The sequence below is a fragment of the Pipistrellus kuhlii genome, unplaced genomic scaffold, assembly GCF_014108245.1.
Source record: "Pipistrellus kuhlii isolate mPipKuh1 unplaced genomic scaffold, mPipKuh1.p scaffold_m20_p_28, whole genome shotgun sequence".
Taxonomy (NCBI): Eukaryota; Metazoa; Chordata; class Mammalia; order Chiroptera; family Vespertilionidae; genus Pipistrellus; species Pipistrellus kuhlii.
Window position 1 is genome coordinate 1,745,322 of NW_023425527.1, and position 288,358 is coordinate 2,033,679.

The 288,358-nt window shown below is 41.4% G+C and overlaps 1 protein-coding gene and 1 long non-coding RNA gene across 2 annotated transcripts; one reads left to right on the forward strand and one right to left on the reverse strand.

Moving 5' to 3' along the window:
* Positions 1-3,676: 3,676 nt before the first annotated feature.
* Positions 3,677-220,703, reverse strand: ANKFN1 (ankyrin repeat and fibronectin type III domain containing 1). Its single transcript, XM_036454373.2, has 19 exons — positions 220,665-220,703; positions 147,747-147,881; positions 131,530-131,731; positions 128,898-129,108; positions 114,967-115,161; positions 113,155-113,268; positions 68,446-68,543; positions 65,973-66,063; positions 59,274-59,381; positions 54,045-54,144; positions 53,208-53,340; positions 52,624-52,740; positions 45,606-45,821; positions 35,181-35,347; positions 32,429-32,579; positions 30,652-30,820; positions 20,456-20,622; positions 13,862-14,075; positions 3,677-4,616 (listed from the first exon to the last, which is right to left on the reverse strand). The coding sequence occupies exons 3-19, from the start codon at positions 131,713-131,715 to the stop codon at positions 3,784-3,786; spliced, it is 3,270 nt and encodes a 1,089-aa protein (XP_036310266.1). The 5' UTR covers positions 131,716-131,731; positions 147,747-147,881; positions 220,665-220,703; the 3' UTR covers positions 3,677-3,783.
* LOC118728107 lies at positions 212,490-239,049 on the forward strand. Its single transcript, XR_004990784.1, has 3 exons — positions 212,490-212,501; positions 220,520-220,530; positions 238,866-239,049. It is a non-coding gene; the product is annotated as an uncharacterized LOC118728107 (long non-coding RNA).
* The last annotated feature ends 49,309 nt before the right edge of the window (positions 239,050-288,358 follow it).

A 288,358-nucleotide genomic window follows, 5' to 3' on the forward strand; every position in this document is an offset into this window, starting at 1 on the left:
GAGTTGGGATTTTCCGGTATGCCTCCTTGTCTAAAATTGTCTTCAAATGAAGAGTTCAACCCTTACCAGGGTGCACATTCATGAAGCAGGATAACAATGAATGAGAGGCCAGTCCTCTTTCCACTTGTCTGGCATGATCTCCTGGCAAGGATGGGGTAGGTGTTTGCCAGGTGGCTCGCAGACAAGGTCTTTTTAGGGGAGCACAACAAGGCTTCAGTCATTGCTTTTCATAAAGTGCTTTGGGATCCTTCAGGAATGGGGGCTGGAGGAATATTATTACTAATTGGCTTCAACTTTCAAACCAAATGGAGCCATTTTCTCCAGAGTAATTATTGCTTTGAGCATCAGTGAATGTTCTTAAAACGAAATGGGTCTCATCTTTAAGGACCCACTTCTTAAAATACTCATTCCCTGGAGTGAACATTTAAAATTACTCTCTCCCAGATATCCTCCCCAATTAAGAGGATGTGATAGCCTTGTAAATGATTGCAAGCATACACATCAAAGACTTTCGTTTTCCAGGCTGTTATCCTTATGATTAGACAGTGAGAGTGAAATCAAAGATGTCTGGCCCAACATGTGCTGTGTCGGCCCGGCTGAGGGGACAGGCTCCTGCCTCTGCTGAGACATTGGTGAGATGTATGGTGATGATGGTTACACTCGTATCAGACTGTGAGCTCCTTGTAGCCTGGGAATGCATTTTATACTTGATTCTTTTGTTCCCTGTAGGACTTAGAATAGAGAGTGATGTGTGGGAAGGTCTCGGTCAATGATTTTTGAGGATTTTCACAAATGATGAGAGCTGGCTAAAACTGGTGAGAATTAAGCATGCTAGAAAAACCATGGAAAAGAAGACGTGGGATAGGAAAGTTTCCTCCAGAGGCTCCCAGGTTGGACTTAAAAAGAATTAAAGTCAAATGTTCATCATATCCCAAATCAAATCAAACCAAACCAAACCATAACAAAACCAAACAAAACAAACAAAAAATCCTCGCATATCGTAAAGTTTCCATAATGAGAAGACTGGCCAAGTGAATAAAGTTGACTGTGAATTAGAGAGCACAATTTCCACTCACAAGAATGAATTAAGTTAAACTAAGCTCAGAAGGTACAGGTGGAGGGAAGCTATTTGAACAAATAGCTAATTACTGAGGCTAGACCACCCACTTTTATATCGGAGTACTGTAGTGCTAGGACAATGCATTTTCAAGTTGATTAAGCAAGCCCATTTAAACCTAATGTGCATTATTCATTTCACGGGTGTGCATTTATTTTTCTCAGAGAAGTTGAAGAAATAACCCTGTGTCCTCAGTATAAATTAGTGCATTTGGATTTAATGCAATCTCACTCCATGAGTCATCATTTGATCCAGTATGCCAGAGCTTGCTGACCAATTGAGGGGCCCACGGAGGGGTCAGTCTCTGCTCTTGCTGCCTGTCAAATGCCTCCCTTCTAATTCACAGTCACAAACTTCTTTCCATGTCACCAGACATGTCATGATCAGAGAATCATTTGGTTTCTAAGCATCTCATTTCACCCTTGTTGAACATATATAACCTACCTTATAATCTATCTTATAATTAGGAGTAAATAAACAAAGATGCAGGTGACTGTCATTTTTTTTGTTTGTTATTCAATAGGAATAAAATGGTATGTAATTTTTTAAAATGAATTTCTCCCAAATTTGCATTTTAATTAATTAGCTTAGATGTTTATTATATGAAATTTGAATTTCCTGGCAACAAGGAGCTCTGTGATATTGGAAACCTATTAGATAACAGGTTGAGAAAAAAACGTTGAATTTGGAATTAGAAGTAGATAGATGATCGGACAATAGATAAGTAGCATAGACGAGAGTTGGTTTGTGCCAATTCCCAATGAGAGAGCCTGCTATGAAGAGGATGGTTCTGGGTTCTGAACGTAACTCTGAGACTAAACTAGCTCTTCGACTTAACCGCTCTGGGCCTTAATTGCATCACCTGTAAATGCAAGGACTTAGACTAATTTTATGGTTCCTTCTAGCTCTGACACTCCATACACATAGAATTCACTCAAAAAAAAAGAAAACTGCCTTTTAAAATTCTCCCAGGCATGGAAAAGGAGTTGCAGTGATTCCAATCAGATTCTTTGTGAGGTTGACTGAGTATAAAATCTCCTTTAAAAAAAAGACTGAGCTCTGGGCTTTAGTTTCCTAATGACCATAGGCCATGGATCAAATCTGTACCTTCGCACCAGGATAATGATGTTTAAATCAAATGTTTCAAAAATGGATGGGACCGGAATAACATTGTGAACAGGGGATTTCATATGACTTCCCTTGAGGACAGATGGTAGAACGGTGAGCATAGGAGTAGGGCCATAAAGAGCAATATTTAATCAAAATGCTGATGGAGTGGAAAAGGACCACTTAGAATATCAGGGAACTGAATAGGACTTGACTCCAGGACACGAGGGAAGGCTCATCATGCCTTGTTGAATATGCAGAGTGATTTCTCTTTGATTTGGGTTTCTCCTTTGTGAGAAACGCAGGTGGGAGGCAATGAGACCAAACCAGGATTTTCAGGTGTCTTTGAGCACAGCCTTGGAGCCAATGGCGGGGTCTTCCAAGGAAATATTTTTCCCTGAGGCCAATGGACCAGCTGATGTCAGTGTAAATCCACCTTTGGAAAGGGTGGATTAAAAAGAGGAGGCAGCAACCCAAGCCCAGGACAATCTGTCCTGTGGCTTGCGACGTGGGGGTGAGTAGATGTGTCTGTGTGACTGTAAAGACTTCCATTGCCTGGCCACATTTGCAGGGCACTTTCTCGTTCAATGGACAATTCCATCGTCTAAGAAATCTGGAGCGGATCCATGATCATTTTCAGAAACACAGCCTCTATGGACTTAATTATTTTAGGATTGTAAAGAAAATACATTTTTGCTCATGTCTTTCTCCCATCTCTCATCTTGACTACAATCCAGGCTTTCACTCCACTCAGCCCTCTTCTTGCACCCTGGAATAATATACATACAGCCCCTTTCTGTGCTTGAATGGGAGCTGAGTGTGCAGGAAGAGTTACTTCCTGCCTTATTCTATCTTTGCAAGGCAGAGCTAGAAGAGAACCATCCTCTACTTTTGTTTCTGGTGGTTTCCACACAGCACTACGTGAAGAAAAGGCCTGACGGGGAACCCAGAGCAAGTCCACTTGACCCTGTGCCCTAGAGGTACAACCTGGGCTCCTTTCCCCCAAACTCGTTTAAAGGTTTGGCATGGAGACAAAAATAACGCTAGTCTTATTTTCATCGATAGGACTCCTCCCATCAATCACAAATTCAGGAAAGAGCCCTAAACCCAGGGGTCAGATTACAAAGCCAGCTGCAGAACTGAGGGTGGCTCATTGGGCTGCCCTACCTTAGTCCCAGGTGCCACCGAAAAGGAAAAGGAGACATGTCTGAACTGTTACGTCCAGGACTCTGTTCATACAAAAGCTCCTCTATGCTTTTTGTAGGCTGAACTGGGAATGACACTGGCAACTCTCGCTTTTACCCCAACTCTACTCTTACATGAAAAAAAAAAAAAAATAAAAAAAAATGGGGGAGCCTTGAATCTGTAATCTTTGGATTTTTTCTTTTTCTTTCTTTCTTTCTTTCTTTCTTTCTTTCTTTCTTTCTTTTTTTTTTTTTCTTTTTTTTTTTTAACATTTGAACCATTTGAAAATGAGTGGGCCCATGGTGGGGGCAAGCTGGGTGATTGAAAATGCAGGGACTTGCTCTGGAATGACGCACAGCCGAACGGCGGCCTCCCTAAAGCATGCTGCTGAGTATTTCTGACACCTGGGAGGTGGTCGGTGCCTCGGGACTCCTCTCGGGGCGGGTGGGGCTGGGCAGGCGGGAGTGGCGCCCCGGAGGCGGCCTCAAGCTGGCCCAGGACTTTGCGTCCATGTCCACCAGGGCCTCGGGGTACGGCTCCACGTAGATGCGGTGCACGGAGGGCCTCGGGTCCTGGAGGATGCTCTGCCGCCCCTCGGGGAGGCTCGTGGCGTGGGTGAGAGCCAGGCCCCGCTGTGGGGGCCCATCGGCGGCTGCGGACCCGAGCCGCTCTGCCTCCCCGGGCTGCTGGGCCGGATCGCAGGCCCGGGCCAGGTGCGGTGTGTACACGCCCTCGGAGAGCGAGAGCGACTGCGTGGTCTCACTGTGCATGCGCAGCCAGCGGTGGTGCCGGCTGAAGCCGCCATAGTGCTGGTGCTGGTGGTGCTTGGCCGGCTTCCGCTTTCCCAGAAAGCCCAGCGGCGGTGGCCGCGCGCCCGCCGCCATCTTGGCGTGGTTCTTGGTGGGCCCGAAGCCCGTGAGGCTCAGGCCGTGGAGGAAGTCAGCACACGCGTGGTCCGGGTCCGGGCCCGGAAGCTGGCCCTGGGTGTCCTGGTCCGACCCCGTTGAGGACTTCATGTCGTGCACCTGTAGGACGTCGGGGGCGCTGCCGCTGAGGCCGCTCAGAGCCTGCTGGGCGATGTCGTGCGAGGACAGGTACACCAGGTCCAGGTCCCGGGGGCTCAGGGCGTCGCTGGAGTCGTAGTCGCTGTCGGTGGGGAGGAAGACTTCCGAGCAGCCTTCTTCATCAGAGCAGGGCTGAGAATCTGCTGAGGTTGGGAGAAAGAAAAAATGCTTGGCTGGGGATGCACTTTGTCTTGTTTAATGCTTACAACTATTCCTGTTTTGCTGATGAGAATATTGAGCCTTAGGCTTATTTAATTTTCTAATTCATAGAGTTGGTTAAATGACAGAATAGGAACCCACATGCAGATTTGTCTCCCTCCAAAGAGCTGCTATACTGCCATAGAGTCCATGCACAGCGGTTTGAGAACCCCTCTTCTCCCCTCTCTTCCCAGCCTAGAAGGGCCCTGTGCATCCTTGAATGGTTTGCTCTCACCTCTTGAAATCATAGTAAGCAATTTTGAACCATTTTCGTTTTGCCGGACCACTACATCTCCGTGCTTATGGGGAAGGAAGGAGAGGAATTCTAATGGGTTCACCTGGACAGCGTCAGGGAGAGAACGTGTCCACATTCTCCACAGACCATTTCATTACCCCTTGGGCACGTGTAGAGAGGATGACACAGATGGATGTTACTCGTTTGTCATTACCTGTCCTTCAGATATAAGTTTTTTTGTTTTGTTTTGTTTTTGCTAGAACTTAAAAGGGGGAAAGGAAGACAAGGAGGCAGTACAGTGGCTGAAGTCCTGAAAACCTGGCTTCAAATCCTAGCCTTCCTCCACCTGTGTGTCTTGGGGAAGTTACTTACCGTATTTTCGGGCGTATAAGACAACTTTTGAAATGAAAAAAAGTCAACCGGGCATTTTCAGTGGTCTGAATTCAGGTCTCAGCAGAGGGAACAGAGAAAAGAGGATGGATAGAAAGCACCTCACTTGGAAATCTAGGATGGCACTATACCATCGCCCTAGCAGGCATTTTACTAGAACACTGTGTAGCTTCGGGTACAAAACATGTATAATTTGCATGCATAAAAAGCCTGCTTGGATTGGCCAGAATCAGAGAGGCGATCTATTAAAAAAAGAACTGGTGTTACCTCTGAAGTGGGGGGTAGTCTTATACAGCAAATATAGGCCTAAACCTATGTTTTAACTGTAAAATTAGGGGGTCGTCTTATATGTCCGGTTGTCTTATACGCTGGAAAATACGGTAGCTTCTTGAGCTTCAGTTTTCTTATCTGTAACATGGGGATGATAATAGAACTTACTAAGGGTGACTGTAACAAGTAAATTGATTATATGTATAAACACCACGTTGTAAGGTGTTTAAAAGAGTGGGGGGGGGGGGAGAAGTAAGGCCAAAACAAACAAACAAACAAACAAAAACAAGCAAAATCAGAGATAAAAATAAATCTTGAAGTGCATGCTGTGATGACCATAAGGGAGCCACAAGTTTAATTCTATAGGTGATTGTCATTGCATGCACTAATTATTTATATGCTTTCCCCCAATTAGGTTGTATATTTCTGTAGGGCAAGGGCTGTCTTAAAATCCTTTGAATTTCCCCAGAACTCAGCCCATTATAGGTACTTGATAAATATATGCTAATTTTGAAAACATGCAAGTGCTCTTAAGAACTGTCTAATCTACAAATCTGAGACAGTCCCATAAGATTTAAAAATGGACTTTAGAAAATTTTTAAAAATATTATTTTTATTGATTTCAGAGGAAGGGAGAGGGAGAGAGAGATAGAAACATCAATGATGAGAATCATTGATTGGCTGCCTCCTGCACAGCCCATCCAGGCAATCCATGCAAATAAGATCCATGCAAAGAACTGGTAATTGACTTTAGTTGAGCTCCTCTATTTATCTGATCACTGTGTCTGTTCAGCTTTCCACTTGTATTCTTTTGTGTCCATAATAGTCATAACAAGAACTGTGGGCCAGTCATTATGCTAACTGTTCTAGGCACTTTATCTTATTTAATGCTTACAGCTATTCCTGTTTTGCAGATGAGAATATTGAGCCTTAGGCTTAATTTTCTAATTCATATTGTTGACTAAATGACAGAATAGGAACCCATATGCAGATCTGTCTCCCTCCAAAGAGCTGCTATACTGCCATTGGCCTTAGCATTTGCATGGCTTTCTATGGAAGCTTCCTGAGGAGTTGGACTTGGCTCATCTAACCCACTTTGTTCTGTTATGTTAAGTTCTTAGTAAGAGTGTCCTGACATTGCTGCTGCTAGAGAGTCCTTAGGTCTTGTATTACTTTCCTGTGGCTGCTGTAGCAAATAATCACACACCTGTGGCTTAAGACAACAGAAATTTGTTCTCCCACAGCCCTGGAAGCCAGAAGGCTGAAATCACAGTGTCTGTAGCAATACAACTTGGAGGCTGTAGGGGAGAACTTTCTTGCCTCCTCCAGTTTCTGGTGGCATTCCTTGTGGCTGCGTCACTCCAATCTCTGCATCTATCTTCATGTCGACTCTCTTTTTCTTATAAGGACACTCATCATTGGATTTAGGGTCTACCTGGATAATCCAGGTTTATCTCATCTTAAGACTCTTAATTACACCTTCAAAGACTGTTTTTGCAAATAAGGTTACATTCACAGGTTCTGAGGATTAGGACAGGAACAGAGCTTTTTGGGGCCTACCATTCAACCCACTAGAAGTCTGTTAAGAAAAATGACTATAATTAGGAGCAAATGCTGAGGAGTTTGTGACACGTTTTTCCTTTCCAGATCACAGGTTAAACACTCTGAAAGGAGTTTGCACTTTGACCTGTCAACCTACAAATAGTCAACATTTATTGTTTTCAGGAGACTAAAGAGTATATGAAGGCATGCTTTAAAGGGCTGATATTATAATATTTCAACAGACTCTCATGTTTTAAGACTTAGTCTCTCAGGAAGATCCTGTGCTGATTTCCCCAGGTGGAGTTGGTTGCTCATTTCTCTTGGCTTTTATAGCATTTTATTTATATCTCTGTTGCTGTATTTATTATGGTTTATTATAAATAGTGTTATTCATCTACCTCAGTGAATTGTGAACTCTATTGAGCATACCTGTGTCTTATCATCTCTGCTTAGCAAATGTTACAGAAGTCAGTCAGTGAAGGAAAAGACTAAAGGAGGAGTGAGTTAAGCCAAGAGAAATGTAGGATCTTCTGTATTTCCCAGATCATCTAATATGAACTTGGACATGTGAGCAGACTGTGAGGACCTCTTAACTAGACTGTGACTGAATCATCATTGTATTATTAGCTTCTTGTGCCTCATTTGGTACATTCAAAGATCTCAGTAAAATATGTTGTGTTGAATTGAAACTGAAACCAATATTGAAATCTGGGAGCATAAAGAGTGGTAAAATTTGGCCTCTAAAACAAAATACTGAAAGCTGCCCAAAAAGAGCTAAGTCACTTAATTTGCCATATAAATTCCTGAAAACAACCACCCAAATCATTTAGTTTTATATTTGACTTGGTGAGTCAGCCCAGTTATAGCAGAAAGAACAATTGTCTTAAAATTAGGTAAACCTGGACCAAAGTCCTGACTTACACTTTGCTGTGTATGTGATCTTGAGCAAATCACTTAGCCCCTCAGAACCTTTCTTCATCTGCAGCCTGTAGGTAATTATGTTGCCTACATTCTATAGGTTCTATGAGGATTAAATTAGTTTGTTAAAAATACTTTAAGTGCTTTATAAACAGAAGGTGTCAATATTATTGATATCCTTTCCAACTTTAAATAGAGAAAAACTGGAAAACAAATCAAAAGGTGGCTCATTAAAATACAAATCAGTAATCTGATAAACTTCAAGATTTTGCTGTGAGAATGCTGTTAATAATGAAAGAAAACAATAATCTCTGTATGGTGTTTTGTGTTGGCGATGACCTAGTCTGGTACTGTATTTCTCAACCTAGATTTGGCATTGCCTTAGTAAGTGATGTAACTTCTTTACTGTAGCTTTGAAGAGAAAGGGAGCTAGGAATAAATCAAGAGAAGAGCTTGTTATAACTGTAGTAACCCAGGAAGGAGATGAAAAGGGGCTTGGGTATGGAGTGGTAAATATTATCTTACTTGTTCATGGACCCACACTCGGGAAACACTGTTCCAGTGGGAATCCAAATATTTGACTTCCATGGTGGTTGTATTGTTTATTATAAGACTTAGTGGAACCTATTGCTTAGAGTGGGATACCCCTCCCAGAACAACCTCCAGGATGCCAGCCAGGGCACTGAGGTGTTTCCAAGGACTTAGGCCACTGCACTCCCTCCCTTCCTGGAAAAGAATGCAAAGTGCAGCTTCCATCCCCAGATCCAGCCCTATGCTCCATTAAGCATTGGTGGTGCCTTGCCCAGTTGTTATTTTAATAAGCCTGGTTGTGCTCCTCGGTTTCCTTTAGAGGGCCCACTGGGCAGGCTAGCACTGGTAGAACCTTGGTTTCCCTCTGGTTGACCCAGGAGCTGTTTGATGAAAGTTCTGCCCATAGTATTAGCTCTGGCTTAGGAAGCTTGGCTTTCTTGCCATTGTAATGGGTGTTGCAACTCCTGGGCTCTGTGGATCAGGCCAACAACAGCAGGGTAGAGTTGATGTGGATTTTGAGGGTGTTATGGAGAGATGACATTTCAGGAAAGAATAATGGATTTAAAAACTATTGCGTTTCTCTTAAAAGCAGGGGACATGGCAAGACAGAAAGAAAGGAACAATAAGCAGCATTTGTTCTAAAAATGTATCTTCACATTTTTAATGTATTTCTGTCCAAATTTTTATTTCTTTTGTGCTTCATTGATTCTATTCCCACTGTGTTTACGTAGAATTTAAACAATTTATACATAAACAATTTATACATAAAGAATTTTAATAAATTTCTCATCAGGCATTGGGTAGAACCTCCAGGGTTTGTTCACTTTGTAATTTTCCAAGAGAAATGGCATCTTCAGGATTCTGTTGAATTTTCAAGTTGTTTAGTTTATGCCATAGTGTTCTTAACGTCATCTGGAAAAAGGCTACCAGGAAGCTCAGGATAATCTTCAAATGCATCAGAAGGAAACAACGCCCCACTCCCCTCTGTTGCCTCACCCATGCATCAGTAGGAGAAATAGCAGTATCGGAAAAAAAAAATTACTGCTGCCTGTGACCACTATACCCACAGAAAAGGAGTGGAAGAGAAACTACCCATGTGATGGACCAAATCATTCCATCCCCTGCCTTGCACTCCCTTTTCTAGGAGCCAACTTTCCCCCTTGGGTCCTTGGGAGATGCTTAATTTTAATTGACTCAGAGGAGTTCTACTTCATGTTTGAAAACCACACAGAAAAGAAAAGTAAGTTAAAGAGTTCCACTATTCCCTCCTCCCCCCAAATCCCCCACTACCCATTCCAGATATACACAGACAAATCCAAGGTATTCAATGGCCTTAAAACAGAATCTTGGCCTGGCACCAGAGGCCAGGCTTGTGATAGACTCTGTAATTCCAGCAGGTTCCTCAGAAGTTAAGTGAACCCTACCCACACAGAATGGAATTATTTGCAAACTTTATCCTGTAAGCAACCCAGTGGGAATGTTCTTCTAGATTGGACTTTTTTTTTTTTCCTTCATAAATGGTTTCCAAACAAAAGTCATCACCTTAGTGGAGATGATAGAGTATGCAGGAATATATTTCATTGCTCAGAAATGCTTTTGTCTTTATGAGGGGGTAGGATACTAAATATTTCTCTCAGCTCTCAACAGTTTCCCTGTCACTGAGTTCCATTTTTCATTTGCTACCCTCCACATCTTTGTGTTTTACAGCCCATGGAATCTTGGCTTCAGAGAAATAAATGGGCCCAAGAGAGAATTATATTTTAAGAAACAGAATGATGATCGCTCACATTTTAAGCTAATAATAAAATCTGAATGTAATTGGCCAGATCCTCCCAGCAAGGAGTGTGTATAATCCATCATCTGGCCAATGTGAAAGTTTGGCTCTCCTGTGGCATAGGATAGGCCACCCTCATTCAGCCAGGGGGGAACCACTTAGGACCCTTGGTCCAAGAGAAGATTAAACATTGGGAAAATTCTGTGAGCAGACAAAGGAAGGTAAAGGAGAATTGAAGAATTATTTGTAGAACTAAGTGAATTGTGGAATGCCAGAGGACATGACTAGCCTGCCTTTAAGAAATGCCCTTTCAACCCAATACCTCTCTAGCTACTGTCCTTCCTCCTCTTTTTTCATTGCCAAGATTTTGAAGAGTGTACTCGTACTGGTCCCCCTTCTTCACCTTCCACTTGCTCCCCGATCCGTTTCTTTTTAGTTTCTAGCTCATTCCCTTCATAAACTGCTATCATCAAGATTACTGATGACTTTCTTTTCAAAACAAAACAATAGAAACTTTTCAGTTTTATTTAACCTTTAATCATTGTTTGACATGCTTTAATTTTTGTGACACTTCTCTCTCTCCCTTTAATCTTTCTCTGGTTGGTCCTTCTTGGTCTAATGTTTTGCTGTTCCTTCCATAGTCTCCTCTTCTTACTATACCTACTCTTTCTAGGGAATCCCAAGTATTTTTTGTAGCTACATTATTCATATATCAATTATTCATATATCAATAATTCTTAAATCTACATTAGTCCAACTCTCCTTCCTGAGCTCGAGACCACGTATGTCCTGTCCCTATGTCCTATTTTCTCCTGAATGTTTTCTATTATGTGGAATGTCCCAAAACTCTCACATTCAATGTGCCCAGTCACCCAAGCTTGTTCTTCTCCTAACCCCCCCCCCCCCCTTTTTTTTTTGCAAATGGCATCATGATATCCTGAGGCAGTCAAGCCAGAAAACTTGGTATTTCCTTGTTAATAGCTTCCTTATTGATATTGTTCTTCTATACAAATAACAGCGTTGGTTTTAAAGAGTAATTCAGATTATATAAATCCTTGCCTAAAAGTTTCCAATGGCTTTCCATGACAAGCAAAATCCACACCTCTTTCCATAGCCCTCCCTGATTTGGCTCCTGCCTTTCTCTCTGCCCCTCTCTCATTGATACCCCTTTGTTAACTCTGCCTCAGTGATTTTGGTCTTCTTTCCATCCCTCACCTATTTCAGAGCCTTTTGTTGTTTCATTGCCTAAAATATTCCAATTCCAGATTTTTGCCTTACTGGCTCCTTTTTTTGTGGTTGGTTTGAATGTAACTTTCACAGACAAGTCTTTGCTGATCATCCCTGGGAATTCATTGCTCTCCCTGCCCATCTGGATTGCTCTTTTGTATTATACATTGGAATTTTCACTATCTGAAATTATCTTGTTTGTTTTCATTGTTTGTTACTTGGCTTAGAACAGAGACTTTGCTTTGTTTATTACTATATCTTTATCACTTCAGAGAGTGCCTGGAACATGGTGATTAACCAAAAAATATTTTTTTAAGTGAAAAAAAAAAAGCACAATATACTTACATCCTGATTGCTTACAGTTCTTTGCACTACAACATAGTTGCACATTCTGCTCTCTCTACTTATTTGCTCCACTTTTCCCTTTATTTTTGGTTCAATTCCTGCTATCCTTCAGTACGTGACTTTGTTACCTCCTTCAAGAAGCTCTCTTTGATCTTACGACTTTAACACCTCCAATAGATTCTATAGCACCCTATACATATCCTTTTCAGAGTACATATGCAATTATCAGAAAAACGCTTTGTTAGTTCATTAGACTAACATCTCCTAGGGATGATGTTTGAAGTCAGTAGGAATCTAAAAATACACTTGAGAAACTGTACTTAAAGAATTCTTTTGTGGCCCTAACCAGTTTGGCTCAGTGGATAAAGTGTTGGCCTGCAAGCTCAAGGGTTCCAGGTTCGATTCCAGTCAAGGGCATGTACGTTGGTTGTGGGCACATACCCAGTGGGTGTGCAGGAGGCAGCTGATCGATGTTTCTCTTTCATTGATGTTTCTAATTCTCTATCCCTCTCCCTTTCTCTCTGTAAAAATTTCAATAAAATATATATAAAAATATATATTTTTTGTGGAATTACTTGCTGAATCATAGAACCTTTAGTAATATAAATTAGCAGTCTCTAAAGTTCTTTCACTTGCCCAGTGTTGATTTTTAGACAGTGAGATTTTTTTTTTTAAACATAGGAGCATACACAAACTTACTTATAGAAAAGACTCATATCCTCATTAAAGTTTTCTATTAGAATAATAATAACATTAAATATGGTTATATAATTGATTATTATATACCATGTGTCTCTGAGATAGATTATCTTATTCACAAGTAGCTATATTATTTTCATTTTACATGTGTGGAAACTGAGACTCATGTAGTAATCTGTTCAAGCTTCTGTAGCTAGTAAAACAAAGCTGGGATTTGAATCCAGGTCTCTGATTTCTAAGCCCAAGCTCTTTCTACTACACCATGCTGCCCCCTATGGGACAAGCCCATGTTTCAGTGTTGTTTATTAAAAATATCAGTTATTTTGGTAAGGCTTACAAAATGGGAACTCTTATAAGCTAAAGCAGCTATTTTCAACCAGTAATAGGTATTGACTATTTTAAAAATTCTTGTGATACACTGGTTGAAAATTGCTGAAATATAGAATTAAGAAAGATGCTTTGAAAGCCGTTACTTTAATTGACTAAAAAAAAAAAAAGGTACTAATTTCAGCATGTCCTAGGAAAAAGCATTATATTGCTTTTGACTAGAATGCTTTCTCTCTGTTTATAAGCATATTTTTTGTAGAGATTTGTGGTTAGCATTTGCTATGTAAATTAAAACTTGATTTCCAAGAGTAGAGGTGACTTGATAGATATCTCTTCCTGCTTGTTTGTAAGTTGTCTGTTGCTTGCTGTATCCATGGTGGTGCCAATCTACTTATCTGGTCTTAATCTCCAGATTCAAGTTTATCCAGGGTTTCTCTCTTTTCCACTTCCCACCCCAGGACACTGGTGCCATGTGGGTAAGAACTTTACCCTGAACTCTTAGTCAGGTGGACCTACTTCTTGCCTCATTCTTGTCAGCCCTGTTTCCTAGAGGCTGGGCCTGCTCTCCTTCCTTACCTGGTTTTGGTCAGATTCCCTCACTAACTTGGCCTGCACATGGCAGTGCAGCCCTCTCCACTCCATACTTCTGAGGCCTCATCCCTGCTCTGTGCCCTTTTGTGTCTCAGAAGCTTGGGATAGAACTGGGCTGAATCTTTCCTACCCTAAATGCTGTTGACCTCAGGTTACTTCCTTTGTTTCCTTTTCCTCCATTGCTCCAATTTTGTTCCCTCTATGCTTTTAGACTCTTAACACTGAGAGTGTTTCCTATTGCTTGATGGGACCAATGCCTCAGCTCAAAAGAAAAATATCAGTGGAGACAGGATTGAGAATATGGTGGACTGAAATAGGTAACTTCAGATCATATTACTTACCACTCACTGCCTTTCTTCTATGCATCTCCGGGGACGGGGATGGTGATGGAAGACAGTCTATATGTGATGATGTAGAGCTCATCTTCTTTAGATTCTGCTCATCTGAGGGGTCTATAAGCTTAGTGATGGGTAAGCCTGACATTGATTGTTTGTATCTTGCATACTGTAGAGCATCCATGATCCATCTCATTTCACGCCAAACTTCATCTATTTGCTTTGAAATAAAACGGTAAAAGACATTGTTATCAAACCAGTATTAAAAAGAAGTTTCCTTGAGGGTCCAAGATGATTCATTTTGCACTGCATTGGTTTTGATCAAGAGTAAAATATTTTCAACATAGGTTTGCTAAGTTAGAAAATACTTCTTTATAATCACTCATGTCTTGCATACTTACCTAAGAAGCTATATAATTTAGTTCAAATAGCAAAAGACCTGGATTCCAGCTGAGATCCACCATTTATTAGCTCTATAACAACCTTTGCTAAGTCACTTCACCTCTTTGAGCCTTCATGGCCTAATTTGTGAAATGTGGACAAAACATCTCCCCTTTTATACCTCACAACACTGCTAAGATGATTGAAATAATGAATCTGAAAGTGTTTACTAAAAAGTACATATGAATGTTATTCTCAGCATAATGAAATATTCCTTATAGGGCTTTAATCTATATTTAAAGATATTCTTTAAATAATATCCATAAATCTGGTGCTCCCAACAGAGTAGAGTCTGAAACTGTGACAGTCAGCCATGGTCAAAGTGACTCGTTAGTGAACTAGTGAATGGCACTGCATGGTTGCTAGCCATTTTCCCTTGCTTTCTAGTTCTGTTCTGCCATGGAGTGATAGGAATTGGTGGAGTATTCAGGGCTGGTGATAAGTTGGAGCTTCAGGCTTTGTTACACAGTGAGTTGGGCAGGAGGTTCAGCAGTGGGCAGGCCCAGGAGGAGGCACTAAATGAGAATCCAGACAAGATTCAGACCAGTTTTCTTGATGGAATTGCTGCTCTCTCATCTGGCTTTCATTGGTCCTACCTTATATAACATACTCTTGTCTTAGTGTTGTTTTAAAAGCACTACGTGACTGTGGACAGTTGTTAGAGTGCATGCTAAGGCAGGGACTGTGCTTTTGTATCTGTTACTCTTTTTAAAAAAATATATTTTATTGATTTTTTACAGAGAGGAAGGGAGAGGGATAGAGAGATAGAAACATCGATGAGAGAGAATCATCAGACAGCTGCCTCCTGCACACCCCCTACTGGGGATGTGCCCACAACCAATGTATTATACATGCCCTTGACTGGAATCGAACCCAGGACCCTTGAGTCTGCAGACTGATGCTCTATCCACTGAGCCAAACTGGTTTTGGCTGTATCTGTTACTCTTGACCATGCAGAATAAAATAGGTGGGTACTCAATAAATGATTGCTCAGGGAATGAATGAGTGATTACCTAAAGATTTCTACCATCAAATAGAGTTATTATGAGGATTAAGAAAGATGATGTGGGTGAGTGCACTTTATAAACTGTACATGTTATAAAATTTTCAATTGTTGCAATGACAATCATAATTATTGTAATGAGCTGAGTGTGGCCTCTCAAGAGATATGTCCATATTCTAATTCCTGGAATATGTGAATATGGCATACTAGAGGCCCAGTGCATGAATTCGTGTATGGGTTGGGTCCCTAGGCCTGGCCAGTGATCAGGGCCATTTGGAGCCATCTCGCCTAGTCCTGATTGGGGGTCTGCCGGCCAGGAGGAGGGATGGGAGAGCTACTATGGGAGACTGGCTGGCTGGCCAGGGAGTGGGAGGGGCCATGGGAGGTTGGCCAGCCAGCCCTGATGGGGGCAAATCAGGGATGGCTAGTCAGGGGGAGGGACCTGCTGGAGGGAGGGACCGTGGGAGGTTGGTCGGTGGTGGGGAGGGCCTGGAGGGGAGGTTGGCTAGCCACTGGAGGTTGGCTGTGGGAGTGCATTGACCGCCAGGGGGAAGCTCCTACGTTGAGCATCTGCTCCCTGGTGGTCATTGCACATCATAGCGACCAGATGTTCCACCATTTGGTCAATTTGCATATTAGCCTTTTATTATATAGGATAATAAAAGAGTAAAAATTACTTTATATGGCAAAATATATGATTAAGTTAAGGATTTTGAGAGGAGGAGTTTATTGTGGATTATCTGGGTGGGACCTATTGTAATTCCAGTGATAAATGTCCTCATAAAGACATTCCTACAAGAGTGAGGCAGAGGGAGATTTGTCAGACAGAAGAGAAGGAGGCAATGTAGCTACACAAGCAGAGGTTGAAGTGATGTGGCCACAAGTCAAGAAGCTGGGAGAAGCAGAGAGCAGATTGTCCTGTAGAGCCTACCTAGGATGTGTGGCCCTATCAACACCTTGATTTCAGATTTCTGGCCTTCAGAATGGTGACAATAAATTTCTCTTATTTTAAGCCACTCTGTTTGTGGACATTTGTTACAGCAACTACAGGAATCTAATTACAATTATTAATAGTCACTACTTGTTTCTTTGGATGAGATTGTTTCTGCCTATTGCTGAGGATGGATAGTGAGATTTAGTGTAGAAAAATTTTAAAATTACTAGTATGTGTAGAAACAATGTTTATTTCTTAAATTTCCTCAGTAATGAAGTGAAGAGGTATTAACTGAAGAAAAATTAAAAGCATAGGTACAGAGAAACCTGTAGACTGAATTTAACAGACTTAGCTAAGTAGCTTTAAAAGAAGTACAATTTTCACCCATTTTACCTTATACTGTTGATCTAAAAATAACTGACAACATAATCCCCCTGATTTTAAGGTCCAAATTCAGCTTCTAAAGACTTGCTGACATGTTTTTAAAAAGAAAGACCATGAACTCCCTACGTCTATTGGTTAAAAGTTCTGCATCTATTTCTCACCCTGCCTTTTAAAAATTTTGGTTTTCATCCCATGAATTACACCCCTTTCTCTGTACTCAGGCAAGATAATATTTTTATTAAAATGTAAAGGTGATTGGTTTTCTCAGAGCACAGTTATAAGGTGCTTGAGGGGATGATAGATTGGCTATATTTAATGAGCTGTGTTTCTATTACAGCTTAGGAGCATTTGAAGCATTACAGTATATAAATTATAGCCTAATTGCCCTTTAGGCTTTAGCAGCTAAAACTACGGCGAACTTCAAGTCTCCGCACTTTGACATTTGTGCTGCGTGTGCTGTCTATAAAGCCTGTCTACCTTATCTGTGATTTTCTGCACCTTCCTGATCCAGCCCTTCCCCTTTCTGGCCACACTCCTTGGCTTCTTTTCCTCACTGTATTTACATAGACTCCCTTGCTCTTTACAATGTTTGGTTTGTGTAGTAACTTCAACACTGTCTTAGATCTGGAATCATATAAATGTTCTCGCTGCTGGCAGTTGCCTCTGCAAGTTACAGTGTGTGGTGGGCTGAGCTGTTAATGCCACTGCATGAATGGCTACAGCTGGTTTTCATTCTGAGAGAGACTGAGAAGCCCAGATAGATAAGGGGATAGGTAATATCACATTGTCTTCTGTCAGTTAAGGTATCCATGCTATATGGAATGAGGCATCCCACTGAAGGCTAAGGGTGCAGAGAGGTGGTCTGATTTTATCCTGGCCAAGAATTGCTTTTTTTTTTTTTTTTAACCCTTTGGGAATTGGCTTTTATCCACATCTATGTGTACCTGGCTGGGTGGAAGGAGTATGTAGAGGGGTTCTCAAGTTACCTACCTGCTTTGGGAGACCAGAGCAGGCTAGAACTTTGAAGAATTCCTGGCCTGGCCTTCCTTTATCCATCCCACTTAATGGTGCAAAGAAAGGAAAGGAGAAAAAGGCAGTGGAGCCCAAAGCTGAGTGACGAAGAAAGGAGCAAGGGCAGTAGCATCAGGGAGTAAGACTGTGGTGGGGAACTCCTAGAAGGTTTGAGAGTGACAGCTGCAGAAATTCAGCCTTCTTCGAAGAACCGATTAAATTCATGGAGGCTTACATGGAATAAAGCAGAAACCAAACCTAAGGCATGGTTAAAAATTGCTTCTCTAAAAATATTTATAGTGGTTATTATGCTGGTTAAAGAAGCTATGAAGTGTTAAGAGTCAACCAGGCCCTTAGAAGTCATCTAGTCCAGCCATTGCCAACCTTTCGGACCTCATGGACCACCAGTGGTCCACGGACCATTGGTTGGCGACTGCTGATCTAGTCCAATCCTTTCATTTCACAAGTGAGGAAATCGAAGCCCTTGAGGATCAAATGAATTATTCCATACTGAAAGGTTTATCAGAAGATTACAGACTAAAAATGTATGTTGATTGACTTCTGGTTGTTATTCTTATTCTCTTCCACTGTCCCTTATATTAGGTTCAAAAGATAAGCCAGTCTTTCATATTCTCCTTATGCTTCATTCTCCCTACACCCCCCACCCCCACCTTTTTCTGTGTTCTACTTTTACTGGAAATAAAATAAATGATGTAAATGTTTTGATTTTTTAAATGGTACATTCTCAGGTCAAGAGAGCAAACAACTTCCTAAAAGGTTTATTTCTTTAGTTTGAGAGGTCACCTGAGATACCTCATTTACAGGATGAGAGGACTTGGATAGGATTTGCCTGCTTACCACTTTGCAAGGAAATTACAATATCTTCTTCCTGAGTACTTAATAAATTCCAGGTCTTACATATTTATATTTCAAAGCATTTTCCCTTCTTATTAATGAGTGAATAAATGAATATATAATTTATTAGATACTTATGTGCAGGCATTTTGCTGAGTGCTTTACATGATTTTCTTGTTGAATTCTCTTAGTAACATTATGAGCTAGTGTTGTTATTATCATCCCTGTTTTACAGATGAGGAAGTTGGGAGTTAGAGAAACTTATTTGCCCAGTGCATAGTATTTTCTCATCTTAGATCATCATTATTTCTCACTGGATGGTTCTAATAGCTTTGTATGTGATTTCTCTGTACTTAGTCTTCTCCTTAAATCCAGGAATGATATGCAAATTATGTAGTGAGCATGGCCATTGAGAATGGATGCTTAATATAAACAGCAAGTATGGCCACACCTCTGCACCCAGGAGGACTATTCTGCCCTGCTTGAATCTGTCCTCAACATCTATGAGAACCTATAATTTACCTTCTCCAAAACTTTGGCCAGGTCCCCACTGTCTGCAGAATAAAGTGCAAATTTCTTACACTGGCTTTTAATAAAACCCTTGTAATCTAATCTCTGCTACTTTTATTTTTTCCCTGTTTCTTACTACCTCCCCAACTTATCTTGACTACTCATCATTCCCAAGTACTATTTTTTTCTGTACTTTCTGCCTTGTCTGTTTATACTTTTTCTTTGGATTCCCCAATCACCCAGGCTGTTTGTTAGTTTGGGAGGAGCTCAGTAGTTTAACCTATCTCCCTAGGCCCAGCTCAGATCTCAGATATCAGTTACATGCTCTATGGCACATGTGTCAAACACAAGGCCCGCGGGCCAAATCCGTCCCGCCAGGCCTTGCAATGTGGCCCGCACCGCGCTGTCATCACTGCACTCCGCTGCGTTTCCATCACAATGACAGTTTATGACTGTTCAGTAAACCATTCGGCCCGCGATTTAGGCTGGATTTTAGATTTTGGCCCCTTCTCTGATTGAGTTCGACGCCCCTACTCTATGGTAAACTCTCTTATACCCACAAATGTAAGTTCATTTTGTTGATACAGAACTTTTAAAAAAATTTCTCTGTTGGCACCTAACTCATTTTACAAATTGTATTTATACACATTTCTTGTCTCCCTTAATGAATTTTAAACACTCTAAGGTTAGGGACCATGCCTAATTCAACTTTGTATTTCCCTTACAGTGCCTGACAACTGGATGTTAAATAAATATTTATCATAGTGATATTTATCACAGAGCTATTGTACTCATTTTGTGAATTGGGTAACTATAGGCAGAAAGATCGTAAGATTTGTCCAAGGGATTTAGAGGCAAGGTAAGACCAAATTCACATTTTCTTGGTGACTAGTTAGTACCTCTAGCACAAGACCCTAAGGTGGTTACTATAAGGTCTTTCCAGACAAGACCATGGACAGGGAATACACTTTTCTAACCTCTGTAGCTACACATTAAAGTGTCAGAGTGTCAAAATGCTGTGAGAAAGAAGTTCAAAGCATGAGGAATCTTAAGTCCAATGTGATTTGGGTTAACATAAAATAGTGGATCATTTTCTTCTCTTTTTCTTTGGGGTAAGAATTAATACAATGTTTCTGTTGGATTTGTCAGTGGGCTACTAGGTAAGAATAATAATCTGATCACTACTTCTTGTGGCAGTGATTTTTCTCTCTCTATGGGAAACCACTGCTATTCGCCACAGTGGCTGATGCAGCTCTTAGCTGTGATTTATCTCTAGCTTTTTCTTAAGCCTTTGTTTCAAAATGCACATTTCCCTGACTTCTGGATTTTCACCAAATCACCAGGCTCCTTGCACACTGTGGTCTTTAAATTAGCCCAGATGGTTGTTCTTTCTCATACGTATTTCTTATCCCCACCCTGCCTTTTCTTCCTTCCCTTCACCTCATAAGAAACAAACTGTTACCTGAATGAAATCTAAAACTTGCTGGTGTCTTTGTTTGGCAGCTGCAACCTCGCTGTCTGAGATCGCTTCCCTCAGGGACTGTTGGGTATTCAGAGAATCCAGCTCCACAACAGCAGAAAGGCGGCAATACAGACTAATAAATTTCTCCCTGTAGCTGCAAAAGTGAACTGGAAAATGGACAAGCAAAATAAAACATGTTAAGATCTGGTATCAAAATAGAGAAATTCATACCTCAGAGAAAACAAGTTGAATGAAAACATGATTTATTAATCCTATCAGTGGAAAATATTAAGCCATAAATAAATTATAAATGCGCTTTTAAGGAGCCAGTTGTCTGGTTTTAGTCAGACAGTATTCCCTTTTAAGGTTTACCAAGTCCTGGAAAGGTATGGGGAAATGGGGTTGGCTCAAGCTGCAGTTTATGATGCTCAGCCCCTAAAGTTGGGGCTGAGGATATATACACATATATATGTGTATATCATATATAAATTATTTATATATTGGAGAAATGAATTTGCTTATCACTTTAAAGAAAAAAGCCAAGCAACAATTTGAAATTTAGTTTTGATTCCCATGTCTGATTTCCAGTATGTGTTTTGTTTGCTTCTCTCCAAGGCCAGAAGTCCCAGAAGATGCCGGTCTGGTGAAGTTCCCTAAGGATCTAGTTTGATGGGTTTAATCCTCTTCCTGCCCCTCTGCTCCTCTGGAAGGATGATAAGAGTGGAAGCCTTAACAGACCATATATTTTTTTTTTCCAACAGACTTGGCCTTCCTCCCTCAAAAGACAGTGGGCCAGAGGCCAGGGTCAACAGTCTAATCTTCATGTCCATCATGGAGGAGGGAGACAGGAGTGTGGGACTCAGCCTGCTGCAGACAGCCTGAGATGGTCAGATTCTCCATACTTTTCTGACTGGCTATGATCACGTAACCATTTTCGATGCCAGTGGAATGAGGAATGCATCCTGATTCAGATAGCGTAGTACCAATGTCTTCCTGGCATCGTTTAATTTGGAGACTCACTCTCTAGAAACCTCACTCTGTGTACTTACGACCTCTATCAGTATGTCCCATGCTTTGGAAATAATGTTGATATAATGCAATAAATAGGTGGAAGCATTTTCATTCTGGCTTTCGATGAGGAAGTTTAGGAAGATCTAATTACTTCCCTTAGGCCTCTTCACTGTTGATTCGTGCGACCTAGTAAGGAAGCTAAAAACCACAGGACCTTAAAATGGGGCATCTGGTCATCTCTGCACCTCAGTGAGGAAGCCCTACTTTTTTGCATGTTGAGAAATCTCTATGACCCTACATTTCCCTTCTTACAGCTGCCTGCTTCCTTGCTTGATTTCCTCTTAGAGTGAATCTCAGGTAGGTGTGAGGGTAACCTGCTCTGTTTTTCCTCAGGTGGAAGTGGAGGAGAAGAATGGGGTGAGGGCTTCAGTGGCCCATTTTTCTCCAGCTGTGCACATTTCAAGGACGTGTTTTTTTACTCGGGTAGTCTCAGATTTGGTGGTTGATTTTTCTCTCTAGTGTCAGATCCTTCCTTTCTATTTCCTCTACTTTAGCACTTGTCTTACACACAGAAGAACTGATTTCATACAACCTCTTGGTAAATAACCAACTATTGAGTTCCTCCTAAATGATCTACTTTTCCCAGATTAATGGCCATAGAGCTCCCTCTTGACTCCAGGATCAAATTTCAACATCTAATAGCCATAAGGAAAGTTTCTTGCAATCTAGGATTTGAATTTATCTTCAGTCTTTAATTTTGCATCACCTTCCATCCCCCACTTCCACTCACACTGACCCTAGACTTTGGTCAGGCTGAACTTATATAAGTCCTTTTGTACTTATATGCTTTTAAACATGCCTTTTCCTTGTCCTCAAATCCCCTTCTCTAAGTACCTCTGGGTCAGCTTCATCTGATATTTGAATGTCTTCTCAGTGAAATCTTCAATGACACCTACCTCTTCCCCTCCAAGCACAATTAGAAATTAGTTTCTTTCTCTTTTGTACTCCTAGAGCACTAGTTTCCAAATATATCAGGACACTTATCTTTATTGTAATTACGTGTTTACTTGACTGCCTTGGTATTAAATTGATTTCTTTGAGGGCAAGAACCAGGCCTCCTATTAATTTTCATTTCCTCAAAACTTGGAACATTAGAGCTTCTCAATTAATGATTATTGACTGAACAACAACAAAAAATGTACAAATCTGAAGAGGGCAGACCTTTTCTCCTAAGTCTCTTCTTTCCCTCTCACTGTGCTCTTGATTTTCCTGTTTTAAAGGATGTGTTCCAGGTCGGTGATACTTACTGACAGTCTTCAGGAAAGAGTCACCGTTACTTGGTAGCTTCCTCTTAGCACTTGTAGCTCCCTGAATGTCTCTTTATACCTTTCAAGGAGGGGTTACATCTTGTTAGTTCTTGACAGATGCCCTCTCATTGGCTGGGGAGTGAAGAGAGTGAGGTGTCTCACAGGCTGCCTTTTCAAACCAAGTTGTTAAGAAAAAACCTCTCCTTTTCCTTCTTTCTGAAATATGACTTGGAAGATAGGGAGAGGGACTAAAGAATTTCTTTAAAAGAAGCACTATATCAGTTTCATCTAAATTCTAAAACACTAGGGAGTCCACAGTTTCCTCTTGTGTCTTCTTGTGGTAGGTGTCTTGGATCAGTGGGTGGTCTCAGAGTGCCCACACCATTCGTGCCACTCACCACAGTGACCTATGAGGAGACTTCATATACAACGCTGCACTTTCCTGCCCTAGTGGTTTTTATCCAGAGCCTTTAATGTTACTGTAACAAATTTTACTTTAACATAGTCTTTTGTGGTTTAGCAATGATACATTTGGTAGCCATCACTGAAGAGGGGAAGATAGACGGGAAGCTTCTAATTCTTTTCTAATGTGAATCACATGCATTTTACAGACAAAATGGTAAAGGGTAAGCAATGCATTATCTGGGCCACATTACTAATTTGTTAGTAATTTACAAAGTAAGACTTAGTTTCTGTGGCGTTGTCTCTGTCTTTTCTCAATATAAGATAGTGACAGACTATAAAATGCAATTGGCACCAACATAAGAGGCCATATTGGAATATAGTAGTGGAAAGTACTCAGGCTTAGGTATCAGACAGAACTGGGTTTGAATCATTGTTCTGCTGCTCACTACCTATATGATCATGGGCATGTAACCTCTGGGAGCCTCCGTTTTCTCATATCTAAGTCAGGCATAATAATGCCTTCCTAGGATTAAGTAATATAAAATACATAAAGTGCCCAGCACAACATGTGACACATATAAGATATGAAATTAATGTTTATTCACTCCTCTATACTATCCTTCCAGGAAGAATGAGACATTGGGTAGATTATTAGAACAGGATTGAGATGAGAATGTTCTCACTAAAGATCTCTAACTCAGTATAAGTTCTAATCAGTCTGGGTCATATAGCCTAGTTTGGAGGCTAAGGAATCAGCAAAATTACCTCTTGGGTCACTTTTAGTTCCATGATTCTTTGCCAACATGTCAGAAAGAACTTGGGCACAAGATGACCCTCTAACGATTCCTGGTAGTAAATGAGTTGACAGTTGAAATTTAGGAATGATATTCTAAATCATGAAAAATGGGCATCAGGAATGAGGGTTGAGGCTGTGCCATTTCTTGTAAGTCTGTGGCCTGGATTCCATTAGGCTCAATGCCTGGATATCCCACAGGCACCTCAAAACTCATCATTTGTCAAACTGAACTCATCATCTCTCTCCTCCCCCAAACCTGTTCCTCCCCTCATAATTCCTATTTTGGTAGATGGCAACATTATCCATCTCAGCACCTTATTCAGACTCTATGGCTCCTCCATCTTGCCCTTCAACCACATTAAATCAATCACAAAGTCCTATTGATTTTAACTCCTAAAATCCTCTTGCCTCTGCTTTCCTCTCTACATCCCTATTGTGGCAATGTGGGTTTGGGTTCTTATCATTGTCCACATGGACAACTCCACTCTCTTAAGTGTCTCATTGCCTCTAGTCTCAGCTCTTTGTGTGTGTGTGTTTTGGTTCTCTTACAATCCATCCTTCACAGACCTGCTAAAAACTGATAAAATTATATTATTCCTTTTCTTAAATCTTTTAGTGACTTCCCATTGCCTATCGGATAAAGTCTAACATCTTTAGGATGGCATAAGTAGCTCTTGGTGATTTGGAAGTTTTTATTTTTTAGTTTCATCTCCTGTCACTCTTCAGATGCCTTAAGCATCTGTCACAATGAGCTATTAAGAATATACTTACTTGGGCTCCATTTCCCCAGGTCTCCAAGTCTTTGTGCATGCTGATCCTTATGCTTAAAATGATTTTCTTTTTCTGCTCTGCCTTTTCTTTCATTTTTCTGGATATTTGTTTATCTTTCAAGGCCTCGCTCATATGTTATCTTTGTAAGAAAGGATTAGGTGTCTTTCCTCTGAAATTCAACAGCCTATCTCTTACAACAGTGTTTTGGTTGTATTGGGACTATTGGTATGGATGTCTGCAGCCTCTACTGGACTCTAGGCTTCTGATAGGAAGATTGTGCCTTACTAATGTCCTTATTCCAGCCCCAGCATAGGACTTGGCATAGAGGCAACTCAGTAAATATTTATTGAATGAAGGATGCAGCCCAGCACTGAAATATGAAATACATACCGGGCTTCAAATTAAAAAAAGAAATCTCCCAGTTTTCCAGTTTTTTAATCTTGGTAGTCCAATCAGTATGAATCATAGACCCAAGGAAATCAATAAAAATTAGCTTTCCTAATCATAGGACTGCTGTCAATGTTGACTGCACTAGGGTCAAGGCAGGGCAGACTCCTTAGTGCAGGCTAGGCAAATTCTCAAGAGGCCACATCCCTGGACAGTTTCTAAGGGCTCATGATTCTCCTTTTCCTTTTGTTTCTGGAACAGTATAAATAGTGACCTTTGTCAGCCCCCAGCACATGCTTTATTACTGCAGAGGAGTGCTGTCCTGCTTTTATCCAGAGGATAGGGGAGTGTCAGCCCTCAGGCTGTGGAGGGGGAGTAGGTCTGAACTGTACCTCTTTGCCTCAGCTCAGCCCTACTCACAGAGATCTCACATCCTCCTGTATAACAGTCTCTTTCCCCCACAATTAACTCTGTGGAGAAACACTTTATGGGTCTGCCCCAGCCTAGTCTTTACTCTAGGATGCAGAGGGCTAAGCTCTTTATCGTTTTGTCCTTGCTAGATCTATTTAGTGCTGGAATAGGCCCAGATGCAGTTTTCCATAGCTGGTTAGCAAGTTATTTATGATTCACTAAGGCCACTGGCAGAAACATGGTCAGTCTGCCAAATCTCAAATACTTCCATTGGGGCAGGGATGGCTTACACTAGTCAAACTGAGATATAGTGTAATGCTTATTCTATTATAATTTACATATGTGCATAATTTGCACATTTTCAAGCTTTGTTTGAGTTTCCCATGTTGTCAATATAGTTTTATAAGTTCGGGTTGAATGTCCAACAACGTTCTCTTTCTCAGTAATGCTTAGTGTATGTGTTGACCTTTTACTTTGTACCTTTCTAGGGAAGAAAGGAGTCCCTACTTCTAAGAAAAAAGTAAAAATTGCTTAGTATTTTTTTTAGAAGGGCTTAGGCCCACTATAGCAATTTCTTAGACATTGCTATAGAAGATGTTATTAAATGCTTAGTGGGCTGTGATAATCTATCTCTGGGGAAGCTCTGATTACTTGGGGATAAGATTCTTATTAAGGCCCAGCAATATTTTAAAAATTGTTGCTGGTGGTGCTGAAGTACGGTAAGCATTGTCCCAGGGTGCATTAATTTCCTGTTACTGCCAACATTTCCTCCTGATCCCTAGAAAAGACTAATAGATTAATGTATGCCAATGGAACCAAGCCTGTCCAAGTGGTCTTTCCTGGAAGCTTACATGGTGTTCATTAATCAGCTGGATCACCAATGATATAACAAAGGGGGACCAGGAGGGTAAGAAGGTATGTTTTAATATGGGGAAAAACATATTAAAGTTAGGAACTATTGAGACCCAGGCTTTGATTGGTGGCCTGGTTTTCATAGGTGAAGAATAGTATTTGATGGTCTTACATTGCTTTTAATATTAAGAAAAGTAGGCAGGTCAAAAAGATAAGCACTGTTGGATTCTGTTACTGTGCTAACCAAATCCCTAGTTCTGTAAATTCCTAAAATGTCTTTCCCTCTGTTTTCTAGGCAGCACTATTTCAAGTGTGGTGCATGGACTGGCAGCATCAGTGTCAGCTGAGAGTTTGTTAGAAATGCACATGTCCAGTCCTTTTCCCAGACCTTCCAGCTCTGTTTCTCTAGAGGGGGGCTTCAGGAATCTGATTTATTAGCAGGCTCTCCAAGTGATTCTCATGCACATTCAAGTTTGAAAAGCATTGTTCTAGGGCAGTGGTCGGCAAACTCATTACTCAACAGAGCCTAATATCAATAGAACAACAATTGAAATTTCTTTTGAGAGCAAATTTTTTAAACTTAAACTTCTTCTAATGCCACTTCTTCAAAATAGACTCGCTCAGGCCATGGTATTTTGTGGAAGAGCCACACTCTAGGGGCCAAAGAGCCACATGTGGCTCGAGAGCCGCAGTTTGCCAACCACTGTTCTAAGGTGTCATATCCTAAAGTGTGTTTGCTCTGGTTTTTTAGTAAGTGCCATGCCAAAAATGGTCCCAGTCATTGTCAAATGATTTTGGAAAATGCTAGGTTAAACACAGTTAAGCTTTTAAATTTTATGTGTGTGTGTGTGTGTGTGTGTATGTGTATGTGGGGGACGGGGACTACCAGATTTTGCAGAGCTTTTTAATATGTTACTCTACTGCTCACAATTCTCCATTGGATTCCCATCACACTTACAGTAAAATCTAAAATTATCATCATGGCCTGTGATGTACTGCATGGTCTGGCCCATATTGACTCTAATCTCATTTTCTATCTCCGTTGCTTTTGCTCACTACAGTCTGCCTACAATGATCTCCTAGCCTAGTGGTCGGCAAACCGCGACTGAAAACCATCTTCTGTACATGGGCCATGAAGTTTCAATCGCACTGTATGTGCACTGCACGTGGTAGTTTGTAGAAGAGCCACATTCAAGGGACCAAAAAGTAGCATGTGGCTCGTGAGCTGTGGTTTGCCAACCACTGTCCTAGTCAGACACACTCTTACTTTAAGGCCTTTGCACTTTCTGTTCTCATTGCATGCAAATTTGATCTCTGTTCAAATGTATCTTTTGCAAAGAGGCCTTCCCAGGTCATCCTGTACAAAATTGTATCTCCTGTTACTTTACTCCAGTCCCATACCGTGATTTATTTTTCTTTATAGCCCTCACTACTGTCTGACATTTACAATATTATTTTTTTGTTGATTGATTTACTATTTGTATACTACACTAGAATGAACATTCCATGAAGAGTTTGTTCAGTGCTGATTCTTCAGTACCTAGAATAGTGCTTGGCACATAGCAAGTTACTTAAGTATTTATTAATGAACAAATGAATGGCTAAAGTGAACCATAAAATAGAAACAATACTAGGACAAAGTTTGGCTGCTCAATAGCAATGCATTCACCTTCCAGAAAACAGAATAGAGAGGAAACTTTTAGGACTTGGTTTTGGGAATCATATACCATTATGATTGATACCAAATCATTGAGTGTTCCCACCAAAGCCACTGAGGCATGGGGAAATGAATTTCATGTATTTTTCTCTGTAATTATGGAACAATAATGATCATTCCACACAGGATGAACTCCTAGTTATTTCTCTAAAGTGTTTTCCTTAGTTCATTTCCCTGTTAATTATCAATTATCTATCCATGGGAAATCATTCATTTTCATGGCTTTAGATGTTATCAATAGATATTGGTCAATTTCTGGGTTTAGTACCCAGCTTCCTCTCCTGTGTTGCTACTGCCAAATACTCAGATACTGAGCTGAAAACATCACATTTTTCTTCTCTGATTTGCATACTTCCTGTAATGGCAGCAATAATCTTACAGTTTTTGAGGCTGAAAACTATGGGGATACTTTAGAAGTTTCTAGAGTTTACCTTTTCTCATTCAAATAGTTGCCCTATCTTACTGATTACTCCCAGTGTTATATCTTACTTAATAAAAGACTAATATGCAAGTTGACTGAGCAGCAGAACAACCGGTTGCTATGATGTTCACTGACCACCAGGGGACAGATGCTCAATGCAGGAGCTGCCCCCTGGTGGTCAGTGTGCTTCCACAGCTGGGAGTGCCGCTCAACTGGAAGCTGGGCTCACAGCTGGTGAGCACACCGGTGGTGGGACCCACTCTGCTTGTGCTGCCCTCGGACATCCCCCCAAGGGCTCCCAGGCCGGGAGGGATGGAGGCCAGGCTGAAGGACCTTTCCCTGAGTGCACGAAATCTGTGCACCAGCCTTTAGTATATATTTGGTTTTGTTTGTATCTTAACACTGGACTTTTATAGTAACATCTGAACTATTCCCCCTCAACCCAGCTTCCAATCCATCTTAAACAGATTCTTCAGCCTGAGTTTTAAGATACTGCCCAGTATGGCCATATCATCCATATAGCTTTATGGACATGATGTCCTCATTATTTTTCTGATCTAGCCAGACTATCTTTTCCTCACTCTTTGTGAGTTCTTATATTCTCATGTATTTGCTCATTCTGCTCCACCTAATAAGAGTTTTATTTTTTCTTATTTTAATATCACTTGTTGCTGGTGATTTTGGCACATTTTACCTCATTCAATAATTATTTGTATTCTTATTTTACTCCTACCACTGAATTAAAAGCCTAGTGAGGACAGAGCTTTTGTCTTACGAATCTCTGCATCTCCACATTAGGCCCCAGTATATATACTTAGTGACTTGAATTGAAATACCTTGACCCAAATTATATTTCATAACAACAATACAGTTATATCATGGACTAATGTTCTTTGGGTGGGGAATTCATTAAATAATTATATTTACACCCAGTTCTCTTGGGAGTGACATGGCCAGTCATTTGACACAGAGAGGTACAGAAAGGTTAAGTGATTGGCACTGCCATACTGCAGACGACCCAGGACTCTCAAGCTCCAGTTTGCAAGTCTGATTCAGCCTTCTCTTAATAACTTTTCCTTCACTGGAAAAATAATAATTGCTGTTCATCAGCTTTTGAGCCTTTGAACTACTTGGCGCAAGGAAAACTGAGAGGCTTAATCCATTCATCCTCAAAGGATAAATTCAGATTCAGATGCCCAAGTCTTAGAACAAGACATCAGGCAGTTGCCTGGTCTGCTTCTAAATCTGGTGGCTCGGGAGCAATCCCAAAAAGAGTCTGCCTCCATTCTAGCCACTAGTCACTCACTCTTCCATAAATCCTACAATTTATTTGAACCCATGAAACTCTTGCTAATTGCCTCTTATTGGCCTGCTACAAGATGCAGCGTAGGGAAGAGACAAAGCCTCCCTATTCACACACTCAGTGGGCAGCAGGGTCTCTGCAAAAATAAGGAAACGGGGGCCCAAGCTGTTCATTTCTGAAAGTCAGGACAAGATTTCACACTATTCAGAATCTCACAGTATAATTACAGTATTGCTTCTTGGGAGACCTTGTCAGTTTATCAAATGGTCTATTAGAATTTTAGAGTGTATTTAATATTAAAGTCTATTTAATAAATCAGCACTATTTAAAGTTATAGACTTTTTTTCTTCAAAGTGATATACACTCTACATTTTAATTTCAGTATTTTTTTCCTTGTTGGAAGGAGCGAAGAAGGGAAGGAGGGAGGGAGGGAGGGAGAGAGAGAAAGAGAGGGAGGGAGGGAGGGAGGGAGGGAGGGAGGGAGGGAAGTGCTTTTCATGAAAACATCAGTTCTTGTATTTATGTTTTAAGAAAGCAAAGGGGAGGCAAGAACTGCAGCATGATAACTGAACTTTCTGTTCAGAATTCCCTCCTCTCCATTGGGCCTTAGCTGGATTTCAATAATTATTGCTCAGGCACATAGTCTTGGAGCTTTGCTTTCTCTCAGACTTGTACACAGTTCTAGGAAGGGTTGTTGCCAAAGCCATCATGTGATTTATTGACCCTCCACTGGGACAAGGGGGAACAGATATAACTTTGTGATTTTATTATAAGGAGGTTGGGTTAATATTTCTAGGTGAAACAAGCTACTATACCAAGTTCAAACATCTGAAGAGGGAGGTTAAGAAACCCTGAGTGTGGGGTGTAAGGATTATTCTGTCCTGGGGCTGTACAGACGTCGTCTGAGGCAGGGAGCAGGAGAAGAAAGGACACATTGTGACCCATTTCCAACACCTCCTGTGTGTAGAGGCGGAAGTTCCTTGCCTGCAGAGGGACACGCGCGGAGGAAAAATAGGAGAGTTACAACATGGCACTTACATAAACAACACCAAACTGGCATAAAACATCTAACAAAATTACACGACTTCAAGCTTGGAATTTTTATACAACATAAATATTAGGGTTCAGTCCATTTAATAATGCTATATAAAATCAAGATTTAAGGCAGTAATGTTCCACATAAACTCTGAAAACAACATTTATGCTTCTTATAAAAGTAGAAAATGATTGCATTCTGTGGGCTTTTCAAAATGATGAATATAATTACATGAAGCAACAAAAATGGATTGAATTAAAAATCCACTAGTTTCAATTTAAGTTGGTTAAGGGGGAAAAATGTAGTTTCAGGCCAAGGACTGAGAAAATTTTACAAGAATCAAAAAAAAAAAAAAAAAATGTTGTATGCACTCTTAGGCAGTTAAGCAGCCTTCTCCCAACATGTATATGTAGCCCAACAGTCACCAATGAAATATGAGCTGCTTCAAACCTGCTAAGCCCAAGAAACCCTTTAATAGTATCTACTGTCACAAGTAGACCTGGTAGTTTTTTTCCCTCAGTACACGGCCACCCCTGGAATAATTCATTTGCCCCATAGAGTCTTTATGGCATCTTGTGTAATTTATTCTTTGTCAGTGTTGGCTGTTAGGACTAGCCTTGCAGTATTAACTTAGAATCGGAGTAATAGCCCAATGGAAGAACACTCTTGGAGTCTGTACTCTATCCCCTGCCTGTATGGGTCAGAGGCCAATACATGGTTGTCTCTCTGTTATTTAAAAAAGGACAGTTACTGCTTTAATAGTCTTCCTGTTTACAGGGTAAACTTGTTTCATTTGTGTGTGTGTGTGTGTGTGTGTGTGTGTGTGTGTTGGGTGGGAGTAGAAGGTGAAGGTAGGCCAATAAATAAATAAATAAATAAAAGAATAAATAATTTAATGTTACATCATGTTAACTTATTGGACAGAGCTAATTAAACTTTTACTGTTCTCTTCTATGCCAACAGCTTTTATTGAAATTGCTTGTTAGCAGAGGTTAAAATTAAAGACAATAATTTTGACAGTAAATTCTCTGTGGAAAGTTAATACAGCATAACCTTGGCCATTGCTATAAATTGTATTACCACTGGTCTTCTTAGATAAATCATTTGTACATCTAACTGTAGGCTTACTTATTTATGTATTTATTTTCTTTGCTTCATGCTATCCTGAAGTTGAAACTTGGTTCCTTTTAAGGTGGGCTAGCCAGTGATTTTTCCTTGCTTGACCAGACCATGTAGTAAAGTGGGGTCTAAGAAGAAGTCAACACAGAGAAGTGACAGAAAAGGGGCAGAAGTGTAGTCTGTAGGCATCAAATTCGAAGTGCTTATATGTGCAAAGTGGTCTTAAAATCAATGAAAAAAATGAAATATATATATATACATATATATGTATGTATGTGTGTGTATGTATGTGTGTGTGTGTATATATATGTGTGTGTATATATATATATATATATATATATATATATATATATATATATATATATTCCTCTGTGTTTTATGCCACAGTGCAGTTTTCATTCGCCACTAAAGGAAGATAGAACGGTAAAGACTAGTACCTGGTGTAGAGGTATATTGATCTGCTTAAGGAGAGCTTTCACTGCCATCTGGAGCTCGTAGAAGAACAATTGCATGGGGCAGTCAGAAGTATGATCCACACTTTCCATAGATTCAGAGCCAGAAAGCTTTTGGACCCATTCCCACTCCTCTCTGTATGTTGAGTCAAGTTAAAATTAGAAATATAACAAAAGTTCAGAACACAGCTCAGAACATTTTTAGTGTGTATGTCCAGAACCTGGGTAACCAATTTTTGGTGGTTAAAACTTAATGCAATTTATGCTATTTGAACTTTTAGCCACCCTAATGGAGTTTAAAATGAGCTTTTTCTAATTTCAGCTTAGTTCATCTTCCATACCACCTCTACCACAGGGCAACAAGTCTAATTTGTATTAGTTTTTAATTTTTACCTTTTGAGATTGGAGCTTTTAGATATTTTGTCTTTATTTTCCTTTCCCTGAAGAGCCTGTGTAAATTCTAAGACCCTCCATCTTGCCACAGATTAATTAAGCAATTGAGTAACCACAGGACTCTGGTCCAACTCAGGCAACAAATCACGTGGCACATTTCAAACCTGGCCTGTGGTAATCATGCGGACTATTTTGGTTTCTTTCCTCTTCCAAAAGTAGGAGGAGAATCACAAACAGGAACACCAGACAATTCTAATAAAAGGAACTAGGGAACACACATCAGTGCTTCCATCCCCTTTCAAGTAGTCATATGTGTCATATGCGTCTTTATTCTGTATGCTCTAGAATCCTTCCTACTGAACTTTCCCAAATGTCATGCAGAAGGGAAGGGAAAGAATGGTATGGGAGAAAAGCACACTGGTTTATCCCCCAAAGGCTCCTCTTCAAAAGGAGCTTGAGAAGATCAAGGTAAATGCCACTTGGGTAACATTGTTTCCACAGGTATTTTAGTACAAGTCTCTAAACATATTCAGTTGGCTGGGTTTCTTCTAACTCTTCAGGGAACAGTAATATGCTCTCAGGAGCAGGCTAGAGAGGAAAGGAAAGCCCTCCTCTTGGGGGATGGAAAGAGAGGAGGTGCTAACATACGTTCCCACTCCCATGAAAACCCTCTGAGGGCTCTCCCCAATGGATTGTACCAGCCTGGCCTCCAATCTGTGGGTCAGAAAATGAAATTGATTGTGACATAAGCTTTTCATCAGAAAACACTCTCTCTTAACCAGCTACCCTCTTAGAAAAGTTTCTGTTTTTAAGATATCTGTTTCCTTTCAATTCCCACACTGGAAAAGACTATGGAAAATTTACTCTTTATCCCAATAAAAGAAAAAAACTCAAAATTAAATCTCACTTCAGTCTGGGCATACTGTTGGCTTCATAAATAATTGAAATCTCTGAGAACCTGCTTGGGAACTGTTTCTTTCTCTCATCGTGGATATTGAAAACTAACTGAGGGAGTCTGAGTAGCACAAGTATACACAAAACCTGAAGGAGAACATTGCTAAAATAGCATCTATAATCAAATCAGAAAATAAATTACTGGTAGGAATACCATGAAATATCTAGTGGTTAACCAGTTTAATTGCTAAGGATGAGGGAGATGGAACTGGCAGAGTGAAGGATACTGGAATCTCCCGTAAAAATGAAACTTGGAGTCTTGGAAAGGGGAAAGTAGATGGTATAAGCACTAAAATATAGAGTCTAAGCCTTTAAGACACAAATCAAGAAAATGGATGAAAGTATTTGTTGCTGAGTCAACTTACAAATGAGTGTTATAACCTCTTGGGAAGGACTGAGATCACTAATGCTGATTGTAGAAGTGACCACCAGATGGCAGACTTAAAGTCTAGGTGTAGTTGATAAGTGAAAGAAGAGAATATGGCAGCTAGTGAGTTCTTTGAAGAGACTATCATCATCATCTTCATTGTGCTCAACTAGTATTTAATAAACGTTGTGAGACATTATAGTTAATCAACTTGCCAAAATTTTAAACGACCAAATTAGAGTCACCTTTGGTTAAATAAATCCATAGGTATAATTAGAGTTGGGGTATCTAACTTGTATTCTAAAGCCTGGAAAACTCTGGAGAGCTCTTTTTCTTATTCTTTCCTTTCCCTTTAAACAGTTTTTTTTTTTCATGTCAAGCACAATTCAGTAGACTTTCAGAGACCTGCTAGTGGCTAGTTGTAAAGCTGAGCCAGATTACCAAGATTGGGCAACCTTCCCAAAACTAACAGGGCAGTTCACCCTGATGCCAAACCATAGAGGAATTTCCAGAAGCTCAAGCCTTGTTACTTCTTTTCTGCCCTGGAGAATCATAAAGAATATAGAAAAAATACAGAGTCCCCAGGCCAGAGGGTTAGGGGTGGGGATACTGATGGTGGAGGGGCAGCCCTTTAAGATTAAGGGGAAATCAATGCTTTATTAGAACCCATTTCCATAGTCATATTAAAAAATAATGACTTATTAGATTGTGAAGAAAAGATATTGGAAATATCTAATGTTGAAAGTAGAGGACACCTACTCATTAACCAGTTGTGCATCAGTGGTTTTACCATTAATAATAAAGAGAGAAAAGTGAAAGGATAGTGCCCTCTTTAGATGGGCTCAGTTCCTTCACCAACATCACCGCCCTCCTTATCCTGATGCTATTATGCAGCTCGGTCTCTGCCCCTGAAGACATCTCACTGTAGAAACTGTATTGGGAAGTTCAACACTTCCTTTTCCTTACACCATCACTCAAGCCATTGTTTCATTAGGAGGAAAATCCAAACTCCTCTTAACTTACTTGGAAATGTTATGGTTTTCACGGATCTTCACATGGCAGAGAATGTTGGGCAACTTTTGGGTAACAAGAACTTTGATCTGATCCACAGAGCTACACAGCTTTAGATAACCCAGATATAATCCAGGAGAGAGACGTTGATGACTCCTTTTGTGATAGGAGAGAATATCCTGTTGGATGAAAAAAAAAAACCAAGCAGAAATAAAAAACTAATTGAAAGGCGATCTCAAAACCTTTTTCTTTCTTAGGTGCAACATGTCATGAACTAAAGGTGAAGGTTGGGGACAGACCATCTTACCTACAGGAGACTTGTCCTACAAGTCAGGTAATCAGTTATTAATATATTCTACATGCTTATTTTCCTCATTTCTGAACTGGGGGTGGTGTATGGGCTGTGATTAGCAATGTACTGGTGGTAGCGGAGGCAGGTACTAAAGAAAACTAGAATTTATAATCTCTGTCCTTGGAGGGCTTATTGTATAGCTGGGGGAAAACAGAAATTTACAAGTGTAAATGCTGATAAAGCAGTACAGGAAGCCTCATTATTTCAGGGTAATTGTTATCAGGAAAAGTCTATTTTAAATGACACCACTTAAATAGGATGAAGATTTTATAGTAAGTAGAAGAAAATATATAATTGATTATCTTTTTTTTTTTTTTAAATATATTTTTATTGATTTTGTACAGAGAGGAAGGGAGAGAGATAGAGAGTCAGAAACACCGATGAGAGAGAGTCATCGATCAGCTGCCTCTTGCACCCCCCCCACTGGGGATATGCCCGCAACCAAGGTACATGCCCTTGACCAGAATCGAACCCAGGACCCTTCAGTCCCCAAACCGACGCTCTATCCATTGAGCCAAACCGGTTTCGGCATAATTGATTATCTTGAAAAATGAAACAGTGCAATACAATAGATTTATTTATCTTGTTAAAATTTAAGTTGTAGTTATGTATTTGAAAATGAAGAGAGAGTCAAGTATTGGTTCTTTTTTGGCATAATTTTAGACTAAATTGTATGATAGCTGAAATGCTGTTTCTTACATTTGACTTTTAAAACAAAGAGGATAGTTTTTTCAAGAGTTTGCGAATGTTTCATATTTTTCCCCTCTGGCATTTAAAATATTTGCTATTTATGCCATTCTCTTATAAAATACTGGTTCTTTTTATGTTCTTCAATTGTTAACTGGTCTATTGTTGAATTGTAACAGGCTTTGCATGTGATTTGGTTAGTTTTCCATATCATCTTCATTAGCTTCACAAAATTCTGTACCTGTACAAGATTTAAAATTTACCTTATAATAGATTTGCATTGTATTATCACATCACAATATTCCACAGGCAGCAGAGACTGAATGAAGTTGTTGGTTTGACAGGAAGTGCCAGCCTGTTTTAGCACAGAGGGATGTTTTATATGTTGTAAGTTCTCTAGTGAACTATTTAGGGTGTGACTTTAGCTTCCTATATGACTGAAATAACTGACATATAATTGGAAATACAACTTCCCTGTCCCCCATCTCAGTAGGTATGACTTTTTAAAACATTTGGGCAGCGTGGGAGTTAAACAGAATTAAGAGTGGTGAGTTAGGTAACTGATTATAAAGATTCCTATAGGCCAAAGGTTAGCCTGATTTTCAAAATGAGTAAAAAAAAAAAAAAAAAAAAAAAAGAATGAATCATCGCTACCACTAAATGTAAGGTAGGTGAAAAAGAAAAGGAAAGCAAATGTTATACTTGCATAAAATTCTATGTGGAACAGAGAGGTATTGAAGTCTCCCTTGGCCACCATACTCAGAAAGGGTAGTCTTTCCTCTATAAAATTAACGATTTGCAATACCTAATATATGCTATTGTGTATCATTTCCTTTGTCCCATCCTGTCAAGCATACTAAATTCCAGGCTCTACAGGAGACATTGGGGTTTCAGGTAACTTGCTGTGATCACTACTTTTGAAGAGGTCAAGAAGATGAATAAGCAATTATCACAATATACTGAAATGAATTTTATAATAGAGACATTATTGGCATACAGGAAGGAGTACTTAGCTTATATTTTTCTTCTTTTATGCTCTTTTTTTTTTAACTAGACTATGAAATTAATGGTGTTGGCTGTGTTTTTTTTTTTTTTTTTATTGCTTTGTGTCCTTGCTATCCAGTGCTAATGCTATATGTAATAAGTACTCAACATGTGGAAATCAGAACAGAGAATAGCAGAAGAGGAACAAAATAAGAATGGCCACAGTTGGGGTCATAAATGGTTACATAATTAGCAAGTACAGAAAAGGAAAAAACTAATTTTTAAGATATTTGGTGAAAAAAGAGACTAGAAAGAAATTTGGTTTCATTTGATCAAGAAGGAAGGCATTCTTATTAATATCAGGAATTCCATACAGTTTAATATCTTTTATCTTGTTTCAGAACAGATCACAGATGAGTAGTTGACTAGAGGAGTGTTAGTCAAGGTGAAATTTTAAGAAATGAATAGGTAGTCAAAGAGAGAAATGGTTAATGAGAGGAGGAAGAATGGAAGTGTTCAGATGAATAGAAATGGATGATATGCACCCAAGGGGGGGAGGTACTTGCTGAACAAGCAGATGTGGCCACAAACTTACAGGTCATTATTTTTGAGAAGTGATGGACAACTAGGAAGTCCCTAAAGACTAGAAAAGGGCAAATACGCCTATCTTTGAAACAGGAAAGGGAGAAAAAGCACAGGATGGCTCTAGTAATTAAAGACTGCCAACTTATTGATCTTTGAGAGAAATGAAAAAGAACCATCAAACAGTCAATTTGCAGCCAGTCAGGAAATCCTGAGACACTAGATCAAGAAGAAGTCTCCAGTAGAATCTGTTTCACTAACTAATCTGTGAAAAGTAGAGTCTTTACCATATTACTTTTATAAGCTAAATATCTGAAATGAAGATTTGTGAATGATGGAAATGGTGTGGGAATAGTAGACATATTGAGTGATGGACCAATAAAGACCGGCCCTAAGGACTACTTTTTTCAGCTTATTTATTGACATTCTAGATAAAGAAATAAAAAATGTGTATCAAATTTGTGGGTCCCTAGTTTAGTGTGGTTTTGATTTTCTGGAAAATAGTAATAAAGCTCTGAATGACCCTATGCATTGGAAAAATAAGCTTATCATAATTAGGGTTTAAACTTAATAAGAAAATGTGCTTGTAAAGACCCAAACCCCAGTACAAATATAGGATGGGTATGAGTGTAAGAGAAAAAACATGTGGGGGTCAGACTGACCACAGATAGAATGTGAGCTGGGAACATACTGTGGTTATGTTAAAAACCAACACCATTCTGGGATGGAGTAATTTACTCTTTCATTCAATTTTTTTTTAAAAGACTGTTACTGAGCATCTGCTTTGTGTTTTCCTGTCTTTACATAGTCAGTCATTTTATCCTTCATTAGTTAGAATGTGTTGGGCCTGAGAAATGCATAGGAAGACAAAGAAGCTATCCTATTCACATAATCTGAAATACACTAGAAAGACCCCTAAACCAAATCAAATGCCTTTGGGTTTACACATTGCCTCATTTGACCACTAGACCACATTTCTAGCCTCTGCTTCCACTACAGCGCCTTTTCATCCCTTATCTCCAGTCAAGATGGACCCCTGTTCATTCCCCGTGCATGCCCTAATCTCTTATGATTTTTTTTTGTTGGTTCATGAAGTCACTCATTCTACCAACTTGAGCACTTACTACACATAAGGCCTTGTGCTACGGTGTTAATGACATCAAGATGAATAAGACATGATCCTTTCATGGAACTACACATAAGCAAATTTTTCTAACCCAAGTGATAAGGGCCATGAGAAAAATGTGTAAGAGTCCTTGTGGACCCAAGGGAGGGTGAGATTGACTTTTCTAGCTTCCGCCTCATTTCTTTTACCATGCTCTGTATTTAATTCTATTTAACTTCTTCCTTTCTCCCTCCTACCTTTCCTCTCTTCCACCTTTTTCATTCCCCTTCTCCCTCCATCTTTCCCTCCCCCATCTCTTTCTCTCTTTTTATTTCTCCACCTGGTGAACTTAACTTACCCTTCATGGCTCAGCCAACTGTCACCTCTTCTACAACGCCTTCCCTGATATTTCCAGGTAGAATTAATGGCTGCTTTGTCTGTGTTCCCATAGTACGCTGTTTGTGCTGCTATCAAGCTCTCGTTTAATTCTGCCTTGTATTACCTTGATTTGTTTACAAGTCTGTCTGTCTCCCCTGACTGAACTCCTTGAGACCAGGGACCTTGACTTACTCATTTGTTTTTTCTATAGCACCTAGAAGAGTTCCTGGCACCTACTTGGTGCTGAAAAAATGTTTATTAAATATGAAGTGAGAGGCCAAGAGGGAGTGGGGTCTGGGGCAGGGCCTCTGGGATAGAATATGCTGTGCTAGTGCAGTAACTAAGAAGAGTTATATATCCAATTGCTCTTCATTGATCATATAGCCTAAGAGCTTGTTAGAAGAATGATATAAAGTTATTTTTCCAATAACCACAAGGTTTTTGTTTAGTTGGATAGGGCCATGGTTGGCAAACTGTGGCTCTTTGGCCTCTTGATTATGGCTCTTCCACAAAATACCACAGCCTGGAAGAGTCTATTTTGGAGAAGTGGCATTAGAAGAAGTTTAAGTTTAAAAAATTTGGCTCTCAAAAGAAATTTCAGTCGTTGTACTGTTGATATTTGGCTCTGTGGACTAATGAGTTTGCCGACCACTGGGATAGGGGATGAAAGCAGAATTGTCCAGGGATAGCAGAACTCATTAAATGGTGGCTGGTGGTCTTTGTGGGCCGGTCCACGATCATTGGACTACAAAGAATTTAAATTTTCTAAATTGTTTTTCTAACTTTTAAAAATAAAAAAGATTTTTATTGAAAATTCTGAACTTTTTTAGCTTTTCTTTAAAAATTTGAAAATATTTCAGCATTGGGACCACTTTCCTCTAACTGCAGTTATCTGAGGCTGAATAAGGCTGTTCTTTAAATGATCTCAAGATTACTATAATCTCTGTTACTTTTATATTATTTTTTTATTGTGATATAATTCAAGTCCCATAAAATTCAACATTCTAATGTGTGAAATTCAGTGGTGTTAACTATATTCACAAGTTTGTGCAGCTATCACCACTATATAATTTCAGACTATTTTTTTTTTAATTTTTTAATTTTTTAAAATATATTTTATTGATATTTTGAAGAGAGGAGGAAGGGAGAGAGATAGAGAGGTAGAAATGTCGATGAGAGAGAAACACTGACCAGCTGCCTCTTGCACACCCCCTACCGGGGATGTGCCCGCAACCAAGGTACATGCCCTTGACTGGAATCGAACCTGGGACTTTACAGTCCACAGACCGACGCTCTACCACCGAGTCAAACCAGTTTCGGCTAATTTCAGACTATTTTCATCACTTAAAAAACACACAGTAACTTTGCTGTCATTCTAATCCTATCACTTCTTCACCTGTCCCTGGAACCATGGATATACTTTGTATTATTTTGCGTATTCTGGACATCTCATATAAATGGAATCATGCAGTATGTGGCATTTCATGTTGGCTTTTTTTTCACTTAGCATAATACTTTTAGGTGTCATTCCTATCATGGCATGGGTCAGTACTTCGTTAATTTTTGTGGCTGAGAAATATTCCATTCTATGGATATGCCGCTTTTGTTTGTTCATTCATTCATTCATTAGTTATTGGGCATTTGGCTACTGTGAATAATTCTGTTGTAGACATCAGTGAACAAGTTTATGTGTGAAGTCAATTGTTTCTTATATCCAGCCCACCTGGCTCATTTCCATTAGTTTCCCAATTCCAGTAGTTTTTGATCCCCATGTTAGAGGCTGCTTGAAAATGAGCTAGAAAAAAAGGAGAGAAAAAAAAAAAAAAGCAGACAAGATAGTAGGTTCTGTGCATCTCAGGTGTAAGAAGATATTGAGTCCCTGAAGTTAACAAAGAATGCCTAAAAGAAGGAAAAGCAGAGACGGGAGATAGAAGACAAGTTTCGTTGTAGCTTTTCTAGGATCAAACTTTTTAAAAAGGATCCAGAGAAAGAGAAGGTAAGGGTGTGTAAAGCAGCATGGTAGTATGGGAACACCAGCCTAGGAGTCAGAGGACGTCAATCTTAGTCCCTTCTGTGCTGCTTTTTGGCTGCTATGACTCTGGCCAGTTATTTTTCTGAAATCCATAGCTTAATTTTTGAATTGGTCACAATAAAATTACCCACTCAACCTCATTGGGCTTTTGTGAGGATTAAATGATGTCATAGATGTGACAAAGTATAGAGATTAATATTCAGAGAAAACTTCACCTGTGAGGCTTTCAGTTATTGAAGTGTTCCTGAAACTGTTCCATGGTCAGAGTCACTCAACACATGAGAGGGGCCTCCCTATTGAAAATGCTCTCATTGTCAGTTTGTTCAGAGGGACACTAGCCTGTCTGTAATGACTCTCTTCCTTTCCAGGCAAGTATGGAAAAGGTTTCTCTCTCTCTCTTCCAAATATATGAGAGAGGCCTATTATCAAGTCTGGGACTTGAGAAGGTTGGGCATTTGAGAAGGGTGGACCTGAAGTTTCCCTGGGGCACAAGGGATTAGCAGATTAGTTATGGGCCCAGATTTTGTTAAAGCCTGTATCTGTTTTTGAAATCCCCACTGTGGATCAGTCAGCCTCTACACAAGTTTTTCTCAGTTCTTATGAAAAGGTAGAGGAAGGAAGAAAATGCTAAAGGGATGACTGAGCCAGTGCTTAGGGTCCCCTGGGACAATAGGGATGAAGATATGGATTAGGTGTGTCCTAAGGAGAGCCTAGAATTACTTGGATTTTTTTTTTTTGAGTAAATAGATAATAAAAATCACTAACATTTATTGAGCAGTCATTTTGTGCTACCCTTGATGTTTCATATATTAACTCATTTACTTTTGATGCTGACTGGCATAGAAACCGGCCAATCAAAACCAAATCTGGGTGAACTGTGAGGAGCCAATAGCTGCCTCGGTGGTGGAGGTTTGATGCTAATTGGCATAGAAACTGACCAATCAGAACCTACTCTGGGTGAACTGTGAAGGCAGAACCTATGGTTGGGGCCGAGGAGGGGTTTTAAGGCAACAGCTGTTTGGTGTAAGGTGTAAGAAAGCAATTCAATTTTTTAATGACAGGTTTGGCAGTATAGTGCATATGGCTGGCTATCAGTCCAGATATAGGAATGTGTTTTTGTCTGCCAAGAACATCTCATCCTGCTGAAAAGACCCCTTCCTCCCCCCCCCCCCCCCCCCCCCCCCCCGGCCCAATTTAAGCAATCCTATCATATATAATCTATCTATACTACTAAAATGATAATATGCTAATTAGACTGGGTCAACCAGCCATCCTTCAGATGTCTGACTTCCTTCTGGACAAAGCCATGGTGGTGGGGGATGAGGCAGAGGAAGTTGGGAGTGAGATCAGGCTGGCTGGGGAGGGCAGTTGGGGGTGAAATCAGGCCTTCATGGGAGGGCAGTTGGGGGTGAGATCAGGCTGGCAGAGGAGGGCAGTTAGGTATGATCAGACAGGTAGGAAGAAGCAGTTAGGGATGATCAGGCAGGCAGGCAGAGAGGTTAGGGGAAATCAGGCAGGCAGGCAGGTGAGTGGTTAAGAGCCAGTAGTTCCAGGTTGTGAGAGGGATGTCTTACTGCTCTTACAGGGATCAGGCCTAAACCAGCAGTAGAACATCCTCCAAAGGGTCCCAGATTGGAGAGGGTGCAGGCCCGGCTGAGGAATGGCCCCTCTGTGCATGAATTTTGTGCACTGGGCCTCTAGTCTATATAATAAAAGCATAAGTGACCTTTATAGCAAAACAACCAGTCACTATGATGCACACTGACCACCAGGGGGCAGACACTCAATGGAGGAGCTGCCCCTCGTGGTTAGTGTGCTCTCATAGGGGGAGCGCTGCTCAGTTAGAAGCCAGGCTCATGGCTGGCGAGTGCAGCAGCAGTGGTGGGAGCCTCTTCCGCTTCCACAGCAGCACTAAGGAGCAGCAAGCAGGTGGGCGGTAAGGAGCGAGGGATCCCAGACTGTGAGAGGGATGTCTGACTGCCAGCAGGCGGACATCCCCCAAGGGGTCCCAGACTGCGAGAGGGTGCAGGCTGGGCTGAAGGACCGACCCCCCCCCCCCCCCCACACACACATCCAGTGCATGAATTTCATGCACAGAGTCTCTAGTATAACTAGGAAAGGAGTAAGGAATCATAACCAGTCAACCTGATTCTAAAATTGTATCTCTGAATGTCATATGATGTAGCAGAAAGAAGCCTAGGCTTCCAATCAGAATGCCTGGTGGTCATCAGTCTACTAACCCTTATAAAAGACAGTGATTTGTGGCTCAGAATTGTGGGAATTACCTAGTCAACTTGGGCAATCACCACAACCTATCTCTACTTTCATGTTGACTTGGTGGGGCCACCTCCTGACATATTTAATCTTAAATCTGGGAGTGATTGAATGCCAGCCCTAGTAGTTTTATACCCCATTTCCTCTCCAGTGTAAGACCTATTTGGGAAGGGAGTGAAAGAGAAAAATATAGAGGAGGAGAAAGGTAGTGGGGGTGGGCGGGAATGACATCAAGCAGGAATGTGCCAGTCAGCGGGGGTAAATTTTCCACTTGGATCTGGGTGGAAACCTGATCTTGCCTCTATTTTTGGTCTCCTCTAACAACCTTTCGCCAGATTGGAATTTTTCTGCACCTGTAACACATTTTTAATGTAATAAGTCTAGGAGAAACCAGGTATTATATCACACTGGGGTCTGTGCTGTGTTTCTAGGAGGGAAGGTAGCCCAGAGCCCAGTTTATCCCTATAGGGGATTAGTGTATTAGTCACCCTGTAAAATCAATTTATTATGATTTTTAAAATGTTTCTTTTAGCACTTGCTTATAAAAGGTGAAGAGGGGAGCCACGAATGTGTCTGTGTTCCCTGCCTCCACCTTTTCACACACACCCACCCTCTATCAATTTCATATGAACTCAGATTCCATAAAATCAAATACAGGGGTTTTGACCAATTAGCTTACCTTTGCTCCTTTGGACTTTGTCCATGTTTGGGCTGGTGCAACTAATGGGAAGGTGAACTTACTGTAGTAGCACTCCTCAGTGGGGAATGGAAATAAGTGGTCTTAGCTGTTTAGGGTGATCATAGGGGCCTACTGGGCCAAGGCTTGGACTTGGCTTGTTAATGTGGGATTGAGCCCTTTATTTAGCCATTACTACAAATTGGCTTTCTTGTGAATATATGTCATGGGTTGCAATAGGGCTCAAGGTGGATGTTTCTGCCAGCTTTGCAATCTAACTGGACAGTTCTACAGAAGTTGTCCCTGTCACTAGATATTTAAAGAAAGCAAGTAAGAAAAAGACAGCTTGAAACCCATATTCATGTAAGAACACGTGAGGCAGTTTGGTGGCAAAGAGAGAGGGTTGGACTTGAGCAGATGTGGGAGCGTATCCTGGTTCTACCATCAAGGTTAAGAGTCCGATCTAAGCTGCTTGAATTTGAATTTTGGTGGTATTCAGTTTTCAAGCAAGTCTTTCATCTTTCATTTATCTCCCATTCCCCACTCACTGAAATCCTACCTCCTGCCCTGGAATATGAAGTAATGTAGCGCAGAGAAGCCTGCTTACAGTCAGAAGATCTAAGTTCAAGTGTTGGCCCTGTTGTTTTCTAGTTGTGTGCTCAGTGGCAAACCCAAGTTTGGTGGCACTTGAACCTAATGCAATCTTGGGTTCTTTCCTTAAGGTAAAGGAATCACAATTATGAATGTGAAATTGTTCGGATTTCTGCCAGGACCTTGAGGGGGCTTTTGCAAGTGAAGAGCTGAATGATACAGAACCTTCATTAGCTTCATTAAATCTGCCTGTCACTTCATATCATCAAGCCTGTTATTTGATTCCTAAAATGGATTTAATCATGGCTGTCTGTCTTCAAGGAGTAGTTTAAGGAACAAGCAAGAGTAAATATTATGAATGTTTTTGTTCAAAGTGATACATAGATGCACATACACACACAAGTACATATATAATATATGAATTATTATTGTAGTACATTCAGTTATTGGTTTAATGTTTTGATTATACTATCTGTAGATTCCTACTAAAATATTTGTCTCATTGTTTCTTTTTGGTTCATTGGGTCAGGGGCATTCTCAAGGTGCCCATACTTGAATTCCAGATTGGGAAAGTGTTAAATAAAATAAATAAAATAAAATAAAATAAAAACAATCTTCTAAATTTTTCCAATATGTGGGATATAAACCATGACATGTCTCTGGACCCTCTCCACTCCATCATTGCATATGTAAATGAATTTTGGTATATTTCTTTAGAGGCTCAATAAGTGTATTTGGAACTTCAAATATATTAAGAAATTGAAAAGACTACATACCTGGATGGTTATCAGTAAAATGTCTAAGGCTGTTGGCTCCTCGGGTGTTGACAGAGACTTCCTCTGGCTTTGCAGCTTTGAGATCTGCATCCATTTGCCATTAAAAAATGAATAGAGCATCTCCACCTCTCTGATGGTGACTATGAGGATGTTTCCATGCCGGTCTTTAATGGGCTCATAGTAAACTCTTCCCAGATTGTGTGTTCCAAGTAAATTCTAGAAGCAAATAAATTTCTGGTAGCTTATGTGATGTACAAACAAAGCAACATAACTGTAACAAAGGACACTAAATAATTATCTGATGTTTCTGAAAAGCTGTGTTGTTGTTTTTAGCAAACTTAATCCTAGAAAATGTGGCATCATAGAAATGTACTTAACAGAAGCTCAAAGAAAATGTCTTCACCATAAGCCTGCAAAGATTATAGCAAGAGACACAAACATTATGTTTTTTAAGAAAATTCAATACCTGTAAATATCTCTTACCCACATAGACACACCAGCACATAAACCTCAGTCACTGGCACTTGAAGAGAATCCCAGATGTTTTAAAGAAAAATGCCTGATATTTCAAGTATGCTGCTTGTGGAGTTTTCAAGCGATCTACAGTACACTGGTGTGAAGTGGGGTTGTTTAAAATGAAGAAGTGAATTGACAATGTAGCACATTATACAGGTCCCAAATGATTGCGCTTTCCCTTCAAGATACTTTAATTGGGAGATTGGTCTGTTTAACTTACCTGCATTTCAGGGAGTTCTACTTATTTAAAACTTTGTTAAAATTGTTCATGAGCTAGGTCAACTGAGGCAGACGATGCTTTCAGAAAGATAGGAAGGGAAAGATGCTACATTAAATGTGGAAGGGCCCAGGTAGATGTTATTAAAATAAACTGTCACAAATATGAGGTTTTGAAGAGCATGGGAGGAATAGGATAAAATACCCTTTTACTTTTAATATCTATAGTTTATTAAAATTATAAACCATCTCAGAACTTCTAGCTGTTATTTTTGTGAGCTTACATAAACACTGATGAGATAACCTATTAGCCAGAGAGCAGAAGTAGAACTGGAATTTGTAAAAGTAACAAGGATGACCTACCTAGTATCCACATCTACCAAAATATTGGAATATTCCCTCACAGGTAGAGACTGTGTCTTAATTTTTATTATTATTATTATTATTATTATTATTTTTTTTTTTTAGTTCACAAGGATAGGACACATAAAGAAGAAATTTCACAAATAATTATTGACATTTGAAAATAGAGTTGGCAGGATTACTGTTTTTAACAATGATCTAATCACTTATTCTTTTTCAATAATTGACTTCCAAATCACAGAAAAGTAACTGGGTAAGGCTTTTAAAGCCTGTCCTCTGTAGCAGTTTGCTGCAAAGTAATACTGGCCAACAGCAGTGGTATGCTGGTAAACTGTCTATATAAAAAAAACAACTGATTTATAGGATATGCCAATTTCTATAGTGTAAATACTCCCACCATAAGCTGATTTCAAGCTACTATAGTTTGATAACAGGCTTTCAAAATTCCTGAATATTTAACAGTTGGCTTTCCTAAGCCAGCGCAGGTTAGTTCCAGCACACCACTGCTGTTAAGCCTTTAGTTATATTGGTGTTGAATTTCAGGCCTGGCTGCTATTCATTAACTCTTAGACTTCTGAAAATGTTTACTCCCTTTGGCCCTGAGTTTCATCATCTAATATTAAGGATCCTTATAGCTCAGATATCCCTTATCCTAATCCTTACTTTATAGAGTTGTGGGGGGATTACGTGAGAAAATACTCTGAAAACTCTCAAGTTTGATACAAGGAAGGTCTGGGCTTTCTTTACTGCTCTAATTAGAATCCCACCCTGGCTTTCATTTAATCATTTTCAAGGCTGAGTCCATGTTTCACCCTCTCTGAAAGGACTTTTCCAACTCTCTCAGGTAGAATTTACCATCTCTTCTTTTGTCTCCTATTGTTTCCTTTACAAACTTGTGTCTTAGCATGACTCTGGTCCCCTTGCATATGGATGGATATATATGGCATGACATCTTGGTGGTTTGTCTCTGTGCCTCAGGGTTCCTTGCACTGTGCCTGGCACATAGTAAGAGCTCAATAACTTTTTGTTGACTGAATTAACATATTATCATTAGGACACTGGAAAATACAGTTTACTTTAAACCAAAGCACCTGGGTAGATATTGAATGAGATGGTCATTTTTAAAGTTGTTATTATCAGTGGTTCATTATTGGCTTTGGACAGTGGTCGGCAAACTCATTAGTCAACAGAGCAAATATCAGCAGTACAACGATTGAAATTACTTTCAAGAGCCAAGAATTTTACACTTAAACTTCTTCTAATGCCACTTCTTCAAAATAGACTCGCCCAGGCTGTGGTATTTTGTGGAAGAACCACACTCAAGGGGCCAAAGAGCTGCATGTGGCTCACGAGCCACAGTTTGTTGACCACGGGCTTTAGATCTGATGACTAATGGGGTAAAAGTCTTCCTGAAATTCTTTATTGATATCAGATTGAGTTGGATAGCCAGTTCTAGGGAGCAACCAATTTAAAAGCAGAATATCCTTATGAAAAATAAATTGCAACTATGTTCTAAGGGGGCAAATTTGAAGTTCTTTCTTTATGACCTAATGAAAAAATAGACCACTTTGGTACCTGTCATGCAATAAACATTAGGAGATTTGAGAACCCTGATGATCCTACAAGATAAGGAGGAATAAAAGCCACTTGATGGCTCATAGGAATGCATCTTGGTTATAATTGGAAGAAATCACAGGCCTGTCAATAGCCGTAGACAGATGCACAATATTTAGAGACCTTTGGTTAGTTTGGGGTGACACAGGAAGTTGAGGGAAGTCCAGAGTGGCAATGTGAAGGCCTAAAAAAAAAAAAAAGTAAAATTTTGGGCAAACTTTCCTCCAGCTGGAAAAATGAAAAAGGCATAGTATTAATAAATTGTTACCTAGCTTTTACTCACTAACACTCATTTTAAAAGCAGTGGAGGAGAAAAGTTTAATGTAATCCTATATACAGTGTCAGTTTATTACTATATTTTGAGAATAAGTAGTTTGGACACCTCTTAATGTAAGAGCAATGTACACTTCTGCCTCTTGGGGCCTCTGTCATTTTCCTAAGAGTAGGAAAAACAATGTGGGGTTATAGCCACTTACAGGCTTTCTCTTTTATTTTTTAAGTCCAAATACTCGCAGATACTTATCTCTCCTCTTGCCTAGGTAATATTAATCAAATTAAAGTCACTTCTAAATAGCTTCCAAATGATGCAGAATAGAATCTTATTTTGTAAAGAAAAATTATAATGTGGATATCTTCTATTTGAAATTTTTGTCTGCTTTTATAAACGAACACATAAGATAATGAAGTATTGGAAAGAATGCAGGCTTTGGAGTTATATAGATTTATATTTCTATCCAGACTCTGCTACTTCCTATTTGTGTGATGTTAGGCAAGTTATTTAACCTTCTGTTAAACTAATATCAGTAATAGTACTTTCTCATCAGGGAGGTGTGATGAGATTAAATGAGATATAGTTTATAAAACTCTTAGCACAGTACCTGCCACCTGTTCTTTTAGATAAATGAAAGTTGTTTTATGATTATTTTTTTATTTCTAGAGGTTGGTGCATGAATTCATGCATGGGTGAGGTTTCTTGGCCTGGCCAGCACCTATCTGGCTGGGCTCTGGGAGGTTGGCGGGGGGAAGGGACTGTGGGAGGCTCAGCCAGTCTGGGGGAGGGACTGTGGGAATTTGGCTGGCCACAGGAGGTTGGCTGTGGGAGTGCACTGACCACCAGGGGATAGCATCTGTGTTCAACATCTGCCCCCTGGTGGTCAGTGCGTGTCATAGTGACCGGTCATTCAGTCATTCGGTTGTTCAGTCGGTTGCTTAGGCATATATATATATATATATATATATATATATATATATATATAGCAAAGGATCGCACTATAGAGCAGAAACTGGAAAACAAGGCAAGAATATACAGTGGTTGGTAGGCACTGTGATGAAGGCAAGTCAAGGTGCTATGGAAACAGATGATGGAGAGAAAGATGGTGATGAAGACCTTTGTGTGCCTTGATAAAATGGGCCATTCTTGGAAGAGTGTGAGTAAGGGAATGGCATGGTCAGAATCTTTTGTCTATGCCTTATGCCAACCAAGCTATTTAATAATGCATTTCTACTTTCCTTAAGAACATTGTAAAAAAAATGTTAGGTTAGTAAAGAGACAAAATATTAAGTGAGCATCAGTTTCCCCCAATTTATTTTTCTTCCTCTTTTGAAAAGTTTTTTTTTATGCCTGTAACTGTCCCCTTTGTCTCCCTACCCCCAAAACAACAACAACAACAAAACAACAACAAAAAAATTGGCTTCAATATAGGTTGGGGCAAAAGTAGTTTTAAATTGTTCTTATGGAATATAATATAATAACCAATAAACAATAGAATTAAATGGGAAGTGAGGAAGTAAGTGGAGAAAGAGTTTCAAGAACTTTGGGTCTAAGAAAGAGAAGAGAATTTTGTAGTTAAAGGGATATGTGGGGTTGAGGAAGGGATTTGAGGGGAGGTTAAATTGGAGACTTGAGTTATGTTTAAATAAGAAATCAGAGCATTTGAGGGAGAAGCCTTTGGTAGGAGGAGTGGGACTATTTGTTGGAATAGGAAGTAAGAGAAAGTAGGGTCAATGCAAGGAAGCTTTTATATTTGGTGATTGAAAATAATTAATTCCCATTTGTTAATGAATTATACAGTGAACTCATCAGCTGATGTGGGTATGAGTGTGGGGAAGGTGAAGGGATGTGGAATAATGGAGACGGTTTTAAATGGTTGTTTTATAGTTGTGAAAGTGAATTTAGTAGAGAAATACAATAGAATGTGATCACTAGGTAAGATTATATGTTGGAATTGTAGTAGTGAATTTAACATAAAACCAGTCAACTTCCCCCATCTTGTTGGTGATTTTTTTCAAAATCAGTAGAGACATGTTGAATTCATCCAGACTTGGGATTTTTCCAAATAAATAATATAGAAGGAGACAGTGGCCAGAAATTTAGAATATTTTCAAAGGAGTGATTATGATGGGCCAAGGAATCTAAGCTAGACAAGGAGGGAAATGCCTCAGAAGGTGGCTGATGCATTCATTATGAAAAGTTGTAGGGCCAAGGAAATCCAAGAGCTATTGCAATGGGTGTAGTTACGTAGGGAACGCTGACTATCACAGCTTCCCTCTAGTTCCTCAGCATCTAACTGCACTGTTTTTGTTTTTTTTTAATATATATGTTATTTTTTTTTTTTTTTTTACAGAGAGGAAGGGAGAGAGATAGCTAGAAACGTCAATGAGAGAGAAACATCAACCAGCTGCCTACTGCACACCCCCCATCTGGGATGTGCCCGCAACCAAGGTACATGCCCCTGACCGGAATTGAACCTGGGACCTTTCAGTCCGCAGACCGATGCTCTACCACTGAGCCAAACCCTGTTTCGGCTACACTGGCTTTTGACAGTCTGATTCTTCCAGTGTTACTGAAATCAGATGAAAGTGTTTTAGGAAGCCTTCAATAAACATACAATCAAAAAGCCTCATTTGAAATCCTAAGGTTATTCAGTCTGTGATCCAAGCATGTCTGGACTGTATGGTGGGCTAATGAGAGAGTCCATCCAATAAGGGCTCTGAGCCTCCTGGGAAAGAACTTTATCCTAATGAAGGAGCAGTTTGAGTTACAGTGAATTGGTCTAATTCAAGCTGATCAGTGATGAAAGGAAAAAAGTGCTTCACATTGAGCATAGTCATCATGGCCAAGCTCCAAGAACTTTTTCTTGAGTTGAAGGGAAAGATTCTGCAATCAAGAGAGTTGAAATGGAGAGCACTGTTTACTAAAATATCTGAGGCCAGTGAGGACACAAGGCAGTAAACCACTTATGTAATGGAACATAGCATGGAACATTCTTAAAAGTAAGATTTACTTTGCAGAATTACTTATAATAGCAACACAATAATTATTATTATTGCAGGAAGTTGAATTATTGCATGGATCAAGAAATGAAGTTTCTGTAATTGCAGGTGGTGGTGGAGCTGTAGATTTTTTTTGTTTTGTTTTGTTATGACCCTATTTTTATGCCTTGGCTAGGATAGCCTGGCCAAACACAGCTTACATAGATTCCTGTTATGCATATTTCTGGGGTTGATGTAACTGATAGCTTTGTAGGTAGATGCTCATTACTGTTAAAGGCTCAGAGATCTCTTAGAGACCCCAGTTCCATGTAGCAGATTTTTTTCTGTTTTGGGAACCACAAATTCAGAGAATGTCAGAAAATAATGAAAGGAAAACCCAGAAGAGCTTGGTTAGAACTCAAATTCTAGGAGGGACTCTGTAACCTACAAAGATTCTTGTAGGGATTAGAGACCTGATCTGATTAGGTTAATATTATGTACAGAAAGATGAATACATTCATGGTTATAAGTAAGCTTTTAAGAGGTTTTATTTGTTTGTTTTGCTTGCTTAAAGCAAAAATGTATGCAAATACCTGTGTTTTACAAAAAGCATCAAGCCAAGAAACACTTCAAAATATCTTCTTCGTGTCTTTCTCCATCTCCATACACTCATAGAGACACAGGATGCCAGAGCAGCAAGGGCTCTTCAAGTGATCTACTCAAACTCCTCTTATTTTGCAAGTGATAAAACTGAGGCCCAGAACGGAAAAATGAGTTGGCCTATTAATATCAAATCCAGAACTCACGTCTTATTACTTCTTGTTTGGGGATCATTCCTAGACTCTTCAAGAGAGACCCCTACTCCTCTTCCTGCTAAAGGCACAGGTTGCCTACATGAGCAGGTGGTCAGCAGCGCAAACTGAGAGTCCTTCATATGCTTTATAGGGTTCTGAAAGAGAAAGGATCTCACTATTTCCTTTCTGGGTCAGATTGGAATGGAATTGACCAAGTTTTCTCAGATTTCTGTCGAGGTCTGGGTTGAAACCTGGCCCCTCACCTGTAGTTGGGCTGTTGCTGCAAGCATCTTCTGCCGAGTTTGCAGTACTGTGGATGAGGACATGGAGATAGGCACACTTTGCCTTAACCACCTTATATCTTCCCACATACAAGACAGCTGCAAAAGAAGTCACGAGGTCATATCATCATCCAAGCCAGTACATGATTTAGGTTGTGGCATCAAAGCACAGCAGGGAGAAGGAAATCTGACTCCTGATGTTTGTTCTCCAGTCCATTTTCAGATATGGGTGAAACAACTTTTTGATCTCTGTCCAATTGGAAAAAGATCTGAATGTTAATGAAACAGTCAGATCCACAGTTTAGTCTTTGCCAAACAATCCCATAACTCAGAATAGTGGAGACACAATCTGACAGGATGCAAGCTTCTTTGCTTTGAAAATGTAGCATAGACACTGTTTTGGCATTTTGTATGACATAGGGCATCTCACAACTGAAAAACCTTTGAGGAAATTTACTCCCACCCCAATACTTTGATCACTGGAGACCCCTTAACTTAGGTTTCAGAGATTTGTGTGCAGTAACATTGGTGCAAAGTGGGAGTAAATAAAATCAAACTCAATATACCTTTGTGAACCACAGAAAATCTTGTGTGATGGAACTGGTGTGAGAGTCATCTATTTCAACGATCGGTATTTGATCTTCATTGGTGACTAACATATTGTCTTTGTAATAAAATATAACGGCTATGTAGAGTCCCCTAAAAAGAAAAGGCAAAATAAAAATTGTCTTCCACCATTTTCCTCTACCAAGCCTGAATCATGGTAAACTTTTTTTTGGACATAAAAAGGATAATTTAAAATATACCTATGAGCATATTCTAGCTAAGAATCACAAGTTCACTGATCAGAACTCAGATAAATTACTATCTTGTTCAAATTCTCAGGAGAAAAATGAACTTCATATTTTTTAAAAATGTGATAGATATATTTATTAAAAAATTAAAATATGGTAAACAAAATGAACTTCTGGTATATAGTATAGTTATTCAATATTTATATAACTTATGAAGTGACCATCATGATTTTAAAAAAAAGAAAAATCTTGCCATTTGCAACAACATGGATGGACCTAGAGTGTTATATGCTAAGTGAAATAAGTCAGACAGAGAAGGACAAATACCGAATGATTTCACTTATATGTGGAAATCTAATAAAGAAAAGTGAACAGAACAAAACAGCAATAGACTCATAGAGATCAAACTGATAATTGCCAGATCAGTGGCGGAAGGGTGGAAGGATGGGTGAAAAAGGTGGAGGGAAATAGGAGGTATGAACTTCATATTCTTTTAATAACAAAAAAGTAATTTCAACTTAGTTTCTACTCAGAACCAAAACCAGCTGATTCCTGAGAAGTTAAAACTTTCTGAAAAAACAAAAACAAAAAACAAACTATAGTACCCACCGTTTCAAGGTCTTCACAAACTTGTTTGAGGAATGGAATAGGTGTTTCAGGCTCCTTGAGACTGACTGCTTGCGGCCTGTGGTTTGTAATTTTGAACTTTCTGGAACACAGAAAAAAAAAAAATAACAGTATAAATTCCATTGGCAGAAAACATTCCCAGTACCTTCTTTCCATCCTCCTGCCTTCTATTCCCCTGTCTCCTCAGTGTTATCCTCAGTCTCATGTAGGGATTCAGCTCATTCATTCCTACAAGAAACTTTTGTATCTTGAGATGCCAGTGGTTAACTCAATGAACAGATCCTCAAAAATGTTGGCTATGAGTAACATAACTCCAGGGGAAACCACTGGGATGTTTTGTTTATCCTCTCTATATCAGCAGTTTATTATAAGGTGGGATAGTTGATTAAATTTTTTTCTTTGTAAAATTAATATAGGTATATTACAGAAAGTAGGGAGAATAGAAAATAAAGAACAAAATCCCACCCATTTCATCTTGCCACTTTACTATAACCACTGCTAGCATTCTTGGGAGGTTTTTTCCCAGCATATGTGAGGGTTACAAACATAGTTGTAGGCTTAGGTATGATGATTATCCTTATTCAGGAGAAAATTTGAGACAGAAAGGGTAAGTGAGTTGTCCAAGATAAAAATAATGCCAATACTCAGAAAAACGGAGCTATTCATTCACTGAATAAGTATTTGCTGGGACACTACTGTGTGCAAGGTTTTGTGGCTAGAATGGTGAGCAAGTCACCCATTGCATCTATTCAGCTCTTCTATTTACAACCTGGAACTCTCCCTGACAAAAGCAGTAGAGTTACTTGTAAACATGGAGCTGAATGAGATGATCACTGATTCTAATTCTTATCCTAAATGTAATGAAGGGAAGCTGAGATTGGGCCATCATCAAACTTGTGACAGATCTGTCAGTGGGGATGAGAATATGGTCCATATTGGTGCTGTTAGACATGGAATCCTGGGCGATGGCCCATGGCTGAGGCCCAGTGTGATTATGCCCATGATCCTATAGTAGAAATTGGGAGTGAGCTGACACAGGCATTCATGCCAGCTTCAAGCTTGAGCTGGAAACTGTTATTCCTGGCAGAACAAAGCAAAAGCATTTTTTCTGACTTGAACATGAATTAGGCTGGTTATATCCTGCTTGAAAATGATGCTACTGGGACTTCCGGTTAAAGCAGCATATTGAATGTATTCATTACATACTGCTTTCCAAACCTCACAAAAAGCAGAGCAAAAAGATTGTAAAAATCTATAAAGACAAAGACATAAATCTATAAAGACAATGAGATGGGACAGGAAACAAAAGCAAGTGAATTTTGGTAGCTGGAAAGCAGATGGACAGATGGATTCAGCAGACTTGGGAAAGATGAGAAGTAACTTGACTTACCCTTTGGGCACTATGTACTGCTGGAAGTTGGGGGTAAACATGGAGCTAAAATCAGCGGGATGTGTTTAAGTCTGTTTAGTAAATAGTTAGACTTCTAGATTACCTCTGCTACCCTATTTAGGTAGACAGACACCCCTTCCCCTCTCCAGGAAAAAAAAAAAAAAGGCATATTCTCTGCAGAGAAACAGGTCTTTAGAGTGGGAAACACAGGGTACAGTTAAAAATGGGGGAAGGAGGTGTTTCATACTAAAAAACCTGTGGATTAAATGAAAATTTCTATATAGAATACAGTATTTCCCCACTGGGCTCTTGGAACACTGGTATTCAAACGTATTTTCCCCAGTCAGGATACTGGAAAGAAACTTCTCTGGCGACTGACTGGCCAAAGGGAACATACCCGAAGATCCTGACATTGGCCTCACTGCTTTCCTAAAGATAAGGCCTTGCTAGATCACGTTACAGTGAAGCCTGTAAGTAAAGAGCCTTAGTGCTCAGAGCTTCCCAATAGCTATTGAGTTCTCTTCTGTTTAATCTGAGCACACGTCTAATGATCACCAGGTAGTTGCAAAGAACAGGTTAACAGGAAAGACAGAGGCCAAACCCAAAGAAATAGAAGAGAATTTTAGAGGAGAGACTATGCTGAGAAAAAATATAAAATGAAACAAAGCCTATCATTAATAGCCTGAGAAATAAGAAAAGACATTGCTTCATAAAAATGATAGGAATCTGGAAGAGAAACTTTCAGAGAATAAAACCGAGCATTGGAAATTAAAAATATTTTATCAAAGCCCTGGCTGGATAGCTCAGTTGAGTAGAGCATTGTCTTGATACACCAAGATTGCACGTTTGATCCCTGTTCAGGGCACATACAAGAATCAACCAATGCATGCATAAATAAGTGGAATAGCATATTGATGTTTTTCCTCTCTCCCCTCTCCTCCCTCTCTTCCTTTCTCTCTCTCTCTAAAAAAAATACATGTTATCGAAGTCTGAAAGATATAATAGAAAGCCTAGAAAATAAAGTTAGGGAAATTTAAAAGCACATGGGATGGAAAAGAGGAGAGGGAGGGGGAAAAAGGAAAAAAATAAATGGCTGGTCTCTGAGGTTTAGCATCTGAATAAGAGTTCTTGTAGGGAGAATGGAGAAAAAGGAGGCAAAGAAACAAATAATAAAATATCTCCAAATTCAAGGTGTCTTCCATATATAAAAGGATTTGCCAAGTGTGCAGCACAACAGACAACAGTAGAGCCCCAAAAAGGCACATAATAGTGAAATTTTAGAAGACTGAGTTTAAAAAGAAAACTTAAAACCTTAGAAAGCAGAAAAAAATAGGTGTTCATACAAAACTGCAATCAGATAGAGAGCTAGAAGACAGTGAGGTCTGAAGGAAAATTATTTCAACGGCAAATTCCATACTTACCCAAATCTTTAAATAAATGTTAAGTAGAATAAATAGAATAAATCTTTAGACATTCAATGTATCCAAAAGTTAGCTCCCAAGTATCCTCTCAGGAAGCTGCCAGAGAAAAGGCTTCCCAAAATGAGAGACTAATCCAAGAAAAAGAAAGACATGGGGGGAGGAAGAAATCTAATCTTGGAGAGTGGCTTGAAGAGTCCTCAATATGGTGGTGAAAGGAGATCTTAGGGTGACAGCTGCACACCAGATACAGAGGCAGCCAGTAACCAGTCTATATTTGAGGAGGTCAGAGGGCTCCATGAGGAGTTTCTTTAAGAAGGTACAGTTGAAACAATAGTAATGTTATCTTATTGTATTGAGAGAAAATTGATACAACTGGAGAATAGCTGTGCATCCTATAGGACCACTGTTCTTTGGGATGCACTTTGGGTACTGTTTAAGTATCCAGAGCATATCCTATATAATAAAAGCCCAGTGACTGAATGGCAGAACAACCACAGCCCCTTGCCCCAGCCTGTCCCACCCCCGATTGGCTCTCATCGGGATGGGCTGACTGGACCTCACCAGTGCATGAATTTGTGCACCAGACCTCTAGTTTCAATATAAAAAACAATCCCCCTTTTTGGGAAGTTCTACTTTATGTCTTAATCAGTTTTTCCGTTAGTCAACATATTTACATCCATGTGAGGAAATGCATGCACATGATAAAAGTTGATGGAAACCATAGAAATAATTGGGTTGTTTAGACAATCATTTCTTGGCCAGTGGATAGTAATCCAATAGTAATGGGGAGAGCATCTAAATCCTTAGGTAATACAAACAATATTTCCTTATCTTCATGAGTAGTTTTATCTTTTCCCCTCTGATAAAGATCAAACAAAATGTGGTTTATGAATTGCAAATAATTATCTATTCTATTGCTTTATTACCTTTGCCTGCCATATAGGAACCAATGGGCAGGAGAATGATGAAGAGGCAGGAAAGGAGAAAATGAAGAAATCATAGATTCTTATTTTACTCCTTCAGAAAAGATTTCCCTTTGCTTCCTCAGGGATGCTCACAGAGGTTTTTTTTGTTTTTTTTTTTAAACTAAGAGATGCTAGCTGAGTTTTAAGTAGATGTTAAGATGATCATACTTGCATGAGTGCACCTTGCGTAAGGTGGAATGTTGAAGGCTGTGATCTGGGTAAAGTTTTTCTAGAGTTCTGGGAATGAATTCCCTCTGGGGTTTCCTTCTCAAGCTTCTCCCATGCATATTTATCTCTCCTAATGAACCATTCATTAGAACAATATTATTTTCTTGCAAATGCGTGTCCTCATTTCTAGTTATAGCCAAAATTTCTACAGTTTCATACTTATACAGTAATTGGGAATAACATTTTGTTTACACCTCATCATAACTCAGCTAGCATCTCTTCATCTCAACCATTGATTTTTTTACCTCCCAGGTCCAGCAGTGCCCTGAATCTAGGGAATGCAATGTGGTTGGCGATCTGGTGGGTGAAGGAGCATGGAAAATGTAAACTTTTGGAGGCTTTAATTCTCCAAATAAAATTAAGTGCCTGTTCCATGAATCATTACACAGATCAGAAACCTAATGCTGTCCCATTGGAACAGTCCAAGTAGAAGAGAAGCTTTCAAAAGCTCCTCGAGAGATTTTCTGGGTGTAGTTGGCGGGCCTGTGGAAGGTATGCTCTACTTTGTCTTGAGCAGCAGTACAGGGGAAGATTAAAATTCAGGGCGAGGTTAAAGTCCAGGGCCCAGTCCTGATGTAAGGACGGGAGACAAAATGAGGTGTGATGACAATGAGGCTGGACATGGAGACAGAAAACCTCAGTTGCTATCTGGATTCTGTCTTTTCCTAGCATTGTGACCTTAGTCAAGTAACTTAGCCTCAGTGGTAATTGCCAAAATGAGGGTGGAAAGAGGTAGTGGATGTGAAATTGGATGTGAAATTGGATGTGTAAACTTTATTGGAAGTATACACAAAGGTTTACTATTTTTGTTGCTGCTATAAATGGCTGTGCTTCCTCAGGGATGCTCACAGAGTTTTCTTTGGAGGTGAAACTTTTTAGGGTGAATAGCCTCAAGACTCAGCACACTGAAGAGTTTTGTGAAGGGACAGTTCAAAGGGAAGGGAACTAATGGCAGCTGTTGTTTTTCTTGTGCTTGTTTTCAAACTATTCTTATAAAGAGAGGGTGAGAGAGAAAGGGAGGAAGGAGAGGGAAATCTTTTCTGAAGGGTTAAAGCAAGATAGTGCTGTAAAGTGATTCCAGATGTACAAATATTAATATCTCTCTCTCCCTGATGAATGAGAAGGTACGACCCAGTTAGGAAACTGCTAAAATTACCGGCGCCACCGAGACCTCAGTCGATGGCCCAGTGCAGATTTTTATCCTTACCTCGGCAACTATAATGCTGATGAAGGGCTCGGACCTGCTGCAGCAGACCTTCCAAAACTTCACTCTGTCCCTTGTGTCTGGGCTCTCTGTCGTCATAGTCTTTCCAGTCTATTGAACAAAAGAAACAAACAGAGTGAAATTTTAAAGCAGAGGAGGCCTCCCCACAGCTCTGCCTCGGGAGCTGAGTTTTACTCATGCTGCCCACAGACTCTGTGGATAAGCACCCAGCATTTGCACAGCTAGGAAGCAGTGCCAAGGGTTTGGAGGCTGCCATTGTTCAGGGCTCTGTGCAAAACAGTAATTTTGGTTGGTTTCTCATGTTGGGCAGTTTTAGGGCAAAAGAAAATGGTAATGGAAAGCCAAAAGAAAATGGGGAATTTGGGAATCCAGTTTCCCCTCCCCCAGCTCCTTATCCTCCTTTTCAGCACCCAGTGTCCTAATCAGTTCCCCTGCCATCTCTCTCCTTAACACCCCAGGTCTCAACTGGATTTCCACAGTAGGAAAGAAAGGGGTGGGAATGTGCAGACTAGATGAAATCTACAGTCCCAATGCTTTTATTGTAGGTTTCACACTTTTGGCCAAATTGACATTTCTTTCCAAGGAAAGAGCCCATGTCAGATGCCAAGAAATGGAAATCTACATTTTGCTCTAATGAATGTCTGCTTTGGTTAGCTGGCACGGCAACTCCTGCACATACTCTGAGCCACCAACCACCCTGTCTGCTCAGTCTCTAAATATACAGTATTAGCTTACATGGCAAATTTAAATTGCAATACCCACTGAGATTTTTCTCCCCCTTCTATTTTCATTCCATTTGGCAATAATGATATCAAGAGTAATAACCAGCATGGGACTAATGTCAAGTCTGTAATTCTGCTGTCTCCAACTCTGGATTTTTATTTTTATTTTTTTTTTAAGCAGGTCAGTCAGTCATTTCATAGTCCATCCCTTCTTCTCTCTGTTTTCCTTCCCACAGTTTTACTTTCTGAACCTTTCAGAAACAAACAATTGAAGGCTCTTCTTAGTTAAAATGTTTTTCTAAAATGCTAGACTTTTTTTCTCCCTCCCTAGAAAAGTCAGTTCTTAAGTATATTGGAAGCTTAAATTCAAATTCCTTCCCCCTAGTTTATTTTAAAATGTGGAATCTCCCTTGTTTAGGTGCCATGACAGTTAAAGTTAGGTAGAAGTCTCCTACACTGGTCCATCCAAGGCCAAGTAGTACAGCACATTTAGAAAGAACAGACAAGTCCTGGAGGCAGATTCACATCCAATAAACTTGGATGTGAATCCTGGCCCTTCTGATTCCTAGCTTAGTGACTGTAACTGAAGTAAGTTACTCACTCTCACAGGGTCTCTACTCTGTAACATGAGAAAGGAGCATAGTGTCTACCTTGAAGTATTTTGTGAGGATTAAATAAGAGGATTATGAGATAACTAGCACAATGGTACATAGGAGGCATTGTATAAGTAATAACTTAAAAGAAGAGTATTTGTTGGTGGGGAGTTAACTCCTGGAGTAGCAAGTATGTAAACATTCTTACCTTATCAGATGATCCCCTATGAAGAAGGAGGCCTCAGAGATATCCTAATCCTTCCTCTTTCCCACCCTCTCCCTTGTACCCTTCTCCATTTTACCTCTCACAAGACAAAGGCCAACAGATACCCATTTCAGTTCTACATTACTCAACTCTTGGTGGCATGGCCAGGACTGTCACATAGTCTTATGACCCTCCCTATCAGGCTTATTTACTTCCACCCTGCACGTGTTTGTTTTTCTTTTGGGAAGGAAGGTCAGAGCTTGGTTGGCATCTGTGTGGTATGGTTAGTTATGGCCAACTCTGGAGACAGGGAATTGGCATAGGTGCTTTCTGTAGACTCTGATCCTTGCGGGCAGGAACTGTGACTTAATTTCTCTTTGTCTCAGGTTTCTTCTCTATAAAGTCAATTTTTGAGTCTCTTTTTATTTGAGATTTCAAAGAAGTAACGAAAGAGATTGGTTCCCTTATTATCTTTGGGCACATAGAATACACTCATTAAATGCTGGTGAGGCATTGTGAGTAGCTGTGTGAAGGTGTTCAGGTAGAATGGACTAGGAAAGGGCTTTTATTGGGAAATTTGGAAAAGTTTGAGGAAATTAACTCCAAGTACTATTTGTAGTGTCCCTGTTGTCTGGTCACAGTGAGAATAAACATTATTCTCATGGATTTCCAAAGGTCCTTATGAGTTTGTTCCCCTAGCTGAATAAATATATCTGAAATCCTCATGATAAGATGAGCAACATAGTTTGCTTGAGTAAGACTCCTGGGTGGCTGAATTACTGCCTGGCCCTAAACATGCTAATACATTCTAATGAGTGTTAATACTGCTGTCAATGCAAGGGGAGATGAAATGGACCTGGCTCTTTCAGCCGAGTCCTATTACATCAGAGTCGAGCTCGAGCTGATGACTTTATGATACATTAGAAAATTGCTAATGCTAAATTGCAGCCCAAGTGAACGCTGGACACCATGCCAAGGTTTTTGGAAAGAATGAGTTTTTCTCATAGATGTTTGGAAGGTTCTGACGACTACGTAAAATAGGAGACTTTAGGGATGAGGAAGAAAATTGAAAATATATTAAGAAGTCAGGAACCTGACAGGAATAAACTTGGTGTGGTAAGAAAAGAGCAGATTGTGCCACATAATACAGTTCACTGTTCTAGTAATGAGACACTTCAATTGCAACACAATGCAGAGCTTACATTCGCTGGCGATATCAGGGCTTTCCTGATCATAACTCAGACAAGCCTGTCTGGGTCCTTTTCTCTTATTATATAACATAAGTCTATAAAAACACATTAAGGCTTTTTGTAAAAATATTTAAAAAAGTTTATAGCTTACTGGAACATATTACCCAATTTCCAATTACTCTATCATGTTAGAATACATTGTCTTCTGGTAAATATTTGAATACTGATACATGTTACATCATAATGTCATATTCTGTTTGTAAATAGAACCAGAATGTCTTTATATTGTTCTTTCCAAACGATATGGCTTGTCTGCAGCAACTGTAATGACATGTTTGCATTTTAGCTCTTTGCCAGATACCCCTACTAATCCATTGTGCTGTTTTTGAAAGCACTGCCATTTTGCTATGTTAATTAGCAAGCAATAAGTGAATCTTCCAGTCTTGGACAACTGTTCTTGTCATTTTGGAGAGAGCTCTTCACATGAGTGTCCGAATAAAATTTGTTTATGGAACCACACATGTGATGTTTATAAGTAAACACATCCACATGCAGATCTGAATTTGCTCTGGGTGTGCATTTGGAGTGGGTTTCCCACTGCCCTACCTTCAAGTGAGCTGAGGCTAGCTTTTTTTTTTTTAATTTCTTTTCTGTCTCTTCTATCACTCCATTTCCAATAATACATACCCATTTCCTTTTCTTCTTGGAAAGAGATCGGTTCCCTTCTTATCTTAATATTTCAATATTCCCAGTTTGTATTTCTGACAAGTCTCCAATAAGAAAGATGTCTAAATAAGACTGAAATATTTAAATAATTAAATGCTAGGGAATTCAGGAGCCTTATAGAATCTCTGGTATCAGTGATCTAAAGCTCTGTATGACCTGGATTAGCTGTCTGAATCCACCAGAGATAGGAGTCAGGAATAGTTGGCTGGCTCTCAGTTGGTTTGTCTGCCTGATAGTGGGGCACTAGTTTGCCCTGCTCTAGCTAGTGGGTCTTGAGCTGTTTGGGCTTGGATCCTGGCTTAGCCGCATACCAGAGTTATAACCTTGAGTAAGGTAACATCCTCTCTGGCTCATTATTTCCTTATTATTAGAGGAGAAGGAGGGTTTGGACCTGACTTCAGTGCTTGCTAGTTTGGTGATGTGCGGCTCTGTGTGTGTATTTGCCTCTCTGTGTTAATAGTTCTCTCATCAATAAAATGAGTCTAAGAATAAAATTCAACTCAGTAGGTTTGTTATAAAGATTAAAAGAGTTACATGATAAATTCTTAGATCAACACTCAGCATATAATGAGTCTTAAAAATGTTAGCTTTGATGCTGCTAGTGATATTGATGCTGCTGCTGCTTATCCACAAGATGGAACAGTAATGACATTGTTGTGAGGATTAAGTGAGATACTGAATGGGAAATCCCACTGATTTGTGATTGATCCTGGGTGAAGAGTTACATAATAGTTGAAAAATATATAAATATAAAAAAGAAAACTCATAACTCAAATATCCACTATTAAATTTAGAGAGTTCTATACAGACACACCTTCCTATATCATAAAGAGGCAATATGCAAATTGACCATCACTTCAACACACAGGATGGCCGCCCCATGTGGACACAAGATGGCCATCAGGGGAGGGCAGTTGGGGACAATCAGGCCTTCAGGGGAGGGCAGTTTGGGGTGACTGGGCCAGCAGAGAAGGACAGTTGGGGGTGACCAGGTCTGCAGGGAGGGCAGTTTGGGAGGACCAAGCCTGCAGGGGAGGACAATTGGGGGGGACCAGGCTAGCAGGGAAGGGCAGTTAGGGGTGACCAGGCTGGCAAGGGAGGGCAGTTAGGGGTGACCAGGCCAACAGGGAAGAGCAGTTAGGGACAATTGGGATGGCAGAGGAGCAGTTAGGCATCGATCAGGCTGGCAGGCAGGCAAGCAGTTGGGAGCCAGCAGTCCTGGATTGTGAGAGGGATATCCAATTGCACGTTTAGGCCCAATCCCATTAGGGATCCCAGATTGGAGAGGGTGCAGGCTGGACTGAGGATACACCCCCCCCCCCCCAACCTTATGCATGAATTTCGTGCACCGGGCCTCTAGTCTAATTTTAGTCAAACTCACAGTTTAAATGTTATATAAAAATCTTGCATTTTATTACATAAAGCTTATACTGTAAGAATTTCTTCAACACAATGAATGTATTGTAAAACAACATCTTCTTCTGTAGTATAGATACTATATCATAATTTATTTAATCATGAAGTTAATATCAAATACTAGAGGTCTGGTGCACGAAATTCATGCTGGGGATGTGTGTCCCTCAGCCCAGCCTGTACCCTCTCCAATCTGGGACTTCTTGAGGGATGTCTGACTGCCTGTTTAGGCCCGATCTCACAATTTAGGACTTATGGATCACAATTGCTTGCCTGCCTCTGCCTGATTGCCCGTAACCGCTTTTGTCTGCCAGCCTGATCACCCCTTAACTACTCCACTGCCAGCCTGATAGATGCCTACCTGCTCCCTGGCTGGCCTGTTTGCCCCTAATTGCCCTTCCCCTGCCAGCCTCGTCACCCCTAACTGCCCTCCCCTGCCAGTCTGGTCACCTCTAACTGTCCTCCCCTGCAGGCCCAGTCACCCCTAACTGCCCTCTCCTGCTGGCCAGGTCTCCCCTAACTGCCCTCCTCTGCAGGCATGGCCCCCCAAACTGTCCTCCCTACAGGTCTGGTCCCCCCTAACTGCCCTCCCCTGCAGGCCTAGGTTCCCCTCAACTGTCCTCCCTTGCAGGCCTGGTCCCCCCCAACTGCCCTCCCCTGCAGGCCTGGGTCCCCCACCCCCCAACTGCCTTCCCCTGCTGTCCGAATCCCCCTCAACTGTCCTCTCCTGCAGGCCTGGTCCCCCCAACTTTCCTCCTCTGCCAGCCTGGTCACTCCCAATTGCCCACAACTGCCCTCCCCTGCCAGCCATCTTGTGGTGGCCATCTTTGACCACATGGGGGCAGCCATCTTGTGTCTTGGAGTGATGGTCAGTTTGTTTATTACTCTTTTATTAGATAGGATTTTTTCTCTTCACCACACATGATATTTCACTATATCAATGCGTTGCTGCACTGCATATCTTTGTCCATAATTGTTTGTCTGCATCTATTTCTTAGGTTAGATTCCTAGGTGTGTAATTATGGGTTAGAAGGAAATGAATGTTCTTATGGTAGTTGATACAGATGTCAAATTGTGTTCCAAAATGAAGGTAGCAGTTTGTACTCACAGGAAATATGTTATACCATTTTTAACTATCACATTCCTGAAGTTCCAAAAAAATTTTACAATATAATTTAGACAATAGGCTCATTATGCAGAAAAATATATGATATGTTTGGATATTTTTTTTTTCTGGTTAACAAAGAGTTACCAGATATACCAGGCATAAATGATTAATCTTCAAATAATTTGAGGAGGCTTTGCTGGGTTTTTCAGCCACCTCAGTAGATAGTATCAGTTATATTTGTGGCAGAGTGCAACAGAGTGCCTGTTTGTAAGAAAGTTTTTCTTCTGATGGAATGTAAAATTTGCTAGGTTCCCATCATGAAAGGACTGATAAGAGCTAAAATAGGCTCTGTGTATTGTGGGCCAGCCAGTGCCACGGTGTCATTTCACTATATCCCCACAAAAGCCCTGGGTAAGGCTATGATCAGACCCATTCTATAGATGTTGAATTGAGACTTCGAGAGTGTAAGTAACCTTTGAAGGGCATATGGTTAATGGGCACCAAATTTAGTCTTGCTGGTTACATATTCTCTTTCCTTTCATTCCACTTAGTTGCTTTCCAGAGGAGCATTTCTGCAGACAATTCATTCATTATGTGGCCCACGTGCTGCCCTGAGTTAGTCCCCTGCAGTGGAGAGAAGGAATGAATGCCAATGGCATCCTGAGGAGAGAGTGGGAGTTAGAGCCTGTTGCCAGGCTTGAGGGAGTTCACTACCACCACCTACTAGAAGGAGAGGCACTTGTTGGCGTCGTGGTCTGAGCAGGTCCCCATCCTTTCATGTTATAAGCCGAGACTTGAACAAAGTACTGTTGGCCCTGCAAAGTATCGAAATAGAAGAATGCATCGGGAATTTTATTTAGTCACTTTTACCCTAGAAGTAGATTTTTATGTCTGATGAACTCCTTTATCCCTTGAGCGTAAACTACTCCACCACCCATACTGTAGCTTTCTAGCTTTTCTTGACTATTACGTTTACGTATGAAAATAAATATTTTGGGGGTGTCCTTTTGCTTTCTTATTTCCCAAGAAATACATATCATAAGTTACTTTTTTTTCTGGCCCCTCCAAAGCACATAAACACCAATTTTTAAAATACACAGTTTTATAAGGTTTACCAAAAGAGTACTTTTTCACCCTCACCTTTTCCTCACCTTCCCCTCCCCCAGAGAAGACCCCCATCACCATTTTAGCTGATCAACTTGCTTTATGAAACTAACAAGTTTTAATGATTATCTTTTCAGATTAGTCATTAAAGGTCTGCTTCATTCTTTTAGTTGCTGCATTGTACTTCTCTGTGGGGCAAAATACAGCCATTTATTTAACCAGTCTCCACTGGTGCAAGTTTGGATTATTTCCACACATTAGGCCACAATAAACAATGCTACAATAAACATCCTCAACTCACCTATCAAAACTTTTAAAAAGTTAATTATTTGATATCACTTCCACTTTAAAACTGTTATTAAAACAATGACATGTTCTTTCATGTCTTCTGGTATTATAAGTTAAGGAGTTATTTTTGTTTGCTTATAATCTTTTAAAATGTTTTGTATGGCTTTATGTTTTTGCTTTGAGGAGTTTGTTTTCCCCCAGTGAACCCAAAGGGGCATTTTAGAAGCCAGCATTTGATAAACCATTGACTGCAAAAATTGTAAAATGGTGTTTGTAGTTAAAAACAAACAAACAAAACAATATCTGAAGGGTCTTTGCTAGGGGTTTAATAATATTGGGTTTACTCTAAAACAAAGTTAAAAATTTTTTAACATTAAAAATGTTTTTCTCTAAAAATGTGTGTTGCTTTGTACCTCAAGGTTATGGAGACTCTATAGGTATGTAAATCTATTTCTACACGTTTATGTGATTAGGATACTGTCTGCATTGTTCTCATTGGATGACCAACTTAATTCCTATAAAAATTAGTTCAAATATTAGAGAAATTCTCTGTGGAGAGATTTCCATTTTTATCACCGTAACACTTTTTCTTTTCAAGCAATGGAAATTCCCTTGGGTTCTCTATGGCCCTCTTCCATCATGTGAGCTGTAGGATTGGGAATTAGTCATTCCTGCCGGCTGCCATCTGCTGATAGCATCTCTGGGGGCCACCCACTCGTGTTTGTTTTTTCGGGTAATTCACAGTTTTGGCCTCTGGTGTAGATGTGTGATTAGAACTAAAAGTCAGGATTCTGTGGTGGTGACCCAACCACCAAGCATTTTGTTGAATGATGTGGTTCAAACTCAAAGACATGTACCCTGGTGCACCTTCTTAATGCTGGGTTTCAGGATTGTACTTTAAATAGAACTGTTTTAATCGACTAACTTTTAAGAAAAACAACAATAACAACAGAATTTTCCTTCTACCTCTCACTTGTGAAGATTCTAAGGTATTATTTAAATTGTGCCCCTCTCCCCTGGCCCCAAAAAATTACAGGTTGGATTTAAATTTACTTAAATTTTTTTCCCATTAAAAAAAAAGATTTTGGTGACCCAGTTTTGTTGCATTTTAATTGTTAGAGGAAATATAGGGTTTGTTTCCGTCTGAACTGATTTGCTAGGTGTTTTTATATTTTGCATTTTGTATGCTTTTATGGTTTATAGTTCTATAAATAATTAACACTTAATTTTAGATTGGTTGAATAAATAGGCACAGTTTGTTCTAGTTTTTCATTTACAGTTTAAATTGGTTCAGGTTACTGAGAAATGTAGCACCACCATCTATAGCTTCTTTTTTGAGAGAGCTGATTTTTTTTTTTAATCAAGGGAAAAGGATTTTTCTCAGGAAATTGTGTGACTCCAATTGATGACTGATCTCAACCAGGCTGTGGGGGTGAGGGTTAGATGAGGCTGTTATTTTTACCATCAGACAGGGAGTCAAAATTGGATCTCTCGGAGCCTTTGATCCCCCCTGAAGATTAGACTGAGATCCAGAAAGCAGCAGCTTTCAAGGCTTGTGTGAGGCCAGTCTTTTTCTGATCTCTGTAGAACATGGCAGCTTACAAAGTGGTTCATGCTGTCTGCTCACTTCGTTGTGGGGTTCAGATTATGGATACCAGACATATCACGCTTAATGAATGGCAGTTGTTGCCAGAGGACTGGGTGTTGTCTGTTGCTTCCAGAGTAAGGCATTTGCTACCAAAATCCCTGCACAAAAATCAGGAGCAGGGGAATGGGAAGTTTAAGGGGGAAGATTTGGCATTTACCGTTGTAAGCCCTGTAATTGTGCATCTCAGGGTCTGTAGGTCTTCCATGATGATTTCCCCAGCCAAAGGACAGAAGTCTTTAGACATACTCCATTCCACTGGGAGGGAGAGAAGGAGAGAAGAGAGGGAGAGGGAGAGGAAGAGAGAATGAATGAAATTGTCATTAAGAAATATAGATACTCTAGCACAGAATCTCTCTCACAAAGAGTAAGTTTTTTACCCTCTTTTTCCTATATTGACACATCTAACGTTCTCCTCGACATGTCAGTTTCCAAGTTCACAATTATATATTTTAAAACGAGCAAAAACAGTAATTATTCAACAATGATCAATATACCTTCAGTACTTGTGTGTGGTGTGTGTATAGACAAACATTTGCTCAGGCACATTACATGTACAAGTTCACTGTATATAGAAGATAATGTATTTTATTATATGTGAGAAGGCTTCATTATGATACTGCATTCTGTTTATTCCCCAGGTCTGGTTTCTGCCTCACTATTCTACTGAAAATGCTATTTCAAGGTCCCAATGCCATTCTCATTCGCCTCCCTTCATTTCCTCCCATAAAACCTGACACCTTCTCCTGGAATCATTCTCTTTCTTGAGTGTCTCATACACAATTCCCTGCTTTCCTTATACTTTCTGATATTATTTCCCAGGATTTGGGATTTGTGGCTGATCTCTTCAGTGCTCCCCTCACACCTGACATCCTCAAACTGGGTGTTCATTCAGGCTTAAATCAACACCCCAATTCTAATACTCCATTTTACTGTGAGACCACGTTCTTTCATAACATTTTCCACTGGCTGAAAAAACCATGATTGTCAGGAAAGATAAATTTTGTATCATTGATAAAAAGTGGCTTAAGGGACAGTTTACAAATAGCAGGATTTAAGGCAATCCTAAATGAAGCAGGTGATTAAGTCACATGGGAGACAAGGCTTGCTGCGTGTTTCTAAACCTCATGATGACAAGCTATAGATTTTAAGATTTAAATTACATTCGCTATGACACTTAAATACTTCAAAATTAAGCCAAGCTATTCTTAAATTCTGTTGCTTCTCCTGAGTCACAGATCTGCTTTAGTTACAACCCCTCTACCTCTTTTCATTATCCTCCTGGGAGTCTGCCTTGCTCTTTCCCAAAATTACGAGTGTTCCGATCATCCACAAAACCTCTTCTTAGGGAATTTTGCCACAATGGCTTCCCTTATTATTATTATTTTTTTTACAACCTTCTTTCCCATTGGTTTTAGTTGCACACTCTTCTGCTTCTCCCTCCTGATTTCCACATTCCAGGCTCTCCCAGGGCTCCCCTTTTCTTCTTCCTTTGATGTGCTTTTCCTTGGGTGTTTGGCTCTTCTTTTTACTTCTCATACTTGCCACAGGTAATGGCCTTAGCCACTGTTATGGCTCCAGCTGTGCCTCTTGGAACTGTAATTCTAGGTATAACCCCTTTCTGGAGCTTTAACTTCCTTTTATAAGTCTCCATTCCACTCGAGTACCCCTTAAATACTTGCCAAGATATGTTTCTCTTCTTGTTTCCTCAATTTTAGCTCATGGTACTGACACATATCTAATTCCCCAATCTCAAATCTCAGAGCGTCCTTGCCTCCTCTCCCTATGCTCTCTCCCCCCTCCCTCCCCCCCCCCGATTCCTTACAATGAGTAAGTTACTAAACCCAGTAGGTCCAAGTTTTCCCTCTTCCCCTCACACTGAAATTACTGTGGAACAGGCCTTTATAATCATGAGCATTAGCTCAGCAGTTGATTTTTTTATAGGCCTGATAGATCAACTGATAAGCTCTCCTAATTTATTTTTCTGTTCATCTTTTCATCCTCATATACAGTCCTCTTACTGTGTAGCCTGAATTATAGTTTTAAAATGCAGATCTATTTATTTCATTCTTCCACTTAAAATCTTTCATAGTGCTTTCAAAATAAAATGAATTTTTACCAAGGCATTCAAGGACTTTCATAATCTGGTCGCAACATTACTCTCTTGTCTTCATCTTCTTCCATTTCCCAAAGCAAATTCCTTGTTATGTAAATCTCAGTTACTTGATTATTGTGTGTATTTTTCTGCCTCTGTCTTTTGCTCTTCTTCCAACTCTTGCTTGGTGAAACCCTACTAATCCTTTAAGAACTGGCAAAGTCAACTCTTAATTCCTGTGCAATAATTAATTAAACACTTGTTTTTGTGCTTGTAGAGTTCTTTATTCATATAAAAACAAGATTTATTAAATACATGTTATGCTTTATTGTGTCTCTCTTTTTCTTATTAGATCTTGAGAAAAGGAAAAGAGTCACTTTTTTTTCCTCTCTGGTATGTGGATCTGTGTATGCAGTACATATCGGGTCTAGTAATAATTAATGTCGTTTTTAAACATTCGTTTAAAATCTTGCTTGGCGTTGACTTGTATTGACATAACCTTCAAACACGTGGTATCTACAGAACGTGTGAAGTGCAATTAACAAGTTTTGCTTGAAAAAGTTTGTGTTTGGTTTGGTTTTTGTTGCAAAACTAGGGCTAAGAAGATGGCGGATGAAGAGCATATTCGGCACTGCATGCTTTACGAGTTCCAATTAGGAAGAAAAGCAAGTGAGGCTGCAAAAAACATCTGTAGTGCTCTTGGTCAAGATGCAGTTAGCGCCAGAAAATGCCAGCATTGGTTTGAGAAATTTCGCTAGGGAAATTTTTCGTTAGATGACAAGAGTGGTTGAGGCCGTGTGTCCAATTTTGATCAAGAAGCTCTTCAAGCTCTTTTGGTGCAAAATCCTCAAATTACCCAACAAGAGCTTGCGACAACTTTAAATTGTTCACAAAAACAATTTCCAATCAATTGCGTGCACTTGGCAAAGTCCAAAAGTTTGGAAAATGGGTTCCTCATGAGTTGACCGACAACAACCGTAATCAAAGAGTCACAATTTGCAGTTCGCTCCTCTCTCGTCAAAACCGTTTGCCGTTTTTAGAGCAAATTGTTACCGGAGATGAAGAATGGGTGCTGTATGTTAATTTGAAAAGGCGGCCTCAATGGTTGGACAAAAATGAGGCTCCGCAGCCCACGCCAAAACCTGACTTGCATGCGAAAAAAGTGATGTTGTGTGTTTGGTGGAATTTTAAAGGAATTCTTCATTATGAACTTTTACCATCTAACCAAACCATTACAAGTGCAGTGTATAGTGCCCAATTGGAAAGGTTAGCCCAAGCTTTAAGAGAAAAAGAACCCGCGCTGATTAATCGGAAGGGCGTAATTCTTCACCATGATAACGCACGACCGCATACTGCAAGAATCACTGCTGAAAAACTGCGCCAGTTGGAATGGGAAGTTCTCCCTCAACCTGCATATTCTCCTGATATTGCCCCTTCCGATTACCATTTGTTTCGTTCTTTGCAAAACTTTCTTCTTGGAAAAAAATTTAATAATGAGGAATGCCTCAAAAATGCATTGACCGAATTTTTTGCATCAAAATCACAAGAATTTTACAACAGAGGGATTAAAATGCTTCCTGAGCGTTGGGCACAAGTAGTAGAAAACAACGGCAACTATATTGTTGATTAAATTTTGTTGTATTGTTTAAATAAATTCTATTTATTAGAAAACGACATTAATTATTACTAGACCTAATAGATGGTGCCTACTAAATATTTTACACACACACACACACATATACACACACACACTGGAATAGACTGCTTTTTTCCAACATGGAGATATTTTATTCTTCTCTGTCTCTTGCTTTTGAAGCTTTTAGGCATATTGTAAAATCCATTAAAATCAAATGACTACAGTTATATGTTAACTTTCAAATCGAGAGTTATAAATCTCTACCTCTTTATAAATATGTACCCTAAGACACACATATATATGTTTTTTTATATGTTATGTGAATAATTGATTTCAAAATGTTTTATTCTGCTTATTATGAGCTACTAGCTCTTGAAGTAGTCTCTGAAAGTCAATTAGAGTGGGTTTGTATTCAGAAAATAATCTTGAATATAATTTTAACTAAAGGGAAAAAAAAGAAATAATCGAGAAGTTAGTTATCACAAACAAAACAGAATGAAAATTAGTAGCAAATGTATAAAGACATCTATAAAGACCAAAGAAAATTCTTGAAACACAGATATCGTTGATTGCCATTGAACATGCTTGATTGATTGATTGTGGAGCTCCAAGTTCAAAGCTAAGAATTAAGAGCTGCTGATTCCAGGCTAAGGATTCAGGGTAGCATCCTAAAGAATAGTTAGGGGTTAGGGGGAATGATACTAGATTATTTGGCAAGTGATTAATGAGAAGTTGCTCAAAGATACAATCTTTAAAGTTTCTGAAGAAACACGACTTATTTTTGAATAAGAACTGTTTATGTTTTATTGAATATGTTTTACAGAGCATGTCCCAGGTGGAAAAGAGGGCCTGGCTTCTTGAAAATCAGAATAAAAACATATAATAGAAGCAGGCTTGTCAGGATGTGTGTGTGGTCCTGCTTTTATAGTTAATGGAATGTTTTAAGCATTTATGTCTAATTAGATCTTATAACACATATTAGAAGCCCAGTGCATGAATTTGTACATGGGTGGGGTCCAGCTAGCCTGGCCCCAATTGGGTGAATTGGGGTTGGGCCTGTCAGGAGGAGGAGATGGTGGGGGTTGGCCGGCCCACCACAATTGGTGCCCGATCAGGGCCAGGCTGGTTGGAGGAAGGGGCCAAGGGTGATTGGCCAGCGGGCCCTGCCATGGAGAGGAGCTGTGAGTGGTGGGCTGGCCCTATCCCTGAATGGGGTAAGAGGTGCCAGTCGGGGGTCTGCGGCCTGAGGAAGGGGCCACGGGTGGTTGGCCAGCCAGCTGGCCCTGCCCCTAAGAGGTGTGTGTGGGGGGCGATCTGGGGTGTGGCTGCAGGAGGTTGGTGGGTGGGCCCCGCTCCCTATTGGGGTGGGGAACAATCAGGGGTGGGCTGGCTGGGGGGAAGGGCCATGAGGTTGGCCAGCCAGCCCCATCCCTTGATTGGGCCAGTTTGGTGGCCACAGTGGTGTCATAGTGACTGGTCATTATGGCTGTTATGGTTGTTGGCTTTTTATATACATAGATGAATTTCAAAGGGGGAAGGGACTAGGAAAAGATAAGACTCACTTGGAAAGAAAAAAATTATCCATATTGGAATGGCCAACCTATTCTGGGACAACCAATAGTCATTTTCCTCTATGTATTTTCCTGGGTTCGTGGACTCTTCTGTCATGTAAAAAGAAGCTTCTGATAATCTAAGAATGAAGAGGGAACAGAGTAAGCAGGAGCCACTTTGAGAGCTAACTGGAAATTCTAGGAAGGCAAGTTAGCATGGTCTCTCTGGAAAGTTATGTGTAGGTTGTTTAAAGACAATATTAAAGCCATGAGAAAATCACATAAAGCCTGCTCTAAATCCCTGGAGGTCTGGAGCCATGTATATGAAGTTTAAAGCTATATAAGATTTATTATCTCTATTATAAAAACCCCTTGGTGGTGACGCTGTCATGTTGTAACAACCAAAGACTGGTCACCAGGAGGCTGAGTGCTTGGGCGCCGGCGGGGACTTGATGCCAGTGTGGGTGGGTGGGGCTGACAAGCGGGTGGGTGAGGCCGTGTGATTTCCCGTGCTGGGCTTCTAGTTTTAAGATAAAGATCGGGCAACTGTTTCTATTTAGGTCTAGGAAATAGAAGCAGGGTTTCATCATGCAATGGCTCATAACAGTTGAACATGAGCAAGAAAGGTACCAGACAAATCCTAGGTGTTAGTATTTCTTAAAATTAGGCTCTGGCTCAAACTGTGACTTATTATATTTGAATCAAATAATTATGGATATTTTAAATGTGACACTGTTATTTTAACAAATATTTCATTTTTATCTAAGCTTTACAATGTAGAATCATTTGGGCAGGAGAGTTCTAGCTGAACATGACCATTTTCCTGATGGTAGCTACATAAATCGAAGTTCAAAAGCATAAGATGAAAAAGAACTCCTGAAGATCTGGGCTTGTCACCTGTACTGTGAGGGGGAAATGTCACAGACTCAAAGGCAGGGAACTCAGAACTAGAAGTGTTAGGATGTACAAGCTGAGAACTTAGTCTAACGTACAGGTAAATAACAAGTCTCCTGTTGTAGACTGTGTGATTAATATACCCTGCTCTCTCTGGAACACTCTTAAGTATCAGGCCAGTTTTCTGAGATGTGATAACTAAAGGTGTAAAGAATGTCTAGTTAATTTCATCTGATTAAAAAGTAAACCCCAAACCTGTTATTATCCAGGTTCTCCCTAAAGCCTCTAATGCCTCAAAGCCCACAGTTGTTTTATCGTGTTTGTACACCGGGAGGAGCACACAGTAAAAGTTATCCTCTTGCCTCTTGCCCAGGCCCCACCCACACCCTCCATTCCAGCCTTACCAGTTAGTCACTGAGTCTCAGACCCATTGCTTATGCCGTTTTCTTTTTTGATACACTACCCTCTGTCCCCAAATCTCCTTCCTCTTCATTCAAACAGACTTGTTTAAGGACCTTTCCATTCGATAGCTTCTCCTGGGCTTCCAAGGGAAGCTCCTTTGCCAATTTTTCTATAGCAACTTCAGTGTTTTACATTGCACTTGTGTTATTGTTTTGTATTTATTTTTTAAGACATCTGTCTCCTCTGTAGTCTATATACTCTTTGAGGGCAAGGCCATGTCAAATTAATACCAGTATCCAAAGCACCTATCAGAGCACCCAGCCTATTCTAGGTGGCTCAGTAAATGCTGGGTAAATTGAGTGCTTGATTCAGGACTTTCAAATATTTAAAGTCTAAGGTAGACAGACATCTGATGCTGGTACATAAAAAGTAAGAAAACAGTGTCAGAAAAAACCCCCACATAGTCAAAAGAGAGCAGAAGTTGCTTGAGCTGCCCAGTAAGTGGTTGAGATGGAGATTAACTACTGGCCTCCAGATTCCCAGCATCTCAGACTCATCACTTGCCCAAACTGTCTCTCAGGAACCCCAAAAATAAAAGTTTATTTCCTATTCCCTATCAACATTTCTATGGAACCAAAACAGCATTCTTACTGGCCACACTCACCCTGGCGCCTTAGCTAATGAACGGAATTTGGCTAGACTGCCTAGCCCAGCACCAGAGCATTATGAAATCTTCCCCCGATTCATCTAATTGTGTAGTTTCTAACCTTCCAGGCCAACCATAGCACAAGAGGAAGAAAGGGAGAGAGGGACGTGCCCAGAAACCCAAAAACAGTCATTTCTAGCGATGAGAAGATGTGCCTTGCGGAAGCATGAGCCCGCTCAACACTTGTGGGTTTTAAATTGGGAACTGACGTGAAAATTCTGGATGAGAATTCTGCTTTAGCTCGGCAAAATAGGAGGTCAGAGCTGCTTGCAGTTTTTATTTTAAATTCCCTTGGTAGTCCTAGGTTCAGGAGCATGCATTACATTCAAACAAAAATCTTTATTGTTTGCATAGCACATGGTCTTCTAGTTAATTAGAAAAACATTTTTCCCACCAAATTAAATTTCTTTAGAAAAACAATGATTTAAATTAAGGGCAAAAGGCTTTTCTCTCTCTCTCTCATTTTTTTTTTTTACACTAGTAAAGCCTTTCTGACCCCACGACTCCTAGAAGATTAAAAGCAAAGTTACTTATTTGTCAGATTCTGCCACCCCACAAATAATAAGTGCCCACCTGTATGTATTGTATACTGTTTTAGTTTTGCCTGCCATATGCTAGAATGACACAGATACAAACAGGAAGCAGGGATGTCTAAATATTCAGGTTTTGAGAAGTACATAAAGTGCTACAAGTAACCACAGAAAAAGGTCCCCATTTGGGTCCATTTGCTTCTTTATGTCTCCTAATAGTTGATTCTATATGTCTCTTACCTAAACATATTCTTTCTCTCGATCCCATTGGTTTTTTAAGTGAAAGGCATCATCATTTACATGGCTCTTACTATTACTATAGGGCTTTCTTTCTTTTCAAGCTTAGCATAAATGTTTGTTGAATGGATACCAGTCTTCAGAGGCCCAGTTGCTGCCAGCCTCATGTCTCCAATGAGATCCATGGTGCTTTACCTCTCATTACTTATCTGCTCACTAGGAATATCTTCAAACAAAATTCCCTCAGTAATGCTGATAGTTTGGGGATGAGAAAGTTTGAATGATTTGCACTAGTTGAGTTATTGTGAGCATAAATAATCCACAGACTCTAGGTCATATAGGAGTCACTATTTTCTTATATTTATAGGGTATCTGTCCTTAGTAGACTCATTCACTGGTTTGGGGAAGGTGTCAGATTTATCACAAAGTAGTGTACAAAATCCACTTCTTGTGTCACATCTGAGACCAGGTGGTATGATAAGGGTGGCTTTCAGAGGAAGCACAAATAGGGAAAGGGAGGAAGTCAGAGCTTTGCTCCACATTTATATGCGATAAATGCAACTGGCTGCTGGAGTTGACCCATATAGCTCACAAGAGTTGAATGTTAAAATTTCAGAATTCTGCGAACTGTTGGTTAATACAGCCATCATGAAAAATTAAATTGTATAAGCTTAAAAGAAATTATATTAAATTATATTAAAGATAAATACAGTAAGTACCTAAAACTCATTTCTATTTTTATGGCATTTTATTATTAATTATGCCCTTGGGCTTATTGATATCTATTGTATCTGTATGGTACAAATGGCATATAATGATGTACTACTGAATATCTCTTCCCAGTCTACTTAGTGACATCAAGTTGGTATTGGCCATGGAGGAAATATTACACCATGGAAATCAGCAAATACTATAAACCAGAGCTTGATTTTTCATTTTGTGGACAGGCTAGACACTACAGTTCCATGAACCAAATTTGGCCTGAGATATTGTATGGCCCAGGAGCTAAGAATTGTTTTGGTTTTTACATTTTTGAAGGACTGTAAAAAAACAACAAACAAATATAAACACACACAATGAAAAATATGTGACAGAGACTATATATAGCTCATGAAGCTTAATGTATTTACTCTCTGGCCCTTTATAGGAGAAATTTGCTGACTTAAGAAAGTGATGGAGAAAATGTTGATAAAGCAGATTAAAGTTAAAAGTTTCTGTGGCTATTAAATAATGAGTAGCACAAAAAATTGAAGAAAAATTTGGCTAGTACTTACTTGATTCAACAAAGGATGCCATTGATAAATGAGTGAAGTTCCAACATAAGTTTTGTTGTTTCCTTTTTATTTTACATCCTTAAAGTAAATGAAAATACCAAGTAACATTTACATTGGAACTACACTCATTGTTACTTGCAGCTATAGGTTGACTATGGATTTAAGAGTTTGATAAAAATAAACATTATGGGAGAATCAATAGGCTATAGGAATTTACCAAAAAAGTGTGTGTGTGTGTGTGTGTGTGTGTGTGTGTGTGTGTATATATTTTTCTTATTATTTGTAAATTGTGTGCTGTATTTTCTGTCAATGAAATTTATAAAAGACGTGTATGTATATGTATGCATATATATGCACCTAGACCCCCTGACCCCCATAGAGTCAATTGTTAAATAGTTACCACTAGATAAATACTTGATAACTGCTCAGATGGACTGTAAGGGTGAGTGTATCCTGACCAACTGGGTGAAATGTTTAAGGCATGTAGATTATTTGGGCATAATTTAGGTAGCATTCTGTTGCCAGGACACACGAATCAAGTATGTGGCACTCATTTAGGAGGCAGGAGTGGCACAGTGGAGGAACCTGGGGGCAGAATTTCAGTTACCAAGAAAGCACTTAGTACAGGTGCCCAGGTTCCCACATAAGTCAGTTCCTTTTACTTAAGCCACTCTGGCAGAGCACAGAGCCTGCAGGGTGGGGAATCTAAACTTGATTGCAGCAAAAGGATGGGGCCAACCACCAGGAACCCAAGTGTTGATTGCATGGATGGCAGGACATACCAGTCCTTACCCCTGATGCAGTGAAAGACCGCTGCACCTAACCAGGATTCTCTGTACCTCATCATTACTATATGATTTATTATATTTTATTATACATTACTAGAGGCCCATGGCACAAAGAGATTCGTGCAATAGGCCTTCCTTCCCTTGGTGGCTTCCAGCACCAGCTTTCCTCCAGCACCTGGGACCCAGAACTTCCCTCCTGCCAGAGTCTGCCTTCATCATCTTTGCTGCAGACTTAGGCCGGTGTCTATCATCTTCATTTTTGCTGCAGACTCCAGATTCTGCAATCTTGATAGATGAGGACAGGAGATTTAGAAAGGCCAAGTCTATCTCAGACCAAAGTTCTTTCCCCTTCACCATGCAGACTTTCAAGAAATAAGTAATCTTTCCAGCCTAATGCCTCAATTGTCTCTTCTTGTCAAAAACCTTCTTATTGAGTTGAAGAAGGGGGGCAGGGAACCCCAAAAATAGACCTACTCAGGTGAAAGCCTTAGTGTCCTTCAACTCCAGGTCATTCTCTCTGATTTCCCAGAATAATTAAATCTGTCATTTTTTCTGTCATTGATACTCTGTATTTTGTAGTATAATGATTCATGCACATGTATTTTCAACTCCACTTGCACAATATATTGCAAATTGATTTTCTTTTAATTATTTAAAAACACCATTACTCTCACTCTTGTTCAAGCTGCCATTGTTTCACATTGGTATTCTTACAATAGTTTCAGAGCTAAGCTAGTCTCTGTGACTCTGTTCATATCCCCACAAAACCACTGAAGCCAGAACAATCTCGTCAAAGCAAAAGTAACATCACAATACTTTCCTTCATGGAAACCTCATAAGTGCACTTGGAATACAACCCACACTCGTTACCTTACTATAGTGTACAGAAGGGGCTGGCAAACAGACCTGCTGCCCAAATCCAGCCTACCTTCTGTTTTTGTACAGCCTGTGAACTAAGAATAATTTTTACACTGAAGAAAGAAAATAAAAATATTTGGTGATGTGAAAATTATATGAAATTCCAATTTCAGTGTCCACAAATAAACTTTATTGGAACACAGCCTACTTATTCTTTACCTGTTGTCTCAATGGCAGAACAGAATAGTTGCAGCAGAGACCATATGGCCTAGAAAGCCTAAGATATTTACAATATAATCAGACCCTTTATAGAAAGAGTTTGCAGATTCCTAGTCTATGAGAAGTCATGATCTGGCTCCTGCTTACTTCTTTGTAACTCCTCTCCTATTTGACACATTTTGCTTTTATCTGTACTTTCTGTTTCTCTAACATAGCAAGTTATTTGTACTAAACTCATCCTTTTTTTTTTCCAATTATTCTATTACTTTAATTTTAGCATTTATTATCTATAATTATTTATTTATTAGTTGTTTATCCAAGAAAATATAAGTTCCATGAGTTTATCCCCCCCCCCCCAAAAAAAAAAATCATGTTCTCAGGGCCTAGAAAAGTATCTGCACATTATAGACATTAAAAAAAAAATCTGTGTTAATTGAGTATTTCATCTTGTAATATTTATTGGGCACTCTGATTTACTTCCAGATATTTTATTATTTATCCTCATGACACATAACAGTCCCTTAGGGTAGGTAGTATTTTTCTCATTTTACAGATGAGGAAACAGACTCAAAACTTTTAAATAACTAACTCAAGGCCACACAGCTTATTAATGCAGAATATGGACTTGAACCCTTGAGTGTTTTGTCTGCCTCCCGAGTCCAATTCTTCAGATCAGACACTGTGTCTGACTCACTTTTGCATCCCCCACAGTTGGCCAAGATCATGCCTTGCATGGAGTAATAGTTTCAAAAAATAAATGTTGAGTGACTTTAATGCCATTACTTTTTCTTCCTCCTGAGACACTGATTTTCAGTTGATCATAAGAAACAATAGTGTGTTTTTTCACATCATCTACACTCTATTGTTTAAGAGTACATCTTAAGGAGTGGCCATGGATTCTGCCATATTCTTCAAAGAACAGTGGCTATGGGTACCTCATGTGCTCCAATAAAGGGTATTAGTACAATAGTTTATGCAGAGTTAAACCAGGTGTTTTCTGATAATAGGAAAAAAGAACTATTGGTCAAGGGTGGGGTTGGCAGTTTTTCCTTAGAAAATTGCTCCAGTTATTTTTCAAAAAGATTATAGATTACCTTTTAATATATGGTATGTGTATTTGACCCAATAATATCACTTCTAGGAATATATCCCAAGAAATAGAAACACCCATCAGAAAGAATATATGCACCCCTATGTTCATAGAAGCACAATTTACAATAGCTAAGATTTGGAAACAATCTAAATGCCCATCAGCAGATGAGTGGATTAGAAAACTACTGTACATCTACACAATGGAATACTATGCTGCTATAAAAAAGAAAGAAATTTTACAATTTGCAGCAGCATGGATGGAACTGGGGAGCATTATGCTAAGTTAAATAAGCCAGTCAGCGAAAGAAAAATACCAGATGATCTCGCTCACTAATGGGTAATAAAGAACATTATAACCTGATGAACAAAAAGATAGATACAGAGGCAGAGATGCATCAAACATATTGTCAAAGTACAATAGGAAGCCTGGGGAGGGTTGGGGCTTGAGGGGAGGTAAGAGATCAACCAAAGGACGTGTATGCATGCATATGAGCATAACCAATGGAAGCCAGACACCGGGGGTGGGGGGGTGGGGGTGAGGGTGGAGTGAGGGCATGTGGGGGGGGAGAGGGAGGGTAGAGGAGGCTGAGGAAAGTCAATGGGGGGGGGGAAAGGGAGACGCGTATTACTATTTGTAATACGTTAAACAATAAAATAAAATTTAAAAAATACAAATAAAATATGACATGTGTAAAATATTACAAAAAAAGAAAAAGAAAAGGCAGGGGGCTGGGGGCAAAAAAAAGAAAATCCTGAATTAAACACAGATAATGGTTTTTAGGAAATTCTTAGTGGTCTTTGGGGGACACTAAGAAAATATCTATTAATATTTGTTGGGCCCTGCGCTTTACTTCATCTTCATAACAGACCCATAGGGTAGGTAGTATTTTCCTCATTTTCTAGATGAGGAAACTAAGACTCAAAACTTTTAAATAACTAGCTCAAGGCCACACAGCTTATCAGTGCAGAATATGGACTTGAACCCAGGGATGTTTTGAAAAATGGACTAGTAGCCATATTGAGGTCTTTTAAACTTGAGGGAGCTCCAACTGTGAAAAGGTTGCAGAAAGTATTTTTAACATTTGAGTTGTACTGGGGGAACCTAAGGCCAGGCTCTTGATTGGCACCTCTGTCTCCTTTCCCCAAGGACAAAAGTTGTCTCCAATACTGTGATTTTCTTGTTGTGGTTTCAAAAAGGAGAGAGGGCTGGGGATAGTGACCATTGTACAGATCAGAAGATTGTACTGATGCTGGGGGCCCGGGAGTTGCATGAAGGTGTTCTGTATTTTGATATCAGCGTCATGGGCTCTGGTGGCCAAGATAAGTACTAATGTAAAAACAAACAGCAGTGTGAACAGTCACAGAAGACTTGTGTAAACTGCTGGCATATAATTTGAGCCTGGTTCATGTTATGTAAATAACCTCACTGGTGCTCTCTTCCTTCTCCTCTCTCTCCAATAGCCTACTCCTAGCCCTCCCCAGGTCTGAATAAGACATATCTTTTCTCCCCACCACTTTCTCTGTCCTCTGGTTGGAGACACTAAGCTGAGGTGAGAGATAGGATGGACAACCTGGGAACAAACCAACTCCAAAGCAAGAGTGGCTTCCCAGAATCCATCGGAATTTGTGAGAGAAAGGAAAGAAAGGGGACCACCTTGGGAGCAACCAGCCACAGTCCTCTCTTTGTGTCTTACCAAGGGGAATGTTCTGTTTGGGGTGTGTCCCTTCTGTATTTGCTTTCACATTCTACTGTAAATTACTCAACAAGGGTGCCTTATTGATCCTGAAAAATCCAATCTTTAGATTTTCCCATCAAGGCAAGAAGTCTTCCAGAGATTCTCAGGGACACAAAGAGCCCTGTCTTCTGCTTCCAGGCTCAGCTGCTGCTGCTGTGTGGATGATCAGACTGGCTGATGTAGAGAGCAAAAACCTCAACATGTTCACACAATATGTTCTTTGCCTGGGGTCCAGGAATCCCAAATGAGCTTCTGGGCATCAGGAAAATCCCTTCATATTGTAAGCAACATACAAGTATACTTTTTGAGATCCCAATGAAGACTTATACATCATAGTGTACAATGTCTAACCTGGCTGGAGCTATTTGAAGGGTCTAATTACTTAGGATAGTGCTATAGTTATTTTTTTTTGTTGTTGTTGTTGTTGCCTTTGGTATATACCCTGTTTCCCCGAAAATAAGACAGTGTCTTATATTAATTTTTTTCTCCCAAAGTTGTGCTAGGTCTTATTTTCAGGGGCTGTCTTATCTTTCCATGCGCTAGGTCTTATTTTCAGAGGATGTCTTATTTTTGGGGAAACACGGTACTTACATCTGATGTCTCTATATTTGCAACATTTACAAAACACATTTTAATCAGTAACTTGGATCTAAAATGTCTAATGTTGAGCATTTTTCAGCTCATTTGTTCAAACTGACAGAGTACCCCATGCCCTTTATCTTGGTCTATGGGAACTAATGGCACATAGTAGGTGTCAATAAAGATGTCTTAAGTAATTGAATGTAGCGATTCATTTAATAAAGAAGACTGTTAATTCACAGTTAAAAAGAAAGAACCAGGCACATATATATATATATATATATATATATATATATATATATATATATATATATATATATTTTTTTTTTTTTTAATTTTAAAAGAGTTTATTTGAACTAAACTGATGACATTTGCTAGGAAACAAGATCTTGAATGCTCCCACCAGGCTGTTGTTTTATAAACATTCTAGGAAGGTCAACCATGTGGGGAAGATGGAGGAAAGGAGCTCTTAAGATTTTGAAAAGTTTTTTTTATCTATTCTAAGATAACAAGGTAGAGCAAGAAAATAATTGGCAATATTTAAATCTTGGGAGGAAGGTACTTGGTCCATAGATTGTAAGAAAAAGAATTAAGTGGGCTTGGAGAGGAATACATATAATAGGTTCTCAATAAGTAAAGATAATTGAATTTATTGAATTTTGTATCTGTTGATACAGTATCCAACCCAAACCAATTGCTGGTATATTTAGGATAAGAAATCAAATTCAACTTTAAATCTACCATTGATTGGCTGATTGATTTATTAGACTTGTCACTTACATCTTACCAGAGACCCAATGTTGTAAAGTGCTGGGATGCAAATATGAATAAAGCCTAATCCTAGCCTTCTAGACAAATACTGTCTTATGGAAGAGAAATCATTACAAGGTTATAATGCAATATTACTGCTATGATAGGAGCAGGATAAGTCTGGGGAGAAGGTGGTCAGGGATAGCTTTCTGGACAAGCTGGCTCTTGGCAGAGTCCTACAGGATGTGTAGGTCTGCCATGGGAAGAGAGTGGCCAAAGGCATTCCAGACAGAGGCAGCTGCTTCTGCAAAGGGATTTCTGGTGTGGTCAGGGAACTGCAAGGGGCAAGACAATTATGGGGACTGGAGAACTGGTGAGATGAGATGGGAAAGTGATTTTAATCACAGATGAAATTCAATAGGAGTTCAATGTCAAGTTAATAATGGTCAACAGTTTGAAGTTCTTTTGTTGCTTCTCAATGATCAGGTCATTAATGATCAAATTTGCATTTTAGAAAGATCAGTACCTTGGAGAAAAACTAGAGAGGGCAAGGTTGTAGTCAGGGAGACCAGAAAAATACTAATGCCATGATCCATGGGAGATAGGATACCAGATCAGGATTGGCACTATCTTCACCCTTTATGAGTAGGAGGAAATGGCCTGACTTCCTATTACCAACCAAGAGACAGCTTTTCCTATTCATTGAGGCATTTGTGAGCCAAATTTTTATATAAACCCAAATATTTGGCATCTCAAGCTCTCTTAGGAACTGGTGAATACTGGAGTTCAACTACATTAAAAAAAAAAAATCTAAGAGCTATTAGCAACACTGTATACTTAAAAATTTCCAAATCAAATATCGTGGTCATATCAGAAACCATGTTCTCTCTCCAGGTGTATATAACTGGTCTCAGCTTTACTCCAAGTTCAATTGCAAACAGTAATGAAAACATTGACATCTCATTGCTCATTTAATATTTATGTAGCTGTCACCATCTCAATTTTACACATGCAAAACCTCAGAGTTGGTTGGATTTGAGGTGAGCTAAAATCCCCTTTGACAGTAAGTTTTTTTGGGGATGCTTTCATCCTTAAGTAACTTTCAAAACAACACTCAGATAGTGGCAAGAGATCAAAGAAATGCTCTGTTACCACAGGGGCTGCTGAACTGTTATTTCCCCCACAAAAGTTCTCCCCTTATGGAGAAGTAGATCAGCCTTATTAGGGATTAGAGCAAACCTCTATGCAAAAGCAGACCCAAGCCCAGTCAGATGTACGTTTGTACTGTGGACCCTCTGCAAGGGTATCCAGAAGAAAGAAATTGGGAAAGGAGTAATAAAGGAAGGCATGACTGTGGCTGGTACTTGTCTACTTCTCATCATGGGAATAACATCTTACAGTTTTATAACATTTTTAGTTTGCAATACTTTCTTTCACATTTTCTTATTTGCTTTTCACAACAACCCTGTTATGCATTTTTCTTATTTTTAGAGGTGAGGTCACTGGCTCTGTAAGACTGAGTGCGCTGTCCAAGGCCACACACTGGGAATGAATGAGAGGGTCATATTTCAAACTCATGTCTGTCTCAGGGCTCAAAGTTTAGTGCCTCTTTCCTTCATAGTTAAGTGACACTATGAGTTTGGGAGAATCACTGGCCACATTTGTTGGTTTTAAATTGGGAAAACAGGGGAGCCAGGGTCACACAGCTTGTACTAAAAGGTAAGGAGAACAGTAGCTATAGACAAGGAATCATAGTAGTACACAGATTTATAAGTTTTTATTTTGGGAAAGTCTGAGAGATGATCTTTCTGAATCTTCAGTAGCCATCAGATGAAGGTATACTTCCATGGACCAGCTCTGTTCCATAATGAAGGGTATGGTATTATGCCTTGTAATACTAAGGGGCCCACCTCCTGGTGTACCCACCAGTCCCCCTGCAGGGCCCTAGAAAAAAAATGTATCTATATTTTTAAAAGGTGAGATTCATTCCTTTAAATGTCAAATTCTCATTATTGCTCAGGTTCTTCAGCTTTAATGACAATAATTACTATATTTTGATGAGACTTCCAGTTTATAAACACCTCCATGTAGTTCCGTTTCCATGTATGAGCCAGTACTTTTTTGAGCATCTTTAAGATTGGAAGGCACAGTGCTGGATGATGGAGATATAAACATGAATAAGACATCTTTGCCCTAGAACTCACAGACCAGCAGGCAGGTGAGCAAAGGTTGTTGAAGTTCCAAAGGCCAACAAAATTAGGAGAGGGACAAGATAAGGAAAGGGTTTGATTTGGAAGATTTAGTAGGATTTTACACAGAGCAGGACTTTCCAGGGAGAGAGACTAAGGGTTGAAAACATTGGACATAATAAAGTAAAGATGGGATGCTTTCAGTAGAGGAAGCAGGATGTGGAGGTGAGGGATGGCTGATATATGAAAGTCCTTGAATGCAATGCTACAGGGTTTTATTTTATGGGAGCAAGTGAAGGCTCATGGACAGAATGACATAATCATAATTTGATGACCAGTGTTGGTATAAGGAGGATCATGGGAGACATTTAAATCTCACTAACGGTGCTGGGTTAGTTTTTACTCTTATGTTTCTGGTAAGGGTGCAGAGTCCTAGAGTGTTTAGTGACTTCCCAACAGCTAGAAGGTGCAGGTATCATAAATCAGCTGTATATTTCCTGACTTCAATCACCTGCCTTTGTGACACCTGGTGCAAAACCTTTGTTTTCTGTACATCCTATGATTTATAATATTTGGGGTAGTCTGCCTAGCTCATTCACCGCCAGCATTGTGCACAGATAATTTAGATTTCCCATGAAGGTCTGGCATATCTGAAAATAGTGACCTTTCTATACTTTCTTTTTTTTAAAAATCTTACTTTAACCCAGTCACCAAGATGAATCTCCTGAGAGTGATTGCTGGATGGTGTCGACAAATGCTTGAATCACATAATCTGACTGCTGACAGCAGATCCCAGGGAGCTCTGCTGCATGGACCCATTATGGCTCTAACTCTCCTAGACCAGGGCCAGGACTCTGGGAACCTGGGAAACTCCAGTCCTAGACTTGGAACGTGGCCTCTTTAATTGCAGAAAACCTAGAGGATTCTTCTTGAAGTTCACCTGTCATTGAGCTCCAGCAGTGAATGAAAGCAAAAGCTGGAGTCCAGGCAGAAGCTGTCCACTTTACAGACTAGTCTTCTATTTTTGATAGAAACTAAAAGTCCTACTAGAGTTAGGTCATGACTGAAATTGAGCATTTCCAGCCTCTTAATGGTCACCACTCAATAATTTAAAAAAAAAAATTGTTTTGAAAGGGAAGGCCTCACATCAATATGTTCATCTTCCTCGTTGTTTACAAATGTCCTTACCATTTGTTAATTTTTTAAGCCTCAAAATAGAAAAGTAATGAACATCTCAGTCTTCAGGGTTTTGATTTTTAAAAAGCATGTACAAATAATAGTACTGATCAGTTAACTAAAATTTTTAGTAGCATACAAAGAGAAGAAATAATTGAAAATGTGTGTGTATATGGAGGTAAGGAGGTACAGCTAAATGCTCTCTGGAACTGGAGAATGAAAAAGTAAAAGTTTATTTTATAATAGTATTTACTGTGACAAAAAGTCTGGCCTAAAACTGCAAAGTTCAGTAATTCTGCTGAAAATAAATTTGCAAGTAAAAAAACCAAGGAGACCCAATAAACCATTTAATTGTTACAGATATAAATACCATATATTAGCAAGATGTAATCTCATTATGCTACAAAGAAATTTACTTTTAAAATGTATAATTTGGCCATAAATTATCTGACTAGTATTAAGAGACTAAATATTTTTAAATGGTATGTGGATTTGTATATAAAGGTTTTATTTTTCAGAAGATGTTGGAAATATCTGAATTTTCTAATTGCACCCATTTCATCTATTGAAAGGGATAAAATTCACGTTTAAAAGTAGCAGATCTGATATCTTTCTTTTAAAAATAGTGACATCAATATGGAAAATATATGAACACTACAAAAGGTTATATCCCCTTAGCTTGCTTCCCAGAGGCAACTGCTGATATCAATTTTTGAATCTTCTTCCAGATATTTTCCATCGAGATAAAAATAGAGAATATACTCTGACAAACCAGGCTGACATTGTTCCCTTATGAGGAAGATATGAGAGGTTCCTGGCTACTTAAATTGTTAAATGACATAATGGCATGAAAAATATTTGACAAACTTTGGAAGGATCAACAAATATTAATTCATCACAGGGTCCTTAGCCTAGAATTCCTGGACTTCTATGAACTCTAAGGCTTGGCTTCAAAGTGTCTATAAAAGTCCTACAGTTGTAGATAAGATATACTAGGTAGGTGCATAAATGCATTTTTTGGGGTTTATTTCGCTATGTGTTTTTCCTGGGCAGGCAGAGCCATTGTGGCCATGAGCTATTCAAAGGGAGAATTATACCAAAGTGGGTTAGAACCAATGTTTGGAATTCCATTGTCTTGGGGTTGTGCCTTATTTGTTGAATGTGCACAACATGAATGAGTGGAGGAAGATTGTGAAACAGTTAAAGAGTTACTTGTGGGACCTTCTTACTCCTTTTATCTGTGTCTCTCCTGCTCTGGCCTGTACCCAGAACAGGGTCTATATATTCCTCACTGGGTTACCCCATTCCTGTGAATAAGCCTACCTTTTTACACCATTGTGCCAAGTTTCCAGATTATCTCTCTGCCTTCTTTTATTATCAAAACATTGAACCCAGCTGTCACAGAGGAAAGTTAAACTTCTAATTAAAAACTAAAGACATCTAATGGTAAGTGATGTCAAAGTATGAATGATGTCTAATTGCATAAAGACATGCCTAAGACTACTTATTTATATTTATGTATTTAATTTAGTTATTTTCCCCTCTAAGGCATTTTAACTTAAGAAGAGGATGCAACATAGGATATTACTTTTTAAAAAAATATATTTTATTGATTTTTACAGAGAGGAATGAAGAGGGATAGAGAGCTAGAGAGAAGCATCGACTAGCTGCCTCTTCCACACTCCCTACCTGGGATGTGCCCGCAGCAGCGAAAGTATATGCCCTTGACCGGAATCAAACCTGGGACCCCTCAATCCGCAGGCCGATGCTCTATCCACTGAGCCAAACCGGTTTCGGCAGATATTACTTTCTATTATAGTGTTTCCAAGCTTGTTTCCTTTAATGCAAACATTATCCTCCTATCTAATAAAGAGGGAATATGCTAATTGACCCTCATGCTTTCACAAAGATGGCAGTGTCCACAGCCAAAAGATGGTGGTGCCTAGTCCCCTCAGCCCTGCTAGGGTGGCAGGCGTGCAGCTGCTTCACGCGCCGCCTGCCTCTGGAGTTCCCCAGTCCCCTCAGCTCCCTAGCCGCTCAGGGCCGATTCAAGGCACAAGCAAGCCTCGGATGGCAGCTGCGCAGGGCTGGCCCAAAGCGCAAGCAAGCCTCAAATGGTGGCTGCCCAGCTGATGCGAAAGGCACAGGCAAGCCTCAGGTATCAGTTGCCCAGTTGCCCAGGGCCATCTGAGGCTCAGGTAACCAGGGCCGGCTGAGGCTTGCACTGCCAGCAGTGGCAGCGGCAGAAGTGTGATGGGGCGTTGCCTTCCCTCGATCGCCAGGTTGCCTCCCACCCCTGAGGGCTCTTGGACTATGAGAGGGGGCAGGCAGGCTGAGGGACCTCCCCTACAATGAATGAATTTTCATGCATTGGGCCTCTAGTCTATAATAATAAAAGCATAATACGCTAATTAGATTGGACTTCTTTCAGACAAAGCTGGAACTGCAAGGGAAGCCCAGGTCCTGGGTGCCTGCCAGTGGCTGGAGGGAAGCCTGGGTTCTGGGTGCCAGAAAAAAGCTAGTGCTGGCAGCTGGGAGAAGGAAGGCCTACTCTTGCATGAATTTCTCACCTACTAGAGGTGCATTGGACATCTAGTAGGTGATAAATTCCCATATATGATGCACATTGATGAATCCAGGGTCATGCACAATTACCTGAACCCTACGTATAATCTCACCTATTTTGTACTCAAAATTTATCAATATACAAGTGAGAGAGATTAATAGTACACGGATGACCTTGAGCTCCCCATAACATTAAAAAATTTTTTTTTCTGACAATTTCACTACTCCAACTTCGGGTATCATAATCATTATTTAGACTTTACTGCATACTTGGTAGCTGATCATCACAATACTGGTGTCCAACAAGAATATGAGTCTACTTAAAGAGGAGATGCTAAATTTTAATTCTTTGGGAACTGGAGCTGCTTTAGATAGTACTCTTCAAATTATAGTGTATTTGTTCATTCCCTCATTCATTTTTCACCCATCTATTAATCCAGCCAGCTATTTATTTGTCCAGGCTAGGTATTGGGAGAAGGTGGAATGGGCCTGTCATACAGAGGGAACAATATGTACATGGGTGTGAAAGCATGAAATTACAGTATATGATAAGTCCAAGGTATGAGGTTATTTGCTACATCCAAGGTTTTAGCCTTAGGATGCAAGATAGTAATTGGTGATAGGTAAAGCTGGAAGGGTATGTTGGGACCAGTATGTGAAAGATTTTTTGCATGTTAAGGAGGATGGAGCCTTATAGTCATTACCATATAAATCTGGTTGTGCCTAAAGGGAATCCACATAAAGAGTAAAATCAGACTCTTGAATTTATGTGTCTTATTCGATAAAATCATGACCAGAGTCCTGGAGAAGGAGGGACAATGGGCTACTCCCAGGCTCTGTTGGTTCCCAGGATCCACCTCAGGAATGCAGGGATCTGAGACTGAGGTGTGAACCTCTGTTGTCAGCAGAATTAACAAGGATCTAAAGTGCCTTCAGCATGTTACTCTAATCCCAGGGAGATCAGAGTTGAACAAGCTTCTCTTATTGAGAATTCTCAACTTCTGCAAACTCAAGAAATCTCACCTCTGTTCTACAAATTGCTCAGATTATGGGCTAGGTGCATTAACCCAAGGTTCCTAGCCCCAGCTTTAGGTCTCTAGTTTCTGGGTTTTTCTTTTTTCCCCTTGGGAAGTAGTATGCTTTTGTGGAGATAATAGTGAGTTGGGAGCAGGCATATATGTTTTTATCTCAGCTCTAATAGTTTTGTGACATTGAGCAAGTTTCTTCAACTGTTTTGGACTTGGTTTCCTCAGTTTTAAAAGAATAGGTTGAACCAGATGATCTTTGTTTTTCTTTGGTTGTTAACTTCCAGAAGTTTTCTTTGATTAATTATACATACTTTATATAACTCTTAGTGTTTTATGATTTCTGTTCTTGCTTTTTAGATCTCATCACATCACCATTTTAAGTAAAACTCTTTTCTAAAATTTATTTTTTATATAGGGTGTCCCCTCAAAATACATACACACACTTTGAATAATTATACAGTGTTTATTAAAAATCATTTTGTTTCCAAAATTGAACTATTAGCTGTTAAAGTGCATATAATTTTTTTGTATTTTAAAAAATGTAATTTTTTTTTAAAAAAGGTCTAACCCTCTTATTTTTTAGTACACTTTTTGTTGTTTACTCTTTAACATTTTAAAACAAAGGGCTATTCTTAAGACCTTTTTAAAAATTCTAATTCTTTTGTTAATTTTTACTAGGTTTTGATTTTCCAGAATTAGATAAATTGGATTCCCTTCCTCTGACTAACAAAGCAAATAGAATGCAGGGGTATATTTTGATTCATTGAAATAGCCATGTAGGAAAGATAAAACCTCTATGAAGTGCATAACTGAAACTATTAAGAACCCTACTCCTTGGAGAAGGAAAATAACATGGACTTGGGAGAATTCTAGTAAGGTCCTAGTTATGGTAAGATGTCTCAGGACAAAGGAAAAGGAAAGTCTTTTGTTTGGGTCTTCAATTTCAAAACTGGCATAGCTTCCCCTTGCTTAATGGTTATTATACTCTCAGTTATTTTAAATTACACTACTATATTATTGAAGTAACCGTGGATTCATTTTTATGATTCTGAAAATAGCAGAAACTTTGCCTTCTTATTTTAGGAAGTAACTGAGATTCGAGGAGGTAAGTACTTGCTCAAGGTCAGGCAGCTGATAAGTAGAGGAACTGGGAACAAATTGAAATGAATGAGGAAGGGAATTGTGGTTGCTTGTGCTTAAAAAATAGTATCTGTTCTCCCTTTATTACATCAATGTTTTAGAAGAAAATTAGACATAATAAGGTTATTTAGTGATTTGGGGAGAACTTGGCTTAATGAAGAGGAACAAAGGTCATAAAGGCTATTTGACTCTTAAAAGAGTTGCTGTTGAACTTCTGTAGGCTCTCCTCATCATGGATTGGGATTTATTCAGATGGCACTAGGAACAGGCTTTTAAATAAGTGAGACTAAAATAAATTCTCCTTCCCATGGGTATTCCCCAAATTATAGGCATTTCCCAAATAATTTTATAATCATTATGTATGGAAATCATTCCATTCGCAGGCTTTCTATTTGAAGAAGAAATTTATTTAAAAAATGAGAAACACAACATTAACAGAGACAAAAATAAAATGAAAAATTTGCTAATGATCAGTGGTACCAACAAATTTAATAGGTTTGCATTTTATATTCTTTTTTCCACATTTAAGTTCATGATCTGCTTTGCATGAATTTTTGTACAAGCTTTGAAACTTAAAGGTCTTTTTTTTTTTTGCCTCTGGGTATCCAATTGCTCCTGCACCATTTGTTGAAGAGGTTATCTGTCCTCAGTTGAATTGCTTTTGCATCTTTTTCCAAAATCAGTTGGCATATTTGTGTTACTCTAATTCTGGGATTTCTTCTATTTTCACTGATCTGAAATATCCAACTTTTCACCAATACTACACAGTCTTTATTACAATAGCTATACAATAAGTTTTAAAATTGAGTAGACTAATTCCCCCTACTTTATTCTGCTGTTTTAGAATTATTGTAGCTATTTTAGTTTCTTTGCCTTTCAATATAAATTTTAAAGAGCCTGCCTATATCTACGAAAAAATCTTGCTTCTACTTTGAGAGGTAATTTTACTGGATATAGGATTCCAGGTAGGGTTGACAATTATTTTCTTTTAGCACTTGGAAAATATTGTTCTACCTCTGCCTGCACCCCAGGTTTTCTGATGAGAAATGCACTATCATTTGAATTGTTTTTCTCCTGTAGGTCCAGTGTTGTTTTTTCATGTTACATTAAAATATTTTTTTTCCCTTTAGTTTTCAGCAATTTGACTATGTTGTGTTTTGGTGTGGGTTTCTTTTGTTAATGCTTTGCTTAGCTATCTACATCTGTAGGTTTATGTCTTTTGCGAATATTGGGAAGTTTTCAGTCATTATTTTTTCTGGTACTTTTTCAGCACTGCCCTCTTTCTCCACTCTTTTGGGTACTCTAATGATATGAATATTAAATCTTTTGTTATCATCTTGCGGGTCCCTGAGGCTCTATTTATTTTCTTAGTCTGTATTCTCTCTGATTTTCAAATTGGATAATTTCTATTGCTCTACCTTTTAGTTCACTAATTTTCTTCCATCCCTTCATTTTGTTCTTAAACACTTCCACTGAGCATTGTATTTTGGTTACTGCATTTTTCAGTTGTACAGTTTGCATTTAGTTTTTCTTTAAACTTCTGTTTCTTTGCTAAGGTGTTCTATTACTTTGCTTAGGTTTTTTATTTTTTAATTTGTTCCAAGCAGGTTTGTAATTGCCTGTTGAAATATTTTTACCACAGCTGCTATAAAGTCTTGTTGGAAAGTTTTAACACCTCTGTTATCCTAATGTTGACATCTATTGTTTGTCTTCTTTCATTCGATTTGGAGTCATCCTGGTTTTAAATGGAAAGCTGGACATTTTCATATTATTTTATGAGACTCAAGATATTTTTTAAACCTTCTGTGAGAGCTGGCTTTCTCTTACACCACTCCAGTGTTTTCAGTTGTATTTAGCAGGAGGAATAGGAAAAAATGTGTCTACTCCATCTTCCTATAAATTTAAATTATTTTTTGGTGAAATTTTAAGATTATTGCAATCCATCTGCTGCCTTCTTGGAGTCTCATAGGATGGAGAAACAAATTATAAGATGCAGATTTAAAAAACAATTCTAAAAACACTTACTTTTTTGTATTTTTAAGTAACATGATCTCATGATATCCTCCTATCACTTCATTAGTCATTTTTTATTACTATAGTGAAACCCAGTCTAAAAGGGAAGGAAAAACTTTTGTTTTTGTGTTTATTTAACCATTTCCACAGAATCAGCTACACTGATCTTTCAGGAACTGATTTACCTCTGTAACCAAGAAGGATACCAGTACTATAGGCTGCATCATAGTTTAGTTCTCTATTTTTTACCTGGCATAAGTATTTGTGAGATATATAAAAGAAATGAAAGCTTTCACTAATCATATATCTAACTTTAATACCTGTGACCTCTTACGTTTGTTTGTTTATTTATTTAGCAAAATCTGGGTTGAATCTAGTTTTTGAAAATAAAGAATCTGATCGGTCTTTTTCTCCACCATAAAGATAATACAAGAGAATATCCCTGCTGGATCCAAATAAAAGCTCCCATCATTTTCACAGATATCTTCATCCTAATCCACTAGCAGTTTATACCTCTGTTAATTCAAAATAGGAATTCAGGTTTAACTATATATAATGTCTCAAAGAAAAAAATTGGAGGAAATTTGGTTGACAAAAATACAACTATACCAATAAAAGGATAGTATGCTAATTAGACTGGACATCTTCCAGATGTCCTTCCAGACAAAGCCATGGTGATGGGGCCGAGGCAGAGGTGGTTAAGGGGTGACAGGGGAGCGGTTAGGGGTATCAGGCCAGCATGCAGAGTGGTTAGGGGGAATAAGGCAGGTGAGTGGTTAGGAGCCAGTGATCTTGGATTGTGAGGGATACCCAGCAGTCAGACATCCCCTGAGGGGTCCTGGGTTGGAGAGGGTACACGCCAGGCTAAGGGACACCTCCTCACCCCCATCCCATGCACAAATTTCATGCACTGGGCCTCTAGTAGGAAGATAAAACTCCTTTAACATCTATGATAATTTTCATAAAGGGACCCAGAATATTATGATGGGCCAACTACTTTACCAATATAAGGAACTTAAATCTTTAGCTATTTATGCTTACTAAAACAATCTTCTAAGAGGTTCATATTATAATTAAAGAGAAAAGCATTGAAGAAAGCATCTAGACATTTTGTTGAAATCTGTCTCTGAGATTATTCCAGTTTAATTTATTTCTGATATAGACTTATGGGGCTAAAATGATCTAGAGCAAATATAAACTTAAACTTCTGTAAAAGTGTTCTAAATTATGCTCCGTCTTGCTTTTAGTCCTCTGATTCTTCAGCACTTCTGAGCTGGGAGTGGTTGGATTCCCTTAATTCAAGCTTATGTTTCAGAAGCCATAACCAAATCCAAAGAACCTACTGATTATAAGTGACCTCTGACCCACTACTGTAGAATAATAAAAGCCTGAATATGTTATAAGTGGAGTTCTAATACGACGTCCTGAGTGTGCACTTTGAAGGAATATATATCCTGACTTTATTACTTTCTAGCTGTGTAACTTGGGCAACCTTTTAATTTCCCTTCTCTAAAAAAAATGAAGAGAAGAATAGACCCTATCCTGTAAGATTGTAGAAAGAATTATATGAGATTAAAACCCACAAAACATTTAGCTTGGCACATACTAAGACCTCAGAAATACTTGCTACCATTGCTGCTACCACTAATACATAGTACATTTGTCTCATAAACCAATATAAGGGATATTACTTTGTTCAAAATACATTGTTTGGCAGACTGTTTTTATAAGATATAAATTTTCTTTATAGAATAATCAAACCCTTTCCAGATTTCATGCCCATGTTCAGGTTTAAAGGCAGATACTATGAGACACCGTCAAATGTGTATTTTTGGAACCCTTGAGCTATAGAATCATCCACCTTTTCTCCCCTTTTTTTCTTGCCATATTTATTTGGTAAACTTCTTGGGGGTAATTCAAATTAGCATCCATTCCAGATCAATCTAGAAAAGGTTGGTTATTTCTCATCGGGCAGATACATGAACCTTGGCAGTTTTAGAAACCAGAGCTAAAGTGATATTATAAAGTTCCAGTTAAATCAACACAGTGATGTGCTAGTCTTATGATGACTTTCATGAAATTACCTATGAAATGCTAAGTATTTTCCCACTCAGAACCTCATTTTAACTCTATAACTTACACCAAAGATCACACTGTAGCTGCTCTTAGTCTTATAAGTCTTACAAAAGCCGTTGGCCAAAAGCAATAAAATTTGACCTGACCTAATCCTAGAGTTGCAATGGATAATGTGCGTATTTTTCGTTCAATAATTTAATGTGCAAATTAACTGCATGTGTCACATATTCCCCATCTCAACTAGAGAGGTTTTATGGTTCTAGTTTTACACAAAAATTAAATATGTAAACACTCTTGTCATTTAAGACACTTCAGTTTGCTGATAGCTTAAATAAGCACCACAAAAGACTCCTTTAGAGAAATGTGTTATTTCATATAGTATGAGAGTCTGCCCCATGAAATTCACCCTCTATGGTCACAGAAATGATAGCAACAGACACTTTTTTCTTTCTCACTGAAAGATTTGAAATAATTTATCCATTTTAGCTTACTGTATTATTCTCTCCTGTCTGTCAATACAGGGAAAACACTGTAAATGTACCGAAAAATTTTGTTCTTCTTTCAGATGTACCCTTCTTAGGCATTTTCTGCTCCTGGGCATGGGATGAAAAGTGTCTCTCTACATGTCCTTACTTCTTCTGCTATTCCTTCATAATAGTCTTCTGTCTGGTATGCCTCCTTCCATTGCGTTTTCTTCTCTTGACTCATTCTATTTCCTCTGTATCCCATGAATTTTACTTTTTTCTTTTGATCCTTTTATTAAATTTAATGTTTTGAATAGATCCACATGGTTCATAAACCATGAGGTAATAAAAACGAGACTGCTATAAGTCTCCCTCAATTCCTTGTCTGCCACCTTCCCAGTTCCTAGCTTTGCTCTCTAACCACAAGTACCCACTGTTCTTAGTGTCTTATGTATCTTTCCAGGATTTTTTTTTTATTAGACTCAAGCAAACATATAGATCCCCTCATTTTGCACAAAAGATAGCATACCAGTATTATATGTACTCTTTCAAACTTTTTTGAAAATTTATCTTGGTGATCTCTCCATATGATGAGATTTCACATTCTAATTGCTGCTGTGTATAGATGTGTGTGCACAATTTATTTAACTACTTCACCACTAATAGATATTCCACTCTTACCAACTTCATGTGATGCAATTTACTCTTAAAAACCATGCCAATATGAATAGTCTTGTACATATTTTATTTTATACAGCTGTAAGTATATCTGTATGGTAAATATTCATAATAAAGATTGCCAGGTTATTTGCATTTGTAATTTTTTTTATTAAATTATGTTATTGATTTCAAAGAGGAAAGGAGAGGAGAGAGGGATAGAAACATCAGTGATGAGAAAGAATCATTGATTGGCTGCCTCTTGCACACCCCCTACTCGGAGTTGAGCCCACAACCCGGACCATGTGCCCTGACTGGGAACTGTGATCTCCTGGTTCATGGGTCAATACTCAATCATTGAACCACACCAGCTGGGCTGCATTTTTAGTTTTGGTACATATTGCCAAACTGCCCTCCTAATGGTCCTAAACATTTAGTTTTCCATCAGCATTACATGAGAGGGACTGTTTCCTAGAAACTAAATTCTTGAGTGTACCGGTATGTTAAAACTTGTGTTTTCACCGTTTTGAAAGGTGAAAAGTGGTATCTCAGGTTAGTTTTAAATTGTATTTGCTTATAATGAGAGAAGGTGAACTTCTTTTATATGCTGTGTTTTTCTATGAAAAATCATTTCCTCACTTTTCTTATAGATTTCAAAAGCTACTACTAGTATATATTAGAAAGAGGACTATGACTATTATATGAAATTTATATCTCTTTTAAATTGTTCATAGTTGTTTTTGCTGAAGATATATACATTCATAATACACACACACACACACACACACACACACATATATATATATGTTGAATTTATTCTAGATAATTTTTAGAAAATAGTTCATCTTATTTTCCTTGAATGGTTCATCAATTACTGTACTAAAGGGCAGGATGAACTTCCCTAAACCGTGTGCATAATTTTAGAATTTAAAATACGTTGTAGAATAGCCTAAATCCTTCATCAATGGGCAGCTTTTCTTTGGCAGTGAACAGTTTGATCTAAGTTGTCCTGATGAATTGTTTGTATTCATCAATGTAGTCCTGAGCACACACTTCATTAGAAGTGAAAGTAGTTGATTAGGAGAGAGACAGCCCCATCCATTTATTTAGATTTGGTTCATGTGTAGTAGCCCTTCTATGTGCACTGTGTTCATCATTCATGGCCGTGTCCCCATTGAACACATAGGAAAAGGAATGATGGATCTTCAACCTGTTTAGATGCCATTTCTCATTAAACTTTGAGCTCTGTGACCCAGTATGCTTCCCCCACTTTTCTTAATTTTTCTTTTCTTTGGGGGTGGAGTGATAGAATTGGATAATTTTAATATTACTTTCCATGTCCACATTTATCTTTTTACAACTTTGTGACTTGACATGATAGAAAAACCAAGACTGATTTTAAAATGAAAGGAAAATCTAGTAGAACTGTCATTTAAAGGAATATTGTAAAATGCAGGAAAACTCTTAAATACTAATATGTTCATGGTAGCAGCTTTTATAACAGTAAAAAATTAAAATCAACTTGAATAGCCAATAATCAAGAAACAGTAAAATGCATATTAATATATTCCATGCAATATTATGTATGGATTGAAATGGTGCTTCAAATTAATGTCACAACAAGGATTTGTAAAGTAGAAAAGAAGGTAATAGAGCATACTCATTAAAAATAGAGGCTCTGGGATCAATAACTGGTTGTCATGCCCATAGTAAATTCCTCTTTTGCCTTAGAGTCCTCATTCACGAGGAAAGGATAACAATCTACCTATTCTGTAGGGTTGCTTGAAATTTTGAAGAAGCAGTGCTTCTAATGCCTTGCCCAATGCCTGGAGTGGTATGGCCTTGACAAGTGTTCGCCATTGTTATTAAATATGTGATCTCTACTATGGATATGTCAAAATCTACCTTCTTGCGGTAGATTCCTTTGGGATTAAGGGTGAATCATTTGTTTCTGCTTAACAGTTCTATTCTTTGCAATGTTCTATAATTATTATACTAGTTTTTGTTGTTGTTGTTCCTCTATCCTTTTTCATCTCCAGAAAATGTTTTGTCCTTTCTATCCTGCTCTGTGTCTTTAGGACACCCTTATGGACTGCATCCTTCAAGGCCCCTTGCCCTTGGGCTTCTAGTTGGGTTTAGACAGTGCCTCTGTATGGTGGTGAGTGTGTTATTTCACAAGGCAACTCCTGACTGGTGCCTCTACCCCAGCCTTTACCCCTCTTCCTTTCCCATAGAAATAATGACAGCCTCCCAAAGTTACCAGCCCTTTTAGTATGTCTTGCTATCCCTTGCACAATCTGTAAAACAGTCTTTCTGGATGAGTGTGCTTCTGTTTTCTGCTGGGACCCTGGCTGATAGAGGGGTGTACATTATTTTTATAATTGGAAAATTTTATTTAAGAATCACAGAGGACCACCGTAGCCTCCCTCCTCCCAAAAGAAAGCACTCTTCACAGCATGGAGAGGCCCCCCAGCTTCCAGACTTGAGAGTGATTATTTTTGTTTCATTTTTGAGCCCTCACATGAAATTAGGCTTCAGGCTAGAACACCTATTTCTTAGAAAAACACACTTTCTCCTGGAGAGAAATTCTAGAAAGCAGTCGCGGACTATTGACAAACTATAATGCTGCAAAGGGTTCTGGCCAAAAAAGGAATCGAGAAAATCTCTGAGGGGAGAGGGTGGCCCAGAAAGTGGTACATCATCGGCAGTCCCAGCCCTGTGCCCAGTCAGGCAGCCACAGACAGAGCTGCGCCTTGAGCGGAGACCTGCCTCTGTGGCCACTGGAAACTCACCAGCCCCTGTGGCGTCTGGCCTCAGCAACTGCCAGTCTCCCGGGGGGTAAGTGATACAGTTTGTTCAGTCTGGGGGTGGGACGGTGGTGTGAGGTGGTGATGGGGATGGTTGTGGGGGGTAGCAAGAGGGGGGCTTGGCATGTCACCATGCACTGCTCCACTGTTAAATCTCGATTGGCAGGCTGACTTTTCCCCAGGAGGAAATGTAGGGAGGAATCTCACAGTTGCATGGCAATAAAGAGCTGCCTGGTGGGCCTCCCTCTCCGCCAAGAAGCTTCATGGCTCCAAAGTTCCGGAGGAGTGTGTGAGGGGGAGGAGGAAGGAGTAAGCTGCGCTACTCAGCACTGATGTGATCACCTTTGCAGAAACTTTCCAGTGGCAACTGTGTTAAAGACAGCGGGCGTTGGGGGAGCCAGCATAGTGCAGCATGAAACAAAGTGAGAGGAGGGGTTCCGGCAAGAGAACTAGGGACTACTTAAAAAGGAAAGGGATGAGAGGTGAGATTCAATAAAGAGGGTGTTGGACAAAGCCTGTGAAAAACTCCAGCCTCAACACTTTGAGTCAACGACAGGCCTTACTTTCCTCATACTGTGAAGTGAATTTTATGTTGGTGAGCTTTGATTTCCCACTAACCTCCAAGTTCCTTAAACAAGGGGACTGTGTTTATTGTGACTCACAATGAAATAATTGAGTAATTACTATGTATATGTTGAGCCCTGTGCCAAGTACTAGTAATACAGAGATGAACTAAAAAGTCCCTGCTCACCTGAGACTTACAGTCTAATAGAAGGGACAATATTAGAACCTTGACAGTGTATTCACAGCCTAGTTGAGTGTTAGAGTCACTGAGTAGTTCTTGAAAAAATATCTCTGCTTGGGTCCTCACCCTCCAGAGACTCATATTTGATTGATCTTGGAAGGGTTCAATTCGAATGGATTCTAAGGTGATTCAAACATGCAGCTTACTTTGAGAATCCCTGTTTTAAAACATTCTCAGGGTTCCATGAAACATTATTCCCATGAAACATCCAGTGATGGTCTAATAATTAAATTTGAGAGATAACTTATTGGATATATTAGATATTAAAGACTGAGAAGTTCTATAATAAAAGTGAAAGTAGTTGAAAAATACTGTTTCAACTTAAATAAATATGTTTGCAGGTTGTGAACATTACTTTGAAGAAAAGGTGAAAAGCACAATGAAACTTATAACAGACTTGATTGGTATTTAATAAGAAAATGCTTCTTTGAAGAAAAGAGTTTAATAGAAACCTGAACAATCTGTGGGCAGGGAATGGGAGAGGCAGTGCTCCTGGCAGAGGGATCATTGTGTGCAAGGGCCCTGCGATAGGGAAAATGTTCTGAGAGCAGAAAGAAAGCCTGTGTTCCTGGAATGAAGGTGGTGAGGTGAAAAATGGAAGACAAGATTTTTGCCTTCAAGGAACTCATACCATAGGGAAAAATTCACGTATTCCAAAGTCCTTATTACTTTATGGATCTGTGATTTTCCCAAATATAACAGGAAGAAAAAGAAATCAGTGTCAGGAATAATCTTTCACCAGCTGATACAAAATCTCAGTTTCATGTTTGTCCCTAGGTAAAACTTACACAATTTTTTTAAGCAGCAGATATGCTTTTAAGCAGCAGATATGCTTTCATAAGTATGTTGGCTTAGGCTAATATTAGCATGAGGTCATGTTTACTGAGCATACAGTCTGGGGGAAAAAAGAAGTGACTTGGAGATTGGATCAAGATGCTAAACTGACATACATTCTTGCCACCCTTTTTCTCTCCAAATCCTTCAAAAAGTGAAGTATTTAAAAATATATCCATTAGCTAGAAAACAAAAAAGTGAGTCCGAAATATCCATTTCCCTCCTTGTTTCCTTCTTAATCTCTAATAACCACTAATCTGTTCTCTATTTCCATATAATTTTGTTATTTTAAGAGTATACATGTGGAATAAAACCATAGGTAGTCTTTTTGGATTGGCTTTTTCACTCCGTGTAATTCTCTGGAGATTTATCCAGGTTGTTACGTGTGTCAGAAATTTGTTCCTTTTGATTGTTGTGTAGTATTCCAGTGTGAGAATTTACCCAGTTTGTTTAATTATTTACCAATTCAAGGACATCTAAATTGTTTCCAGACTTTGGTCATTACAATTAAGAATGCTGTTAACATTTGTTTTCATTTTGCTGGGATACTCAGTAGTGTAATTGGTAGGATGTATGGTAACTGCATGTTTAGTGTTTAAAGAAATTGTTAAACTTTTTCTGAGAACCTGTATTATTCTGCATTTCCACTAGCAGTGTATGAGTGACATCATACTCATTAGTAAAATATTAGATGCATGTTGACAAAATAAGGTAAGAGAGAAGGATATCTACTATCCCAGTTACTATTCACAATGTAGTAGGAACTAGAATTTACAATGATTCTCATCAAAGTGAGATACAAAAAAGAAAACTATTAGAAAGGTAGGGATGCTGAAACTGGTTTGGCTCAGTGGATAAGAGTGTCAGCCTGCTGACTGAAGGGTCCCAGGTTTGATTCTGGTCAAGGGCATGTACCTTGGTTGTGGGCATATCCCCAATAGGGGGTGTGCAAGAGGCAGCTGATCTATTACTCTCTCATCGATGTTTCTAACTCTCTCCCTTCCTCTCTGTAAAAAATCAAAAAAATATATTAAAAAAAAAGGTAGGGACAAAATGACACTTTAAGTTAATAAGGGGAAAAATTTATGAGATATAAGACATTCTACTGGGGGGAAAAAACTACTAAGAGTGTAAAGTAAAGCAACCCACTAAAGTTTTTTTAAAAAAAGTAATAATAAACCCATAATAGCCAATAGTAGAATATCTTAAAAAAAAAAAGTTTACTCATAATAGTAACAAAAACTGTAAAATATATCTCTCATGAAACTTAATAGTAAGTGTAGAAGACCTATGTAAAGAAAATTATTAAATTTCCTTGAGTATATAAAATTCAGCTTGGTTAAGATGATCTGATGAATGGGAAGCTTCACCAAATTAATTTAGGAATATGATAGCCCAATAAAATTTTAAAAATTAAACTTGACAAGCCAATTCTAAAACTCATTTAGAAAAGAACATGTCTAAATAACAGACATTTTGGACAAAATTACTATGGGAGGGACTTGCCCTACCAGATGTTAAAATGTAAAGTTATTATATGGGATTATCATAGGTGTAGACAGATCAGTAAAACAGAGTATGTGAATGCACAAATCTTTCCACTTCTATTTAACAATCCTAGAAAAAACACACATATTCTGGAATTGTTAATTAGAAGTGGAAAGACTTGTGCATTCACATAGAGACACATATAAGTATACCTTGTTTTATTGCACTTTGCTTTACTGCACTTCTGAGATACTGTTGTTGTGTGTTTTTTTTTGTTTGTTTGTTTTTTTGCAAATTGAAGGTTTGCAGCATCTTTATTCTGAGCAATCTTATTGACACCAATTTTCCAAAGGTATTTACTTGCTACATGTCTCTGTGTCACATTTTGGTAATTCTCCTAGTACTTTGAACTTGTACCATTATTATTATATTTGTTATGGCGATCTGTGGTCAGAGATTTTGATATTGTTGTAATTGTTTTGGGGCACCATGAACTGCAGGCCCACATAAGATGGTGAATTTAAAATATGTGCATTATGACTGGTCCATGGACTTGCCTTTTCTCCATCTCTCTCCCTCTCCTTGGGCCTCCTTATTCTCTAAGACACAATGTTGAAATTAGGCCAGTTAACAACCCTACAGTGGCCTCTACCAGTAAGTGTCCAACTAAATGGAAGTGTCATATCTCTTACTTTAAATTAGGGGTGTCGAACTCAATCAGAGAAGGGGCCAAAATCTAAAATCCAGCCTAAATCGCGGGCCGAATGGTTTACTGAACAGTCATAAACTGTCATTGTGATGGAAACGCAGCGGAGTGCAGTGATGACAGCGTGGTGCGGGCCACATTGCAAGGCCTGGCGGGACGGATTTGGCCCGCGGGCCTTGTGTTTGACACATGTGCAATCAAAAGGTAGGAATAAATAAGTTTGTGAGGAAAGAGATGATGAAAGCTGAGAGAAGGCCAAAAGCTAGGCCTATTGCACAAAACAGTTAAACAAGTTTTGAATGCAAAGGAAAAGTTCTTGAAGGAAATTAAAAGTGCTACTCCAGTGAGCACACGAATGATAAGAAAGCAGAACAGTTATTGCTGATTTGAAGAAAGTTTTAGTGGTCTGGATACAAGATCAAACCAGCCACAACATTCCCTTAAACCAAAGCCTAATCCAGAACAAGGGCCTATCTCTCAATTCTGTGAACCTGAGAGAGGCGAGAAAGCAGCAGATGAAAAGTTTGGAGGTAGCAGAGGTTGTCTCATAAGATATAAGGAAAGAAGTCATCTTCATAACATAAAAGTGCACGGTGAGGGAGCAAAGTGCATATATAGAAGCTTCAGCAAGTTATCCAGGCGATCTAACTAAAATAATGAAGTTGACTACACTAAACAACAGATTTTAAATGTAGACAAAACCACCTTCCATTGGAAGAAGATGCCATCCAGCACTTTCATAGCTAGAGGGGAGAAATCAATGCCTGGTTTCAAAGCGTTGAAGGACAAGCTCACTCTCTTGTTAGGAGCGAATGTAGCTATTATCTTTAAGTTGTACCCAATGCTCATTTACCATTCTAAAAATCCTAAGGCCCTTAAGAATTAATGCTAAATCTACTCTGCCTGTGTCCTATAAATGAAACAATGCCTGGATGATAGCACATCTGTTTATAATGTGGTTTACTGAATATTTTAAACTTAGGACCTACTGTTCAGAATAAAAGATTCCATGTAAAGTACCAGGTGTACTGGTTAATAATGCAGATGTTGTAATAAAACAAAACATGATAATTTCAAGAGAAACATCAAAAGTACTTTATTCAAAGTCATGTTCATTGCTAGCTACACATTTCCCCCATCTTTCAGGTAATTTGTGGATACCATCCCAATAGAATTTTACTTATTTTGAGGTAAACCATTCAGAGACCCAATTTTCCACTTCTTCCTACATTTTGAAGTGCTGCACAGAAAGTTCGTGTGCCATTGATCAGAACAAGTGGTAATCTGAAGAAGCAAGGTCTGGTGAATATAGCAGTGGGGTTACTACTTCCCAGGCAAGATCTTTTAATGTGCCTTTAACTTGTTTTGAAGTGTGATGGTGCGTCATCATGAAGCAAAATTACTTTGCCATGTTTTCTGGCACATTCTGGTTGTTTCACGATCAAAGCGTGGTTCAGATCGATTATTTGTTGACAGTAGTGATCAGTATTAATGGTTTCACTTTGTTTTAGAAGCTAATAATACACAATACCTTCCTAATCCCACCAAATGCAGAGCATTGTCTTCTTTCCTTAGCGATTTGGCCTTGTAGTTGATGTTGATGGTTGACCTGGGTCAGCTTATGATTTTGTGCATTTGGGATTTTCAAAATAAATCCATTTTTCATTTCCAGTCACAATTCAATGCAAAAAAAGACTTTCATGCCTTTGAAGCAACATTTTACTGATGACTTCTCGGTTTTCCATTTGTCTTTCATTTAGTTGATATAGCACCCATTTTCCTTCCTTTAAAATCTTCCACATTGCTTGTAAATGATCAGAAATTGTTTGCTGAGCAACACTGAATCTTTCTGCAAGTTGTTTTTGAGTTTGACATCTTCATCCAATAATGCTTATAATTGTTAGCCTTCAAACTTTTTCTATTGATGTTTCTTGTCTTTCACATTGAAATAATCACTTTTAAAGCATTTAAACCAGTGGTCACAAGTATACAATAACTTCTTCTTCAAAATAAAACTTCCTGCAAATGCTCTTTTTTTGGCACAAAATTTGACATTTTTAAGTATAAAAATATCTATGATATTAACCCCTTCATAATTGATATATGAAGTTTTGAAGCTTGCTATCAATACAACAAAATAGCATACATATCAAATCACATATATATCAATAGATGTGTAACTTCATCTATTGAAAAAAATCCACATTATGAACCAGTACACCAGGTGTTACTGCCCATTGACAGTGTGCCAGGTTACTCAAAAGCTCTAATAGATATGCACAATAAGATTAAAGTTTTGATGCTTGCTAGCACATCTACTCTACAGCCTATGGATCAAGGTGTAATTTTGATTTTCAAGTCTTATTATTTAGGAAATACATAAAGCTATAGATAATGATTCCTCTGATTGATCTGGAAAAAAATAAAATGAAAAACTCTGGAAAGGATTTAACAGTCTAGAGGCCATTAAGAGCATTCATGGAAATGGGTCAAAATATCAACATTACAAGGAGTTTGGAAGAAGTTGATTCTAACCCTCATGGATAATCTTCATGGTGGAGGAAGTAATTATGTCTGTGGTGGAAATAGCAAGAGAACTAGAATTAGAAGTGGAGCCTGAAGATGTGACTGAATTGCTGCAGTATTATGCTAGAACTTTAACTGATCAGGAGTTGCTTCTGATGGATGAGCAAAGAATGTGTTCTGGAGATGGAAGCTACTCCCAGTGAAGATGCTGTGAAGATTATTGAAATGACAAAAACACATTTAGAAAATGCATAAACTTAGTTGATAAAGCAGTGGCAGGGTTTGAGAGGATTGACTTCAATTTCAAAACAAGTTCTGTGACAGCTAAAATGCTTCCAAACAGTGTTGTATGCTTGCTATAGAGAAATTGTTTATGAAATCATTGTACTGTTAATACTTGGCTCTGTTGATTAATGAGTTTGCCAACCATTGCAGTGTTTCCCAAAGTGTGGTACTCGTACGGGAAGAGTTTGGTGGGGGTATGCGTTGCACCGGAGTTTGGTGGGGATATGCACTGCACCGTGCTTAGCTGCCCTTAATTCTACGTTCTCATGAGTACAAGGGGTAGTCAGTGTTATGAAAATTATAGAAGGGGTACACATATGTCAAAAGGTTGGGAAACACTGGGTTAGAGCATTAGCTTGTACACTAGAGAGTCTTGAGTTTGATTTGGGGTCAAGGGTACATACCTGGGTTACAGGTTTGATTGTTGGCCTCAATGGAGGTGTGTGCTAGAAGCAACCAATTAATGTGTCTGTTTCACATCAATGTTTCTCTGTCTTCTCTTTCTTTCTCTTTTCCCCCTCTCTTTCACTTTCTTTAAAAAAAAAATCAATGGAAAAAAATATCTTTGGGCGAGGATTAACACCACCAAAAAAGTAAAACAACCTATGTTCTTGAGTAGAAAAAATGATTAAATAATTATGGCACCTATATCTAGGGAGTAAGAATACTATACAACTATTAAAATGAGTGAAGATTAAACACTGTACATGGGTTATTGAGTTTAAAAAAATCTAGTTGTAGGATTAGACAGTGTGATAATATTCATATTAGAGTCCACACAAACAAAGCTGTATTTCTTTAGGCATATACATATAGTATATACATCAAGAAAGATTTGTAAGGAAATACATGAAACTCATAACAGAAATGAACTTGGTGGTTAGGGATGAGACATTGGGGGAAGGGTAAATCTCTTTTTATTTTTAGTCATTATTGTTCAGATTATTACAGTTGTTCCTCTTTTCCCCCCCATAACTCCCCTCTACCCAGTTCTCACCCCACCCTCTGCTCTTACCTGCCCCCCCACTGTCCTAATCTATAGGTGTATGATTTTTTTTCCCAGTCTCTTCCCACACCCCTTTCCCTCCGAGAATTGTCAGTCTGCTCCCTTTCTGTGCCCTTGATTCTATTATATTCACCAGTTTATTCTGTTCATCAGATTTTTTATTCACTTGACTTTTAGATTCACTTGTTGATTGATATGTATTGGTTGTTCATAATTTTTATCTTTACCTTTTTCTTCTTCTTCCTCTTCTTAAAGAATATCTTTCAGCATTTCATATAATACTGGTTTGGTGGTGATGAACTGCTTTAGATTTTTTTTTTTTTTTTTAATCTGTGAAGCTCTTTATCTAACCTTCAATTCTGAATGCTAGCTATGCTGGGTAGAGTAATCTTGGTTGTAGGTTCTTGCTATTCATCACTTTGAATATTTCTTGCCACTCCCGTCTGGCCTGCATAGTTTCTGTTGAGAAATCAGCTGACAATCATAGATGCTCCCTTATAGGTAACTGTTTTTCGCTTGCTGCTTTTAATATTCTCTCTTTTTCTTTTGCCCGTGGCATTTTAATTATCATATGTCTTGGTACAGTCCTCTTTGGATTCCTTTTGTTTGGGGTTCTCTGTGTTTCCTGGACTTGTAAGTCTATTTCTTAAACCAGGTGGGGGAAGTTTTCTGTCATTATTTCTTCAAATAGGTTTTGAGTATCTTGCTCTCTCTCTTCTGGCACTTCCATAATTCGGATGTTGGTACTCTCGAAGTTGTCCCAGAGAACCTTACACTTCATATTTTTGGAATCTTTTTCCTTTTTCGGTTGGGTGTTTTTGCTTCTTTGTATTTCAAATCTTTGACATGATTCTTGCAATCCTCTAATTTGTTGGATCTCTGTGTTTTATTTTTTATTTCAGTCAGTGTATGCTTAATTTCCAGTTGGTCCCCTTTCATATTCTTGAGGGTCTCACTAAATTTATTGGCCTTTTCTAGAAAATTCTTGAAAAACCTTATAACCGTGGTTTTGAACTCTATATCCAGTCATTTGTTTCCCTCCATTTCTTTCATTTGTGACCTGTTTCTTTGTCTCCGCATTTTGGCTGCTTCCCTGAGTTGATAGAGTGGCTTCGTATGCTAGGTATCCTATAGGGCCCAGTGGCTCAGCCTCCCCAGTTACCTGAGGTGGACACTCTTGGTGCATCTTTTTGTGGGTTGTGTGCACAGTATTATTGTAGTTAAGCCTTGATTGTTGTTGGTATTACAGGGAGGAATTGACCTCCAGGCCAAGTGAGGATCAGCTATGTCTACAATGGGAGAAGTTCTGTGCTGGGGGACCCTTAGGAGATAAGACTTGTTTTATTGGGGCTTTGGAGGTGCCCAGATGCAGCCCAGCTGTGAAGCAATTCAAGCTGCTGTGGGGTCTTGGGCCTTCTTTTGGATGTTCTGGGTCTCACTGACTCAGCTGCAGTTTGTTAGGTAAGTTTAGAATTCAAAGAACCAGACCATTCATATGAAAAAGCCTCTGGGCCCAACTTGGATGGGGTGGAATCTCAGGACAGAGCAAACAGCATTGGCTTCATGGGGCAGGATCCCAGGGTGGAGCAAACAGTAATGGCTTTCCGTCAGGCCTGCCTTAAGAGGCCCTTGGGTCTCAGTGTCCCACAGTAATCACTGCAAACACCTCTGAGAGAAAGCAGCCCTTGAGCTTTGTCCCCTGCCAGACAGTCTGGTTTCTTCCTGTATGAGTCTAGGTCCCCAGGGTCTCACCAGAATTGGAGTTCAGAGCAGTCAGGTGCTTTTGTCTTCCTTCTGATTGAGAAAGCCAACCACGTACTAAGTTGCCAGCCCCCTTTGCGTGTGTCTCCATACCTCTGCATCTCAGTGTGCTTTTCTCTTTCCTTCTAATTGTAGAATTTCCATTCAGCCAGCCTTCCTGTGGTTCTGGATGATGTCTTTTAGTTGTAGTTTTGAAATTGTTGTGTGAGGCAGTAGTTCAGGTTTATCTATGCTGCCATCTTGGTTTTTCCTGGAAGGTTAAATCTTGACATTTTAGATAACCCTATATTGTATTGTTTGTGGGTTACATTTTTTCTCTAAATGAAGAATATGCAAAAAAAAAAAAAATGAAAAGCTGTGTTTTACAACATATCTTATTGGTGGAAAATTTTAAGGTGGTTCACAAGATGGGAAGAGAGATGGGGAAGGATACCATTCAACCAAGATACTCAGATTCACTGGAGCACTTATTGCAGCATCTCAAAATTGGCAAACCCCGTAATGGTACTGCTTCAGGGCACACCCTTAAAAAGTAGAAAATAATTTATCCTGTGGATAGAAAACAGATGCCGAACTGCACCTGTTATAGGATTCTGTTCTATCCACCCTGCAAAGAGCAGCAAAATCACTTTTAAAGGTGTTTTCTACTTTGGACTGCAGAGAAAAGATATATTTTCAGCAAATGAGAGCATCAGGCAGGTTACCCAAGTCAGTGAGGAGGAAATGCAGAACAAAGTTCTGGCAATTGTCCAGAGCATCTGAAGTAGTTCTAGCTGTACTCTGCAAACTATGAAAATTGTTGAGGTGGGACCAAAGGATCCAAGGGCTCTTTGAATCTAAGAAGAAACACCCAGAAACAGTAGTCCTCTTTGCCCTGTTTCCCTGCATTCAGAGGAGCTGCAGGCAGAAAAATCCCGTGTGTTTCACTCAAAACTGTTTCGGGGTTTTAAGCTGAATTTGACAGCTTTCACACCCAAATAGTAATGACAATGGGCCTGGCGCATGGCCCCAGGATTTGAAGGAGGCTTATAAAGAGCTGCTCTTAAAAAGATTTCTAGATATCAACAAACTCTTAAAACCCCCCAGCATGTTTATGAGTTGAGTGTCAACAAGTGAGAAACAGAAGCATCAGATCTTCTTTCAAACACTGACTTAAGCACAAATGGGGAAAACATCCAGTTATCAAAATAGGCTTGAGGTTTTTTGCTGAGAACATAAATTCTGGGGAACAAGTGCGAGATGTTTTTGCCAAACCTTAAATACTGCAGGGGTAAGCCTTCCCTCTAAGCAATTAGATAATAGTCTTTTCATTCTGTGGATTTCTCATTGTTTCTTCTTCTTAAAGAAAACAAAATAATTAGCCTTGTTTTAGGATAATTTTGCTGATATTCCCATAATGAAATAATTACCTCAGCCCTGAATTAAACACTGTCCTTCTCTGGGTACAGTAGGCCACCAGCTGTTTTAAATAACTCCTGAGAGCGTCAGGTTAAGGACTCAGTTTATGACCTTATAAATTAACATAAAGAAAGCTACTCCATAATGCAACAGACAATCTATTTATAATGCTTAATTAATCTCCTCCAGTCATCAACAGAGCCCACTTGTGACCTTTTGTTTCAACTTCACCAAATGTAAGTCTCCTGAGATGAGAGGTGTTAATATGTGAATGCTGATAGAATTTGCTGGCATCGTGGACAAGTATTAAAGAGCTGACAGTCTGGATAAATTAGCTCCTGATAGATTACTAATCAAGTGGAAGAAGCAAATGTCAGTTGGGCAGCACTGATGAAACCCTTCATCAAACCCTGAGCAGGAGAAATACAGAAAGAGAGGAAAATGGTCATGTCTGACACTGCTGGCCAAACTTTGAATCTCATGCAGACTTGGCAGATGAGAGAAAATGTCAGAATTGTATCAAAAGATGGCTGTGGGAAGTCATTCTGGGTGGCTGCCTTTAGCTGTTGTTGCTAGTACTCCCAGGCTGCAATTTTCAAACTGTGTGCCACAACCATTTGTAAAAGTTGCAATACCTGACTAATCAGGGGCACTGATCGCTTTTACCTTACTTTGTAAAAAAAAAAAAAAAAAAAAAAAAAAAAAAAGAAAGAAAGAAAGAAAAAAGACAGCCAACACAGTAGCTGTCTTGTGTGAATGGATCAAAATTATACCTTATTTTTGGTCAGATTTGCAAAAGGTATTATATATATATTATTATATATATATTATATTGATATATATATTATATATATTGGTGTGCTGCAGACTTTCAGTAATTAGTTTATGTGTGCCATGAGCTGAGAAAAGTTGAAAATCACTGTCTTAGAATGATACAAAAAATCCAAAGTGATAACCAACTCAATGCTGTTTTAAGGAAGATACTACAGACAGAGTGGAATTATCTGGAACTCAGAAGCTATAGGTGTGGGGAGAGCAATGTTTGCAGACATAGGAGCAGGGCTTGGGAAGGAGAAAGGAAATACATATGCCACTTGAACCTTTCTGTGGCCCAAAGGGAGCCACAGTGACCTGACCACAGAAATTCTGCCTTGTGGCCTGACATCTTGGAGTAAGCGTGGAAGGCTTTGCCAGATTTTAGAACTGTCCAGGGTGTTTCCATATGTCTTTATCAGTCAGGAAAGTAGATTTCTTTATGTATACCACATTCAAGCACCAGTGTAAGAGATACATCTGGCTCTGCTGTGAGCCTTAGGCAGGTTCCTTAACCTCATTGCCTCCATTTTCTCATCTGCAAAGTGAGAATTTAACAGTACCTATCTCATAAGGTTGTTGTGAAGATTAGAGTTAATACATATAAAGGCTTCAAACAGTGCCTCACATATAGTAGGCTCTATGTAAGCCTGACTGTTTTGATGGTAGCATCTCTGTAATATCTTTCTCCTCTGGACTCTCCTTTCCTGGTGCTGCTACAGCAGTCAGCTCAGACTGTTATGACCTCTTTCCTGAGTAGCTTCCTAATTAATTTTCTTCTAAATTCATCTCTTCCAATACTTCATATATTGTATTGCCACTTGAAATAGTTCAGTCTCTGATCTTGTCTTTATCTTATTCAGTGATCTGCAGATTTGCTTTCTAGCCTCACCCCGCCCTTACCTCCTGGACGTAGTTTCACACTTGAATTTGACATTTCACTGCACCTTGTTAGGAGCCCTCCCCTCCCCTGGAATCATGCTATTTTCTATGCCTTACTCTCCTTCACTTGTCTCGACATGTTTTTGCTTTTGTACCTGTGCTCACTGTTCTCTCCACGTGGAGTTTATCTTCTGCTTCAAATCCTAGCCATCTTTGAAAGACAGGCCCAAATGCCACCTGCACCCTGGGGCCTTCCTGAGCCTGTCATTTCCCCTTCCCTTTTCTGAGCTCCAGTGATCTTTATTTATTACCAGAGGCCCAGTGCATGAAATTCATGCACTGGCAAGGTCCCTAGCAGCTGCCAACTGCCAGCCAGATACTCTCTTCCTTCCCCTGGCTGCCTGCTGCTGGTAAGACCTCCATCCCTTCTGCCTCGCTGGTCCTGCCCCTTGTCAAACTCCCAGAAAACAGGACAATTTGCATACTACACTTTCATTACATATGACTGTTTTTTTTAGTCCCCAACCCTAGTTACCTGTAATTATAGCTATCAATTTATATGTCCTCTATTTAGTATGTTACACATTCCAGCCTCTAAGTTTCTTGGAGCCAGGTTCATTCTTTAGTATGTCGTCCTCAGACCTGTCCCCAACCCGGCAGGTCCTCTGCAAACAGGATTGGAATATTAATTGAGAATCCTGGAATGACAGCCTGGCCTTTCTGTGACTTATTCTCAGTCACCTTATTGTTCTGTATGTGGAAATATTTTCAACTCCACTTGGAGGGGATAAAATAGCCCATCAGCAGGAAAACAAACACAAAATGTACAACTGATCCTCAAACAATGGATTGTTGTTGTTTTTTTTTAAAGAAGGAGTAATGAAAAAATATCTGAGTTCAATACCTTTATATCTAGTCACTACAGCTGCATTGACACTAAGAGGCTCTTGGAAGCTGACGGTGAGTGATGTGCTGCTGGTTACCATGAGGCAGACATTGGTTGGCACCTCAGGGGCTCCTGAAACAGAAGGAAAAACACAAGGATCTTAATATAACAAATCCTTTTCAATGTTCTTGCTCTTCAAAGGATACCCAGAAACACACACTATGGAAACATTTGTTTGTAGAGCCTAATAGCTTTTGCTTTTGAACGTTTTAATTAGAAGTCTCAATGGCCTTTATTTGTTACCATCTTGGTCTTATTTGATCATTAAAATATTATCTGAAGGGGTAAATAATACCAGTTAAGCCTTCCCAAAGTATCCTGGAAACATAATAGGAGGTTAGCTGGACCAGCGGTGAGGAGGCTAGAAAGCGTTAGCAGGTACTATTATATTATATTTCATCAAGTACTTCTGTGTAAATCATCTTGGGGGAGACTTTTTGCAACCCTGTTGGGCAGAAAGGGCAAGTAACAGCATTCCCTCTTTTTGGGTGAGGAAGCTGCAGCCCAAAGAGGCCAAATGACTTGTTCAAGGACATATGGCTTTGGATGGCCAATTCTGGACTCTTCCCAACATGGGATGTTAACTCCCCTTGCTCTCTTTCTGCTATTACCCGGTTGTATTTTACTAGGAAAGAATTCATATGCAAATGTCATGTCCACTAATAGATTTATGATGGTGTTAGGTATTCCCTCTTAGTGTTTTGTGATTTAGAAAATTAAAAATTGGTATCAAGTCTAAAATCATGATTTCTTCTAATATAAATTTGTCCTGAATGAAGCACAATAGTAAGTCTATTTATTAAAACAATGGCTGGATTTTTTTTTAAAGAAGAAAAATCGGCATTGCTTAAGAGATTGTTAATAATAAGAGCAAATTTTCATTCATGTCAGTTATTTGCTCCTAGAGAAAGGATTAGGCCTTGTTTAGGGCTTAGTATTCAGTACTACTACAAAAAACAAGACTGTCACTGCCTTGGTCTTTTATCACAGCTCAGGTTACTGGAGCAGAGACAGATAATTTCCACACTAATGAACTGACCTTTTCCTTATATTTAAATTTTCAATATATTTCTATTTTTTCTTTCTGTTTGAATAAGATTTTATTTTGGAATTAAAGTTTAATATTTTATAACTTTGAGTTTGAATTACATACATATTCTTTTATATAAGAGGCTGCACAAAGCAGTACCTTCCAGTGCTAGTATTATCCAGAAACAAGACTTGTTTAAACTAACAAACAGGAATGGTAATAGAGAATGGACGTGCAGACAGAAGCATAATTCATGGGTTGATTGACTGTTCTCTGCAGCCTGTATTCACTGAAGGTCAGTTTACATAAGCGCTATATAAAAAATGCAGAAGGGAGTCGAAAACAACTTACACTTGAGCCTGAAGCAGAAACTGGACAAATAGGCAAACAAATATTTTTCCACCTCTGCATCCCAAAATATAGTCACTTAGGGCATCAGACCATCCAGGTCATTAGGCATTGGGGCGTAACGGGTGGAAAATGCTAGATGAGTGTGACATGGTGGAGGGAGGCCAGCAGCACTGAAGCCTCATGGCTGTGGCCAGAGAACCTATCAGGAGCCAGAAAATCAAGCAAGACAAAAGATCCTTTTACAACCTCCCAGAGCCCTTGCTCCAAACAGGCTGACAACGGCCATCCATGACCTTGTAATGATACAGAAAAATCAGTAAAGGAAGGCCTGGCTGTCTCAAACCAAGGTTTGGTCCAGTTAAACATAGAGGTCCTCTGCTTATACTCACTGGCGTGTTCGAAGCCTGTTTTCATGCGTCTGTAGAGCCGGTACCTCCACTCCCAAGCTTTCAGCTGTTTCTCTTTCTCTGTGTTGTCCAGATTGAATCCTTCATTCTCCACCTGAATAGACAGTTCACTCACCCTCTCCTGGGCTTCCTGTACCAGTGTGTTGAGGTGCATTGCTCGACTTTCCAGGCTGACAACTAAACAGAAAAAAATGGGTGACTTTTTCTTGCTGGAAAAATGCTGCTTCAGGAACAAAAGAGATCTGAGAGTCCATGATAGGTTTTAAAAAATGCCCAGCGGAAATGGGATCCATCCATATTTGTTACTAACGTTTTGTTATGATAAGGTCTAATTAGTGACATTTACAACTAGATTAAACGGTAAATCCATCCATTTAAGATATTCCCATTGCCCTCTGGCCCTCTTGTGACATGCACCCCATACAGCTGCTTAGCAGTTAATTAGAATTCCACTGTCAAGTGCCCATAAGGACTGCTTTTCATCCAGATTGCATGCATTTCCATGCTCTTCGGAGGACACTTATGAGTTAAAGCTCTGTAGGGCCAGGAAGGCCCTAGGAAAAGTAATTGATGAGTCAAGCTACATTCTGCCAGAGTTGTTTGTTCTTTATATTTTTAGAACTTGATTCAGATTTTTTGCTCTTATCACTTTCTGCCCAGCTTATAGACATTTTTGTATGCATATCCTAGTGGCATAATCCTGTTAGTATTATTTATTTATTGCTAACAAAGTGTTCTGCTGCTGACACAATAGATGTAGTGAATTCTGATAGCTGACTTGAGTGTGATCAGACATCGATCTCTGATTGTAGGTATGGTCTCTAGAGGTGCCCATGCCTAAGAGAGAAAGCTGTTTTAGCTCTTTTTGCTGAGAGAACTTACACAGCTTGATAGTTCTGTTTTACTCAATGCATGATAGTCTTTATTTGATTCATATCATGTTGTTGACCCAATCTGCTCTTATGTGAGTGAATGTTCATGTCTGTGATGCTTCACATTCTATGTCAAGCTAAGAGGCTGCTTCTTGTGGTGGCTCTCCTGCATGTGAGGGTCTGCCTAGTTGGTCATTTCTGATCTGGGCATGTGGTAGGGGACCAGATCATGAGACAGACCAGAACAAGTTTGGCAGTTCTGTTACCTATCCATTGAACACTACCTGTGACCAAAACAGGATTTTCCCCCCAGGTGGATGGGGAAGAAATCGAACTATTTCATTCTTCTAATGAAGGGGGAAAATATGATGAAGATAACTGAAGTGAAAATTTGTTAGGTGTATTTTGAAATGGAAATTAGGTGGTTATATATTCATACTCTCTGTGTTCATAGGCATGTTTGCATTAATTATAGGAAATGAATACTAATTTATTATTGCCCCTGCTCACTATCAGTCTAAATTTATTTACTGATGAGGTCAATGAAAAATGAGTTGAGTCCTTTTTTCCTTTTTCTTCTTTCTTTTTAACATTGCTATTTAGAACACTTGAGACTGTGTTTTGCTGCAGATTTGTCATGGTTAATGAATGTTGCTGTAGCAGTCAATCATGTACTCTAAATACTGTCACGCTTTTTTTTTTTTTTAAAGCCTCAGTCATGAGCCATGACAGAAAAATAAACAAATAAATATAAAGCTAAAAAACTCTTTCACTGAGCAGCTACCCTATGCAGAATCCCCGGGGAAGGCTAAAGGAGGCCAGAATAAATGATAATATAAGTGCTGTGGACCTAGGGAAGCAATGATGGGGTATGAACAGGAGGTTCTGGAGAAAAAAATACACATATACACACATGGGCACATACTCCAGTGGAAAAATTGGCAATATTAGTGGTCTCAAGGTGCAATTTCCTGAAGCAGTGAGATTGACAAGTCAGTACTAAATGCTGTTAATTTAACTAACTTCAGATTAATGGTAGAGTCTGCTATGACTGAAGCCCTCAAACACAGTCTCATTATAGCCTTGCTGGGAAGGTCCTAAATATAGGCATTGACAGTTTAAAACAAATTCGTATACATTTGTGTATTTTTAGACATAGGTTAGGCGTCAGAGTTTGTGTCACAGTTTTCAGGTTGATTAATTGACCCAGTAACTGCACCCTTTACCCAATCCCCCCTCCTTCTTCCACTCTAAATTATAGAGAAAATGGGGGAATTGTCCTTGCTAAGTCATTCAGTGAGCTTTTTATTGTAAGCCTGATGTTTGAATTGCATGCATGCGTCAACACTTGTGTGATAGACACATGATTTATAAAAATAAATTTTTCTAATACTATAAAATCCCCCCTATTAATTTTTATATTCACAACAGTTATTACGGGTGTGAATTCCAGGTGGCATTTCAGATGGACAGCTTCTCTTGAGCTGTGTTTGGCTCCCCTGATATTTTTCCTGCTTTCCCTAGTACAACACGCTTTGTTTTCAGACTTTCCCTCTCCTCCCAGGTTGTAGACATGATGTTATTTGACTTATAGGGGTAAAGAGATTCTATATCTTCAAGATAAACACTTTGCCTTTTCATAGACTAACAAGGGAGATCCATAGAATTTGATGACTAGGTAAGTTTTCCAAACTCATCTACAGTAAATCCCCGTGTTTTTTATTTTTTTTATTTTTTTTAAACTGGGGTACCTAAACCACAGCCTGATGCCCCAGAATGAATAGGATCATTCCTGCATCTTTCTGGATCATCAAATTTCCTATATAGGTTTTGGTGAAAGCACATTATTTAGAAATTAAAATGAACACTTCTTTTTTTTTCTTTTTTTTTTAAGGGAAACTTTATAGAAGGTCCCCTGCCTCCCCATCCCAGGCTAAATCTCCATGTACCCCTGGGAATATGTGCACTTCTGTTGTTAGAGGTAATCCCACGCATGAGTGGGAGAGGCACTGACTGAGCCAGAGGTTTCACCAAACAAACCCTCTTTTCCCCCCCCTATGGACTTTTCAATGACTTAATAGAACACTTTCTTTTGAAATGTTTTCTTTATTGACTACCAAATCAGCTGACTCATAAATTAATCATTTTCTCCCTATTATTAATGACCTATATAATTGCCAGTAGAAGCATCTGTTCAGTAGGAGATAACCAACCTAACAAAATGGGTTAATACATTCTAAGCAAAAGTAAGTAAAAATGATATTTATCTCAAACTGTGTAGTTTTATCTTAAGTACTCGTGTGGTAGGTTAGGCATTTGATCCTGCTGGGTATCGCATTCCTGTTTCTGCCTCCCCAGGATGAGGACCTTTGCAACTTCTTTATTTTAAGGTGAAGAAACTTAGACTCAGGGAGGTGGAATGATTATCCAAGATTTTCTTAAAAACTCAGTGAACTTACTCTAAACCAAGTGGAATGCAAATTAATCTATTATTTATGTATTGCCATTTTCTAACAGCTACCTGTTTGTCATGATATTGGTGAATTCATTTTGGTTGGTTGACATAGAAAATGGAAAGGCTGTGTCTATTTTATGATTGATTTTCCTGCCCATCCACTTCTCTTAGTTTTGGATCCATTCTCCTTTCGCTTCCACCCTCAGAATATTTCCCTCTTGAGTTCAGAGCTCCTGAATCTGTTTGCAAGCTTGGACTTTTTCTCTCTTACTGCTGTAGATCCCTTTTCTAGCCAAACAGCTATCCCTCTGCACTGCCATAGCCAGTACAATAGAGGGTCTGTGAGTGTGCGGGGGAGCAGGCCGGCTGGGGCAGGACCACTTGGAGGCTCTTGAAATAGGCTCCTTGCTATTGTGGTGTTTAATTATCAACAGCATTTCTACCACCCAGTGTTTCTGAGTGGGTATTTGTTATAAGACCTGCCCAGCTAATTAACTACCGGGTAAGAGTAGGGGGATGGGCAGGCACTTGGTGTTCAAAGAATACAATTACGATTACTGTTTAAACTCTGAGATAAATAGTGATCAGACACCATCAGAATCTAAACTATAGATCACTAACTACTTCCTTGCCTCACTAGTTCTTAATTTCTCCCTTGCCCTGCAATTAGTAAATTTGGGCCTGATTGATAATTGTTAAAAGCTTGAAAATATAATGAGGGGAAAATGTAAAGTAATTTCAATTTTTTTTTAGGTATGAAAGTGATTATATTTTTAATTAATTTTTTTTCAGTTACAGTTTATATTCAATATTATTCTGTATTAGTTCCAGGTTAGATAATCATGTACCTTACACAAAGTGGTTCCCCAATATTTCTAGAACCCACCTACAACCATATATAGTTATTACAATACTAGAGGCCTAGTGCACGAAATTCGTGTACTCGTGGGGAATTGGGGGGGAGGGCGACGTGTCCCACAGTCACACTTGCGCCCTCTCACAGTCTGGAAGCCCTCAGGGGATGTCTGACTGATGGTTTAGGCCTGCTCCCCATGACTATTTTGTGACTACCAATTTGTAGTACTTAATTCCTTCATCTCTTTCACCCATCTTCCCTAACCCCCTCCCATCTGGCAACCATCAGTATGTCCTCTGTATTTGAGTCTGTTTCTGTTTTATTTTTTTCTTTAGATTTCACTTATATATGGAATTTGTCTTTCTCTATCTGCCTTTAGCATTATAACCCTCTAGGTCCATCCATGTTGTCATAAATGGTAAGATTTCATTCTTTCTCTCTCTTTTTTTTTCCCCCCAAAATAATATTTCATTGCATATATGTACCACTTCTTCTATATCCAGTCTTCTATCATTTACTGTAATGTTATTTACAATAACCAAGATATAGAAACAACCTAATTTATCACTAATTTAATTTAATTGAGACTTTTAGGGAACAACTCATTTGGCTTGCTTGGGGGAAAAAAAGAATACATTTGCCCATTACTAATGATATGCCATGTTTCAATTTAGCACTAACTTTTCTATTGTTATTAGCAATTTTCTTGTTTTTATTGTTCTAAGACAGGCATTTCATCTAGTGCTCAAAGGATCCTTACAACTACCGTATTTTCCGGCGTATAAGACGACACTGTGTTCTAGTAAAAAGCCTGCTCAGATTGGCCAGAGTCAGAGAGGAGGTCTATTAAAAAAAGAACTGGTGTTGCCTCGGAAGTGGGGGGTAGTCTTATACAGCGAATATAGGCCTAAACCTATGTTTTAACTGTAAAATTAGGGATGTCGTCTTACACACCAGAAAATACGGTAGCTTGGGTTGCCTTTTCCTATGTCCCTTGGCCCTATATGATTTCCTTCGTGAGGAGAAATCATCAAGATAGCCTAGTCCTTTTCACTTTCAACATTAACTTAAAGAGTTTTGTTTAGTTTAAAAAAGTTTCCTTATCCTGAGCTAGTTAAAAGGCTATAAGGTCCCCTTATGAATATATGACCCTAATCAGTTATGCTGGAGCCCATGTCTCGTCACTAAAAGTAGCATAATAATGGCTCCCCTCTCATAAATTGTGATAAGTTAGTGATGATTTATAGAAAAGACTCAATTAGAAGAGGCTTGTATTTTATTATTATACCCATTGGCATATGTTATACTTTTTTAGAGGCACACAAAAATAAATACTTGATTTTATAAAATAGCTTTATGTTTTTACATTAAAAAGAAACCTCAATTTATCCAGATAAAATTTTTCTGTTCAGTTACTATTCAGAAATATGTTATAATAGTAAGTGGTATCAATTTCAACACTATCTGTTGTTTCAAAGGATAAAACAAGGTTACTTAGGTATATACCTTGCATTATAAGCCAATATCCTTTGGGCGAATAAGAATAGACAGTTAATAAAATTTATATTTGCTGATTGTAAGTGACAACCTTCTAACAACCTCACAGCTGACTTATTTTTAGATAGGAACATCAAAGAAAGAATATAGAAGTAGTTCAATAATTGAACATCTTTAAGTTCAAATATTCTCACACCAGAAGCACTCATATCATAAGTTTTATTTACCCATCTTGCTAAGGTTCAGGACTCAAAATTCATTTTGGCTTTACTTATGTTCAGGTTTCCCCAAGGACTTTGCTAGTGGTTCCAAAAATGTTTTGGAGGTTAAAATTTTCATTTTAATTACCATAGAATTTTCTTTTCTTAGAACTCATTATATCCTGGACATGAGGTCTGGAGTTTCTCTCTGCTACTTTCCAGCACAATGTGTACTCACAAAGTCCATGTTCTATAGTTTAGGTTGCAATTGTAGTTCTTTAAGAAGCCAGGGCCAATGACACAGAGAGGGACTCCTGCCAACTATCCCAAGGGGCAAATGGACATGTTTTCTTAAACACACAAAACTCTTGTAGAACTTATTTAGGAAATACAAAGAATATTACCCAATAATGTTCATAGGGAGCTTAAGTATGAAAGACGATAATTTATCTTCTAATTTTTTTAGTGCTACCCTATAGAAATATAGTGTGAGCCATATCCTTTTAAATTTCCTAATAGTGACATTAAAAAACAAAAAGAAATAGATGAAATTAATCTTAATATATTTTAGTTAACTCAGTAGAGTGAAAGTATCATTTTAACATGTAATCAATATAAAATTATTGAGATACATTCAGTGTAAAATTTTCATTTAGAACACATTTGGCCTGGATACATTTCAAGTACTCAGTAGTTATAGTGGCATTTAGCTCTTGTACTGGTAGTGTAGATTTGGAACATAAAATTCTATAAACTTTAAAAAGTGCTTTTTTATTGAGCAATGTTTTCATTGCTATACAACAAATGGATAAAATATTTAAATACTAGATACTCTTCCGTGGTTTTTTTGTTGTTGTTGTTTTTTAGAGTTATACTGGCTACCAATGTTTTTGACCATTTATAATGTGCCAGGGAAATGTTTTAAAGCTATTATTACATTTAATCTTCAACAATCCTAGATAGGTAGTGGGGTATCCAGTTTCCAAGAGGACCTACAAAATCGTCTCCTGGTGTTCACATGCTCCTACACTGTACCAGGGTTGGTCTGTGTGGTCAACAAGATTAAGGAGAAATGAAAATTGATCATTTTGAGGTTAAGTTATAAAAGTCACTGTTGCTTCCATTTAGTTTCTCTCTCTCCAATCATTTGCTCTGTGGGAAGTCAGCTGCCATGTCAGAGAGCAGCTTTATGGAAAGGGAGAGGCCCATGCAGAAAGGAACACAAGTCTCTTGTCAATAGTCACTATGAATAAGCTTGGAAATGGGCCTTCTAGATCAGTGGTCGCCAACTGGTGGTCTAAAAGGTTGGCGACCGCTGCTCTAGATCAAGCCTCAAGAGGCTAGGAATGATTATGTTGCCGCAATTTAAGGGTAGGAACCTAGACTGTAAGTGTGTGCATATACACACCCATATGGTCAAAGATAGTTTTAGTTTGTGATGAGAATATATTCTGTATTTAAAAATGAAAACCAAAAGCATGAAAAGACAATTTAAGAACAGGTAACTATAGCTCAGCCTATGGCCACCTGATATCTAAATAATTATTTGGAAACATAAAGATCAATTCATTTCATATTCAGTGAAATCATTGCCTTAAAGATAAATAATATATTCACACCCTTAACTAGAATTAGCCTTGGGATTAATTCAGTTAAACACATTTATTGAGTGCCTACTGTTTTGCTAGGGATATTGTGATGAATGAGATATTTTCTGCTCATGTGGAGTTTACATTTTAATGAAGGAGAGAGAAAATAACAAAAACACAGAGAGAGATAGCATATAGTAATAAGTGCTACACAAAAAATTAAAACAATGTGATTAAATAAAAATGAAAAAAGTGACTTTGGACTTAGTGGTCAGGGAAAGCTTCTCTTGAAGATGTTATGTTTAAACTGGGATGTTAAGGAGTTGAGCATGTGCTGATAAGATTTAAAGCCTTCCAAACATAGGAAATATCAAATCTGAAGACCCTCTGGTATGATATGGCACATTGAAGGGATAGAATGGAGTCTGGTGGGTCTGGTGCATCATGGGAGAGGGGTGAGCAGTATGAAATGAGGTTCAAGGAATAGGTTTGTATGTCAGGGTGAGGATTTATCCACCTATTTTATTATCTTACTATTTTTGCCTGGGCAACCAGTTCTGAAGATGTATTTTAATCATTTTTAAATAACTGACGAAGATTTCTGTGATACCTATCATTTGCACCTGGGTTTCTCTTTATTAAATCATACTAGAGGCTGAGTGCACAAAATTTGTGCAGTTGAGGGGTTGTCCCTCAGTCTGGCCTGTGACCTCTCATAGTCTGGGGGATGTCCGACTGATGTCTTAGACCCACTCCCCACCAAAGCTGGAAGTTGGATATCCTTAGAACTGCCACAAAGGCGGGAGAGGCTCCCGCCAATATTGCTGTGCTTGCCACCTATGAGACCAGCTTCTGGTTGAGCAGCTCCCCTTGTGGGAGTGCACTGAGCTAGATTGGGCTGAAACCAGCTCTCCAACATCCCCCAAGGAGTCCCGGATTGCAAGAGAGTGCAGGCCAGAACCCTACCAGTGCACTATCAGGGCCGGGAAGGGACCACAGGAGGGCTCCAGGGCATGTCTGGCCCATCTTGCTCAGTCCCAATTGGCTGGACCCCAGTAGCAAGCTAAACTACCAGTCAGAATGTCTGCCCCTGGTGATCAGTGCACGACATAGTGAGTGATTGAGCAGTCGAGCAGTCTTAGCATATAATTAGCATATTATATTTTGATTGGTTGAACAGACGACTGGACAACCAGACACTTAGTGAATTAGGCTTTTATTATATAGGAGGATATTTAACCATGGAGTCCATACCAATAGATTATACTATGTTCTACTTGATCCTATCAAATTTACTGTCCACATATTTTAGTGAAGTAGATAAAAATATCTTAGGACTCATTCTAGAGATGTGCCTAAGGCTAGTTCTTTACATATTCTTAATGGTTGCAAATCTTTGTCCTTGGAGGGCAGATTTGATTTCAGGAAAACTCTAAATCAAGTCTGGTGGAACATGGAGGGTGATGACGTTGGGCAGTGCTGTTTTGGAATAAAAATCAGGTGTGACTCTAAGCAACGAGTCAGATTTTCTCATAAACTGGCTCTGAGGACAAATCCAAATGTGTTCCGAGCAATGGCAGCACTGTTGGAGCAAGTGTGGGGTCTCCCATGAGGACCATGTTGAAGGATAACATTCGTTTGGGTTGTAGACTTTCTGGTGTGTTTGTTTACATAAAGCTGGCTTCATTAGTTTATAGTCACACCTCTTAGACGTGCCCTGAACCAGTCCCAGCACGAACCCCCAACTACTGCAGAAGTGAGGGGTGCATCCTGACAAGTCTGCCAAAATTGTAACACCGGTGTCTGTGTCCTACTCAAATGACAGTTACTATGCAGTTGCATTTTATGAAGTTACCAAACATAACTCATTCTGGGAGACATTTCCTAGTCCCATTTTCAGTATCCAAGAGAAAGCAAGAGAGAGGAGTTCACAAAGCAATGCAGAGAGAGGGGAGAGGGTTTGAAGAGAAGGGAGAATGCTACCCCTAGGAAGGGCAGAAAGACTAAGAGTGAGGAGCATTCCACCATTCTTACCTTCATATGTTTAAACTGTGTAAAAAGAAAATCAGGCTACATCTACAACCAAATTCTGCAACAGGTACCCCAAATATAAATTATTGGAAAACTTAAAGGTTTTTTTCATACATTTATGAATATCACAGTGTATTTGTGTGTATGTGCTAAAATTCGATACCTGTACTTCCCAGCAACAAATGACAGGGCTTAAAATTATAACTGACAATTTCTGAATACCTACTATGTGCCATGTACTGGGATTAAAAGGCGAGACAAAATCCATGTGAGTGGGATTTGCACATGGTAGATATGTCAAAAGATAACACCTGGCTTCGTTATTAGTTATTTACAGAGCCTAAATGATGTCAAATAAATAGCAGCCTCAGAAAGGCTAGGACTTCATTGATGATTAAGCAAATTCCTCTGGAGACTGTTGGACTATGTTTTGAGGGTATGAATTAGTGAGGATAAGAGAGGGTTTATGACTAGGGACTTTCCCAAGCAGAGACAAGTCTTTCTGATATACTGCTGTTCAGTTGAACATGATAGTCATGGATACTGGGACGACACTGAATGGATGAACTATCAAAGGCACAGCCTCCAGGTATCCTGAAGTATCTCTGCACATTAGCTTTCCTAACTCCAGTCTTTTCAGATTCTGTTTCCTGAACTTGGCACACTTGGGATGCTATTATAATAGTGACTGAAGTTTTCTTCCAGAAGGAATAAGTATTACTTTGTGCTGCTTGCCTAAAGATGAGAGGAACAGAAAAGAGTCATCGAGTAAAGATAGTAGAATCATCTAATGAGCAGGTGGGAGTTCTAAATACATTTAACCTTGGCAGTGTACAAGTTTAGGTGGCCACTTCTGGGACTTTCCCTGAGAATAAGAAAACGTACGTGGTTGAGTTTCAAGCCATGTTTATAAAGAACACCTCTCTCTAGTTCTATGATTGAGGCACTAAAGACTAGAAGACAGGGCCACATCAGTGGTTAGGAGTTAAGTTTCTAAACTCCTCTATGTCCTTGTGATTCCTGTTATGAAATGGGGAGAATTACAGAGGACTTTCTTCTGAGTCGTGCTGGATTCTTGATTGGCATAGTAGAAAGAATACTGGGCTAGTTTTCAGAAGGGAACACATGGGGAGAAGACAGAAAAGTGACCCTATTAGAAACCCTGCACCCTGCTTTGAAATACTTGACAAGCATTGGAAGAGGAACAGATGGAGAATCAGGGAAGGAAGGAGTTGAGCATCTATGGTGTGATAAGAGTGTTAAGCTTTTGCACAAATACCAAAGAATTGAATACTTACAGACCTGGCTTCAAATCATGCCTTTACCACTTATTAGTTTTGTAGCATTGGGTGAATTATCTGACTTATCTTATTCCAGTTTTTCTTATTGAGATGGGAATTAGTTTCCTCATTTTAGCCAGCAAAAACATTTTTGAAATATGTAAAACACTCTAGGAATTTAGACTTCATTTTTATTTTTCTTCTCTTATACTCTGTCTCTGGAGTTACTGGGGAACAATTTGTAGCAGGTATTTGCTTATTTGGTTCTGGATGGCAAAGTGGTTTTTCTTGTGGGCTGTCTCATACTCATGCACAATAGCACTTTCTTTTGTATTTGGTATATGAAATAAATTAGAAGTTTCTGAAAACAAACTGTGTTCTTTTATCCTGCCTCTCTCCTACAGGAATGGCACCTTAGTGCATAGAACAGGATTTTAGCACACTCAGAGAGACACAGGATCCAGTGGCTACAGCTTTCTGTTATTGGTTGTTTGGAAAGGCAGTAAATTTTCATAAACAGACCTCAGGCTTTGGTGTCCCACAGACTTGGGGTTGAGTTTTTGGTATCTTTGGATCAGTCATTTAGCCTTTCAACATAAAAATTTCCTCTTTGAAATGGAGTTAATAATAACACCATCCTGAAGGGCTAGAGTGAAAAGTGAAGATATTATATATGTGGAGACTTCATAGATAGATAGTCAAGATTTCTTTGCCGTTTTTACACCTGAGGGAGTCTCTACCACTATGTCTTAGACTTGTTGGGTGGCCAGATGACTTAGGTGTCATATTTCCCAGAGGTTAAAACCTGGGTTGATCTCTCACTGTCCTTTCCAACTTTGTGGTTATCTTTCTCAAGGGAGTGAGTAAAACCAGGGAACTTTGAACACTTTTTCTTTTGGTTTAACAAGATATCTAGTATTTGGATTCTTTTATAGAGATTTAATTATGCACAAAGAGGTTGAGGAGAGTTGGGAGTCTTACTAGTTTAATGAAAATGGAGAATTCTTTGTAGCGTCTTAGGTAAGTAGGACTAATGTTTCATCCAGCCCAGTGCAAGCAACATCTGAATGAATGGTCTCCTTGTTCCTACAGAATGGGGCTCAGTCTGTATTCTCTATGTTCAGACCCTCTGATTCTTCTTCCACTGCTTTCTCACTGGATCTTTGGGTCAGACGTTATTGCAACATAAACTGGAAGGTAGCAAATAAGCCCTTTTGATTTCTTTGATCCTTATTTGCCCATACCTGCAAATTCTCCAGTCCACTAAAAGGAAGCAGCACTTTGATGATGTGCTCTTACTGAAGATGAAGAGCCCCAAACCCTCACACTCTTTGACATGGATGTGGTGAGCTTAGCATTTTTAAAATAGTTTTCTGATATATGGATCTGTCTCTGGACCTAGTCTTTGGGTGGCAGGAGTGTATGAAATTTAGAGCCAGAGACACGACCTCTAATTACATATTTGCTTGCTTCTCTTTCAGCCTCTGGGTCTCACCACTTGGAAGTAAGTGAATCAGTATTAGTGAAACTAACAGTTTGATGAGTTTACTTTTTTCTTTTAGGAAACATAAAAACCGTGGCTCAGAGCCATTGTGGTCACTGGGTCAGAGGTTTGCACCAAGGGGAATGTGAGTGCCTACCCCAGAAAGTTGCTGTGAGGATTAAAGGAGTGAATACACACAAAGTGCTCAGAATAGTGCCTGGCAAGGGGTAGGGTTGTGTGATTTTATCCCATCCACTCCTGGGCAGGGTCTGCCATTGGCCCCAGAGCAGCTCCCTTTGGCCAGTATTCTCAGCTCGACTCCAGAAAGAAGGCACTCATAACACATTATATGATTCCATTGATATAAAATGCCCAGAATAGGCAAATGTATGGAAACAGAAAGTAGATTGGTTGCCCAGGGCTGGAAGCAATGACAGGTTAAGGTGATAATTAATGATTGTTTTGTTTTTTTGAGGGGTCGTTGATGCTGATGACAATGGTCTAAAATTGTGGTAAGTTTCACAATTCTATGCATATACTGAAAACCAGGGAATTGTATGGCATGTGAATTATATCTGAATAAAGCCGTTAAGAAATACATCCAGAATTCCACCCCTGCTTACCATCAGTGCCATTAGCATGCTAGTCCAAACAACTGGCACCTGTCTTTTGGTTCACTAAAAATAGACTGCTAACTGCTCTTTATAATTACCTCACCACTGTCTATTCTCCACAGAGCACTATAGGATCTTTGAAAATGTAAAGCAGACTGTATCATTTACCTGCTTCAACTGCCCCATTTGTCTCCTCATCACACAATCAAAATGAAGTATCTCACCATGGCCTGAATGATCTGGTGACTTCTCCCTCAGCGACCCCCACTCTCCTGTGTTCATTTTGCTTTAGCCATATCAGCTTCATGTTCTTCAAATATGGCAATCTCATCCCTGCCTGCCTCTGCATCTTATATTTGGCATCTTATATTTGACAAACTAGAATTTGACCCCATACCTCATTTTTATGTTGTCCAGGACTAGACTCAAATGTTATTCCATATAAGAGGCTTTTCTTGACCAACCCTACTTAAAATAGTTCCCATTCCATCCACTTTTAGCCACTCATTCATTTTTTCTTCATAGTATTTATCACTGTTGGAGTTTATATTTTAATTTAGCTTTTTAATTGCTTATTAGAAGTCCCCTGTACTAATTATTAAGTTCTATGAGAAGAGAGATTTTTGTCTTGCTCACCACTGCAATCTTAGTACCTAGAACAGTGCCATCCTCAGTGTTTGAATAAATTAGTGCAACCAGCATACTGATTATGAACATAAAGACAGTATCACACATATACTTTCTCTTTTTCTATGTATATTTCCTGTTCTATAGCCTCACTTGGAGTATTTCACATTTAGTTATATTCTTAGGATGGTGTTCCCTTGAGGTTCTTTTTCAATACCATTCAGTGTGTTCTATTTAGAATGTAACTTGATGCCTAGACTGATCAATAGTTGCATGAAAGTCCATAAAAACATGCGAAGTATTTCAGAAGTTATGCTTAGTCACTCATTCATACTCCAAAGGTCAGCAATGGCTATTTCAGTGGGGTCTAGCCTTAAAAGAACATGTTTTAATTTTCAGGTTTACTTACAGTGCGGACTTTCTCTGGCTCCTGTCCTCAGGAGAATCCTAGCAATGGGCACATTGTTGGTCATGATGGCAATATCCAGAGGCGTCAACCCCTCACTGTTGGGAGTATTGAGATCTAGTTCTTCAGCTGTGTACTGATATAGAAGGATCTGCACAGCATCCATGTCCTGCTGTTCGACTGCTTCAAACATGGCTTCATTGCCCTGGAAGTTCTGGAGAAGAACAAAAGCAGGTTAGTACAATTTCATAGACTAGTGTATCTTAGTAGCTTAACTGTCTTGCATTTTTGGGGCTGCTTCAGTGACTACATTCCCACTTGTAAGTTATATAATTTTAATTTATCCCAAGGTCTCCACTGTGTTGGATCTTCCTTCCATCATTTCTAAGGGACATTGAACAGACATGTACATTTAGATGCACTGATGCAAATACAGTAGAGCATGGATAGTCTACAGATAAGAGCAAACATCAACTTTCTCAACCCAGTCTTCAGTGGAACACTTGCTTGATAGACCCTTAAAAAGTGCTCTATGAAAAAAGGGGCATGTGTCAAATAAATTTGGATTGAGCCAAGTTACCCCATTATTTTACTCTAAGACCTCTCAGGGCCTTTATTTTGACTCTCCAGTATGTGGGAAATATGACCTGTTTCAAGTATTTGTTCATAAAATGTATTTTTAGTTGCATTTGTTTGAACTGCACCTGGAATAATGTTACACATAATCCAGTTTGGGAAATGCTGGCAGAGAGAGCATAGCAATGGTAATTTAAATTGTGACTAGCTTGGATTGAGAATGCACTTTCTCTGTCTCAATCTCAGCCCCTCTCTTTCCACCCCATATCTTTACTATTGCTCAGACCATCATCATCCATTGCTTGGACTATGGTAATGACCTGCCTGTTGCAGTCTTAGTCTCCTTCAGCCCATCACTGATACAAGAGTAGTTAATCTTTCTAAAATTTACATGACATGTTGATTCCCTATTTATAATATAATCTCTTAATAGCTCTACACTGCCTGCAGACTGGTTCCCCAACTCATAACTACTTTGTACTACCCCCTCCTTTTTCTCAACCCAGGGAGGGTTTCCAGGGCTAGGTGGCAAGTTGCTTTGGGACCATAGAGAACCAAAGGTTTAATACAATACCCATAAAGACAACATAGTTCTTTCAGACACATATTTCTGTAGCTCATGGGAGAAGAGTGACCCATTCACATTTACAAATATCTGGTAACTTTTCCAAGAGTAGCTCGGTCTTTAAAATACTGAAATATTGTTGTCTTGACCTAACATAGGAGTCATGTAATTAAACTGTGTAAGGTCTTCAGTGACCAAGTATTTAGATTGGCAGGTTTTGTTTTTAGTCTCATCAAAAAATGATTCTCCCTATCGAAAGCTGCAGGTCTGCTTAGCTGAGTACATAACACATGACGGAAGAAAATACAAAGCGATTATGCAAATGCTCATTTTGACAGTGGGCACCCAGGGAATAGAGTTATTTTGGCATGCAGTTCTCAGGACTATCTCCTGAATAGAAAGTTTTGTCAACAATCTGCCAAACTGAAGAGCCTCTGAGACTTAGGACATAACTCAGTCACAACCAAGCCCTCCCAGAAGATGAGTTTGAAATGGGAAAACAAATGAGTGCAAAGTTAAAATGCTGCCCTGTCCACAGTTGTGCATTTGTGATTCTTAGTATGTCTCATTTCTCATGTGCCATATTTGCTCTCACTCTTAAGTCATTTCCTCCCCCATGCTTTTGCTGGCAAACTCTAGTATGCTTCTATCTGGGAAGGCTAGGGCTCATTTCTGTTTTAAACTCAAACAAATGGTACCATTACCCCCTGCAGAAATACCCTTGCTGAGCATGTTAATGTTATGCCCTCAACTTTTACTGAGGGCCAATATAAGAAACTACTACATGAGAATGTTTGTAACATCACCAATACTATTTTTTTATTCTCCATTACATAATTCACCATGACAGCTTATAAAGGCCAGAGGATTTAGCAACAGAAATATATTAAAGTCTCCTTATAGACTGGTTATAGTATCCCATTAGCTGATAGCTGAAAGTAAATCATTGTTTCACTTTCTGCTACGACTGTATAGGTATTCAGAAATAAATGTAATGACAAAATTTAAGTACTATATTTGCCTAGGTTTTTAGTATAATCTATTTCTCTTTCCATCCCCACCAGTTTCTTTTCTATTTTATCCTTCCATTCTTTACTTCCTCTCTTCATTTTCTCACTGTTTCCCTCTATCTCTTTCTGTCTTATTTCCCATTATATAATGCATAGGCATTTTTTTGCTTGAATTCTGTCTCAAATGCCATTAAAAAGCATATGGAGTATACATTATAAATAAATAAAATATTGTTTATTGATCAATATTTAAATGAGCAATAAAGCTATTTAATCTCATATTCCCTATTTGCTGCTTTTGGTATATTAGAGAATGGAAATCTCACAATCACTCATACTTCAGCTAACAACATAGATATGTGCAGCTCCTGTCTTACCTGGCACCCAGCATCTCTAACATTACAAACATGAAGTTCTGAGGTAAATGTGGATCCAAACACAACTGCATAAATCAAACCGAGGCAAGAATATAGAGTTTTCTTACCACCGAGGTCTTTCTGAGACTCAGCCGGTCAGTCCTTGCTCTAAAGTAGGCCTCATCAAATGAAGAGTGGCTTCCCTTCAGTTTCTCAGAGAGGTTCCTGTACAAGCGTTTGGCAGCATTGGGAGATGACGGGGCGCTATGTTTTTTTGACTGAGAAAGATGTAAACTCTGCATTTGTTGGGTCATTTTCACACGACAGTTCCTAAGAGGAGGAAAAGATAATGTATCATTTAACACAACATAATTATAAATTGACACAGAATTTTTATCTTCTCTAGTAACCATCTAGAATCCTAATAAAACCTTATAGCTGGAAGAGACCTTCAAAGTCACCAAACCAGCCTTCATGTTATAGATGAGAAAGCTGAAACTCAGAGAAAGGAAGAAGCTTGCTTATGGCCACATAGTTAATTATTGGCAGAAAGGAAACAATCTCTATTTACTATGTGAACATCTACATGCAAACATATATATGACATGAGCCTCTGCTTCACATCTTTTTGTCTCTCTCATTTGGAGGAAGCATCTCAATTCTATAACCCAGTGAGTCTGTTCAGTTCTTCTTGGGTATATAATTGGTTTCGTTCTGCTTACCTCCTAGATCAGTGGTTCTCAACTTTTTCTAGTGCCGCAGCCCTTTAATACAGTTCCTCAGGTTGTGGTGACCCCAACCATAAAATTATTTTTGTTGCTACTTCATAACTAATTTTGCTACTGTTAATGAATCTAATGTAAATATCTGTGTTTTTCGATGGTCTTAGGCAAACCTGCCAGCGGTTTTCAATCTGTGGGTCGCAACTGTAGAAGAAATGCTGCTGTAGAGCCTAAGGAGAGGGAGAGGGAGAAAGTTCAATGTGAGAGAGACACGTTGATTGGCTGCCTTCTGCATGCTCCCCACCTGGGCTGGGAGTGAAATTGCAACCCAGGTACATGCCCTTGACTGGGAATAGAATCGCTGCTGTAGAGCCCAAGACCATCGGAAAACAGGTATTTACATTATGATTCATTAACAATAGCAAAATTACAGTTATGAAGTAGCAACAAAAATAATCTCATGGTTGGGGCTCACCACGACATGAGGAACTGTAATAAAGGCATTAGAAAGGTTGAGAACCACTGTTTTACAATAGATGCTGCTCTCTGTTGGCTGTATAAGAAAACGTGGTATTCTTGCATAATCCCCTTCTCTCGAGGTTTGAATTATGCCTGTTTTTTTGAGATCTGGTGAACCAACTCAGTGCCCAGAGGTTTAGGGGATTTATCCCATAGGCTAGTCCCTGTTCACCCCAGATACTACTCACTACCAGCATTTTCTAAGTAGTACTTGACTGCTGTTCCACAAACATCTACACAGGTCCCAGTGTAGTACTTGAAGTCAGTTTCCAGGTGAGCCAAGCCATTTCAAAAGCCACCCACCATTATGTTGGATACTGCTATTGAAATATCTGTGCTACCGAGGCTGCTGGCATGCATACACATATTGGATGAATACATAAATGAAATTACCAGTCAAGGAAGTAATATGTAAAATGTCCCCACCCCTGATGCAGCCTTTGGTGCATTGGGCCCGGGTCTATCTAAGAGTATGCTGCTGTATTCCCACCACCTCCCCTCAAATCTCCAGTCCTTGAATTTTTATAGCCTTATGGATCCCACAATTTGTAACTTGTAGAACCTCTTTTATTGAACTGTTCACAGGACTGACTTTAATGATTTCCCAGTTCCTACAGGTTGAAATCTAAATTCTTTAACCTCATAGATACTGCTTCTCTCTCAAGCATCATCTACTATACCTCTACATTTTATATTTCAGTCTTTCTGACTCCTTGGGGTTTCCTAAGTAGATTAAACTTTTTCCTGCTTCTGGATCTTTGTATGCACCACTTTGTACAAATTGGAATTCCATCTGTGTCTTTATAACCTAAGAAACAATAGCTGATGCGTAAAGTCTGTGCTCAAATAGTCTTTCACATCCCCAGGCAAAACTATGTAATTCTTTACTCTTTCAGTTAGTATATGCTTGTTATAACAACTATTTTCTTGTATCACAACTGTATTTTTTTTAGCTTTCTGTCTCCTGACTAGTCTATATGCATCTCAAAATAAGCACTGCCAAATATCCATAGCACCTAAAATGTATCTTCCTCAGAGTAAAAGGAACATAATACATATTAGGATATGAATTATTACTCTTCTACCTACTATGTGAACTTGGGCAAGTTACTTAACATGTCTGAATCTCATTTTTATCATTTATAAAATAGGGATAAATAATAACATCCACATATTTTAGTTGTGAGGATTTGATGAGATAATGCATGTAAAGAGTTTAAAGTATAAGGTAGTTCATGGCAGCTGTTATTTTTGTTATAGAAGATTAATAGATACCTTATAGAATAAATGAAGGAACATATGAGACTGTTGTATATAATGTATCAAGCAAATAACCAAAAAGCTAATTTCCTCCTCGTGCCTCTGAATTGGGTTCCATGTCTACTAGCAGCAACTAATCTTGATTAACTTACACTTTCACAAATGGAGGTCCATCTTTGCAACATTGTTACCGTATTTTCCGGCGTATAAGATGACTTTTGAAACGAAAAAAAGTCAACCGAAAATCGGGGACAAAAGACCAAAAATTACCTGCAGATCTTGACGGCAAAGTAAGTCTTTTCTTTGAAGTGGAGGGTAGTCATATACAGCAAATATAGGCCTAAACCTATGTTTTAACTATAAAATTAGGGGGTCGTCTTATACGTAGGAAAATTGTCTTGCTTACATTTCCTCCAACACAAAAAGACTTTCTAGTGCCTTCTAAGTTCTAAGGTGGTCAGACCTATTCAGAATTAGTCATGCCCAGTCTTACCTAATAGTCTCATTTAAATTTGGGAGGATGATATAAAGCACTGTCTGTAGTGTGTATGTATGTATGAATGTTTTCATAAATCTGTAATCTTTTAATTTATACAAAAGCAAAAATGAAAAGATTAAGTTATTTGACATGTTTTTCTATTTACAAGTCCTTTACTTTTGATTTAATAGCAACTATAGTGATTCCTCTATATCTATTTAGTTCTACAAAAATTCCAGATTGATATGCAACCTGGCTCACAAGGGGACTGACTTAAACTCTTTCTGCCCTTTGTGTGTAGCCTTTCTCTTCAAAATTAATGCCCAGTTAGTGCCATCTGTCTTGTCTACATCGTTATTCCCCAAATAACTCTACTTTTTTTTTTTTGTATCTGACACAGTGCCCAGGAGTCCAGTAAATAAGTTATTTTCGATTGATCAGATTCCAGCTACTTGCTCTACAACTGATGACACCTACCTATTGGCCCCTTTTGTCTTTGCTCATGTCCCATCTGTTCTTTTTAGTTAAAATAGATTTACTTTCTGTCTCTGACTTCCTTACCATACTCCCCAGCTGTCCCTTCCTTCCAGTCTATCCTTCAGCATATTTTTATTCTTCTAGATGTTATCTGTTATGTATTTTTCTTCCTCTATATTTAAAATTTTGTATGGTTAGAAATACCAAGAAAGACAACTTCCTATGATCTGTTCTCATAAACAGGCATGCCCCTTTTAACTAACTGTGCTCTTAAATTTTTACCCTTATGGAAAGAAACAAGCATTTGAGAAGCATTATAGCTTTGGTTCTGATTATTTGGCAGACCCAAGCGTGAATCCTGATATTGTTATCTATAATCTATGTTACTTTGGACAGTCACATAAAAATGTAAATTATTTGAGTTTGTGTAATCACAGTAGCCACTCAAACAACAGCAATTATTAAAGTTACCTCAAATCGTCCCAAAAACAGACACCAAAGTATATTGCAACAATTTAAATAGCTTTCTTATTTTAAACAATGTTTTGAAATCTGACTTTTGTATTTATTATACTATTTAGTTTTTATTTTGATAGATAAGTTTAAATATTTTAATATGTGTTTTAGTAACTTATAGTAAAATAGGGAGAGCAAGTACAACTTCAAACTATTAAAGGGAAGAGAGGATTAAAGATAAAAAGTATAAAACAAAGAAGCAATATAATAAAACATAATAAATACACATGTAAAGTAAAGTAGTAGGGTTAAATTAAATATATCTATGAGCACAATATATTTACATGGTTCAATTTTTCTAATAAAAGGCAAAACAGTCAATTGAGATTTTTAAAAAGCCATTTACAAGCCATACACCTAATAAATATTTCACAGAAAGATGATAAATAGAATAATAGTATGACAGTGGAAATAGCAAACTAAAGACCTCTAAATTTTCTAAAGAACTAAATTTTCTCCTCCATAAAAGAAATGAGAACACTACTAAAATTGGTCAGAATTAACTTTTTCAGAACCATAGGAATTAACAAAAAATTTGCAGCAATCCAGGAAGTGTTTATTTAAGAAAAGTGGATAAATTCCGTAAGAATAGTAAGCTTAATGCCATCTTTACCTTGCTTAATTTCCATATTCCCCCACCTCTGTGGTGGCCTTGAAGACCAAGAACCTATATTCATCGTAAAACAAAAAAATTTTTATAATGTAGCCTGGCAGCCACTGGTGGTGCAGAATGATGATGGAGTTCCTTCAAAACCCCATTTTCAGGGAACTGTCATTATTTGACCTGTTTGGTGTTTCCTTGGAAGAGCCCACTCACAGGGCTTTTCTCTATTTGCCCTGACTTTGAGCTTACCAAGTGCAAAATAACCTTTTCCTCTGGGTATCTGTAAAAAACAAAATTCAGCAACTGTTTAACATTACAGTTGCCCAAGATGGTGGATAAGAGTGGGGCAAACAATAGACTAATCAAAAAGCTTAAAGGAAAAGCTTATATGATTGTACATGAAATACTCTGAAAAGCTCTGACACATTCCTGGGGCTCTTTCAGACCTCATGCATGCCCAGGGTTGGGAGCATTCCCATGAAACACCTGAGAAGGTCCTAAGCTCTCATATTGCCTGACTTTGAGGCACTGTGGAAGCAGGAATGAAGGCAAAGGCAGAGCTGTCAACTGCCTACTGAGTATTGAAGGTGTGCCCACAAATGCACACAGAGCCCCCCTGCAATGACTGGGAAACTTATTAGTTCCAGGCACTTAATATTTTTGTTCAATCATTAGCTGACCACTAAACTAACCAAGAAGAGACTTAGTAGCCACATATGACAATAAATACAGACTTTACAGATACAGTTCTAAAAAAATCACTAAACAAACCTTGAGGAAGGGCAATAATCTGATTTCTAGAGTTGCTGCGTTGTTATTTAAGATGTGTTTTCAACAATAACAACAACAACAAAGTAAGGCATGTAAAGAAATAAAAATCTTTTCCATTCACAGGAAGTAAAGCAGTCACTAAGCAAGGCCAGATGCTGGATTTATTAGACAAAGACTTTAAGTTTCATATCTTAAATATTTTCAAGGACCCAAAGAACCATGTCTAAAGAAATCAAGGTAATTATGAGGATGATATCTCACAAAATGTTCTAAAGAAAGATGTTTTTCTTCTAAAGAGGAGACAGATATGTTGAATGAAGGTGGGTTGGTCTTTGCAACATGACTATAGGATCAGACTTTAGGATATAGTTAGCCAGGTAAAGACATTCTATGGGAAAGTTATTTCTAGTTTTATATTTTCTTTTTTTGCATCTTAATAATTTTTAAATTTCCAGATCTTTAACGAAAGTCGTGTTAAATGTTACAACTTGCCAAACATTTAAGGAAGAAATAATACCAATTCTACACAAAACTCTTCCAAAAAATTGGCTTCATTTTGAGGCTATCAATGCCCTGATAGCAAAGTAAAAAAAAAAAAAAAGGTATTTCAAGAAAAAGCTATCACCCAATGTCTCTCATGAACAGAAAGGGGAAAACCTCCATAAAAAGTTAGCAAGTAAAATCCAGCAATACACAAAAAGGATACTACTTCATGATCAAGCATGGTTTACTCCAAGAAAGCAAGGTTGGTTTAATAGTCAAACATCCATTGGTGTAATCACTACATTAACACACTACATGAAAAAAATATGGATATTATAATAGATGCAGAAAAACAGCATTTGACAATATTTCAATACCCAATCATGATTAAAAACAAAAACAAAAGCCCAAAACTTTCAGAAATTAAAGGGGTTTCCTCAACCTGATAAAGGAAATCTATAAAAAGTTATAGTCAATACTATATTTAATGATTAAAGACCAAATGCTTCCTTTTGGGTCAGATTCAAGGCCAAAATGCTTACTTCTACCTTTTCTATTGTACTGGGCATTTAACCAGTGAAATAGGGCAAGCAAAAGAAAGGAGTATAGATTGGGAAGAAAGAAGCAAGATAGTCTTCATTTGCAGGTAACAGGAAAGTTTTGTAGAACAAATCCTCTTAGGAATAAATACAACAAAACGACATATACTTAAAATTACATGGCATTAATGAGTAACATTAAAGAATACCTAAATAAATGGAGAGATATACCTTGTTCATGCATTGGATGAGAAGAATTATTAGTATTAGCATTCAAAGAAGAATTAAAACCTTTCTTCAATTCCAAAAAAATTCAAGAGGAAGGCACATTTCCAAGCTCTTTCTATTTGGGTTGTTGTTGTTTTTTTATTCCATATGAATTTTTGGAGAGTTTGTTCTAGGTCTGTGAAATATGCCATTGGTATTTTACTGGGAATTGCACTGAATCTATAAATTGCTTTGGGTAGAATGAACACTTTAATGCTATTGATTCTACCAAGCCATGAACACAATATATTCTTTAATTTGTTTATGCCTTCCTCTGTCTATCTTGTATTTTTCTGAGTACAGGTCTTTTACCTCCTCAATAGCCGCAGCAATCCTGAGAAAGAAGAATGAAGTTGGAGGGATCACAATACCAGATATCAAGCTATATTACAAAGCCACTGTTCTAAAAACTGCCTAGTACTGACATAAAAACAGACATTTAGACCAATGGAACAGAACAGAGAACCCAGAAATCAACCCAAACCATTAAGCTCAATTAGTACTTCACAAAGGAGGCAAGAGCATACAATGGAGTTAAGACAGTCTCTTTAATGAATGGTGTTGGGAAAATTGGAGAGATATATGCAAAAAAATGAAACTAGAACACAAACTTACACCATACACAAAAATAAAATAGATAAAGGAGTTAAACATACGTAAGATGGGAAACCATAAAAATCTTAAAAGAATCCATAGGCAGCAAAATATTAGACATAATGTCATAGCAATTTCTTTTTTACTGAATCAGCTCCTAGGACAGTGGAAACTAAGAACAAAATAAACAAATGGGACTACATCAAAATAAAAAGCTTATGCACAGCAAAAGAAATCAACAAAACAACAAGAAAGCCCACTGTCCCAGAAGGGTGTCTCCTGCACAGCAGCTCTTCCGTTGAAGTCACAGCTGGTCCTCACAGCCAATTGGCCTGGAAGTCAATTCCCCTCAGTGATACCAACAGCAATTAAGGCTTAACTACAAGACTGTGCACACAGTCCACATAGGGGTGCACCAAGAGTGTCCACCTTAGATGACTGGGGAGGCTGAACCACTGTGACCTATAGGACACCTACCACACAAGGCCACTATCAGCTCAAGGGGACTTAGCAGCTACCCAAAACACAGAAACAACAGGGAAGCAGCCAAAATGTGAAGACAAAGAAATTTGTCACAAATGAAAAAAATGGATGAAAGCAAAATACTGGATTCAGAGTTCAAAACCACAGTTATAAGGTTACTCAAGAATCTTTTAGAAACCTCCGAGGAACTTAGTGAGACCTTTAAGGATCTTAGTGAGAATGCCCCCCCCCAAAAAAAAAAGATGAAATTAAACATATACTGCCTGAAATAAAGAATAATATACAGAGATACAACAACTCAACAGTAGACTAGAGGATCCCAAGAATCAAATCAAAGATTTGAAATATGAGGAAGTAAAAAACACCCAAACGGAAGAGCAAAAAGAAAAAAGAATCCCCCAAAATGAAGATAATGTAAGAAGCCTCTGGGACAACTTCAAGCGTACCAACATCCGAATTATGGGGGTGCCAGAAGAAGAGAGAGAGCAAGATACTCAAAACCTATTTGAAGAAATAATGACAGAAAACTTCCCTTACCTTGTGAAAGAAATAGATTTACAAGTCCAGGAAGCATGGAGAACCCTAATCAAGAGGAATCCAAAGAGGACCACACCAAGACATATAATTAAATGCCAAGGGCAAAAGACAAAGAGAATCTTAAAAGTAGCAAGAGACAAACAGCTACAAGAGAGTACCCATACAACTGTCAGCTGATTTCTCAGCAGGCCTGAAGAGTGGCAAGAAATATCCAAAGTGATGAATAGCAAGAACCTACAACCATCATTACCCAGCAATGCTATCATTTAGAATTGAAGGTCAGATAAATAGCTTCACAGACAAGAAAAAGCTAAAGAAGTTCACCAACACCAAACCAATATTATATGAAATGCTGAAGGGTATTCTTTAAGAAGAGGAAGAAGAAAAAGGTAAAGATAAAAAAGTATGAACAAAGTGATAACAAATACATATCTATCAAGTGAATATAAAAATCAAATGAATAAAAAATCTGATGAACAGAACTGGTGAATGTAATAGAATCGGGCATGGAAAGGGAGCGGGCTAACAATTCTGGGGGTGGGGGAAAGGGATGTGGGAGGTAGGGGAAGAGATTGGACAAAGAGCTTACACCTATGGATGAGGACAGTGAAGTGGGGGAGGGAGGAGACGAGGGCTTGGGGTGGGGTAGGAACGGGGTGGAGGGGAGCTATGGGTAAAAAATGAGGAACATTTATAATAATCTGAACAATGAAGATTAATTTTTAAAAAACTGTGGTACATCTATGCAATGGAATATTATGCTGCTTAAAAAAAGAAGGATCTCTTAACCATTTGCAACAGCATGGATGGACCTGGAGAGCATTATGCTAAGTAAAATAAGCCAACTGGAGAAAGATAAATATCACATGATCTCACTCATTAGTGGAATATAATGAACAAAATAAACTGGTGAACAAAAAAATAGATCCAGAGACACAGAAGCATCAAACAGACTGTTCAACCTCAGAGGGAAGGGGGGTGGTAAGAGAGCAACCAAAGGACTTGTATGCATGCATATAAGCATAACCCATGGATACAGACCTGGTTTGGGGGGTGAGGTGGGGGATGGTAAGGTTGGGGGTGGTGGTGAGGGCATGTTCTGGGGAGTGAGAGTGGCTGGGGAGAAGTCAATGGGGAAAAAAGGATACATGTAATGCTTTAAACAATAAATAATAATAATAATAATAATAATAATAATAAACTAGTATTGTTAAGTTGTTAATTCTTCCAAATTGAGAGTCAATACAATTTCAATAAAAATTCTAGCAGGATTTTTTTTTTAATTAAGCTGGTTCTAAAATTTTTATAAAAATAGAAGTATCTAAAATTTTTAGTCAGAAAAACTTTGGGAAAAAAACAAAGTTGGAAGACTTACATTACCTAACTTCAAGAGTAGCTTTAAAGCTATAGAGATCAAGACGTGCTATATTGGTGTAAAGATAGCAATAGAGATAAAGACAGTGAATAAAGTTAGATGAATGAAACAGAGCCCAGACACAGCCTAAACATAGATGATCCATTGGTTTTTGACATAGGTGTCAAGGTAATTCAATAGGGAAAAATAAACTTTTCAACCCCCCCCCCCCAAAAAAAAAAAAAAACCCCAAACAAACAAACAAAAAAAACCCTCAACCACAACTTTACATCATGTATAAAAATTAATTTGAAATGAAAATAACTGCAAAAGCTAAAACTATACAACTTCTATGAAAAACATAGAATATCTTTGTGAACTTGAATAAGAATGATTTTTAGAGGAGGCACAAAAAGCATAAATTAGAAAATAAATAAACCAGGACTTTACGAAAATAAAGTATATTTTGTTCTTTGATTTCAGCTACCCTGTTGGAAGATCTTTAATACACCTGGAGCCAAGCTATAAGGAAAGAGTGATTGTATCCTGGAGCAGCATTTGCCAACCTTTTGGACCTCACAGACCACCAATGGTCCAAGGACCACCAGTTGGCGACCGCTGTCCTGGAGAATCCAGGTCCAAAATGGCAACATAACCTCTGAAGTATGGAGCCTCCTCAGGTTACTTCAAAATCGCCTGGTCAGCGGGCCTTGGCTGCTTGCTCAGATAGAAAGCAAGCGTCGGCTATTGCCCCCATCCTTTCTCCTAACACCACCAGCTGTTCAAGTGAATAAAAAATGGCCTCCATCATGATTGTGGTGACAGTAGCTCTGACTCAGCCAGACCTATGGAGGGAGGCTCCCGCTTCACTAATGGCTACCATGAGGAACTGGGTAACATGATCTAGAAATGGGAAAAACTGGACCAGTAAGATAGGAGACTGGAAGTAGCCAAGAGGTAATTCTTCATTCCTCTCCTATGGACTGTTTTGAGGGCTTCTTGGAAGCAATCATACACGGACAACCACATGTTTTTGCTTGTGAAGCCTTGCTAATTCATTGCACTTCAGCCTATACTTATTTTTCCTCCTTCCTTCACTCATTTCCCCTTTTCCTTAACCAATAGAACATTCGCAGTCAGCTTTGCCACTGGCTTTGTTTTCACAGGCTAAGATAAATCTAAGAAAACCATTTGAGAAAGTCAGACTATTACTATATTCTCATTTTACAAACAAGGAAACTGAGGTCCAGGGGGATTAGGTAACTTGTCCAAGATCTTACAGGTAGTAAATAGAGAAGGCAGGATTTGAACTCTGACTTCAAAGCCCATGCTCTCGGCAACTCTGATGTTATTCTGCCTGAGGGTCTGGCTGCCCATCAGTTTCTTATTCTAGACCTTGATTCTGAAGACAAGATCTTGCCCTCATGAGTTTTGGCATGTCCAAGGTCTCTGTTTCACAGAGATTACTTGTGGAACTTTCGAATTGCATTTGTACTGTGGAAAATGATCTGAGCCAGTTTGGAGGAGAAGCTGTTGTAAGACAAAGCATATTAAAAACAGGAGCTCTAGGCACTTCTGACAGCTGGGTAGACAGATACATTCAGTGAGGGGGACATTCTGACTGGGACAAGATTGCTTTTCAGGCTGTGGTGTGAACTAGGGACCTTCAGACTTCAACCTGCCTGTGACTACACAGAAAAGACAGCGTGACGCCTCCATCCTCCATCTACCTCCCTCCCTACTGGTAATATGACAGATATGTCTGATTGCTAGAGGGTAGCCAATGCTATTACACTGATATACAACAGGTGGAAGCATCCTTTCAGGTTTCTGTGCATTAAAAAATATTATGTATTCAGTTATTCAGTGACAACTTTTGAAAGGTCACTGTGACTTCACAGCAAGAAGACTAGATTTCGAAGTTTGAAAGCATGTTTATGAGGAAGAAAATAGAAAAAATTAATACCTACTTTCTAGGTCAATAAACTCTCATAGATGTTCTACTTCATAATTTACTTTTTTTTTTTTTTTTTACAGAGAGGAAGGGAGAGAGATAGAGAGCTAGAAACATCAATGAGAGAGAAACATTGACCAGCTGCCTCTTGCACACCCCCTACTGGGGATGTGCCCGCAACCAATGTACATGCCCCTGACCGGAATCGAACCTGGGACCTTTCAGTCCGCAGACCAACGCTCTATCCACTGAGCCAAACCGGTTTCGGCTACATATCCTATATAGACCCTGGGGATTCAAAGGTGAATGAGATAGTTTATCGTACTATGAGGATTCCTATCTTAGTTTGCCTAGAACCGAGGTGATTCCCAAAATGCAGAACTTATAGTGCAAAAACTGGGGAAGTCCTGGACAAATTGATTACACAACCTTGCCCCAGGAGCTCATAGGATAAAAGGGAAGACAGTTATTCAAGTGTCGCTATGAAATAGTGTGACATGTACAATTATGGGGTAACTAGAGGCCTGTTGCACAAAATTTGTGCACTGGGGTGGGGGTGGGCAGCCCTCAGCCCAGCCTGTCCCCTCAGGGGATGTCCTCCTGACAGCTTAAGTAGGGAGTCCTACTGACGGCTCCCATGGGGAGCGGGCCTAAGCCATGGTCTGGCCTCCCTTTGTAGGAGGTCGGGCTGATCAGGGGAAGGCACCATTCCCATCACACTGCTAAATGCTGCCACTGTCAGCCGCTGCAGCCACCAAGGTGTTTTCATCAACACGGACTCCAGTCCCTTCACTACGAAAAAATGACAACTTTTTTTAAGGCATTTTCAAGATGTGTCTTTCATAGGATATGACTTTTTTTTATTTTTATCCTCACCCGAGGATGTTTCTATTTATTGATTTTTAGAGAGCATGGAAGAGAGAGGGAAAGACAGAGAGAAATATTGTGAGAGGGACACTTCAATTGGTTGCCTCCTGCATGAGCCCTGATATGGGCCCCAGCCAGGAAGGAGCCTGAAACTTAGGTACATGCCCTTGATCAGAATCAACCCAGACCCTGCTGTCGGCAGGCTGAGGCATTATTCACTGAGCCAAACTGGCTAGGGCAGAATATGACATTTTTTAGCCCCTCCAGCAGCAGACCTTCGTGTTTTCCTCCGGGAGTGAGGTGGGAAAACCTTAGATCACCTTCTTGGATTCTTACTTAAATTACCAAGAACACTGTGAGTGGCTGTGTACAGGGAGCTTAGCCAATGAGCAGTCAGAAAAGGTGTTTCCTCTGCAGCTCACGTGCAAAGGGCTCCTCCCCCCCCTGGTCTCCCCCCCCCGCCCCCCCCGCATGCATCCACTGGGGTGGGGCTGTGGTCTGAGCCGCACCAGTTGTGACTATAAAGGTGTCCCGGAAAAATTTGCATATTAATATGCAATGTGTGTGTGTGTGTGTGTGTGTGTGTGTGTGTGTAGATATAGATATACCGGTAGATAGATAATAATAGCTTTTACATCTATAGCACTCTATGTGAGCCAGGAACTATTTAGAATAATGCCTTTATGTATATCGGCTCCCTGCATCCCATTATAGCCCTGTGAAGGAAGGACTACTGTTATCCCCATTTTACATAGTCAGAAATTGAGGCATACTAGAGAGCAGATTTGGGATTCAAACCCCAGAAAATATGGGTCTAGGTCTGAGATCTTAACTTTTAAACACTGCTCTCAAATGCCTAACACAAAGAAGTAGCACGTAGGGATGAGTGATTAACTGTGGGTAATAGAGCTGGTGATGGGAGTAGGTGGTGTGAGGAAATGAGTTAGAGAAGGTGTTCCCTGAGCAGGATTTGGAATAGGAAGTGAGGAAGGTCTGGCCTCCCTTTGTAGGAGGTCGGGCTGATCAGGGGAAGGCACCATTCCCAATCACACTGCTAAATGCCACTGTCAATTAGCAGGAAGGAAAGAAAAAGTCATCCAGGTACAGTATCTTAGATGAGGACATAGAGATGTGAAATGCCATTGTGTGGCTGGTGGGTCAGTGTCCACAGTAGTGAGTTTCGTCCACCGTTCCAAGACCTTGGGAAAGCAGCCTGAAGAGGTGGCAGTGCCTGGCCATCAGACTTTGTATGCATGATTAGTATAGATTTCCGCCGGTTCACAAAGGGGAAGCGCTAGGGAACTTTTAGCAAGATCTGAGATACTCATTTCCAGAGAATTATTCTGATAGCACCTGGTGGGTTATTTGAACGGGAGGTGAGTATAGTGGAACGAGTGATGTTTCATCCAAGTATGAAGCTCTTGAAAAAGTCCCTGTAACTTCAAATGCAGCATATGACAATGGGGATAGAGAGGGTGGAACAGATTTTTAAAAAGAAAAGAAGCAAAAAGGACCAAACTTGGTTAATGATTGGATGGAGGGGCTAAAGGAGTCAGGGAATCTGAAAATAATTCCTTTGAGCTTTGCTTGGTTGACAGATGCATAATGTTCCACCAATAATTGAAAGGTATGTGTGGCGGGGGAAGGAGTATAGGAGGAAGAGAGGATTTAAAAGGGGAAAGATAGTGAGTTCAGCTTTCCCTAGTGTGACTCTCAGGGGTCTAGAGGAAATTTAGCTGGTATAGTCTAATCCAAGTGTTCCATAAAAAGAAGGAGTTTGCTTGTTCTAAAGGCTTCTTAGTTTTCTGATTAAGGGTGAAACAATTATGAGGGTAGTTTCTGGAGAAAGTTATAAAATAAATAGGAAGCAATAGAATTGATATAATATTAAGGCAATATTGGGTTTCCACTGAGACGGAAACATTTTAATACATTCATTTATGGTAAGGCATCAGTGGCTTAAGTCTTTCTCCTAAGATAAAAGAGAAGTACTTAAGTGAATTCCTGATGAAAGAATTTCAGGTACCTTAATCCTAGAGATGGGGCAATTTCTCTTTCTCTCTCTCTCTCTCTCTCTCTCTCTCTCTCTCTCTCTCTCTCTCTCTCTCTCTCTCTCAATCATAGTTCATTTATATCTGTAGTTCCAAGTATAAGGGTTTGGGGGTAATTTGAACAATTGAAAGTAGTCAAATTCTAGACATGAATTTTACTCATTCATGAACTAAGCCCCAAATATTTGCATGTTTGCATTTAAGATCTTTTGGATCTTGGCATCATGAGAATAGAAAATAAGTTCCTATTGATCAATATTGAAAAATTATTTACGTGGCTTATTTGTTTGAATTTGAAGCTATTTTAATGCTATTTTCCAGTTCTATTCTTCCCTTCTAATACCTTACGTGCGATCATGCTTCCTTCAGTGTGCTGTATATCCCTTGCATGGGGAAGGGGCATGCCTCTCCTCTTCCACACTCATCTGTGGGTTTCTGATGCATGGTCTCAGTGTGTATACAATGGTCTTGATTATCTGTTGCACCCCTTAACAGGAAAGCTTTTAAGAAGCATCTCATGGATATATTAATTGAGGTTAGCATGACTTCTTTGAAACTATTAGGAATGGAGGTCCACGGAGAATAAGACCATTTCCCAAAGACACAGGCTGCTATCCTGACATCTCTAGCCACTAGAAAATTCTATCTCCTTCCTGTTAGAATGTCAGGAGAATCACCCTGCTCTTGTGATGGAGTGGTCTGAGGTTACTTTCTACTAGGCAAAACATCACCCATCTCTCAGATTTCCTAACTTTGGTTTTTATTTAGAGAAGCATGCTGCTCACTGTTCCAACATCATCCATCTTTGTCAGCATCTAATACCACAACTTCATCTGAATGGCCAGTGATATATTGCAGATAGAGTGCACCAAAGACATGAAACCATGTATGACATTTATATGGACTCTGAGCCCACCAGAGATGGATTGATGCTGCCATAAAGTCTTGTAGTAGCCAAGCAAACAAAAGACTAAGGAGATGTGGTGATAGTGGTAGGAAAGCAATAGGTTTCTCCATTCAGACTCCCCTCTATAGAGGTTGGCTTACATCTGACTGAGGAAATGAAGAGGATCAAGAGAAAATAGGGGTTTGGGGGCCCAAATAGGAAAAAACAACCTCGATTATCAGTGGTACTTCTAGCAGCCTTGGCCGGGCTAATGACCAGCACAGGTAATGGGACACTTGGAACCACCCACTTCGAATCTAGTGCACACTGGCTACCATCTATCTTCATGGAATGAAGAAAGGATTTAAGGAATATGGGTGCAGAAGTGAAGTGGGTCAAGGGAGGGTTGGCATGCAGCATGTCCACTGTATGCCCTTGGCAGGTATCCTCAACATCATAGTCATTATGTCATTTATATGCACAATGACCCATGATGGACAGAAGGCTGCCTTCTACTCTGTCCAGGCTGCAAGCTGCATTCAAGATAGCAATATGTCTGGGTTTATACCCACGATTATCAGCATGATGAGACCCATCTTTACCTGATCCAACAGGTATTTTGTAGGTACTCAGGCACCCACTTAGAAAATGATCTTATGCAATGAGAGAGCAATTTATTTTTCATAGCTAATGCTAATCGGTTATGCAAGCACATAATGTCTTTAAGCTTGCTGAAAACAAAATGCTCAGTGATCAGAATTGGGGGCTTCCCCACCCCCAACCTTGCCTCTCCACATGGATGTGTGTGCAGTGCTATGGACCATTCTGTGCTCTGTGCATTCTTCATGGACCACCTGCAGCTAAGCTCGGAAGATGCAAATTTTTTATATCATGGAACCGCAGCAACATATACACGTTTAAAAATTAACCAGTAACTAAGAAAGCCCACATTCACACGGAGAAAGACAATAAATTTGACTTACCAGTTTAGGTTGTTTGAGGCAGCAGAGGAGCAAGTTGCTGGTGATTGTCCAGTGCTTTCATTCAATAAATCACATTGACTTTGCCTTCTCCTGTGGCTCAGCCTCTGCACAAAGCAAGCGAACCTCCTTCCTATTCTGTGTAAGGAATAAAATGGGAACAGGATCACTACAGGCAAGAGCTGAAGTCCATGATCACTAAGCTACTCTTAGTGCGAAATGAAAGAGCAAACGATGCACACAGAGAGGAGGGGAGAGGGAGACAGCTTGGCTCAGAAACTAAATGTATTTCGGGACTGCAGCCTCGGGAAGGCTTGATTTCTCAAGCTCTTGTGCATGTAGTAAAAGGATGTCATCCCTTCAGTGTGCCTTAGTCTGTTGTATCTGGGTGGTTCTTTAGGAACAGAATGCAGGGACAACAAGCTTCATGGCAAATAAGACTGAGTAGGAACCAGCTGTCACTCAAGGATGAGCTGTGGGGCAGCGAGGCAGCCAGTTAGCTTTGCACTAGATCAATTGCAGGGAAAGAAATACCGGCTGGCTTTTGAAAGCCTGTCTAGCTATCGAACTGCAAGTGAACTGCAGCTCTCTGGGGCCAGTCACCTTCTTATTCCCACAACTGCCAGAAGCACCCAGGTGGCAGCCAACCCCCACCTCAAGGCCCCTGTGCAATCCCTGATCAGCTCCTGCAGAAGCAAGGGATAGTTTAAGAAAGCTCCAATCCAGTCGGGATTTCTCAAAGAAGCTCGACTTTTTGTCAGAGCAGGTTCTGAGCAAGTAGTCCGCAGACAGAGGGCTTAGGATATGGAGAGCCTCAGTATTTAGAGGAAGATTCCAGCACTTCCTACAGGCAAGCCGCCTATGGGTGCACCTGGCTCCTTTCACAGCAGTATGCGTTACATGACTAAAAAGACACAGAATGAATTTCCTAGAAAGCCACTAATGTAGGCATCTTTTAATGTTTCTCTCTAAAGTAAAATGGCAAGAGACGTTCACAGGCTGCTTATTGCGTTAGGGAGACATTGCAGATTGAGAGCACATATGAATACTCCCCTTCCCCACCCCCACCACGTCCCTAGCAACAGCTTTAAGACTCTTTCTAAAGCTCTATTCAGATCTCTCTCTCTGCCAAATGAAAGCTTAGCTGCTTGGATGACTTCAGAAATAATTGTGGACCCTTCTACTAGGTAGCGACTGGCTGTTATTTATACCTGGAGTGGAATCAACTCCCCAACTTTGAATGTGACTCTGTGGGTAATCAGTTTCTTGGTTATAAACAGGAGGGTGGGGCACTCATCTTTGTCCTGGTTAACTAATTAGAATCCTGGCAGGCTGTATTCCTGAAATCTCCTCTTTTCTAGGGATAGCATCTCACTGATCTCTGCCAGGTGCTGTTCTGGAATCTGAGCAAGACCCAGTGACTCCTAAAACCCCATGTCCAAAGGAAGAGCTCAGTTTAGCTTTTCACAAAGGTCTTTTTTTTTCCCCCCCATTAGAAAGTCAACATCTTCCTCTGAAATACTTTCTCTTTCTCTCCTAGGACTAATTCAGCATTGTTACAAATTATTAAATTTGGGACTATTCATGCCCTTGAGGTTAAGGAGACTGTTCCCTCCCTCTCCCCTCCATCAAGAGTTAAGAGTCAGGCTACACTTTCTCAGCTTAGCCTAATGATCACCAGGTGACACTTTACCATTATCTGTAAAAAACCTTTGATTTACTTAAAAGCCATATGCTGGGGTAAGGCAGGTGACTGAGTGATTCTTCTAAGGTAAAGGGCAGCCTCACAGGGGTCAGAAATTCATTATACTCCACAAACCTAAGGGACGATGCCCCCTGTAATTGCTTGTTGGAGCAAATGGTCAAGTCTGAGTCATTTTATAAGCCCTCATCCTTTGCAAAGGAGACCCATCCATTCATTCATGCATACATGCATGCATCCATCCATTCATTCATCCCTTCTTCAGACATTAAGTATTTACTAGGTTAGATACACAGAGCCAAATACTTTAATGTTACCAAAAGCCTATTGATGAAATATAAACTCTATGATATATTCTAGCAAAATTCTTCATAACCTGGCTCTGCCTACCTCTTGCCTAATTTCTTGCTACCCCTCTTACTTAACCTCCATGCTGTCCCTTTAAATGTTTTTCAGTTCCTTGGATACACCATACTGACCTAACTCTAAATTTCCAAATATGAGATTCTTCTTCCTGAATGCTCTGTTCCTTTTGTCCAACGAACTCATGTGCAGCCTTGGAGTCTTGTCTTAAACATCACTTCTCGGATATTTTCCTAGCCCTTGGGCTGTGAAGTTCCTTGCTTTGTCATCCTACAGCATCTTTTACCTTCCCATCATTATTTTGTTGCAACAAAATACTGTAAGAGTTTTTGACACTGTCAGAGTTCAAGTGCAAAGTCCCCCATTCACAGTTCTGTTTCCAGTGCCTCGCAGAGTTCCTGGCACACAGAACGCATTCAATAAATATTTAATGACTGTTTTGTTGACGTGCTTAGCATGTATTTGTTGAATGAACCAACCACCTCATAGAATAAATGGAGTCTGAGAATTGAAAGGAACCCTAAAGTTCACTGAGTACATCTAATTTCTCTTGCCAAGTGGCCATCCCGTTGGAGGCTTGCCTGGTCTGATTATTCCTTCTTGATTAACCACACTGATTACACACTAGCTTGTCCCCCACCTCCCAGCACTTTTACAGCATGTTCTTGTTTTTTGTTCTCCAGCTGTTTCCTGGAGTCTGTCTCATCTCTTACAAACTGATTTTTCTCCACAATTCCTAGCTTAAGCCTGCAATTATTTGATGCCTGATTCATTCGACAGCAAACATTTGAACAGGGAGTTAAGTGATCAGAGACTTGTTTAGGAAGATTACTCTGGTATTAGGGAAAGATGTGTTCATTGGCCACAGAATGACAGGACTCTAATGATGACCAGAGCAGAGAGGACTTAAAAGCAGCCTTGCCTTTTCTTCCCATCTACTCCTCTTCCATCGCCCCACCCTCCATATCATAACACCAGTGTTCTCCTTTGGAACATTGAGAATGTTCCATACTCAGCACTTCCCCTTCACCCAGTTCCACCCCCCACAATCAGTTTACTTGCTTAGGTTCTTCCTGAACATGTCTCACTGACTATAGCTCCCCCAAAGAGAAGGCTTGCTTTTTAATTATTTTGTATCTTCCTCCTCTAGCCCTTAGAGTTTGTATCATGCAGATAGTAAGTGCTCAGTAAATATCAAGAAAGAAAAGCACGTGATGAAGCACAATGGTAAGAGGTGAATACACAGAGCAATGAAGCACCTTTTCAAAGGTAAAAGAGATCCATTTCATGAGAGAGATGCAACATATAGTATAGGACAGAATTAAATAAGTGCCATAAAAAGGATGAGCAGTGTGCTGAGGGAGCACAAAAAACAAATTCCTTCTGGGATGGTTAGGAGAGATGCACAGAGGTGGTTGCATCTGAACTGGATGAGGAGGAATGAAGACCTCCAGGGGTTGAAAAGAGGGAATGGAATAATGCAGAGTTCCTGGAATATTTGGGAAAGGACAGTGGTCCAGTGAGATGGAGTAAATGGGGATGGGGATGGTGGGGCTGTAGGTGACCGGGACTGGAGCAGGAGAAGTCACTCTAGACCACATGTGTCAAACACAAGGCCCGCGGGCCAAATCCGTCCCGCCAGGCCTTGCAATGTGGCCCGCACCGCGCTGTCATCACTGCACTCCACTGTGTTTCCATCACAATGACAGTTTATGACTGTTCAGTAAACCATTCGGCCTGCGATTTAGGCTGGATTTTAGATTTTGGCCCCTTCTCTGATTGAGTTCGACACCCCTACTCTAGACGATTAAATCTCTCTGTACTAGCCACTGTGGACCATGAACTGAATTATGAGAACCTGGAAGCAGGAAGACCTTGATGGTGAGGGCATGTGGAAATGTAAATTAGAAGGTGAACATGGGAGGTGGTCAATGGTGCAGGTGAGAGCAGGGGAGGAAATGAGAAAGAAGCTGACTTGTAAAGTCTTAACCTGCGTGATGGCAGACGATGGTGACATCGATAGGTCCCAGTAAACAAGCCGATTATTTAGGCAGCCATGTCATGGTCTGTACACCTTTTGAAGACATAAAAGAGCAGGAGGCTGAGCCCTGGCAGACACATGCATGTGCCTAATCTGCTTTGAAGAAGCCATTTAATAGCGGCTGAAGAAGTCATTTCAGGCTGTGACAGATGAACTACCTCAAGAAATACGCAGGGCCATGGCGGGGGGAGGGGGGTCGCCGCCCGGCAGGTGTAGTTTCCTGAGAAAGGAGACTCCTGGATTAAATGTGAGGGTTTGCAGTTTCTCACCTTGGAACTGTTTAGCTCACGGGAAAGAAGCCTAGTTTGAGATGGGGGTTTGAGTCCTCAAGCTGCCCCTCACCAGCTATGTGACCTTGGGCAAATGACTGTCTATCCTTAGGTCTCCGTTTTCCCACTTGTAAGATGAGGGAGTTGGGCCAGTGAAATTCAAAGGTTTCTTTTATTTTACTGTCCTCTGATTTGTGAAGTGCAGCATTTGGAATTTCAGAAGACCTGGTTTATTAGGCCAAAGCCCACCAACGACTAATGTTCGCCCTCTCCTGCAAAGTCATGCCCATATTTTGAGACTGTCCATATATCATTGCAAATGCATGTCTGCCCTGTGGTTATTTCCATGTGGTTTGTTTGTAAGACATAAATTTAAATTGATCACTTTTTGATGACCATTTTCTAACAATTTTTCACTTTTTTTTTTTTTCAGGAAAGGTTTTTTTCTTAGGGGTTACCTTTCCATTGGAGTCTCAAAATTAAATTATGGGAAGAAAGCAGCAGTCCCGTACTGTGGTCAGCAGAGTCTGGCCAGCCTACTTCCGCTCCCTAATCTCCTGACCTTCCTTAGGGCGAGGCTGCTCTGTAAGGGCTCTGATTCTTTTTTCAAAAATAAAATGTGCTACTTATTGAAAGCTGCTGAAAAGAAGACAAAAAATAGGAAAAGAAAACTATAACACCCCAGGGTGTATCTGAATATGCTTATTATGTGTGAAGTTGTTAGTAATGAATGTGAAACTCTTCCTCCTCCTCCCTCTCCATTTCTAAGCCCCAAAGAAAAAAGAAAAAGGGGTTGGGGAGGGCATGGGCTATTCAGTCCCAAAGCAGACCTTTTCAAAAGGTGCAGTCTGTTCATGGGCAGGGTATTTCTTGATTATTTTGTTTAAAGCACCAGTTGACCTTTCAAACTAAAAGTAAAGGTCCCAAAATATCCGGAGAAACCCTCTTTTGGACACCGCCCCCAAGTCTTGGAGACTAGACTCATGACATTCATAAAGACTCTTCGAAAAGAGATGGTTTGCACGACTGCTGGCGTGATTTGATGACAGAGTGTTTACGAACCATGTGAGACTTTCCAGCGGTGCATTTTTGAGAAATGGAATTCTCTTAAGGAGCTTACAAACACTTCACTGACGGCTTTCCAAGAACGGCCTCACACCGCCTCTCGGCAGCCTCTCGCTGCAGCACCGATGTGATAATCAGGGTCCCTGTTTCTGAAAAGTCTTCTTGTTCTGCCTGCCACCCTCCTTTCAGTCATCATTAGAATTCTCAGGCTATGAATCCCCTATTGTCTGTGTGAGCCTGGGATCCCCCACACCATGCCGAGGGAGGAATGTGAACCTCCTAGGTCTGGCTCTAAGTCTCAACCTTCTCCAGCAGGTCACAAAGCCCCATTTATACACAGCTCCAAAGTTTTATCATAATTCTTTATCTGCTCAGCCCCATATATCCTCTAGGGCAGTCAGGAGACATTTGGTAATGAAGCCCATTTATCCTCATTTTCTCAATTGGCACACTTAAAGTTCTAATATTTATGTTCACACTGTCCTAATTTTGTACGTCAAAGCTACTCCCCGAGACAAGTAGCATTGCTGAAGGGTAGCTGAACAGCACACAACAGTCCACCAGAGTCTGATCCGTGGTGTGGTTTGTCATATTATCTACCAGTCATGACATCACAAATCATTACTGGTAATGGCCCTGTGGAAAAATAATCACAAATGTTGCCACTTATCAAACACCTCCTGTGTGCTGTGCTCTCACACCCTACAAAGAAGAGCAGCCACTTTTTAATGATGAGGGAGCTAAGGTTCAGAGAGATTAATTAACTTGTTCATGTGCAGTCAGGGCCTGAGCTGAGACTCAAACCCAGATCTCTCTGTCTGCAAAGCTCAAGACATTTGTGCCTCTATCTTTTGCCTCTTACCAGAAATACAATTTGTGAATTGTTATAAATTACTATAAAATACATGTTTTTCATTACAAGCATATGAAGAACTATGAACTTAGGGCTGTTAAAATATTTTGGCCAACACAGAGATCCGCTCTGATAAGCATTAACAATCTTAGGGCAGAGTAAGAATTTGTGGCATATATTTCACCTATCAATAGGTGGCAGTATTCACCTAAATCTATCCAGGAGGAATTAGCACAGGTCACTTCTCCTTAGAGCCATCCCCAAGGCCATCTACATTCTTTGATGCACTGGGTTTTATCATAAAGAATAGCATTTACAATAAATGGGTTGCTAACTGGATCTTGATCGTGACTCTGTGTAGTGACAATTGGACTGAGGGAGTGTGGGGGAGGAGGATGAGCCATTGAAGAGATGTTGGGATGACATTCATTTTGGCCATTTTCCTGGTGAGGATTTTCTTTTGCAGTTCAAAGCCCAAGATGATTTTTGCATCTTCACTATAAGAAAGATTTCTCAAATAACTTAAAATGAAATTATTAATGCTTAGGATTTGAACATTCATAATTCAGAGGAAGAGTCTACTCAGATCAGAACAATAAAGCAATTGGCAGACTGCCTGGTTTCAACACAGTGTCAAAACCCTTTGTATAAGTAACCATCAAACCATATGAATCTTTACCAGGAACCATGAAGACTGAAGTCAAAGTGGTCAAGCTGATGAATTGAAATACTGAAGGGTAAATGACTGCTGAATTTTCAGCAGACTCGTCCTCTTCCTATGTATTCTCTTCCTCTTTTTTGTATGTGTGAAAAAAAATTAATATAAAAATATCTCTTGTTAAATGTATTAGCACATAATCTATTTTCTAGCCTCCAATAAGAGTCTGTCTAGGAGGATATACTTTAATAAAGTCAAGAAAGCAGATGCAGTGGTAGATACAAGGATAAGCTGAAAGATTCATAGATCTATCTTAATGCTGACCTTCCCATTTTCATTTGGAATACTTGGAACTGATCATTACCAATGATGGCCAAGAAGCACTTAGAAATCAGATCAGATGGGGAGTCTTAACTCTCAGAACTAAGAAGTGGATTCAAGTAAGAGTCTTAGGAGACTAGTTTCTCACAAAAGAATCTAGATGGGTGAAGGTAAAAGTCTTTGGAAATTGCAATATTAACATTCTCTTTTATGCTCCCAATAGAAGGAGCATCTTCTCTTCTCATTGTAGAATTTATAACTTCCTTAGAGCTATGTGGGGTTCCAATTTCCTTACTGGATTGAGATCTCCATGAGAACAGGACTCAGGTTTTGCTAATCTTTGTCTCTGCCTCTCAGCTCAAGGGTTGGAGTTCGTGCATAGATGATGTTCAATAAGTGTATGCTTTAAATTAGTACAACATAATTACTTCTCATACTTATATGAGTTAAAGAGAACTCAGAGGGATGTATTTTATACTTTTGTTCCTAGGTTTAAAGAAAAATTGCAGCTTAGGTATTGGATACTACAGACAGGTCACATTTCTTGCTCTCATCTTGTTCTTCCACTTACGGTCAGCACTGCCAAAGGCCACCCCACCCCTGGGACCATTAATTAACTGCTTTTGCATCCTTGGAAAGGCCACCTTGTTTGGTGGATGCTTTGGCTAAATGAAGGTTAAATGCAGGCAAAAAAGCTGTTACAAGGGACATCCAGTGATCCACATCTAGTGTATTCCAAACACTCAGGTTTCCTGCCTGTGTGGTTTGGAGACCTAACCTGCATTAAAAAGCTGAATATTACAATGCTGTCTACTAATGGTAGCTATCATTGTTTCCCACGTTAGGGCAAAGGTAAGCACATTCATCTTCAAAAGCTTGCAAAATTATATTCAACCTGTTAGGCATATCAGGAGATATAGCCATGCTCAGGAAATGAATTACCCAGCTGAATATCACAGGCATAATGAAGCTTTCAGCAGCAAAAGTGCAAGTGTAGATTGTCTGATTATGTGCTGACTGTGCTGGCTATTTAGGGACCCACCAGGAAAGAAATTGTCATAGTTTCTACCATATTCTCTGTCCCCTCCTCAGCCATGGTGATAAACCTAGTATCTCTAGAAGCACACAGAAAACAACAATAACAACAAACCAGAAAGAGCATCCTCTTATCCCTACCATGCCTGGCTTCTCTTCCCTCTTGTGATTCAAATCTGTCATTCTTTTTATTTTTTTAATGACCATGACAACAAGGAGGGTAAGTTGGGATTATAGTCCTTCAAACATTTCACAATGGATTTCCTTGGCCTTTACTAACTTCAAAATAAGCAGCTGTCCACCAGCAAGCTTTAACTATGTGGGTGGATTTTACACCTTCCCTATGAGTCAGAGAAGACGACAGGCTGAGCCAATTCATTTGGCAGAACAATCAGTAAGTGACATGTAGTGTCAAGACATCCACTAGAATCTTCTCAAGATTCTCCTGGCTTTAAAACAATACTTTAGCTTTCTGTCCTTAATTGAGGGGGTCAAACTGGATCTTGAAGGCCACTTCCAGCTCTAACATGCTGGCATCAAAAGGTTACAAGAACACGTAGCTCAGAGAAGAGTATCTCTGTCATAAAGACAAGATGTTCTATTTCCACGCAGCTAATTGGTTTATATTGGAAATTTCTGATACTTCAGAACCAGCATATGTGACTTTTCTTTCCTTAGAGTGCATGGAAATCTACCTGAAACGTGCTATTTATCAGGAATGTTTGCTTTAAAAAAACCCACTAATGTAGAGGTGCCTTACTCATTAACAGACTTTGGATAAAGCCAACACAATTTTTCTTGTAGTGGGACTGTTTTTTTTCTACACACTTACCATAGAGCATGGGAGTATTGGTTCTTTGATTACCCAAGTAGTCCCACTGGATGGGTAGTGATTTGCATGAGTAATCTGGATAGTGTTGGTGGTCAGTCATGACCGAGTACATTCTCCTCTTTCCACTCTCATTCCCCCCCCCCCCCCTCCTGAGTACCAGCCAAACTGAATTTTCATAAACTCTGTGAGGGATTTGAGTCCAAGTCCAATTTAAATTCTAGGCCCTAATAGGCCTTTTCAGAAAAGGTGCTGTCATAATCAGTTAACTGATGAGTAAATAAATCTTTCCCAGATTTTTTTTTTTCCCCATTAACTCTGTGACCGAGAGTCCCTTAGATGACATTTGGGTGGCGGGATTGGGATCCAGTCTCCTGCCAAATGCTCACCTTCCTACCTCCACAATTGATCCAATGGTTTAATCTCCATAACTTCATGATATCAAATCTTAGTACAGAAGAGAGAATTCTTTGTAATTAATCACAGTGAGAATTCAGCATGCCAAGGTAAAGAGCATGTGAGGAAGCTGCACTGGCACACTCAGACATAATCATAGAGATCTGGACCCGGCAATTATAAAGGCAGTCTACCTTGTCACTTCAACACTGAACTGCAAATGCCATTTTACCCTTTAATATTATTCTCAACTGCAAGAAAAAGTTTCTTCCTCTTTCTCCTAAAAATGCCAGATCAAGACTGCTGTACAAATGTCAGGAGCATCTGACCAAAAGCAAACAGCAAGAGGCATTGAATGAACTGGAGAAGAAAGAAAAACAGGGAGAAATAAGGAAGTTAAAGAAGCTATACTAATACTGTTTAAGAAGGCTCTGGAGATTCATTTGGTTGAATCTGAGCGTTGCCTCTGTTATTCCATTCTTACTAGGGCAGACACCTGTCATGGCCCTCTTACTTCTGGCACACTTCTTCTGTTCAGACTTCTGTGCCACTTCCCTTTCTTCACTGTCCCAGACTCTGAACTCCCCTGAAAGCAGGCCCCGGACGGGCTGAATGGGGTGCTCTGGCCACTTTGTCAGACTGCTCACCAGAGCTTTTTTAAGAACTGCATATGCCAAGTACTCAGAATTCTTCTATGGCATTGTCAGACCTACCGGATGCACCTCGCAGGAGAGCAGAGGCATTGAATGGAATTAGAAGCTCAATGGCTTATTCACTTCATTCATTATTGGGGGAGGGGAGTGGGAGGGCGGTCCAAGACTTTGCTCCGAGGGGATTAAAAGGACTGCAATAGGCGCCTTCAGTCTGGGCTGCTAGTCCAAGGAGTTTAGGCTCCTCTTGGTTTGAAAAGGAGGTCACACAGTTTCACTTGGTTCTTAGATCCTCAACACTCAATCTCAGTGTTTCAAACACAGCCAGAGCTAGTTATTCATTCTCATTGCTCCTCCAGTGATTTACCTTCAGCATCAAGGAAAAGGAGGGATTTTTCCATGACAGTCCAATTCCAAAATACATTTACTTCTCAAACTTAGAAAAAAAAGTCACCAAACACACACTATATATTCATCGTCTCCTCCAGAAAAATGAGAGAAAATCCAGCACTTAGGAGCATTTACACTTCATCAACCAAATATTAATTTAGTGCAATGTGGCATATGGACAGGAGAAATTGTGGTTATTTTAACTGATTGAATTAGGACCAAATAGGCTGAAGGCAGTTTCACGTAGCCCAGTAAAACACATTTGCCCTTGAACAAGAAGAATTTATTTTGAGCTTGGCAGCATTGAGTAGTTAAGAGTGAGAAATAGATTCCTGTCTGAGATGGCATCAGGCATCACACAGGACCCCAGAGTTAGAGTGAAATGGTTTGGAGTTCTGCTTGAAAAAAGGAATCACTGATATTTTCAGTTAACGGATCTTCTTTCTCCACATCTACTCATTTCATCACATAAAAAATCCTCCCTATTGCCATTTTATAACCACACCCACTTTCCTGCCACTTCCACTCCTCCCTTAACCCCTGACAACCACTAATCTCTAATCCATTTCTATAAATTTGCATTTCAAAAATGTTATATAAAAGGTAATAATATAGTATGTACCCTTTAAGATTGGCTTTTTTACTCAGCATAATTCAGAATTCATTAGGGTTATTGTGTGTATCAAAAGTCCATTTCTAGAGAACCAAGATGGCAGGATAGGTAAATGCCTGCACTCGCTGCCTCCCACAACCACATCAAAATTACAATTAATATACAGAACAACCATCATTCAGAACCACCTGAAAGCTGGCTGAGTGGAAGTCCTACAACTACAGAAGTAAACAAGACAGCACAGTGAGACTGTTAGGAGGGGAGCCTACAATGAGAGGGCTGGTCCAACATCCACATGTTTAGCTTTTTTAATGGGTAGGGGGGAGGGAGATCGTCTCTGCGGAGGATGCCAGAGAAGAGAAAGGGGTCCCAGACTCATAGCCCAGGGTTTCTGAGAGGGGAAGAGAAGTCCCCATAACTACAGCCTATAAAACCCAGCAGGAATTGTGGCTGAGAGACATGGAGGCTACTGGAATCTCAGATGTTCTTTTTAAAGGGCCTGTGCATTAAGTTATTTGGATTTGATACCTCTGAGATCCAGCATCAGGTGGCTCTGGGAGACCCATATTCATATGGGGAGAACTGGATTGTCTGGCATTGGGGAAGGAACCCAAGAGTGGCTCTCTCCCAGATAGGGGTATTCCCAAGGGTCATTGTTCCTGGACTGGGACCTCCTCTGTCACAGAGCTGACTGGCAGTCAGATCAGCACGGGCCACTCAGTTTGCTTCTCTCTGGTGATTCCCTGAGACCCCACCCCATCCAACTTGCAGTCCAAATGAGACAGTTTGCAGCAGCTTTTCTAAATGAATGGTCTGTCCTGGCTCAAGCTTTGCTAAAGTCTCTCAAACAAGCTGAGAGATAGCATGCTCCAAACCTATCAATAAAAGGCTCAAGACCTGGCACTAGAACAAACCTGTCTTGCTTCACAGCTGGTCCTCCAGTTCTGCACAGCAGCCCTCCCCCTGTAGTCACAGCTGGTCATTACAGTCAGTAAGCTGGAGGTCAACTACTCCCATAGACACCAACAGCAAACAAGGCTCAACTATACGACTGTGCACAGAGCCCACACAGGAGTGCCCAGTTCAGGTGACTGGGGAGGCTGAGCCACTGGGCACTACAGGACATCTACTACACAAGACCACTCTACCAATTTAAGGAGACATTGCAGCTCTACCTAATACATAGAGTTTTACTCTACCCAGAAAAGCTCTTATTCAGAATTGAGGGTCAGATAAAGAGCTTCACAAACAAGGGAAGCAGCCCAAATATGGAGACAAACATGTCAGAAATGAAAGAAATGGATGCAAGCAAACTATTGGATACAGAGTTCAAAACCATGGTTATAAGATTACTCAAGGATCTTGATGAGACTTTCCAGGATCTTAGTGAGAATGTCAAAGACATGAAAAAAGGACCAGTCAGAAATTAAGCATACACTAGCTGAAATAAAGAATACTTTCCAAGGATTCAACAGTAGAGCAGAGGAGTTAGAGTCAAAACAATAACTTGAAATAGGAAGAGACAAAAACACCCAATCAGAAGAGCAAAAATAACTTAAAAAATGAAGAAAGTGTAAGGAGCCTCTGGGACAACTTTAAGCATATTAACATCTGCCTTATAGGGGTACCAGAAATAGAAAGGCATTGAAAACCTATTTGAAGAAATCATGACAGAAAACTTCCCCTACCTGGTGAAAGAAATAGACCTACAAGTCCAGGAAGTGCAGAGTCTTAAATACCAAGAACCCAAAGAGCCCCACACCAAGACACATAATTAAAATGCCAAGACATAATTAAAAAGACAAAGAGAATCTTATAAGCACAAGTGAGAAGTAGTTAGTTACCTACAGGGTGTGCCCATTTAACTGTCAGCTGATTTCTCAACAGAAACTGCAGGCCAGAAAGGAGTGGCAAGAAATATTCAAAGTGATGAATACTAAGGATCTACAACCAAGATTACTATACTCAGCAAAGCCTTCATTTAGAATTGAAGGTCAAATAAAGAGCTTCACAAATAATAAGCTAAAGGAGTTCACCACCACCAAACCAATATTATATAAATTGTTAGAGGGTATTTGTTAATAAAAGGAAGAAAAAGGATGAAGAGAAGGAGAAATATGAATAATACAAAGGCAACAAATACACATCTATCAACAATTGAATCTAAAAATAAAAATAAATGAAGAAATCTAATGAACAAAATAAATGGGTGAATAAAATGGAATCGGAGGCAGGATGCATGGCACAGACTGATGAATCTCAGAGGGAAGGGAGGAGGGGGAACAGGAAGAAATTAATCATAAGGTTAATTTATGGACACAAGGTGGTGAAGGCCTGGGGTGGGGCAGGAACCAGGTGGAGAGGCACAATGAAGGGGGAAAGGGAGATATCTGTAATAGTCTCAACAATAAAAGATTAAAAAAAAAAAAAGTCTGTTCCTTATTAATGAGTAGTATTCCTTGGTACAGGTGTACCGTGGTTTCTTTAACCATTGACTCTATCGAATGATATCTAGGTGGTTTCCACTTGAGGCTATTATGAATAAACCTCCTATAAACATTTGTGTTCAAGTATTTATGCCCAAACTAGTCTTAATTTCTCTGAGATAAATGTCTAATAGTGCAATTTCTGGAACATATGTTAGTTGCATGTAGAGTTTAAGAAACTCACATTTTTACCCAGAGTGGTCATACCACTTTACATTCCCACAACCTGGGATTTAGAGTTTGACAGAATGGTGTCTGAATTCTAGCACTTCCATTAACTTTGCAAGCTTGGACAAGTTGTTTAATCTCCCCAGTAAGTAATGTTAGGAGCACCAGTTTCTGCATCTGTGAAATGGGGATAATGATACTCAGCTTATTATGAAGTTATCACCTGGATTCAGTAAGGTGATATAAACATTTGATCCAGGGCCTGCCTGAAAGCAGGTAAATAGAGTACCTTTGGCACTGCCTAGACTGTTGAAGAGTAGATTAGTAGATTTCTGACTTGTGCACCTGCTTATGACTTAACAATCCTGTAAACCATTGATGCCTACCAGGCCCCATGGACTCATTGGATTTCTAAGACTGGCCACTTTCTATCACTTGTTTTCTGTTACCATCTGAGATCCAAAATAAAAGTGATATGCCCTCTCACTACCCTGGTTTGGTGTTTATGTTCTATAGAAATGGATATCTGGGAAGGATGTGAACTCACTAAGCCTGGAGGCACGCCATCTTTACGTGGGAAAACTGCTGTGGCAGTTAACATGGGCCTGCTGACTCTGGTTTTCTTCTCCAGGGATGATGTGGAAAACTAGATTAGAAAACCCTTACTGTATTTTAGAATTAGTGGTCTCAATTCTTTTAAACTTAATATGTGCATGAACTTCTGGGGCTGAATATCAGGACATGACTATGGTGGAGAGACCCATTTCTAAGGCCCAATATAGAAGCTCAGAGGGGAGAGAGGTTCTTTGCCTGGTGGGCGCACAATCAAATATTTGAGGACTCTATTCCAACACATTGCCATGTGACGTATCCCTTTCTCCCACCCCCCAGGGCCTGCAGGAACAGCAGTGGGAGATGCCGCTGTGCGCTGTTGCCAATGCACAGCTCCTTGAGCTTGTGTGTCTGACCCACCGATTCTGACTTTGAGGCTTTTGGTTTGATTCATTTTCTAAAAAAACAAAACAAAACAAAAACACAACAACAACACAATTTCCTGTGTCTAAGGGAGGGGAGGAAGGTTAAAAAATATCATTATGAATGCTCCACAGATTTTTTGGGACATCAAATTGCTCTGACAAACCATTTTTATGAGTTAAGTGTAAAGGAAACAGAAACATACGGATTAAATTTCCCTTAAAATACACATGGGCTTAAAAATTAAGGGGGAGAGAAGGACTTGGCAATGTGGGTTTCAGGCTTTGCCAAACCCCAGCTCCTGAGGAATAACTTGAGATGCTTGACAAACCCAAAAAGCAGCTGGTTTTGCCCTATGCCCTCATTGAGCGACATCTAGAGTACCACGTGATTGGAGGCTCTATAAGTGAAATATGCTAATCTGCAAACTCATGCTCTGATTCTTCAGGTTGCCCCATACAGTCCCTGTTTATAAACTTCTCCCTAAAGGCCTAGTCTTCCTGGAGTTCTTGCATCCAGGCAAAAAATCACAGTTCAGCATTGTAATTCCCACATAGAAAACATGGAGCTTGATGAAGTATGAAACTAGATGGTCCATGGCGGCTTCCTTGAGACAGAAAATTTACCCATATATACCCAACACCTGCCTTGAGAATAAAACAGAACCATTGGCTCATTAAGTTCTGTAATAGATTAACAGACAGATGGCAAGTAGACACTCCCCATGGAGCACTGAGAATTCAGAGGGGTGTGTATGAACTTCGCTATAGTATTTATTCATTCATGCATTCAATAAACAAATGCTTATAGAGAGCATAAATGTACCATTGCAACTGCAATGGAGAATAAAAATGAAAGGAGTGAACATTTATTGAGATTTACTATATGCTGGATTTTGTGCTAACCCCCTATCATGCAGTATCTCATTTAATGCTCACTTGAATTTTAAGAAGTTGGTACTATAACTATCTCCATTTTACAGTGGAGGCGGGAGGCACAGAGGGACTTAGAATTTATTTAGCATTGGCTAGAAAGGGCAGATCTAGGATTCAAAGCCAAGACTGATGTTAAAGACACTGTTGCCTTCAAGAACCTTAGCGTGTCCTGAGCAAGCTCAGCCATATTCAAATGCAAGCATAATCAAGAATGATCAATGTCCCAGAGACACTCATAGTATGGGGGGATTACTTTCTACTAAGATTAGAAAGGCTTTGTGTAGGAGGCAACTTTTACATAAGATTTTAAAGGATGAGTAAGATCTGAATACCAAAGGAGAGGTCAGTAATTTCTTACTGGAGAACATTCCAGAGAGGTCCTGAGAGAAGGAAGCCTAGGAAACAGCAGAAGGTACTGCGGAGGTACAATGAAATCATACTAAATGCACTTTGAATCAGGCAGAGGCAGTTATGTGCCACCAACCAAAGCAAAAGCAAACAAACTCTCCAAAATAGTTTAAATAGTTCAGGCAATGTCATTCGCATTGCCTAGAAAATGAGTACACGCTAGGAGGAGTGTGTTATTTTCTCGCTTGGTTCTGACTCAGAACCTGTCACAGATCTAAGTGATTCTAGAGATGCAAGGTGTACATTAGTGCATAGCACAGCCTCTAACTGTGTGAGCTGGTATTCAGGCACAGCCTGCTCCACAGCTGGAGCAAGAAGCACACTAGGCTGGTGTTGCTGAGATGTACTCATTTTGACCTACACGATTGTTACCCTATTTGCTGACATTAGAACTTAAACCTCCTTTATACATGTTAATCCACTAGATCTGCTTATTTTGTAAATGCACCCCTGAAATTAGAAGGGTCAAGTTGTTTAAAATGCTTTGAGTCGATATGCTAAAAAGGGAATTCCAACAAATTATAGCCTTGCCGGTGTGCCTCAGTGGTTGAGCATTGACCTGTGAACCAGGAGGTCACGGTTCTATTCCTGGGGGCACATGCCTGGATTGCAGGCTTCATCTTCAGTGTAGGGTGTGCAGGAGGACATTCATCAGTGGTTCTCTCTCATCATTGATGTTTCTCTCTCTCTCTCTCTGTCTCTTTCCTTCTATAAAATCAATAAAGATATACTTTTTAAAATGGAAATTGTGCATGGAAATATAATGCAGAAGTTAAAATTGTTACCAATGTGTGAAAATATGTATTTTTATATGCATATAATTTACATATTCACATTAAATACATCCAAAAGGAAATATCATGCCTTAAAAAAAAACTATTTATTCACTTATGACAAACCAAGCACAGAGTCTTGACAGTTTCCAAAATTCTATTATTAATAGCAGGGCTTCCAGACGCAAGGGGAGGGAGAGTCAGGTCTCAAGCAGTGAGGTTGAGAAGATTTATCACAAAAGATGTAGGGAGGCTGACTTGTAAGAATAAAAAACTGAAGAACACTGAAGGGGCATGAATAATTAAATCTTCAACAAAGTGTAATGTGGTACGCATTGACACGATACACGTATGTCAGAAATATCAAATAACACTATATACCAAGCAAGATATGCTCATTTTGGAAAGAGTAGATGATATAAAAAAACACAAAAAATAAACATGAAGAGCAAAACACCATCCATAATTCTATCACAAGGAGAATCTCTATCTTTTGTGTATTCTTTCCATATACAAACAAATTACATATTTACATTGATTTATACCCTATACCCGGGACGCTCAAACTTTAAGATACATCAGGCCCACCAGGCTATTAAAACACACACTGCTGCGGGCTTACTCCCGAGTCTCTGATTCAGTGGGTCTGGTGGGGCCATAGGGCTGGGTGGGGCCTGGGATGGACATTTCTACCGCGTTCACAGATGCTGCTGCTGGCCCAAGGACCGCCCTCTGAGACCTCCACTGCTGTCTGTAAGGTTTTGATTCTTGCCATCTTCACTTCACATTGCATCAGAAGCATCAGACTTATTTGGAAATATCTCTTTTCACTGCTGCGAAGTATTTTAGCATATGATTTGCTGAGCATGCCTTTACTGTTGAACAGTTTTCCCATACCCATGAACTGGAGGTTGTATTTATTTTAGAAAACACTGCTAAGATGAGTACAATGCACCACTAGCCTTGAGACAGGTCAGGCACAGCCTTGGGTTTAAATGCTTATGGCTACTTTGGGCTCTATGTCGCAATGCCCAGACCACCAATAGGCAGAGTCCTGGCTAAATCATTTCAGGTGGGCAGTGAGGACCCAGGAAGCCACACCAGCTGTCACTCACGCCAGGCGGCTCTCACCGCCTTCTGAAACGGGCCAAATGGATTTCTTTGGAAATCGTAGGAGAGAACCGAGTCCCGAGTCTAGGCAACTGACATTTTGATATGCACCCAGCTAAACATCTCGTTTCAGAAGCCGCTTGATAAGTTTATGGTTCCAAAGAAACCTTTGACGCTCTTGGTGAGCAGGCTCTGACCACAAACAGAATCGCAGTGCGGAATGTTCTGGCCCTCCTGCCTTTTTCTCAGCCTGGGCAATGAGCAACAGAAACAGTTAAACTGCCAGCAGCTCCAAACAGTGGTTTCCGCCCTCAGCGACTGCCAGCCCCTCGGGCTCACCACACGCAGCCTCAGAGGTCTGGCTCCCGAGCGCCTCTCTGCCCAGACGCCATAACAATGAGCAAGGAAAACTCGGCCACCACAGAGCTCCCCAGGCCAAGCAGGCACGGCAGCCTCCACCCTGCAGCGGTTCCCCTCCCCCGTGCCTGGGCCTCGCTCTTCATCCTTCCCTTGCCCGAATCATACACCAAAACCTAGCATCCTCGTTCTCCTTCGTTGTCTCCCACTGTCCCTGAAGAAGAATTCCAAAGAGATGCTCTGAAGCCTCATGTCATGGTGAGAAAGCCCGGGACACTTTGGTGCTGTTCCCTGTGGGTGAGCCCAGGGAAAGAATAGTAACTGGGGGAGCACCTGTTGCTTGAGCATTGGCTATAGGTGTGCGTTATCTAATTTAATCTTCACTTTGGCCTTAGGGGCTCAGGACTATCACCCTTCCAGTTTGCCAGTGAAGAAATGAATGGAGGGCAGAGCTTAAACCACCTGCCCCATGTCACTCAGCTGGGAAGTGGTGGAGGCAGACTTCCACCCAAATCTGACTCCAAAGCCCATGTTTTTTTTTTTTTGTTTGTTTTGTTTTTTTTTTTACCACCATTGTCATCAGTTTCTTTTAAGAAGATACCTACTATTTGTTAACTCTGTTCATCTGACTCATCTAATTGCCAAGGAAGGCATTACTAATGATCTATCTATATATTTAGTAACTAAGAAGATTGTTTTGGTAATCAAGTCTCATAGTACAAAGAGACTCTAACTCCAGAGTCAGAAGTATATATCTAAGAGAATTAAGATGGCAATGAAGGTAAACACCTGTGCTTGCCGTCTCCCACGGCCACATCAAAATTACAACGAAAAAAACAGAACAACCATCACTCAGAACCGCCTGAAAGCTGACTGAATGGAGATCTTGTAACTAGTGAAGTAAAGAAGACATTTGTGGCAAGTTAGAGGCGCTGAGCGGGCTGCTTTGGCACCCACATGCCCCCGTTTTAAAATTGGGAGGGAGATTGTCTCTGTAGGGGCATCCCGAGAGGAGAAAGGGGTCCTGGCCCCACACCAGTTAGTTCCCCCAGCCTGGAGTCCCAGAGCTGGGAAGAGAAGTCCCCATAACTACAGGCTGTAAAAACCAACAGGAATTGTGGCTGAGACACTCAAAGGCTGCTGGAGCCCCAGTGGTTCCTTTTAGAGAGGGCCCGCACACAAACTTACATGGTCCAGCTTCTTCTAAGCTCCAGCGCCGTCTGGCACCAGGGTAGGAACTCGGGGGCAGCTTTCTCCCAGACAGGGGTGCTCACAGTGGTCGTTATTCCTGGGCTGGGACCTCCCCTGTTGCAGAGCTGACTGGCAGCCATGTCTGCTTCCATCAGCATGGCCCACACTGTTTGCTCCGCCCTAGTGATTCCCTGAGACCCTGCCCCATCCAATTTGTAGCCTCAGACAAGCTGCAGGTGGGTCAGCATGCCTCAAACCTACCAATAAAAGGCCCATTACCCAGCTAGCATTAGCTTGCCTTGCTTCACAGCTGGGCCCCATCTTGGCCCCTCTAAGCCCAACACAAATAGCTCCTGCTGGGTGGCTCAGGCAGTAGCTGACTTTGCATCTCCCTGGAGGTCCTAGAGCCAGTGCACTTAGTGGACAGCTTCAGACGATAGCAGATTACAACTCTACACATCCATGAGCAACATACTTAAGAGGCAGACTCAGTGAGTATCCAAATACTGCTCCATAGGGATTTTTTTCTGCAAAGCAGCTCTCTCACTATAGCTGCAGCTGATTCTCACAGCCAATTGGCCTGGAGGTCAACTCCTTCCAGAGATACTAACAGCAATCAAGTCTCAACTACAAGACTGTGCACACAGCCCATACAAGGGCACACCTTGTATGGGCTGTGTGCAGCTCAGGTGACTGGGAAGCCAAGCCATTGGGCCCTACAGGATAGCTACATAAGGTCACTACCAATCTCAGGAGACATAGTCTACCTAATACATAGAAACAAACACAGGAAAGCAGCCAAAATGTGAAGACAGAAACATGCCACAAATGAAAGAAATGAAAGCAAGCAAACTATTGGATACAGAGTTCAAAACCATGGTTATAAGGTTACATAGTGAGAATGTCAAAGACATGAAAAAGGACTAGTCAGAAATTAAGCATACGGTAACTGAAATAAAGAATAATTTACATGGGTTCGACAGTAGAGGATTCTGAGAATAAAATCAATGATTTGGAATATGAGGAAGCAAAACACACCCACATGGAAGAGCAAAAAGTAAAAAGAATAAAAAAATATGAAGACAGTGTAAGGTGCATCTGGGACAACTTCAAGGGTACCAACATTTGCATTATGGGGGTACCAGAAGGAGAAGAGAGAAAGAGCAAGATATTGAAAATTTATTTGAAGAAATCATGACAGAAAACTTCCCCTACCTGGTGAAAGAAATAGACTTACAAGCCCAGGAAGCACAGAGAGTCTCAAAAAAGAGGCCCACACCAAGACACATCTTATGTGATTTTAAGAGAGAATCTTAAAAGCACATAAGAAAAGCAGTTAGTTACCTATAGGGTGTACCCATTTGACTATTAGCTGATTTCTCAACAGAGACTTTGTAGGCCAGAGCGAGTGGCAAGAAATATTCAAAGTGATGAATAGTAAGGACCTACAACCAAGATTACCTAGCAAAGCTCTCATTTAGAATTAAGGGTCAGATAAAGAGCTTCACAAATAAAAAAAAGCTAAAGGAGTAAATCACCAATAAATCAGTATTACATGAAAGGTAGAAGGGTATTCTTTAATAAGAGGAAGAGGAAGAGGTAGAGGAGGAGAAGGTGGTGGAGGAAGAAGAACAAGAACAAGAAGGAGAAGAAATAAAAATATATGAACAATACAATGGCAACAATACATATCAATCAACAACTGGATCTAAAAATCTAAAAATGAACAAGAAATCTGATGCACAAAATAAACTGGTGAACAAACTAGAATCAGAAGCATGGAACAGACTTCGGAATCTTAGAGGGAAGTGGGTCGGGGATGGAAAGAGATTAACCAAAGATTTTACCTATGGGCACCGACAGTAGGATGGTAGAGGCCTGGGACTGGGTGGAACCAGGTGGAGGGGAGCAATGAGGGCAAAAATGGGGACATCAGTAATATTCTCAACAATAAAGTTTTTTTTTTAAAGATTCGTGTTAAGAGTAGAAAATAATAAAATGGGCATAAAGAAGGAGAAGACTGGAAAACTGATTGGCCTCAACCCAATTCCTGTTGGACATTGCTGGTGTGCAGTTTCATCATGCACTGTTTTTATTAAATTTTCTCCTGTAGATTTATAGTGAAGGATAGTGAAATGAAAGGAGGTGCATATAAACAAAGTTGTCCTTCTAAGAGCAATAAGAACACAAGATTTATTTGTACTGACTAGTGATAGAAGATATACCACTTATGATGTGGTTATTTCATTGCTCCATACAGAAAGGATAATTGAATGAGATATGTCACCACTGTACTCATGAAAAACTGCAGCAATCATTTTCCCACTGGTATTTGATCTCAGGGAAGAAACATCTTAAAACCCACAGGCGCCCAGAGGGAAGAATAAAATTTGGATTATAGTATCTATTAAATGTTATATAGAAAAGGAGAAGTCATCCTTATTTGAAAAGGTGGAGCTCAGCATTAAAGCCAAGGAAGATGATCTTTAAGGAAAGTCTTTTGACTGTAATCACCTTGCCATGAATGGAAGCTTGTCATTCCATGACAGTCTGCAGTCACTCTTGGTTGTTAAAACTACAACTCATGCAATTGATATGATGGGAGGTTTATAATAAAAAAGTACCAAACATAGAGGTCACAAAGTTCTCCTATCAGACACCCTGAAAAAGTTCAACATTCTATAAAAAAGATATAATACTAAGTGACTTAATCTATTGTAGCTGCCATTTTTAAAGTGACACACCAATAAAAAAGACATTATATATATATTCCAGTTGTGATGCGTTCAATAAATAAGTAAATAAGGTCAATTCAGATAATGCTGAATCCTTTGATAAAATAATACAGTTTGATTGGATAGTGTTCAGATTGTTGAAACTCAGAGGGTGACGCTGTTACTGCTGGTCTGGGGAGCACCTCTGAGAACAGGGAGAAGAGAATCTGCCCAGGCTCCACCCTACAGAGAGAGACGCCTTTGCCAGGATATTGTAAGGGTAGTGCCTTTCTTCCTTGAATTCCTGCCAACTTGCCTCTCTGCTGAAATGATGGAGTCATGATGTGACCAGAGAGAATGGCCACCTGAACTGGGCTCCCTTCACACCGGGCCTGCTTCACACTGGGCCCACCTCACACCAGGCCCACTTCTTCACACTGAGCCCACTTTGCACATATGGTGACATGGGGATTTCCCAGTGGATGGCTAGACACTTGAAGTCCCAGGGGAGGTCATTCACAGATAAAAGCTGGAGGAAGTGGATATTTCCCAGTAGTCTTCTTTCCATCAATAATGGGAAAAGAAATTGGCTTCTTGGTTACTTGGTGTATTTTAGAGATGGTGCAAACAAGCTTGGTCATTTTCTGTAGCGGGCCCCGGAACTGGACCACCTCCTGCTGTGGGAAAGATCAGGCTTCCTTGCTAAAACAGTGACTGCTTTCCCAGATCCCCCCACCAAGGGGCCCTGTGATCTGCTCCCCAGCGCCCTGGAGGCTCCCACCTTATCCTGTGGGCATGGCTTCCGGAAGTTTCTCAGCATATCAGATTAGGAGGAGCTTAGAATCAGAGTTCACCCAGTAATATTTTCATCCAATTGAACGAGGTGAGTTCTGGGGCAAAAAACTGCTTCCGTTTCTGCCAGACTTGGGCTGTCCCTGGATGACACAGCCGGGAACAAGCAGGTCAGGCCCTTGCTCCCGTTTGAAATGCTCTGTCTTGAGCTGTTTTGCTAACTAACGCGAGGCAGCGTGCACAGTGCTATGCGAGGCCGCCCTGGCTGTTCTCTCACAGAATCAAATTCTCAAGCGTCTGCGCTCCCTCCCCAGGATGGAGAGAGCCAGGCTCACTTCCAGCCTCGCGTTCTCAGAGCAGACCAGAGGCCCACACAATATCAGTCTACTTTCTTCTTTGATAAGCTTCCTTGGAAAAGTGTGAGGACCTGAATGACCATGTGGCCCCTGAGAATCTTGACGTGGGCTCTGCCTCCCCTGCCTCCAGCTTCTCTTTGGCAGTGGCAACTGGGCCTCAGGGCTGTGATGGATCACCTGTTTCCAGGGGCGATCATGCATTCTCTCTATGATTATGGATGCGACGGGGGGAGGGAAACAGCCAGAGATAACCCCCAAAAAAGCTCACCCAGAAACAAATTCCACTGTTTGCTTTGGGAAAGCATCATTTTTTTTTTTTTTTAATATAGCTATTTTGCCTTTCTAGATGAGAATGAAATAAATGTTTGTTCCCTGAGTACATAAGGCCTCAGGGTGGGAGAGGTGGAACAGCACTTTGCTAATCAGGGAAGAAAACAAAGCCGGAGTTTAAGGAAAAGACTACTGAATGTGTCTTTAGGGGATGCCCATCTTGCCCAAAGACCTTGCCAGGCGGCTAAACCACCATGGCAAGACGTTCTGCCGAGAAGACTGAGATGGGAGCTTGGTGAGCCTCAGGCACCAAGGCCTTCATACAGCTCCCAGAGCCCTGGAATGGGATGGCACCTGGGACAAGAGAGGGTAAGACCCAGCTCTTCCCCTTCAGGAGCCCAAGTTTCAACAAGTGGCCTAATGCACATTCAGTCACTCATTTGATGATTATTTCTTTAAAAAAAATACTTTTATTAATTTCAGAGAGGAAGGAAGAGGGAGAGTAAGATGATGAAAGAGAATCACTGATCGGCTGCCTCCTGTACATCCCCTACTGGGGATTGAGCCCATAACCTGGGCATGTGCCCCTGACCAGAATTGGATTCAGGAGACCCTTTAGTCCAAAGATCAATTCTCTATCCACTGAACTAAACCAGCTGGGGCAATTTGACAAGTATTTCTTGAATATTTAGAATGTGCAAGGAGATTGTTTTGGTAAACATATCTCAGAGTAGAAAGAGACTCCAGATAAGGGACCAGAAGTCTCTCCTGTGCTGTCCTTGGCAGATCCTTTCCCGCCCTCTGACCATATTGAGACGGGAAGCTGAACACTGTGCAGCAGCTCAGCCCATTGATTGTGGCTCAGAGGTTCACCGTGTGTTGCACCGAGTCTGTTATCTGCCTCCCTATATCTTACCCTGAACGAAGCCACTAACTCAACAACCTTGCCCACCCAGTGAGGCCCACTCTCCTTTCCCCCTAAAATAACCACAGAAATGCACGCATGCAAAACCCTGACAGCTGTTGGATTTGTTTTTGGTTCTGTTCTTGGCAGCAGTAGTGGTATGTGTGATACTCTGGGTTAAGAAGGTAGAGAAGAAGGTGGGATGAATGTCTGACCCAATGCCCAACACACAGCCCCTGGCACATAGCAGGGCTTCAGCAAATATTTATCAAAGGGATGAGTGATACAAGAGTGACTAGATGAGACTAGAATATGAATTACTAAACAAACTATACATTTTTTATGTTGTGGACTATGTCTGGTACACCTAGTACCAAAGACAGTACTCGGCCCACAGTAGAGGTTCAAAAAGAAAGAACTTCTTGCCCAGTTGGCGTAGCTCAGTGGCTAAGTGTTGACCTATGTACCAAGAAGTCACGGTTCAATTCTAGATCAGGGCACATGCCTGGGTTGTGGGCTCAACCTCCAGTGTGGGATGTGTAGGAGGAAGACAATCAATGATTCTCTCTTGTCATTGATGTTTCTATCTCTCTCTCCCTGTCCCTTCCTCTGAAATCAACAAAGAATAATTAAAAAAAATAAAAATAAAGAACCTCTGAATGGGTGGATGCATGAAATTAACAACCACTGAAATATAAGTGCGTACTAAATTTATTTGTATCAGAACAAATGAATAAATGAATGAATGAACGAGGAAGCTTCACTAGAGACAATTATTCTGCTTCAGCCGGAGGGACAGCACAGTTGCAGTGGAGGTGAGAGAAGCATGACTCTTTAATAGGGCTGCTGCTTGCCTTTTCAGCATGAGAGGCTCTTTCCTACTGTTGACTCAGCAGGCCAGGCAGTGTGCCGTGATCCTGCGGTCTTTTCTGACACTCTGGGGTGAGCTAGGTGAGATGGCAGTGTTTTGTTTTGCTTTTTCATTACCCTCTGCTTTCACTAGAGATTCGACATTTATTTGGTTTGCTTTCCAGTTGCTTAAGGGAATATGGATGTTAAACTAGAAATGGTTACAGATGCTAACAGAGAAGCTGTCTAATCTGGTAACAGAGAAAAGAAAAGTCTGGAGAAAATGAACAACACATACTGATGCCTGGGCCCTAGACAGTCTCTTTCTACTCTGAGATATGTTTACCAAAACAATCTCCTTGCACATCCTAGAATTGCCTGGAGACCCATCGCAGACAGAGAAGAAGAGTAGATGCTCCATTTCTCCCAAGCGGTGTCCTCTGGGACCCAGCGCACTCCAGCAGAGCAAGTCTGTCTCCCCCAGGCACAGGCCTTAGTTTTCACAGTCGACTCCATGAAGAGGAGACTGCTTTTTTTTTTTTAAATATATTTTATTGATTTCTTATAGAGAGGAAGAGAGAGGGATAGACAGAAACATCGCTGAGAGAGAAACATTGATCAGCTGCCTCCTGCACACCCCCCACAGGGGATGCGCCCGCAACCAAGGTACATGCCCATGATCGGAATCGACCAAGACCTTTCAGTCCACAGGCCAACGCTCTATCCACTGAGCCAAACCGGTTTTGGCAGGAGACTGCTTTTGATCGCATCACCTCTGTTCCCTGGAAGGCAGCCCTAAGATGATACAAGATCAAGAGAACTGAACTCTGGTTCGTGTTCCCTCCTGCGACCGTTAGATCTCGGCTTCTGAGTCACTCCACTTGTACTGCCCAGGAAATCAAGCTTTACTTTGTCCCTGTAGGAATCTGACTCAGCCTCTGCCTCTTTGGGAAGGTGTTCTGGCTTTCATGCCAGCGATGAAAAGGAAAAGAAGGTACAAGGGTTGCCCACTCCTTAGTAGTGTGCGTTCCCAGCCACACCCTCCGAGATGCCACCTGAAGAACAAAACCCGGGCAGTGGCTCTAAAGGAGATAAAGAGCTTGTCATTGCCAAAACCGGTTTGGCTCAGTGGATAGAGCGTTGGTCTGCGGGCTGAAAGGTCCCAGGTTTGATTCCGGTCAAGGGCATGTACAATGGTTGTGGGCACATTCCCTACCGGGATGTGCAGGAGGCAGCTGGTCAATGTTTCTCTCTCATCGATATTTCTAGCTCTCTATCCTTTTCCCTTTCTCTCTGTGGAAAATCAATAAAATATATTTTTTTAAAAAGAAAGAATTTGTCATAAGCTGTGGGAGAATTCCAGGGAGCCACGTGACCTCTTAAGCAAATTAACCCCTTGTTCCTTGTTAAATTGGGGTCATTTGTCAAGTAATTTTTAAGGCAAGTATTTGGCACTAAGAAGATATTTAAAGAAATAGGTGAATAGACTAGAGAAGTTCAGCAGATGCCTCTGGACCAAATGTCAGAAGTCACAACCCTTCCTTGCCTCAAAGGAATGCAAGAGAGTTTCTGCATCGCCCCAGGGAAGGGCCAGCAGCAGGCTGGGTGGCCACACCATCTGGCCCCTCTATTTGGTTCCAAGCCCTCCAGCAAAGGTCTAGGCCAAGTTGGGCAAGAAGGGAAGGCTACCCAAGGCCACTACAACAGGCAGCTGTCCAGTGTCCAGGTCAGCCCAGTTAGATGAAGCCAAGGTGAAATTAGCTGGAATAAAATCAGGACCAGTACCACAAGGCCTTTCAATGAGCTTTGGGCTATTCCATATCTAGGCAGCAGAAGGACAGTCCTACCCAGTAGGAGAGCCCATGTTCTTGGTCTTGATGGTCTTGATCGGCCTTCCTTGGACCTTATTGGTCACTTCAAGCAGGCACTTCCCAAACATCCGAGTTTCCTGAGAGTGAGTCCTCTCAAAATAGAAAATTGTATGTATTCACTCAGTTAATACATGAAAACACCAAACACTACAGAGGGTAAGTCAGACGAGCAATTTAGGAATACCTAGAACAGATTCTGAAGAAATATTGGAATGGGACTAAAATACACAGAGACCCTTGAAATCATCCAGGGACATTCTCCTATAAACATTTGCAAGGAATTATATGCAGTCTCATCAGGGTTCTCTGGATTCTGGTCCTTTCTCAGGATGGAATGTGCTGAAACAATCCCGACTCTTGTTTACAAATTGGACAAAGAGCTCTTAAGAGTGGAGGGGTATGGTTTTGAGATATTATCTTTCGATGTTTCTCTAAAGTAGGTAGAGGCATTTAAATCTTCATGTTGAGTCAAGGTTCTCTAAGCATTACAGCTCTCAGAGCCTGGAGCCTGGAGACAGGCCCTGAGAAAGCTTGTCTTTTTGTCATTCATTTTCACCGGAGGAGAGGGGAGGGGGTGATATCAGCCATTGTTCAGAGAGCAATTTTGATAGTTAGATATTCCTGCAAACATCTGCCAATCAATAGAAAAGGAGGGAGAGGAGCTATTAGAAGGCATGGTGCAGTGACTAATGAGACTAGTTACCATCTGCCTCCGCTGGGCTGCGAGGGGGAAATAGAACAGCTTTGCTTTGAATTGCTAAGACATCCTTATGCAGAGGGCCAGGCAGACTCTGCTCTTTATTGGACCTTTGGGCTATTTCCTTTGTGTGTCTCCCCACGTAGGAGGGATGGTGTGGGTGGGGAGGAAGCGCCAGGTTAGACTGCAACTCAAATGTTCCAAGAGAACCTAGTTCCAAATCCTAAAATGAGAAAATAAAAGTTGCTACATCCAGGCACAGATAAATATATTTTTCAGTTCTCACTCGAATATGTGTTTATTGATTTTTAGAGAGCGAGGAAAGGAAAGAAAGAGGAGAGAGAAACATCAATGTGACAGAGAAACATCCATGGGTTGCCTCCCATATGTGCCCTGATCAGGAATCAAACCTGCAACCTGGACAATAGTCCAACCAACTGAGCCACCTGGCCAGTGCCTGGCATACATAAATTTGATCTAAAGAGATACAGGTTGTATGTAGCTCCTAAGTCAATTGTCATGGGCGCCATTGGCCTTTCACACTAACCTTGTAGTTATCCGCATGGCATCCTTGTTTCACAGATGCAGAAGACGAGCTGCCCTGAAAGCTGTTTCTGTTTCTGTTTAAATTGCTGGGTTAGTGGTGAAGCTGGTGCTATAATCCTACAGTGTCCAAATCTCGGTCTTCTCATCTGTGAAATGGGACTAGTTCCATCTGCCCTGCCTTTCGCGCAGGGTTCCCCAGGCCGCAGGAGACCAGGTGTGTGAAGGAGCTTTGGAAAAGAGAGCACGGATCCACTCTAATGCAGTACGACGGCAAGTCAGTTCCTCCGTCAGGGCTTTGCTTACTGGAGGGTGACTTCAGAGCTTGGGACTCCCCAGTGCTTATGGAGTGAGGAGAACCACCCGTTACAATTGGGCCAATGTGGGCTTGATTCCTAAACAGTGAGGTACCAAAGCAATGCCGAAGGGAGTAGGGGAGCTGCCCCATGGCTGGGATCCAGGAGCCAGAAGAAATGAACTGTCTCCCTGCTTTCTGATGCCAAGAACGAACCCTTCATGCAGCCGCAGTGCAAGTTTGATGGAGAAGCAGCAAAGCAGGGAAAGGCCTGAGTGAGCAGCAGGCTGGTGAGGAACAGACACCGGTTGTAAATATTCAGTGCCCCTTGAGCTTCCTTATGAGAGAACTGGCTGTCCTTTGGGCCCCAGAAGCAGAGACTACAAAGGCAGGCACAAGTCATGCAACAGAAGAAACAGGAAAGCTATTCTTGAACACCAGCAAAATGCCTTTTCTCAAGATCTTCGAGGCAACCTCCGCCAGCCTCTCTTCTGTTCTCACAGCATCATCCCAGATACTGCAGGGTAAGCGCCGCTTAGCCCAGCTCCTTCACTGTCTCTCCTGAAAGACAAATGTCCTATCCAGTGGCCTTCGCAGCAGAACACTGCGTTCTCTTGAAACAATGAGGACACAATGCAGGGCCTTTCCTCAAGTCGGGTCCACCTTCACAGAAATGGAGACAATACAGTAACTTGCCGCAAAGCTCCATTGTGTTAGCCCTGTGTTCTGCCCACCCACAGAAGGCTGGCCAACTCCAGGATCACCTCCTGGCAACGCCGAGCCTGCTCCACACGGCATAGCATACGCTGCATCCCTACAGCCTTGGGAGCTGAGTTTTCCTATTGGCCTGTGTCCCATTCCATGTTTGCTAGGAGGAGTCTGAGAACTGCCCGCCCTTTGTAAGAGTCCTTCTTCAGGCTGGTGGCCAGCATGGCTCTGTGAGAAGAGACCTAAGATGAGTGGCTTTAGGAGTGAGTCTAGGACGGAAAGCACCTCTACTTGGTGTGAACCGTCTCTTGCTTGTGGTGGCCAGGGGTAGCAGGTACTTCCTAAATGGCAGGCTCTTAACAAGTGCATCACCTGTCCGATCACATGTCATCATTAAAATGAACATCTTAGCTTCTGCTTGGGCACCATAGACATGTCAGGCTCTGTTCTAGGCACTGTACAAACACTACTTAATTTCATACAGCAACTATGTCTGAGGTAGATTTTACTGCTTTTATTTATTTATTTAATTAAAAATATATATATATATATATTATTGATTTTTTTGCAGAGAGGAAGAGAGAGGGATAGAGAGTTAGAAACATCAATGAGAGAGAATCATCGATCAGTTGCCTCTTGCACACTCCACTGGGGAGGTGCCTGCAACCAATACACATGCCCCCAATCGGAATCAAACCCGGGATCTTTCAGTTCGCAGGCCGATGCTCTATCCACTGAGCCAAACCGGTTTTGGCAGTTTCACTGCTTTTATTCTAGGGGTGAGAAATAGAAACTCAGGGAGGGTAAGCTCTTTGCCCAAAGCCAGCAAGCTATAAACCTAAGACTTGAATTCAGGCTTGTCTGGTGCAAAGACAGGGCTTGTGCTGAGGGGCTTCACTGTTAGCAAGAAGGTACTTAGAGATGGAAAGAAAACGGAGGCCACACCAGTCTGCCTGTGCTGAGAGCTCGCGCTGTGACTTTGGGGAAATGATTTATGTGCTGTGCTTCCTTTCTCCTTTGTAAAAAGGGGAGAGGGAGGCCTGGTCACCTGCCCCTCAGGGTTGTGCGGATCACATGCGGAGATCTGTTGAAGGTCAGGTTTTATAACCATCAGAGGTTATAGAAGCATTGCTGGTGAAAAAGTTACCACCCCAGAGAAAAAGGAACCCTCCAGCATTGGTGGGATTGCAAAATGGCGCAGTCACTACAGAAAACAGTATGAGGCTTCCTCAAAAAATTAAAAATAGAACTACCTTTGGACCCAGCCACCCCACTTCTGGGTATTTATCTAAAGACATCCAAAACAGTAATTTGAAAAGGTATATGTGCTCCTATATTCACTGAAGCATTAATTACAATAGCCAAGATATGGAAGCAACCCAACTGCCCATCAACAGATGAGTGGATAAAGATTACACACACACACACACACACACACACACACACACACACACACAATGGCATATTACTTGGCCACTGAAAAAGAATAAAATCTCACCATTTGTGACAGCATGGGTGGACCTAGAGGGTACTATGCTAGGTGAAAAAAGTCAGTGAAAGACAAATACCATATGATCTCACTTATATGTGGAATCTAAAGAACAATATAAATGAACAAACAAAACAGAAACAGACTCAATGATACAGAGAACTGACTGATGGTTGCCAGATGGGAGGGGGGTTGGGGAGCTGGGTGAAAGGTGCAGGGATTAAGAAGTACAAATCTGTAGTTATAGAACAGTCACAGGGATGTAAAGTAGAGCATAGGAACACAGCCCATAACATTGTAATAACTATATGAGGTTCCTGGTGGGTATTGTACAAAGGGCAAACACTTTGTAAATTATGTAAATATCTAACCACTATCCTGCCTGAAACAAATATGAAATAATAATAAATGTCAACTGTAATTGAAAAAAATACAATAAAAAAGAAAGGAAACGATCAACCTATAATATCAAGGGGCTTATCCTTGGAAAATTTTGATAGAAAGAGGTAGCAAGGATGATGACATCTTGCCTATGGTTGGTGGGGTGCTTGGAGGAAGTGGCTGGTTCTATTACACATGGATCTCTATCTCCCCCATCCCACAGGATCATACACTGTGACTACACTTCTCCCACCGAGGGGCGGGGACCTAAAGATCTTTGGACTTGAATCTTGGCAGTGGCTTGCAAGTCCTTGATCAATGGAATCTAGTGGGGGTGGGGGATGCTATACGACTTCATGTTAAATGAGCCTAGATCTTAAAAAGGATCGGCTCCCACCTGGCTTGGTACTTGTCCTTGGAATCCCGCCACCATGTGGGGAGGAAGCCCCGGTCACAGGGGAGGCCATGTGTGAGTGTTCCAGGCCTCAGCTGACAGCCAGCATCCATCTCCAGATGTGTGAGCAAATGTGCCTCCAGATAACTCCAGCCCTCAACCTTTCCATCTTCCAGCTGAGGCCCCAGACATCACGGAGCAGTGACAAGCTGCCCCCAATATGTCCCATCTGAATTCCTGAACCGCAGAAACTATGCTGGAGAATGAATGATGATCATTCTTTTAAGTCGCTGGGTTTTCAAGATGATGCTGGGAGGCGGGAGATGTTGAATCTGAGCCAGCCTGGGACTCCAGGCCTAAGGGATGGACCTGCTGCAGGCCGCAGGCACAGAGCTCGCCAAGCCGGCTGCGCGGGTGTTGGTGTTGGATAGGTGCCTTCTCACACCGGAATGCTTCTGACAGGGAAAGGGGGTGTTACTAGGAGTTACTCTGGGGCAGCCAGTGGAGATGTGGGTGTCCTGGTAAACTGAGACTTAAGAGACTAGGTTGACAGTGGGGAGATCAGTAAGAGCTGGTGAGGATTCTGATGGGCAGGCGGAAGCCAGCAGGGGGACTTTTAGGAAGGATGGTCCGGAGACCTGGGCAGGGAAGCTGGTGTTGGTAGTGGTAACATACAGTGTCCGGAGGCCAGGTGCAGAGGCAAGCTTCACATCCAGGGTCTGGAGAGGGAGGATCAGTCAGGAAAGCTAAAAAGGAAAACAAATTATACTGCTCCCAGCTGAGACCTCTGTTAACCCAGAAGGTGAATTTCAACTAATCATTTTGTTTAGTGAAACTCCTGAACTAGACGTGGAAGATGGAGAGAGGCATTTTGGGGTGTGTGTGTGTGTGTGTGTGTGTGTGTGTGTGTGTGTGTGAAGGGAGAAGAAGGAAGTTCCTGAGAGAGAATGGTTTGAAGCAGACCTGAGCTGGGGTGCTGCTAGATCCTGACCTCAAGACCCCAAAGATTGCATGAAAGGTGGGGTACCACCTCCAGCTCAGCAGCTCAAAGGAGTAAGCCTTTAGCAGCCTGTCCAGTCTCTGCTTCGTACTCTTTAAAGAATAGCAATTTGTCTGCAAGGGAAAGACCACACACAGTCCCCAGCCACACCCCTGCTGTCACCCTAAATGACATGGGCATGGCTCAATTAAAATTCTGTGAGAAGGGAACATATTATAAGGACGGTGTAGCTGTAGATTTCTCCAAGAGATGACTTCGTCGAGTAGTCAAAGATTCCTTTCTATCAGAACATAGTGCAATATTTATATAGGCGCAGAATAAATAGAATCCTGACTTGGGCTTTCTATGTTACACAGCTCCCTCCGGGTCACTGGGGCTCTTTCTGACATGCTTCTGACAATCACGGCCATTGTTCCCCTCTGGGCAGCCGAGGGGAACGTGCGGGCCCCTCTCCCTCATCCCACTAAGCTTGTCTCAGGGCACTGAATGAAGTCTCTCTCTGGGCTGCCTGGGAATTAATCCTTGTTTGTTTCCGAACCTTTTTCACTGCTATACACAGCAACACGCCGAAACCCCTGTCCGGTGACCAGATCTTGGCTCTCTCACCTCTTTTGCTACCTGGGCATTTAGTGAGTGCTTATATTAGGGAGCACTTTTTACGTGGTGGCACGTCACACGTATGGGGCTGGCACCCAAATTTCACAGAATGTTGCTAATACGATGCATCGCGCTTTTACTCAAATGGCTTCCATCCCTCTATCCTAGGCTGTGCTTTCCGGGCCTGGGCTGTTCTATTCGATTAGGCAAAATCCAATCAAGATAAACAGAGAATCATTAGTGCTGATTGGATGCATTAGACCTGAGAAAGTTGTGTGCTTATTTGCGAAGGAAAAGAGGGAAGAATGAAAGCTCTTTGAGTGTTTTTGACATTGGACCTTCTAAGACAAATTTAAAAGCTGGGTTCTAATGGGAAAGTATAGAATGCTTTTCAGTGTGCTAGGAATGGAATTTAAGTCCATCCCTGGAATTTTACAAATCAATCTCTCTCTTTCACACACAGACACAATTTCCAGATCTCCCTGGGAACTCTTATCAATGACCAGATATCAGTTCCCTTATAAGGAGATGGGCACACGGAAGCTCCGAGGGCCCTGAAAGTGAGACTGCCAGAGCTAACAAGAGCACGGAAACAATGCAACTTTTCTGCAGTGGCTCTTTCACATAGCCGCCCGCTGCAATCTCCAGGGGATCTTTAAACAACAAAAATGCAGCTTCCACCCTGAGATATTCTGATTTAATTGGTCTGGCGTGCAACGTGGGCATCAAGGTTTTTTTTTTTTTTAAAAGCTCTCCTGGTGATTCTAACGCGCAGTCAACTTTGGGAACCACTGGTTTAATGCTCGAATTTATAGAGGTGGAAATTGAGGCCCAGAAAGGAGAAGTCAGTTGCCTAAGTTTACCAAACTTACAAATTGACTCACTCAAAACCCACGACTCCTCGCACAGTGTCCTATGGATGTTCACAAAAGATTTATGTAAACCTTACAAAACAACCGCCACCGCCGCCCGCGACCAGAGCTACTCAGCTGCCAGCAGAGAACACGTCACCCAGCTCTTTGTGTCTGCGGGACGGAGCTCTAAATATGAATTTCCCCGGGGAAGCAGCAAAGAGCAAGAATAAAGGGGGGAGGACCAGGTACGCTGCTTTACCCCTGGCTGCCACATCAATGGCTGTCTTTGTGTTGTTTATTTCCAAGCTCTAAAAACAAAAGACTGTTTGGAGAAACACTGTGATGGATGCCCAAGTTCTTATGCTTCTCGGGTAAAAAAGACAGAAGGTCTGATAATATTGCTAATTTCAATATCAGCACTTTCAATTTCTTGGAAAGAAAATTGCTTTTAAAACGCCACAGAAGAAAAAAGAACATTGCTCAGCATGCAGAAGTATTGTTCGCTCTCCATGGGATTCAACTACCTTTTGCTGGGAAAGTAGAAATTATGGGACAATGGGGAGAACAATGGATGTGATGCAATGATCAGTTCTTTAAAGTGAGAATAGTAGAATTTGTAGTGTGCCCACAATCTCCTCCCTCAACGAAAGATTTTTAAAGCTCCTTAAGGACAGAAAGCACACTTCCCTTGCTCACGGTAACATGCGGCCCGCAAGCTGTCAATCACTGTGAAATTGAACTATTTCACTGAAGAAGAAAATCTAAGGGATGCATTATCATGTCTGTAACAAAAGTCCCACAGCTTTTACTTTAACAATCAGACACTGTTCATTCCAAGCTTTTACAAAATCCACATTAAATAGAATTTTCACCTTTAAGCTTCTTGTTAAACATTTTTCAAAGTAAATGTAGAGCCCTAGCCTGTTTGACTCAGTGGACAGAGCATTGACCTGTGGGCTAAAGGGTTCGGGTTCAATTCCAGTCAAGGGCACATGCCTGGGTTGTGGGCTCGATCCCCAGTGATTCTCTGATTCTCTCTCATCATTGATGGTTCTACCTCTCTTTCCCTCTCCCTTTCTCTTTGAAATCAATAGATACATTTAAAAAAATAAAATAAATGTAGAATTTCACTTTTTTTTTTCTTCTTCTCATGTAAGGTAGTTCAAAACACAAGAAGACCGTTCAAGGCACCTATTGAGTTAGTTAGGAGATCAGGGCTTTTGTAAATTGTTTTTGCTTATTTGTATTTTGTCACAAAGCACCTTTTAAGCTTTCTATAAGTCTTTAACTCAGAATTACCATTGCCAATCAATCACCCATTCTCTAGATTTTGAACTAGGACTAGTTTTGAAAGGACTGGTGGTGTTCCAGAAGCATATTGAGTGTCACTCTGCGTATTCGTAACTCAGTAACGATTTCCCTGCACCGGAGCTGTATGTGGGGTCCATCCTGAGCGCCGTCCTGTTTGGACGGGGCCAGATGAAGAAAGAGGAGGCATGAGAGCAGCGACATGCCAAAGTTTACTTTGGGGACAGCAGAGGATAAAATGAGACTACAGACATTGCTTTCTGTTATTTTTATCTCCAAGATTAGAAGAGAAAACCATGATGAAATAAACATGTACTTAATACCTAATTTGGAGATTTTGGAAAACTGAGATCCAAGGAGGAAGAGCGGGCCTGGAGGAGGGGGGTGGGGCATCAGGGAAGGAAAGGTTCCTTGGGAGCTATCTGACCAGGCTTGGGACTGTATGGCACTGTGGTTATCTGTAAGAGCTCTAGAGAGGCTGGCCAAGAAGCATGTAGGTGGGATAAGGCTTCAGCAAGAAATATAAGCTGCTTTCATACATTTTGATATGTTTTTTTATTGATTTTAGAGAAAGAGGAAGGAGAGGAGTACAGAGCTAGAAACATTGATGAGAAACATTTATCAGCTGTCTCCTGCATGCCCCCTACTGGGGATCGAGCCCACATCCCGGGTGTGTGTGACCTGGAATCGACCGTGACCCTTAGTTCATAGGTGGATGCTCCACCACTGAGCCACACCAGCGAGGCGCCATTGTTTTTGAAATTTACTTCTTACACTGTCGCTTATGAAAACTACATAAAATTCAGGCAAAGATGTATGTATTATTAATAGTAGTGAAAAATGGGAAAGAAAAGCCCAAGTATTGAACAACAGAGGAACGGCTAAGAAAATTATGAGCCTGTCATAGAACTGAATATTCTACACTCATTAACTAAAGATATTTACGAAGAGTTGTTTATCACAAGGAAGATGAACATGCACAATATTAAATGAAAATGGGTACGCATATTTATAACTTAGTCATGCAGAATATTTTATGTAGATTGTATCATCTAAACACAGAAACACTGAAGGAAAACGCCAAAGCGTCTGTCAGCTGCAGAGTGCCAGACATGTGTCCTGTAGGAGTTAGAATTCGCTGTCCTTTGTGTCAGGGCGATGACTCAGGCTGTTAAGATGCATTAACAGCTATATCTAGAAAAAATATTTGGGCTGTTGCACCAGGGCCCCGATCCAGGCATCATCTATCAGTTTTCCCTGGCAGGGAATTAAAGGAAACAAACTGAAGAACATTTTCCCAGACAGGCGGGGCCAAGTGTGGAATTAATATCCCTTCTCCACGGTATTCCACTCAGCCCTTGCATTGCCCTCCTTCAGCCTCTTGTTAAGAATGTAACTCTTGGATGGCTGGGTGTAGACAGGTCCCAGGTCACTCCGGGCTGGAGAAGTACCTGTCCTAATACTGCAGCAAAGCCACATTTCTCTGGCTCATCATCAGAATTCTTGTACCTCTACTCTTCCCAAGAATAATAATAGCTCCCATTTTCTGCATACCCTTTTTAAGTCAGGTCCTGTGTTTGGTATTTTATACATGTTAAAGAATTCAACACTCTCCGAGTTAGATATTACCATTCTCATTTTACAAGAGGGACACAGGGTAAATGACTTGCCCAAAAGCACTTGGCCCATGAATGTCAGAGGTGGAATGTGGGTGCAGACATACCCTGGCTGTGGCTGCTTCCCAGATCCCATGAGCCATCTTGCAGGTCCCAGGTCCCAGCCTGTCTCTCTAACATCAAGCCTTCCAACATCCAGAGGTTTGGGCCAGGCGTTGCTTGTATAGTCATGTGCTGGATGTTCCCCTGTCTTTCGTGGTTGCTGTCACAGCATGTACCCCAAGGGACAGAGGCCTGAGAACACTGGGCTGATGCCATCTTATCCCAGACAGAGTGAAGGATCCTTTGGGTCTCCCTGCTCCTACTGCTCAGGAATCGGAAGGCATCCCTGGCTTCTTCTTCTTTTTTTTTTTTTTTTTTTAATATATTTTATTTATTTTGTACAGAGAGGAAGGGAGAGAGATAGAGAGTTAGAAACATCAATCAGCTGCCTCTTGCACACCCCCTACTGGGGATATGCCCGCAACCAAGGTATATGCCCTTGACCGAATCGAACAGGGGTCCCTTCAGTCCCCAAGCCGACACTCTATCCATTGAGCCAAACCAGTTCCAGCATCCCTGGCTTCTTGAGGTGATGTGCGACTCTAGGTTGAAATAGTTGTCAAAGGCATTCATTCATTAATTCATTCATTCACTCAACAAATATTTATTGAGATATATTCTATATTGAGCATTGTCCTGGGCACTGTAGATTCAGAGGTGAGTAAGGAAAAATGGTCCCTAACCTTCTGAAACTTATTATCTTGTAGGAAGTCAAAATAAATTATTATATAAATAAAGTCAATGAAGACAATTTTAGGAGGTGGTAAGTGCTAAGGAAAAAATTAAACATTAGAGAGCAAGTTAAGGTGGAAGTGTACTGTAGCAGGAATAATAAGGAAAGACATGTTTGAAAGAAGAAATGGGTAATGAGTTGGAGTCAGCTGTATGACTGTGTGAAGGAAGAACAGTCCAGGAGATGAGGGAGAAGCCAGTGCAAAGATCCTGGGGGTGAAAGAAACAGCAGCTCAAGTCAGAGAATAGCAGCTGTCCATCCAGCACAGAGGGAATGAGGACAAACATTAGGGGCTGAGGCTGGAGGGACAGGTGAGGCGTGGTCTCTATGAACATTCTGACCATGGCAAGGAATTTGAATTTTACTCAGTGTTTCAGGAAAGCATTGGCAGTTTCTAAGACAAAGAGGGGCGAGCTCTGATTTCAATTTTAAATGGCTTCTCTGGTTTCTAAAGAGTGAAATCTGCGCTGTAAGGGGGTCAAGAGTAGAAGCAGAGTCACCAGCCGGGGGCGCTGTTGCTGTGGTCCAGGAAGGTATGATGGTGGCGACAACTGCCTGCCTAGTGAGCAGGACTCTTTTCTCCCTGGATGACCTTCTCCTTCTGAGCAACAGTACCATCGTTTTTCTCTCGTATCTCTGGAGACTGGGCAGGACTCAGAAAACCCTCTATCTCAATCCTGTCTGCTTCTTGCTGGTCCCCAGGGCAATTACAGGGGTGTGGGCCTGAGCAAACTGCCCGCCCTGTCTCAAGTTTCTCTGGAGTCTCCTTTGTGGACCCCCACTGCCACAGAGCCCAGGAGACTCTACTACGCAAAGATGACTCTCAGTCTCTAAGCAGACTGGGGCCTGCATGTCCACTAGGCTCTTTGGGTGCCTTAGTATGTTTACATGTGTTCAACTCAAGCATGGGCATGCCGGTAAGGCAAAGTTCAATGGCTGTTAAGGGGGAAGGACGACTCCATAAGATTTCTGGACATCAGATAGCTCCTCCTAAACAGAGCTTGATGAGTTAAGTGTAAATGAATCAGAAACATGTGCAGCGGATTTCTCTTTGCAGGCCCGTTGCCTTAAAAATGAAAGGCAGGGGTTTGGGGGATGAGGGAAGGCATGGCTGAGCTCTGCAAAGACCTGAAGAAGAGCTTCACAGAATGGAGGGCCCCAAACGTGGTGAGATCTTTGTTCCCTGCCCTAATTTCTTTCATCCCCGGGCCGTGAGAGCTGCTTGATATATGTGGCATTCTGCTCCATTTTCCTCGCAGACACTGCGTTCCTGCGAGTCCTTGTTTCTTTGCCAAAGGCCTCATTATGCTGTGGGTTAAAACTATGCTCACCAAAGGCCTTTGGACTCACATATCCCAGGAAGCCTGCATGTTCTCCCAGGATCCAGGCTTTTGATGGTGAGAACTGACTCCATCTTTTTTTTACTGTGCTGCAGGCTCAGAGAGTTGAGAGAAAACACCGGATTGGCACCATACCAGCTCTGTGACCTTGGGCCAGTAGCTATATCTCAACCGGAGTTGTCTCTTCTGGAAAATGGGGTCAACTTATCCTGTTTCCTACAGTTGTTTGGGAGGCTGTGAAAATCGCAGAGAGCATTTAGATAAAATGGCTGCTTATAATGAATGTGTCAGAAGGGTGAGGACAGCTTTAAAAAGGAACATCCAACCCTGGCTAGTTTGGCTCAGTGGATAGAGCGTTGGCCTGCAGACTAAAGGGTCCCGGGTTTGATTCCGGTCAAGGGCACATGCCAGGGTTGCAAGCTCCATCCCCACTGAGGTGGTCGTGTGCAGGAGGCAGCCGATCAATGATTCTTTCTCATCATTGATGTTTCTATCTCTCTCTCCCTCTCCCTTTCTCTCTGAAGTCAATAAAAATGTACTTAACAATAAATAAATAAAACGGAACATCCAGCACTGGTTGGTGTGGCTCAGTTGGTTGGGCGTTGTCCTGTACATCAAAAGGTCACTTGTTGGATTCTGGTCAGGGCACATATCCAGGTTGCAGGTTGATCCCTGGTCAGGGTGTGTACAGGAGGCAACGCATTGATGTTTCTCTCACATTGATGTTTTTTTCTCTCTCTCCCTTCCCCTTTATTTTCTCTAAAATCAATAAAAAGCACATTAAAATGGAATGTCCAACTTATCTGGAAGTGATATGGGGTAGAGAGGGCAGAGAAGTAAAATTGTTATCTTCTTCTCTCTTTTTCTGAGAGGGGTGAGGTTATCATCTAAGTGGAGTAAGATAATTAGAGACTATTTGGCTGTCCATGACTTAGAGCCCTAGAATTTTAGAGCTCAGAGAGCTATTTCTTAATCTCTTTATTTCACACTCAAAAAATCTGAGGCCTAGGAGGGAAATAACAGTCCCAAGGTCACATAGTTACCTCACAAAAAAATGCTCTGGTGCCTATGGCTGAGAGGATAAGCTCCATTCTTAGCAGCTGGAACATCACAAAGAAGGGGGTTCAGTTGTTTGTAAAGCATTTTCTGAGCATCTTGTATTTTTAATTTTAAAAACTCTGCAGGGCTTAGCACAATTCCTGATATGCAATACATAGTCAATAAAATGTTGCAGAATGAGTAAATGAGTCAAGAGAATGATGTGGGTGAGGGAGGAATGGAAAAATCAAAAGAAAGCATGGTTTCTGCCCTGGAGGAGCTTACAGCCCATCTGTGGAGACAAGATGTATATGGAAGAAACTCAAAACACTGCAAATGAGAGCAAAGAAATTCAATGTATGTAATTTTAAATAGAATAAATAAAGCTTTTCTTTTTCTTAATAAAGATGGATTTTTTGACTGAGCAGGAAAATTCATAGCTCCAAAGCAAGCAAGATACATGTTGGTATTCACGTGGTAAACCTGCAATTTTTCTCTGTCATTAAGCCCTTTAAGTGACCCATGTGTCAGGCCAAACAAGCACTCCCAGGCAACACTCTGATTCCAGCTTTTGGTGCAGGATGCACAGGTGACTTTGCAAACAGGGTCAGCCCCGGTGTGCCCATGTTACTTGGTATATGGACAATAGAGAGAGGGTCTTCCTTCCTATTGGATTCTGTCTGCATGTCCATGTGGAGTCGTCGGTGGCCTTCTTCTCAACACACAGAGATACTAAGGGTGATGGACAGTAGGAAGTGGAGCCAAGAGAAAGAGAAGGGAGTAGGTGTAATGAGTCACGGTAAGTCTCTGGACTAATCCATGCCTTAAGTCCATGCTTACATGAGCCAATGCATTCTTTTTCTCCAAAAAGATTTCTGTCACTTTTATTTTTAGAAGTTGAATACAACGGGTGAGGAACTCTGTAGGCTTGTTAAAATTGGGTGGGGAAGTTGAGTTGATGAAGGCGAATGGATCATTTGTGGGAGCCAGTGATATATGGAAGATTTCAAGAGTATGGAGGAGGAGTTCAGGGTTGAGTAAGTCATGCAGGGGAGTGGGCAGTTACTGCTGGTCTTACCTGGGAAGTAGGAGATACTTGCTGACCCTCCATACTCATCCTATATCACCTCTCCTGCTGTCCTCAGTAAAAGATCCACCACTGAAAGACTAAGCAGAAGTTCACAAAGTGTGTCCCAAATACCAAATGTAAAAGGACTGTCAAAATACATTTACTTTCTTCATTTCTGGACCTTTAAGGATCCTAATATTCTTAGAGATTCTCTAAGAGAAAGCTGGATTACACAATATTTCCTAATCATTTTTGTTCAAAGAACTTTTTTGTGTTATATCCCTTTGCTTGAAGAAGCTTCTCGTAAAACATCCTTTCTTCAGTCTTGGGTTAAAGCACCATTTGCCCAGAATGTAGCCAATTACTGTAACCTCTCTTCCTTCCATAAAGCATTGGAGATTCAGAGGTGGGAAGAGTGGGAACGCATGGTGGAGAGGCCAGAAAGATAGGAGTAGTGGGAAGAGAAGGAACGAGGAATGCTGAGCCAGTTCAGAAAGGAGGATAAGGGAGGTGCTGACAACAAAGTGGAAAGACTAGGCCAGAGCTATCCTGATGAGTCCTTTTCCTAAATCAAGGAGTTATTCCTCTAATACCCTTGAGCCCAGTGAGTTTTGTGGCTCTAATTACCTCTTAAATGCAAGCAAAATAATTAATTAAAGGGTCAAAGAGTATTTTTCCTTTTAGCACTCAACCCTAAGGAAAAAATTGATTATGTTTAAGAGGTATTGATGCAGCTGTAAAAAAGAAGGACCTCTCACCCTTTGAGACAGCATGGAGGGACTTGGAGAGTCTTGCAAGAAGTGAAATACACCAGTTGGCGAAAGACAAGTATCACATGATCTCACTTATATGTGGAATCTAATTAACAAAATAAGCTGATGAACAAATAGATCCAGAGTCATGGAAACATGGAACAGATTGCATATGCATATATGGACACAGACAGTGCAGTCAAGCCTGGGTTGGGGGCAGAAGCAGGGTGAAGAGGGTCAATGGTGGGGGAGGGGAGGAGAGGATAGGTTGACATCTGTAATACTGTCAACAAACAAATAAACTGAAAAAAGAAGTGTTGAATAATATAATGAATGGTCTTCAAAAGCAAAATTTAAAAAAGACACAGAAACATCCTTCATATGGCTGTTTCATCTATTAACGTTCATCAAACCAAGGACACAGAATAAAACCACAGCTCTTTGTAAGAATATCTAAAGTGCCCTTACCGGTTTGGCTCAGTGGCTAGAGCGTTGGCCTGCATACTGAAGGGTCCCAGGTTTGATTCCAGTCAAGGGCATGTACCTTGATACCACTAGGGGGTGTGCAGGAGGCAGCTGATCAATGTTTCTCTCTCATTGATGTTTCTAACTCTCTATCCTTTTCCCTTCCTCTCTGTAAAAAATCAATAAAAGTAAAAAAAGAATATCTACAGTGAAGTTAGGCATGTAGCTCACACAACAGTGAGGTGATCATAACCCATCGGGACAGAGGGCAGCTAAGTTCACCCAGTGGAAACCACCAACATGCGCAGAGTGGACAATCACCTTAAGGAACGGTTAGTGAAGAAGCTGAGACGAGGATCCTGAGTGAAGGTATGCAGGACAGGGTCATCCGGAAAGTAGAAGGAGAAAATAGTAGGAGAGGGAGACAAGGAGAAGGTAGGACGGAAGGGCTGTGAAACCAGCATTCACACTATTCTGACTCATGATTCAGCAAGGATGTGTTTGGAAGCCAGAGAATTAGATCCAAAGGAGGGTCAATTTCTCACAGAGGAGATGCCTGAGAGGGGCTGGTACAATGAAGCCTAGCTCTGAGGCCCCAAGTCAGAAATGGAAGAAATAGAGAGCCTACGGCTCAAAATGATTGTATTTCCAAATGGAAAGAAACTCCCCGATGCTTTGGTAAACTGTTATTTACGATGACTCAGTTAAAAAATATCAAGAAAACCAAACTTCACTGTTTACTAATTTAAAAAGTTCCATACTCTGGCTGCTCTAGAGAAAAGCCAATGACTCAACACTCGTCACGGTAACACCTATGTTGGTGTGTGTCTGCTCCATTGGATACTGCGCCCTTTGATTGGTCACATTGTCTGTACAATGCTGCCCTTGGCACCCAGGCTGTGATGATCCCAAATCCCTACCACAGCCATCAAACTCAGATTTTATTGAACATTACACCATTTGCTCAAATCTTGGGTTACTTCTCAGAATACCAGGGAATCTTCCATCCCCATAAAACCAATGAGCTATGTCAACATTAAAAAAAATAATAATAATAACATTAAACTAGCATGAAAAGGAAGCCGTGGAACAGAGAAGGAGGCAACAGAAGCTGCTCGGGGCGCTCTGGCTTGGATGGACTATCAGAGAAAATGCCCAAAGCGTGTAACAGCAGGAACTGGAGCCCCAGGCTGAGGGGGTAGCTTTTGGAGAAAAATGCTGTTTACTCCCTAAAACGAAGTCTTGGGAAAGGGGAAAGGAGGGTACTAGCAGTTTTATGGGTCCCCAGTGAGAGGAACCATAGGAGAAAGACTGTGAGTCACGGAGAGAGTTTTAACACCATTACCATCTCGTTAACTGCCCACCACAATCACTTACAAATGAGAAAACCAAACCCATGTGGACTGGTATCGCTCTATTATCAGAGAGTGGCAGCCCTAAGCTTGGCGTCTAAACCTCTAGACTAGTGGTCGGCAAACTGTGGCTCGCGAGCCACATGTGGCTCTTTGTCCCCTGGAGTGTGGCTCTTCCACAAAATACCATGGCCTGGGTGAGTCTATTTTGAAGAAGTGGCATTAGAAGAAGTTTAAGTTTAAAAAGTTTGGCTCTCAAAAGAAATTCCAATCCTTGTACTGTTGATATTTGGCTCTGTTGACTAATGAGTTTGCTGACCACTGCTCTAGACTCCCAGTCAATGCTCTCTCTGCCTCCCGGGGCTGAAGGGCTGCAATCATGAGAGAGCTGGCTTTCTATCCCGAAAAGCGGGGTGACTGAGGGGCTGAAGAGCACAGGGGACAGCTGCTCGAGAAGCTTCCCAGGATCAACAGAAAGAGAAAGGAGGAGGAGACAGCAAACATGTTGACCTTTCTCCCAGGGTCCTAGTGAGCTCCCGGAAGCCAGAGTGGCAGGAAAGTCCCAGAATTCTCTGTTCAGGAGGCTCAAGATGCATGCAAAGTGCCATGCGGGGCCAGGTAGGTTTGGAGCGATGCGGAGGGATCGCTCTGCTGAGGAAGAGGCTCCCCCACGATGCTGCCTTCCACACAACGCAGACCTGCTGCGGCCCCTTGCCCTAGCTCTGTGGCTTTCTCCTTGTGGGTGTGACCCATAAGTACCCACTCTCTGGAGGTGATGCTCTTTCCCCAGAATGCCCCAGCACCTGCCCCCCACCCGCTGAGGACAGCTCCCAGGGGAGCCGGGGTCCCTACTACCATCTCTAATGGGATTCCAGAGTTGTCCTCCCCCGGCCCCAAGGGGGAAAACGTCCCCCACAAAACACTTCCCCTCCGTGCTTCCTGGCTCTCTTTGATCTTTTCCAAAATGCAGTGTCACACAGTCGAGATCAGACTACACTGCGGGTCTCTCCCCGGCTTCCTTACGTTGAGGAGCATTAGAGGCCCGACGGGACCGAGGCAAGGTACCAGGGCAGGTAGGAAGGGACTGTGACAAATGAGCATGGTGTCCGGAGAGCCCGAGCAAATAAACAGTGGGATGCCTGGGGGCACAGCCCAGAGGCCTCAGATCTTTCTCTCCCCTCTGTTTTTTTTTTTTCCTTCTTTCCCCCCCCCCCCCTCCCAAAACAGAAGATTAAGTTTGCTGTGAACATGAGCTGATGAAAAGAATTCAAATAGAGCTTTGATGAGGACCCGGGTCAGACCCACAGGAGAGCTACAAATTGCTTGTGGAGACACCCGTCTCCTTTATAGAAAGTTAGCGTCGAGCCCACATATCTTCTTTCTATAAGGTACTAACTTGTAAATTAACCTTTAATGGTGTATAAATGATGTTCTGAAAGAACTGCTTATGCAGCTATATTTATGATCTAGAAAATGGCAAATATTTACAAGATTATAGGTGTTAATGGTCTGTCAAAAATGTTTGTATATTGTACATACATTAAACCTCGGCATCAGACCACCCTGGTATGAAAGACCACCACTCTCTCGTCCCATATAGGGTTTCACTTTGATTCCATATATGCCAATCCCTATAATTAGCCTGTTCCCTAATATAGATCAAGTCCACTTTATAGGGAATTCTCCCGATAGTTTTCATTTAGCTGAAACCCAGGACCCAGGCCACCTATGTAAACTGTTTGCTAAATGGCCCAGGATGGCCAATCGATCTTCTGTCAGCCCTTCCGAGGCTCCCGGGCAATGGCCTGTGAACTTGTCCGTCTTGTTTCTGTGCGGGCCCCGCCGTAGCACCTAAATGCCCCTGGTTGGATTGCTTTCCTGAAATAAAATGAAGCACACACTCACGCTCCCATGATTTGGCCTCTCTGCTGAAGTCTGGTCACCCCAGCACTCAATGGACCTAAGCCACAGACAGAGCTCATTGCAAAGGGCAGCTTGGTGTTATGATGACACCTTCCCTCTCTCTGGTGTTGACAATGGGGAAACCAGCCAAAGGGGACGATCTCCTTTGTCCTGTAATAGTTAATCCCATTGTGGCTCCCTCCTCGGAGAGGCCTAACTGCGTCCTGTTCCCCAGGGCATGAGGCAGGAGGGAGACATAAACGGTTGCAGGTTGTGTAGAGACGGTCCTTCCACTCTGGTTTATTATCTCGCTTGCACATTTTCATTAATGTCAAACTGTTTCCACGGCTGTCTCCAGGGGCCCGTCTCCTGAGGCATTCGCTGGAGTCTGTCTGCCTCATAGGAATTCAGAGGGTAAGCTTAGGCTCACGTGTTCCCAAAGGAACTGCCTTCCCACCTCCCCCCATAAAAACACACACAGGGATGTGTTTGTCAAAGTCCTGACGTGAAAAGACTTAGTTTGGATTTTTAGAGATTTTGAAACAACCACTCCCTCCTACTCCCCTCCCTCCCCTACCCTCAGAAACAGAGCAGGGAAATTGTAAGACCAGTTTTCTTATGAGCCCTTTATTGAGGCCCGACGACACACACACACACACACACACACACACACACACACCTCATTTTCTTGAAAATAAAATAGGTGTCTGTGTGGCTGCGGGACTGAGACCACTGAAGTCTCAGCAGAGGTCTGAAATGGAGCCGGGGGGTGGCTTTGGGCCCCCAGTGAGAATAATGGCAATGAAGGAGTCAGAAACTCTGTGTTGGGAGAAAATGGAGCCACTGGCCCTCTTCAGCCTTCCCCTGACATGATTCTTGGAACTATCAAGTCTTGGACCCGCCTTGTATTTGACAAAGATTTGGTTAAACTATACAGGGATCTCTTACCCTTTGAGACAGCCTGGAGGGACCTGGAGAGAATTATGCTAAGTGAAATAAATCACCAGAGAAAGACAAGTATCACATGACTCTCTCATATGTGGAATCTAAGGAACAAAGTAAACTGATAAACAAAATAGATCTAAAGATACTGAAGCAGGGAACAGACTGAGGATTCTCAGAGGGCAGGTGGGGTGGGGGCGGGAAGAGATTAACCAAAGAATTTATATGCATACTAGAGGCCCCGTGCACTGATTTGTGCACTGGTGGGGTCCCTCAGCCTGACCTGTGGGGATTGGGCCAAAACTAGCTCTTTGACATCCCCTAAGGGGTCCCAGATTGTGAGATGGTGGTTTTTGGGTGACGCACCCTGGAATCCAGTTCCCTCTTCTCTGGTTCCAGGTTTGTCACCTGAGAATCATAGCTGCCAACTCACTGCAGCAAGGCAGCTCCTGTGTTGATCATCTGCTCCCTGGTGGTCAATGCACATTATTGCTACCTGTCGGAGCATCTGGCCCCCCCGCACCCCCCCCTCCCCGGTAGTCATTGTGCATCATAGCAACCGGTCGAACCGTCAGACAGTCACTTAGTCTTTTACATATAGATATGTGTAGCCCATGGGCACAGATGATAGTATGATGAAGGGCTAGAGAGAATCATTGGGATAAATGGGATCAATTGGGGAAAAAGGGGACATCTGTAATACTTCCGACAATAAAGATAAAAGAATACACCATACAAAATAAATAAATGGTATTAGGATTGACACTTGGAGAGCTCAGACCTAGAGATTCCATTGGGATTGTTCTGGAAATCTCTCCACCTTGACACACCTGTCAGATCCATGAGGCTAAGGATTCCCTATCAGGGATCCTGGCTCTCTGGGGCCCGTGCCCATACTTTGTGACACTCATGAGTCATAGAACTAACTGGGCTCTGACTGCAGAGGACAGATGGTGAAAATACACCTCTTTTAACTCAGATGCTATCCACTCAGTATGCTGATGTTGTTTTGCTTGCAATGGCATTTTCTGCCTAATAACAAAACGAGGAAATTATCCTATATAATAAAAGGCTAATACGCAAATCGACTGAATGGCGGAATGACCGGTCACTATGATACACACTGACCACCAGCGAGCAGATGTCCAATGCAGGAGCTGCCCCCTAGTGGCCAGTGCACTCCCACAGGGAGAGCGCTGCTCAGCCAGAAGCTGGATTCAGGGCTGGTGAGTACAGTGGCAGTAGCAGGAGCCTCTTCCACTTCGACGGCAGCACTAAGTACCCCTCAGGGGATGTCTGCTGAGTAGGCCTAAGCTGGCAGTCGGACATCCCCTGGACTGCGAGAGGGTGCAGGCCCGGCTGAGGGACATCTCCCCTATCTTCCTCCTCCCCCCCCTCCCTGCTTGTTATTCAAGTGCCCAATGAGAAAACCAGAAATAAACACAGAATGCAGATCCTAGTTAGATTCTGATCTCTGTTCAGCTGCCTTTATGTTTATCTAGAAAAACCAATAGCTGAATGGCCAACTGCACTCTATTTATATGCTCATAGCACAGGGGATAAGTTAGTGTCCTCTTTCCCAGGAAGTGATCCTTTTATAGTGGGAGCTTCATATGAGGAAGCCTCCTGGGCACCTGGCAGGTGAGGTGGGGCTCTGGCTGCTCTGCTGGGTGAAGGGGCAGGGCCTGGCACAGGGGCTCCAGCCACCCTGTGTTTGCTCCCCCTGGCAAGGTTGGCAGGGCCTGAGAGGGATTCATCAATTGTTTAAACCTCCTCCCCCCTCACCCTGTTTTTTTTTCTCTTTTCTTTTTTTTTATGTTATGGGTTTGGCAAAACCCCAGACATACTTTACCAAGTGCTTTTTCCCTTCATTTTTTAATCCCATGTGTATTCCAAATGCAATCCGTATGTTACTGATTCATTTACACTTAACTCATCAAAAATGCTGGTTGGGATGAATTAGTCGATGCCCAAGGAGAAGTATGGTTCCCTTTTAAAGAAGATGTTAGGAACCTTTCCCCTGCTCCACCCCCGTTTGCTAAATGTAGTTCAAAGTGAATCAGCGCCCCCGCCAACCCCATCCCACCCCCCCCACCCCAGCCAATTTTTAATAACATGAGAAAAGGCAATTCCAAGGAGCACTAAATTTGGGGAAATTCTTCATTCCACTCTCCCTCCTTTAAAAATCCTTGTGTATTTTAAGGGAAATCTAATCCATATGCCTCTGATTCATTTACACTTAAATCATTAAAATGTTGTTTTGAACAAGCCACTTTGGTGAACAGAAATGAGTCTGAGTCTTCTTTTATTATTATGTCTTCAAGTTCTTTTCTGCAAAACAGGAAGTCACATCGGGAAAGCTGAATACCCAAAAGTTTAAATTTGGCATGATCATCCTTAGGCCACCATGGTGTAGAGAAATCTATTTTTGGCTACTCTCGCATGAAACTCAGTGCAGGGCTCTGCTCGGATGGCAGATGCACGCTCCTAATTGCATGTAATCAGCTAAATTGCATTTGCGAATAAGTTACTTCCTTTAAGTAATTTGAATGGAGCGTGTGTGCGTGCAATGAGACTAAATCTTCTGGACCCTCCGTATACCTGGGAAGATGGGACTGCGAGAGGAACTGCATGCTGAGAACTAGAAGAGGCCGGCCTGAAGTGGTTTATGTGTTTGCCACAATTAACGGGAAACACATGGAAGATAGTCTTCTTCAACGAGTCCTGGTTAAAGACTAGTTAAGATCACTGAACCAGTGTCATCAAGCTCAGTGACAAACGAGGAGCCAATCGTTACCATTCCTTGATTTCTCTTCTCTGTGGTAATCGGTGCCAGTGGACTTGTATTTTAAAAAATCCTCTTTCTCTCTTTCCTGCATCTCATGGGAAAAGTTATTCTGGAAACACCTACTCCCACCTTTTCATTGTACAGAGGAGAACACAGAAGTTCCAGACTCATAGAGAGAGAGCAGGCTGACCGCTGTCTGGGGGAGGGGGACTGGGGTAGATGGAGGGATTGAGAGAAACAGACAAAAAAGAGACAGAACTAACTCGTGGACATAGACAAGTGTGGTGATTGAGGGGGGAGGGGGAAGTTGGGAGAGGCTACAGGGCGTCTAAGAAGTGATGGGGGGAAATTAAATAAAAAATTAAAAAAAAAGAGTTTGTGACAAAACTCCAACCAGAAAATTTGACGCCCTAAGTGAAATTGTACCTGGGGCTTAACATGAGGACATGTGGCTGAATACTCATTCCCCCATTCGCTGGCTGGTCATAGGCCTGTTACTTAGCCTTGCGGTGTCTCTGTGCGCTCACGCTGGGGATAACAGTAGTACCCATGCTACAGAGCTGCTGTGATGAGAACATGAGACACTCCAGCTAGCAGGGTCTAAACACAGGAGACCCTCCACCAATCAGAGCAGAGGGATGTGCCTGCTATTTGCTAAATAAGGAGACCAGTGGGCTCTGCAGTCCCTTTTCTCCTCCATCCCTTTATTCCAAGTCCTGCCCAGTGGTGGACAGGTTCTACGCATGTCCAACTCTGCAGGGAAACCACATGAGGCCAGCGCAGTCCCCACATGGGAGTCAGAACAAAACCCTCTCCTCCTGTGGGAATGTGAAAGCAAAATGGAGACAATTTAGAGGGGAAAATGGACCACTATAGTAATCATTGATGCATGTTGTTACTGTTTTTAGGCCTCCAGGCTACTGTTGTCTTTAAGATATGTCTATAAGGCCTAGTAGGGCATGATTGCTTCTAGTTTGGACTTTGGGTGGTGAAAATTCCTAAAAAGTTCACCTCTCACGTAAAGCCATTGGAATCCCATTAGAACTGTGAGTTGGCGATTCCACGGCAAATAGAAACACAAAGTCATTTCAACAAAATTCTCACGTGCGAGTGCACACAGAGGCAAGGGAAGAAAAGAGTTAGTTTGGTGAGCCCTTCCCCGAGTTCGCCTCACGCTGGCTAAGACTCTGAACTTCCAGGAGGGACCTTCACTAGCCACGTTTCAGTCTGCTGGAGAAGCTGGTGGCCATGTGTGGCTTTTTTCCTGTCTTAGGCGAAGAGTTGTAGTGAGGTCCCCAGGGTAGCATCTGAATAGGGGCAGGGCAAGCACTGACAAAGTGCTCCTGGAAGGAGGAGCAGGGAGAAGACAGGTGACATCACCCGTGTGTCCCCCTTCACTTCCCAGATCCCTTTCTGGAGTTCCACATGCTGCCCGAGAAAGCCTATGGCGACCTGTTTCCTAGGTCCTGGGTGACACATCCTTTCATTTTAAACTGTCCAGAGGAAATTGTGGCTGTTTCCCCGGAGCCAAACATCTGCATGGAGGGGAGCGGGGGAGGAGTCACCTGAATAGTCCCCATGTCCTCATTTGCTTGTGGCCTGGAGGGTCGGCGGCAGTGAGTAAACTGGAAAGGTTTCTGAGGAGGCCATCATCCTGGGAGAGAGGCTGCGGGGCCAGGGGAGGGTTTTACACAGCAGGCCCTGAGCCTCTGGAACTGACCCTCTTTTTCCAGTCATGAGCAAGAGAGAGACTGTGAATGTTTAAGGGCCAGCGGATAAATCAGTCATGTAGCACGCCATGTTAATGGGGCCCTGTTGGTTGCTGCTCCATTGATAGCCAGAGGCAAGCAAGAGATGGATCCTGAAGGTGCTTATGGGCTGCAGACTCCAAGGGTCTCGCCATTACCATAGACTTCTAGTGCCAGTGATGCTTAGTGAAGAAGTGACATCTCTGCCCCACAACTACTGCATCATCATCACCATCATCACCACCAACACCACCATTCTCATAAAGCTATGGCGTTCTTACTATATCCAGGCACCAAACCAAGGGCATTAAGTTATCATTTCATTATCTATATATGCTAAGTGTCCCTCCTACCATCCGACTGGTTGCTATGATGCGCACTGACCATCAGAGGGCAGATGCTCAATACAGGAGCTGCCGAGCTACAGTGATTTGGCAGCAGCAGTTCTCAGGTTATGCACCCTGAAACCAGAGAGGAGGGAGCCCAGTTCCCTGTGGGGCCGCGACTCCACCTTCGGCTGTGGCTTATGTTGTTGCTGGTGCACCAGTTTACTGCACACTTACATTTGCGTTCCACACCCTGTACAACAACAACTTTGCAGAGTGCCCTCTCGCACTCCTGGACCCCTTGGGGGATGTCAGAGAGCTGGTTTAGGCCTGATGCTCACAGGCCAGGTCGAGGGACCCCCACCTGCCAGTCACTCAGCAGACACTGGGGAGGTACCACGGAAGGGCGTGTCTGGCCCATCTTGCCCAGTCCCGCCCTGCCAGCCACTTTCTAATTAATTTCCTTTCAATATGCATGAATCTGTGCCCTGGGTCACTAGTTCTACAATAATTATTTGAAGTTAGTACATCACAATCTCAAAGAGAGGGAGAGAGAGAGACAGAAGAGAAGTATCAATTTGGTGTTTCACCCATCCATTCACCCACTGGTTGACTCCCAAATGTGTCCTGACTGGGGATCAAACCCACAACCTCGGCACATTGACACGACACTCTAACCAACTGAGCTACCTGGCCAGGGCTCTGGAATTTTTCATTAAATATTTTAGAACTACAGTTGCCTGTAGGTAACAAACCATGGAGAGTGAAACTGCAGATAAGGTATTATTCTTTGTTTGTGCATTCTATGGGTTTGGATAAAAGACACTATAAAATCATACAGAGTATTTTCACTCCTCTAAAAATTCCCCCTGCTTCAGCTATTCATCCCTTCTTCCTTCCTAACTCCTTGCAATCACTGATCTCTTAACTATCTCCATTGTTTTGTCTTTTTCAGCCTGTCATATAGTTGAGATCACACAGTATATAGCCTTTTCAGGTTCTAGACAGTTTTCACTCGATTCCTATCATAATTTTGTTTCCATTTCTATTCGGCTGTGGAGAAGTACAGCATTACGTGGTGACCTATTTGTAGAGACCATGCAGAACCTTAGAGGTGCAGGTAGTTAGGTTACCGATGTAACCCCTTGCTTCCTCTAATTGTTCTCACCTCCTCTTTTTCACTCCAGATGGTCTCAATCATTATTCTTATCTTACTATACTGCATGTATTTCAAATTCATAAGAAAAACCTTTGGAAAAAATGGAGAAAAGTAAACACACGAGTAGCACAGGCAGCTGGCCTAGGAATATGGCTAAAGAATTCCTTTGCAGATGTGCTGCCCTCATTTTTCTTCAGTGAAAGAGCATAATAACAAGAGTCTCGGTCTTGGTGGCATCGATACTTAGCTGAGTAACTTTAGGGAAGCCGCTTTATCTCACAGGCCTTCTGTTTCTCTGTCCCAGAAGAAGTGAATATATAAAGAAGTTCGCATTCTCTCAGCATCTATCAGCAACCCATAAAGATGCTCAAAGCCAGATGGAAGCTAGCTTGGGAGCCTGTGCTTGGGGACTATGCCACAGAGTGTGCGATTTGCAGTGAAACACCTGACAACTGAAGGGTATTCTTTAAGTAGAGGAAGAAGAAGAAAAAGGTAAAGGTAAAAACTACGAACAACAAAAAGATATACAAATACATACCTACCAACAAGTGAATCTAAAAATCAAGTGAATAAAAAATCTGAAGAACAGAATGGACTGGTTAATATAATAGAATCAGGGACATAGAAAGGGAGTGGGCTGACAATTCTCAGGGGGAAGGGGGTCTGAGGGGTGCGGCAAGAGATGGGACAAAAATCTTACATCTATGGATGAAGACAGTGGCGGGGGTAAGGGCATGGGGTGGGGTGGAGAATCAGGTGGAGGGGAGCTATGGAGGGAAAACAGAGGAACACCTGTAATAATCTGAACAATAAAGATTTATTACATAAAAAAAAGAAAAAGAAATATCTGACAGCTAATTGCCTTGAGCCAGCATGGTACCTTCCTATTCCCCCAAGGAGTCAACTTGGCAAATTCCCCCAATCTAATGGGAATTTTTGAAATTCATTCTCAATATCCCAAAGAGTGGGCATGTATAAGCATGCAACATATATTTGTTTAGTAAACAAATGAAAGGATGAATCCAAATTTTGGATATTTTTCCTTTTAAATACACGTTATTTATCAAAACAGCATCTATATGCATACACATTGCTCTATATCTACAACAGTTACTACTGATTCAGTATACCAATAATTCTTGAGGTCCATAGGGATTCTCAGTCTTCTTGCTATTGTATCTCCCTCTAATTCCCCAACCCCAGAACTAGGGAAATACTTCTAAATATTTATGATGGTACTTTGGAAGTAATATTTCTAGTTATTTTTTATTATCACCTAAACACCTATCTATTCATGTTATAAAAACTAAATTGTTGGGAAAATTTTATGGTGTAAATATTTCTGTTATTTTTATTGATAGCAATTTATGGGTAAATATTTTTGTACGTTTCTAAGGGAATGCTTCAGATCTTTTCAGATCTTTAAAAGGGCTCATAAATCAATACAAAGCTATAGACTACTGATTGGAGACAGATTTAGCTTCTCAATAGAACTTCTTGGCATTCATTTCAATAAGTTATCCTCATTCTTTACTCCCTTTTTCTATTTTTAGTTACTTTCTTCTTTTTTTTAAATCCTCATCTGAGGATATATTTTTCCATTGAATTTTAGGGAGAGTGGAAGGGAGAGGGAGAGAGAAACATCGATGTGAGAGAGATACATTGATTGGTTGCCTCCTGCATGCCCACTGACCAGGGCCAGAGATCGGGCCTGCAATGGAGGTGCATGTCCTTGACTAAATCAAACCCGAATCCTGATCCTTCCGTCAGTGGGCCATGCTATAACCACTGAATCAAACTGGATAGGGCTATTTTTAATTTGTTAATGTTCATGTTCCAGGAATCTTTTGTAGAGACCCACAAGATCTCTTCCTACAGAAGTTAAAAGTACGAGTTACTTTTTTTAAATTTTAATTCTGATAGAACATCTTAGCTTTCAAGCTTAAAACAAATGAGGTCAAGTGGATGACTTTTAGCATCAAAATAATAAGTGGAAATGAAAACTGCAGTTTTGACATGGACGTCTAATCTGAAAACGGGGACATTGGAGAGAAACTGTTTGGGCAACAAGAGATTACATTCTCTGCTAATTGCAAACAAAAGTCTTTGTTGATATCAATGCAAGGAAGTCAAATGTTAGCATAACTATAATGAAAACTGCCCTAGAAACAGAGCCTTCAATTTTTAAAAACCACCTACCTACACTTTCATAGAATTTCATTCATTGCACTGCACTCGCTGAGTAACAGATCATGCTTTTAGGAGCTCCACTTACAAGCTACAGTTGAAACATTATTTCACGCCATTGGAAAGCAATGCAAAGCTCCCTTATGGAGGGAGACCAATTAATGAAATACTGAGTAAACACATTTGGCTTTATTTGGAAAAAATGACTAATATTTTATTAATGAGACTATCTTTTCTTTTACATAAGATTCTATATGGCTCTGGTAAGCAGCTCCATTTTATTTAGACAGAAATGTAGTATAAATACATTCACTAAATAAAATAATGCATCAGGTTTAGTTTGTCCTCCAACTTTCCCAAAGGAAAACAATTGTTCATATTGCTCAAGAGTGATAAACTTTTAAGTGAGAATCAAAGATGGAGATATTATTTTAAATAAAAGATCATACATAATTGTCTATTGTATTTAGAAGGGAAACTCTGGCCTGCATATCATATTTCCTAATCAACTGTTGGCTTGCTGAAGTCAAATAACTTAACTCTTGAGGGCCCACTCTCCCCTTTCACTTGAGAAGAGCTGTAACCTGATGCATGGCCCCGTTTGTAGGCCTGCTCCCTCCAGATGCTTTAAGAAAAAAAAATAATAATGCACTGTGGGCAGAACTGGTATTGAGCAACTGTTTCTGAGTAATAATACCAAGCTCTCTATATTAATGACATAAAGATTTATATTTCTGGACAGAAACATGTCAAATGAAAGAATGATGAATTCTGCCTGGGCTGCGTGGCTCAGTGATTGAGCATTCACCTACGAACCAAGAAGACATGGTTTGATTCCCGGTAAGGGCACATGCCTGAGTTGTGGGCTCGATACCCAGTGTGTGGTGTGCAGGAAGCAGCCGATCAATGATTCTCTCTCATCACTGATGTTTCTCTCTCTCCCTCTCCCTTCCTCTCTGAATTCATTTAGAAAAAGAATGAATTCTTGGCAAGCATGCTCTCACTTTCGCTTACCGTGCCCACGGCACACATTACTCATTTATTCTGCCATTCTGTTTCATGAGCTGCCACTTGACCTGATGAGTGTTTGAGCTACAGTTTCAATGGATTGTAGGTCACATGCAAGATGAAACAAATTCACCATGCATTGTGAAGCAAGCAAAATCTAGCAAGAGAGTTCTGTAGGATGTTGTAAGTAGGTATGTCTCAACAACGCCTGGGTTTTAAGTGAAGGGTAAAACTAGGCTTTGTGAATCTTACATTTTCAAGGGAAATAGAGAATGAAGAAATCCTGGGTTATATTGTCTTTTCTGCTCCAGTTTTATGAGTTAATGGGCCTTTTGTTCCTATGGAGCTGCTGGGGGAAGGGAGGAGGGGAGCCAAGCAAATGGGGCTCTGATGTCCTAACCCATGTTTCAATCTCCGTATAAATGTATACAGTAAACTATTGCACAGAATTTTCTTCCCTTGAAAAATGCTAACATGGTGTAAGCAGAAAATCCAGAAGCACTGGAAGCAGCCCCGGTGATTAATCTCAATAAGGGCTGTGGGACTATTGGCTTCCTTATGGAAAAAGCCGAACTCCTCATTTATCTCCATATGCAAAGCCAACAGGCTCACAGCTCTTAGTGAGCAACCCACATCCCCACCTCCCCACTTATCCACCAGGGCCCTCGTGGGTCCTGCTCTGGAATCTCTGTCCTGTCCCAGTGTCTATTTGTCTGTCCCTGTGATCATGCATACTATCCTACTGGCCACAACTTTATAGGCCTATCTGCTCATGTCAGGTTCATCCAACCTTTGTCCTCTTCAGAATGGCCTTGGGAGCTTTGTGCTTCCATACAAACTTTAGAATCAGCTTGTCAAGTTCTGTTATGAATCCTGTTGGTGTTTGGATTGGATTTCCTTTGAATGTACAGATTAGGAGGTAATTTTCATTTTTATAATGTTGAGACTTTCTGTGCATGAACAAGATATATCTGGCCACTCATCACATCGACTCCTGTGTCTTTCAAAAATCTTGCCTTGTGAAAATATCAAATGATTGGATGATCTTTAGCTATGGGTGAATTATTTGCTTGTGACACTCAGTGCTGCTCTAGCCAGACTGTAATGTGACTCGGGAATTTTCGGTTCTGTTCCATGCTGTTCCCACCTGGAGGTGCTCTCCTCGCTGCCTTCCCAATGAGATCAAGTCCCACGGTCCACAGTGTTAACCTGCTTGGGCTCTCTTTCTCACTATCTTACTCATCTTTCCTGTGATCACATCCTTATAAACCATGTGTACTTTCATCCTTGCCTCAGGGTCTGCTTCTGGAAAATCCCTGACTCGTATTAAATCTGCTTCCAGGCCAAATGTAATAAAATTTAATTCTCAGAACCTGAAAGCAAAAACAAAACGAACAAAAGACTCCTTCCGTTTTAACTTCCAGGTGGGGTCATTTGGGGGAGGAGTACATGGGCTTTGGGACCTGATAGATGCTTAAGTCTAGCTTCCCAAGCCTTTCATTGTATGGCCCCTATACACCTCTGTCTTTCACTTACATGGAAACAATAACTGAAACCTCATAACATTGTTTGGATCACTAAATGATGAGCTAAATCTTACATTCATTCCACAGATATCTGGTTTTTTTTCAGGCATAACTCAGTAAGGGACATAATTAAGTAACTGGCCCCAACTGGTGTATGACAAATGGAAACTATGGTTAATTGTGGTACTAGGATGAATGAGAGGCAGAACAAATCTTGGCGACCTCAGGACAAACAGTGACCTTTGGTAGAGGGGCATGCATCTGTCACAGGTGTACAACTGGGCTCTTCATGCTGTGTCTTGGAGTGAACCTTTGAAGGCAGACAGATCTGTGTTCAAATACCCTGTGTATCAGCTGAGTAACCTTGTAACTTCCCCGGGGCTATCTGTGCATCGGGGATCATGACGCCTAAAGGACTGGTGAGGAGCCAATGAGACGATGGACAGGCAGGCCAGGCCTTCAGCAATGTTCCTTTAAAAATCTTCTCTCCTGAGGAGCTCCTGGTTGCTGCCTACTGAGTACATGGTATCACTTTCCCCTGACAAGACAACATGTTGCATCCAAGGATATTTAGAAAAGTATGATTGGTAGACACCATTCTGTCAAATTCTCCAGAATTCACAGAATACTGCCTTTTACACATTTAATTTAGGATTTCGCTATCTATCGTCTAGGAAATTTTCCAGAATGTAGCTTTAGAGAAAAACCTATGGAGGCCAAGTTTGAAAGCTGGGGGATGGGTCAATTTTTTTCAGTCTTAAGCAATCTTAAGAAGACAACTGGCCCTAGCTGGTTTGGCTTAGTGGATAGAACAGCCTGCAGACTGAAGGTTTCCGGGTTTGATTTGAGTCTGGGGCACAAGCCTGAGTTGCAGGTTGATCCCCAGTAGGAGGTGTGCAGGAGGCAGCTGATCAATGATTCTCATCATTAATGTTTCTCTCTCCTATCTCTCTCTCTTTCTCTCCCTTCCTTCCTTCTTCCTCCCTCCCTCCTCTCTGAACTCAATAAAAAAATATATTTTTTTAAAAAAGAAAAAGATAATTAAGTGTGGAAGAAAGAAGATGGGTTTTAGAGTCGGATGGCCTTGATTTTAATTTCAGTTCTGTCATTTTCTAGTTAGATGTGATCTTGGGCAGAATGTTTAATAACTGACCTTCAGTTGTTTGATATGTTTCTTCCCCCCAGTAAAATGCTGAAACAATCCCCTTTCGCAGTATTAGCAAGATTAAATCGGGTAATTTGGAAAACACACGTGTATAAAATGCCCAGTTTAGTGCCTAGCACACAGTCAATATTCAATGACAGTAAATGGTAATAACTGCTATCATGCAGCTAGTGTATAACTTGGAAATATTTACTTTAGCCTTTCCTTACCTAAGGCTTACTAGTCTAAGGTATGGAATATCTGTGGGAAATCTGTCTTCTAATACTGTGGTGCTCAACTTTTAGAAGTTTAATGTTCAAACAACCTGCATTTTTATATATTTTATTTATCTACTAGAAGCCCAGTGAACGACATTTGTGCATGAGGAGGGGGAAGGGACCCTCAGCCCAGCCTGGGCCTTCTCCTAGTATTAGGACATCCCCTGAGGGGTCCTTAGCACTGCTGCAGCGGCAGGAGAGGCTCCCACTACTGTAGCTGAGCTCGCCAGCTGTGAGCCCAGCTTCTGGCTGAGTGCTGCTCCCTCTGTGGTGGTCAGTGTGTGTCAGAGCAACTACCCTGTTTCCCCGAAAATAAGACAGTGTCTTATATTAATTTTTCCTCCCAAAGTTGCGCTAGGTCTTATTTTCAGGGGATGTCTTATCTTTCCATGTGCTAGGTCTTATTTTTGGAGGATGTCTTATTTTTGGGGAAGCACGGTAGTCATTCCCCTGTTCGGTCGATTTGCATATTAGCCCTTTCTTATATAGGATTAAAACCCATAAACTTCCTTTCCTGTACCAAATTCAGGTTTGTACCAGAGAACCACATCAGGTTTTTTGTTTTGTTTGTTTGTTTGTTTTTTTAAATATTGTGTTGCTTGCCCATGGGTTTCAGCAGCAATGACATCACTGTCTGCAAAGCAGCATATAGTTATCAGTGACCTGAGCAGCTCACTGTATTTTCCCTCCACATTTTATAAATATGATCAGAAAGTGGAAAAAATATATGGTACTAGTGATAAGCACAGATTTAAGAAGGAAATCATTCTACATGCTGAAAGCAGCAGGTCTTTAACCTTGGCTTGGCATTCTATCGACTTTAGCTGGTTAACTATGGTGAAAACGAAACAGAACTCTGTAATGAGTAATTGACACTTGGCGCTTGGGCCTTAAAGGCAAGGAATACCGGGGGCTTTTATAATATTCTTTAAATTCTTGAAATGAAAGCTCCCTTATAATCTGTATGACTACTGCTCAATATTCACAGATTAGGCTTTTACATCACTTTTAGTGATGTACTATATTTACCAATAAGAAACTGCCTACATTTCTCAAAAGCCTAATTGAGAATGGGAAGTTCCTTGGTTTTGTTATGGAATTATAACAACTCCCGTGGTAACACGGATCATATCAGCTAAGTCAACGTTCTGATGGCCAATTTCCCATTTTGATTCATAAAATCTGTAGCATTTATCATTAATTAACTTTATGTAGTAGGCGAAGTTATTCAAAGCATGAGTTCCACGGGGTCGGAGGGAAGGGGGGGAGGGCAGCGGCAAGGTGTCAGGGGAGGAGAGATTACAAAAGGAGTTTGTGTGTAAAGAAATAATCAGAAAAGATTGGAAACCAAATGGGCATAGCGCAGCAACAAATCTAGCTGGCCAACTTTGTAAACAGAGCCGCCGCTATTAACATGAGCTACAGAGATGGGTCAGGGCTGACTGGTGCAATTATGTCTCTGCAGGAATTTGACCTCTTTGAGATAAAAGGTCTGGGTTCAGTCTTCACGGAGGCCTGTGCCCGTGATGCCCCAGTGAATGAAGTAGGTTTGCTCCAAACACACTGATTAGGAAGCAGACCCCTGTCTGGGTAGTCTGTACCCCAAGTGATGTTTCCTATACAGTTAGACATCACCTTGCTACTGACTTTCCCCCCTCCTTTGATTAGAGGTGGTGGTGGAGAGTATAGAAAGGAGCAGCATTGATTTCAGATGCCTCTGTTTGGATCAATAATGTGTTCTTCCACAGAGTGATGCTCTCCTGACAGGCAGGACCACTTTCACCTGATTCAGGGAAGAGGCCCATCTGCTTGTTTCTCTCTCTGACCTTTAGTGGGTTAATGCTGCCTGTCTTTTCTTTTAATAAATTGCAACCCAGCTCTTCTATTAACAGAATCCATTACGCATGACTTAGCACTGCAGCAAAACGACAAAGACCAGTTAACTGGCACAGCTCTTGCAGGTTTGTATGAAAATTTTAGCATAAAAGAGAGATTCTCCAGTTTCCTGAGAGGCACTTTTCTCTTGATACTGCCTCTCAACCCCCGCTTCTATTTAGACTTCATTTTAATGGCATCCTTAAAAGGGACTTGCATGTCTTCTCCTTTAAAACAGTGTAAATAAAATGATTTATTTTGGTAACAGATGAAACAGTAGTACTTTAAGTGTTTGCCATCAGCTTTACAATGTTACTGACAAAATTGAAGAATCACAGGGAGTCACAGTCCACACGGGATTTAGGTTTCAAAGGTGGTGTGTAAAATGTACCAACTGTGCAAGTTACCAGTGCAAATTCCTTATACACTATGGGATCATCTTATATAATAATAAGCCCGGAACAGCCATGGTGGTAGTAAAGATCACCTTGATCACCAAGTAGCGCAGGTATTTTGTATTTTGTGTTTAGGTGCCCTGGTGTTAGAAAAACAAGAGCGTCTTTAACTCCTGGGATCACTCCAGGCTGTGAGACCTTCACCCATGAGAGTCATAAAGAGGGTGAAATGAAGGCCTGAGGGACCAGTAGCTCGGGCTTCTGGTAAAGGATGACTGACTGGGAAGGTGGCCACCATTGCTCACAGTATAACCGTTGATTTTATTTTGCATTTTGCTGAATATTGTACCGTTGACTTTACATATTGCAAAAACAATGAACCATGGACTATCAGAATTTAAAAACAAATGTGATTTTTTTTTTTCCTGGAGCCCAACCCAGCAAATTTTAAGAAGCTACAAACAAGTGAACAATCAGAGCAAATGTTTGGTAATTCAGAGATTTGGGAATCCTAGGGAGATTGATTTCTTTACCCACTACTCCCTGCTAGTATTTTTTAAAATGTTTTTGTTGATTTTTTTTTTTTTTGAGAGAGAGAGAGGGAGAGAGAGGAAGGGAGAGAGATATAAAGAAATATCAATGAGAGAGAAATATCAGCTGCTTCCTGCATGCCCCCTCTTGAGGGTCAAGCCCGAAAATGGGGCATGTGCCCTGACTAGGAATCAAACCTGTCACCTCTTAGTTCATGGATTTATGCTCCACCATTGAGAAACACTGACTGGGCCCTGCTAGACTCTTGTTAGAACTACAGACGTAGCAATTTTACTGAGATTCCCTAGATCCAGTGATATTTAGCTCTTCCCTCTGGTTGCATGCAGTTTGCCTGCATTTATGAAATGACTCAGCATCTAATTCCATGTATAGAGGTCCAAGAAACATAACAATGAGTGGTAGTATTACTCACTTATCTTTCTCAGGACCCCAGGCGGTGGGACCCTACATGCGAAGGCCTGGGAACTGTCATAATGCAATCACATTGAGTCACGGAGAGAGATTACTCTGGGCAGGAGACTTTGGATAGGAGGCTGAGAAATCTTTAAAAAGATACCAACCCAGGAAAAATGACTAAAGGTGGTCTCTCCTCATTTGGAGGCAAATGTTGTGGAAGAAGGTATTTTCTTAGTTATTCTCTATCTTCACCTTGTCACCTCCACTGGAATATGAGTTCCTGAAGTGCACAGGTGTTGCCTGTTTTTATTCAGGTATTATATTTCCACCTAGCTTACCTCACTCATACTAACCAATTATACATGCTTGCTGCACATTTTCAAAGTATGTTGAAGGGTATGGGTTATGAGCAGAGAAGGAAAGGTAATCTCATACACAGTAATTTAAGTTACCACTGCCTTCCTGCCACATTGTATGTGTGCTACTCAGAACCTCCCTCCAATCAGCATCTCCCTGCTTTCTTAGCTACCGCCCCACCTCATCTCTGATAGCTGATAGTCTAGGGCCATAGTCTGTTAACTGTGGCTCGAGAGCCACATGTGGCTCTTTGGCCCCTTAAGTGTGTGTGGCTCTTCCACAAAACACCATAGCCTGGGCAAGTCTATTTTGAAGAAGTGGCATTAGAAGAAGTTTAAGTTTAAAAAATTAGGCTATCAAAAGAAATTACAATCGTTTTACTGTTGATATTTGGCTCTGTTGACTAATGAGTTTGCTGACCACTGGTCTAGGGTAGGGCTAAACTCTGGGGTCCATTGACTTCATCACAGTACAATGAAGTTTTATTGCAATGAAAATGTATTCAAAAGCACTGAATTACAGAATGTCATAGTTATAGAGGTTTTCTGTTTTAATAAAAAAAATTCTTTAAATACCCCTGTATGCAACTGGAGGTTAAAATTGTAATTCCAGATTTAAAATGGATATGTATGCATAATTTCACAAAATAAGCCCTTTAAACATTGGTTCTCATGGTGAGATGGTGGCTCACAACCATCTTAATCTCTTAGTCAATCTATCTACCTGAGAGACTCTTGTAGCTGTGGGGTTTTAGCAAGCAGGTCCCATATTTCTGGCTTCCAAATCACAGCATACCTTCTAATCTTTATTCAACTATAACCTTGGCCTCAGATCAAGATGTGCTCCTATGTTGTCACTGTTGTGGTCCTTCTCTCAGCATCAGATCCTCTAATTTACTGTTTTTGGGTGGTTGAGTACCCAATGGTGACATTTACTCACTGTGACTCCTTCTAATTGATTTGGATTTTGTTATTGACCCTCAGCCTCTTCATTCGAGCTTTGCTTCTTATATGCCTCATCTGGCTGAGAAGTTGACACCATGCACTGAAGATGCATTCTTGTCCTACCCTTGCTCACTGATCTTCTAGCTATGCATCTTTGATATCTTGTCAATCACTTGGATTCTGGAAGATGGTCATTTGAATCTGTTCCATCTAATGCTGACGTTATGGCATTTAGGGGGAAAAGATACAATGGGAAAGGTTCAACTGGTTACCATCCACCAAATTTGGATTAGCTCTGGTTATAAAATTCTCAAGGTGAGTTTATAATGATTATCAGCGACATTAGCACTTTCCATTGTTTGGCTTCTTTTGTACAACATCCTTTAAGATTTATTCATGTGGTTGCAGGTAGTTGTAGACTCTATATTCTCATGGCTGTCTACTATTTCACAGTGTATATACCACATGCATTTTTGTTTGAGTGTCTACATAATAGAATTGCTAGATTATAGGGTATCCCTATGTTCATTTTTTAGGAGATAATGCCAGTTTTCCAAAGTGACTGTACCAAATGCATCATCTACCAGCAAGGTATGAGAATGTAATTGTGCTACACCCTCACTAGCACTTGCATTTTCTGTCTCTTGCTCTAGCCCTTTGGTGGGTGTCATTTCATTATCTTTTATTTTGATCCAGATATCTGGAGTACATGATGGAAATTCCTTGGAGGTACTTTAAACTGGTATCTCTTCATGATCTGGGCAGTTAGCTTTTACAGTGTCTTTTAAGTAGCATTGAGTCTCTCCCCACCTACTTCTCTCCTTTTAAGAGACAAGGAAATAAATCAGGAATAAAGTTACTTGAGCCACTTTATAGTTACTTTATTTCAGCCTTAAAATTAACATAAAGACACAATAACCTGGTGCTCCTTATTTAAATTAACTCTAAAATAGTAAATAGTCTTATTCTAAACCCTACTTTAACTTGGAGACTTTAAAAGATCTCATTGTACCAACAAATTGTCCTATAACTTCTATAATGGCCATTGATGAAAAGCAGTAATAGCTGACCTCAAAGCTACCTCTTTGTGTGTTTTGGTGTCTTGAAACCCACTTTGACCCCACTGGGGGATGAACAGCGATCCCTGCCTCTATGTGTGAAATCATGGACATCAGTAAGAGAAGCATAGGCTGTACATTCACTGTCTCCATGGGTCTCTCAGAACTGGGAAAACATGATCAAGCCGCATGTAAAAATTAGAGAAAAATAAAAATGAGTATGTGATCAATCGTTAAATAGATACCCTAATTATAATTGCTAGAGTCATTGATAATATTTTATTATGCTGTATTATGCATTTTTGTTTGTCTCCAAACTAGACATAAGGCCCATGAAGACAGAGACCACTTCCATCTCCTTGATGACTGTATTCTCAGTGCTAGTATAGGGCCTGATAGTGTAGTGCTCAAAAACATTAATTTATGAGATCAAATGACAGGAAGGTAAAATATGAGTTAGAATATGTAGCTAGGGAATAATGTTAAGATTTAAGTAGGCACAAAAGAGAAGGAGGGTTTTCTGGATGAGAGCATGTACCTTTACATTTGTATTTCCTTTTGTTGCTATAATCCTTTGTGTGTTTTTAATTCACATAATTATCTCAATTAATTCCCCCAGAAGACCATATAAGTTTATGGGACTCAATGAAATTAATCAAGAATTCAAAAGATCTAACCTTGTTTACAAACAAAATCATTAACTCTAGAGACTGCAAATAGAACATTAAAAACAAAGAGGTAAGTGGAGGGATGAACCCTCCAGGGGAGCTTCTGTCTGGAATTGGGACAAGGATGGGGAGGATCAGAGAGGCAGAGGAGTTCAGCACCCGTGGTTTATTGGGAATTACAAATGCTTGGCATCAGGTGGGAATGTGAGGCTGGGCTCCCTGCTTGAACCCAGGAAAGAACGTGAGTCTTCTCAGCTTGTCAAAGGAGAAACAAAGAAGTGTATTGTCTATTGTTTGGAACTACAGTTATGGCCTAAGACAGTGGACGGCAAACTTCGGCTCACGAACCACAAGTGGCTCTGGAGCCTTGGTTTGCTGCTCTGTTGGCTAATGAGATTGCCGACCACTGACCTAGACTTTAGATTCCAATAATTACAGGCTGTTGTTGTTCCTTGTGATTAAGCCCCTACCCAGTGGTCAGCAAACTCATTAGTCAACAGAGTGGCAAACCACAGCTCACAAGCCACATGTGGTTGGACTGGGAGTTCTAAGTGGGGTGGAGTAGAAGTACAACCACAATTTTTAGATAAGGAGGAGAGAAAAGAATGGTCTGGAAGGAGGTAGAGAAAAAGAGGAAGGTCTCAAAAGAAGTAAATATACATTAAGTGTTCAAAGTATAAGGACACTTAATACTAGGTAAATGTAAAGAGGAATAAAATGAACCATAAAGAGCGAGAGAGAGAGTAAGAGAGAGAGAGAAAAAAAAAACTATAGTTCATTCTCATAACTGAACATAAAAAATTTAAATAGAATGGGTACAAATTGTATTACCAATGTATTTTCAAAGACTACTAGGAATATAATGACAGTTCAACACAGAAAATCGATGAGTATATTCTATCACACAAATAGATTAAAGGAATGAAACTGGACTATTATTTCAATAGATGCAGAATACTTGATACATTTCAACACACAATCTCAATTTTTAAAAAGATCTGTTAGCACCTATTGTATCTGCAAGGTGGCAATACATGTAAATGTACTGCACATCCCTTCCCGTTCCCATGTCCAATGATGTCATGTTGGTTATTGGAAACTGGCCATGATAGGAGTATTTACACCAAACAAATCAATAAATACTACAAATCAAGGCCTGAGTTCATGTTTTATTGGTTGTTTTGAATTTAACAGAGGATATAGAAAATAGTAATGATGCATATTAAGAAAAAGGAGTGTTGTGTCTGTAGCTGTTATACTCGGACTAGCATAGACACTCAAGAAAGTATTCCATGGAATTAAACACCGTTACCCAACTTCACAAAGACAAATTACAGATGAGCAAGTGGATGTGTAACGTGTATCGTGGCTGTTTCACTTTGTCCTACTCATTAAGATAAATAAAAATATCCACCACATCTACGTGTAAGCTACACTTACTCATCCACTGCAGCTGTATGGTGGCTACAGATACAGGAGTTCAGCAAAACTCAAGGAAAGCATTTTGTGAGAATCAGTTGGCCAAATGAATTCTTATTAATTACATATCTTATTATAATTATTATTTTATTACTTGTAAATTGTATGCCACACAGCCATTAATCAATACACTTTATAAGTATATTATGTATGTAATTATTTCTCCAGAAGAAGCCTGGAAGGGCCACATTGAAATTACATAGGAAATGACACTGTTGGAGACAGAAAATAGTAGTCTGGTAATTTATTAATCCTGGAGAATTGGGCATTGCTAGGGAGAAGAGGTAAATGAGGAAAAAGGCAACACAAACTAGGAATTTTTTTAATAGAGAGCAGTGGCCGGAGAGAGGCAAGGTTTTTGTGCCGTTACCAGGAGGGATATGGGTAAAGAAATCTTTGTATATTTTGCTGTGAAATGTACTTTAGTAAAAATTTACATTGTTTTCATCTGTTTAGATGTTTGTGCTTCTTTCGAATAAATACCTAAACTTAGATGGTCCATGAAGCCGTTGAATTATGTTTAGATTACACAACATAATTTGATAATGAAATTATGTGGAGTAAATCTGGGTTCACTGTAAACAAATTAGGCCAAACTCACCTTAGGATAGGGTAGTCTCACCAATATGCCTTGAGAATAACAGCAAAAGCACCAATAATACAACTGTTACTACGATTAAATATTGTTTTTATATGATTGCTAACCATTCTGTATTCGTTTTATGTTTAATGAACTTAATAACAACACCCTTATGAGGCAGACAGACATAATATATCTTCATTTTACACATCAGAAAGCAGATCTGGGAAGTGGAGTAACTTGCTCAGAAGCACATAGCTAGCAAAGTCTAGTATGATCAGAAGCCAGTCACTCAATTTCCGAAGGTGGCCCGGTTAGCGTGTTAACAGTGCTAAAGCTACAAAATCACCAAGCAGTAGCAATCCGGAAATGTTTTTCATTTCTAAGAATTGATTTCACTGATATCACAGACATTACTCTAAAGATAGCTCTCTGTCAGGCGGTTGGAAAGCTGCCTGTATCTGATTTCGTGGTCTAATTCCATAAAAGCATTTATTGAGCATCTGGTTGTGCAACAGAATGTCGCAGACATTCCAGGAGAGACGAGATGAATAAAACATGAGTCCACAGCAAAGGAGCTTAAAATACAGATACTCACTGGTTTTATCACTCTTGTAAATGAAGTCAAGAGACAAATCAAATATGTCATAAAACTGGGGCAGGATTTAAAATAATTCAAATTCAAAAAAAGCTCCTAACAGTTTTCACCAAGATTTTGTAACTAAGAAGCATCACAGGGTCGAACACAAAGGTTTGTGTTACATTCAAAACCAAGTGCATAAATACACAACTGGAAAAAAAATCTGCTTTTATGGCAGCCTTTATATAACACATCTTGAGGTTTTAGGGTTAACCTCAGGACTAAAGCGCTACTAAAATCTTTGAGGTGCTCACAGGTCATAGTGATAGAAATAACAGGACCGGAATGAGACGAGAGCTTTTGATTCTGGGCGCTGTGATAGTCAGCCATCGTGGCAGTAGTCTCTGAGGTTCAGGCTGTGACATTAAAAGGGACATTGAAGACAGCGACGGGGACAAATGAAAAAAAACAGCTTAACCAAATCATAGGAAGAATGTACGAGGGAACGGGGATGTTTAGCCTGGACAAGGAAGACTCAGAGAGTACAGGGAATCAGGTTCCAGAGGATTTGGAGGATTGTTAAATCAACCTCGAAGCTGCCTCAGAAGGCAAACCAGCCAGTCCTCGTGAAGGTTATCTCAGGTTAGCAGGACGTTTGCAGGTTGAGCTTAAACAAACAGACTTGGCTTCCCTGGGCTCCAGGAAGAGCTCTCAGGGTGGGTGTTGTGAGGAGGATGGCGTGGGGTGGACTGTAGACCTGCCCCGGGTGGAAAGCATCTTCCAACATTCAATCCTATGACCTCCAAAGGCACAAACAATTCCCGAAAACTTTAAAACATATGCACACAGGAAGAAGGCCATAGTTTCCCCAGTATGCAAACACTATGCAATGAACATGAGCAGTAATTATCTTTCTATTTCTGTTAGAGGCAAGTGACATGAAAGGAGAAGAAATAAGTGGCCTGGGTGCACAGAAAGCCAGGAACTACGGGCCTGAGTGCCGGATTCCACTCCAGGGAGAGCAGGGGGCTGAGTTGATATAAAGAAGTAAACAGAGAAGAAATACAAGGTTGATGCTGAGTGCAACTTTAATCCTCACCTGAGGATATTTTCCTATTGATTTTTACAGAGAGTGGGAGGAAGGGGGAGAGAGAAACATCAGTATGAAAGTGACACATGGATTGGTTGCCTCCTGCGCGGACCCTGACCAGGGCTGGGGATCGAGCCTGCAACCGAGGTACGTGCCCTTGACTGGAATCAAACCCAAGACCCTTCAGTCCTAGGGCTGATGCTCTATCCACTGAGCCTAGGGCTGGATGCAACTTTAAGTCCTTCAGCACAGTGCCCAGCAGTCATAAAATATAAGCAAATACAGAGGCAATCCTTTTCTGAGCTGATGCCTAGAAACAGGACAAACGATTGTGGCTTAGGTAAATGCTGTGTGGGAGCCCTGCCTCTGGAATGTGGGCCACTGGCCTCGCTGCAAGGCATTGGGCCTTGAGGAAGAGGAGGGAAATGCAGCTGGAATGAGTGCAAGAATTCTGGGGCAGTGATCTCCAGGTAACTTACAGAAACCAACTTGATGTCATTGGCAAGCGGACATGGAGAGGTGGAGTGTTTAGAGAGCATCCCACCAGGGCCAGAGGCAGCCGCGGGGCCAGTGGAAGCAGCTGTGGTGGTGAGCCTGGACAAGGCTCCACCTTGCTGACTGCACGGGGAAGAGGAAGGGACTGAGGCCCAATCCAAGCAGAACTCAGTGGAGAGTCAAGAAAGCTTCCAGGGATCAGACCTTGCCCGGCTGACGACGCTGCGCAATTTATTAACAATTGTTTCTCCCCCCACGCCGCCCTCCCCCCCTCCCCACAACCAACCAGCTTCCACTAGTCTCAGGCATCCTTCCTGACTTATTTCATTGACATTTCCTTCTTTTTCTGGAGTGGTCCGAGCCCCAGGGAAATCTCTCTCTCCTCCCTCCTCCCTCCCCTCCCCCACCAGCGGGGCATTGAATGAGAGCCAGAGTGTTGTCTGCGTAAAGAGAAATTGCAAAACCACAAATTGCAGAAAATCGTTACTGCCAAAACTCGAAAGGAACACACAATATCACCAGGCCTCTTAAAAAGCAATTGCGCATTTTACGGGCCTCTGGATAATTCAGGTCCGCTTGGCAACTTTCTCACCCATACCACCCAGAAGACGATCCTCCTCCACCAGAGGCCATGGCCCCAAAGTCTATGTGTGGTTGAAAAGAAACAAAAAAAATGTGGGTTTGAATCTTCACAGGGGCCCAATGTGGCCCAGTGCGGTTCTGTTTCCTTCTGTGATGCAGTGTTAATGTTAGGGCCCAAAGTTTGCCTTCAGTGTCCCAGGGGCTCTCACTAAAACAGCGGGAGCCTCTAGTAGTCTGATCAAAAATCCCTAAAAGATACAAAACACTGTTGGATGGGATAGCATTGCCGTTATCTTGATAATTCTTTCCGATGTGCATTGCATTGAGGCTGCTCCATAAACCAGTATTCTTTCTAGAATGAATCTGTTATGTCTCTTCACTCTTGGCATTCCCAGTGTCCGTACCCAAATTCCAAATTCCCTCGATTCTAAAGACCCAATAAAATTACACCGGGTTTGAGCAGGGAGTTTTAAGTATTTTAGAGGTTGACCTAAGTGATTGGGAATAATTGGAAATGCGTATGAGAATGTTTCTTGCCTCTTTTTAATAAAAATAAAGTTTATGTTCTCTGATGCTTTGATGGAATCAGGAAGAGTGTTTTCCTTTCCCCTCCTCCCACCCGTAATAAAAATTCTCAGAAACTAAGGGGTTAGTAACATTCCTTCAAAGCATCCAGTTTCTCAGGGGCTGATGGGGGCTCAGACAGGAGCTCTCTGATTTTTGGTCCTGAGTTGCCTTCTGTCACCTGCCTTCTTTCTCTTTGGAGGTATATCTACATCTATTCCTTCCTGACTGGACTGAGACTAACCTCCATCAGTGGCCTGGGGATGTTATGGGGCCATACTCTTTTCCAGGGCCTTTGCTTTGAAAGCTTCCTGCCATTCACCTAGATCAGGGCTCCTCCGAAGCGGGTGCTGATGAGGTTGTTTCCATTTGCATTGGTTGTATAATGCAATCATCATTAGGAACAATGTCAGCCCCAGAAGGGGCTGATTCAGTCCGGTTGCCAAAACGAACCCAAGTCACAATTGCCTGGTGATTTTATGTGTTCCCATGACTGCACAGGTCAGGCCATGTTTCTACCAGTTGCGCAGAGATGAGGAGAAAGAGGCATGTAGACCCATTTGGATAGTATAAACTCCTAGCTCACATGTTCTTCCTCAAATATTTACTAGTATAATAGGTCACCAACCACTTTGTATTTCCTGGAGAAAAATAATGTGAAAATAAACCAATCATAAATTCACCCCTCTAAGGTGAAATGGCTGGCCTTCAAGTCCTGGACAATAAAGGTGCTTTCGACTGAAATTGTGACAAAGAGATCTTGAGGTAATTGTCATAAATGTGTTTCTGGTTGTGTGTTTGCATAGAATGATTTAAAATGCTTCTTTCAATTGCCATCCATGATCTAATGTTTGCCATGAACACACAGCAACTATTCTTTAGTATTTAAAATTAAATCCTTCAAAAGCAGTAGTAAACCTACATAAGCAGAAACTGTGTGATGAAAGAGCTAGGAAATAAACAAAGTAAACACAGACATGTTCTCCTGAACAGTTTTCACATTCAAGAGAGAAAATAAGGTCAAAGGTTAACACTTGTACAAATAGCATACTCGTGATAGCGCTACTCATAAAAGTCTGACATGAGCCCATCCATGTAAGCTGCTTAAAATATTCATAACATGCAGGTGTCTTGACAATGCAATACAGACCAAAGCAATATCATGCAGAGACCGACTTTCTACCATATCCCCGGGAATGCATACTACTTTGATGTCATATTTGAGTGGTTTAAGGGTGAATGTTTCTTGTGCTGATGATTGAATATCTGTGTGTAGCACTGGGATCAATTTATTCTACGGAGAACATAAACTTTATTTTTATTAAAAAGAGGCAAGAAACATTCTCATACGCATTTCCAATTATTCCCAATCACTTAGGTCAACCTCTAAAATACTTAAAACTCCCTGCTCAAACCCGGTGTAATTTTATTGGGTCTTTAGAATCGAGGGAATTTGGAATTTGGGTACGGACACTGGGAATGCCAAGAGTGAAGAGACATAACAGATTCATTCTAGAAAGAATACTGGTTTATGGAGCAGCCTCAATGCAATGCACATCGGAAAGAATTATCAAGATAACGGCAATGCTATTCAACCTGAAACAGCCTGTGACTGTGAGGAGCAGCTGGGCAGAGAGTAATAAATTCGTCAGCCATAGGAGAGAACCTGAATATTCAAATGTTTGCTGTCCCAGGGTCACAATGTCTAAAAGAATATTGTCTAATTTTTCCTCTGCACTTTATTTAAAAAAATATTTTAAAATTATTTTTATTGAATTCAGAGAGGGAGAGGGAGAGAGAGAAACACCAACAATGAGAAAAAAATCATTGATCGGCTGCTTCCTGCACACCCCCTACTAGGGATTGAGCCCACAGCTCAGGCATGTACCCTTGTCGGAAATCGAACCTGCAACCCTTCAGTCCATAGGCCAATACTCTATCCACTGAGCCAAACCGGCTAGGGCTCCTCTGCACTTTTCACTAGCTTCTTAGATGCAATATAGTTGCAGCCCTGATCAAGTGCAATCTGCTTCTCAAACGGTTTATAAAATGCTCCGCAGTGCTATACAAATCAAGAGCAGGGGAAGGTTAGTTCCAATCGTGGCCGTGTTTGTGAAGCCGGACTTTAAAAGCAGAACGATGTGAAAGGGAGCCTTAATGATTAGGAGGTTTTCAGGATGACTGTGGAGAAGTAGACATTGCAAGGAGGAAATGTACTTACATTTTGCTGCAGGTGAAGTGTCTGTCTTTGAAGGGTAGCCTCTGAAACAAAGAGAGAGAGAAAAGTTCATTACAAAACTGTACAGTAACCAATTCAAAATGAAAAAGACAGTGAATTGCCCTTGAAGGCCCAGCCACTTACTGGGAAAAATGAGAAATCTAGAGATGAAAACATATTTATTGGAAAACTTCTTGGAGATACAAGAAGCTTTAGCCCAGAGAGAAAACATGGGAGTAACGGTAGTATCTTATTTCAGCTCCCTGCCTTGCACATCCTAGAGTTTCAAGATTACTGGAGGCTGACGTTGTCTCCCAGGTGTGATCCTGGTGAGAGAAAACCTGAGAGCCTAGGGCCTCATTCAATGGCTTAGAGCAGCGGTCGCCAACCTTTTGGACCTCACGGACCACCTGTTGCCGACTGCTGGCAAGAGTCATCCTACTCTTGCTTCTGGTTCACACGGACATTGAACATGTTCTTATAGGCCCAGTTCTGAGACATTGTTCAACTAAATGAACTCCTCCTAAAGGTTATGATTTTCTCAATTCATGCTCATTGGGAGAGTGGACAAGTTTCTTTTCCAAGAAACAGAGAGTGTTTCTGGGGAGCAGTGTTTCCAGAAGGCCGTGAAAAGAGAGAAACAATTAGACTGTCTGTGCTTGAGAGGCACTTGACAATTGTGTAGGCCAGTGGTTGGCAAGATGATTAGTCAACAGAGCTGAATATCAACAGTACAATGACTGAAATTTCTTTTGAGAGTCAAATTTTTTAAACTTAAACTATATTGGTAGGTACATTGCTATTAACTTAATTATGGTACTTCTAAGCTGGTCTTTGCTAAAAAACGTCCTCAATCTGACTGAGGCATGTGGCTCTCGATTCATGGTTTGCCGACCACTGGGGTAGGCAATTATTCAATGGGGAGTAGGTCCATAGGGGGATGTCAGGAAGTCCCTGTGATTGACGTGAACTCTTCTCATTCTGAGACTCAGGCAACTGCAGGTCATCTCCAGGACTGACTACTCGGTCATTGGGTCCCCAGACCTAGAAAAAGTTCCTGTCATGCTATCCACATGGCTCTGGATAAGTCAGCTTGCTCACTTCGGTGGGCAAAGTTCTTCCCAACTCTGCCATTTGTAGTAATAGTGTGACAGCAAATTTGATAGAAATTATGTTGGTGGTTACTTCAATCACGGTAAGGGTTAAAGAAGATAATATACACTGATTGGCCAGATTATTATGATCTCTGAACACATAATAATCTGGCCACTCAGTGTACTCATGTATAAGGGAAAGCTTGCAAGTCTTGATATGTCAAGGGACCAGGAGATAGTGGCCCCAGCCTCTGGCTAGTAAGTGTTCTGCTTCTTTACAACTACCCACAATGCAGTTCTTATACATGGAAAAACCTTATTTTAAAATCCCAACTCTGTGGCCAGTCTACACTGAGTGGCCAGATTATTATGCGTTCAGAGATCATAATAATCTGGCCACTCTGTGTATGTAAAGTAGTGGCATAAGGTGGCTCATGGTGGGGACTGGGTTAAAATATATTTTATTGATTTTTTACAGAGCTGAAACATCTATCGGCTGCCTCCTGCACACTCCCCACTGGGTATGTGCCCCCAACCAAGGTACATGTCCTTGCCTGGAATTGAACCTGGGATCCTTGAGTCTGCAGGCCGATGCTCTATCCACTGAGCCAAACTAGTTAGGGTTATTCTTTTTATTATTATTATTATTATTATTATTATCAGAAGGCCAATTTGGAAAACCAAAGAAGATAAGTTTATGACACCGGAGCTAGAAAAGTGGCTACGGAGAGAGTCTTGCTTGGGTAGGAATCCCACTCTTGGCAGTCAAAGCCGTAACACTGTCCCACATTTCTCTCTCAGACTGCCTCTTCTTATCAAGAGGGCAGGGAATGAATGTATTCCTTTTTCTCTCTCTCATTTCCATGCCTCCCACTGCCGAGTATAATTGAGTCAGAGCATCATCCCACATGGGAAAAGTCCCTAAATGCTTTAGCAAGCCCCGTGGTTCCTCATTTACTATCATGGTTGGGGGTGAGGCTCTTAGACTTACCGACTGCTAAATTACAGAGCTGCTGGGCCCAGGAAGAAAAGGGGTGATTTTTCTTTCACAGGCCTTTATACAAGTTCTTTATTCAGATACATTTTTATCGAGCTGACCCTTTTAGCTGAATTCTACAGTGTGGCTTAGCAAGGAGTCCTACGCGGCACTGGCTGGAAGAAATTTGGAACATCGATCTGACCTCCCCGCCTGATACACACAGGCCTCCCACTCTGACCCCTCCAAACTCCTCTGAAATTGTGCACCCTTTGGCTCCCTGGAGGGACTTGTTGCTAGGAAACAAATGTAGAATGCTCTCACCTAAGAAAAGTTTTCGCTACTGCCTCCGATAGTGGGTTCTTCTGTAGCCATGAAAATATTAACAAAGAAAACAATCTGTTATCCATCCACAGATTCCCTGGACAAGAGCTCTTCACTGTGGCAAGTTTCACCGCACCGTCACTGATTATTTTGAACATTACTCAGTGCTGCCCTTGAGACTGCATTATGAAGCTAAATGCGGTGGTACCGATTTTTCTTGGGGTACAAAATAAATAAAGCCATTACTGACAATGGGGTGGTGAGGTCTCACAGACTATAGAGGGACATAAAAACTCACCTTCGCTCTTCTAGGCTGATTTCTACATTAGAAAAAGAAAAGCCTGAATTCTTAAAGGAGAAAGAGGGTCCTTAAACTTACTAACTCATTTGCTAAGTGTTTATTGAGAGCCTGGTATGTGGAGGACACTGAGCTAGATCTGAATAATACATTCATTCCCTGCCCTTGTGATAATGTCTGTCTGCTTGGAGAGACCAGTAGACAATTTGGAGGGAGCATATAATTTACTTACTTAAGATTTTTTAAATTAATTTTTAGAGGGGAAGGAAGGAAGAAAGGAAGAAAGAAAGGAAAGAAGGAAGGAAGAAGACCGACGCTATATCCACTGAGCCAAACTGGTTAAGGCAACAGTTAAACTTTTAAATTAAATATATAATTTTTATTACAGAAACTTTGGAAAATACAAAAGAGCATGAAAATGAAAAGAAAAGAAAAAGAGCTCACAAGCTCACAGATTTATTTTGAAGCATATAAAGAAGTGAATGTTGCCCGGCCAGTGTGGCTCAGTTGTTGAGCACTGACCTATGAACCAGGAGGTCATAGTTCAATTCCCCATTCAGGACATATGCCTGGCTTGTAGGCCCAATCCCCACTGGAGAGAATGCAGGAGGCAGCTGATCAAGGATTCTCTAATCATTGATGTTTCTATCTCTCTCTCCCTCTCCTTTCCTCTCTGAAATCAATAAAAATACATTAAAAGAAAAAAAGAAAAAAAAAGAAGTGAACATCTTACCCAACACTCCAGCCCCGTTTTCTGGAGATAATTATAATCGATAGTGTGTGAAGATAACATTCTAAATTGTTGTTTATGCTTATTTAAACACACATACATGCATCCACTTTTGTACATATTCATATATTATTATATTTTTTTCAAAAAACAAGGTTATGCTATATGGTTTTCTACAACATGGAAATTATTCTCTTGATATTTCATGGCCATGCATTCTAAAATTGTTATTTTTGGATCTCCTCTTTCTTTAATGGCTAACTAGAATCCATTCGTGGACATGACCTAATGTATTGAATCCAGCCATACTGATGAACATTTAGGTCGCTTGTGAATTTTTTGCTATTCAACAAGTTTGCAGAAAGCATTTTGAACATTTATTTTTGGACTCACGCTCTTACACGGTAGGGTAGTTCTTAGAATGCCGAGTACTTTATAATAGGGTACATTCAGCTCACTACTAGATGGAGAGTCCAAATTACTCTTCAAGTAGGTCAAGCTCATTTATCCTCTAACAATAGGATGCATGCTCCACATCCATTTTTCGCTTCGCACTCATAATTTCTATTTCTTTGAGATTTTCCTCTTTATGGCATAATTCTCCCATCTGAGCAGCAAGACACTTAATTCCAAGAACTCTTTCTTTTCCTCGGATTTCTCCTTTGTAATAAGTTCTCTGGTCTCCCTAGGAATTTACATTCTTTTCTTCTAGCATTCTTTTTATTTCTTCCCTTAAGGGTACTCGCAAGAGTCATCTGTTCTGATTATGTTGTTGTTTCCTCCTTCAGTCTGCCGACTCCCCTGTAATGCTTTGTGCATTTTCTCTTCGCCACTGTTACTTGTCTGCACACACCCAGATGTCCTGACTCACAGGAGAGGAGGGGTCCTCAGCTCACATGCAGGTAGGCTGTTGGGGTCTCCTAAGTAATAGTGGGTCTGCAAGAGGTGAACGGTAAAGGGAGGCTCTTTCCTTGGTGAATGGGCTAATAGGCTCGGACCCTTCAACAGAGTGGTCTGAGGGAGGCCTCCAAGTTCTCCGGATCCTCCTAGCAAATGCAGAGTGTAAGCTATCTCCTCTGGACAGATGGACATATTCATTAGTTATGGCCTTCTCAAAAGCCAAACACAAAGCAACAGCAACGAGTCCAAAAAATGACTCCCAAATCAACAAAGAAATGTCCATACTGACCCCCAGCTAACATGCCAGAGCAAGCACAGACTCTAGTCTTTAGGTCGAGGACACTAAGAAACCCTCAGAAGTGTGGCTCCCCCAGAAAGCATGCCGAGAATATTATTCATTGTTTTCTGCATTTCATATGGGGATATGTTGGCAAAATAATTTTATTGTACACAATATTCAAATAATATGTCATTTATTAATAGCAAATAAAGTCGATGGTATTCTTTTGGCCAATAATGCATTATCAAGTACCTATCATATTTAAAATGTGTTCCAGGTGTTAGACATATAACACGGATAAAATGTGGTGATTATTTTACCACCAAGATGTTTACAGTCTGTCTATTGCATGAGAAACTTAAGAAAATGTTTGAGTACAAAATTCCAGGGACAGGCAGTAAATACTATGGCAGTGCTACACCTGGGATAGTATCAGGAAAAGAGAGGTTTTTCCTCAATCAGTTTAAGTTAGATTTGTTATCATTGATGTTTATATTTCTCTCTTCCTCTCCCTTCCTCTCTGAAATAAATAAAAAATATATATAAAATAAATAAATGAAATAAAATAAAGCTACATAGCTAAGGCTCACTCTGATCATATCTTAAGGCTCCACTTATATTCAACCCTTTCCTCCACAACATCATTAAAATATTATCTGGTTCAAAATATTTTCTATTTCCAAACATTTCTTTTCAAATTTCTGTCATCTGTCTAGAGACTCATAAAATCCTTTCATGCCTCATAGGCGACTGTCCAAACCTTTATAATTAAATCATAGATTCCTAAGAATTAATTATTCAAATGTCAAACAGATGGGTTTTGGCAAGGAACAGAGTATGTTTCAAATCTGCTGCAGATAATATGAAAGTTGATTGATGGCCAGTGCTTGTATATACCTAGCCATCAATTTTAATGAATCATTCCTTTGAAGTCACTTACAAAAACTGATGAAGTCCATATACATAAAATCTGAAAAATCACACTGAAGTTCCATCTCACAAAAGGTGGCCTCAGTTGATGCTGCTCTAAAATGCTTCTAACAGAAGAGCAATGGCTCAAATTCTACATGAATCAGAGCATGAGCTCAGGCAACTTCTTATTCACTTACTAGAGGCCTGCTGCACAACTTTTGTGCACTGGGCAGCGGGGGCGTGGAGTTGTTCTCTCGCCATCTGGGACATCCCCCTGAGGGGTCCTTAGTGCTACCCTGGAGGCAGGAGAGGCTCCACCGTCTCTGCCTCTGAGTTCACCAGCCGTGAGCCTGGCTTCTGGCTGAGCAGTGTGCCATCTGTGTGAGTACACTGACCACCAGGGGGCACCTCCTGTGTTGAGCTGGTCAGTGCGTGTCATAGGGACCCTCTGTTCTGCCGTTCGGTCCATTTGCATATTAGGGTTTTATAATATAGGATTTATCTCTGCAGCATCTAGCAGAATACTCAACCCAATGGCTCACCAACAGATGGCAATTAAAGAGATAAACCTCCAGCTTTCTCCAGCAACCGGAGTCTGTGTACTCAGCAGTTATTCACGGATACTGCCTCTACCACCCATACCCATGTCTAAGATCAGCTATGGAATTTGTGGGGCTCAGTCTACAATGAAAAGGCAGGGCCTCTTGCTCTTAAATTATTAAGAACTTCATGTTAGTGACAACAGAGCACGAAACTAAGCACAGGGTCCAGTGAGACAGCATCAGGTGCCTGCCCACGGAGCTGGTCCTGTCTGTGCCCAGCCAGTGTTCTCGACTTCTGATTCCTTGATGCATGCTAACTGTGCCTGTGCCAACCGAAAAGCCACACTCAAGCTGTCCTTGGCCACTTCTTTCCTGTCTTAACCACACCCCTTCTTGGTGGGTCCATGCCCTTCCATCCTCCTTGTCTTTGTCCCTTTTGTTTTGCTTTCTGTCCCTGTTCTAAGGTGAGAGCTCACCTCTGTCTCCTCCTCAGTCCCTCTTCTCACCAGCATGGAGACGAGGCTTTCCCATCTGCACCGTCCTCTCCAGGACATGCCACTTTTGTATCTTCTTCCAAAACACAACAGCATAAAGGGGGAGGATCTATCCACCCTTGAGCCCCAGGGACCCTTCCAGAACACCTGTTATGTTGCTCTTGCCCACGTATTTAATGCATCTCCTTTTCCACATCCACTGCTCACGTGGCTCTCCTCTGCCTCCCTCTGCCTATGGCATGCAGCCTTCAGATTCCCTCTCCTCTCCCACCTTCCTTGGTCATGGTCACGTTTGCACTGATGACCGCTCTGGCGCTCTGACCCTGCAGTGCAATGATCTCCACAAAAGCCACTGATCTTTATTTCCACTCACTCCCATCACTCCCTGGCTAACTTCAAATAGCATTGTTACCTGGAACTACCCCACTTTCAAGATGTACGTTCTAACTGGACAGCTTGAACAATATAAAAAGCAAAAGCCAACAAATAACAACAAATCAACCAACCAAACAGAAAAAAACCACAGTTCTATTACAGTTTTAACCATCGCCTCCACTCTTTTTTTTTTCTTTCTTTCTTTTTTTCTATGCAGAGAAAATTGAAACGGGAAGAGTTTGTGATGAGTCCTAGCCACAAAAATAGAGGGTATGGATTTGATCTGGGGTGCCAGATTAGATCTGTTTGCCAGAGGGCGCTATTTAAACTGGAAGCTGAGATGGAGCAGCTCATCAAAGGGGAGAGGGACGATCATTGTAGGCAAGAAGGCCCAGCTTGTGCCAAGGTCTCAGGGAGAGAAGAGCATGTCTTGTTTGAAGACCTAAAAGAAAGCCATTGAGTAAGAATACAAATGAGATGAATTACCGGGGTTCAGATCCTAACTTACCGACTTCAGCCTCAATTTCCTCCTCCGCAAATCAGCCATTACATTAGCCTTCCCCTAGGATTGTTGGAAAGATTAAATGTTCCTGTACGGAGAACACTTAAAATAGCAGCTGGCACACAGGGAAACACTTAAGTGCTTGCTTAACACAAGGAGAAGGTATATAGTCACACAATCTCTGTGGAGGAGAGAAATCTCTCTGTCTTCGTGTTTTCCCGGTGGAGACAGCATCTACTCCACATCCAGGAGTGACGGGTATGGAATGAGCACATCTGGCCTCTCTCTCCACTCCCTTTCCTTCTCCTGTGTCCAGGAAAAGGCCGGTTTCCTAGACTCAGGGAAGGCAGAAACCCACTGGGCCATCTCTCCATAGTGGGCAGGTTTCCTATGCTAATGCTACAAGTCAGGGGTCTGCTCTCTCAGGCCTGGCTGAGATTGGACAGCTGAGTCATGTAGGTCTGACACCAGGCCAGGTCTCTTTAGTTAAGAGGAGGGCAGCAGGAAGCCCTTCCTTGGCTTCGCCTCTGAAGCTGCTCAGGGGGGCCCTGTAGTTTGGATTTGTTGGATGCTCCCCAGCTATCAATCAAATTGGCACTCTGACACCATTTAGTGAAGAAGAAGGTAAAGTTAGACTCTCAATCCCCAATAAGATAGTGCACTATCTGCAAATGTTAAGATTAAGCACAAACATTTGGAGAGCAATGAACTCAGATGGGGGACGGTAGAGTTGGGTTCAGTTATTGTGACTGGCATTCGCAGGAATGGGCAGTGCCAATCTTTGTTTCTAACTTCTTCAGTGGCATTGGCTTGGCTTGCCGTAAATGTGCTGCTGAGGCCAATGTTGGGTAATTTGAACTTTAAGTAGCCATATATATATATGCCTACATATATATATTGTACTAGATTCCATCCAGAGTAGAGGGTGAGTGGATTTGGCCATCAGGTTTAGCACCAGGCACTGAGAACTCTAGCTTTACTGAGCCAACCTGGGATAGTGTATCTGGTTGGGAATTGCACAGACCCAAGGGGCTGTGGGAAGACTAGATTCCTGACTCCTATAGCCTGCCCCTCAGGCTCGGGGCTCCCTGCCAATGGTCCCAAATGGGCTTTCTTCCATAAAGCTTATTTCTTAAATAAGACAGCATTTCACAGCCATTTCTATTCATGATATCTATTTAAGGAACTCTGACCCGGATATCATTTAAAGAGGAATGGTTTCATTATCTCTAGGCATTGGGCTAGGAGAAGGAAAGACTTTCTTTCAGGGAAATGGTGAGATTTGAGAGGTGAGGTTGGACAAATAGGGACTTAAAACTTTTCGAATGCTCTTGAAGTTGAAGTTTGAAAAAAGGCATGGTTGTGGCTTTTAAAAAATCAACAAAATCAAAGGAAGAAAACCAAGGAGACCAATGCCCTAAAGCTGTGGTCGGCAAACTGTGGCTTGTGAGCCATATGTGGCTCTTTGGCCCCTTGAGTGTTGTTCTTCCACAAAATACCATAACCTGGGCAAGTCTAATTTGAAGAAGTGGTATTGGAAGAAGTTTAAGTTTAAAAAAGTTGGCTCTCAAAAGAAATGTCAATCATTGTACTGTTGTTATTTGGCTCTGTTGACGAGTTTGCTGACCACTGCAGAGGATGCCCAGAGGTGGGGGACAATTAGGAAAGTGCCAATGGAGGGAGAGCCATGCTGGGTGGTTCCATGACATTTGGACTGTGTGAGGGAGGAATAAGAAGATTTCGGTGGAATCCTTCAGGGATTATTTCACTGGTGCCAAGATAGCACGGCTATTGCGGCAATGCAGCAGGCTCAGGGGACTGCCATGAGAGATGGTATGTGTCAGTCCTTGGACAGCCCAGGGAGAATGACAGAGCCAACCTAAGTGAACTGTACCCTATACCCCAGGGGAACGCAGGCAATGGCTTAGGGACATGTTTTGATGATCATGATTTGGGAAGGAGGTGCTCCTGGTTACTAAACATCTGACAGCACACAGGTCAGCCCCGACAACAAAGCACTATTCAGTCTGAAATATCAGCGTGCTGAGATTGAGAAATTGCCTCAGGGAAAAGCCTATAACATTTGAGTCCAGATGGAGAATTATCCAACTTGGGCAATGAGACATGGACAAGATTTGTTTGAACGGTGGATAGTTTGGCAGCTTCTGAAATTGCTGACTTCACATCTCCTCTTAAGAAGGATCTCAAAGGACCAAATCTGGAACAATATCAGGAAGAAAACAAATGACTGGGACTGAAAGCAAAGAGGAAGAGGAAGGCAGACTCTGGGATCAAGCCAAGGGGATTAGCGCCCACATATGAAAAAGGTAGGGGAGCCAAGTCAGGAGGTGGGGCATACTTTCGAAAACTGATGCGTTTGCTTGAAAAGAGCGGAGAATAAGAGAGGCAAAGGGAACACTAGAGGCATTTGCTAACGTAATAGGGGATGGAGGTGGCGGAGATAAATGCTCTTGCTACCCATGAAGGAGCATAATTCACTCATGGTCTGGAGACTTAAAAATCAAGCAAGGCAAGTTTGGGGGGAAGAGCACAAGGTAAAGAATGCATTTCCCATCTGAGCATGCAAGCTGCAGCTGCGTTATCAAGAGCTTTAGTGAGGATCTGCTGAGGACAGGTGTCCACTGAGCTAAATATGCAAGCAAAGGAGCTCCATCACTCAGAAATAGGTCAGCAGCAGTGCTTCTCAAACTCACAGGTATTAATTAGACTCACCCAGGGAGTTATCAGAACCTGGATTGCCAGATCCCACCCCCAGGGTTTCTGATGCAATAGATCTGGGTGGAGTTTGAGAATCTGCATTTTGCCTAAGCTCCCAGGTGCTGCCGCATTTGGACAATCACTGGTCCACAGAATTCCAGTGTAGGAAGCAAGGACAGTAGACACTGCTTCCTGGGATCCTGTGACAGGTGGAGATACACAAAAAAGTAGAGCAAGACATTGAGACTCTGGGGAAGGCATGAATGTGAACCTTGGTTAGACAGGTGCCTTGCCTTCCTGAGCACCCTGGTCCAAGCAGGAGAGGAAGCTGAGTCATCGTAACGAGTCCCAGTAGGCTCTGGCCAGTGTGGCTCCGTGTTAGAGCATCGGCCCTGACACTGAAGGGTTCTATTCCCAGTCAAGGGCGTGTACCTGGGTTGCAGTTTCACTCCCCAGGCCCAGTTGGAGAGCATGTGAAAGGCAACCAATCAATGTGTTTCTCTCACATTGGACTCTCTACCCCTCCCCACCTTTCTTCTCTGCCTCTCCTTCTCCCTCTCCTTCCCTTTCACTGTCTAAAAATCAATGGGAAAATATCCTCAGGTGAGGATTAACAATAACAATAAACAAAAAATGAGCCCAACCAGGATTCAGCAATAGGAAGAAGGGCAAAATGTCAGGCTCACACCTGTGATAGAAATGGAAAAAGATTAAAATATGCAGCATAGAACCAAGCCACAAGAAGGTCAGAAGATGAGGACCAGCATTGATATTTCTTAATTTTGCAAGAGCAAGAGTGTCTCCAATGCTAGTCTCTGAGAGAGGACCCAGGATGCATGGGCAGATTCCCCAAGGACACGGAAGAATGGGGTTACAGTGAACGTGACATCTTGGCACAATTTTCTACACTCAACCGTTCATGCTCCCAGGTCATGGGTCTTAGGTAGCCCTTCTTACAAAGCTGAAACCAAGAACATTCTTTTTCCCTCCAACTTTTTCCATCAGCCCTTCTCCCCAGATAACACTCAGCACTCTGCTCTGATCCATGGCTGATAAGCACGATGGGGGTTCAGCACTTTGCATCCCTTCTGTCTCTTTATTGTTCACTGTGCATATTTTCTATCAGGAGGAAGAGGAGTCAAATAGTCAGATTCAGGCCCCAAGCTCCATCCTGCTGTTTCTCAAATCCAGTAAACCACGATCCATTACCTTCTAAGGGACTATCATGCAACCATTAAAAAAAAAGACTTTACTAAGAACTGTAATTACATGGAGGAAATGCTTATCATAAAATGGCAAGTGAACATAAAACAATCAAAGTGAAGATGCATATAGTATCACAATTACATGAACACATAAAAATAAGTGAAGTACTACGCACAGATGGAACTAGATGGAAATGCATTAAAATATCCACTGGGGCTGTTCTTAAATAGTGGGGATTTTCTCTGAAGTTTTTCACGACTAATTTGAATATCAGATATAACTGGAATCATAAACTAACAATTTTAAGTTGTTGTTTTTTTTTAATGCAAGTGTTATTACCATAAGAAAGTCATGGAGAGCCTTATTTCTAAAAGACAGGAAAAGCAGATAGGTAAACAAATTTGGAAATGGTGATGGTGTGGGCGGAGATGTGCTTTGAGATGGTTGAGAGACTTGGGACTGGAGGGAGAATTTACAATGAGGAGCGGGTGTGGTTATTCCTCCCATAGGGGGGGACTCATTAGCCAAGAGACTCACACTCTTTGATATTTCAGGACCAGCATATATTTGATGGTCAGCAATAAAAAAGATGTCAAGCAAAGCTGGGCTAATATTGCTGACCGATTGCAGGAGTGTGAAAGTTTTAACACTCTATAGGTAAAATGAAAATCTACAAAGCTGGGAATTGCTCTAATGAATACCACATGGGAAAACAGAATGAATCAACTATATATATATATATATATATATATATATATATATATATATATATATATATATATAACAGAAATCTCCCTTTGAAAGAATGGCTGCAGTATCACTTTCCATTGGAAATGAGGAATATAAACATTGTCAAAAATACACAATGTCACATGAATTTGAACAAAAATATTTTAGCTTTCTGTCAGTCGACTAGAATAAGTTTAGCTTTTCATTTAAGCATCGCAAGAAACGATCTAACAGAGCCTGAGCAGCTCTTCAGAAAGCAGACATGATAAAAAATTGCAAACAGATGATATGTAAATAAATATTTGCATCCACTGGTATAAATATTTAAAAGTGCTGACAATGCCCAATTATCTTGTTTTAATTGATTCCCATAGAAACGAATTTTTGACAGTTGTACTTGGCCAATTAACACTTCAGTGGCTCAGCGAAGGTCTTTAATCATAAGAGAGCATTTAGGGCTAAGCCTCTGGGTAGTCACTGGTTTGTACCTTGGAGAAATAAACTCTTTATTCAGTCACGAAAATACAGTGGTTTGTGAGAGCCTCCCGCTGCAGCCAAGGACATCTTGGTCCAGGAGAATGCAGCCAGAGAAGGTACAATATAATGTTCAATTGTCAAAACAAACGGTGCTATGACAGTGGGCAGGGAGGAGAGAAAGGGGCAAAGCTCACATGGGGTGTTGGATGCTGGCTTTGAAATGTCTAGGGGATGGCAGTGGTTTCCAATAAGTTATGTGCGATCCTAAGCAGTGCCTGCTTTTCTGGGAGGGACAACTGAGGTATCATTTCAGAAAAGAAGCCAGGCAAAGTATGAAAGCTCACCCATTTCTTGGCCCTTTACCTTCCTATGTATATCTATTCGATGCCTTTGCAAGTGATATACTTTTATTTAAAAGTGAATATCCCTAGCTAGATTGTTTCTATCTTTTATTCTGAACCAATATCCAAATTTTTAAAAATATATCTTTATTAATTTTTTTAGAGAGAGAGAAAGAGAGAGAGAGAAACTTTTTTTTTTTTTTTTTTTTTTTTGGAGAGAAACATGTATTGGCTGCATCCCGCATGTTCTCTGCCAGGTATTGAGCCCACAACCTGGGCATGTGCCCTGACTGGAAATCAAATTGCTGACCTTTTGGTGCATGGGATGATGCTCAACCAACTAAGCTACACTGGCCAGGGCATCAATATCTAGTTTTTATCATACCCCATGGTACCTACTCACACTCTTTGTCAAATATTTCTTGCTCTCCATCTCCTAAGTACATGGAGGGTTGCCTTCCTGGCTCTTTTGTGGATGCACGAGGTCATGTGACTAGCTCTAGTTTCAGTGGTTTCATCCTGTGAAAACCATTCTCTTATGCTTCTGATATGTCAGCCACTACTAGGTTCTGGGGACTTTGTGAACACATAATTATAACAGAATATTAAACAACGTATGTGTATAGAGCTGTGGTATCACAGAAGTGAACATGGCTTAGTTGGTTTAGTCATTGGATCTGGCACTCAAGTTGTGAGATTTACCAAATAAAAACACAGGGCACCTGGTTATATCTGAATTTCAGGTAAACAACAAATAATTGTTTTTATTATATGTATATCTCAAATATTCCATGAGACATGCTTACACTAAAAATGTATTTGTTGTTTATCTGAAGTTCACATTTCACTGGCGTCCTCTATATTGTTTGGCCACCCTAGCTGGTGCACCGGAAGTAATTAGTAGATGAAGTTATGTGGGGTCAGTGTAGGAAAGTTACCAAGGCCTCAGGAGATGTTGGAGTTCGTGAAGAAGAGTTGAGGAAAAATGAGGATATTAGGAAGTAAGGATATGGAAAGAGGTGCATCAAAGTTGGGGGATCAAAACTGAATTTCTGATTTCACATTTTTCTGGAAGTTAAAGCCAAAGTAATGAGAACCAGAACAGAAATGAGAAGAATGATCTCTGCCTATTGGAAAAAAGGAAAAAAAATTACTATTTTCAGGAAATACTGTCTTAAATAAAACACCAAAAACAAAACAAAACAAAACCAAAAAAAACATGAGAATCAGTCAAAAAATATTGGAATCGATGCGAGTTCAGTAAGATCATTAAGTATGAAATAAACATTAAAAAGTCAGTAGCCTTCTGTAATAGCAATAAACAGCTAGAAAATATAATGGGAAAAGATTGCCTTTGGAGTACCATCAAAAAGATGAAGCAACTGCAAAACCATGAAATGTGCTGGACTTACATGAAAAACAAAGTTAACACTATCAGAGACATAAAAGCAGATAAAAGACAGGGACTCATGCCATGTTCCTAAGAGAAAACCTAATAGCATAAAGAGGTAAATTTTCTCAAAATTTATTCATGGGATGAATGAAATTGGAACCAAGATCTCTGTAGAATATGCATGGAACTTCAAAAGGATGCTAACATTTACCTGAAAGAATAAACTAATAAGAACAGCTAGGGCCCTGCTGGCATGCCTCAGTAGTTGAGCTTTGACCTATGAACCAGGAAGTCACTGTTGGATTTCCAGTCAGGGCTTATGCCCGGCTTGCGGGCTCGATCCCCTGCAGGGGTGTGCAGGAGGCAGCCAATCAATGATTCTGTTATCACTGATGTTTCTCTCTCTCTCTCTCCCTCTCCCATCCTCTCTAAAATAAATAAAAAAATATTTTTTAAAAAGGAACAGGTAGGGAAATTTCAGAGAAAGTATTAACTAAGCATATAGCTAACCTGAACTGACATTAAAACATTCCTTCCATCTCTGTTGCATTTTGGGGAAGGAATAAGCAGAGGAGACAACAGATTGGAGTTGAGCGCCCAGAAACAGACCTAGTGAGTCCAACACCTACTTGTGAGAAGATGTGAGAGAAAACAGATCAGTGGGAAAGAGGAGAATCACTCAAGAAAAGATGCTAGATGCTTGGATATCTACTTGGGGGGAAATATAATTTTCATCTCATTGGAAACAGTAATTTCCAGGTGTGTTAAAGAATTACGTGTGAAAATTAAACCAAACATGAAGAAAATGAGGGCAAATATGTATCTGATCTTTGAGCTTTAATCATTTCCCCTGTGTGGTTAAAGGACGTTGAGCCAGTAAATCCAGCCAATCAGAAGACGTCAGAGGTTTTTAATGCAGTTAGACCATCACCATCAGCATCATCAAGACCAGAGATTTCAGGAGTCTAACTACAGCTTGGCGGTGGGAGAGATTATAAAAGGATATAGAAACCTACAGTAGCTTCCTTGGTAATGTGCTCTGAATACTATGCATCTAGACACAAAGGAATATGCCAGGGATATCTCTGTCAGATGGTTTGTAAAAGGGTAGTTTTTTTTTTTTGTTTGTTTGTTTTTTTTAAACCTATTTTATTATTCCCACGGACAAGACCGCCCCACAATTCAGGTATTTTAGACTCCATGCCTAGCATAATCAGATTCAGTGTTTCCCACTTGCTATGTTTTCTTTTCTCAGTCGCTGGAAATATGATCTAAGTCTGTTTCACTGTAATCAATAAAATATTGTATCGGGTGTATGGAATCAGATCTGTCTGTGTTTTTATAAATACACCTTAGAGAGGGATGGGAACGGACCAAACAAGGCAGACTTGTTTGTGCTTTTAAATATAGATGCGCAGCACGAAACAGCACGACTGGCCATAAAACGAAACCCGAACTCTGAAAATGAGATTGTAGTTGCTACATGTGTACGTGGTTTTCCTGGGAGACAAATCTTCTTTCATTTGGACAAACACATATGAGGGTTTCTTATGGAGGATGAGGAAGTAACTGCAGCCACATGGGCCTTGGAGGGCAGAGTAGCTGGCCAACCACTGGCAGGATTTCTACCCTCACAGTTCTCACCAAGCCACACTGCTGATTGGCCGCCACTTCTTCCTGAAGTATTTAATATTCTATGAGGCCATCACCATTGGCCTAGGATACTAGAGGCTTGACTATCTAGGCAGCAATGGCTCAACATGAAAATGGGTGTCAGGGCTCTCCCACTCAAAACTGAAAGGTACTTGGTCCAGTGAGACTAGATCTGACTTGGTTGAACTTAAGGTCCTGGGCCCTGGCAGAGTAGTTCAGTTGGTTAGAGCAGCGTTTTTCAACCGCTGTTCCGCGGCACACTAGTCTGCCGCGAGATGTTGCCTGGTGTGCCGTAGGTGCAGACAAGACAAGAATTTTATAATTTTTCACTATTTTGTTTACTTAATATTTCATAATAAAGTAATTATGAAATACTTTCTTTGTGTTTATTTGATTCCTATTCAAGAGAATTACTTTATATATAGTCAATATAGGCACAGAGTTAAATTTTCTAATGGTGGTGTGCCTCGTGATTTCTTTCATGAAACAAGTGTGCCTTTGCCCAAAAAAGGTTGAAAAACACTGGGTTAGAGCATCATCCTGACACAGCGAGGGTTCAATCCCAGGTCAGGGCTCATGCAAGAATCAACCAATGAATGGATAAATAAGTGGAACAACTAACCAATATTTATATCTCTTTCTCTCTTTTAAATCAATCAATACAAAATAAATTTAAACCTTAAAGTCCCACATTTCACTCCCTCGAACAGTTTCTTTTGTTTTGTTTTGTTTTGTTTTGTTTTGTTAATCCTCACCAGAGGATATTTTCCCATCGATTTTTAGAGAGAGTGAAAGGGAGAGGGAGAGACACAGAGAGAGAAACATCGATGTGAGAGAGATACATCAATTGGTTGCCTCCCGCACGAGCCCTGACCAGGGCTGGGACTTGAGATTGCAACTGAGGTACATGCTTTTGATGGGCATCAAACCCGGGACCTTTCAGTCCACAGGCCAGTGCTCTGTCCACTGAATAAAAATAGCTAGGGCAGAACAATTTCTTGATTGAATATATGAAGGGAATAATCATTCTTTACACTTACATCCCCCCCAAATGGAGTCATCATTACAAACTGGGGATGGCCTACTCAATGCCAGTTTTTCTCGTTAGGCATCCACTTTCATGCTAATAAAACATGGAGGAGGAACTAATTAAAATCTAGTGTGATGTATCTATCTACTCTTTGTAGGCAACATCTGAGCGTTTTTGTTTCCCCATTTGTTTTAGTAAGATGTGCATGGAAACATCCACCAATAGAGAGGTATGCCCTGCTGTTGACCGGAAGTCGAAAGCTATAGGCACTCACAGAGCAAAGAGAATAACCCACTGAGCCTGGCTGCTGTCACAAACCCTACAGTCTACCTGGTGGGGAGAAGGAAGTAGGCTCACAGTTACTCTTTTTGCTTAGAACATAAAAGCGTGTGCTTCCTTCGGGGTCTTCATACAGAGCCAGTTGTTTAAGTAAAGATTGGGTGTTTGCCAGGATGCACAGGGTAGTAGACAATGGCAGAGCTGAAATGAGGAAATTAGAGGAGGAGGCCAAGATAGGGGAGATGGGAGGAACTGAATTTTCCTCTGGTACCATGACTATGTAAAATAAAGTCCTCAAAAACACACTCACTCCTCCTCCTCCCAACTTCTCTTGAGGGCTTATCTATAAGAGGCAGGTGGATCCTTGAATACACAGAGATGAACTAAACACGACCTTTCATGCGCACAGAGTCTAATGAGGGAGAAAAACCTGATTTCTAAAGGACAAGTCCGTTTTTTAAAGTCGTAAGTACTCTGTGTGGTGAGCAAAGTGCATGGGAGCACGGAAGGAGGACACCAACCTTCGTGACCGAGTCTGAAAGGCAAAGGAGTAAGTACTGCCCAGCACTCTCAGGGGAAGCTGTTGACATGCGCTGACTAAATATCCGTTCCAATACAAAAAGAGGCTAAGAGATGTAACTCCTGTGCCTGCCTCTAAGCTTTTAGGTCGTCTTCTGTCTTGCTCCTCTCTCTCATGAAATGTCATCAGCTGCCTGCATGACCCGTATTCACAGAGACAACCAGGGGCCACAGGAAGAGAGGAAGGATGCCTAGTTTATACTGAGCTTCATCCTTCTACTTATGACTGACAGAGTAGAAAATGCAAATTCAGTATCAGCCTTTGTTAATCCTACCTATAGTTGGCTGAATAATTGCTCCCCCAAATATCCGGGCTTGAATCCCTAGAACTTGGAAATATGTTACTTTCCATCATCAAAGGGACAATGGTAGGGAACACCTGGTCCACGGGCCATATAAGGCCAGTGAAATCCTTTGGTCTGGCCCTGCCAAGGCATTAGGAGTGAGTTAATTAAATGTTTGACCAAATATAGCAGGCTTATGATGAAGTTGATAATTTTGTATGGCCTGTGAATGATGTTATAAATATCCAAAAGGCCATTGGCAGAAACAAGGTTCCCCATATCTGATATAGAAGAAAATATGATCATGGGAGTGATGCAAGGAAAGGGCCACAAGCCAAGGAATGCAGGTGCCTCTAGAAGCTGGAAAAGGCCAGTCCTCAGAAGGAATGCAACCCTACTGATGCCCTGATTTTAGATTTCTGGTCTCTGGAACTGTAAGTGAATACATTTGTGTGTTTTTTTAAGTCACTATTTTTGTGGTTATTTGTAATAGCCGCACCAGGAAACGAATGCTGCACTAGGATCCTCGTGGGCAGAAACGGAGGTCTCAAAGCTAGTGAGTTCTTAGAAAGTCTCAAAAGGCACCCTCTTACATCAGTTTCATGGGACCTTTGATGACACTTTCAGAAAGGAGAATGCCACATAGTTCCTCATTTTGCATGTGTCTTAATGGGACACACAGCTGGGCTGTGTCAGACTGGGGTAAATGAGACCTTAGTTCTATGTGTGTTTCCCTCCTGGACCATTTTTCTGACCTTGGGCCCCGGTTGTATCTCCATATCTGATGTCAGCTATTTTCCCTCTACACAGTGAACTTAGAGATTTTTGCTCAAACTGGTACCACCGCTCCTGCGCCTCAATGGGCAAAGCCTAATGCTGTGGAGCCAGAATGCTGTTGGAAGTGCTGACTGACTCCTAGTAGCGCCGCAGTTTGGACCAACCACTTAACCTCTCCTGACCTGTAAAATGGGATAATAGCACAGATCATTCCTGACTCACCGGGTTGTGGAGGATCAAACGTATAATACATGTGAAGGGGCTTTATAAATTCTATAATGCTATTCACATGTGAAGAATTATTACATTTATGCGCTCCAAAAGGCTGGCACGGCCCCTCTCCCAGGTGACTCAAAAGCATATGTGATTTTATTCGCTCCAATAATTTTATTCTTATTAGTACTTGTTCAGTATACTATGTGGGCATGCACAATGCACAAAGCATTTATTCTTCTTCTGGATACAGTAACTGCACACCCCGTTCCCTCCAAACGTACCCTCGTTAAAAAAAAAAAAATAAGACTCATGAAACAAAACAAAAGCAAGGACAGGGGTGACGGGTGGCACTGGTCCTGAGAACCGTGTATCCTGGAGAGCACTCACCTATCACTTTGCGGATGAGCTGCTTTGCGGAGAAGATAGCCCATTCTTTTACCCAAATAGCCCCCTACACACAGATCTTTTGGCCTTTCTTCTCTCTCTCTCTCTTTCACTTTAATTTTTAACGTGGTTTCCCAACCCTCCACTTCAAGAGGTAAATACAATTCTGGCAGGGCCCTGGTCTAATTTAGTTTATTAGGGCTTTTACTACAAGTTTTTAAGCACTCACTGATTTTCAAAAGCATATTAAAATGGCCATGGCCAATCTCGAAGATTGGTACAAGTCCACATTTCCCAAACGACTTAATAGTCTGCGACTTGTGCCAGACAGAGAATGAGTTCACCATTCTCTTCCCCGCCACCTAAAGGCTGGACATTGTTTTCGGCTCTGCGCTGGGAGGAAGCCATTAGCTCTGCCCCGCTGGTCTCCTCCCCGGTATTCCCTCCTCTGGCTTTTATAGGCCCCCCTGTCCTGGAGGGCACGTTAAGTCCCCAAAGAACTTCTTTGTGGGCCATTTGGGGGACTCCCAGTTCTGCCCTGGCTCGTTCTTGGAAGGCGGAGCTCCCAGGAATTTTTCCAAAGGTTGGTATTTGGGGCCGGGGACCCTATCCTATGGCAAAACAGTTACAACTGGGAGTTATGTCTCTACGTCTTTCCCCCCTTCTCTTTCTCTGTCTCATTTCCAATTGCCAAAGGCAAATTCAGCAGATGTGTATGTACAGCAAATAAATGAAAGGCTAAATAGGTGGGCAGCTTCTCATGCCAAGTTCTGTGGTGAAAATTGGAGGATAGAGGCGAACACACACAACATGTATGTACCACAGAGCACCCTGGGTGACGACTGGGATTAGAGTCCGGGTCAGGCCCACGGAGGTACAAAGGAGACGTGGTTCACGGCATGGACAGGCACTGAGGGAAACAAAGGCAGCCGGTTCCCCAAAACAAGACCAGTTCACCCACCCACGGAACTCTGCTAAGCAAACATGGTGTCTGAGATGCAAATGCTGCTTCCTACTGGAAGATCGTTACTATTACCAAACTCACCCTGGGGCCAGGTCATTTCACTGCTAAACTGAGACAAGGCACACAACATCTGCCAGCCTCTGGGGGCTGATCTAAGCATCAATGTGGATCATGAGAACACTTTATATGAAAAATGTTTGAACCCTTTCTAAAATGCCACCGAAGCGCCAAGGAGCATGTGTATATCCCCTATGTAATTACAGCTACACATCTAGTGAAGTCTTTAGAATACCCAAACCAAAGTTACTGTTTAGGTTCTTTCATGGAGTAGACATGCATGCATAGGGATGCTTACATATGTATATATGTGATATAGATCTAAATGCACATACAAGAGAAAGGAAGCCATGGGAAGGTAGCGGGCAATGGGGTGAGCAGGGAAGTCCCAGGGGATGCGTTTGTAGCTGTGATAGGCGTTAGGAGTTCATTCTCAGGAACCAGACTACTGAGCTACCACTGACAGCTGTGTCATCCTGGGTGAGTCATTTTACCTCTGTCCCTAAACCTCAATTCCATAATCTGTGAAATGGAGACACAACAGTGTCTGCCTCATCAGGTTGCTGAGAAGATGAAATAATATCCTATAGAAAGTACTTTGTAAAGGGTCTGGCACCCAATAAATGCTCAATCACTGGTAACTATACTGTTCTAATAGGAATTATTATTATTTTTTTTTAACATTGAGAAAACTCCTATGTCAGAGACCAGGATACCCAAAGAACAGAAATAGGGTCTAAAACTTTCCAGATGAAAAGACATTCATGTAGAAAAGATGGAAATTCTTTGCGATGTCATGCTGTAGGGGTTACTGACTTCACACAGAATTAGCATTCTTTTTAAATAACAACAAAACATATCACTCGTTCCCTAGACTAAAATAACCAACCGGCCCTGGGGGAAGGCATGTATTATGTTAGCAAATTGGAATAGAAACTCCTTTGAAAGCTGCTCAATAAAGAGCCCTTAATGCGCTCTATGTAATGGAGGGCCACGTATTTCGTAGTTAATGAACCCAGAAGCCAAAGCCAATCGTGTGGCCTGAAAATCGGCGCGCGTTCCTTGATGCTACAAGGTAAATTAGCGTCAAGTCCTCTGTCGTGAAACTTTCAATAAAGGACCGATTATACCAGGCATTAAGCCTTTCTCTAATTACAGCTATAAATATAGATAATCAAGTCGTTTTGAGTACTAACATCAATTTCACTGTTTATGCTCTTGCCATGCTATATATTTAGCTGTTGACTTTTAACTTGAAGACATAAGCAGCTGGTGAAAAATATCCTTAGAATACTAATTATGTTGTCATGGGGGATACGAATGAATGTTGCCGAGAGGAGAGTTAATAAGAATTGAAAAGAGTGGAATTGTTTTACCAACTAAAACACTATAGACAGGGAGAACCTATGGTTTTGTTTCCTAAATTAGATGCTACCTAGTGTTCTCTGGCTATTTTCAAAAGTGTCATCTCAACCATGAAGTTCTCTTTAAGTGCTTAGTTGCCTGAGCACGCCTGGGGCTCGGACCCGTTACACAAGAATCATGGGATGTGAACGTAGGGGTTCTGTGGAGAGATAGGAGTGCGGTTACAGAGGAGGCTGTGAATCACCTCCCCCATAAGCAGGGATGAAGACCACAGACAAGCTCACTCACCTAGTCGCAGGCAGGTCCAAGATGGCAGTCCTGGTAAGTTAACTCTGCCTATTCGACTTCCATGTTAGAGGAGGGGAGTGATTTCAATCCCACAGGAATGGTGGTCCAAGGAGCCATCAGAGGGACCCTCCTTCCCCGTCAAATAAGGGATGTAGAGAGGCCAAAACAATTCTCACCAACACTCCATATAGGAGAAGAGTGGAAGATTACATGAATCCTATATTAATCACTTCTTCCTCTGTGAATCATGGTTTTTTTAAACACTCTATTTTTTAAACAATTATATACAGCTATTCAGTCACACAAAACTATTTCTTTATTGGTCAGGCATCACATGATGGGGAGATGGGGATGTTCTCAGTGCACTGGCTTTTGTATGAGAGTGCACAGTGAATGCTGCTCGAACTGAGGCTAAGACAGGGGAGTTGCTGTCATCTCTAGATGTGGGGAGAAAGGAAGGACTGACTGGTCTCTGAACTTAGTAAGTCTTTATCCACTAAGCACTGGTCTCTGAACTGGGCATCTTACAAACATGGTTTCATGTTTTCCTTAAGAGAATTCCCAGGGAGGCTGGTCACTTGATTTTACAGAGTAAGCAACTGAGACTAGGCTGGGTAAGTGACTTGCCCAAGGTCACAGAGCACACGAGAGGCAGAGCAGATGGAAACCCAAGTCTCAGAGGATCTCCCTTCTTCACCTCCAGCTCCTTCCAGGTTTCTGTGTTCCCAGCTGGCATAGTGGTCGCACAACCAAAGCCCATCCTACTGTCTCTAGGAATGTCTCAATGTTTGCCTGTTTCTCCCCCTCCTCCAGCCTTGACTTCTCTCGTTCCAGGACCTGGGGCTTGACCTGGACAAACCGGGGCATGTATTTATTATTATGTATTAGTTGCCAGGACCACCGAGCACAGCACTTCAACTAGGGGAATATCAAGTGTTCCAAACAGAGTTATAGTGGGGCACAGTTATAGTGGGGCCTCCTCAGCCAGCATCCAGAGGGCAAAGGCGCCCTGGCCAGCAGAAGTCTGTCCTGCGGCCTCTGGTTAAGGAAACCCAAGGGGTTTGCTTCCCAGCTCCCTGAGTTACTAGGAGCTCACAAAATGCAGTTACACCTGCCCACGCCCTTATGGTGCAGGCTACTCATCAGCATATAAAAGGCTTGGGAAGTTCTGAAGCAAATGACAAATAAATCACATTATCCCCTTCACCCCATGCCTTCCAACTAAACCAAACACCCCGCCCCTGGATTGCTTTTCCCACCAACCCTGAGGATAACGTCCCTCCTGATCCTTCAAGGTGGAGTTCCAAAAATACATAGCTCCCCAGCCCCATCTTCAGCGAGTGTGATTTAGGAGAAGTCCAGAGAATTCTAAGCACCTTCTTAAGCATGTATTTTAAGCAACGTATAGGTCATTCTCATAACTGCATGCTGAATTAAGAGACAAACCTCAAGTTGGCACTGTAAACGTGTTTACACCAGCAAAATGGGACTATGCTGTCATTACTGACACTGGCGATTTCTATCCCCGGTGACACAGTTATAGTGGGGCATGTTTAAATGACTGTCCTCCAAACCGCAACTTTCTTTTGCATTTTTGAGGGTGCTCTGCTGATTCTCTCGGTGCCTTCAACAATTCCAGGGTATCTGAGGCCCCAGTGTGCAGACTGCTGTGTCTAGGCAGCGCGGACCCAGGCCCAGGGCACCTCAGTCTGCATCTTTCCCTTTGAAGACAACTACAGCCTTTCCGATCTTTTAACTTAGTTACAACAAAGTGGGCAAGCACCTGCAGGGGACCTGTGAGATAACCTGTCACCCCCAAGAGACCAGTTACTAGCTAATGCTAAGGACTGGTTACACTGGCACACAGGACACGTTTGGAAGTAGGAGTTTCTTTACTGGTTGTTTGGTTTATAATTAACCCCCCTGTGCCTTTCCTTAAGTGACAACAAAAGCACAACTAAACCTTGAACCTGACTGGAAATTATTGCCTTGGAAGTAACATACATAGTAATAACATACGTTCCCCTTCAAGAAAAAATAAAATTCTCAGCGGCTTGAAAACAAAAGCAAGAACATAACCTGAACTGGCAGCTCTGCTAAAATCAGGAGCTTAAGCAATGACAAAAATAACACCAACATTGTAGAAAGTAATAGTTTCACATCTTTATTCCTGTTGTTGCAAGCATCATGTACTGCAGCCTATAAAAAGCATTTTTTTAAGCAGCTGTTATATTGGATTTTCATCTTGGGAGGCAGTTTCTGGTTGTAGCAAATAAGCCCAGACATAAGGATGGAATCACCCACCTGGGGCTTGAGCGCCAACCGAAAGAGGGAAACTCATTGTGGGCAGATGCCCCGGTAACTTCCTTTCTCAGGGCAGATGGCCCAGTAATAACCAATTTACTTTTGGCTCTTGCTCCTGAGGGGCCAGGTCAAGCCCCAGGTGAAATGGTTTTCCACAGGACATATACCCAACATGAAAAGATGGAAATCCAACCCCAGCTGTGCTGGGGAGCAGCACAGTGCACACAGTGGCCCGGGGCCAGGCTCCCTTGAACGTGGGGCCCATCAGGTCAGCAAAGTCATGGAGCTCTGGCACGGGTCTGTGGAGGATGGGGATCCCTTTGGGAAAACCAAACCAGACTGCTCAGCTCTTGGCTCTGCCAGCCATTCTGGAATGACACTGTCATTCACTGAGGAGAGGAGGGCAGGTGGTCATTTCATCTGGGGGCAGGGGCCAATCCGTACCTCCCTATAGGCAAAGGAGACAAGAAGGGCCTGAATCTCTGGAACTCCCAGCTGGTCTTCTTAAAAGTACTAGGCTTGCTCGTTTTGCACAAGTGGAGGAAGGGTTGGGGTGGTATTATTTAGGGGAATATCAAGTGTTCCATACTGAGCAAGAGGTGTCCTGGGAAAATTCACATACCAAAGATAGAAAATATATACACTAGAGGCCTGATGCATGAATTCGTGCATGGGTGGGGCCCAGCTGGCCTGCCCTAATAGGGAAGGGTGATTGGAGGTGGGCCAGCTGGGGGGAGGGGGTGCGAGCAGTTAGCCGGCTGGCTCTGCCCCTGGTCCAACTTCTGATCAAGGGGACAATTTGCATATTAGCCTTTTGTTATATAGGTTACTTAAGTACCTATGGGCACACAGGACACGAGTTTGAGCACAAGGTTTTTCCAGCTCTGTGCCCACCTCTGTACTTTGCTGAGATCTCCTCCCCTCTCCTCAGAGAAGAGAGGTGATCTAGTTCAGGGCCTCATGAATGCACAAGGCTTGAGGAAGTGCTTTGGGTACCTTGGGCCAAAGTGTGCCCTCGTCCCTGCCATCTGATGTCTTCTGAGGGACAACGATGTTTAAAATATGAGAGACGAAGCACAGGTTTTGACACAGTGACCGCAAAGAATGGTTAAGACATTCTACTTTCACAGAGGAGGATAAATACCATGTGGTTTCACTTCTAGGTGGAATCTAAGTCACAAAACAAATAAACAAACAAAACAGAAACAAACTCATAGATACAACAAACAAATTAGTTAACCTGGTGGGGGTTAGGGGAAGTGGGTGCAAAGGGGGAGGGGATTAAGATATGCAAATTGCCAGTTAGGAAAATTGGTCACGGGGATGCAGAGCACAGCACAGGGAATGCAGTCAGTAATATTGAAATGACTATGTACAGTGTCACCTGGGTGCTAGACTATTTGCAAGCTATATCAATACCTAATCATTATGCTGTACACCTGAAACTAATGTGATATTGATGTCAGTGGTCATTGAAAAACGTTTTTTGAAAGGATTTTATCCTATGTTAACAAAAGACATTCTGCTGGGCTATAAATGGAGTCTCCCCGACACCCTGTGCACGTTGAATGGGTTCCAGCGTAGAACAAACACGCCAGTCCCATGCATTCCCAAGCACACATCCATCACATCCAAACTTTAAACTTGAATAAATAGATCTGTCTTGCAAAGTCCAAGGTATTTATTACTGGGATCACCCACTTCAGGAATTTAAACAATGCTCAGACCAAGGAAAAAATGTCTTACGCGGGGTTTTAAACTCCACTTCCCCTCTCTGCAGCTGGCTAGCTGACCTGGCATGGGAGCCAGTGAGCCTAGCCACCTCCACGCCCCCCTCCCTGCAGATCCATACTCGGCCCTCTTTAACCCCTCCCTGTCCGACCACGCGGATTTGCATCATTTATAGAAAAAATGTGGTGGGTGGGTTGGTGCCAAGCTGGCTAGAGTCCTCCCGGGGGACTCCCAGCAGGGTGGTAAGAACAGCCCCCCTCCCACTCACACACCCAACCCTGTGTGCTCTCCCCGCCCCCGGTCACATCACACCCTGCAAAAATCAAATAAATGGATTTAAATGAGAAGATCATAAAAAGATATTTCCTCGCCTCTCCTTCTCCTGGCTCCCCACCCCCACCTCCACCCGCTATCTAATAATAGGCTATTAATCCCAGCCCTCGCAGACTGTCTGAAGTGCGGTGTGCAAGCCGGGGCTGCATCAATCAGAGTTGTGTGTCTGGTTATTCCAGGCATTCCCTGTTGGCACAAAGAAAGGCTGGTTTGTCCGCTTCAGCCCCACTGCAGCTGAGATCCCAGGTGATTGATCACTGAGCGCGTGGGCTGGAAACTTCTACAGCGGGGGCAGCGGGAGCAGGCAGGGACCAGTGACCAAGGAGGGAAGGAGGGAGGGAGATGAGAGCTGGTGCCCGAGGGTGGGGAAAGGTGGACGTGGACAGTGTCAGGGTGTTGCATGCAGTGGGGCACTGACCCTTGCCTACTGGCCCGGTTGGCTGGGACGCCATGGACTGAGCTGTCCATCCCTGAGGATGACCCATGACAATGTGTGCAGCGAGTCCCTCCAAACAAACCAGACAAACCAACCTACTGCCACACAGCACCCATCTCACAGCCACTGATCTTCTTGACACCACAAAGTTCGGGCCGAGGATTTAACCGCACAAATAGTCATGAGTGGCAGTGTCTTCACTCCCGGCAAGTTATATGCAGGGGTGTTGTTGTTGTTGTTGTTGTTTTTAAACCTCCCTCCTTATAAAATAATAACTTAGTAGACTAGATAGAACTCTAAGTTCCTTCCCTGCCCTATCTTTAGCACCTTTGGCAGACTTAAAATGACGAGATGAAGGGCAAAGAAATGATGGAGCACGTATTTTGACATCTTTCTTTGTGGAGCTGGAATCCTGCAGACGGCAGGGGACCTCAATGTTTCTTAGAGAACAATGGTAGAAAGAAGTCTGGGTCTGCACACTGGAGAACGCTTATCTAATACGAATGCGGTACAGCTTTTCTTTCTGTCATGACTCTCCCCCTAAGAGGTGGGCTGGGCTTCCAGGGCCTGGCAGAGGAAACTATGGCACACGGAGAGGTAACTAACTCCCTCCCACTTAACAATCCCAGTAAAGAAGGCCCACTGGAGCTGGTGTGTCTTACAGACTTATTTCGAGCCGAGTACAACCTGCTCCTGCCGCCACCTGCTACATCCCCAGGGTTCAGCGTGGCTTTCAGATGTGGACATTCAGTCTGGGGGCAGGGAAGGATAAAGGGGACCGTCAGCCGGGGAGATTGATCTTTGTTAATCCTTGTTCTCCAATTTGGGAATAAATGAATAGATTTGGGAGGGGTCTGAACACCCCTGGAGGCTCCTTTGGGCAAAATCTAAGGCAGGGGTGGCAGGTCTGGTGCTCCGGGTAATTATAGGCTCCTTAACAGGAAAGAACAGCTGATCCACAGGGCAGAACACCACCATGAATCACCAAAGATGATGGCGAGAAGGGCAGAGGCCATCCCAAGGCACAAGGACACTCCCAAGGAGGGGGATTCACATGAGGGCATGAGGTCTAGCCAAAGAGGCCCCAAGCAATCCGTTCAGGATCACTCCCTTAGGCAGTCCGGAAGCCAACCTCTGCCTCTCCACCCCGCCTCTAATCCTGCTGTCCCAGAATGTGACTGCCTTGGGCACCTGCTGGGGATTCCAAGTGGCGTCAGCTCCAGTGTCCCCTGGCTGAGCTGCCAGAAGGCTCTGCAGACAAGTGTCCCTGGAGGGCTGAGGGGCACCCGAGCCTTTGAAGGACGGGCTGCCTGTGGTCATGTTGACCAGGAAGGTAAAGAAATATGCCTCTAGGAAAGGAATGTAGTTCCCCCCACCCCCCACCCCCATGCACTGCCCACAGGACAGGCTGCCCCAAGGATCCTTGGAAGGCAGCAATGGAGCCAGAGAGCAGGATAGGCACAGAGAACCTGGAAGGTTCCGCACAGAGAAATAGTGGCTCGCTCACCTGCTGTTCCCCAGGACTCAGGTATTTAAGGGAAAGGAGGAAGGAAGAAGTCTACTTTGGAGAAAAAGGAGCATTTGGGGCAGGTGGTCGGGAATGTCAGTAGGTCATTAACATCTGGGAGAAGAATATCTGAAATCTGTTTTTCTACATTCTCTGGGTCATTCTTTCTTATTATTTTTATTTCTTTTTTTGTTAATCTTCACCCGAGGATATTTTTCTCCATTGATTTTTAAGAGAGAGTTGAAAGGAGAGGAAGATATACATAGAGAGAAACATTGATGTGAGAGACACATTGATTGGTTGCCTAAGGCATGTGGCTCTCTTAGGGGCTTGGAATCAAGCCTACAACTGAAATACGTGCCCTTGACCAGAATGGAATCTGTGACCCTCAGTTCAATGGTGCTCCATGTAATTATAGGCCCCTTAATAGGAAAGAACAGCTAATCCACAGGGCAGAAAGTGACCATGAATCACCAAAGATGATGGCAAGACAGGCAGAGGCCATCCCAAGGCACAGAGACACTCACAAGGAGGGGAATGCACATAAGGGTGAGCCAAACTGGTCAGGGGCCCAGGTCATTCTTATATATTCATTCATTCACCAAATATCTATTGAGCACCTTTATGTTAGGCATTGTCCCGGGTGTTGGAGACACAGCAGTAAGGAAAACAAACAAAGATCTTTGCCCTCCTAGTATCTACAATCCAGAGGAGAGAGCGAAGTACATGGCAAGTTGGAAAGGGCTGAGTTCTAAGGGGGATTATAAAGCCCCGTGAAGGACAGGGGTCTGTGCAGTATGAGGTAAGGTAGTAGGAAGGTCCAAGAAAGCCTCATGGACAAGGCAATGGTTATGCAAAGACTTACAAATGGCGAGGAAGTGAGCCCAGTCAATATCTGGGGGAGCCAGATTCCGCACAAAGGGAATAAGAAAGTCAAAGGCCAAAGGCAGGAGTGAGCAGGAGGAAGAGCCAGGTGGCAGCCTGGCAGAGTCCAGGAGCCATGGAGAGGCTGGCAGGTGAGCACAGCTGGTTAGCAGGGGGCAGACTCACAGGTGCACTAACCTGGAGACAGTAGTCTAAAGCTGGGTTCTTAGAGCTGCTGATCAGACACTGTCTACTGCCCAGCCCGCTGTGGTGAAGACCTCCGTTGCAATGATTTTATTTGGGGTCAGATGGAGGCTCAGGGAAATGGGTGGAGTAGGCTGATCAACATTTGTCAGTGGGATTCTTGCTCTGGGACAGGCTCTGGGCTAGATGCTGGCTATGTAAACCACAATGAGGCAGCCTCTGCCCCTCACGGACCTTTCCTCACAGTGGCAGGGACTGAAATCCCACCACACCACATAGCATTGGCCAAGAGCTTGCTGCAGGCAACAGAAGCTATAAAGCGCTCGGGGAAGGAGCTGTCCCTCTCTGTTGGCCTGATCATGGCCAACTTCCTGCCATGGGCCTAACTTCCTGTTAGGTGTTGGGTCGTGCCTTTGAGACAGCATGGGACAGGGGCCAGCTAAGAAGGTGCTCCCTCACACACACTCGCTGGAAACCCCAGATGGAGCTGCCGGGACCAAACCATTTGTCCCAACAGATGTGCCCCATGCTTCTGTCTCCAATTTCTCGGCAGCAACCTGGTCTCTCATCCTGGACTCGGCCTCCGGACCCTGAGCTGGCAGCTGCTGTGTCCTTTTTCTCACTGCACCTCCTGGCATTGGCCTAGCACTGATCTTGGGGCCTCCAAAGCCCTGCCTTTCTCATCTGATTTTGTCACTGGTTTTGCTGCTGATCTGGAATCTGTTGGATCCCATTCTTCCAGCACCGCATCTTAATAATTAAGATGCTAATGAAGAATCAGATAAGTGAGAGGGTGAGAGGATGGAAGCACCAGGAGTTTTGGAGAGGATGAGAGTATACTCTTCTCCCTAAAGTTAAAGAGTAAATGAAGGAATGGCATGGCATGGTCTACTCAGGACACATCCTTCCAAATCAGACAGATGTGGTTTTGAAACTAAGTTCTGCTATGTTTACTAGTAGGGTCTGATCAGCGGCTAAGTGGACTTCATCACATGAAGAGCTATTTTTTCTCACTTGTAAAATAAGGATAATAACACTTATGCTTCTGAAGAGTGGAGAGAAAAGACAAAATCAATATAAACTACCAGGATGTGACAAAAACATCATAAGGATGCAACTAAAACCAGAGCCATGTTTGTTTTTGCTATTGCTATAGACTGAATATTCATGTTTGCCCCCAAATCCATATATTAAATCCTAACACCCACCGTGATGGTATTTGGATACTGGGTTTGGTGATTAGGGCATGAGGGTGGAGCCCTCAGGAATGGAATTAGTGCCCTTATAAGAGAAACCCCAGAGAGTTATCCTGTCCCCCTTCTGCCATGGTGAGGACATTGAGAAAAGCTGTCTGTCTGGAAACCAGGAAGGGGGTTTTCCCCAGTCACCTAACCTGCCAGAATCTTGATCTTGAACTTCCCAGCCTCCAGAACTATGAGAAATAAATTGATATGACACTGTGTTACAGCAGCTTACTATTTCTGATAATAACAAATGAAAAAGGATGCTGGGGATAAAATTCTGGAAGGTCTTGACCGAGGAGGTGAAATCTAAGAGTGACAAATAGCCTCACCAGGGCAGAGAACTTCCTAGGAGTTTCCTCCTCAAATGTTGGTCTGGGCAGAGTTTGAATTTCAATCTCATGTTCCCTTGTGGTTTCCCATTTTCTCATCTGTCCTGGTGTCTGGGCCTGGACAGTCTTAATGGATCCACGTGAAGACTCAGATTCAGGGTGATGTGACCCAGCTGCCGACGACCTCTTGTTTCAGAGACTTAGCCTCCTCTCAGACAGATGCCAAAATGAAGAAAATAACTTTTCCTTGGCCGTTTCCACAAAGTGAAATGCCAGTCCCCAGCCTTTGGATTGTTTCCCCTTCTGTTCACCCCGCTGTTTATGGAAAATGAATCATGCAACTCATTTACACACAAATGGAGGGTTAGTGTGGGGATAAACAGCCCAACTTCCTGGAACGCGCAGGCTGCTCATTGCATTGCTGCTGTAACCATGGCTGGCGACAGTTGGCTTGCAGAGAGCCTACAGGGGGGTGCGTGCCGCTTAGGTCAGAGGGAAGATCAGGCTCCTGGCCCATCCACCAGGCATAGCAATGCTGGAGACAGGATTCTGTCTGCACATTGCTCTTTCCCTGGCATCCATCACAACCACTCACTCCAGTCTCTCTGACTCTAGTCCCTCATCTCCAGTGAAGGCAGCAACAAGGACAGAGGCCACAGGGGTGGGGAGGGGAGGGTAATAGGGGGGTGGGGGTGGAAGGGGAGGATATAAGGCAGTGCCTTGGAGTATTGCTCCCTTCCTAGGAGACCTCAGAGTGAAGCCCCCAAAACTATGTTTCTTCAAGTGCATTTCCTGGTGACAGTCCTGCTTCCTTCAGGGGCTTGGACTGAGTTTCTTACTCCTTAAAATACAATATCTTTCTTGGGTTTCACAACTCTTGGTCCCCAGGAACTCCCCCTGCTCTCTGCTCCCTTCCAACTGCAGAAGATAAGCTAAGAAACGATCTCTATTTCCAGCAAGTGGAATCAGCAAGAGGAAACGGGAATGTGTGTGTGGTGGTGAGAGGAGCTAGAAATATACATATGGGGACATGATGATGTTTTAGGACATTTCAGCAAGATTGGCCTTTTACAAATCTCTTCAGTTCCCAACGACACATCCAGCTCACACATCTCTGCCTGCTGCAGACTTTGTCTCTTGTCCTCTATGTTCTCATAACTCTCACCACTCCTTCTGCATTTGCACTTTCTCATAGCTCTCACAACTCCTTCTGCATTTGTACTAGTAATTATTATATTTGCTTAGGGATCTCTCCCACCTCTGGGAAGGTAGCCCTGTAAGAACAGGGAGCCCATCTTATTCCTCATGGAACCTTCAGCAGCACCTGGAACATAGCAGGAGGTCCGTAAATGTTGGGTGAATGAATGAATAGGTGTTCTCTTGGAAGTATTTGCCCTGCAGGATGATTTTTTAAAGGTACTTTCATTTTTATTTTTCAAGTTGGAACAAGAAAGGAGCACAGATCCCAGAGTCTCAGGACCCAAAGTGGGGTTTCATCTCAGCATGGCTGGTGCTGATCTATTGTACATGGGTTTTTCAAACAGGCCTGATCATACAGTTCCTGCAGCCTAAGCTTCCACGTAGGTCTTAGATGGACCAAAATCAATGAGCCAGCTCTATCAGAATGACCGAGCATGGCCTCAGGGAGCAGCTTTACTCTCCCCTGCGGCTCCCAGTACGTATAAGTACCTTCAGGGTTCAGCACTGAGGCTGCCAATAGGGCACATACTCACCACCAGAGCAGGATCATAGGGCAGCTTCCCTCACCATCAATTTGTTATCATCACTCCCGAGAAGCTCTTAACAAATTTTGACAATGTCCCCAAGGGGGGTGGGGGGGGTCTAGGAAGCTGGCTCTGTCTCTCTAGTCAATGGTTGTTTCACTTTTCTGCTTTCCTCAAATCTCCCACTCACCCCGCAATGTCCCCATGGTTTCCTCCCCTTTCCGTGGATGCACTCCTCCCTCCTTCATAAAGAAATGAGAAACTCCCATGGAGACTCTCCCCTCCTGCAAGGTCCACAAACCTCCCAACCTCCACACTTTGCCTCTGCCCCTTTGCCTCTATTACAAAGGAGAGCGCAGTCCTCCTCTGATGCAAGGCCAGGCCACCAGACCGATTCTGGATGTTGTCCCCTTGCCACTCTCTCAGGGAGCCATCGCTTATTCACACACTCTGGATCCCCCCCCCCCCCCTTTCTCCTGAGTCATTCCCCATAATTTTCAAGCAGGCTCTGTTGTTACTCTATTAAAACTGAAACCAAATAAGACTCCCTTGAGACCACCATTCCCCCAAAGTAACTATCTATTTGTTTTTCTCCAATGCAAAAATTCTAGACACAAATGTCCCCAGTCTGATACCTCCAAGTACCTGTTCACTCCTCAAGCTCTCCAGCAGGCCTCTACCCCCTAAACACATAGCTCTGGCTACCCTGGCAGACAACTGTCACTTCTACTCAAAGGGAGATCTAGTTTGCAGTTCACTGTTGGAGAAATAACAGTAGCTTGGACCAGGAGGGTCACAGTGAAGGGCACGTGAGAGGTGGAGTAACTCTGGGTAGATTTTTTCAAGTATGTTTTTATTGATTTCTGAGAGAGAGGGAGAGGGAGAGAGAAACATCAATGATGAGAGAGAGTCATGTTTGACTGCCTCCTGCATGCCCCTTATTGGGAATTGAGCCCACAAACCTGGGCATGTGCCCATGACTGGAATTGAACCTGGGATCCTTCAGTCTGCTGGCCAAAGCTTTATCCACTGAGCCAAACCAGCGAGGGTAGAATAGATTTTGAGGGTGTGGCCAACTGCACCTGGTGAAAGGCTGAATAAGCATTATAAAATGGAGAGAAATCTGAGATGACTCCAAGATTTACAAGTCATTCAGCCAAACAAACTCCAAGGGCAGAGCTTTGAAGAATGGTGCATCCCTTCAGTCCTCTAGGCTCTACGAGGGTAGCTGCTGGTTCCCCCTTCTCCCTGCTGTTCTCCAATCTCCCGGCCCAGTGGGCTCTCAGTGCTTTTGCTTTCATGAATGAGTAAATCTGAATATGTGATGGTATTGGTTTTCGTTAGACTATTTTCAGCTGGAAGTAATTAAAAACCTTGACTCAAAGGAGCTTGAAAAAATAAACAGTTTATCATGTCATGAAGCAGGGAGCGAGAGCTCCAGGGCTGGCTGGTCAACCTCACATCTCTCTGCTCCTCAGCCCGTCACATCCAGCCCAGTCATGGGAAAAACAGGCAGCGACTCTCTCAAGAGTGAGAAAATCTTCCCCAAGAGCCACATAGACACACACTGAGTGGCCAGATTATTATATGTTATGCGTTCAGAGATCATAATAATCTGGCCCTCAGTGTGTGTGTGTGTGTATGTTATGTGTGTATATGTTTGTGTGTTTGTGTGTGTGTGTGTGTGTGTATTCTCATTTAATTCTAAGCTCATTCAATTCATTAAGTTTATTTAGTCTTTCTTTGTATATTTCTCTCTATATATCCATTTCTTCTTTTTTTCCTTCTGTTAAAAAATAATTATTGATTTTCCAGGGTGTGCCAGGCACTGTATTAGTTTCTGGTACACAGTGGAGGCTTCCCAGGAATTAGATTCAATGACTTGTGTATGGACTCACAACACCTAACCAGAACTAGAATTTGAACACAAGTTGTCTGTTTTTAAGTTACAGGAGTTTATGCTGTAGGAGAGGGCTAAGAGATTTCTACTAATATCATTAAAGACAGCAGTCCAAAAGGTCAGGGGAGTGGTATAGAGTTTGTTCTCAATATATGCCTATAATTGAATGAAAAGCCATGGTGGGAATTTAAGAGCAGAGGGCATGATCACTTCCAGCTGGGGTTGCTGGCAAAGGTTTCGCGGGAGAGAGTGGCACTCACTTGAGTTTTGTAGGATGGGTAGGCCTTTTGATTAAAGATAGTGACATGAAAGGGCATTCCAGTGGCTTAAAATGTTCCCAATGCATTTGAAGGAAATGTTTCAAATGCTGTTGGCCACAGTGTGGGCTCTGCCTTGGGAGCAGCAGACAGGTAAAACAGAAAGAAAATTGTTCAACTATGGAATGTAAGAGCAGAGAGCCATCTCAGAGAGCGACCCAACCTGGGGGTCAAAGGGCTTTGATTTCCAGGGTGACCTCTGGTCAGCTGGGAGTGACTGCATGGATGATTGTGCAGCTCATTAGTGCTCAGTGGGACAAAGCCCAGAATTAATAAAAAATGAATTCTGAGGGCAGGAATGAAATGGTGCTTGAATGCCACTCATCATTACTGATCTTGTCCAATCACTTCACAATCAAGGCAACTATAATACAGGAAAGGAAAGCAACTCTTCCTAGATCTCCGGGCTCCCTCCTACTCAGGGCTCCCTTCTAGCACCATGTAACCAGAACAAAGACCACCTGACTTCTTTTCTTGTGCTTTTACCCTCCGCACTACGCATCAGATTCTGGAAGGCCTCATGTCTGGGAACTATTGTGGGGGCACATTGAGGAAAGCTCTGCACATTTTCCCATGGACAGCCTGCATGGACAGGCATGTGAGAGTGCGCTGGGCAGATGGGCATGGGGAAGGCAGAGGCAGGCAAAGGGTTAGTGAATTCCAAAGCAGGATTAGGAATCATGAATTAGAGCAAGGGGGTGGGGTGGATGGACGAGTGTGATTACGACAGAGGAGAACGAATTCTGGTTGTTATTAACAATGCTGACAATGTTGTTCATAAACAGGATCAGATCACTGTTGTAGAAAGTGATGTTGAAAAGAACATTTCCCCCCCGAGAAAGCCCAGGCTAATCCCATGTTTAAACAATCCTTGGATGCTGTAGTCCAGGCTGAAGTTAGCTGTTTCTCCGAGTGCCAGATACCCATAGGAAGATGAAAAGAAATGAGTCGCAACATCTGAATGTTTGGGCTCTGTGACGCCAGCCGTCCTGCACAGCTGATTCAAAGGCAACAAAAGGGCATGGGCTGACGACGGGCATGGGTGCTGGGTAGATCCCAGCAGAGCTCTGAAGAGTCTGGGCATGCAGAACACGTTACCCAGACAACACTCATGTGTATCGTTTTGGTAAATCTACTCACTTGACAAGGAGATGAGGTATAAACAGCATCATTCTATCTCATAATGAGCGGTCTATGTAACAACAATCTATATAATACAGAGTAACTGCTGATATAACAGCAGTGACAGTGATGTGGAACACTAACTCTCTGGGGAATTTTGAAATATTTTCTAGAAGATATTTGTACTGGGAAAAGCACATACTTGAGGATGATAATGGGATGGAATAGACGGAAACAGATACTGGATGACTTTGGGGGAAATCTGCCTTTGGGCTTATTAATCTTAATATGCTTAAATGGCAAAACAGCCTGGCTGCGGAGGCTCAGTGGTTGAGCATCAACCTATGAACCCAGGAGGTCATGGTTCGATTCCTGGTCAGGGCACATGCCCAGGTTTCAGGCTCCATCCCCAGTGTGGGGCATGCAGGAGGCAGCTGATCCATGATCCTTTCACATCGTTGATGTTTCTGTCTCTTGCTCCCTCTCCCTTCCTCTCTGAAATCAATAACAAAATATAAATAAATAAATAAATAAATAAATAAATAAATAGAAAGACAGGCACATAGTAGGTACTCAAGCAATATATATTTTTCATCCCACCATACTGATACGACATTTAAAGTTCAGAAGGCAGCTTGAGTGAGAGCTCCACTTCATTTGATGGCCATCTAGTTAGGTGAGCTCTGAAGCATGAACCGCCCAGTGCCACCCAACTAGCAAACGGTGAGGACCAAGCTTGAAACTATGCCTTCTGGCTCTTCTTCTAGTGTACTTTTCAGTGCACCATAATAATGAACACATTATGTATACTGCCATTTCTTCTTAACAGGCTATAATTTTGGCAGTCTACACTGAATTTTATTTTCCACTGTGGCTTGTGCAATAGTTACCTCCACTGAGTATTTTTAACTGACAGAACAGATTTTTATTGAAAAAAACCAACTGATGCATTATCCTGAGAAGTGGGCTATACTTCATAATAATATCTGGCCCCAAGTATAACTTGGGGATCATAGACCATTTTCAACTTGGAATCTAGGGGGCATCTGTCCATATGAAAGGGTACTGCTTTTAAATAAAGAGGCTTTCAAAACGTTCAGATTGTACATATTCAGAAAGATCTGCCTCCAATTGTTTATTTTTTTTCATTTCAATCAATCAATCAATCAATAAATCAATCAATTCATTCATTCATTCATCCAGCCATTAAACATTTATCATGCACCAAGGACTGTGCTAGGGGCTGGAGAATAAGAGGTGATGTTATAGTCTTCACCCTCAAGGAGTTCACAGTTTGTGTAAAAACGGACAATGAATTATGAATGATGATAGATCACCAAAACAGACACAGTGCAGATGGACAGGGCATTGTGGGATGTTGAGGAGGGGCGTCTGACAGAGACCAAGAAGCAGAGAAGTGGGCAGGGAAGTATTTCCAGAGGCTTTGCCATCTGGGCTGAGATGCAAAACATGATTAGACATTATCAGGGTTTAGAAGGGGGTGAGGCACAGGGAGGTCTCTCCAGGCAGAGGGATCAGCAGAAGCAAGGTGCATAAGAGTGAGAAAGCAAGGTGAGTGGCGTGTAGCCACAGCAAAGGAGAATAAAAAGATGTTGGTGGGGGACCGACCATGAGAAGCCTTGGAGTCCAATATCTTCCTAATTGGTACACATGGAGGAATATTTTCACACTAGTCCTGCCAGCTACTGCTGATGAAGATTATGTGATTATGTGCACAAACTCCAACACCTCCCCCCACCCCCCACATACTTATGCCCCACAAATCATCACATTAGGCCTATATACACTGAGTAATGAATAATCAACAAAGGCTGTTTGAAATTGCCAGATGATTTCTTCTCCAGCTTATTTATTTGTTTGGCTTGTCTCCTAAGTCCAGTGGACTCATAGTCATAGGCATTAGAAAGCAAAGGAAGGCAGGCGCTCTTAGGCCAAGCAAGCTGGACAAAGTCCCGTGGATATCCAGGCCTCCTGGCACTGCGTGCCTCACACCCCTACAAAGATGTAAACAGCATAAACTCCCTCTGGACCTTCAGGAACAAACCTCCTTAGTTCCTCGGTCAGTGGGGTACATCTTTCCAAGGAAACATAGGTACAGAGGATGAGTCTAGCAAGAGTGGACACTGGTCAGGGAAGGAGACCACAAGTGTGTGTGTATGGAGAAAATGTGACTCAGAGGACCATAAACCCTGGGAGCTGAGCGTTTCAGGAAGCCAGTTAAGTAGGCGAGGAGCCAGCCAGGGCTTGCTACATCACTACATGGATATTATTTACTGTGTGTGTTGCTCAAGGGTGGATAGTGTCAGGTCTAAACAGTGGCCAGAGTCAAAGAGAAAAGCTGTATGTGTAGTGGAGGTAATACTGAGTCATGTCTACTTGGCTCCGCTCTTAGAAAAATCTCTGAAAAATTTTATAGGCAAAATTGGCATCTCCGATCCAAAGTGGTTGCCCATTCTTGTTTAGTCAAAATTCAAATGTGTTTTTATTTTTAATTTTTTAATTTAGAAAGCTAAACTTTATTGTTGCTGCTTTTAATTTCCCCCCAAAGAAATATGAACGATCCTCAACCCTATAGTTGAGAATCATATATGTTTTTAAAAGAGAAATAATGGAGGGGAGAAAAACCTATTAATTTCTGTTCTGATGAGGTGAAGCAGCAAATTTAGAACATCAAAGATCTCTGCAGACTGAATATAATAAAATTCAATTTTCATAAAAATGCTATAGATATATCCACTCTTTCACTTAATTTAATAAATTAGTGTGTTAATAGCATGCAGTTTTGAGCTCCATTGTGTCACTCCATCTCACCAAATGTATGTGTTGAAATTCTAACTCCCTAATTCCTTATACTTCGTTTTTTTAGAATATATTTTTATTGATTTCAGAGAGGGAGAGAAAGATAAAACATCAGCGATCAGAGAATCATTGATCAGCTGCCTTCTGCAGGCCTCACACTGGGGATCGATTGAACCAACCACGTGAGCATGTGCCCTGGTAGGGAATTGAACCAGGATTTCCTGTTCATAGGTTGATGCTCAACCACTGAGCCACACAGGCTGAGCACCCCCTATACTTTAGGACACATGTGTCAAACACAAGGCCCGCGGGCCAAATCCATCCCGCCAGGCCTTGCAATGTGGCCCGCACCGCGCTGTCATCACTGCACTCCGCTGCGTTTCCATCACAATGACAGTTTATGACTGTTCAGTAAACCATTCGGCCCGCGATTTAGGCTGGATTTTAGATTTTGGCCCCTTCTCTGATTGAGTTCGACATCCCTACTTTAGGATGTAACTGTATTCAGTGACAGGGGCTTTAAAGATAAATTTAAATGAAAATGAGATCACTAGGATAGGCCCTAATCCAAGATGACGCATGTCCTTATAAGAGGAGGAAATTTGGACACAGGCGTGTGCAGAGGGAAGACAACATGAAGGTACAGAGAGAACACTGCCCATCTACAAACCAAGGAGAGAGAACTGGGATGAATCCTTCCCTCAGGCCCCCAACAGGAACCTGCCAGCACCTTGACCTTGGGCTTCTAGACTCCTGAACTGTGAGACAATACAGTTCTGTTGAAGCCATTCAGTCTACAGTACTCTGTTATGGCAACCCTAGGGAGCTAACATAACACATATATCAATACTATTCTATCTAGATGTACGTTTACCATGGGACCATTTATTGCCTGCCATCTGCTGCAGCATCCTGATTTCTGTTAGAATGACCTCTCCTCATTTTATGTCCTCTTGATGGGACTGCAAATAAGACCCTCACCTTTACACCTGAGGGTGGGGGGGTGGAACTGTGCCCCAAGTTGGGCCAATTGGACTCTCTCCTGGGACTTTGACTCTTTAAAAGAAAAAATATTGATTTCAAAGAGGAAGGGAGAGGGAGAGAGAGATAGAAACATCAATGATGGGGATTGAGCCTGCAATCCAGGCAGGTGCCTTGACCAAGAATCGGCCCATGACTTCCTGGTTCATAGATCAATACTCAACCACCGAGCCACACTGCTGGGCTGGGAGTTAGACTCTTAAGTAGAGCTCGCATGAAAATACTGATAGAAGCTCATTCCTGGTGTTGAATGATGAGGCCACTAAACAGAGTCAGCCACAGGGAACTGCGTTGCTGGGCACATCCTGCTGTTTTGCAAGCAGGGTTGTCTAGCATCCTCCTGGATTCTGAGAACTGGCCCAAAATCTTCAAATAAATTTTCTTATCTTAACTCAGGAAGACATGTTTTCTATAATTGGCAGTGATTATCCTCCTAATTCAGTTCATGGAACTTTTTTTCCTGTGAACATATCCAAATGAATAAACTTTTCATTTAAAACCCTTTCCTTGCTTGGTTCTCTTTTATTCTCCTAGGTTGGTTTTAGACAATCCTTCCATAAACGTTCCCTGAACACATACTGTGTGTCAGGCTTGTGTCAGGGATTTCATCAGGCTAGAAGATGATCCGTGTAATGTGAGGAATTATCGAACATTTATAAGTTAGACATTTCCTATATTATTAAACTTAGCCTATGTACATTCAGATCAGCAGCTCCCGTTGAGTAGAAAACTCCATCTAAATGGAAGGAATTTGAGATCAGAACGTGTGTACGTAGGACCTACTGTGTGCAAAGGTTCATGTCAAATACAATTCACAGGTAACAAAAAATGCTCTATATTGAACACCAAACCTTAAGAAAATGAGGAAAATCCCCTCGAATCCTCTTCATCCTGACAAGGCCACCAAGGGGGGTTGTTGTGTTTATACGATGTGACACACTTGAGGCCTGATATTATTTCATCCTCATGGCAAATGTCAGAGGAGGCTACCATTGTAACTCGCACTTCACAGAGATGAACACTGAGGCTGAGAAACCTTCCCAAGTCCCTCAGCATCCTTTACCCCTTCAAGTGGCACTCAGATCCCTCTAATTCCATTTGCCCTTTGCTATCACTAACAGCTAACCTATCAGAGGCCAAAGGAACACTATTATCCTCTCAAAACAGCCCAGGAAACAGAATAATAACCTCCCACCCCAAGGTGCTGGGAGCTGCAGTTAGGATGAGGATGCCATGCACCATGCCTCCTGCGCCTCCTGGGTTTAGAACTGTATTTGACGATTCAATCCTTCCTCACTTCCCAGGCAGCATACTTGCCTCACGCCTAAGCCTGGGATGTGAGCTTTGGCAGCCCAACACCAAGACCAGAATTGCAGAATAAATCAATGTGCATCTGCTATGGAATTCACCGCGATGGGATTTTACACTCACCATCACTTGGTGCCTAGACTTACCGAACTGAGGCCCATCGGCCACTCCCATCAATTATGAAATTTTCCAGTAGACAAAACATGAGAGCTCAGCTCCATGTTTTCCTGGGATTCTTATCTCCTAGGAGCATCAGTAACCAAATCAAAGTGGCATTGACTAGCCTGGCAAATGAATAAACCTTTACTTGCCTGCAACTTCAATTGAAGGCATCAGGCTCTCTCAAACAGGCAGCTATTTGTGCAAACAGGCAGCTACTTGTGTGAAATAAAGAAAGGAAGAAAGAAAGAGAGAAAGAAAGAAAGAAAGAAAGAAAGAAAGAAAGGAAGGAAGGAAGGAAGGAAGGAAGGAAGGAAGGAAGGAAGGAAGGAAGGAAGGAAGAAAGGAAGAAAGGAAGAAAGAAAGGAGAGAAAGAAAGTGAAAGAGAGATAAATTGGCAAGGAAAAATAGCGTAACAAGGACCACACTGATCCGACATTAGTTTCCCAGCGACTTGCAGAGTTTGTAATTTTTATCATTTACCTTTCTCTCCACTACCCCAATTCCTAGGGGAGGGCTCATTTTTTATTCATTCTGAAAGTTTACCATCAATCATCCTCTTAAAGAGCTTGCCAGAAACTTGGACAGAGCCTCATAATAAAATTGCAGAGACAGAGGACTAATTGATTTCTATAAATAATGTTTAGCTGTAAAGATATGAAAGGTGGTTAGAACCACATGTATTAATCTCCTTTTTTTGCTCCATCTGTGTCTGCAAAAGCAGACTGTACCTTGACAAAGTACCCTGACTACTTTGCCCTGCATACACACAGCAGGAGATTAACACCAGATGGTTTACCCCTCCCTCCTCCCACTCCTCCCCTTCTCTCCCCTCCCCTCCCCTCCTCCCTCCCTCCCCCCTCCCTCCCTCCCTCCCCTCCCCTCCCCTCCCTCCCTGCCCCACCTCCTCTGGCCAAAGCCTCTCATTAAGCCTCCCCACCTCCTCAGTTACTATCTCATTTCGCAATTGTGAAATTTCACTTCCATCACCATCCCTGCTCTGACAACAGGCAGAGAAATGGGACAGACATCATCCCCCGATTTCTTTCTGCATTTGCTTCCACCTTTCCAGGAGGCAAACAAAAACACAACCCAAACCCCAAAAGTGAAAGCTTTTCATCAGACTGTGAGACTGACAACATTCAAGGGAAACAGTCACTGTTGGTGCTCAGGTCTCATTAATGTGTGTATCTTGGAAGGAGGGAGGTTAGGGAGCCCTCACTCCCGGGGACGCTCTCACGCGCTGCTAGCTTTAACCACTTTGCACAGAAACACCCAGCGGTTACCACTTGTCAACATCATATAAAATGGGAACAGAATTATATCTGGGGGAATGCATGCCGGCTGGACAAAGATAATGCCATAAATCTCACAGTTATTTAAGAGTTGCTGGAGAAATGGTGAGAACTTGCAGAGGCGCCATCTGCTCGGGCCCACTGCGATACCCTGAAACACACAGTGAACTCGAGACGGGCCGGGGCTGAGTGATAGATACCCGAGTCTAAATTATGAATATTAGGTCATTACATCGGAAAGGCTGATTCATAAGGGCACCCTCTTAAGCTGGTCCAGTCAATCAGCTAGTCCCGGCTAACCACAACACAAAATGTCATACTTAGCACCGAACTCCATTTTTCTGGCTATCGATTGAATACAAAATGAATGACTACTTTCACTTGAGAGACAGGAAAACTGTCCCACTGGACGGAATTCAACAAAACTGGCCCATTTCTTTTTTGCTTTTGCTTTCTTGGGGGCCTAGACTGCTGCCAGGTGATGGCAGATAGATACTGTCCATAAACAAGAGTCTTTTTAATGGGGCGATGCAAATGATGAAGTTGAGCTAAATAAAGCGATTGTAGACCAGCTGGTGTGGCTCGGTGGTTGAGTGGTGACCTATGAACCAGGAGGTCACGGTTCGATTCCCAGTCAGAACACATGCCCAGGTTTCGGGCTCCATATCCCCAGTGTGGGGTGTGCAAGAGGAAGCCCAACAATGATTCTCTCTCATCATTGATGTTTCTATCTCTCGCTCCATCTCACTTTCCTCTCTGAAATCAATTTAAAAAATTAGAAAAATAAAGCAATTACACATTGACTGATTTCTGATCACATCAAATATCTGATAATTATCATACTTGAAATATGGTCATAATTTCAAAAGCTTTCTCAGATACATTCTTTTTCCTTTAATGTGAGGCAGATAAAGCTTTTATTTTAAGGGGGGGAAATAATTTGTTTTATAATTTTAAGTCTCAGTAAAGTTAACCACCCTTATAAAAAAAATCACTTATTTTTAGCATGAACTCCTTTTCTAACATTCCCATCCCCCTCCGCATGTTCAGTTATCTGTCTTTACCCCCTTGAATGGACTTCCTTTATTCATGGCAGAGTTTTCCCATTTCAATGGTAAGCATCAGGAAGGTAGGCACTTCTGGTTTCATTTTGCCCAGGGCCCCAGTGGCTTAATGAAGGCTACTAGCTCTATTGCCAACCAGCAGTGTTTTGGACTTGTTGGGTTTTATCTACCATTTCTGTCATGGTCTAAGACATAGGGAAGGGAACAGTTGATTGAGCCTATGCAAGTTTACTTTCTTCTCTAAAAGGTTTTGGGTGAGGGCAGGCTCATGTTGAAATTGAGCTATCATGCCATTTGATATCAGTTATTAAGATGCTTCTAGGAATTAGGCAAGGTAACTCTTGAGGTATATGTGGAGGGGAGCTGCTTGGTCTGTGAATTAGTAAGGGTGTGAGGACACTGCATGGCTGATTCAACCCCTGAGCCCATGGTGTTCATTCCGATGGCTGAAGCATTTCGAGCAAGTGAAAAAATTAGCACATCTGCTCATTGGATCAGTGGAAGGAGCCGCCTGAGCCCTGAAACACCATGGCCGGTGGGTCTGGTGAATTATTCAGCATTCCAAAAAGCTGGGGAGTTCTCTGAGTAGGCTGGTTGGAAAGTTAAGAGTGCCAAGAAATACATGGTACTGTATTTATATTACCTGCAGTTGAAGAACTGTGTAACCAGTTTCCACTGCTTACAGCAACAAACTGAAGTCTGAATCCGGGAGCCCAGAGGAACCCCTAAGGATCGAGCTCAAGGTCGGATTCCTCATGTCCAATCAAGTGAAGCCACCATTGCTTTTGGACCTGTAGGGTTACACCTATAAATGTACCCTCAAACACAAGATTAAAATCTTGAAGTAGTCAATGATTCCGTGTTGGGCTTGAATGCATCAGTAGGTTTATAGCAGGAGACTCTTAGTAAAAGGATCTACTTAAGTGCAACAGTGGAAACTTAGGGATCAAAGAGAATGAAGATAATCTGTGGCCTTTCTGAGTGCCAGGCCAAGAAATAGCCCTAGCAAGACACCCTAGTGCCGGCACACCCCTATAAGTCCTGAGAGAGGAAGGAAAGCCTCCAGGAAGACCCACAGGATGTGATCTGTGGTGTCTAAGAAAAAGAAAGCACTGTTTCTCAGTGTGTTAGTGATGATCATTGGGGGTATAAGGTGATAGGGTCAGTCTGCCCCCCGATAGACATCTCTCAGACAGACCCTGAGGTCACTTGTGTTTTTCCACCAGAATTGTTCCTCCCAAGAGAATCTTTCAGTCCTGCTGACCTCCCTCAGCTCCACCTACCCGGTTCCCACCCCAGGCACCTTGCTTTGCCTTAAATATGTCAAGCCAACCTCCAGGTCAAGATCTTTGAACTTGTAGTTCTGCAGCCTGGAATGCTTTTCTCTCAATATCAGAAAAACTCATTCCCTCACTTAATTGATGCCTCAGCCTAAATATCACCTCCTCAAAGGGAACTTTCCTAACCACTGTTATAAACACACACACACACACACACACACACACACACACCCCAAAAACAAAAAACAAACCACCACCCACCCATCACTCACCATCTCCTCACATTGCCATTGTTTCTGTTTTCTTTGTGGCATCTATCACACTAGGCAATAGTCATGCTTATCTATCTTCCCCACTGTCCCTAATCCCCTTTATTATTTTCTTTTAAATCATGAGGGCAAAGAACTTGTCTTGCTCATTGATAAACGGTGCCTGACTTGGTAGACTTTCAATAACTATCTGTTTATTGTTGAATAAATGAAAGAATACAGTGGAATCAGACAACAGAGTGTGACCAGTTTAGAGCAGTTGTTCAGCACTCTGAGGGTTGTGTCTCACATCTACCAGCCCTGAGAAGCCTTGTCCCCTGGTCCCCCTGGAAGAAGGACAGCTTGCTTGGCTACATCAGAAGAAATCAGGGTATTACTTGGTCTCATCCTTAGAAAGCACCCAATAGGGGAGAGGTGGTACTAAATTGGGAAAGAGCAGTCTCACAACTCTGAAGGTCAGAGGTCATCCGGGGTCCTGAGTTTTCCAGCTCCTAATCTCTGAGCAACTTCCTGATCTATTTCTTCCACTGTCTATACCATCTTCTTCTGTAGGGGCTGTTCTTGACCAGACTGCACCCCTTTTTAGTCCCCCCAATCCTCTTCTCCTGAAACTTGAGGGCAGTATGAACAAGATTTCATCTAAGTACTTTGGGTGGAGAAACACTATTCTCATCCAAACCCTGTCATGTCACGTAATGATTGAGAAACAGAGGGTCAGAGAACTGAAATAGCTTGGCCAAGGTCCCACTGCTAATGAATGCCACAGCCCAGCCCAAAGCCCAAGTCTCCTGATAACAAGACCGGTTCCAGCTCTACACTCTGTGCTACAAATAATAAACAGCCAATACACCCCAGGCTGCTCATCCAACAATCAACTTAATTCCACAAACACTGATTGCATGCCCAGAATGTTTATGGTCCTATAACTGGTTAGAACCTGGGGTACAACAATGAAAACAGTAGAATTCCTGCCCCAAATGAGTTTACTGAAAGTGGGAATACAGAATGAAAATTATTATAATACATATATTTTTGGCATTGAAATATTGATTGATAGGCAATTAGTGCAATAATCAGTTTAACTATAAACAGAGCCTTCAAGCACCTTCTCAGAGTCTTCTTCTCCAATAGTTATGCTTAGGTGTTACCCTGGATATAATTTTGAGAGAGAGAAAGAGAGAGAGATAGATAGATAGAGAGAGAGAGAGAGAGAGAGAGAGAGAGAGAGAGAGAGAGAGAGAGAGGAATGGTGCTGCCATTTATCCCTTATTGGCACATATCTCTGCTTCCTTCAAAACCTTAAACTGCTGGGCTGGTGTGGTTCAGTGTTTGAACATTGACCTATGAACCAGGAGGTCACAGTTCAATTCCAAGTCAGGGCACATGCTTGGGTTTCCAACTCAGTTCCCAGTAGGGAGGTATGCAGGAGGCATCCAGTCATTGATTCTCTCTCATCATTGATTTTTTAAAATCTCTTTCTCCCTCTTCCTTCCTCTCTGAAATCAATAAAAACATTAAAAAAAAAAAAAAAAAAGACCTTACGGAGAAGGTCCTTTTCTGAAGCCTTCACAGAATGGTTCTCACTAACTCTAAAGTTCTGAGGTGAAACTAAAGGACTGAATTATTTCTACCACTCAGTATGCCCCACTGAAACTCTGCCCAGAGGTCCATGTTCAACTTTTGCATTTCTGTAGAAACTGTTGATCACTACTAACTCGGTCAATAATAAACATTCCCTCCATCAACCAAAGGCACATTGGAAGTCTTCTGAGTTAGTGATGGGGATTCAAGTACATGCACAATCAGTAGGGCACATGTCAGTCTGTCCCAGCTATGCCTAATTCTGGTTCAGCATTCAGAGATGACCTCCGACAAGAAAACTTCATGCCAGACTTTATAAATCTTTCTTCTCCATCATCAGAACAATAAAGTCCAAAAAGAGTGAAAGGGAAGGAGAGAGAGAATGAGAATGAGGGGAAGGGAAAGAGAGAGAGAGAGACAGAGAGAGAGAGAGAGAGAGAGAGAGAGAGAGAGAGAGAGAGAGAGAGAGAGAGAGAGAGAGATGGGGGGTAGGGCAGAGGGAGAGAGTGGGAGGAAGGGAGGGAGAGAGACAGAACACCACTGGGCAATTACAGGGGCAGAAATATTAAGCAAGAGTTGACATTAGCATAGAAACAAGCAATTCCTAATTTTCTTATATTTACAGAAAAAGTCAAGGATATAAAAGAAACTAGAAAACAAGGCAATAACTTGCCTCTAGAAACCTCTTTCCTCCCATCGTTCCCAGTCTCCCACCTCCACAAAGACAAAGATACACTTTTCAGCCCCAAACTACTGGTATCAAAACTTGCCAGGTGCAGAAATGAAACCAGCTTTCCCTCTGCCCAAGCACCCCAACTGTAGCCCGGGTTCACTCTCCCATTCTCCCACATTTCCCTGACCATTGCCTGCAAGACAATTGTCTCCAAACACCAAGGACTGATATTGAGAATAGTTTTCCTACCCTGGTTTGAGTCGCCTCCATGAGAAAGCCCCGGGGGGTTTGAGCTCTTCAGCAGAAACAGAGCCTGGGGGGTAGAAGGAAACCCCTTCTCCCAACTTCCACACAGTTCCCGTTGCCAAGGGAACCCTGGCTTTGTCCAGGGAGGCTAAGAATGGCCGCCTCTCCCATGGCCTGGCTCCAGGAATGGCCAAACAGCAGTGCAGGGTCCAGAGCAGAGGGAGGGGAAGTGCCACACACAGGCTTCGGACAAAGAAATCACTTTCAAAAAGAGAAATGGTGCAAATGAAGGTCTTCAAAAATGCCTGGTGGGGAGGGAGGAAGTTTATGGCTGCTGCTGCTATGAGCAGATTTGAGTTGTGCCCCTTTAAGGAGTGGGATTCAAATCGGTATCTCAGAGGAGAGAGGGAAGGACAGAGACAGGGAAAAGAGGGGAAGGTTGAAAGGAGTGTGTCTCAGTCTCCTTTGGTGGAGGCTGTGCATTAATCAGATAAGCAATTAATGAATTGAGATGCTTAATTGAAGCTTTGGACTGGACTGTTTTGGATGCTGGATTGGTTGAAGAGCTGTCTCTTTCCTAGAAGTCTGGTAAAGAGATGGGAGCATCATTTTGCTGGTCCAGCACAGTTTTCATTTTGACTTGCCCTGCATTTTAGGGGCAAGGGCTAACTTTCCTTTTCAGAACAAATCCTCTGAGGCACATGCTTATTTCAAAACCCATTTGTCAAGGGGAGATCAGGTTGGACAGTAGTTGGTAGAGTTTGGATGGATCTCAATTCCTACCTTACTGCCTAGCACAGTGTAGGCGCTCAACAAAACATGCTCTGTCAAAATGGCTGTAGGAGGACAACTTTCTTCTGGTGCTTTGTCTTCCCGGCAAGACGGGGATGAATATCTGAGAGATAGAGCCACTGAGACTCAGAGGTCATGGCTTACCTGTGGACCAGAACTGAATAGTAGTAGAGGAGGGACTCCATCTCAGAGCCCATTACTTTTGACCACAATGTCTAATTGCTTTTTGAAAATAGAGGACTAGCCTGGCCAGTGCGGTTCAGTGGTTGAACATTGGCCCAGGAACCAAAAGGTTACCGGGTCGATTCCTGATGACAGTCCATGCTTGGGTTGTGAGCTTGATCCCCATTATGGGGTGTAAAGACAGCTGATTGATGATAGTTCTCTCTTATTGATTTTTCTATCTCTCTAGCCCTCTCCCTTTCTTTCTCTCTAAAACTCAACAAAAACATGTTTTTTAAAAATAGAGGACTCAACAGAACTCTCTGTCCAAGTGTTACTGTATCTGGTTTGGGCTACACCTAGGGCAAGACTAGTTACACTGAATCATAATACAGTACGAAGAAAAATTTACACACACACACACACACACACACACACACAATTCCCTGCAAGGTGGTATGATTGTTACATTACTTATCTTCTCAAGCTCAGCTCTGACATCAGGAACTTCCCATCACTATCCTCAAGCTCAGCTTCCATAGCACATTTTAAAGATTCTTCTCATAATACTTAGTACCCTGATTTAGTCATTGGAACCTGTGTATGTGATCATAGGGATGGCCCTCTACTAGAATATAACTACTGTGAGTGGAGGTACAGGCTTCATTTCTTTTTTTAATCTCTTAACCACCAGATAAGGTGCCTAACACATAGTAGGTGCACAGTACACACACTCCAGAACTGAAGAGCAATGAACCCATTTGCAAATGCTTTTTTGAGTGTTAACTCTAATCTCAGGGAGGATTTAAGAGATTTTGAAGGTATAGAATCTGCCTGCTTTGCAAAGTTTAAGATCTACATAAGGTACAGGACTGGGCCTTCGATTTACTTGAGCCTATTGCCGTAGTGTATCTGAGAGCGCTGGAAATAATAGGAGCATTTATGTTATGGATAAAAACAGCTCTCTCAGTGGTTTTGTCTGTCAGATTGTGGCTGTAAAATTCTAGGAGCTCTGACCTGCAAACAGGCCCAGAAGGGCTGGAAGAGACCATGCTTATTTCTTCTTGGCAATACCCTTGGCTTTTTCAGCCTGTCTCCTCTAAAGAAACCCTAGTTAAGTACACATTACCTACTGGTAAGAGGACTGTAATGAGCCCTATTATGGCAATTTCCCTACTCTATGATGCTCCCTCTTTTTTTGCAGAAACACTAATCTAAATCCATTAAAACCCACTATCAAAATATATAGTTGATGCATAACCATAAAAACAGCAATTTAGACGTTCTTATCAGCTTGGGGTATCTGGACCCACAGTTTTCTCTCATTCTCTCTAGGGGATGCTGACACTCTACATTCTTTGCATGGCTGACGGCACTAACTTGTCAACCAGGAGAAGGTTCCAACGAAGCCAGCAGGGTCTCTTCCTCACTGTGCCTTCACGATGGAAACAGCAGGTGAAAAGTGCTAGGTGCCAAAGAGAGTGGTGGAGGACTACTGACCTCAGGTCATCTGAAGGTCACAGATAAAGACTGAGGCCCAGAGTTGCATATTGAGTGAAAAGAGATCAACTAGACTCTAGAAACACCCAACCATGTAATTCTGAATGGTCTTTGGGCCTCAGATCCTCTCTCCTCTGCCAGCCTCCCCCCGTGACCCAGGGACCTCTTCAGGCTGATCTTTCCATCTGGCCATGTCCCTCCTCAGAGTAAGATCCTGCCATATCTGTCCATGGTTCTAAGATCAAGTCCAATCTCATAGGCTTCCTGTGACCTGCCCTTCCCAACTATGCCTCAGAGACTCCATTCACTTCCCAGTGTCACACTTCCTTTCTTAAATACCTTGAGAAGTTATTTAATTTCACCATATTGTTGTCTTGCATTTTCTTTGGCCAAAATGTGACTCAAGTGCCAGCAATGTCACTGACATTGCTCCCAAATGACTTTCAAGATCTCTCTGCATGAGACCTATGAGTTAGGCATCGTGGAATGGAGTTTTGGTGGAAGAAAGGATGTTATGCTCCCATGGAAGGAAGGGGCAGTGTCTTGATAGTCAACACTCATCATGGGGTGCTGTGCATTCTGGAGTGAGACTGTCATTAGGGGAAGAAGACATAAAGGAAGAGTGAGGAATTAGAATTCATTTGTATCCAACACTCAAGTACATTCATACTTTCTGGGAACCAACTAACTTCTATTGGAGCTGATACCATTACTGTACGTTGGGGTCTCACAGTTAAAGGGGCCGGATAAGTGAGATAAATGAGGGCAGTAGGCCTGTGTCAGGCAATAGGAAGGGATGGAGACTATGCTAAAATATAGACAAAATTCTGTGTAAAGGGAATAGCAGTAATTCACTCTACCTGCTTAGGGACATGTGGGATTGTAGCTCACAATTGCCAGAGCTTTTTACCTTTTAAAAGATAAGTTGGAAATGTGGAAAACTTTCCAATTTAAAAATGTTGATACCACATGTTAACAAACATTGTGTAAGGCAAACAAAATACATTAGTGGGCCATATTTAATTCACGAGCTGACACTCTGACTTCTGCCCTGTATGGAACTTTCCAGAGTCTGTGTATAGGCATCTACAGGTGGGGGGTTTCTAGTTATCATCAATAATCCAGACCACAAAACATGGGTAAAAACCATCCACAGGGCAACAGGGCGGAGCCATAAATGATCTCAACGTACTACTCAGCGAAATAGAAGGTGCTACAAGTGGTTGAGTGGAAAAGAATGGAAAACAAAATAGTGGAAGACCTCACTCCTTCTTAGGATGTGTATTTCTTGGAAGTGGCGATAGGACTGATCAGTGCTCCCATCCATCTCTGAGAGCTGGACAGCTCCGAGGCCTGGAAAGAAGGGAGTTGTCCTATGGCAGATTGGATGCCATGCCTGGTGTAGACACAGGCATGACTCAGCACAGGTTCTTTTCTCACTAGCCTCAAGCATACTTTCCCCAGCTCTTAGCCAGAATACATTAAAAGTTTCACATTTGGGGCGGGGGGGAGCTGTCAATGGTGAACTCCCCTTCTCTAAAGAAGACCTTTCTTCACTCCTGAGCACCTTTAGGGGCACTGGTGTGACCACAGGTGCCCCAGCTGTTCACAATGAGGACCCTGTGTGTGGCTCTCTCTGCTTAACCCTGAGAAGAAACCACTCCTTCCTTTTGAATCCCTTTTCATCATCACCCATCTCCTGCTACCTCAAGGCTATGATACCATGATCATACTTCCCAAGAATCAGCCTTTCATGTGCCTTTCAGGTCTTCCCTTCCTTTGGTTGATTCAAATCTCACCAATTCTTTTTCTACTAAGTCCATGGTTTCTGAGACACCATTTCATATTTCCACAGCCACCAACCTCATCCAGCTGCTCCACATTCCAGATCCCTCCGGCTATGGCCTCCGAAGAAGGTTTTCCTTGCTTCATTTCTCCCCACCTGCCCCTATTTTCATTATGTCATCCGCTTCCTAATATTTATTATCTTTTTATTAAAGTACACCAACATGACCTTAAAAGATTGTTATTTTTTCACTGGCTCCATGCAGAGCCTATCCAGTTACCTTCGGGCCATAAAAAAAGAGAATGATCTTTGGAATTACAGACCCAAATTCACATCATTTGCTCCCTGTGTGATCTGAACAAATTGCCTTCTCTTGACTTCAGTTATCTCATCTTAAAATTGGGATAAATAATACATACCTTGCACAGTTTCTGAGAGAATTACATAAGCTAATATTGGTTATCTCATTATAAGTACTCAAAAAATGGTAGCAGCCATTAATATTTTTCTCCAGAAAGGTAGCATGGGGAGGGGGAGAAGTAGGGGTTGGCTTCTGTCAGCCTGACAGCTACGTCAAAATAATCTGAAGCAAGCTAAATAAATGATGGAAATTTGTACAGTTTTATGTATTCCGCTGTAGCACAAAAGAAAATTATCAAGAGAGAAAGTGAAAATTCACTGCTACTAAGTACCAGCAATTTTATCCTCTGAACATGTAAGCTCTTATCTATGATTTCCCACACAGATCTATGGCTTCAATCAAAGAAAGTCCATGAAAGACCCCTGTAAACAGCTGGATCATGCTCAACCCAATGGGCTGCACGTGCAGATGGACTGTGGTCATCTCCCTCTTCACCGTGGCATTAAGCACAGTGGACTGGAGATGGGCGAGTCCTCGGGAGTCAAAAGCCTGAATGTGAATTAACTCCATCTAAGTCTTACCTGTGGGACTGGGAGCAGAATACCCAATCTCTCCAAGTCTCAGTCCTTTACCTGCAAAATTAGGATCACCACGCCACCTGTGTAGGGGGCATTGAGCGAGTGATTCATTCAAAGGGCCTCGCCTATTTTACTTGTGCAACATGTTCCCGCTCATTCTCTTCCCATTACTTAAGTGGACTCCAAGTTCACATCCTCTAGGAAATGCTCTTGATCAAGTCCTTTTGAAGCTGACTACTGCTTTATTCTCTACCCTCTCAGTGAATGGAACATTTGTAATTAAAACTTGTAATTTAGAGTTACAAAGACGAGTTTTTGAGTTGGACAGACTTGGTTCTGAAATCTGGTTTCAATACTAACAAGCTGTGTTCCCTAGCCAAGTCCAGTTTCTTGTTCTATATGTTAGGGACAATGAGTCCCCTCTGAAGGGTTCTTGTGAGGATTCAGCAAGCTAATCCAGGCAGTGGACCTGGCGAAGAGAAAGGACCCAAGAAAGATGAGCTGTTCTTACTAAGGTGGAAAGTACCAGAAGTGGCAACAACAGGAGGGGGTTTCGGTCCCCCCTTGACACAAATAAGTTGTATGATCTCTCCATTTCCATAACCTTTCGCTTCCCCTGTCCATACAAATGAAAGGCATACCACCTGCCTTGTATCCCAGGAATTACATGAAGATGAAATAATGTCATGGCTGGGAGGGTTCTTTGAAAAATGAGAAGCACACGTTTTAGACATTGCTGGCATGATAGATGTTTTGGACTCTGTGTGTGTGCGCGCACACGTGAGGGTGAGTGTCTGGAAGCTCCTGGAAGGCAGGGAGGAGTCCTTCAACCTCTTCTGTGCCAATTCCACGATTTCTATTTTAATTCTGCCGCCTGCTCGGTAGACATTGCGCGCTTGTTCCGCACCCATGACTGCCCTGCAGGACAGGCTGAAATATCGATAGAAGCACCCACCCTTGCGTGTGGGCAGAGTTCTGCCAAGGCCAAGCTCCAGCTCCGAGGTCCGAGGGCCTGAGCCGCCCCAGCCAGAGGGGAAAGATGAAGCATGTGTAATAAATGCTCTCCAGGCGGTGAGGGAAAAATCACCTAACACTCTTGTGGCTTTTAGAAAAAAAGAAAGAAAAAAAAGAGTAAGAGAGAAGGAGGAGGAAAAAAAGAAAACGCTAGGCTTTTTAAACAAGTGGCCGGGCTGTTTGTCATCTGTAAAATGAGGCGATGGAAAAGCACGGCAGGGCAGTGGTCACTGGGTCTGCTTCAGGGATTCGTGCCTCAGACAGCGGCTCCAGTGCGCCCGGGCTGTCCATCTGCAATTGCTTTTTCTTTCACCAAAACAGAGAGCTCTCACTGCGCTGACGTTTCCCACCTGGCTCAGGAGTTTTCAGACCTGGCCTAGGTGGTCTCTAAGTAAATATTTTCATCCTCGCTCACTCACCTCCTCCTGAGGAAAAGAAAATCATCCCCACGCTCAGCTGAAGGAGAAAGCACCCAAACCAAACAGCGGGCTATTGGCACCACTAGAACCCTCATTCCAGGGACTCCCGGGCGGGCATGTGGTTTCAATCAGACTGTCCGGGCTGCTTGTCCATCTTCTGAGGTGTCTGGTGAACAGGGACTCGGAGACCAGTTTGGAAGCCTGTTGGAGCACTTGGGTGCCTGTGCCCATGGACGTGGGGATTCTCGCCACCTTCAACTGGTTCTAGAAATCCACCTGCAGGCAGAAAACTAAAAAATGGTCCTACCCCAAAGTGCACATGATACTGCACCCTTGACTCTGCCTGTGGAGCCTGAGCCTTGGAGATCGTTGCATAGCCAGTGGGGCCAATGGAAACCCTCCTGCTGCAGGGCTCATTCCGGGGCCCATGCTCGCGGTAGCCCTTTGGTTTGGGCTCAGTGGTATTTTTCAGAAAGCATGTCAGTGTTCCTGCATGTGTGCCAGGCACCGTGCTAGGCTGCAGTGATGTAGAGATGAGCATGACCTCTGACCTCCAGGGGCTCACAGCTCTTCTGATGAAGATCCCCATCCAGATCCAGATGTACAATCACAAAAATCGTTGTTTCCTGGGGTTTCTGTAGCAGATTCACACAGTCCGGGGTAATTCAAACAACAGAGACTCATTTCCCCCAGTTCTGGAGGCCAGAAGTCTAAAATCCAGGGGTCAGCAAAGTTGGATCCTCTGGGGGCTCTACAGGGAACCAATTCCTTGTCTCTCTCCCAACTCCAAGCAGCTAATGGTGACCAGTGGTGCTTGCTCCTGGGCTTGTAGCTGCGTCACTCTATCCTCTGCCTTCATCTCTGCCTGTCCTCCCAGCTATGTCTGTGTCAAATCCCCTCTCCTTTCCACATCTACTGGATTTGGGCCCAGGCTCCATTCATGATGACCTCATCCCAAGATTCTCACCTAATTACATCTGCAAAGACCCCATTTCCAAAAAGGTCCTGTTCATCGGTACTGGGAGTTAGGACATGGACAAGTCTTTCTGGGGGGATGCAATTCAACCCACAAAGACCAAATGTGATGAGCGCTATAAAAATAGAGCCCAGCCCTGGTGGGTTTGGCTCAATGGATAGAGCACTGGCCTGTGGAATGAGGGTCCTGGGTTCAATACCGGCCAAAGGGCACATGCCTGGGTTGCAGGCTCAGTTCTCAATGTGGGGTGTGCAGGAGACAGCTGGTCAATGATTCTCTCTCATCATTGATATTTCTATCTCGCTATCCCTTTCCCTTCTCCTCTGAAATCAACAAAAATATATTTAAAAAATAAATAGAGTCCAGCCCAGGATGCGACTGCAGCTAAGAAGAGGGTGGTCCTGATGCAGCTGAGGTGAGAGTCAGGGACACTTTTAAAAACAGGTGACTGATTCCCAAGGGCAGTTTGGAGGACAGGTTGGAATTGGCCTACCAGTGGGAAGCTTTAGAAGTTTCAAAGTGCCCTGCAGAGGATAACTTCATCTGAGGCATTTGAATGTTGACTGGTTCCATGGATCCCCTCCCTGCAGATCCCTCCTCATTACCACTGGCCATGAGGCCCAGGAGGACGGCCAGTGCACAGAGGCACACTGACTGGAATCTGAAATAGCACAGCCTCTACGCCCCTGTGCAGAGATTCTCACCTTGGCCCCCCACCTGAACCACACACAAAACAATAACAACAAAACCCCGCCTCATCCTCCTTGGCTTTTTCTTCTCCTCATTGGACTCCTGAGTGTCCCCCTTCTCTTCCTGTGAATCCAGCTTGTCGTACCCAACACAAAGTTCATTCAGATTCCTTACTGTCATCTTTCTCAGCACTCCAAGGCTGGTGACCAGAACCTACCTCTAGGCAGACTGATCAAACAGAAGAAATGACGGGACTGTGTGGCGTGTGAATTATGCTGAAGACAGGAGGCAGATCATGGAGAATCTGCAGAAGCAGCTGCGCTTCGGTCAAACACAAACTGGAAAAGGCAGGACAAAGAGAAGTAGCCCTCACCTGTCAGTAAACATCAGGAAGAATGTGCTGTTGGAGGACCATCTTGGCTCTCAAGGAGTAAAGCCTTTAGCATCAGGAGAGATAAGCAAAGATGGATGGACAAGTGGAAAACTTGAATAATAGAGTGCCTTCCTGAGGTGTGGGTGACTGTCCTTAGAGCTGGAATGTTCTGAGTCTGAATTTCATGCTACAAACCTGCCTGCAGGTGGGCTCACTCTTTAGGCATAAGGTATAGATGAGGAAAATTCTTATGCAGTGTCCTTTGAGTTATTAGTGGTTTAGAAAGGCTATGTGCTTACATAGGCATCTCCTACTAGGCCAGAGGAATGACTTACTTCTCACGGAGTGCACATGGCCAATGGCTAAGCTTGACATAATCTTTGTGGGGCAACTCGGTAAGGCCATTTCAAGTCCACCCAGTCGATGAAATTATTCAGAACAGCATTTATGTGGCTTCTTCTTTAACTCCCATGAGACTAGATGATGATATTCTAGATGATAAAATAAGACCTAGTTATAGAGAATGGGGGAGTCTGCCTGGCCACCATGGCTCAGTGGTTGAGTGTCAACCTATGAAACAGGAGGTCATGGTTCTCTTCCAGGTCAGGGCATATACCCGGGTTGCAAGCTCAATCCGCACAGTGAGGCATGCAGGAGGCAGCTGATCCATGATTTTCTCCCATCATTGATGTTTCTATCTCTCTTTCCCTCTCCATTCCTCTCTGAAATCAATTATACAATATATATATATATATATATATATATAAAGAATGGAAGTGTGACACAGGTTTGGTAATGCTTTTTAATAACCATATCTGAGCTCTCTTTCATGTGAAACAATTCATGAATTGGTGGACATTACATACTTTGCACATCCAAGCAAAGATCACAGCACAGGGAATACATACTGCACTGAAAATCATTTACTCAGAGCAAGCCTTCCCCCACCACACCCTGAAAAATGTTTTTCAAATGGTCCTTTATCTGAAATAGCCCACCCCTCCAAGAACACTATATGGCCGATTCAGAAGACCACATCCCATGCATTCTTGTTGCCATCCCAAACTCGTTATTTATGTGTGGCTTTGGATGGTCTTCAGAACGTTTGTAGAAGCATTTGCACGAATTCAATCCAAAACGTCACTCTGAGGCTGGACCATTCTTTATGTGACAGCCCTGGCATCCCCAATCATTTCACAGTCAAATCTCAGGCACATAACCTCCCAAAGGAAAAAGGGGGGAAAAAGGAGGGGAAAACAGCCAGCGGCCCCTGTCCTCAACAACTCCTTCTGAAAGGCTCTATGGTATTCCATATTAGAGGCTTGGAAAACAACAATATGACTGTCAGCAAACAGCAGGAATTGTACTGGCAAGATTGGCTTGCGGTGGCTCTGTCTACAGATTGTGTTTCTTGTCTGCCTGCCAAGACCCACTGTCCCTGATAAATGTAGCACTCAGAGATGGCCAATCAGAGAGGCGGATTGTACCACACAAACCAACCCTCTGGAGAAGACCAGTGAGGCCAGGTCTAGAAAGCAAGCAAAGATGGTGGATTGAGAATGAGAGAATCTGGGGAATCACTTTTGGAATATCAGAAGCAGATCAGTGCATAAGCATGGCTTGCACATCCGCTATAGGTAATGCCACTGGTGGGGATTGTGAGGACAGAAAGAAATACATGATGTAACCTTTCTACTCCGTCAGCTTCCAGTCTATGTGGGTAGCTAACAGATACCCTATGTGGGAACATAAAGTGACAACATCATTTTAAAAGCTGAGTTGATGCAGGGTGATAGCAATAAAATATTAATGGGGAGCATAAAGAAGAGATAACTTCCAATTTGTAATATCTAGAGAATATATACATTTTTATTTAATTAGTGTCTTATATAGCACTAGATCTGAGTGCCCTAATATTAACACATTAAATTCTTTTCTCAGCCCTATGACGTAGGTACTGTTAGAATATTTTTTTTTTTTTTTTGATGAAGAAACAAACAGAAGGGATAAGTAGCCTATGTGAGGTCACACAGCTATTAAGTGTGTGCAGAGCTGGGATTTAAGACTTCATGGGAGGGTAAAGAACTTAGGTTGGACCTTGAAGGTAGCTTGGTGTTTGAAAGGCAAGAAGATAAGAAGGCCTTTCTTTCAGCTGGTGGGACCGCAGGCCATTGGTGAGAAAGGGAGTGGCCTGATGAAAGATTCATTCTTCTCACTTCTGGGTGGTTGATCTTAGGGTAAAACACAGGGACGTTGGAAAAAGAGGCAGAGAAACAAATGGAAAGACTGCAAGGAATGAGCCAATACCTTCATGTTGAAGACTACTATGAAGTATAGGAGTAATTCTTCTATTTTTTTCTCTAGTTTTAATGGAATCAGGATTTCAGTACTTTGATGGAGAGATAAAGTCCCTCACCATACTAAGATCATCCCTGCATTTTTAAATACAAATCTGCATTAGGAAATAATTTTTAAAACAATCTATATTAGACACATAGCATTCTCAAACACTACCTAGCTAGGCAACCTACAGTGTAACATCACAAAATAGAACTTTGCATTCTCTTTTCCTTCATCGCAATGGAAATGCCTTTTACTTCACTTTATTTCTCAGATCTATAAGGGTTTTTTTTGTATGGATGTATGATTTCATTATGTACAAGCCTAAATTCCTCTTTTTCTTCCCTGTCCTCAATAGGCAATATGACACCCAGTTTTTCCAATCGGGATTAATAAATATAGCTACAAGCCAGCATCAAGCAGAAAAGGCTTGAAATGCGTGGACTGGAAGTTTCTAGAAGCACTCAGGCTCTAGTAACGGAAGAGAGTTCTAGAAAGGTGTTTGCTTCATAAAAAACTTCTTTAACAGTGTGAAATTGGTGCCTCATAAGCATACAGTCTCTTATGATTTTAGGGTTTGTGTCTTACGGAGTCAGATCCCCTAGAGAATAAATTCAGCCATAAAATTCATAGGTTGTATCCAAAGGGATAGGCATATTGTTTCCTGAAAAATCCAATCAATCCTTCTCAAACCCTCCAAGATTTTCATTTATATCTCGATGATTCCTATAAATACATGCAGCCTGCTGGTTCTTAAATATTTTATTTTTGATTCTCTTTTTCCCACTAAATTGCAACTGTTTGTAGGGCAGACACTGTATCTGATTCATCTGTGCATGTCTACAACCCACCATATAGTTGATGTTTCTTGTATAAATGATCTGCTTTCCTTTGTAGGCACAGTTGTGGTGGATTCCAAGTCTTTAAGTAATTTATCAAGGGTGATTCTACTTTTTCAAAGCAACAAAAGTCGTATCTTTGTGACGTAGCCAAGGCAAGGATTCTGTCATAGAGATCTGACATTGAAATATATTTATTTGGACATGGTTAATATTTTTCTTTTGCCTTTTCCCCAAAGGTTAATTTATTGTCTATTCTACCCATAGGCTTTATCATGAAAGTAGAGAAATATCTAGGTCAGTGGTCCGCAAACTGCAGCTCGTGAGCCACATGAGGCTCTTTGGCCCCTCGAGTGTGGCTCTTCCACAAAATACCACATTCAGGCGAGCACATACAGTGTGATTGAAACTTTGTGGCCCATGCACAGAAGTTGTTTTCTGGCTCTCAAAAGAAACTTTAATCATTGTATTGTTGATATTTGGCTCTGTTGACTAATGAGTTTGCTGACCACTGATCTAGGAGACTGCATGTGTCTTTCATGCATCTTAGCATCTCAAGTTCAACCCTTGTCCCTCTCTTCTGTAGATTTGGCATAGAAATGCCATTCTTCATTGCCTCAGAAATACTAGGAACCCCTGCCCTTGTTCTGTTGCTTCTTGCCATGTCAAGCATGGCATCTTCCATATAATTCTGTTTTGCAGGTTATTTGGACTTTTTCCCTCTCTCTCTGACAAAAGTCCTATTTCAACTCTGTTGATCAGCTCAGAATTGTCTGCCAAACACATCCTTCCCAGTCTTTGTGAAGTATGCCAAGATCCCAGCCAAGGCTCTTTGTTCTGGTACCACAGGCCACAGGCCAGGAAACTAATGTTTCCTCTTCAACCCCATCCTCAGCCATCAAGTGCCACATTCTCCTTTCTTTTCCAAACGCATAACCTTCAGATGGCAGGAGAGATATAAACATCTTCTATGTTCCTCTTACAATTTTCCATTGAGCACCTGAGGTTTCTAGAGACCCATCTCACCATTCATTCTCATAGGAGCCAGAAGAAGGGGACAATAAAACATGAGGTTCAGCTGAAACCCATTTGGCTCAGCGGTAGAGCGTCAGTCTGCAGACTGAAAGGTCCCAGGTTCGATTCTGGTCAAGGGCATGTACGTTGGTTGCGGGCACATCCCTGGTGGGGGTTGTACAAGAGGCGGCTGGTCAAGGTTTCTCTCTCATCGATGTTTCTGGCTCTCTATCTCTCTCCCTTCCTCTCTGTAAAAAAAAACAACAACAAAAAACCCAAAAAATAAAATAAAAAAATCAATTATATATATATATATATATATATATATATATATATATATATATATATATATTAATATATATATATACAAAACAAAAAACAAAACCAAAAAAAAAAACACATGAGGTTCAGTGGCCTTATCTAGCATATTGCCACATACCTTCTACTGTGCTGTCCCTACCCAGCTGCCTCTGGAGGACACGATCCAAACTTTACCAGCAGATCACTTCTGCTGAGAATGGTAACAGGGTTCTTTTACATTACATTTTCTGCAAATCTCCTCTATTATTGTTATGCATAGGTTGGTGCTTTTTTCTCCTTCTTAAAAAAAACCAAAATGTCTTTAAAAAGGCTCCACCACAAGAATCTCTTGGTGGAATTTCCCCTTTTATTCTCATTCATGTAACTTTGACATCTATTTCCATTCAGGACTTTAGCTTATTTTTCAATCTGGTTGCTTTTTTCCTGAATTAGTTTTCTACTCTGTTATGTTCATTGTCTAATAAACTAGAATATAACAATATGATCTGCAAATGTTTTCCCTCATCTTTAGCAGTCACCACAGCTTGACTATACAGCCAATAAACTTTTAATTAATAATGTCAAGGGAAAGAGAAACACAGTTCTGAAGGTCAGAAGGTTCTAATCCATGGGAATAATGTCCCAGCTTCAAGAAGAAAGAGCATCTAGCTCAGAGTCACAGGGAACAACTGTTTTCAAGCCTCACTGATAGAAACAAGTCAATCTCCTTCTCATTCATTTTCCCTTTAAAAGAATCTATGTAGCCGAGAATCTTTGTCTAGTTTCTCAATAGCTGATATTGAAATATTAAGGCCAATAATAAGCTCTGTGATGCTGTAGAAAGAATACAATGCAAGGAATCTAGAGCACTATGTGATTCGGGCTATGTATTTGAACTCTGAATCTCATGACCTGGTCCATTAAATGGAGGCAGAAAATATTTTCTGTTTTTCACTGGGAGTTTGTGAGGGTCAGACATACACACATACACATAGACACGTATGTGTACACGAATAAACACATACATTCTTTATAAACTGTGTAATGTTTTACAAATACTACATTTTAGGTAATTATCATAGCATTTTAAAACTAGCTTGGCATCCTAGAGCCCTTATAAAAAGAACAAGCTAAAATGAACAAACCTAGGCTCTGTGATTTCTGCAGCAAAGTTAGCTATAATTTTGTTAACTAGAGGCCCGGTGCACAAATTTGTGCATGGGTGAGGTCCCTTGGACTGGCCAGCGATCAGGGGCAATTGGGTCCATTGGGTCAGTCTTGCCCAGTCCCTAACGGAGTGATCAGAACCAGCCGGACTGGGGGAGAAACAGAGGGAGGTTGGTAGGTCGGAGGAGGTTGGCTGTGGGAGCACACTGACCACCATGGGGCAGCTTCTGTGTTAAGCATCTGCCTCCTGGTAGTCAGTGCATGACATAGTGACTGGTTGACCGGTGGTCCAGGTGACCAGTTTTATATATATAGAGTGAACAGGTCATTTGTTGTGTTTCTGAAATTCCCTCTAATGTGACATTGGGACAATGATTCATCCCTGGCCTTCCTCCAAAAAGGGGTGCTCTCTGGCCAAAGGCTCCACCTAGTTCCCTAATGAATGACACCAGTTACCCTAATGGTCCATCTAGACAACACAAACAGAAGATGAAACAGTAATGCCAATATCTAGTCAGGGCACATCCTACATGACAGTTGATTGAGGTGGAGATAGAAGGAATTGTCATTTCATTACACTAGAGTATTTCATACTATGCTAAAAATTTTTAGTTTCTACTATTTTATAATAGGCTATGACATCACTTGAAGTAGAGCCTAATATCCTCTCAGATTATAATTCTGGACAGCCATACCATCCCTCATGAATTAATTTCCTGCCTACAATTCTTTTATTATACACTTTAACCAGCACTGCAGGTTCCATCCTGATTCATACTGACAAGGCTTCTGAGTCAAGGGGAAAAGAAGATTGACAGGTACAGCCACAGGCTCATGGCATCGGGTACAAAGCAATTCTATGGAACCCAGAGCCCAAATCTGTGAGCACAAAGGAGTGGGTGCAGATATGTGTCCATACACACAGACACACACAAACATGCAGGAATATACACCCTGAATGGCATTGTGGCTGAGAACAAATACACTTTGCTACTTCATTTTTAATGCTGGCATTTAAATATATATATATATATATATATATATATATATATATATATATATATATATATATATATATAATTGATTTTTGTACAGAGAGGAAGGGAGAGAGATAGAGAGTTAGAAACATCAATGAGAGAGAGTCATCCAGCTGCCTCTTGCACACCCCATACTGGGGATATGCCCGCAACCAAGGTACATGCCCTTGACTGGAATAGAACCCAGGGCCCTTCAGTCCCCAAGCCAACGCTCTATCCATTGAGCCAAACCGGTCCCAGCTAATGCTGGCATTTTTCAGTAGAGCAGAGCAAAGAAAAACTCATGAGGAGAAGGAAGTGCAGTGAGGGGTTTTATTGCTTTTGTTTGAAGTCATCCATGGTGAAGTTGATTTTAATTTAAACGTGGGGTTAGTTTCACATGCAAGGTCCGACACTTAGCAATTAACCTTTCACCATGTAAAAATTGATGAGCTTGTGTACTTGGAGAAAGGCTGTTTTGTTAGCTTTTTACCTGAAAGAAATGTACCAGCCAACTCGAGGACAGATGAACTTAATGACAATGACAAAAATGAGCAGGTATGCCTTTATGTACCTCCCCCAGCAAATGTCATGGAGAGTTTTGCTTTCCTGGGCCCATATCTACAAAGGTAAGCTCAAAAGGCTCTTTCCTAATGGTTTCTTACATGGAAATAGAATTTATTTTCTATAAATTGCCCTTGCAGCAACTTAGTGATTTTTGGAAAACCATTCTGTAGTAGCATCCTCACGACCTTTCCTACTGACCTCCTTCACCTTCGGGGTATCTATGTGTTCTGATTTTAGAGAAACCCATTAGAGAAGGGCCTGCCTTTATCAAATAATGGGAAGCTAAAGAGTAAATATTAGTAGATTGAATCTTTTCTGAAATGCACTTGGAAACTCATTACAGTGGAGCCTTCGCTGTTGCAAGAGGTGCGCTGAGAGCAGGCGGGCCGTACAGAGGAGCGCAGCCCCGCCCCAGGCAGCCTCACAAAGACCGCCATGGGCAGTGGGACAGGGTGGCTGCCCACCCTGAGAGCTCCAGAAAACCCCCAAGTTGCTTTAATTACAAGTTTCCTTATTTATTCAATGGAGAATGTACGCATTTCCTCATTGATCTGAGAGGATTTGACATCTTTATATTAACTGAGAATAAGAAAACTGGGCCCAGCTAGCATGGAATGAGCTGTGCCTGCACACCATCCCCACGGCTACAAATATTCCAACTGCAAAGCCAGGACAAACTACCAATAGGGACCACTTGCAAAGAGCTCCAGCCCTGGATAGCAATTAAAGCCATGATTTCCTACATCGAAAGGGATCCATAGTTAGACTTAAAAAATACACACACACACACACACACACACACACACACATATTTACTTTAGAGAAGAATGGAGAGGGAGAGAGAGAGAAATATCAGTGATGAGAGAGAAACACTGATCAGCTGCCTCCTGCACACCCCACTCCAGGGATTGAGCTCGCCACCTACGTTTGTGTCCTGATTGGGAATCAAACCATGACCTCCTGATCCATAGGTCAATGCTCAACCACTGAGCCACAGTGGTTAGGCTTTTCAGTTGGAGGGTAGAGGGTGTCCCATAATTAGATTTAAAAAAAAAAAGTTTTTATTTCAGAGAGAGGAAGAGAGAGAGAGAGAGAGAGAGAGAGAGAGAGAGAGAGAGAGAGAGAGAGAGAGAGAGAGAGAAACATCGATGAGAATCATCAATTGGCTGCCCACTGCACATTCCCTACTGGGGATTAAGCCCACAGTCCAGGCATGTGCCCTGACCAAAAATTGAAAGGAGAACTCCTGGTTCATGGGTTGACACTCAACCACCAAGCCACACCAGATGGGCCACAAATGGATTCTTAAAGTTGGGATATACACATTTGTAGGTTTGAGGGTAACATATGCATCACCAGAAGAGTCTTCACCAAAGATTCGCCATAGCATATTCTTAATAGCGACTTGCCCACCTATTTCACATCTCTTCACATGGCCTAACTCTGCAGGACCACCACTGCGGTGAACTCTGGCTACAGTCCCATTCTGGAGCAACAAACTAGTGATTGCATAGTGTGGGAGTTCCAGACTTATTGACCATGAATGCCCTCAGACGGGTCCAAGATCGAAGGCCCTGGAAACAGATCAAGCTCTAAGGAGAGACTAGCACAATTTGTAAGAAGATACACTTCTAGAGTCAGAGATTGAGATTTTTTTTTCTCTAACTGAAGCAACTTAGTTTCAGAGACTTCCGATTCAGGATCAAATGCATTCTATGCACTTTCATTTGGACAGTCCTTCGGGGCATCTGAAATGGAACACACTATTTCAAAAGCTACCTCGGGAAACCTCCTTAAGATTCTGCATTTATACATGTCAAAGCTATACAGATGCTGTTGATTTTAACACCTGGTGTGTAAAATACTAAACTGCCCTAGCTGGTTTGGCTCAATGGATATAGTGTTGGCCTGTGGACTGAAGGGTCCTGGGTATGATTCTGGCCAAGGACATATGCCTGGGTTGCAGGATCAATCCCCAGTCGGGGGTGTGCAGGAGGCAGCTAATCAATTATTCTCTCTCATCATTGATGAGTCTATCCTCTCTCCCTCTCCCTTCCTCTCTCTAAAATCAATAAAAATATATTTAAAAAATAATAAACAGCATCATGGATAGGGAATGGGGAACCACTGTCTCACACCCTAGCTACCAACACTGAAAATGTTCTACTGCAAAGTGAAAACTTCTTTCTGGTCTTTATCTGTCTGTACCTCTGACAGTTCCCTCCACGGACTCCTCAAGCTCTTCGGTGCCATGGAGGTTTCACTGTTAGAGCACAGAGCACAGTGCCTTCTAGCATCTCCCTCAGTGCCTCAGCTGCCACCGTGAGTCTGAGACAGATGCCTGGCTGCTTTTGTGAACAGGTAGCCCTTTAAGTAGCTCGAAGAAGAAGAAGAAGAAGAAGAAGAAGAAGAAGAAGAAGAAGAAGAAGAAGAGGAGGAGGAGGAGGAGGAGGAGGAGGAGGAGGAGGAGGAGGAGGAGGAGGAGAAGGAGGAGGAGGAGGAGGGAAACGGAGTTAGAATCTGACAAACATCCAGATGAGCTAGCCTCCCAGGACTCCATCCAAGGCTTGTCAAGTCGCTATACAGAAAAGCAGTCTTTTGGAGGCCGGTTGCTTGCCAGCCTGCACATCAACTCCGGGAGAGGGCAGAGCACCAGCTGCCTGCACGCCCTCTCGGGCTGCATCTGTGAGAGCAAAAAGGACTCTTCAGTTTCAGCAAAGTGAACGCCCCCCTTCACCCGCTCATCAAAATGCCACTCGGTTGGCTTATTGAAATATCCCCCAACCCGGTAAGCCTGCACAACTTCTCCCTTGCTAACCTCTGCCCAGGGAGACGTCAATAAAGAAACAAAATGCAAATAAATTAGCATTCATCACTGCTGATCTAGTATAAATATTTATAAGGGGAAGATGTGGTGATTTTGAGTGATACCATGATCCCGGCCCCCACGTACACTGTTAAAAACGAACAGTGCTTGCGAGATCGCGCTTTGCTTCTTTTTTTTTCTTCTTCTTCTTCTTTCCATTTCACATCACCATAATCACCTAATAAATATTTAAATGGACCCATTTGCTGTAACTATAAAAGAACCGTGTAAACTTGTTGTCATCTAGACACATTAGCCGTGGTGGAGTCAATGAATTTCAACAGTCACTTAATATTGCAGCCACTAGCTACCTTAAAACTGCCAGCCACGGCTTGCCAGGAAGCTACTGTAACAGCCCAGCCCACTAACTCTGAGCAAGACACGAGCTTCATTATGAATGCTAGCATTGCCGCTCTAATTAGGCCTGGGAGAAGTTTAACAACCATCCTACAGTCTTGCTGCTGACAAATATAAAAATAAAGCCTTGTTCGAATTAGCAATGTGAAGTGAGAAGGTCTAGAAGCACCAACTGTCTGACCGGCCCTGAACAGCTCTAATCTATAGCGAGGTTATTTTGGTTCATAAACTGCTAGTATGTTACCTGCAGGAGGTCCCCCCTGTAAAATGAATTATAGTAAGCTATATGTGATAATTAACCATGCATTAGCAAATATCTTGAAACAGGGAGGCTCTGTTTTCTCTGTATTTTGACTAATAAAAGCATGAATTTGTTCAACAAATGATCATTTAGGCTGTGGAATTCTAACCATATTGGAAGGACAGAGTGAGTAATACAACATTGTGCTGGTCTAAGGGTTTCCTTACCCAAACAGGCTGCTTAATAGGCAGGCTCCATACTATGATGCTATTCACAGACCGAAAAACCACAGCGTTGAGAAGACAAATACAATATACACTTAAAATAATATGAACCTTGTGCTCTTACTCACTTTAAAATCACCCTATATGTGACAATTAAAAAAACACACATATGCAAGTCAAGTTCTATTTCAGAAAAC

Bases quoted from the DNA above. Each gene is read 5' to 3' on its own strand.
- ANKFN1 (XM_036454373.2), bottom strand. From the start codon at position 131,715: ATGACCCAACAAATGCAGAGTTTACATCTTTCTCAGTCAAAAAAACAT. The intron at 129,109-131,529 runs GTAAGAAAACTC...GTTCTTCTCCAG, and splicing joins GTCTCAGAAAGACCTCGGTG to AACTTCCAGGGCAATGAAGC. The intron at 4,617-13,861 runs GTAAGTAATATG...TCCCAACCTCAG, and splicing joins TAGAAGAAAGGCAGTGAGTG to CAGATTCTCAGCCCTGCTCT.